The 288,358-nt window shown below is 39.6% G+C and overlaps 3 protein-coding genes across 10 annotated transcripts; 2 read left to right on the plus strand and 1 right to left on the minus strand.

Moving 5' to 3' along the window:
* DHX40 (DEAH-box helicase 40) lies at window positions 54,732–101,683 on the plus strand. Of its 2 annotated transcripts, none has more exons than XM_005668994.3 (18): window positions 54,732–54,882; window positions 55,777–55,944; window positions 57,429–57,574; window positions 59,847–59,966; window positions 60,163–60,390; window positions 60,619–60,685; window positions 61,935–62,066; window positions 73,915–74,014; window positions 76,039–76,125; window positions 76,257–76,439; window positions 82,320–82,400; window positions 83,007–83,164; window positions 93,437–93,551; window positions 94,318–94,426; window positions 95,412–95,506; window positions 98,425–98,494; window positions 98,986–99,214; window positions 100,387–101,673. In XM_005668994.3, exons 1-18 carry the CDS (start codon window positions 54,831–54,833, stop codon window positions 100,524–100,526), a joined length of 2,280 nt encoding a protein of 759 aa, XP_005669051.1. In that variant the 5' UTR covers window positions 54,732–54,830; the 3' UTR covers window positions 100,527–101,673. The 2 variants fall into 2 exon arrangements, with proteins under 2 accessions (XP_005669051.1, XP_003131712.1); XM_003131664.5 differs by having other exon boundaries at window positions 54,751–54,942; window positions 100,387–101,683.
* On the plus strand, window positions 122,072–199,206 carry CLTC (clathrin heavy chain). Of its 4 annotated transcripts, none has more exons than XM_021066047.1 (33): window positions 122,072–122,600; window positions 143,679–143,886; window positions 146,963–147,231; window positions 147,793–147,954; window positions 150,915–151,028; window positions 151,287–151,460; window positions 155,886–156,083; window positions 157,140–157,340; window positions 159,423–159,575; window positions 160,065–160,187; window positions 160,860–160,997; window positions 161,319–161,483; window positions 161,625–161,805; window positions 163,894–164,057; window positions 170,293–170,418; window positions 171,037–171,179; window positions 173,812–174,046; window positions 176,469–176,591; window positions 177,860–178,005; window positions 178,241–178,424; window positions 178,597–178,789; window positions 179,381–179,538; window positions 179,740–179,904; window positions 180,032–180,139; window positions 180,417–180,584; window positions 180,858–181,007; window positions 181,093–181,224; window positions 181,342–181,452; window positions 182,621–182,791; window positions 183,149–183,370; window positions 184,859–184,879; window positions 188,522–188,597; window positions 190,920–191,439. In XM_021066047.1, exons 1-33 carry the CDS (start codon window positions 122,559–122,561, stop codon window positions 191,042–191,044), a joined length of 5,049 nt encoding a protein of 1,682 aa, XP_020921706.1. In that variant the 5' UTR covers window positions 122,072–122,558; the 3' UTR covers window positions 191,045–191,439.
* Window positions 197,208–206,407, minus strand: PTRH2 (peptidyl-tRNA hydrolase 2). 4 transcript variants are annotated; one of them, XM_003131669.4, is made up of 2 exons: window positions 206,254–206,407; window positions 197,208–197,838 (listed from the first exon to the last, which is right to left on the minus strand). In XM_003131669.4, exon 2 carries the CDS (start codon window positions 197,836–197,838, stop codon window positions 197,299–197,301), a length of 540 nt encoding a protein of 179 aa, XP_003131717.1. In that variant the 5' UTR covers window positions 206,254–206,407; the 3' UTR covers window positions 197,208–197,298. The 4 variants fall into 4 exon arrangements, with proteins under 4 accessions (XP_003131717.1, XP_003131714.1, XP_005669059.1 ...); XM_003131666.4 differs by having other exon boundaries at window positions 206,171–206,404; XM_005669002.3 differs by having other exon boundaries at window positions 206,180–206,299.

Consider the following 288,358-nt stretch of genomic DNA (forward strand, 5'->3'; position numbering starts at 1 on the left):
AGGGACTGTAGTCTCTATGCTCACTCCCACCCAACAGCTCGAGTTTTGGAGACACGTCCAAAAGTAGCTTTTTAGAAGCGATTTGAGACTCCTGAATGAAGATGAGTTTCTCAGCCTGAAATACGCTATGCAGAGAACATTTTACTTTTTAAAGCAGGTCCAAAAAATTGCTGTTTTAATCAAAAAAGAGCAAAAGTGAAATACAAATTGTTTATATCCCACAGACTGAAATTTATGAAACGGTTCATAATGAGCAGTTTAATAGAACTGTCTTTCTTGAGTTAGACGAGACAATAAGCCCTCTTTGTGTCATTCTTTTGTTATAAAAGCTGGGTGATTGTTTGGACCTTTAGACCCTCTTTTAATGTGGTTTTCCGAGCAATGACCATAGCCAGTTTTTAAATAAATAAATCAATACTCCACAAGGGGAAGACGGAAAGGAGGCTTTCTTTCTTGGGGAGGTGCTACCCGTTGTTAGTCCATGGCTGATCTCAATTAGCTTTGTGCCGCCACCATGCATTAGTGAAGATGGCTCATGCCCATAGGTCGGGGAAATTTTCCATTTTCTCTTCATTTCTGGCACCACTGGAACACTTCAGTCCAGCACACATAATCAGTTCGAGTGCATGAATAAAACTCTACTATATATAGTATGAGTGAATTCCAGGATGCAAACTATATATAGTTGAGCTAAGAAGCAAGTTCAGAGTCATGTTACTCAGCTTGGCAATATTTAAAACATTAAACAGTTCTTTCCAGTCATTCCTTGTTGGATGCTGGTCCTTACGGGTGCCTCCTTTGGGCACCCTTGCTTTCTGCTGGTCTGTTTTCATAAGTCTCTTTTTGGACTTGGGTCAAGTCGGGGCTGCTTCTGTCTGACTTCCATGTACCAAGATGGCTCTAGCTTTTCTAAGCAGGAAGAGCTCAGGGCAGTAGCAATCTGGTTGGAGAATTGCGTGGAATCTTTGGGGGGTTACTTGGAGACTGTGATGGAGACTACAGCAGAGGGAGGGCTAATGGGCTCATCCTAGGCCAGCTTTTGGTGCTGCCACTACTTGTACATACCTGGTTGTTTCCTTGTAGACACTACTTATTCTGTCAGGTGCTTGTCTGGCCAGTTCAGCCAAGCTCACCCAACAGAAAGTCTCTAATTTTTTTCTGGGTTGCCTGTTTGCTTCAGCAAGGCATTGAGGGATCTCATGAGCATTTATTTGAACTTTGGAGAGGTCAAAATGAACCAGGTGGTTCTTGTCCCCAATTGTTCATGGTCTAAAGGGGAGTGCAGGGCAAAGGGACATATAAAAACAAAACTAAGTCATATGCAGTGGAAGTTCCCATTGTGACTCATCAAAAATGAACCCAACTAGTATCCATGAGGACTAGTCACTGGCCTTGCTCAGTGGGTAAAGGATCAGGAATTGCCACGAGCTGCAGTGTAGGTACAGACAAGGCTCGGATCTGGCATTGCTGTGACTGTGGTGTAGGCTGGCAGCTGCAGCTCTGATTCAACCCCTAGCCTGGGAACTTCCATATGCTGTGAATGGGGCCCTAAAAAAAGGGGGAAAAAAGGCATATGCAGTGATTGTATTTTTTCCTGTCTTTTTTTTTTTTTTTTTTTTTTTTGGCGAGGGGGCGGGGGGAATGTTGGCCAAGGCATGCAGAGTTATGCCAAGGATCAAACTGGTGCCACAGCAGTAACTTTGCTGGACCCTTAACCGTTGAGCTACCGGGGAACTCCTAGAGTGACTGTTCTTTTTAAAAGTAACTGTGTGGGTCCGGGGGAAGATTCCATATCCCTCAGATGCCTCTCCCTGTTTGTATCTCCTTCCTCTAGTCTAGAGCAACTCATACCCTATTTTTTCCCCACATTCAACTCAAATATTTATGGAGTATTGACTCCACTTATTGCCAGGGGTATAGTTATATTGGACCTAAATTCTAGTCTGGGAAACAGATAATAAACAAGTAAACAAATAAGATACTGCACGGTGATAAATAAAACATGCTAAGGGGAGATCGTGACTACTGGCAGGTGGGTGGAGGGGAGGTAAAAGGGGAAAGTTTGCAACCAATATGTGGAACTCCAGGCAGTGAAATGAGCACTGGGGATGAAACAGAAGCATGATGTACTCCTAGCCCCTGAGCCTAATAAAGCTCTCATGTGTATCTCTGGTCCTTAAAATGAACAAACTGGGAGTTCCTGTTGTGGCTCATTGGTAACGAACCCGACTAGTATCCAGGAGGACACAGGTGTGATCCCTGGCCTTGCTCAGACAGTTAAGGATCCGGCGTTGAGTCAAACCACAGCATAGGTCACAGATGCAGCTTGGATGGATCCCTCATGGCTGTGGCTGTGGGCTAGGCTGGCAGCGGCAGCTTCGATTGGACCCCTAGCCTGGGAACATCTATATGCCGCAGGTGCAGCCCTAAAAACCGAAAAAAAAAAAAAAAAAGAGAGAAACAAAGGTAAGAAAAAAACAAACTGTCCACTAACCAACTATATGCTTAGAACTGCCCTGGATTTACAGGGCGTGGTCCCCATGCAGCTTACAAATATCTGCCTTTAATTATCTTCCGGAGACTAACAGCCACCACGGCTTCTGGTTTCTCCCTTTCCTCCTTTCTACCTCCAGAGCCCTTGTTGCTGTTGCCATAACAACCAGGATGAAAAGCCTCGGAATCTTATCTCTTAGTATGGGTACATGCCTCCCCATAAGGACGTTGTTGTACGCCAGCCAAACCGGACTCTGAGGGCAATTCTTTAAATATATCATGAAGTCATGTTGAAATTGGAACTCGAGAGGCAAGATTACGATGGCATTTAGTCAAGGACCTAGGAATTCTCGAATCTTCCTTTCAACTGGCCATCTCTTTCTTCGGGATCTTCAAAGAAAATATGTGTACTAATGACCAAGCAAGGTAGAGGAATGCTTTTTACTCACCGGGTTTCACGTCTAAACCTCAGTTCTAGTGAGTACATCCAGGCCTAGCGGAGATCGGAGATCGCTTTAGGCCTAAGCCAGTTGGCTTGAGAAACCTGCTTGACCACTAAAAGACTAGAAAAAAATCCCCTCTATCCTCTGAGCCTCAGGCTGTGCTAGCCATCTGCCCACTGACTGACTCATCTTCATTTTTTTTTTTTTTAATGCTTTTTAGGGCTGCACCAGTGGCATATGGAAGTTCCCAGGCTAGGGGTCCAATCAGAGCTACAGCTGCCAGCCTACCCCACAGCCACAGCAACTCTGCATCCGAGCCCGTCTTTGACCCACACCACAGCTCATGGCAACGCCAGATCCTTAACCCACCAGGCGAGGCCAGGGATGGAACCTGCATCCTCATGGATGCTAGTCGGGTTCTTAATATGCTGAGCCACAATGGGAACTCCTCATCTTCATCTTATAAATATTTCCATCCTCTCCTTCCTCCAGGCTGCCTCCTCTTCATAAACAGTTCCAACATCCAGCCAGAGGCCCAAGTCAGAAAACTGGGAGTCATCCTCGACTCTCCCCTTTCCCTTGCTCCCTCCACACCTAGTCCTTCTCAAGTCCCATGAGCTCTACCTCCACCAAAAACTCAAAAGCGTTCTGTTTTTCTACATCTCCATTCCCACCCCTTTAGAACAAAATGTAGTCATCTTCCTCCTGCGTTATTTTAAGAGCATTCTGATTCTTTTCCCCAATTCTACTTGCTTTTCCCTTTTCCACAGAGCAACTAGAGTGAGCTTAGTAAAAGATAAATCAGACTGTATCCCCTGACCTTTAAAAAAACTCTTGGTAGGAGTTCCCATTGTGGCGCAGTGGTTAACGAATCCGACTAGGAACCATGAGGTTGCGGGTTCGATCCCTGCCCTTGCTCAGTGGGTTAACAATCCGGCGTTGCTGTGAGCTGTGGTGTAGGTTGCAGACGCGGCTCGGATCCCGCGTTGCTGTGGCTCTGGCGTAGGCCGGTGGCTACAGCTCCGATTCAACCCCTAGCCTGGGAACCTCCATATGCCGGGGGAGTGGCCCAAGAAATAGCAACAACAACAACAGCAAAAAGACAAAAAAAAAAAAAAAAAAAAAAACTCTTGGTAGCTCAGTGGTTAACAAACCCGACTAGGATCCATGAGGATGTGGATTCGATCCATGGCCTTGCTCAATGGGTTGGAGATCTGGCGTTGCCGTGAGCTGTGGTGTAGGTTGCAGACTCGGCTTGGATCCAGAGTTGCTGTGGCTGCGCTGTAGGCCAATAGCTGTAGCTCTGATTCGACCCCTAGCCTGGGAACCTCCGTATGCCATGGGTGTGGTCCTAAAAACCAAAAAAAAAAAAAACCTCTTCCCATCATATTTGGAATAAATCTATACTCTTCACCCTGGCCCTGCCCTGAGTTCCCTAAGCCACCTGTCTGACCTCACCTTGTACCCCTCTCATCTTGTACCACCTGGCCCCCCGCTTAAGTCACACTTTCCTTCCTTCCACTCCCATGTGCCTTGCAAATATGTCTTTAATTTCTTCCAAGGTCAAACAGCTGCCATAGTCTAGGTTTTCCCACCAAGCCCTTTCCCCAAATCTAAGCCTTTAGAATCGCAGCTCCTTGCCTGAAACAATTTTCCTTCTGCCCTTTGCCACCTCCTTGCACAGTGCTCATGGGGCTGTTTCAGAGAACCAACACAAGAGTTCCCGTCATGGCTCAGTGGGTTAAGAACCTGACATAGTGTCCAGGAGGAGGTGGGTTCGATCCCTGGCCTCACTCAGTGGGTTAAGGATCCTGCAGTGCAGGTGACAGATGCAGCTCAGCTCCAGCTTTGCTGTGGCCGTGGTGTAGGTCAGCTGCTAGAGCTCCGATTGACCCCTAGCCTGGGAACCTCCATATGCCTCGGGCACGTCTGGTTAAATAAATAAATAAATAAAACAAACCAACACAGGATGTTGAGATACCCAAGAGCAGCAAGGGCAGAGACAGGTTGTATCCCCAAGACAAAGGGAGGGGGTGGGGTGAGCAGGTAAGGGGAGTGAATGATGCTCCCAGAGCCCAGTAAGAACTGGCACTGTGGGGGAGGGGCTGCCCAGCTGGAGATGTGGTTTTGGAGGGACCCAGCCACGGCCAGGTTGGCAGCAGCTAAGCGGGACAGAACAGATGAAGAAATAACCTGTCCTCTCTTTCTTCTTATACTCTCATCTATGATCCATGCCCCTCCCTGGGGAAAGCCAAATGAGGGAACCCAGGAAAACAAATCCATTTGTAGCCCAGCCTTCCCGAGCACAGAATACACGTCTCCTAGCAGCTGGAACTCAGGCTGGCCTTGCTCCCCTGACTTAAAGTTCAATCAACTGTGGAGTTTATGCTTGGAATTTAACCACCACGAAGCCTATTATGCCTAAGGAAAAACCATTTGGGTTTCTAAAGAACCAACTAAGTCATAAACTTGGGAACACAATTCACTAAGGTGTCAGAGCCTGCCTTCAGAATGAATGAGTGGGCGAGGTGAGGTGAGTTTTTTTTATTATTATTATTATTATTAATAAGCAGAGCACAGCCTACTCAGAAAAGGAAAACTCCTATCAGCTTGTCTGGCTACCTATAAATCAAAATATGGAGCATTTTGGTGCTATACATAGTATCCTCACAAAATATACAGGACCAGTCTTTGCTTTTTTTTTTTTTTTTCCTAAGGGCCACACCCGCAGCACATGGAGATTCCCAGGCTATGGGTCAAATCAGAGCTGTAGCTGCCCACCTACACCACAGCTCACTGCAACGCCAGGTCCTTAACCCACTGATCAAGACCAGGAATCAAACCTGCATCCTCATGGACGCTAGGCAGGTTCATTAACTGCTGAGCCATGATGGCAACTCTGGGATCAGTATTTGGCAAATTTGATTTCTCAGTTCTTTCAAACCAATTCCAGAGAAAATATAACTCAGCCTTTTTCTGAGTCAAAAGGCTTCAGGTCTTTGAGTTCTCGTTTCCATCCTGTTCTGAACAGTTGTTGTATGAGAATGTCCATTTCTGACTCATTTTCCTCTGCAAAGACAGAATTGCACCCAGATGATTTGAAGGATATTGGTGATCTTGGAGTTTCCATAAGGTTTACAGACGTCACTGGGGGAAAAATAAGAGGTAAAATGCAAGTCTTCCTGAAAACTGCCGCTTGGGGAAAAAAGTCATTTCATCTTTATATCTGGGTTATATGGCTGGGGGGAATCACATTATTAATATACAACTCCTCTCTAAGAATCTTTATTTTAGAGTATGACTTGAACACTGGGACAACTATATTAAATGTCTCAATAGGAGCAGAGGGGCCTTAGGACAGAAAAGCAGCTGCTCAATTTATTGTATCTTTGTTAATTAAGTGCTAGATCTGTAAATTGGAGCACCATCGGAGCAAACAGCAGCCTCATTTTCAATTCATTTTTCTCTTTGCTTAAAATGCTCTAAATATTGGAAACCAGAACTACCAATATCTAATTAGAATGGCCTCCCCTTTGTCTACTCAGCATTGTGTAACAAGAAAGCATACCATATACTGATTGTGTCCATTGATCTCTTTATGCTTAGAAAATAATAGAATGCTAGTTTAGGAGTTCCCGTCGTGGCGCAGTGGTTAACGAATCCGACTAGGAACCATGAGGTCGCGGGTTCGGTCCCTGCCCTTGCTCAGTGGGTTAACGATCCGGCGTTGCCGTGAGCTGTGGTGTAGGTTGCAGACGCGGCTCGGATCCCGCATTGCTGTGGCTCTGGCGTAGGCCGGTGGCTACAGCTCCGCTTCAACCCCTAGCGTGGGAACCTCCATATGCCGCGGGAGCGGCCCAAGAGATAGCAACAACAACAACAACAAAAGACAAAAAAATAAAAAAAATTAAAAAAAAAAAAAAAAAAAAAAAAGAATGCTAGTTTAAGAGAGGCTGGATTTTCTCTTTCTGCCACATAAGAAAAGAGTCAAATTGCTCTAAGCCCTCAAATGTTTGAAACACAGAGACTTGTAAGGAAAATTCAAATCTGCCTCTGATTTTCTAGTGTGCTGAGATTCCACAGACAGAGAATTCTCTCCTAAAAGAACTATATGCTGGAGTTCCCGTCGTGGCTCAGTGGTTAACATCCGACTAGGAACCATGAGGTTGCAGGTTCGATCCCTGGCCTCGCACATTGGGTTAAGGATCCGGCATTGCCCTGAGCTGTGGTGTAGGTCGTGGGATGTGGCTTGAATCTGGCATTGCTGTGGCTCTGGCATAGGCTGGCGGCTACAGCTCCGTTTAGACCCCTAGCCTGGGAACCTCCACATTCCGTGCAGGTGCAGCCCTAGAAAAGACAAATAAATAAATAAAAGAACTACATGCCACCTGGCACATATGGTGAGAGAAGAAAAGCAAGGAGAATGGCAGAGCGAAATATAAGCTCAGTGGAAAAATACTTGGAAAGCCACTTTATAACAATAAAGACCTTAATTAAATCACCCAGGTCCTTATTGCAGAATGATATGCACCAGGTGTTTCTGCTTTAATCAGCTCAGCATTATTCCCCTTTTAGGAACGACACATACTGTTGGGGTGTAGCCAGCTAAAACACCCATGAACGTAAAGTACAATATTTTTAAAATGTGTTTTCCCCTCCTCTGTATATATATGTATTAAAATGGCCTCATTGCTGTCACTGTCTGTGGACTGATCTTAATGGGTCACCCAGGATGAAGGATGAAGTCAGAGGCAGTTCCACATTTACAGACACAAAAACACAATAACTATGGTTTTATGGAAACTAAACTTAAGAAATGCAAGGCATTTACTGGTTTCTCTCAGAAACCTCTCAGATGTAGGACAAGTACGTGTGAGCTTTGGCCTTTCATTTATCCAAATATGAGGGATTTATTTGCTCGAGTCAACCGACTGATAGTGGATGGAAAAGATTAGTGCGGGTCCTATTTGGCAGGCGTCTTGGGAGAAACCCATATGCTCTACGACATTGATTATAATTATTTTTCCATCATTCCCAGGTTACATTCTTAGCAGGAATATGAGCCAACGCTTTCCCTAGGAAGGCTCCTGCTGTGAAACCATCTTTGGCAATGAATCTTTAACAAAAGATCCAGAACTTGACATTTATTTTTAAGCATGAAAAGAAAATGTGTGCAATGTTGGAAGCAAATATAGGGATAGGAAAAGCTTCTAAATGGTTTCAGGGAGTCGCAGTGGAACAGCAAGAAATGTTATATGACATGGCAGTGGCTTTGCTTTTGTGATATAGCAACTAACGACGAGATATGGAATATGTAGACTATGTATATAATATTTTTTTCTTTCTTTTTAGATCTGCACCCGAGGCATATGGAAGTTCCCAGGCTAGGGGTCGAATTGGAGCTGCAGCTACAGCAACACCAGATCCTGAACCCACTGAGTGAGGCCAGGGATCGAACCCATGTCCTCATGGACACTAGTCAGGTACATTACTGCTGAGCCACAATGGCTTTAATGTCTTTTTAGGGAGTTCCCCTTTTGGCACAGTGGAAACAAATCTGACTAGTATCCACGAGGATGTAGGTTCAATCCCTGGCCCTTGTTCAGTGGGTTAAGGATCTGATATTGCCATGAACTGCGGTGTAGGTCACAGATGTGGCTTGGATCCCACATTACTGTGGCTGTGGTGTAGCCCTGCAGCTGTAGCTCCAATTCGACCCCTAGCCTGGGAACTTGCATACGTCGTGGGTACGACCCTATTTAAAAAATAATAATGGTAATAAAATAATGTGTTTTTAAAGTAGACGATGCGAGGGCCATGTGTTTAATTGTTATTTTGGATCAGGTGTGTCTTTATGATTTTATAAGAAGATTGTTAGGACACTGGTTGTAACAGAGATTTAAGAAACAGGAAGGGCTATTATTTTTGTTCTAGTTCACTAGATCAATAGAGATTTTTAAAAAAATTTTAGAAAAAGCATGTGCGTTACAATTTGTGAATTCATTAATTTGAGTTGGGGAGTGAATTCTTGGTGGAAAGTACCCTGGATGCTTCCATGAGGTGAGAATTTTTCATCTTTACCCTGCCCATCTACTGTAAGGAAATTTCTTCAAAATGAATTTTAAAAGCAACAGATGTAGAAAATGGCGTGGCGGAGTTCCCATCGTGGCTCAGTGGTTAACGAATCTGACTAGGAACCATGGGGTTGCGGGTTCGATCCCTGGCCTCGCTCAGTGGGTTAAGGATCCAGCGTTGCCGTGAGCTGTGGTGTGGGTTGCAGACATGGCTCAGATCCCGAGTTGCTGTGGCTCTGGTGTAGGCTGGTGGTTATAGCTCTGATTCGACCCCTCGCCTGGGAACCTCCATATGCCGTGGGAGCGGCCCTAGAAAAGGCAAAAAGACCAAAAAAAAAAAAAAAAAAGAAAGAAAGAAAGAAAAAGAAAAGAAAATGGCATGGCTGTCAGGAAATGACCAAATTAAGCATAAAAGGGTGTCAACTTCTCTCCTAAAGGGTGGTTATTTCTATCTCATGGTTAAATGCACTGTAATGATTGGTTTCTCCATCAAAATCAAATGCAGAATGTAATTGAATAAATACCTCAGGTTACATGCTTTTTAAAATTCCACTAACTGAAGGACTCGCCAGAGGAAGTAATAAGTACTTTAATAAATGCCTTGTACCACAAATTTAGTTCAGATACGACAAAGTCAGCATAAACCTCATCATAGGCAAATTATAACCACTGGACTGGAAATTTTTTTTTTTTTCGCTGAGTGAGAATTTTCTAAACTTTTGGATAAAGTTCCTAATGGCCTCAAATTCTTCTTTTTACCTTTATGAAGACTTTAGCACAGACGGATGTGCACATGTTTATACATGAGAATGAGATCAAATGAGAAGTTTTGATTTAAAAAGGAAACCACATGTTATTGAAAACAGAAATGTATCACAGTAACAAACCAGGAAATGTCTCAAAACTCATTGCAGAAGGATAAATTACCCACCCTCATAATAGAGTTTTTTTTGGGGTTTTTTTGGGGGGGGGTTTGCTTTTTGCTTTTTAGGGCCACACCTGCAGCATATGCAACTGCCCAGGCTAAGGGTCAAATTGGAGCTACAGCTGCCAGCCTACACCACAGCCACGCCAGATCTGAGCCTTGTCTGCGACCTACACCGCAGCTCACTGCAATGCCGGATCCCTGACCCATGGAGGGAGGCCAGGAATTGAACCCGCATCCTCATGGATACTAGCTGGATTTGTTTCTGCTGTGCCACGTTGGGAACTCCCTGTAACAGAGTTTTTAGATATGGAAAATGCATACTCCTCCTCATGTTTTAACATGTAGATTTACATTCAGTTACATAATTACAATTCCGTTTCCTTCTCACTTTTGATTTATCAGCATCCTATCAATACAAAGTCGCATTTCTAGAAACCATTACCATTATCTGTACTTGGAGTCTGTTTTTTAAAAAACCTTTTTGGTTTGCATAGCCAATACTGCTTTTCTCCTGTAGGTGGAGACGTTAATGGTAACGGGGAAAAAACAGTAACAGTTATCTACTGCTTGGCAAATGAACACATCCAACAGCATGGAAGAAAGCTAAAGATTTCCCCTTCATAGTCTGCCTTATTTCTTCACTAGCATAACAGCTAACATTTACTAATGTAGTGTGCAAGGTTGTCTGCTAGGCGCTTTACATGCATTCTCTAATTCTCATAAATATCTTAACTATTTCATATATTTAAGCCCCCAACAATCCAGCGAGAGAGGTAATGATATCCTCATTTTGCACAGAAAACTGAAGCTTAGAGAGTTTATTTGCCCAAAATCATCCAGGGAGGAAGTCATCTCTTGTAACCATCTGTGGCAGCTGTGTCTTCCAGGAAGCTAAGCAAGGAGTTGATCTGAGTAAAATGCCTGTGACATAAAAAATGGGGAAGAAGCAGTATACAATAAAGAAGACTTTGGATCGTGATTCCAATGTGACACTTGTGAAAGAAAAGCGGGGAGAAAACAGGGCTGAACCAGGAGTGACTCAACACAATGCAGATCTGACAAAGTCTTGCAAAGATGGGCAGTTCGAGGAGATCCCCGTTGGGCGGAATTAGTTCAAGTTCCCATTAAATAGTCATGTCCAGTTACTGTCTAAGGACTATTCAAGAAGCGTATGTCTCTGCTTGAAAACCGAGGTACATTCTGAGGATGCTGCATCTGGATGTTGTCAAGCCTATTGCTCTCAGCAGCTGGACGGATGGACCCTCTTCCTTAAAGGGAGATCCAAGGGGTGCCTCTTCCTGACTGTCGCAGTCTACCCCCTGGCACTGTGGAGGTGCCACTTCTCCATTCACACAGGGGGAACAGCTCCTCCAGGGCTCCAGTGCACATTGTTATTTGCAGAGAAACTTAGAAGAGGGAGGTCAGTCGGATAAACTATGGTCCTTATCACTGCAGTTGGTCTTGGGGCCACTAGTATTTATGTTCTCCTCTCTCCATTATCTGTTCTAAATTTACTCGCCATGGGCTGTCATCTCTATTTGTCTCAGCGACTTACCTGGTGGTGGAACAGAGGGTCTGGCCCACTGTTAACCAAACCTTTTCCAGGCTGACATTGCTATACTGGGGGTCATCCGAGTTCCATACAGTCTTCCTTGCCTCTATTTTGTTTTTTTGTGGGTTTTTTTTTTTTTGCTTTTGCTTTTTAGGGCCATACCTGTGATATATGGAAGTTCCCAGGCTAGGGGTGGAATCACAGCCACAGCAATGCCAGATTCAGCTACATCTTCAACCTACACCACAGCTCACATCAACCCCCAGACTTAATCCACCGAGTGAGGCCAGGGATCGAACCCGGTTGGGTTCATAGATACTGGTTGGGTTCATTACCGCTGAGCCAAAATGGGAACTCCAGCTTGCCCCTATTTTGTAACAGCTCCTCCCTGCCACTCAGAGCCATTACCCTTACCAACATGGCCACTGTTCTTGCCTGCTCATCCATGGACACAAGGAACTGAAAGTGCCCAGGATGGATCCATAGACTGTAGTTCAAATAAAGCTCTTGCTCACTCTCCAATCGTGGCTTAGTATTAGGGTAACCGATCTCAGCCTCCTGTTCCTCCATTCGTGCTTTCTTTTGATTACAGATATTCAGCAATACCCACACTAGCTGTCCATCTGGTTGCCCCTTGGGTACCATATTCTATCAACCATCACCACAACTCTCTTTGGGTCAAGCTCCCTTGGCTCCCATTCCCCGTGGCTGTCATTACAGTAACTGTGAGCCCTCTAGATTCTGGTGTTGAAGTGCTGTCCACAACCCCAATGGCTTCAGGGCCCCATCAGCCCCATTTCTATCAGTGAGCCAAATTCTGTGACAGTCTCTCCTACCAGCAGCCTTAGCCACCCCTGAACTTCTGACTGATGCTGGGTGGAGGGGGCAAGGGCAGAAGCAGGGAATCCAGGTAGGAGATGGCAGTAATCCAGATTCGAGATGATGGTGGCTTAGGAAAAGGTGGTAGCAGGGGAAACGGAGAGGTGGATAGATGTGGGGTGTGCTCTGAATGTAGAGCAGACAGGGTTTGTTCATGAGTTGGAGGTGGGGATGGGAGGAAGGGATAAGTCAAGGATGACTTTGACATTTGTGACCTGAGCCACTGGAAGTTTGGGATAAAATTGCATCCTTTTGAGGAGTTCCTGTTGTGGCTCAGCGGTTAACAAACCCAGCTAGTATCCATGAGGATGCAGGTTCAATCCCTGGCCTCACTCAGTGGGCTAAGGATCTGGTGTTGATGTGAGTTGTGGCATTGGCTGGCAGCTGTATCTCTGATTCGACCCCTAGCCTGCCTGGGAACTTCCATTCGCCTCAGGCGCAGCCTTAAAAAGACAAAAAAAAAAAAAAAAGCCTCCTTTTTAAATTAATTCTGAGCTGCCCATGAGCTTTCTAAGCTCTGCATCCAAAATATTCAGGGCAGAGGGCCTAGGATAGGGGTCGACATCTGGGAGCCATCAGTGCATCGGTGGTATTTAAAGCTGTGAAGCTGAGTGAAGCCTGAGTATAGACAAAGAGACAGGAGGGCTGAGTCGTGGGACACGACTGTGAGCAGAGCTCAGAGGAGCCAGTAAGGAAGTCTGAGAAGGAAGAGCTGTTGAGGCACCTGCTTTTGTGTACAGGGAAGACAATGCTCTCAGGAGGAAGCGATCCACTGAGTGAAAGGTGCAAAACGTGCTGATGGCTGGGGCAAGGAAAACAAGGGCAGGACGTTTATTAGTGGATTGAGCAACGTAGAGCTTTTAGCACTTACTGCTGTCTTACACCCTGTCCATTGATATTTGGTTTTTTTTTTTTTTTCCACTGTAAAGCTTGGGGACCAAGTTACACATACATGTATACATATTTTTCCTCCCATTGTCGTGTTGTAATGTAAGTATCTAGACATAGTTCTCAGTGCTACACAGCAGGATCTCATTGTAAATCCATTCCAAGAGCAATAGTTTGCATCCGATAACCCCAAGCTCCCAATCCCTCCTACTCCCTTCCTCTCCCCCAGGGCAGCCACAAGTCTATTCTCCAAGTCTATGATTTTCTTTTCTGTGGAAAGGTTCATTTGTGCTGTATATTAGATTCCAGTTTAAGTGATATCATATGGTATTTGTCTTTCTCTTTCTGACTTACTTCACTCAGGATGAGAGTCTCTAGTTCCATCCATGTTGCTGCAAATGGCATTATGACATTCTTTTTTATGGCTGAGTAGTATTCCATTGTGTATATATACCACATCTTCCTAATCCAATCGTCTGTTGATGGACATTTGGGTTGTTTCCATGTCTTGGCTATTGTGAATAGCGCTACAATGAACATGCGGGTGCATGTGTCTTTTTTTTTTTTTTTTTTTTTTGTCTTTTTGCTATTTCTTGGGCTGTTCCTGCGGCATATGGAGGTTCCCAGGCTAGAGGTCGAATCAGAGCTGTAGCCACCAGCCTATGCCAGAGCCACAGCAACGGAGGATCCGAGCCACGTCTGCAACCTGCACCACAGCTCATGGCAACACAGGATCGTTAACTCACTGGGCAAGGGCAGGGACTGAACCCACAACCTCATGGTTCCTAGTCGGATTTGTTAACCACTGCGCCACTACGGGAACTCCGCATGTGTCTTTTTTAAGGTAAGTTTTGTCCAGATATATGCCCAAGAGCAGGATTGCTGGATCATATGGTAGTTCTATGTATAGATTTCTAACATACTTCCATACAGTTCATAATGGCTGTACCAGCTTACATTCCCTCAGCTGACATTTCTTTATTTTATTTATTTAGGTATTGGCCATGCCCTTGGCATGCAGAATTCCTATGCCAGGATTTGAACCTGAGCCACAGCAGTAACCAGAGCCACTGCAGTGACAATGTCAGGTCCTTAGCCAACTGTGCCACCAGGGAACTCCAACATTTATTTATTTTCAATCTCCTCCCATTCAGATGTAAGCTCTGCAACATTCTGTTTTGTGCACGACTACATTCCTAGTGCCCAGTAGTGTCTGGTATATGGTAAATTCTCAATGAATTGTGAAAAATTGTGTAGAACAAGAAAAACTTGAATTTTATAACTTGATTCCTCTTTGAACAAAGATCTCTTGCATTTTATACTTTGGTAGAGGAAGCCATGGTGTAGCACTAGATTTTGAATGATGTTGGAAATTTGGCAAGGGATTTAACCTCATCGGCTTTTGATCACTTATTCATAAAAGGAGATGGACAATAATATGTTTGAGAATGTAGCCCAAACCGTGTCTAGCACATAGTATGTCCTCAATGTTTTGTCTTTTGTTTGTTTGGTTTTTTGTCTTTTTAGGGCCACACCCACACCATATGGAGGTTCCCAGGCTAGGGGTCCAGTTGGAGCTGTAGCCATTGGCCTACGCCACAGCCACAGCACAGATCCAAGCTGAGTCTGCAACCTACACCACAGCTCACGGCAGCACCAGATCCTTAACCGACTGAGCAAGGCCAGGGATTGACCCTGCATCCTCTTGGATGCTAGTCAGATTTGCTTCCACTGAGCCACGATGGGAACTCCCTCAATTAACACTTTGTCAATCTGAAGCAGTCGCATGGACCAGACCACACGTGACATGCACATTTATTTTATCTTTATTTATTTATTTTTGTCTTTTTGTCTTTTTAGGTCCTCACCCTTGGCATATGGAGGTTCCCAGGCTAGGGGTCTAATCAGAGCTGTTGCTGCCAGCCTACACCAGAGCCACAGCAATGCCAGATCTGAGCCGCGCCTGCGACCTACACCACAGCTCACAGCAATGCCGGATCCTTAACCCACTGAGCAAGGGCAGGGATTGAACCGGCAACCTCATGGTTCCTAGTTAGATTTGTTTCCACTGCGCCACAACAGGAACTCCCAAATTTATTTTAGATTAAAAAAAAAAAAAAAGAAGGAAATGTTGTTAGGTGATCCACTTCCTCACTTGAACAGCTGCATGACTTTTTTTTGCTGCATTGCTTTTTAAAGTGAAGTTTATAATAAGCCTTTGTCCTTTCTCCATCTCCCCCCCATCTCCTTTTAAAAGCCTTGTTTATAAGGACATCCAGCCCTTGCAACTGGGAGGTCGCAACCTCAACAACACAGAAAACTAAATGTTCTAAAATGTCTTTGCCTGCATTTTTACTGATTCCAAGATCTCTACGAGCACCCAGCATTTAATGAGGTCAAGGTTGCTAGTAGGTTGCATTTCCAACAAAAGCATTTGCATGTGTCTCAAGATGGGATAAGGGGGAGTTCCCACTGTGGCGGAGCAGAAATGAATCCCACTAGCCTCCATGAGGATGTGGGTTCGATCCCTGGCCTTGCTCAGTGGGTCAGGGATCCCGCGTTGCCTTGAGCCATGGTGTAGGTCACAGATGCGACTTGGATTACAAGTGGCTGTGGCTGTGGCGTAGGCTGGCAGCTGTAGCTCCAAATGATCCCCTAGCCTGGGAAGCTCCATATGCTGTGAGTGTGGCCCTGAATAAAGATGGGATAAGAGCCAAAATACATTGAGATTTGCGTTGCTGTTATAGTTATTTAACCTTAAAATGTAATAGCTTTGATGCTTTTCTATTTTTTTTGTATGTGTGTATTATTGTAGATTCTTTTTTTTCTTGTCTTTTTTATTTCTCAAATGAATTTATCTCATCTGTAGTTATATAATGATCATAACAATCTAAATTCACAGGATTTCCATCCCACAGCCCGGGCACATCCCCCCACTCCCCAAACTGTCTCCTCCGGAGACCATAAGTTTTTCAATGTCTGTGAGTCAGCATCTGTTCTGCAAAGATGTATTATTGTAGAGTCTATACTCCGTGTGCCTTTCCATCATAGACCTGAGATGGGTAGATTTTGGTGAGGCCACTTTGTCTAGACCTACATCTTCCCCTAGATTGCCCTAGTCTGAATCTTAGAGAAGGCCAAGAGTTGGCCAGAGCAGATGCCAAGGCTTGGAAAAACTGCAAATTCATTGTGATCCAAGCATTAACTTTAAAAGTTTAACTAGGAAGCTCTTCAAGGATCTCGTAGGTTTAAAGTAGGTAAAGATTATGTTTGAAAAAAAAAAAAAAAAAGGCCTGGCCTTTAGCAAGGGAAAAATGTGCTGAGTGAAGAGGTGGGATAACCAGTCAGAGTTCAGTTATTCTGGATTATCACTTAAGCAGCCTGGGCAAGCGGCCACATCTCTTAGGTTAATATTTCTTTTCCTTTCTTGTCCAGGATTAGGCAACAACAGAGCCTTCGGTCATTTTGCATTTCTTTGTGTATGAAACAAAGTCAGCACGTGATAACCTGAGGTCCCTTTGGACCCAGAATATTTGGTCACCCCCTTACCCTTAGTCGATGCCTAGAATGGAGGACATTTGGGTATTGACATATTGATACTGGACTCTTGAGGGGGGATGATGCCAAGATGAGGACTGAAGCTCTGGTTTCTTTGAAAATCAGTGCTCCTGGGCAGGTACTAGACATTAAAACATGCTAAAAATTTGAATGACACATATTTAGAGAAAATTTGTCCAAGGATAAACTCCCACATAGAGATTCCCAACTTGTCTACCTCTCTGGATAATACTGTTTTTTGCTGAGAAATATGGGCTATTAGCGATAGGGGAAGAGAGGCTGAATCGAAAGAAATGTTCAAGTGTAGCAAAAGAAAAAGGGACATTTAAGAACCATTTATATTGGAATCTTTTTTTCTTTTCTTTCTTTCTTTCTTTCTTTTTTTTTTTTTTTGTCTTTTAGGGCTGCACATGCAGCACATGGAATTTCCCAGGCTAGGGGTCAAATCAGAGCTGTAGCCACCAGCCTACATCACAGCCACAGCAACACCAGATCCGAGCCACATCTTCGACCTACACCACAGCTCCCAGCAACACTGGGTCCTTAACCCACTGAGTGAGGCCAGGGATTGATCTTGCATCTTCGTGGATACTAGTCAGGTTCATTACCTCTGAGCCACAGTGGAACTCCCCATACAAATTTTAATGGAGTGAAGACTTGTACATCTGTCCAATGAAGTTTTGTGAAAAGGTTCATTCATTTTAGGAAAAGAAAAACAGGAAAAAAAATATTTAGGGGAAAATCCTTGTATGTTCATTAGCAATTTGGCTTCAGGCAATTTACTCAAGGAAGTAGTTATTTGTACTTATGAAATTGGGACAAAATGTTGACAACTTTTATTTTCTCTTGTTGGACTATCTTGCTTAGAATCATGGATGAAGTAAAACAGAATCTTAGACATCTTCCCACCCATCTGACACTCAACTAGCCTGATATGGGGCACAGCATCAAAGTGTGTGTGTGTCTGTGTTTGTGTGTGTGTGAAACATAAATAAAACAGGGCATTCACCACCCTTACCATTTTCAAGTGTATAGTTCAGTGGAATAAGTACATTCACACTGTAATGCAACTACCACCACTATCTACTCCATAAGTTTTTCATTTTCCCAGACAAAAACCCTGTATCCATTAAAAAATAGCTCTTGTCATGGCACAGCGGAAACGAATCCGACTAGGAACCAGGAGGTTGCGGGTTTGAGCCCTGGCCTTGCTCAGTGGGTTAAGGATCTAGTGTTGCAGGTCAGCAGCTGTAGCTCCGATTCATCCCCTAGCCTGGCAACCTCCATATGCCGTGGGTGTGGCCCTAAAAGACAAAAAATAAAAAAATTAAAAAATAACTCCCCATTTCCTCCTCCTCCCAGCTCTTGGTAACACCCATCCCGCTTGCTGTCTTTATGAATTTGACTGTGCGTATAAGTGGAATCATACAATATTTGTCCTTTTGTGTGTCTGGTTTATTCACTTAGCATAATGTCTTCAAGGTTCATCCACTTGGTAGCATGTATTAGAATGAATTCTTTTTTTTTTTTTTTTTGGTCTTTTTAGGGCCGCACTGGCAGCATATGGAAGTTCCCAGGCTAGGAGTTTAATCGGAGCTGTAGCTGCCGGCCTAGGCCACAGCCACAGCAATGCCTTATCCGTGCCGCATCTTCAACCTACACCACAGCTCAAAGCAATTCTTTAACTGACTGAGTGAGGCCAAGGATCAAACCCTCATCTTCATATATACTAGTCAAGTTCATTTCTGCTGAGCCAACACAGGAACTTCAGAATACATTCCTTTTTAAGGCTGGCAGCATCTGTAGTTTAAAAACTTCCCAGGTGATTCTAATGTGCAACCAGCACTGAGACCCACTGATTTCACCCAAGTGCTTCCTCATTCAGATGAGAAAACTGAGGTGCAGAGAGACATTCACTTACGATCCTCTCACTCGGCCCGTATTTCCTGCCCACCTACCAGGTTCTGGGCACTGTGCCGTGCTGGGTACAGTTAAACTCACATGAGGGCAAGTAAACTGGGAGTCACGTCTTCTGACTTGAAGTCTGGGCAGCTGCCCAGTTTGCCCTGTTAGGATACACCCTTTCCTTGTGTTTGAAAAACTGCAAACTTCAATAACAGTAAAATAGTATTTTCCACTCTGGGGCTATTTGCAGAAACAATTTTTAATATCCTTTTCTGCAGTGTTCTATTTAGAATCATTTTTATTTTCTCTAATCATAATCAAAGTTGAATATAGTAATCACGAATCAAGCCAAACTATGAATTTAGTTAAGAATAGCAGGTTTACAGTGTCTTTAAGCTTACCCTCTAGACCAAGAACTACCTGCTAAATTAAAAAACAACAGAAAAGACTTAAAATGCTATTTCTCTAAAAGATGGGTGGGAAACCTCTAGCCTTCAATTTAATTTCATATGGTCATAGGAAAAATCCAAAGAACTTATGCATAAGGCCATGAAATTATAACCATATTTTAAATCATACAACAGTGGTGCCCTTAAAATGTATTTTTGTGGGATAAAATCATTCAAGAAAATTTTTAAAAAACTTTAAAAAAAGCAAACAAAAGGAACATTTCATATTTCTTTAAAGATGAAGTAATGTGTGCTGTATAGCACAGGGAACTATATCTAGTCACTCGTGGTGGAACATGCTGGAGGATAATGTGAGAAAAAGAATGGATGCATATATGTGTGCCTGGGTCACTTTGCTATACAGCAGAAATTTACAGAACATTGTAAATCAACTGTAACAAATTTTTTTTAATTTAAAAAGATCAAATAATGAGTACTTTTTACTTCTATAAATTTTTTAGTGTGGGGAGTTCCTGTCGTGGCGCAGTGGTTAACGAATCCGACTAGGAACCATGAGGTTGCGGGTTCGGTCCCTGCCCTTGCTCAGTGGGTTAACGATCCAGCGTTGCCGTGAGCTGTGGTGTAGGTTGCAGACGCGGCTCGGATCCCGCGTTGCTGTGGCTCTGGCGTAGGCCGGTGGCTACAGCTCCGATTCGACCCCTAGCCTGGGAACCTCCATATGCCGCGGGAGCGGCCCAAGAAATAGCAACAACAACAACAAAAGACAAAAAGACCAAAAAAAAAAAAAAAAAATTTTTTTAGTGTGGTAAAATATACTTGATATAAAATTTACCATTTTAACCATTTTTAAGTGTACCATTCAGTGGCAATAAGTACATTCACAGTGTTTGGAACCATTACCAGCATCTATTTTCAGAACTTTTCATCATCCCAAGCAGAGACTCTGTACCCATTAAACAAGAATTCCCCATTCCCCCCTCCCCTAGTCCCTGATAACATCTTTTATAATTTCTGTCTTTAGGAATTGGCCTGTTCTAGGTACCTCCTGCTTATGGAATCATACAATATTTGTCCTTTGTGTCTGGTTTATTTCACTTAGCATAATGCTCTCAAGATTCATCCATGTTGTAGCATATGTCAGAATTTCATTCCTTTTCATTTTTTGTCTTTTTAGGGCCACACTCGAGGCCTATGGAGGTTCCCAGGTCAGGGGTTGAATCAGAGCTGCACCTGCCCATCTACACCACAGACACATCAACCCCAGATCCAAGCCTCACCTGCGACCTACACCACAGCTCATGGCAATGCTGGATCCTTAACCCACTGAGGGAGGCCAGGGATCAAACCAGCGTCTTCATGGTTACTAGTCAGATTCGTTTCCACTGAGCTATGAGAGGAACTCCCGTTCCTTTTTTTGTTCCCATTCCTTTTTAAAGCTGAATAATAGTCCACTTCATGTATATACATTTGGTTTGTCCATTCATTTGTTGATAGACATATGGCTTGTTTCTACTTTTTTGGCTATTGTGAATAATGCTGCTATGAATATGGATATACAAATATCTGTTCGAATCCCTGATTTCAATTCTCTTGAGCATATACCTAAAAGTGAAATTGCTCGATCATATGGTAATTCTATGTTTAATTTTTTGAGGAACTGCCTTACTGTTTTCCGCAGCAAATTCTCCATTTTACCACCAGCAATGCACAAGTGTTCCAACTTCTCAAACCCTCTCCAACTTAAGTAAGATTTTAACCTTTATTTATAGAACCCTTGATATTAACAAGTTTTCTAACCCCCTTATCTTTAATTATCCTGCAATTCTAGGTTGCATGGTTGTTTTTCAGTCCAATGTAACTGTTAAAACTCTTATTCTTCTATCCTACACATCCACCTCCTCTGATTATAGAAGCAATATGTACTCACTGAAAACCTACAATTCATATAATCCATATTTTTCCAGGTTTCACCAAGCTGAGAGTACTGATGTGGTCACATTAACAGTAGTATCTGAAATTTTACTGCCTCTTGTTCCTGAGCAAATTTGCCTTCCTCCTGTTCTGTCTGAAGTGGTCCTGAAAGTCCTCAGGGAGACTCTGCAACAGCTACGGGGTACCATCACTGGTGTAAGTCCTGGGGATGCCACTGGAGGGCAGCAGCTCCCCTCCAACCCCTTACCCCACACTGAGAGAGGCTGTGCCATCAGGCCAATTGCTTTGCTTTGCTTTGCTTTGCTTTGCTTTGCTTTGCTTTGCTTTGCTTTGCTTTGCTTTTTTCTTTTCCTTTCCTTTCCTTTCCTTTCCCTTCCCCTCCTTTTTTCCTTTTTTGGCTGCCCAGAGGCAGATGGAGTTCCTGGGATCAGATCCGAGCCACAGCTGCAGCAATGCCAGATCCTTTAACCCACTGGTGCAGGGTCGGGGATCGAACCTGCATCCCAATGCTCGCAAGGCAAGTCCAATCCTGTTGTGTCATTGCACAAATGCCCCCGATTGCATTTCTGAAGTAGCAACCTCTCCAAAAATAAATAAATAAATAAATAATTTTTTTAAAAAAAAACCTCTCAGTAGTTCCCGTCGTGGCTCAGTGGTTAACAAATTCGACTGGGAACCATGAGGTTGCGGGTTCAATCCCTGGCCTCGCTCAGTGGGTTAAGAATCCTGCTTTGCCGTGAGCTGTGGTGTAGGTCGCAGACTTGGCTCTGATCTGGCGTTGCTGAGGCTGTGATGTAGGCTGGCAGCTACAGCTCCGATTAGACCCCTAGCCTGGGAACCTCCATATGCTTCGGGAGCAGCCCTAGAAAAGGCCAAAAAAAAAAAAAAAAAAAAAAACCCTCAAAAATTCTCCCCAAAAAGGGGATTACTATGCAGAAACAAGGGCGTATTCATCCTCCGTACTCTTAGTCACACTTTTTCACCTCGGTTTCTAGAGCCCCAGGTGGAAACTCAAGCATGGGTATGAATCCAAGATTAACAACTGATAAAGAAAGTGGAAAAAAAAAATATCCCTGACCGCTGAGAGCTGGCAGCTAATATCTGGTCATAGTGTTCCCCCACTAAAGATAAAGTTTCATAGAGTAACAATTATCAGACAAGTTCTCCTGATGGTGGAACGAGATAACAAGACCACACCATAATCACATCTAGACACACAGAAATAAAGGCATTAAACCACCATCAAAATATCCTAACATCTGCTGTTTATCTACAATAGTGACTCTAGCTTCCCAGGTAATTTCTATCGCTTGTCATTAAATTGCCCTTGCTTCTTTTCTTTTTCTTTCTATTCTTTTCTTTTCTTTTCTTTTCTTTTCTTTTCTTTTCTTTTCTTTTCTTTTTTTTTCTTTTTAGGGCCGTACATGCAGCATATGGAAGTTCCCAGGCTAGAGAACTGCCATGGCCACAGCCACAACAATGTGAGATCCCAGCCAAATCTGCAACCTACACCACACTTTACAGCAACACTGGATCTATAACTCACTGGGTGAGGCCAGGGATTGAACCCACATTCTCATGGATACTAGTCAGGTTCATTATTGCTGAGCCACGATGGCAGCTCCTGCCCTTGCTTCTTGACAGAACTCGATCTAGAACAAATCCTTGCTTCCCCCTAAAATCAACCAGCCCAAATCCAATCCTAACAAGCCCTTCCTAACTCGTTCTTAACCTAGACATCCTCAGGTCCTGAGATGTGCATTCCCCTTCACTGCAGCCGCACGTTTATCAACCTAATTTATCTAACAACAGTTGTGTTTCTGGTGGCCTTTTGTTAGCAAGCTTTAGCTAGAGATGTTACAGAGATTAAGGCTATTGTCCCCATCTGACCACTCTGCTTCCTCATTGCCTTCATCCCCCTTCCTCTCAAAAACTTTGGAAGAAATCTAAATATTCATCAACAGAGGAATGGGTAAAGAAGATGTGGGATATATATATATTCATACACACACACACACACACACACACACACACACACACACACACACACGGTGGAATACTACTTAGCCATAAAAAAGGAAATAATGCTATTTACAGCAACATGGCTGGGTCTAGAGATTATCATGCTAAGTGAAGTAAGCCAGACAGAGAAAGACAAATATCATATGATATCACTTGTATGTGGACTCTAAAAAAAAAAAAGATAGAAATGAACTTGTATACAAAACAGATAGATTCATAGACATAGACAACAAACTTATGGTTACCAAATGGGAGTGGAGGAGGGATAAATTAGGAGGTTGGTATTAACATATACAGACTACTATATATAAAATAGATAACAAACAAGGACCTACTGTATAGCATAGGGAACTATACTCAATATTTCATAATAACCCATAAGAAAAGAATCTGAAAAAGAATATATATGTGTATGCGTGTGTGTGTGTATGTATATATATATATATATATATATATATGCAAAACTGTGCTATACACCTGAAATCAACACAACATTGCAAATCAACTATTCAAATATATTAAGTGTACTTGAATCAACTGTATCAAGTATATTAATTACACTTCAATTAAAAAAATTCTCAGTCAGGAGTTCCCGTCGTGGCGCAGTGGTTAACGAATCTGACTAGGAACCATGAGGTTGCCGGTTCAGTCCCTGCCCTTGCTCAGTGGGTTAATGATCCATTGTTGCCGTGAGCTGTGGGGTAGGTTGCAGACACGGCTCGGATCCCGCATTGCTGTGGCTCTGGTGTAGGCTGGTGGCTAGGGCTCTGATTAGACCCCTAGCCTGGGAATCCCCATATGCCATGGGAGCGGCCCAAGAAATAGCAAAAAGACAAAAAAAAAAAAATTCTCAAGGAAATTGATGCCTGCATAATGACTAGGTTTTAGGGGCAAAATTTTTTTCCTGTATTTTCTGAAACTTTACAAAGAACATGGATATTATTATTTTTCTTTTCTCTCTCTCTCTCTCTCTCTCTTTTTTTTTTTTTTTTTTTGGTCTTTTTAGGGCCAAACCCTCATTGTATGGAAGTTCCCAGGCTTGGGGTCAAATCAGAGCTGCAGCTGCCAGCCTACACCACAGCCACAGGCGCAACAATGCCAGATCCTTAGCCCACTGACGGAGGCCAGGGATCCAATCTGCATCGTCATGGATACTAGTTGGGTTCCTTACTACTGAACCATGATGGGCACTCCAACATGGATATGCTTATAATAATAATAATTAGTTCTATCTTTAAAGTACTACTACCAAATAGTCTTTTGCCCACTACTCCACTGGTAGAGAAACTTCACACACCCCTATAATTTTCTCCTTGCTTTACACATCAAAAGAACTACTGTACGCTTTCTCTTTTTGTCAGTTTTCTACCCTTTCATTGCTCTTCTTTTTTACTTTTTACTCTCCAAATGCTTCTTGGTTTATACACATATTTTCGCTTCTTTTATTCCAGCCTTCCTTCTGTAATTTCTAAGGTAGTGCCTATGAGCTTCCAATGGATAGTGGCATCTGGAAGAGAAGGCACCTGCCCAGCTTGGCAAGAGTCATTATTAGATCCCCACTGACCCTGAGCAGGGGCCTCAAAAGGCTGCTCAACAGAGCACTCCTGATGGTCACAACTGACACATGGGGGTGGACCTTCTCCAGGAAAGTGGTTTGTCATCTCCTGATGCAGGTAACAATCCTGACCGCTAAATCCTCTCTTTTCATAATTTGTGATCCCATCACCTAGGCTGGGATAATATTTCCTCTTGAACAGCCTTTGTAGAAAATGGTATTGGAACAATTTTACTTAAATTACTTGTATTAAAAGAACAAATTGTCCATTTTTCTTGTTTTCTAAATTACTCATGATGAGAAGCTTGTAAGAAATGCTGTTAATTATGAACAGAGCTGTCTTATCTGATATGAGACTTTATGTAATATAAATTATTTTCCTTTATTAAATCGTTTTTTTCTTTTTACGGTCACACCTGTGGCACATGGAAGTTCCTGGGCCAGGTGTCAAATCGCAGCTGCAGCTGTGGCTTACACCACAGCTTGCAGCAATACCAGATCCTTAGCCCACTGAGCAAGGCCAGGGAATCAAACCTGAATCCTCACAGAGACAACCTCAGATCCTTAACCCATGGAGGCACAATAGGAACTCCTATTAAATCTTTTACTTCCTAATTTTTTTTTAAATCCTCCTTCCTACCCTCCTTTCTTTCTTTCTTTCTTTTTTTTTTTTTTTCTGGCTACATCGTGGCATGCAGAAATTCTCAGGCTAGGGATTAAACCTGCACCACAGCAGCAACCTGAGCCACAGCAGTGAAAATGTGCAATCCTTAACCTGTTAGGCCACTAGGGAACTCCTATTTCCTTTTTTTTTTTTTTGGTTTTTGAGGGCTGCACCCATGGCATATGGAAGTTCCCAGACTAGGGGTCAAATTAGAGCTGCAGCTGCCAGCATACACCACAGCATAGCAACATAGGATCTGAGCCAGCGACATCTGTGACCTATACCACAGTTCACAGCAATGCTGGATCCTTAACCCACTGAGCAAGGCCAGGGATTGAACTGTAATCCTCAAGGATATTAGTTGGGTTTGTTACCAATGAGTCACAATGGGAACGCCCTATTTCCTAAATTAAAAAAAAAATTCTTGGAGATCCTGTCCTGGCTCAGCAGAAATGAATCTGACTAGCATTCATGAGGACACAGGTTCAATCCCTCGCCTCACTCAGTGGGTTAAGGACCCTGCGTTGCCATGAGCTGTGGTGTAGATTGCAGACATGGCTCAGATCCTGTGTTGCTCTGGCTGTGGCTGTGACTGGTAGCTGAAGATCTGATTTGAACCCTAGCCTGGGGATCTCCATATGCCATGGGCAAGGCCTTAAAAAGACAAAAAAAAAAAAATTATTTTCTTTTTTCTTTTTTGCCTCACTCAAGGCATGTAGAAGTTCCCAGACCAGGAATGGAACCTATGCCACAGCAGCAACCCCAACCACAGGGGTGACAACACATGATCCTTAACACACTAGGCCACTAGGGAACTCCTACTTCCTAAATTTTTTAATAAATAAATTTTTACTTACAGAGTATCCTCCTCATAATAACAAGTGATTAAATTTTTTTTGTTTTTTGTTTTTGCTTTTTAGGGCCGCACCTGCAGCATATGGAAGTTCCCAGGCTAGGGGTCAAATCGCTAGGGGTCAAATTGGAGTTACAGCTGCTGGCCTACAGCACAGCAACAGCAGCACAGGATGCAAGCTGCATCTGTAACCTACACCACAGCTCATGGCAACACCAGATCCTTAACCTGGAGCGAGGCCAGGGATCAAACCCAAATCCTCATGGATAGTAGTCGGGTTCATTAACCACTAGGCACAAAGGGAACTCTCACAAGTGATGAAATTTTTAGAGTTCTTACAACTACATTTAATATATCGGAGTCATCATCTCCTTTTTTATGTTTCTCTAAATAAATCCAAATTGACGTTTTTATAACTTGTCAAAACTTTCTGAAAATACATTTCCCAGACCAGCCCCAAGGAACACACAGGAGCCACTTTTCGTTTTGAGTACAGAACTCCATAAAATGTGACCACCAGAGACAAGTCTACTTTTCATATTTTCCTGTTCCTATAAGCATTATATATATATATAAATATATATATAAATATATATATAAATATATATAAATATATGTAAATATATATAAATATATATAAATATAAATATAAATAAATATATATATATATATATATATAAATCCCTGCAAACCTCACCAATTTTCTACGTGGGGACCCAAACAAAAAATCTTCGAAAATACAAAGAAAACAACATTTATTGTAAAGAAAGACTGTGGACACAAATGGGAAAATATTAATAAGATCGATGTTCTCAGGGTAATGCTGTGTTCCTGGGGCATATCTTAATTGTGATCAAAAGGCCTAAAAGTTTTTTGAGACGTGGAGGAAGGGAGGGAAAAGTTTTACCTTTTCTTTTCAGTTAATTGCTAATTAATATATCTGCTTATTCTTCTCTGATCCAGGTGGGACCAAGCCAGGCCAAGTGAACCCTCCCTCCCCATATCTCCTATTCCAAGTCACGGGGAGAAAGGCTGCAAATGTTTGGAGTCTGTGCCTCCCAGGGGAGGAGATATCCTGACAGACCACCTTGCCACCAGCTTTTCCTGAGCTCTTGTCCCTGAGCCTCCAGAGCTGTCCTGTTTCAAGCTTGTATCCAAGCCTGCTTTTCCAGCCTTCCCACGGATTCTGTAAGCTTATCACCTAATTCCCAATACATTCCCTTCTGCTTGAATTGCCAAAATTAGTTTCTATTCCTTTTTCTTTCTTTTTTTTTTTAGGGTCACACCTGCTGCATATAGAAGTTCCCAAGCTAGGGGTCAAATTAGAGCTGCAGCTGCAGGTCTATACCACAGCTCTCGGCAACAACAGATTCCTGACCCACTGAGTGAGGCTAGAGATGGAACCCGAATTCTCACGGATACTAGTTGGATTCTTTTCTCCTTGCCACTATAGGAGTTCCCCAGTTTCTTTCTTTCTTTCTTTCTTTCTTTTTTTTTTTTTTTTTTTTTTTTTTTTTTTGGTCTTTTGTCTTTTTAGGGCCGCACCTGCAGCATATAGAGGTTCCCAGGCTAGGGGTCAAATTGGAGCTACAGCCAGCCTACACCACAGCCATAGCAACGCAGGATCTGAGCCGCGTCTGCAACCTACACCACAGCTCATGGCAATGAAGGATCCTTAACCCACTGAGCAAGGCCAGGGATTGAACTTCATGGATACTAGTTGCGTTGGTTAACCACTGAGACCTCTGAATTCCCTGGTTTCTATTTCTTGCAACCAAAGAACGCTAATAAATACCACTGGAAGTTAGGGAAGATATCTATTTCTTTAAATTCTCTCTGTGGTACCAGTGCTGTACACAAGGGAGGTGCTTAGTCACTGAGAAGGACTAGCCCTGCAGGTCAGCTGCTGAAGGTAGATTCCAGCTCCAGCACTTACTAGCCCCTTATCTATAAAATTAGGCTAATAATAGAACCTATCTTAAAGAGCTGTTGTGAAGATTAAGTGTGAGAAACATGTAAAGTGCTTGGAAGGAAAAATAAATAAAAAATAACGTGCTTGAAAGGGTATGTGGCATATAGTAAGCACTCAATAAATATGACCTTTTCTATTATCATCTATATTTTTCGTCAAAGTTCTTCCAAATATAAATGCAATCTACAGTAGTAATATTAATGCAACATTCAAGTGTAATCCTCCATGTATAAGTCCTCACATATTTAAGTAAGGTATGAATTTAATTTTAAAATTTTCTCCAGGAAGAAAATTTCTGAATAAATCTGTATTTATGAAAAGATGTACTTTAGGTTCTGCAACTGTCTCTCATTTTGATACATATTTTATTTAGTGAAGTAGCTCTTCCTATTTTAACTATTGCCTGAGAGACAATGCTGTGAATGTATTAATTTTTCATATAAGTATGTGAGTGTCTATAATGAAACATAATAATAAACCTTTATTCACTTTGAAAGGGTAATCTTGAAATCTGTATAGATAAACCCTTTCAGTTTCTTTTGTATGATTAATGAACTTTATTTATTTATTTTGGTCTTTTCTGTATTTTTAGGGCCGCACCTGCGGCATATGGAGGTTCCCAGGCTAGGGGTCTAACCAGAGCTATAGCCGCTGGCCTACACCAGAGCCACAGCAACGCCAGATTCGAGCCATGTCTTCGACCTACGCCACTGCTCATGGCAACGCCGGATCCTTAACCCACTGAGCGAGGCCAGGGATCGAACCCACAACCTCCTGGTTCCCAGTTGTATTCATTTCTGCTGCGCCACAATGGGAACTCCTGATTAATGAAGTTTTAAAATGTGAGTTCTGAGTAAAATTTATAGCATTTTTTTCTCTGAGAAGGTGGAATTCACTTTGGACTTTTTTGCCATAGCTATAGCAGATAAATGATTGTCAACTGTGCGAATTAGCTAAATGACAGGCACATATTTTTTCTTTTGACCTGAATTATCTTAATTGTCTTCAATGAACCCATTAGATAAATATTCAACTCCCAAAGTGTCATTCCTGTTTAAAAGATCAAAGCATGCACTGAGAATGTTTCCTGTTAATAATGCAGTTCCATCTAAAATAAAGGCAGCAGGGACTTCCCGTTGTGGTGCAGTGGTTAACGAATCCGACTAAGAACCATGCAGTTGAGGGTTCAATCCCTGCCCTTGCTCAGTGGGTTAACGATTCGGCGTTGCCGAGAGCTGTGGTGTAGGTCGCAGACGAGGCTCGGATCCTGAGTTGCTGTGGCTCTGGTGCAGGCCAGCAGCTACAGCTCCAATTTGACCCCTAGCCTGGGAACCTCCATATGCTGCGGGAGCGGCCCAAGAAATGGCAAAAAGACAAAAAATAAATAAATAAATAAAGGCGGTTATCTAAAAATATCATACCATCAAAGTTAAGATATCACTGCATGAAATTGCCTTTATTCATTTTTTGGCCACATCCATGGCATGCAGAAGTTCCTGGGGTCAAACCCACTAGGTTCCTTAACCCACTAGGCTACCAGGTAATTGCCTCTAAAATGAAGATTAAAGCTTCAGTTAGGGCACTAAATATGAATAGCTGAGAAAGAAAGTTCTCATTAGGAAAAACAGAGACCAAAAACAAATAAACAGGACAAAGACATTTAAAGGCACAGAGATAATGCAAGAAGCCAAAGAAAACATCAAAAATAAAATTACTAAAAACATTCTCAGAGAGATAAATGGGGATGAACACTCATGAAATAATAAAGAGCCCTTGGAAATTGAACATATTGGAGCAGGAGCAAAAACTTTAACAAATGATTTGGAAGGTAAAGTTGAAGAATCTTCCAGAAAGAAGAAAAAAAAAACATCATTCCCGTCGTGGTGCAGGGAGTTCCCATCGTGGTGCAGCAGAAACAAATCCGATTAGGAACCATGAGGTTGAGGGTTCCATCCCTGGCCTTGCTCAGTGGGTTAAGGATCCGGCATTGCCGTGAGCTGTGATGTAGGCTGCAGACGAGGCTCGGATCCTGTGTTGCTGTGGCTGTGGCATAGGCTGGTGGGTACAGCTCTGGTTAGACCCCTAGCCTGGGAACCTCCATATGCCGCAGGTGGAGCCCTAAAAAGACAAAAAAGAAAGGAAATTGGAGAAAAAAAAGGAAAAGACTGTCCAATTTCTACCTAAAATGTGAACACCTCCAAGGTAAAGATTTCTTTTTATAGGTTTTGTATATTGCCTAGAACAAAACCAGACACATATTCGAGCCTCAATATATCTATTTTTAATGAAAGCAGTTGAAGAAATAAGAACAGGGAAAATGGAAAGGAGCAAATTATCAAAGAAATATAAGAAAATTCTCAGCATAATCTCCAGAGTGAAAAGATCCATTTAGCCTAAGGAACGGGGAAAGACCCACTTCAAGATACATCACTGTGAAACTTTAGAACATCAGAGATAAAGCTTCCAGAGAGGAGGAAAAAACCCATGCGAAAGATCAAGAGTCAGAGCAGCTTTGAACTTCCCAAAAGCAAAGCAGAAACTATGTCAGACCCCAGTTAGGAGTCATCATCGTGTGATTTTTATAACTTCTTTCAAATGCTCTTTGATACAGAGAAGCCTATTTCACTCATGCCCAGTAATAGAGAGCAACCTACTTTAATATTATGCAAAAGTAGTCCTTATGTGCAAGTACGAACTTGAACTAAATTCTTTCAAAATAATGTTATCAAAGATGAAAAGCAGGAGTTCCCTTGTGCCTCAGCAGGGTAAGGATCCAGTGTCATCCCTGCTGTGGTGTGGGTTTGATCCCTGGCCCCAGAACATCTGCAGGCACAACAAGAAAGAAAGAAGGAAGGAAGGAAGGAAAGAAAGGAAAGAAGGAAAAAAGGAAGGAAGGAAGAAAGGAAGGGAAAAAAGAAAAGAAAATTCATGTCTTAAGTTGTTGGATGGTGGTGGGGTTTTTTTCTGTTTTTTTTGTTTGTTTGTTTGTTTTTGCTTTTTAGGGCTACACTTGCAGCATATGGATGTTCCCAGGTTAGGGGTCAAATCTGAGCTGCAGCTGCTTGCTTGCACCACAGCCACAGCAAAGAGGAATCCAAGCTGCATCTGCGACCTACACCACCACTCACAGTGACACCGGATCCTTAACCCCCTGAGCGAGGCTAGGGATTGAACCCACATTCTCATGGATACCAGTTGGGTTCGTAACCCGCTGAGCCACAATGGGAACTCCCATGTCTTAAGGTTTGTGGCTTGACAGAATTCTATAGTGCCAAGTTAAGCCCATAACTATTGAGTCTATTGAATGTGCCCTCATTGTATGCAATTGCCACAACAGAAAATGGAGGCAAAAAGTGGAAAGTGTATAACACAAAATTGATTCACAAATGTCTACTAATTAAGTAAAAAAAAAAACCTAATAACGCTTACCTCTGGTCGGTATTTGTGTGGTGACCAGGGTTCATGACAGTGTCATGAGGCTCCACATGTATGAAGAGTTGATTTATGAATGTCCAGACCCTTTCATTTGTAAGTGATAGAAACTGTGCTCAATCTAATTTTAGCAATAAAGAGAATACATAGACTCTAGGAAATGCGAAGTCCAAGGAGTGGGTCCTAATTCTAGCATAACTGGACCTAAGGGTGCAAATCACATCATGAGATCTCTCCTGCTACCTTTCTTTTTGCATCTCTCCCTCTTGCTTCCATTTTTCTCTGTGTGGCTGCATTGTCAGGCAGGCTTTCTCCATTTGGGACCAAAGATAGTCACCAAACAGCCCAGGCTTATATTATTATCATAATCAGCAATTCCAAAGATAAGGGTATAACTTCTGCTGCCCCAGCAGTTGCATCTACCTCTGGAAAGAATTTAGATGATGTCACTTACTGCCCCCTGGACCAAGTGTATTGTCTAGGGAAATTAAGTCCTTTGGCTGAGTAGTCTCGTGCATATACCCATGTAACTGACAGGCCCACCAGAATCCTGTGGGCTGGGAGAGAGATAGTTCTCAAAAGGGAAGGATGGGGAGTTCCCCGGTGGCTCTGTGGGTTAAAGACCCAATGTTGTCATTGCTGTGGCTCTGGTTACTGCCATGGTGTGGACTTGATCCCTGGCCCAGAACTTCTGCCACAGGCACAGCAAAAAAAAAAAAAAAAAAAAAAAAAAAGACTCCTCCATCATACCCTCGACCCCAAAAGTAACAGATGGCCAGTTGCATCAATCTTTCCCCTAGAAGGCAAAATTCTTCATGTTATAGGAGACTGAATAAAACCCAATGGTTTTATGAAGAGCATACTTCAAAAAATTGTCACCTTGAAGTGATGGATGGCTTAATTAGCATTTTAAAAAGAAAAAAAAAAAACCCACAACCCACAACGTTATCCAAAGTGCTGGAGGTATAACATCCGTGGTTTCTAGGAGATATGGAAATGATTCACTTGTATTTTTAATTTGTCAGCAAATGGTGCCAGGTTTCCAGCTTGAAACGGAAGCCACATCTTTATCTGCACAACTTTACACAGAGAGGCACATTTTGGAGAAGACAAGTTTCAAATTATTCCCATCCAAATGTGCCCTAACATTGTACCTAGCATTTGCTGACCCTGATATTCTCACAGCCCTGTTCTTCAAATCAAATGTGGACTCCTCCTCTTTTAAAAAAAATTTTCCTTCTAGTATTTTTTTTTTTTTTTTTTTGGCACGTGGAAGTTCCTGAGCCAGGAATCAAACTCACACCACAGCTGTGATCTGAACTGCCACAGTGACAATGCCAGATCCTTAACCCTCTGTGCCCCTTCAAGTACTTTAATACATCTCCGGCACTTGATCAGACCAAAACACCTTCTATTAATCTAGTATAGTAGTTGGGAGTTCCTGTCGTGGCGAAATGGAAACGAATCCAACTGGGAACCATGGGGTTGCAGGTTCAATCCCTGGCCTCGGACAGCGGGTTGGGGATCCAGCGTTGCCGTGAGCTGTGGTGTAGGTCACAGACGCAGCTCACATCTGGCATGGCTGTGCCTGTGGTGTAGGCCGGTGGCTATGGCTCCGATTGGACCCCTGGCCTGGGAACCTCTATGTGTGTGCTGTGGGTGCAGCCCTGAAAAGACAAGGGAAGGGGAAAAAAAAAAGCTAGCATAGTAAATTGTCTTTCTTTGTGTCTGTCATAACTTGCCTGACTTCCAACTTCAATATCCTTCCTCTCCCCACAGATACCAACCATCTGGCCCCTAAAATAAACCTCAGCCTCTGGAAGGCATCCTGCCCATCGCCCAGGGACTTGGCACACAAAGTTATACTCGCTGCTGGACTAGCCCTGACCTCATGCTTCAATAACTGGGCTTCTGACTTGTCTCCAAGACCCCACTTTCTGGTAATCAGTTCTAGTAATAGATCTCTGTCTGTTTCCTGTGCCTGAATCCTTGACTTGGAAACCTGCTGAAACCACACTCTCTAGACCTGGAGGCTCTCCCTTGTTCTTACCACTCTCTGTTCTTATACCAGGGACCGAAGGGATGCACTGTTGACCTGAAACAAGTAGACTGCAGAGCAATTTCCTCAGCAAAGATGGGTTTGTTTGTTGTGTTTTTGTTTGTTTTTGTTTTTGGTTTGTTTAGGGCCACACCCATGGCATATGGAGGTTCCCAGGCTAGGGGTCCAATCGGAGCTGCAGCTGCTGGCCTACGCCACAGCCACAGCAACAAGGGATCGGAGCCGAATATGCGACCTACACCACAGCTCATGGCAACACCAGATCCTTCTTAACCCACTGAGCAAGGCCAGGGATTGAACCCGCAACCTCATGTTTCCTAGTAGGATTTGTTTCCGCTGCGCCACAATGGGAACTCCTATTAACAGTTTTTGAACAAGAGATTCTGCATTTAGTATTGGGCCCTGCAAATTACGTAGCCAGTCCTGTCCATAGATATTCATGCGCACACACATGCTGATTATATATGCACATATTATATGCATATATACAATATATTCATAATCTGAGGCATAGATCAAAGGTGTGGCTTGGATCTGGCATTACTGTGGCTGTGGCATAGGCCTACAGCTGTAGCTCCAATTCAAACCCTAGCCCAGGAACTTGCAAATGCCACAGATGCAACCCTAAAAAGAAAAAAAAAAAAGAGAGAAAAAATTTTATTGAAGTGTAGTTGCCTTACAAAGTTGCCTTAGTTTCAAGTGTATGGCGAAGTAAATCATTTATGCATGTACATATATATCCATTCCTTTTCAGATTCTTTTTTTTTTTTTCTTTCTTTCTAGGGCCTCACCCATGGCATATGGAGGTTTCCAGGCTAGGGGTCAAATCGGAGTTGTAGCCACTGGCCTATGCCACAGCCACAGCAACGCAGGATCCAAGCCACGTCTGTAACCTACACCACAGCTCAGGGCAATGCCAGATCTCCGACCCACTGAGCTAGGCTGGGGATCAAAACCTGTATCCTTATGGATACTAGTCGGAATCATTTCCACTGCACCAAAAAGGGAACTCCCTCTTCTTCTTTTTAAAATAAACTTTTTATGTTGGAATAACTTTATAGAAGAGCTTGTGAAGATAGCACAGAGTTCTCACATACCCTTCATCCAGTTTCCCCCAGTAACAACATTTTACGTAATAGTGATACATTTGTCAAAACTGATACATGAAAACAGATACAGTGCTATTAACTAAACTATAGACTAAACTTTTCACTCTGACTTGTCTTTTTGTGTTCCAGGATCCAATGTTCTGTTTGTGTTCCAGGATCCAATCTAGGAAATCAGACTGAATTTAGTCATCGTGCCTTCTTAGTCTGCTGCTCTTCTTATGTTATAGCACTTAGTATATTTTATTCCAACTGCATCCCCTTCTAAAATGTATGTTGTGTGAGAACATGAAGTATGTATTTTTCACTATTGCCTCCCTATTTCTTACTGTATCCATAGTGATATATATGATTGAATACAAAGTGATATTTTTCTTAAAGAATCTCTCAAAAAAGAAGAAACCACTTTCCACTTAAGTTCTTACAAAATCTCTAATACTGTGGTATACTTTCTCAATTATTTTACCTAGAACAATAAAACACAGCTCAAGGAACACAAAACGACCTGAAATGACCTCATGGAATGCTGGATGCTTGGAGAAATCTCCTGTTTGAATCAGTAAAAATGCAGGCAAAGACATTTTAGAACATGTAGTTATCTAAATGTTGAGGCTGTGACCTTCCATTTGCAAGGGATGAATGTCCTTTTTTTTTTTTTTATGCTTTTTCAGGCTGAACCTAAGGCATATGGAGGTTCCCAGGCTAGGGGTCCAATTGGAGCTACAGCTGCCAGCCTACACCACAGCTACAACAATGTGGGATCCAAGCCATGTCTTCGACCTACACAACAACTCGTGGCAATGCCAGATCTTTAACCCACTGAACGAGGCCAGGGATCAAACCCGCACCCTCATGGATACTAGTCAGATTCATTTCCACTGAGCCATGACAGGAACTTCCTGGATGTCCTTATAAACAAGGTTTTTAAATGAAGGGGAAAATTATATATATAATTTATATACATAAATATATATTTACATACATATACATGATTTATTATATATATTGTATATCATGTACACCTGAAACTAATACATCATTGTAAATCAACTACACTCCAATAAAAAAATTTTTTTAATCAATAAAAGGAGGAGTTCCCGTCGTAGCTCAGTGGTTAACGAATCCAACTAGGAACCATGAGGTTGCGGGTTCAATTCCTGGCCCTGCTCAGTGGGTTAAGGATCCGGCGTTGCCGTGAGCTGTGGTGTAGGTCGCAGAAGCGGCTCAGATCCTGAGTTGCTGTGGCTCTGGCGTAGGCCTGTGGCTACAGCTCCGATTCGACCCCTAGCCTGGGAACCTCCATATGCTGTGGGAGCGGCCCAAGAAATAGCAAAAAAAAAGCAATGCAGGGTTGAAGTTCCCATTGCAGCACAGCAGAAATGAATCTTACTAGTGTCCATGAAGATGTGGGTTCGATCCCTGGCCTTTCTCAGTGGGTTGGGGATTCGGCATTGCCGTGAGCTGTGGTGTACATGGCAGACGTGGCTCAGATCTGGCATGGCTGTGGCTGTGGTGTAGGCCAGCAGCTATAGTTCCAGTTCTACCCAGAGCCTGGGAATCTCCTTATGCCATGGGTGCAGCCCTAAAAAAGCAAAAACAAACAAACAAACAAAATAATGCAGGAGTTCCCATTGTGACACAGTGGTAAAAAACCCAACTAGTATCCATGAGAATGCAGGTTCAGCCTCTGGCCCCACTCAATGGGTTAAGAATCTGGCATTGCTGTGAGCTGCAGTGTAGGTCAGAGATGTGCCTCAGATCTGGTGTTGCTGTGGCTGTGGAGCAGGCCAGCAGCTGCAGCTCTGATTTGACCTCTAGCCTGGGAACTCTCATATGCTACAGGTGCGGTCCTAAAAAGAAAAAAAAGAAAAAGAAAAGCAATGCAGCTATTCAGAGAAGGAAGGAGGACACTTCCCTGGTCATAACTACTGTCTCTTGGAGTTCCCGTCATGGCTCAGTGGTAATGAACCACTAGTATCCATGAGGACGTGGGTTCAATCCCTGACCTCGCTCAGTGGGTTAAGGATCTGGTGCTGTGGTGAACTGTGGTGTAGATCACAGACTCGGCTCGGATCCTGCGTTGCTGTGGCTGTGGGGTAGGCCAGCAGCAACAGCTCTGATTTGACCCCTAGCCTGGGCACTTCCATATGCCTCAAAAGATAGGTAGATAGATAGATAGATAGATAGATAGATAGATAGATAGATAGATAGATAGATATTAAAAAGAACATAGATCATCTAGCGATACATGGCAGCATGTAGTAAGTTGTTGGTCAACCGAGAAATAAGGAATTTTCAAGGTTGATCTAAAACCAGGTTATTTGATCATGTAAATAATATGCTAGTTTTTTGTTAACAGCATTTGGTACTAATTATTTCCTACAATGAAACCATGATAATATGACAATACCCTTTCTTTCTTTCTTTCCTTTATTCATTTATTTATTTGGCCGCACCTGTGGCACACAGAAGTTCTTAGGCCAGGGAATCAAGCCCATGCATAGAGCAATGACAATGCCAAATTCTTTTTGTGTGTGTGTGTGTGTGTGAGAGTTACTTTTTATTTATTTATTTTTAATAGTTATTTCCCTGATACATTTTTTTCTACTGTACAGCATGGTGACCCAGTTACACATACATGTACATATTCTATTTTCGCACATTATCATGCTCCATCATAAGTGACTAGACATAGTTCCCAGTGCTACACAGCAGGATCTCATTGCTAATCCATTCCAAAGGCAATAGTTTGTATCTATTAACCCCAAGCTCCCTAACCACTCCACTCCCTCCACCTCCTGCTTGGCAATCACAAGTCTTTTCTCCAAGTCAATGATTTTCTGTGGAAAGGTTCATTTGAGCCATATATTAGATTCCAGATATAAGTGATATCCTGTGGTATTTGTCTTTCTCTTTCTGACTTACTTCACTCAGGATGAGAGTCTCTAGTTCCATCCATGTTGCTGCAAATGGCATTATGACATTCTTTTTTATGGCTGAGTAGTATTCCATTGTGTATATATACCACATCTTCCTAATCCAATTGTCTGTTGATGGACATTTGGGTTGTTTCCATGTCTTAGCTATTGTGAATAGAGCTGCAATGAACACGCAGTGCATGTGTCTTTTTTAAGGAAATTTTGTCTGGATATATGCCTAAGAGTGGAATTGCTGAGTCATATGGTAGTTCTATGTATAGATTTCTAAGGTACCTCCATACTGATCTCCACAGTGGTTGTACCAGCTTACATTCCCACCAGCAGTGCAGGAGGGTTCCCTTTTCTCCATACCCCCTCCAGCATTTGTTATTTGTGGACTTATTAAGGATGGCCATTCTGACTGGTGTGAGGTGGTACCTCATAGTAGCTTTGATTTGCATTTCTCTAATAATCAGTGATGTTGAACATTTTTTTCATGTGCTTGTTGGCCATCTGTCTATCTTCCTTGGGAAAATGTCTATTCAGGTCTTTGGGCCATTTTTCCTTTGGGCTGTTGGCTTTTTTGCTGTTAAGTGGCTTGTATGTTCTAGAGATTAAGCCCTTGTCAGTCACACCATTTGAAACTATTTTCTCCCATTCTGTAAGTTGCCTTTTTGTTTTCTTTTTGGTTTCCTTTGCTGTGCAAAACTTGTCAGTTTGATTAGGTCCTATTGGTTTATTTTCGCTTTTATTTCTGTTGCTTTGGGAGACTGAACTGAGAAAATATTCATAAGGTTGATGTCAGAGAATGTTTTGCCTCTGTTCTCTTCCAGGAGTTTGATGGTGTCTTGTCTTATATTTAAGTATTTAAGCCATTTTGAGTTTATTTTTGTGCATGGTGTGAGGGTGTGTTCTAGTTTCATTGATTTGCATGCAGTTGTCCAGGTTTCCCAGCAATACTTGCTGAAAAGACTGTCTTTTTCCCATTTTACGTTCTTGCCTCCTTTGTCAAAGATTAATTGACCATAGGTGTCTGGGTTTATCTCTGGATTCTTTATTCTGTTCCATTGGTCTGTCTGTCTGTTTTGGTACAAGTACCACACTGTCTTGATGACTGTGACGATGCCAAATTCTTAACTGCTAGGCCACCAGGGAATTCCACAAGACCCTTTCTTTAATCAGCTTTCTTGGGGTATAAATTATATGCAATACAATTAATCAATTTCTAGCATACAGTCTTTGACAAATGCGTACAGTTTTTTAATCACCCCCACAATCAATATGTAAAATATCACTGTAAAAATATGGCTTAATTCCCTCTGCAGGAAGGTCCATCCTTCCACCCTGACCTTGCAAATGGTGATTTGCTTTCTGCAAAAGACCTTTTATTTATTAAACAATTGTTTATGACAGGTCTTGCATTAGGAAGTCCTTGAGCTAGACACACTTCTAGAATGCTACTAAGTAAGACAGTTTGTGTCCTTAAATAGCTTAACATCTAGTCTAGTTCTATATCGTTCTGAGATTACTAGATTCAGCTAGTATGAGACTGAATTTCAATATGTATTATGCTTATTAAAAAGAATAGGGAGAAAAAACATTGCAAATGATTCCCTTACTTTTAGAACGCTGAATGAAATCAATTAAAATTGTACCTTCATGAATGTCCCCAATTATGGTTTCTTTAAAAAGGCACCAATTTATGGTTGCATGAGGTTCTGGATAATTATTGAAAAGTAGCTGTTTTTAAAATTAAGTAACACACATTCTGGAGAAAAAAAAATGCAGAAATTATAAGTGCACAGCTTGCTATTTCCAGGTTATTTAATGCCCACGTAAACCAGCTCTCTGACCAATACAGTAAAAAGGCAACATCCTCAATCCTTTTGGTATAGACAGAATAATTATATCACTGGAAAAAGAAACTGATAAGAGAATAATGTTCTGCAAAGGCGCACAAAGAATGGTGGGTGTAAGTAGTGAGAAAATGGATGGCGCATTAATATTCATGAGGAAATGTCGGTTAAGTTCCATGAATAACAAATCGATTATTATGCAGAATCGGGTTTTCCTTTCATCATTACAGAAAGACACAAAATCATTATTGTGATCTGCCATGTGGTTTTCCTTTGTTATTAGATGCTGACACTGGCCTAGTAAATGTTACTGTCCCTAGTGACCCCGGGGAATGGTCACAGTGCTGAGGCACGGTGGTTGTGGTGCATGTGGCTTTCTATGATTCTAATTGTAAGTGCATTTAGACCAGGGGAAAGGACCAAATTAAAAAGAACAGCTGGGTGGGCATTTTCTTGCAAAGAACTGAGTCTGTTCTTAACCTTTCTGCCCCTTGCTTCATGCTTTACACCTGCCAATTCCAGAATAGAAGCAGCTGGTGTTTGCACTTGGAACCTCCTTGGCTGATACAATGGGTATTACAGTTAATTTCAAAAGGGATAATACATGCAAATTGAGGAAAAATACTAACATTGGGAGAAAAAAAATCTGTAAGAACAATACTATACAGATGTGTATAGTGGGGTAAAAATTTATCCACATTGTATTTCCAATATGCAGAGAAAACATTGCTCATTATTTTCTGTGATGGACCTAAACTTTCACAGGGGGAAGGAAAAGCAACAACAACTCAAACTTTCAGCTTGTCAATTCAAGGTAACATTTTTTTTTTCAGTTTATTTATTTATTTAGGCTGTAGAAATTCCTGGGCTAGGGATGGAATCTGTGCCACAGCAGCAACCCCAGCCACAGCAGTGACAATGTCAGATCCTTAACCTGCTGCACCCCAAGAGAACTAAATAGTCACTTTTAAATAATACATTTTCTTTTGGGTAGGTGCAAAAATCTTTCGCATTTCTCCCTTCCAGTCCTCACTTCTCTTCAAAATAGTGTGTAGATGCATAGAAGGATTTGTGACCTCATGGTGGCAAGGAGAGGCCCCAGATCCCTGCACAGTCTCAGGATACAAATTTGTCTCTGGGGCAGAAAGGCCCCTCTGTTGACTGGTGGCCATGAGGGCCCCTTTGAGATGTGACAGGTCTCACCCAGCCTTCAGGCAGTGTGCTGATATCACCACCATCTGTGGTTTAGGCTGTTTGGTCTATACTGTGGCCTCTGAATTGCCACCAGACTCATCCTCATTTCTGTGCTCTCTCACCAGGATCCCCTGAACGTCACATAGGAGCCAAGACCACTGCTTCAAGCTAATGCATCCAGAGTTCCCATTGTGGCTCTGTGGTAGCAAACCCAGCTAGTATCCATGAGGATGCAGGTTTGATCGCTGGCCTCACTCAGTGGGTTAAGGATCTGGTGTTTCCATGAGCTGTGGCACAGGTCATACATGCAACTTGGATCTGGCACTGTTGTGGCTGTGGCATAGATCAGCAGCAGCAGCTCTGATTTGACCCCTAGCCTGGGAAATTCCATATCCTGCAGGTGCAGCCCTAAAAAGCAAACAAACAAACAAACAAACTGAATGCATCCACCCCCTTCTGTCACTGCTCAGCAATCATTGCATTGTCTGTTGCACTGTGTCGAAGCAGGGCTTGAGCCTTCTTGTGTTCAGCCTTCTCCTCGTGCTAACACATCTTCCTTCTCCAGAAAGCTGCCCTGGAGAAGGACACCAAAGACACAGGGGTCTAATTCCTCATTCCCCTTTCAGGTCCACCATTCACCCTCCAGTCCCTCTCTCTTTCTGAACAGACTTTCTCTCTATCTTCCTGTTTCACTGGAAGGAGGCGGGCCCTGGATGGCTGCATCTTAGTGGCAGACAAGAGTGATCCTAATAGGGTAAGTTGTCTTCCTCTGCAAGACAATTGGGAACTGGGGTTTATGAAACACTTCTTTATGTTCCCCAACTATTGTTCCAATTTCTTTTCGAAGGAGAAGGGCAAATGCTCCCTAAATATATATGCCATAGTGTTCAAAAATGATGATCATGCGAGAGAGAAAAAAGAGATTTGTGATTACATTTCCAGGCTGTTCATTATTTAGGCCTTTTATGAAAATAGAATTTCAGAATGACTTTCAAAAAATTTCTATTTGAAGCTTGAGTTCAGTTACTTTCAGGAAGAAAGCATTCCAGTTCTTATTTGGAGGACTTTACTCCCATTTCGTTTTCGTTTGGCCCTTTCCTCTCTTCTCTGTCATTTCCAGCATCAAAGATTCATCTAATTCTCCCAATGACAAAAGGCCCACAATTGCTTTGAACCTATGGATAGTCAGAAAAACAAAAAACATGGAAGCACCAAAGTTCCCACAGGAAGTGTATATACACTTTAGAGGCTTCTATTTTTTCCTTCCTTTGAAAATTTCTGAACATTGGTGAAGGGAGTGTTTTGGATGCCTCATAATATGTACAGAAACACAGTCTTGGATCTCAAGCATCTTCCACCTTCAACTTCTCTGCAGTAGAGGGTCAAAGATATAACCAGGAAGACGTGATATGGTCCATTGTCTTTCCTATAAGCAGTGTTTACGCTGGATGTTTTTTATTTATCATGCTTTTATTTTACTTCTCCATTTCTATACTTTCCTGCCTTCTATTAAGTTGTTGAGTTCTTTTCCCCCCACTTCTACTGACGTGGACATTACACATTTAAAAAAATTGATCTTGGAATTCCCGTCGTGGCGCAGTGGTTAATGAATCCGATTAGGAACCATGAGGTTGCGGGTTCGGTCCCTGCCCTTGCTCAGTGGGTTAACGATCCGGTGTTGCCGTGAGCTGTGGTGTTGGTCGCAGACACGGCTCGGATCCTGCGTTGCTGTGGCTCTGGTGTAGGCTGGCGGCCGCAGCTCCGATTGGAACCCTAGCCTGGGAACCTCCATATGCCGTGGGAGCGGCCCAAGAAATAGCAAAAAGACAAAAAATAATAATAATAAAAATAAAATAAAATAAAAGAGAAGGAAATGTTTTTTAAAAATTGATCTTTATTATGGAATAAAAAAGCTTTTTTTTTCTGGTAAACAGGTGGAGTTTCATATTTATTTCCATAAAACTGTATGTGATACAGAAAAAGTGTCAGAAAATAAACTATGCTGTTTTCTTATGGACTTACACATTTTGAAATCTGTTTTTTTCTTCACCGTAATTTTATATAAACTTTAAACATTTTTTGTTTTATTTATTTTTCCTTGGATTCCCTCACTTTTGGTGAAAAGCTCATGGTTGTTGAGTATATTTTCTTCATAGTAAAACTAATAAAAATTTAGTTTTGCTTCTCTTTTACATTTATATAAGAATATACACTTACTTTGTATTCATTCAGTGTTTGCCCTTAAATTTATAACATGCACACTCAACCAAGTCTAAGATATCATCAGCCTATTTCAAACAATATACAATCTTAGAAGCTTCCAACTCTCTCATCGTTCATGTTATTATAATTTCATTTCACTTTTTTTTTTTTTTTTTTTTTTGGTCTTTTTGCCTTTTCAAGGGCCCCCCCGTGGCATGTGGTCTAATCAATTAATACCAGGCTAGGGGTCTAATCGGAGCTGTAGCTGCCAGACCCACAGCAATGCCAGATCTGAGCCCCGTCTGCGACCAACACCACAGCCCACGACAACGCCAGATCCTTAACCGGCTGAGTGGGGCCAGGGATTGAACCTGAAACCTCATGGTTCCTAGTCGGATTCGTTAACCACTGAGCCACGACGGGAATTCCCATTTCCCCTTTTCAAAAACCTCTCAACTTAGAAATAAGTATAACATTGCTTTTTAATACTCAATATTAATTTAGCTTTACCAGTATTTTTACTAACGTTTCTGTCCCCAATTAGTACTTATAGCTAATGTTTTTTACTGACTTCATTTTCCTTCATCTCGAAATATAAACTTGAGTTTTTTGGGGGTTTTTGATGGTTGTACCCACAGCATATGGAAGTTTCCTGGGCCAGGGATTGACTCTGAGCTGCAGCTGTGACCTACGCCGCATCCTTAACATCCTTAACCCACTGTGCTAGGCCACAGATCCAACCCACACTCCCTCTGTGACCTAAGCTGCTGCAGTCAGATTCCTAACCCACTGTGCCACAGCAGGAACTCCATAAACTTGAACATGTTTTAAGCAACAATTTATTACTATTAAACTATTTTAGTGTTTGAAAATATCTTCACTTCGGTGTCACTTTCAAAAGATACTTTGAGTATAGACTCAATTATTTTCCCTTAACAATGTCGTGATACCTATAATTTTACTGTCTTTCCTCTATTTTTGCTGATGAGAAATCTACTCATAATGTATTATTGTTTTCTTGTAGGAAATATATTTTTCTTGTTGCTTTTAAGATTTCCTTTCTTTCTGTTGTATTTTATGTTTCACTTTCTTTAGGTCTATATGATTTTTATTTTTTTCCTTTTTGAGGCTCAGTGATCATTTACTCAAATATTGCTTCTTTCTATTTTGTTTATTCTAGCACTCTGGGACTCCTTTTCCATATTCACTGTGTTTTCTCATTCTAGTCTCCATATCTATTAATTTCTCTTTCGTATTTTCCATCTCTTCATAGTTATGTGCTGCATTCTGGATGATTTCCTAAGCTCTGTCTTTTACTTTATTATTTTCTCTTGACATATTCAAACTGTCCATTAACTTTTTAATTTCAATAAATATTTTTAAAATTTAATGTTTAATTTTACTTTTTTTTAAAACTGGCTCGTATCATTATGGTTCTATTTTTATTTTTTTATTTTTTTAAGGGATGCACCCATGTCATATCGAGGTTCCCAGGCTAGGAAGCTGTAGCCGCCAGCCTTTGCCACAACCACAGCAATGGGATACAAGCCACGTCTTCGACCTACACCACAGCTCATGGCAACAGCAGATCCTTAGATCCTTAACCCACTGAGTGAGGCCACGGATCGAACCTGCATCCTCCTGAATACTAGTCAGATTCATTTCCACTGAGCCACAACAGGAACTCCCCTCAATATGGTTCTATTTTTTTAAATATTTTAAATGATTTAAAACATTTATTTTATAGTCTCTCAGATTTCCCTATTATTTCCAGTTATTGAGGCAGTTTTCCTGTTTGCTGGCTATTCTGATATCTCCCAAGGTTATGTGTTTCTTCATGTGAGGTGTAATTTTGTTGTTGCTGTGAGCTCACCTCGAGTAAAGGGTGTTTAATCTATGCGATTTTTTTCTTTCTTATATTTTCTGAAACATACATATATTTTTGTTCCACAAGGCAAGAATGGATAGTTCAGATTTAATCCACCAGGTTTCTGGAAGTCCTATGCAGTTTAAAAAAAAATAAAAAGAATTTTCTGTCTAATTTACAATTAAATGAAAAGAGACATAGTTAATTTAATGAAAAGTGAAAATTATGCATATGTGCAAAGTCTTAGAATTATCACCTCAGCATTTTAGTAATCCCTAGATTACTAAATTACGTTTGTTTCCCTTGTCTAGATTATTTTTCCTTCATGTGTATTTCCTTTGTGATGAGATTTGTAAACTCAGTGGCATTGGGATAAAGCTTAGAGGTATTTTGTAAGAATTGGATTTAATCCTGCTTAGTCAAATTTCATGTAGTAGAAGAGCACTAAAAAATGAAGTTTTGGATAAAAGCCTACTATTGGAGCAAATATCTACGTTTAATAAATAGAAATGGGAGTTCCCATTCATGGCTCAGTGGTTAATGAATCCAACTAGGAACCATGAGGTTGCGGGTTTGATCCCTGGCCTTAAGGATCTGGCATTGCCGTGAGCTGTGGTATAGGTTGCAGATGTGGCTTGGATCCCATGTTGCTGTGGCTCTGGTGTAGGCCAGTGGCTACAGCTCTGATTAGACCCCTAGCCTGGGAACTTCCATATGCCATGGGAGCGGCCCTAGAAAAGGCAAAGAGACAAATAAATAAATAAATAAATAGAAATGATGTTAGTGACACATTCAATAAGGAGGCCACAGACTGTTGACAGGAAGAGCAGTGGCCTGAGATTTGGCAAGCTGTACCCTGGACTGTGCTCTGCCTCTGTCTAGCTGTTTAACTATGGGCAAGCCATTGGAGATCTGAAGGTCTCAGTTTTCTCATCTTTAAAAGTGGGGGTTGGAGGAGTTCCCGTCGTGGCGCAGTGGTTAACAAATCCGACTAGGAACCATGAGGTTGCGGGTTCGGTCCCTGCCCTTGCTCAGTGGGTTAACGATCCGGCGTTGCTGTGAGCTGTGGTGTAGGTTGCAGACGCAGCTCGGATCCTGCGTTGCTGTGGCTCTGGCGTAGGCCAGTGGCTACAGCTCCGATTGGACCCCTAGCCTGGGAACCTCCATATGCCGCAGGAGCGGCCCAAGAAATGGCAAAAAGACAAAAAAAAAAGTGGGGGTTGGAGTGCCCATCATGGCTCAGTGGTTAGTGAACCCAACTAGTATCCATGAGGATGCAGGTTTGATCCCTGGCCTCGCTCAGTGGGTGAAGGATCCAGAGTTACCATGAGCTGTGGTGTAAGTGGAAGACTCGGCTCGGATCCTGCATTGCTGTCGCTATGGGGTAGGCCAGCAGCTATAGCTCTGATTTGACCCCTAGCCTGGGAAACTCCATATGCCATGGGTGCGGCCCTATAAAGAGAAAAAAAAAGTGGGGGACTGGCACTCTTTACAGTTTAAAAATCCATAATTGTAGATGGTACAGAGATAAATAATGTCATTTGGAAATACCTCAAAATCCAGACACTGCTAAATGGAATAAAATGAAAGAACAAAGAACCAAGACCAAAAATGGCTCTTTTTAAATAGAGTGTAATAACCGGAAAATAAATTGAAAAACAAAAAGTTGAAAAAACTCTCAAACAGGACCTATCACAGATTTTAACTTAAAAGTGTTAAGACTCTAACTTTGCTACTTTTTTCTCCTAAGAAAAAATAGTGAACATATATAGGTTAAAAAAAAAAAAAAAGGAGTTCCCATCATGGCTCAGTGGTTAATGAATCTGACTAGGAACCATGAGGTTGCAGGTTCGATCCCTGGCCTTGCTCAGTGGGTTAAGGATCTGGTGTTGCTGAGAGCTGTGGTGTAGGTTGCAGACGCGGCTTGGATCCCGCTTTGCTGTGGCTCTGGTGTAGGCTGATGGCTGCAGCTCCAATTCGACCCTTAGCCTGGGAACCTCCATATGCCACGGGAGCGGCCCTAGAAAAAGACAAAAGACAAAAAAAACCAAAAAAACCTTGACCCATACCTGTAACATATAGAAAAATCAGCTCAAAATGGATTATAAGCTAACTATAGAAACTTAAATACAAACACTAGAAGAACATATGAGAAAAATCTTTGTGATCTTGGATCAGGCAAACATTTTTTAGGTACCATACCAAAAGCAAAATCAAGAGAAAAAACATTGAAAAGTTGGACTTCATCAAAATTAAAAAAAAAACAAACTTCTCTATGAAAGATGCAGTTAAGAAAATTAAGAAAATTAAAAGCAAGCCATAGACTACTTCAAAATATTTACAAAGCACATATTTGATAAAGGACTTGAATCCAGAATTCATAAGGAATGCTCAAAACCTAATAGTAACCTGTTCTTCCCACACACAAGTGAGAAAAATATTTTTTTTTAATTTTTAAAAAATTGATTTTATTGAAGTACAGTTGATTCACAACGTTGTGTTAGTTTCTGGTGTACAGCGAAGTGATTCATGTATATGTATTATATATAATATATATATATATATATAACAGAACCATAAGTCTGTTCTCTGTAACTGTGATTCTGCTTCTGTTTTGTAGATTAGTTCATTTGTGCAAATTTTAGATTCCACATATAAGTGTCTTTCTCATTCCGACTTAATTTAGTATGATAATCTCCAGGTCCATCCATGTTGCTGCAAATGGATTATTTCATTTTTTTGTGGATGAGTAGTATTCCATTGTGTGTGTGTGTGTGTGTGTGTGTGTGTGTGTGTGTGTGTGTGTACACGAGCGCACATCCCATCTTCTTTATCCATCATCTGTTGATGGACATTTAGGTTATTTCCATATCTTGGCTAATGTAAATAGTGCTGCTATGAACATAAGGGTGCATGTACCTTTTTGAATTATAGTTTTGACCGGATATATGACCAGTGGGATTGCTGGATCATATGCAAATTCTTTTTAGTTTTTTTGAGGAACCATCATACTGTTTTCCATGCTGGCTGCACCAATTTACATTCCCACCTGCTGTGTAGGAGATTTCCCCTTTCTCCACACCCTCTCCAGAATTCATTATTTATAGATTTTTAATGATGGTTTTTCTGATTGGTGTGAGGTGGTGCTTCACAATAGTTTTCATGGGCATTTCTCTAATAATTAGCGATGGTGAGAATCTTTTCATATGCCTATTGGCCATCTTTATGTCTTCTTTGGAGAAATGTCTATTTAGATCTTCTGAAGTGAGTAAAAGATTTGAACAGACATTTCACCAAAGAAGATATGTAGACTACAAATAAATACATTAAAAATGTTCAACAGGAGTTCCCGTTGTGGCGCAGTGGTTAACAAATCTGACTAGGAACCATGAAGTTGTGGGTTCGATCCCTGCCCTTGCTCAGTGGGTTAACGATCTGGTGTTGCCGTGAGCTGTGGTGTAGGTCGCAGACGCGGCTCGGATCCCGCGTTGCTGTGGCTCTGGCGTAGGCTGGCAGCTACAGCTCCGATTGGACCCCTAGCCTGGGAACCTCCATATGCCTCGGGAGTGGCCCAAGAAATGGCAAAAAAAGACAAAAAAAAATGTTCAACATCATTGTCATATGGATATGCAAATTAAAAACACCATGACTACAACTACCTATTACAATGGGTAAAAAAAACAAACAGATAAACTTGACAATTTCAAGTCCTAGCAAGGATGCAGAACAATTGGAATTCTTATACGTGGCTGAAGTGCAAAATGGACCAGCCACTTTGGAAAAATGGTTTGGCAGTTTCTTATAACCATACATTTACCACTTGACCCAGGAATTCCACTCCTGGATATTTACTCTAGAGAAATAAAAACATAGGGACACTCAAAAAAGTGTATGTGAATGTTTATAGTGACTATGCATAATCATCAAAAACTGGAAACAGGAGTTCCCATCATGGCCCAGCAGAAATGAATCCGACTAGGAACCATGAGGTTTCGGGTTTGATCCCTGGCCTCACTCAGTGGGTTAAGGATCTGGCGTTGCCTTGAGCTGTGGTGTAGGTCGAAGACTTGGCTCAGATCCTGCATTGGTGTGGCTGTGGTGTAGGCTGGCAGCTGTAGCTCCTATTTGACCCCTCACCTGGAAACCTCCATATGCCATGGGTGCAGCCCTAAAAATCAAAAACAAAACAAAACAAAAACTGGAAACATAAATGTCTCTGAATTAACAAATTGATAAGTTATGGTACATCCATACAGTGGAATACTACTCAGTGAGATAAAGGATTAAATTATTAATACCCAACTATACTCAACTATACCTGAATATCAAAAGTAATTATGCTGAATGAAATAAGCCAGACCAAAAAAGAGTACACCCTGGATGGTTACATTCGTATAACATTTTGGAAAGGCAAAAATATAGAGTCAGGAAACAAATCAGTGGTTGCCAGGGCCTAAAGGATCCCTAAGAAGGATCTTAAGGGAATTTGTGAGACTAATATAATTGTCTTATAACTTTATCATAGTGGCGGTTTCACACTATATGCACTTGTCAAAATTCATAAAATGCACACAACTGCACACTAAAAATTATGCTTTTCACCATTTGGAAATGAAATCTCAATAAACCTTACCATACCCCAAAAGACTTATACACAGTCTTATTACAGATTTTAATGGTCACCCTTAAAAGTATAAGTTCCTTTATTTTTCCTATGAAAATACTGTATCATAACTGAGAAATCAATAAGGAAAATAAAAATTTTTAATCAAAATGTAAAATACTTGTAATACAAAATCTATGTGCTTTAAAACAAATAATGTTAAATATGGACAGTATTTAAATGTTTAGTTATGTTAGCAATTTTTTATCTTTCTCACTTTTTGATTTTGAGTTAAATGTCAATAAAAGGTGGTGTTTCCCCCCCCCCACGCCAGAGAAATAGTACTGTTTCATTTTTCCTTCAAATAATGTTGATGCAGTTTCTCAGATAAACCCAGCTTGCCACCTTCAGGCAAGTGAAAGATTTACAGAGACTGTCACCAGAGGCAGAATATTAATTTTGCAGATTTCTCAATCATCCATAATTAATAATACCTTGTTCACTCTATTAGTGTCTTTGTGAGATTTCCTCTATCCAGAATCTTACCCTGGCATTTACTGAAATCTTTCCAACTTTCCAAGCTCAGTTCAAATGCCATTAACTCCAAAAAGCCTTTCTTCATCACTCTAACTGGTTTTTCCTCCTATAAATATGTATCTCCATGACTACCTGAAGATAATGATCATCTCTTACACATATTTTTATGCCTCTGTATGGCTATTTAAAAGGATGCATAATATAGGTTTACTGAATGAACACATGAATGAATGAATAGGGAGTTAGAGTTCTCACCGAGCTTTTATTTGAAAGAGATCTTATTTTACTGAGAGAATAAGGGAAATGCCACACATTCATGTAAGATTATACGCATGTGTGTAAAGTATCAATTTCATCGACAATGACTAAAAGTGTCTCAATTTTTATTAACCTCTCAGTTAAACAGTATTATTGATGAATGATTAAATGACTGCTTGGTAAATGGCCTTGTGATACTTACTCAAATTTTTTTTTTTTCTTTTTGCCATTTCTAGGGCCGAACCCAGGGCATGTGGAAGTTCCGAGGCTAGGGGGTCTAATCGAGCTACAGCTGCCAGGCTACACCACAGCCACAGCCATGCCAGATCAGAGCCACATCCACGACCTACACCACAGCTCACAGCAACACCAGATCCTTAACCCACTGAGCAAGGCCAGGGATTGAACCCGCAACCTCATGGTTCCTAGTCGGATTCTTTAACCACTGTGCCACAACGAGAACTCCCTCAGATCTTAATATCTGGACACTGAAAAGGGGGAAGGGCGGGAGAGGGGCGGCAGGGAGGGAGAGAAGAAAATATGATGATGATGTTTTTTACTTTCGCACTAAAATGTGGGTACTTTTTTTTTTGGCCTTTTTAGGGCGGCACCCACAGCATGTGGAGGTTCCCAGACTAGGGGTCAAATTGGAGCTGTAGCTGCTGGCCTACACCACAGTCACTGGATCCTTAACCCACTGAGCAAGGCTAGGGATTGAACTCGTATCATCATGGATATTAGTCGGATTTATGAACCACTGAGCCATGATGGGAACTCCCAAGGCGGCTTCTTCTATAAGTTCTATGATATGCTCATCTATTTTCTTCCAAATGTCTAAATCGATAACATCCTACAGGCACATTAATAGAATATGTAATAGTGGCATGGGGTCCACTACCTCACTCATATTGTTTCTGTCTAACTTTACCTGGTTTAGGGATTGAGCTTCTTCTTCATGCTTCCATTCCTTCCAGAATTTACAAGCTCCCCTCTCTCTTTCCAGGCCTACGTTCATTTCCTCTGACCCACAACGGGAGCTCCAAGGGGGCTCATCTTCTTGAATTCCTTCCACTAGAACTTTCTAATGAAAGCCCTCTCACTCTGAGGGCTTTTTATTCCTCCAATCTGTTTTCCCTTTCTCATTACAGTCTCCCTTCCATCTGCCATCTCTAGGCTTAGTCTTTCCTGTCTGAGAGAGGTAATAACTAGTTCTTCAAGAATGCACAGAAGGCTCTGATCTTGGCCTTTTTGCTCTGGTGAGGGCTGGGGAGGAAGAAAGACCCTTCATTTACAAGTAAGAGAAATAAAGCAGGGAAATACAGAGGACCAGTCAGATTCATGTTTTGTGATACAATTCTGACACAAATGAAGATTTATTATACCTACTTTGACTAAAAGTTTGTTCTCTCTCCTCCAGGCCTGCATCCATTCTCAAAATTTGAAATTGCTTTTTCTCCCTCATCAGTACCTCTATTTCAATTCTCCTAAACACATGTTCTAATTGTACCCCAATAATTCCACTGACTGTGAATCATCACACAAACACTGTAGCAGCAGCATCTTTTTCAGGCTATTCTCTTCTCTCCTTTCATTTACCTTAGCTGATTCTAATTAGACATCTCCCAATGCCTTACATACATTTTCAGTTTGCTAATTCTCTTCCCACCCACTTACAATCTGGCTCCTTTCTGCTTCTCTTTACCAAAACAACTATTGTTTTAGTGAAATTCATGGATTAAAAAAAAATTCATGTACTTTGACACCATTGCTCACTCTCTTTTCTTGACTTACTGTTATAATTAGCTCTTTACATATTGCCATTTATCTGGTGTTTTTGACTTTCTGGATTTTATTGTACTAATATCTTTGAGAACTTTCCTTTCTGCTCCAGTTATTTCATTAAAATTTTAAAATTTTATTAAAATTTCATTAAAATTCTATACTCTCCTTTCTTTTCTGAAGAAGAGTTAAAAATTCTACTCCATTTTGGTAAATCTTTAATATTGAGACTCCTTCCTGTTTTCGGATGCTCAGAAGCAGGTTGCTTTGATTCAGTAACATTTTGAAAGACTGATTATGAGCAATAGCAGTAGGGTGCAAGGTATACTTCTCTTACTTCTTTGCATATCATTTCTTTCAGGTTTTCCTTGTGACCCAAAGATAACATGAAATAGATTCAATGTTGCTGGGAACACTGACTTTTCTTCTCAGATCCAACTCATGTACTTTCCATTTTCATCCTATGTTTGTATCTTGTTTGCCACTGTAGTTTGTAAACTCACTAGGCAGGAAATAATTGTTGATCTTTCAATATGCAATAGCCCTGAGCATATTAATGGCAACATATTTTAAATGTCCTCGTTTTGTTTTGTTTTGTTTTGTCTTTTTACCATTTCTAGGGCCGCTCCTGCGGCATATGGAGGTTCACAGGCTAGAGGTCTAATCGGAGCTGTAGCCACCGGCCTTCACCAGAGCCACAGCAACTCGGGATCCGAGCTGCATCTGCAACCTACACCACAGCTCACAGCAATGCCGGATCCTTAACCCACTGAACGAGGCCAGGGATTGAACCCACAACCTCATGGTTCCTAGTCGGATTCGTTAGCCACTAAGCCACAACAGGAACTCCTAAATTTCCTTGATTTTTAAAATCAACATTTGAGTTTTTCACTTTTACTTTTCTTTATTCTTGGCTTGCAGGTTTTATTCTGGATACTCTCACTAGGTGGTTCTCACATGAGAACAGAGTCATTCTCTAATAGCTGATTTACAAACATTGGAAGAAAATGTATTAGCCACCAAGATTTAGAGAATTCCATCTCCCATTATAGTATAATGGTTATTTTCTTTCTTTTCCTTTTTTTTTTTTTTTTTAGGGCTGCACCTGCAGCATATGGAAGTTCCCAAGCTAGGGGTCAAATCGAATTGGAGCTGCCATTTCTGGCCTACACCACAGCCAGAGCAACTCGGGATTGAAGCCAGGTCTGCAAACTACACCACAGCTCACAGCAACACTGGATCCTTAACCCACTGAGTGAGCCAAGGGATGGAACCTACACTCTCCCAGAGACAACGTCCTTAACCTACTATACTGAGCCACAACTCGTGATTTGAATATTTTGAATTTCTAACAGAATCTGGGAGGTTGGGAGATTCTCTTAAAGGATGAGAAAAATCTGGGATGTCCTTCTCTTACCAGATTTATTCTTGTAGCTCCCAGGCTTTGGCGATATAAATTTGTTAGAAAGTTGTTCTCACTCAAAATATGACAAACTTGCATTTTCAGAGATGTTAACCCGTCCCCTCTAAAAGGAGTTGGTATTCACAAATTTTTAATGAGCACAGAAAAATCTTGGGGTCCAATGACATCATCTGAAGGTTGGTCAGATAGGAGAGTAGTAGCCTTTAGTTAATGCACAGTGACAGCTTGCATTGTTTTCTTCAGCTGTAAGTGTTGGTTCATTTTTTTTTTTTTTATCCTTTTTACAGCTGCACCTTCGGCATATGGAAGTTCCCAGGTCCAATCAGAGCTGCATCTATGCCAGCCTACACCACAGCAACAGCAACGCTAGATCCACAGCCACAAAAACACCAGGTCTGCAGCTCACCACAACGCAGTATCCTTACATAACCCAGATCTCACTGAGAGAGGCCAGGAATGGAACCCGCCTCCAGTTCGGGTTTGCTACTGCTGAGCCACAATGGGAACTCCAGTGTTGGTTAATTCTAACAGTAGGAATGGTTGAAAAGTCGGAAAACAACCTTCTTGCACAGATTTTGTTATTACGACTGACATCACTTAACAAAATTTTAAGGTTCTATGTCAGGAAGACTGCTCCCCAAATTGCCTTTCTGAAAAAGTCACCCCACCCTTGATTGTTGTATATCTTTTAAACTTTTCAGCGCTTGTGGTTTCCAAGGAACCCACAGCCATTAAAAGTGAGCTTAACTCCTCTGCAGATCAATCATTCACTCATCCACCCAGCAAATTCAAAAACCAGCCCACTTCGAATCACTTTGCCAGGCTGAACGTTCCATGATTTTCTGAAGTTGCCGCGCTTGCATCTATTTGGGGAAAAGGGAAAGAAAATAAACATGGAAATAAATTAAAATGCAGGATCCTGCGAAGGGAATGTAGAGCGTATGCGACGTAAGTTTTGGATCCTATGGAACCAGAAGTTCGGCTCTGCAACTCGTGGGATGTATGCCTTAAACGGGTCAATTCAGGATACGCAAAGTGACAATATTATGGAACACCTCTAGTAAGGTTCCAGCTCCTGGCAAACGGTCACATAACGTTAGGTGTGTGAAGGTAGGCTAGGCTTGCAGGGACCACTGAGCAAAAAGGTGTCCCGTGCCCTTTTGCGCATAAGAAGAGAAACAGGAGGGAGCGCTTCCGGACCTCGGGGCTGGCTTTACAACACCCGCGCAGCGTACACCTTCAGGCAGCGGAGGACACTCCGGGGTGGACCGTCTGCTCGCAGCCGCGTGGCGCGGGTTGGGGAACTGCTCGCCCGCCGCGCGCCAAGTCAACGAACATCTGCCCCTCCCCTTGCTCGAGTCGCACGCGCGGAAGTAAACACCTCGACGTCATCAGGGCGCGTCTTCGCCTTTCCCCTCCCATCTCCTCAGATCGGTGGACGTGCTCACCTCCGCTTGGGGCCAGGTCTATGTCCCGGTTTCCCGCCGTCGCGGGCAGGGCGCCAAGGCGGCAGGAGGAAGGTGAGCGCTCAAGAGACCTTCAGGAAGAGCGGCCTTCGGCTGTTACCATCGCGGATAGAGGTGCGGTCCGCGGGACACTACGGAGGCCAGCGGGAGTTAGGGCATGGGGGGGTTTGGGAAAGATAAAAGTCTGCCTTAGGCAGGCAGAGAAGAGTAGGGTGGAGGTTGTAGCGTTTTTGTCGCCCTCCAAGCGGGAACCGAACTTTGCGTCCAGTGAGCACTTTGGTCTAGAGGGGGGCGGTCCCAGACGCAAGTTGGGTGAAAACCCTACTGGGGTACAAAAAAGTGAACCCCAGCGCAGAGACGCGTTCTGCTCTTAAATAGGCTCATAAAGCCTTTGTTCTCTACCCATTTCCCCCCCCCCCCGCCCCTTCGTCGGGCCGCCAGCCTGCCTTTGGGTACGGTATGAAGGGAGCCAGTTTCCAGGAGCCAGTTTCCATGGTTACCCACCACTTGGCCTTCTGGGATATCAGTCACTCTGAACAGGGACCTAACTTGAACCATGAATCAGAAGCAAACACAGGTGGCTTTTAATTCAGCTGAGAGTTTTTCTTCTGTGTTCCGGTTTTGGGTGTTTTGTTTAATAAAATTGGCTTTTGTGTTTCTGTATAGGTGTGTTTGCAAATACTTTGCCTTATACTAGGCTTACTCTGGCAGATACTTTGAGTCATGCATTAGCAAATGCTCAAGTTATTAGAGCTGACTATAAAGTTGCATTGGGCTTATAAAAACCCTTACTTGCAAATTGGATGTGAGTGATTTAACTGAGAAGTCATGGTTTGAGTCTTTCTAGCCCTGAAATTCTATTGTCGTTCTCTTTTCATTTCTGAGAAATTGAGTTAGTGATGTTTTTACAGGTCTTTTAATTTATAAACTTTTTTGTTGTTATTACAGAAGAGAAAGGATGCACATCACAGGAGGGAGGAACTACTCCAACTTTTCCTATTCAAAAACAAAGAAAAAAACTTATTCAGGCTGTGAGGGACAATTCATTCCTTATTGTTACTGGAAATACAGGAAGTGGTAAAACAACACAACTTCCAAAGTATCTATATGAAGCAGGTAATTTTATTCTGGGGTAATATTGGGAGTATTTAAAAAATATCCCCCACCCTTTTTTTTTTAAAGGGCCACACTGGTGGCATATGGAGGTTCCCAGATTAGGGGTCAAATTGGAGCGATAGCTGCTGGCCTACTCCACAGCCACAGCAACTAGGGATCCAAGATTCTTAACCCACTGAGCGATGCCAAGGATCGAACCTGCAGCCACATGGATACTAGTCAGATTCGTTTCCTTTGAGCCACAATGGGAACTCCAAAAATTTCCTATTCTTTTTTTCTTTTGGTCTTTTTGTCTTTTTTGGGCTACACCTTCAGTATATGGAGGTTCCCAGGCTAGGAGTTTAATCGGAGCGGTAGATGCCAGCCTACACCACAGCCACAGAAACGCCAGATCCGAGCCTCATCTGCAACCCACACCACAACCTGGATCCTTGACCCGCTGAGGGAGGCCAGGAAGTAAACCTCATCACTCCTAGTTGGATTCGTTTCCACTGCACCATGATGGGAACTCCCAAAAATATCCTTTTCTTAAAAGCTAATAGGGAGGGAGTTCCCGTCGTGGCTCGGTGGTTAACGAATCCAACTAGGAACCATGAGGTTGCAGGTTCAATCCCTGGCCTCACTCAGTGGGTTAAGAATCCAGCATTGTCTTGAGCTGTGGTGTAAGTCGCAGATGCGGCTCGGATCCCGTCCCTCATTGCTGTGGCTCTGGGGAAGGCTGGCGGCTACAGCTCCGATTAGACCCCTAGCCTGGGAACGTCCATATGCCACAGGTGCAGCCCTAGAAAAGGCAAAAAGACAAAAAAAAAAAAAAAAAAAAAAAAGCTAATAGGGAGTTCCTATTTCTGGCCCAGTGGAAATCAACCTAACTGGGATGCATCAGGATGCAGATCCCTGGCCTCGTTCAGTGGGTTAAGGATTGGTGTTGCTGTGAGCTGTGATGTAGGCCAGCAGCTGCAGCTACGATTCAACCCCTGGCCTGGCAGCTTCCATATACCCCAGGTGTGGTCCTAAAAAGACCAAAAAAATAAAAAATAAAAAGGAATGAAATGGGAAAAACCTGATTAAAATATGTACATTTAGAATGGTTATTAATATGTTGTCTTATTTTTAATTAGTACTTAAATTTATGCAAATGTAATACAAGGTGGTATTAATCTGTAGAGTTTTGTTTTGTTTGGAAGTTCCCAGACTAAGGGTCGAATCAGAGCTGTAGCTACTGACCTATGCCACAGCCACAGCAGTGCGAGATCTGAGCTGCATCAGCAACTCGGGATTCCCAGCCCACTAATTGAGGCCAAGGATTGAACTCAAATCCTCATGGATACTAGTTGGATCCATTTCCACTGCGCCACAATAGGAACTCCCTAGAGTTTTCTTTTAGAAATACTCTTAACAGTTTGTATTGATTGACCAGAAACAAGTTAGCTGTAATGGGAAGCAATTGTTAACATTTCTGTGTTTTTTACCTCTGGTTTTGATAGGGTTTTCACAGCATGGCATGATTGGTGTGACTCAGCCACGAAAAGTAGCTGCCATATCTGTTGCTCAGAGGGTTGCTGAAGAAATGAAATGCACTTTGGGATCCAAAGTAGGATACCAAGTTCGTTTTGATGATTGCAGCTCTAAGGTACAAAAGCGTTGTTGGTTTAAGTACTATAATCCTATAGGTAGAACAGAGAAAGTTATGAAAAATTTCAGCTTCAGGAGTTCCCTTCATGGCTCAGTGGTTAACAAACCAGACTAGAATCCATGAGGATGTGGGTCTGATCCCTGGCCTCACTCAGTGGGTTAAGGGTTTGATGTTGCCGTGAGCTGTGGTGTACGTCGAAGACTTGCCTCGGATCCCTCGTTGCTGTGGCTGTGGTGTAGGCCGGCAACTGTAGCTCCAGTTAGACCCTTAGCCTGAGAACTTCCGTATGCTTCAGGTGCAGCCCTAAAAAAAAAAAAAAAAAAATGCAACTTCAAAATTCCATTTACGTTTTAAAGAAATAATGCCTCAGATTGGAATTAATGTGTGTTGCCCATTGTTAATGGTGTAGTTTCGGGATGTCTATTTTATCCCATTCTTTCCCTTCTGAATTAGTTTATATGACAGGTATGCTGATTTTTCATAGGATTCTCTTACATATTTTAGCTCTAAGGATCCTTGACATGTAACTCATATTTGTATTCTTTAAAAATGTTTTTATTGTAGAAAATGTACTGTTTTTACCATTTTTTAATCGTTTTCAGGTGTATAATTCATTGGCATTAAGAACATTCACAGTGTTGTGTAACCATTATCACTCCCTATTTTCAGACTGTTTTCACTATCCCAAACAGAAAGTCTGTATCTATTAAGTAGTAACCTCACATTACCACCCCCCCCAGTCCCTGGTAACTTGTTTGTTTGTTTGTTTTTTGCTTTTTATGGCCGAATCTGTGGCATATGGAAGGTCCCAGGCTAGGCGTCGAATCAGAACTGCAGCTGCTGGCCTATACCACAGCCACAGCAACGCCACATCCAAGCTGCATCTGTGACCTACACTACAACCCATGGCCGCATCGGATCCTTAACCCACTGAGCAGAGCCAGGAATCGAACCCACATTCTCATGGATACTGGACTGGTTTGTTAACTGCTGAGCCACAGTGAGAACCCCCGCTGGTAACTTCTGTTTTACTTTCTGTCTCTGTGTCTTTCCATATTCTAAGTACCCTGTACAGGTGAAGTCATAACAATATTTTGTCCTTTTTGTCTGGCTTATTTCATTTGGCTAATGTTCTTCTTACTGTTCATCCATATTGTATGTTGTACTCTTGATGTCCATGAAAAACTGACAGCTTAATTAACAAAATCAGTAAGCACATGTTTAGTGAGTGTCTTCTATCTTCACGGCAGTAGTTCATAGTTAAAATTCATATTCCTTCAGGATTTCTTAATCCTGTACCAAATATAAAATAGTACTTGATTTGCATATGGTCCCAATAGGAGTGGCCACCAATAGTGACACAGAATGACTCCCCAAAATACTTGCCTTTGCCTTCCTAGTGGTCACTGCTAGAGATTTTTTCTTTCTTTTTTTCTTCCCTCATTTCATAGATATCACTGCTGTAAACTCCTCTGGACCTTAGTTTCACCTGTGTTTTTTGTTTGTTTGTTTTGATTTTTTTTTTTTTTAAGGGCAGCACATGCAGCATATGGGAGTTCCCGGATAGGGGTTGAATCGGAGCTGCAGCTGCTGGCCTACACCACAGCCACAGCAACATTAGATCCAAGTTGCATCTGAGACCTACACTGTAACTCTCATGACAATGCCACATCTCCAACCCCCTGAGCGGGCCAGGGATCAAGCCCTCGTCCTCATGGATATTAGTCAGGTTTATTACCACTGAGCCACAATGGGAACTCCTCATCTTGTTTTAATGCTAGTCAGCTGACCCTATTTTTGTAATAGGAACATGGACAAGGAAGAAAAGAGTGAGAGGAAATGGTATATATAACCATTTCCCCTACCTTTTCTCCTGAGTCCTCTAAAATAGCTGCTAAGACAGGTAGATGAATCCCATTTCATTATTGTTTCTCACAGCTTGCTCACCTGGAGTCATTACATTATTATCTTAACTACTTTCCACTGACTTCATTGTATTTCCTTGTTGGTCATTTTTGTTGCTTTACCCCAGAATATCCACCTTAGTTCCATATCCCTGTCTCCGTATGAATCATAAGTTTCATAACTTACCATTCATATTATTATACATGTTATTAAGCTATTTTATGCATTCTTTTATTTAGTCAGATTAGTCTGCTTACTTAGTGTCTGTACATTTGGGGGAAAATTTTACGTTACAAAGTAGGGGTGAAGTTCTGTGATTTTACTGTTATATATATGTTAATATATCCTGCTGTTTGAACATTAGGAAACAGCAATCAAATATATGACTGATGGATGTTTACTGAAACATATTCTGGGAGATCCAAATCTTACCAAGTTCAGTGTAATTATTTTGGATGAAGCCCATGAAAGAACTCTAACTACAGTGAGTATTTCAATATATTGGTTATTCATTAGACAGTTTACTTCTTTGGGGTAGCTTTGTATTCTCCCAAAGTGAATCGCCTTCTCTTACATTTTAATCTATTCAAAACGGAATTCTTTGATTAGAAGAGCAAAATATTTATAATAAATTGGTTGTTAGTTATACTTGTAACAGTAGAAATTTACTTTTCTTTCAGGACATCTTATTTGGTTTATTGAAGAAGCTGTTTCAGGAGAAATCTCCTAACAGGAAGGAACATTTAAAGGTTGTAGTGATGTCAGCAACTATGGAATTGGCCAAACTCTCTGCATTCTTTGGAAATTGTCCAATATTTGATATACCTGGAAGGCTTTATCCAGTCAGAGAAAAATTCTGCAATTTGATTGGTCCACGAGACAGAGAGAATACTGCATATATTCAAGCGGTACTATTTGGCATCCTTCCTTTTTATGTCTTGTTTATATTTATGAATCTAGTTGAGTAAATAGTTTGATAATTCATTTGCTCTCTGATATTTTAATGGCCACCCTCATAGGTTCTAAGGCTTTTGAGAACCAAATTTAATTTTTCTGTGGAACTAGGGGAGGTGGTTGGTGGAGGCAGGGATGACTATATTTCCACTGGCAAATTATGCTTGTGTTTCTTGCTTTAGATTGTGAAAGTGACCATGGATATCCATTTGAATGAAATGGCTGGAGACATCTTGGTTTTTCTGACTGGTGAGCATTCAGTATCAGGTTTAAAGATTTTACCGTTTGTATGAGAGCAGTGTGGCAACAGAACCCTTGTTGGGAAATCTAGATTCTACTCATGTTATCCTAGCTTTTTTATGATTATCTGAGTAGCTTGAGATATTATATCTGTTATAAGACATGTATGATAATTCTGCACTGCCCTAAAAAAACACAAGTCTCATTAGTAAACATGTAAAATACACTGACCTTTTACTAGAAAGATACTAATGGTAAAATATTAATATTTTTCTTACTCTATCGTATATAGAGTTGTTACCACACTAAACAGTCCTGGACCTGAATGATTAATTTTGTTATTTTGTTATTTTGAAAGACAGCCTTCTAGCTCCTTTCTTCTTTGAGTGGTGGGATGGTACTGTGTGGTAGCAGTACATAAGATGTGGCATCTATGTCTCACAGAAAAGCCTTTTTTGGAGCTCAAAAATAGAATAGTTAAATCTCAGGCTGGTGTGATTCTTCAAGTAGCAGCATCCTGCTAACAGATATGAGTCATTTCATGGCTCACCTCCTACACTGCCTTGTACCGATGTTAGAAGTGAGACATTGTAACAACCTCTTTGGCTTTTTAAGGTTACCTAAGCATTTTGAGATACACCTAAATGCAACATCTCCTGGGCTAGACTTCTCTGTGTTATGATTAACTTTATTGATTCTTCCTCAGATACCGTATTAGCAAGATGAAAGGCTTAAAGACTATAAACATTTATTTCTTTAGAGATTTAAACAGCTCTTCCTTCCTTTCTTTCTTTCTTTTTTTTTTTTTTTTTTTTTTTTTTTTTTTTTGTCTTTTAGGGCCGCACCCGCGGCATATGGAGGTTCCCGGGCTAGGGGTCCAGTTGGCGCTGTAGCCACCGGCCTACAGCAGGGCCACAGCAACTCGGCATCCGAGCTGTGTCTGTGACCTACACCACAGCTCACGGCAACTCCAGATCCTTAACCCACTGAGCGAGGCCAGGGATCGAACCCGCAACCTTGTGGATGATAGGTTCGTTAACTGCTGAGCCATGATGGGAACTCCTGTTTCTTTCATTTTTTTTTTTTTTTTTTTTTTTTTTACTGTTGAGATTGAATACTGCTTGTGTGTTCATCTATCTTAGATCAAATGAGAGATTTAAAAAAAATGTTATGCAGAACTGAAAATCTAGAAGGTTTATTTTGTTTTCATTCTTAGATTTTGTTGTTCAGTTGCTGACATTTTCTTCCCTCATTTCAGGTCAGTTTGAAATCGAAAAAAGTTGTGAGTTACTTTTTCAGATGGCAGAGTCTGTTGATTATGATTATGATGTGCAAGATACCACTCTAGATGGCTTGTTAATACTGCCATGTTATGGATCTATGACAACAGGTAATTCTTTACTAGAATAGAAAATTGGGTTTTTAAAAAACTTTATTGGATAATCATGTCTATACAGAACAGTACACAAATTCTAAGTGTTTAGGACAATGGATTTCACAAAGTGCACTCACCTTTGTAACCAACACCCAAATCCAGAAACAGAGCATTAGTAGAACCAACCAGGATCCCTTGAAGTAAGTGATTTTTTTTCTTGAAGTCTTTCCGTGTTCACTTTTTCAAGACCTTGGACATCTGTCCGCCTTACTATTAAGAGTAGGCTGTGTCCTTTCTCAGCAGGAGAAAAATATCATTGGTAATTTTTGGAAATTAGGGCTATAATTCCTTGATAGTAGTATGATAAGTCTAATTTGCCACTGCCATGGGCTTTCTAGAAATCTTACCTATCCATATTTATCTGAGATAAACCAGTAGATTTTCTTTTTTTTCCCTAATAGAAATGACTTTCAGGACTTTCTCTTCTTTTTTTTTTTTTTTGGCAATGCCTGTGGCATGTGGAAGCTCCTGGGCCAGGGCTGTACTTAAGGCAATGCCAGGTCCTTAGCCTGCTGTGCCACAAAGGAACTTCATGGATTGTTTTCTTTTTAAGTAGCCATACACATTAGACTACTTTTTGAGAATGTATTGCTTTTTTTAGGTTCAAAGAGCAAATGCAAACTAATATTAGTTCATAATAAATTTTGTTGAATGAGGTTTAGAATTTGTTTTGTAAAACTATTTTATTATGGAATTTGACTTGTAAAACTGAAGGAAAATTAATCTGTAACCTCCTATTTGGAGTTTGATTGGGATTGGGATTTAATGCACAAAGCATTTAAATGTTTTTATATTTTATGAGTTTTTTTTTTTTTTTCCTTGAGTAGATGATTTTTATCTTTGTATTGGTAAAAATGTTCAGGAATATATGTGTTGGTAAATAACCAGACCATGTGCTGTTTTGGAAATACCTTTTGTGATGATATTGGGCCCTTGCTCTTAATATTGAAATTTGTCTTTAGGTTTTTACATCTTCAAGGGAATTCATAGGGTCATTATTAGATATTTAAGGTTCTCATTGGTTTTTGGAGATATGATCTACTAACTTTTTTAGAATTTTCTTTGTAACTGATAGGTAATTCAAAATCTTAGCATTGGTTTGTTAACTTTTAACAACAAATATATATATATATTTCCTTTTTCTATATAAAGTAAATAATTTCATTCTTTCCTTCTTATTGCCACATTGAAAATAATGTTCTGTATCTGCCATTGCTTCTTCTTTATCTTCCTGAAATCCAGTTTTTATAGTATTAAAGGTTGCTAGTACCTCCTGTTCTTCAGATCACATGGCTTTTTTCTATTCGTTTGTATTTTGGTTTTGTATTAATAAGAAGTTTCCTTAAATGCTGTTGTCTAGGGTAATTATTTGGTTCTCCTGACAACTCCTTGTTTTCAAAGACTGCTACCTTCCCACCCTCCCTGGCCTTTGTTCCCCTCTAAATGTGACTGTTTCCTAAGGCTTCATCCTTAACTTGCTGTTTTCTTAGAATTCTCTGTTTTGGAGAGCTTGGGTGCTTGGATTCACCTGTCACTTTTTGCGATGACTCCTAAAAGCTGTCCCCAGCTCAGCCTCCTGCACTCTGGACCTCCTGGGCCTCACAGGGCTTTTTTGTCTGAGCATCATCTCACCGTAGATCATATGATTCAAACAAATGGCAACTCCTACATGTTTTCTTTTATTTTTGTCTTGTCCACCTCATTCATTTTTCTTTTTTCTTTTCATTGTCATCATAAGAATCAGGATCCTCAGTTTGCTTTCCTGAGTTCTTAACATGTCCTGCTAACTTGTTTTCCCTGATTTAATTTACTCTCCTACTTGCTGTGGTAAACGTAACCTTCCAAAAGCACAGCTGTGACTGTGTCAGTCTCCTGTTGGGTACTGTTAGCCATTTCCTATTGCCAACTGACTTAAAATGCCAGCTTAATAATTTGGCATTCATTATCTTTCAGTATGACTTCAACCAGCTTTCAGCCTTAATATCCAATGTATATGATTCTCTTTGTTTGTGTATATGTGTAAATGGTAAAGATGTGGATTGGGTATGAGTAGAGCCATTACTGAAAGGTTTTGTTTATTTATTTTAGTTTCCCTTCTCATTCCAAGGGCACTGTAAGGGTGAGCTACTGGTGATTCATTATGAGCATAATAATATTTATTGTAGCAGTTTATAGCAGTGCAGGGAGACATTGTTATGGAGCTTGATGAAGTACTATATAATAGGTGAGGCAGAGTTGGATGAAATAGGGAAAGAGTGGCAGGTTCCTGGGGTCTTAGGCTTTCTTTTCAAGCCTGTTAAACACAGTCAGTGCTTATTTTCTTTATTATTGCTGCATTGGCTGGTGGGGAGAGACATTATTATAATGTTATTTCCTTTATTTCCTGTTGACTTCAGGAACAGAAAACTTGCATTTGGGAGTGAGGAGAGGACAGGAAGATTTCCTGCTTATAGCCTATAATGAAGTGGGTTCAAAAATGACCCATATCTACGTTTAGTAAATAGGTGAAAATTATGAGAATATTTTATATTTGCTCTTATTTCTGGGCTGTATCCGTGAGAGTAGCTTACTGTTTTAAAGTCATCTTGTTTGTTTTTTTGTTTTTGTCTTTTCTAGGGCCTCACCCTCGGCGTTTGGAGGTTCCCAGGCTAGGGGCCTAATCGGAGCTATAGCTGCCGCCTACACCGCAGCCACAGCAATGCAGGATCCGAGCCGCATCTGGGACCTACACCACAGCTCATGGCAACACCAGATCCATAACCCACTGAGCGAGGCCAGGGATCAAGCCCGAAACCTCATTGTTCCTAGTCATATTCGTTAAACCACTGCACCACAATGGGAACTCCTAAAGTCATCTTGAAGTACCTTAAAATGTCTCCCTACTTGACATAAAAAAATTCTCATCTGTCAGATGTGGAGAGGTGCTGTGGTATCCCTTCTTCTACCAAGGTTATAGGACCCTGCTCCCTGGGCTGAACGCCCCCTGACCCCCACCCTTTGTGATGTTTGCCCAAGCTCAAAATGTAGAAGGTATATTTGATTCCTCCTGCAACTTTGTGACTCTTTGCTATTTCCTGAACTTGAATTCCTCTTTTCCCTTTTATTCTCTCTTGTCACTGGTGGAAATCCTGCTCTTTTGTTCACAAGTGCAGCCAACTCCATAAAAACTTTTCCTGATTTCCCTCCTCACAGCTGGCTTTTATCTCTTCTTCCTTTGAACCTCATTGTTCTTTACTTTACCTCTTGTGACACTTAACACATTTATCTTGTGTTATGATCATTTAATCCCATCTATGAGGTTGTGAACTTCTTGAGGGCAAGTACTGTATGTTGAGAAAGTCCTGATTAAATATTTATTAAATTGATTTACTGATTTATCACTTTCTGCTAGATATTCTATTAATGTTTTGCATCAAACACTACATCTGAACCTTATTCCTGTTTCAGACTTTTTCCCTCTTCTGACGTCTCCATTTTGTTGAGATATTGCACTTCTTAAGATTTGTCATGCATTTAGGCAAAGCCGAACCTCACAAAAAATTGTGAACTGAAGTATACCTGTTACTTCATAATTAATGTGTAGACAATTAATTGCATAGAATTAGATAATTTTAGCACTGAACTAATTATCTAATTCAGTGCTTCTTTGCCTTTTGCGGAGGGTGGGAATCTCAGTTGTTTTTTTTTTAAGTAATGAAAGCCAGGGCTTTTTTTGTTTGTTTTAAGAAAGATGCACATATGTCCATATATATGTTTTTGCATAATCAGATTTCTTTATTTGATTGATAGAGGCTAAATGATATTGCTGAGGTTACATGGTAAATCTACATTTGGTAACTGGTTATTTGTTCAGTAGTGGGAGATCTAACAAGGCATATATTTCTAGAATAGATGAAGAAAAGGAGAGGGGCTTTTCCTTGGACTAGTGTCCATTTTAAAAGAGGAGAAACTGCTTGCTTAGATTATTGCATAAATTCAAAAATAGGGTTTTTTTTCCTTTCTTCTTATAAAACAAAGATATTACCTCAATAAGGCAAGTACCAAGTGTCTAAGACAGTTTTCTTAAATCTTAAGATTAAAGACATAAGGGAGTAAGGCTAGTGAGCTTCACATAAAAACTTTTAATATATGTGGAGTCACCTTAAGTGGGAAAATTTTTCTTTTGTTTTATAAAGAAATACTTTTTAAAAGCAGTAAAATCTCCAAAGAAAAGTAATTAAACTTAGATCCCACCAACATGATTAAATGATAATCACTGTTAATATTTTGAGGTATATTGTTTTAATCTTTTTCTTTATACATTTATATATATTTTATTGTTTAGTTTTGTTTTTTTAAAAACAAAAATAGGTTTATGTTGCATATGCTCCTTTAGTTTTTGCCCTTTGTAGAAGTTTTGAAAGTGTAAAGTACCAAAAAAAAAAAATTTCCTTTTCTATTATGCAGAATTAACGTAGTCGGTGTTCAGCATATTTGCTCCAATTTTCTTTTAAGAAAAAATTCTCAATTGAGCAAAAATGATAGCTTCATGATAAAGAATTCAAGCAGTGTACAAAATTACAAAGGTAAAAATAAATCACCTCAAACTCCATCCAAGAATCACCATCTTTAACATTGTGTGTATGTGTGTAAAGAAGGATAAGTAAGCAGGTAGGGATGTTGATGGAAGTACGTTTTATTATTTTATTTTTTTGTCTTTTTAGGGCTACACCCTCGGCATATGGAAGTTCACAGGCTAGTTGTCAAGTCAGAGCTGTACCTGCCGGCATGCGCCACAGCCACAGCAATGCAGAATCGGAGCCTTTTCTGTGACCTACACCACAGCTCACGCAACACCGGATCCTTCACCCACTGAGTGAGGCCAGGGATTGAACCTCCATTCTTAGGGATGCTAGTCTGGTTTGTTAATAATGCTGAGCCACAATGGGAGCTCCCAGAAGTACTTTTTAAAAGTGAGAGTATACTATTAGTTGCTTGTTTTAAAAGTATTTGATTTTACTTGAATTTACTTTAAAAAATTGTTAAACTTCAAGTAAATCTTTCTTTACCACATGAGATAATATTTTATAAAATATTACTTTAAGTTTTAAAAGAGGAAAAATATTAAGCTGAAGTTAATGTCTTCTTTGTAGACTGTATTCACCACCACCCCATTTTTTTAGGGCTGCACCCATGGCATATGGAAGTTCCCAGTCTAGGGGTCAAATCAGAGCTGCAGCCACCAGCTTACACCACAGCCACAGCAATTCCAGATCCGAGCTGCATCTGTGATCTATGCTGTAGCTTGCGGCAATGCCAGATCCATAACCCACTGAGCGAGGCCAGGGATAGAACCTGCATCCTTATGGATATTATCAGGTTCTTAACCCACTGAGCCAAAACAGGAACTCCATGTAGACTGTATTTGATTGGAGATCTTATCTGTGGCCTGATTTGAAAGATGAGGACTTAAGTACTTTTAGTCTTCTATATCCTCCTCTTCTGATTTTTTTTATTTTTACATCGTTCAGACATATTCTGTCAATCCTTTTACCATAGTTTTTTCATTTCTAAGTTACTTTTGGTTAATTTTAGATTGGTTATATTTTAACTTTTTTTTTTTTTTTTAATAGGAGGGCTCTTGGGTGTAGACTGTCTGGCTTTTGCCTTTATACTTGAGCTACGTGCTGGCTGGGTTTTATGTTCTTGGGTCACACTTTCTTTTCCTTAGAACTTGGTAGACGTTGTCCAGTTGTCTTCTGGCATTGAATGTTCCTGTGGAGAAGTCTGAGGCCAGCCTGATTTTTTTCCCTCTCCTTGTAAGTCATTTGCTTTTTCTGTCTGATTGCCTGAAAATTTCTGTTTTTAATCCTTAAAAGTTCAATAGCTTTAATTAGGATATTTTTGTCTTGAGTGGTTTGCATTAAAATTCCTGGAATTGTATGTGCTCTTTTGAAAAATCATCTTTATCAAGGTGTAATTTACATGCCTGTTTTAAGTATACTGTTCAGGGGGTTTTGACAAATGTATATATCTGTGTAACTACCACCAAAAACAGAATAATTTAAGCTTTCCTGAGTTGTTCTTTTGATCTTCAAATTCAATTCTTTATTTCAAAGAAATTCTCTTGTGTTATATCTTTGAATATAACTCCTGTCTGTTGGTTTCCCTACTTCAGGGGTACCAGTTATTTTTATGTTAGATTGCTTGTCTTCCATATTTTTTTAAACTTCCTTCTAGTAACTTTATCTTTTCAACTGCTTTTACTGATTATCTCAAGCCTTTTCTCTATGTCAGAAGTTTGATTTTCAGCTGTGTTAGTGAGAATTCTCAAGATATTTTTGACTCACCCAAAAATGACTTCCAGGGAAGGTGGAGTTTGAGCCGAGCAGTGTTGTACCTCTTTTGTTCTGTTTACAGTCATCTTTGTTCCCCCTTGACAGTTTGTTTATTGCTTTAATTTATGTTCTTTTTATACACATTCTCTGTCACACACACACACAAACACACACCCACTCTCTCAAACGTATTTCTGCTTTGGGGTCAGTTTGAAACAAAAAATTCTATGAGGAAGTTTCAATATATCACATATATAATATGTCAAATAAGTATATCTTAGGAGCATTGCTCCATTAAGAGTGTTAAGTAGTCTCTCCTCAGTATACTTATGTCCTGGTAGATTTTGGAACATCTTTCTATCTCGTTGCCTCCCCCGCCCCCAGCTGTTAATTTACATTCTAGTCCCTTATTAGGTAGTCAGGAGGTAGTCAGGAGAATTGCTGCATCTCAATGAAAGTATTCAGTTTCCCTTTCTCTTTGTGGAAAGTGAGAACGTAGTTTAGTGTATATGTATTTAACATTTTTTCAAACGTTTATAAAACAAAAATGAAATTGGCATGTGTTTATACTTAAAGAACATGGAGTTCCCTTTGTGGCTCAGTGGTTAACAAACCTGACTAGGATCCATGAGGTTGCGGGTTCGATCCCTGGCCTCATGCACTCAGTGGGTTAAGGATCCGGCATTGCCATGAGCTGTGGTATGGGTGATAGATGCCCCGGATCTGGCATTTCTGTGGCTGTAGCATAGGCTGGCAGCTGTAGCTCCAATTCAACCCCTAGCCTGGGAACTTTCATATGCTGCAGGTGCGGCCCTAAAAAAGCAAAAAATAAATAAATATATATATGCATATATGTGTGTGTGTATATATATGTATGTATGTATGTATATGTATATTTAAAGAATGTGGTGTTAAGGAGTTCCTGTCATGGCTCAGCGGTTAACGAAGCTGACTAGCATCCACGAGGATGCAGGTTCGATCCGTGGCCTTTCTCAGTGGGTTCAGGATCTGGTGTTGCTGTGAGCTGTGTCATAGGTCACAGACACATCTCCGATCCCAAGTTTCTGTTGCTGTGGTGTAGGCAGGCAGCTGTAGCTCTCATTCTACCCCTAGCCTGGAAACTTCCATATGCTGCAGATGAGGCCCTAAAAAGCAAAAAAAAAAAAAAAAAGTGGTCTTAAAATATGTGAGTGAAATGTAAATGTGAAAGAAATGTGAATCTTGTCACAACAGCAGTTTCAGGACTTTGTTTGTTTGTTTTGTTTTTTGTTTATCATTTTGCTCACTACAGTCAATTAAAAAGTCCTGAAACTGGGAGTTCCCGTCGTGGTGCAGTGGTTAATGAATCCAACTAGGAACCATGAGGTTGCGGGTTTGGTCCCTGCCCTTGCTCAGTGGGTTAAGGATCCGGCGTTGCCGTGAGCTGTGGTGTAGGTTGCAGACGCGGCTCGGATCCCGCGTTGCTGTGGCTCTGGCGTAGGCCGGTGGCTACAGCTCCGATTCAACCCCTAGCCTGGGAACCTCCTTATGCCGCGGGAGCGGCCCAAGAAATAGCAACAACAACAACAACAAAACAACAACAAAAAAGACAAAAGACAAAAAAAAAAAAAAAAAAAAAAAAGATAAATGAAACTGAAATTTCGCTTAAACTGAGACTAAAATTAGGTACTTTTCAAAATGGGTTAATTGAAAAACAGAGTTGATCATAAATATGTTCAAAATGCACATTTCTAATTTATTAAAATTTTAAGGTAATGTGGAATTTTATTATGATTTGTATCATGCACTTTTAAATTTATCAATTCATTGAACTTTATCGAGCACTTTCTGTGGTCCAGGTGTTGTAGGTACTAGAGATAGGTCTTGAATTAAAGTCCTTATTCTTGGAGAGCTATGCTGTAGTAGAATAGATAGTCAATAAATAAATGTATAAACATATAATTTGAACTGTAAAGTAGTATATGACTCCTTTGAACCATCTGGAAGAAATGAGCTACCTAAATCTCAGAAATACCTAGAAAAAAATTTTTTTTTTTTTTTTTTTTTTAGGGCTGCACCTGTGGCATATGGAAGTTTCCAGGCTAGGGGTTGAGTCGGGCTGCTACTACAGCCCTACACCACAGCCGCAGCAGTGCTGGATCATTCACCCACTCAACAGGGCCAGGGATTGAACCCACATCCTCATGAATACTCATTGGGTTTGTTACCGCTGAGCCACTAACTGGAACTCCCCCTAAAAAATAATTTTTATTATTTATGTATAAGATGCATTTCTAGCACTTTTTTACTTGTGAAATTAATTTCAGAATGATGTAGAAGAATAGCAACAATACTTAAAATTTTTATTATAGTTGATTTATAATGTTCTGTCAATTTTTGCTGTATCGCAGAGTGACCCAGTCATACATGTATATGTACATTTTTTTTCTCATATTATCTTCTTTCGTGTTCTATCACAAGTAATTGGATATAGTTCCCTGTGCTATGTAGCAGGAATACACTATTTGTTTTTAAACTTGCTTGTCTATATGTAAATTTTGAGCAAGCCACTTGACCGCTCTGGGTTTTAGTTTTCTCATCTGCAAAACAAGATGCCTATTGATATGATTTTAAAACTGCTCATCTGTGCCACTTCTTTTTTTCCTCATAAGAATCCAACTCTGGTCTGTTTTACATATTGGGAATATATGGATCTTTCTAAGATCTTATTTGGAAACAGGTTTCGTACCTTATTTAAAAACAGATTTGGGGAGTTCCCCATGTGCAATGGGATTGGCAGCATGTTGGGAGCGCTGAGATGCAAATTTGATCCCTGGCCCAGCACAGTGGGTTAAGGATCTGGTGTTGTTGCACCTGTGGCTTAGGTTGAGGCTGTGGCTCAGATCTGATCCCTTGCCCAGGAACTTCATATGCTGCAGGATGGCCAAAATGAAGACAAACAAAAAAACAAAAAAAACCAAAAAACAGATTTGGTTAAGATTTTCTTGGATGCTGGGGAAAAAAAAGTAAATTTTCTAAACAAATATGGATATATCTTGTAGAAATCTCTGAAGCCAGGCATTAAATTTTTTTAAGTATATATATGTACTTGCTGTTCTAATATATTATGTAAAATAGTAAAAAGATGTTTTGAGTAATATAAATATATGTCCTAATAATTTCTTTTCACCCTCCAGTAGATTAATTTAGAATGATTAACCCTAACTTTTGGAGATCATTTAAATAGATAATCTACTTAAATCCCTTGCTTGACTTCTCTATCTTGAGTGATTTTTTTTTATCTCATCTCAGCTACCCATTCAAAAACTTAATGTCAGAGTTCCTGTTGTGGCACAGTAGAAACAAATCCAGCTCGTACCCATGGGAATGTGGGTTTGATCCCTGGTCTTGCTCAGTGGGTTAAGAATCTGGCATTGCTGTGAGCTGTGGTGTAGGTCGAAGATGCAGCTCAGATCCCGCATTGCTTTGGCTGTGGTGTAGGCCAGCAGCTGTAGCTCCCATTCAACCCCTAGCCTGGGAACTTGCATATGCTGTGGGTGGAGCCCTAAAAAAAAAAAAAATTAATGTCATAGACTTGTCATTATCATAAATTTCTGACCTCACTTTTAAACATCTTTCTGATGATTACTTCTTAATTTCTGCAAAATCACTCTTCTGTTCCTAATTCCATAATTGTAGAGTGCATCGAGACTGGTCTTTTACCAGCCTTCACTTATCTCCTTTTGCCTATGCCATGATAATTTCCTTGCAAACATTAACTCTCTTGTCCTATTCTCTGTTTAACCTGGCAGGAGGGCAAGTCTGGCCAAATCCATCTTTATACTTGTTTTACTTCCAGGTCTCTTAAGGCCTGGGAAGTGCCAGGAACCCAGAAATACTCTCTTGTGAACTCTCATGATGATTCATTCTTTCTTCTCTTGAGGCTAGCTTTCCTCCATACACATTAATCACTTCTCTATGGTTCACAAGTTAATTTTTCCTCTTTGAAAGAGACTAGCCTCATCAAACTGAGCATCTCTTGGACCTTGTTCCAAATTCACAGGAGAATCAAACTGGCCCAGTTGGGAGATTTTTATCCTTGGTGCCATAAACTATGGTCAGAGAAAAAAAGTTACCATACTGGGGACCACCTTTCACAATGTGTGGGTAGTAGAAACCACTGTGGCGTTACTTGTTTAGAGATGTAGTCATGAATTAGGAAAACACGTGCAAAAGTAAAAACTTCCTTAGCCAGTCAGTCTTTAAAGCGTAGAGAGATCTTTTTCTTTTTTAGAAGCATATGTGTGTATATATATATATATATAGTCTTTTTGCCATTTCTTGGGCCTCTCCTGCAGCACATGGAGGTTCCCAGGCTAGGGGTTAAATCGGAGTTGTAGCTGCCGGCCTGCACCAGAGCCACAGCAACACCAGATCCGAGCCGCATCTGCAACCTATACCACAGCTCATGGCAACGCTGGATCCTTAACCCACTGAGCAAGGCCAGGGATCGAACCCGCAACCTCATGGTTCCTAGTCAGATTTGTTAACCACTGAGCCACGACGGGAACTCCAGAAGCACAGAGAGGTCTTTAATCTGTAGTCCTTGGATGGGCTTCAGAGAGTCCCTGAACATCCTCATTGGTTGAAATTTTGTATGTGTGCGTACACATCGGTGACTTTTAATGAAGAGGCCCACAGTTTTTAAATAGTCTCAAGGTGAGCTATGACCTATACCTAAAGGACTCTGCTGTAGGGTTTATTTTAGCAGTAATAATCTGTGATTCCATGGATCTAGGGCTCTTAATAGTGAAAGGTGAGGAAAAAATAGTTTTTGCTATTGTATTTTTGAATCAAGATAATTAAAGGGGTAAAGAAAACATTTTTAATCAAAAGAAAATGTGGGGTTTTTTTGTTTTTTGTTTGTTTTGCTTTTTAGAGCCGCACTCCTGGCATATGGAGGTTCCCAGGATAGGGGTCGAATTGGAGCTACAGCTGCCAACCTACACCACAGCCATAGCAATTTGGAATCTGAGCCGAGTCTGAGACTTACACCACAGCTCACGGCAATGCCAGATCCCTAACCCACTGGGCAAGGCCAGGGTTTGAACCTGCAACCTTATGGTTTCTAGTTGGATTCGTTGCCACTGCACTACAACGGGAAATCCAAAAATGAGTTTTTCGAAACAACTTTTTTCCTTTTTTTAGGGCCTCATCTGTGGCACATGGAAGTTCCCAGGCTAGGGGTCTAATTGGAGCTACAGCTGCTGGCCTGCATCACAGCCACAGCCATGCCAAATCTGAGCCACATCTGCAACCTACACCACAGCTCATAGCAATGTCATATCCTTAACCCACTGAACGGGGCCAGGGATCAAACCTGCATCCTCATGGGTACTAGTCAGGTTCGTTACTGCTGAGCCACAACAGGAACTCTGAGATTTTCAAAACTTGAGTTTGACAAATGCGTGTTGTCAATTAGTATTTTCTCTTTACATGTATTTTAGATCAACAGAGGAGAATATTTTTACCACCTCCACCTGGAATCAGAAAATGTGTCATATCTACCAATATTTCTGCAACATCTTTGACAATAGATGGAATCAGGTATGACTTTTTAAATTCCTCTTAAAGCTGAGAAAGCCACTTAGCTATCATAAAACATTTAGTTTGTGTCTCTGTGTCATCCACTAATTCCCTTCTCACCTCCTTGTAATCACCTATCATTTTTTGTAATTATTGATTGTCCTGAACAGAAAATGGAGTAGGAAATGTACACAGTATTTCTGTTGACAATTTTTAGATACTTGTACTTGGTACCATGTAGCTTTCTCTTCCCCAGTTTAAAATTTTGTGTAGTGCTTCATGGGTTTCTTCATAGGAAGCCAAACCTGTTTTTTCTTTGTCCCTATTTACCAGCCTGTGCCCAAGATGATCTGATAATCCCTTCCTATGCTCAGCTCTACTTCATGTGGTAGGCTTTATATGTCTAAGTGTTCATCTGGAGGTACTAGTTCTCACTTTTCACCTTTTTGTGAAAAGAACTATGAGAGAGGCCTCTTTTTTTTTGGATATAATGAGTGATGCTATCAAATTTTTTGAATAAATTTAGTAGAGAAACTCTTAGAGATTTTAAGTCTAGACTGATGGCTAATGTCAAGTTCTTTCAGACTATTGAGCCACATTCTTTATGAATATTTATCTTTTACCCAATATGTTTTATGTCCTTAACTAAGGCAGTCTGTCTGCCACAGAAAGGCTGAACCTGACTTAAGGATCCTATCTATTTCTTTTGGGTAAAATAGATACCCAGATCTGAGAGGAAGTTAATTTCCTCTGCTTTTCCTCCTTTACTTTAGAAATAACGGTTTTACTAAGGGCTTAGAGCAGTTTTCCTGAGTACATTGACCTTTGCAGTTTTCTGTTTCAAACAAAGGCAAAAGTCATTAAATAGTATGTTTCAGAATGTTCCCTTAGTAAATGATAGACTTACTACTGTTCCTAACTTAGTCTTACCTGACTTGTTCTCTGTTTAACTAGCTTAAAATGGTATCATTAACGCTAACTGGAATTAGATCCTGAAACTGTTAGAATGGTTTAGAGCTGATTTTCAAGTTTGTTTATTTTTTTACAGGAGAACTTAAAATTAACATTGAAAAGTATACAATTAAGTACCATTTATTATACATGTAATGTTGTGCAACCACCACCACTTTCTAGTTCTAAAACCTCATTAGCCCCAGATAAAAAACTATACACTTTAAGGAGTTGCTTCTTATTCCCGCCTCCACCCCAGCCCCTATTTCTATGGATATTCTATTCTGATATTTCATATAATGGAATCATACAATATGTGACCTTTTGAGCCTGGTTTCTTTCACTCAGCAAGTTTTTTGAGATTCATGCATGTCATAGAATATATCAGGGATTCATTCTTATTTTTTTCTTCTTAGGGCTGCACTCTTGGCATATGGAGGTTCCCCAGCTAGGGGTCCAGTCAGAGCCACAGCTGCTGGCCTATGCCACAGCAACATCAGATCCAAGCTGCCTCTGCAGCCTGCACCACAGCTGACAGCAATGCAGATCTTTAACCCACTGAGTGAGGCCAGAGATCGAACCCGCAACCTCGTGGTTCCTAGTCAGATTCATTTCCGCTGTGCCACGACAGGAACTCCAGTGCTTCATTCTTTTTTATCGCCCAGTAATATTTCATTATATGTAAATACCATAATTTGTTCATCCTTTCATCCCTTAATTGTTAATGGACATTTAGGTTGTTTCTACCTTTTGGTTTCTATAGTGTTAGTATGAACATATGTCTGCAAGTGTTTGTTGAGTACTTGTTTTCAGTTCTTCTGGGTGTATACCTAGAAATTGAATTTCTGAGTCATATGGTAATTCTGTGTTTAATGTTTTGTGGAACCTCCAAACCATTTTCCATGTTGGCTGGACCATTTTACATTTCCAGTAGCAATGGTACAGGGGTTCCAATTTCTTGACTTTCAAGTTTTACACTTAACGTAACAGTCATTGTGTAGTTGTTAGTTTGGTAGAAAAGGAGAACTCAAAAGTGGTTAAAAATTAACAAGACTTTCCTTATTTTCTAGAAACTTAACTTTTTTTCTCCTTAGATACGTGGTAGACGGTGGCTTTGTGAAGCAGTTAAATCACAATCCCAGATTAGGACTGGACATCCTAGAGGTGGTTCCAATTTCAAAGTAAGTCTCTGTGTTAAGCCTTTTAATACAAAGAACGGTTGATTAAATAATTTCTAGCAGGTTTGGGGGTAGGAAATTAATTACTTAGAAAACTCACATTTTGGGGACTTGGTTTTTTTTTCTTCTTAAAGGAGTGAGGCATTACAGCGAAGTGGCCGAGCTGGCAGGACTTCCTCAGGAAAATGCTTTCGGATCTATAGTAAAGATTTTTGGAACCAGTGTATGCCTGACCATGTGATCCCTGAGATTAAGAGAACTAGTTTGACATCTGTAGTTCTGACCTTAAAGTGCCTTGCCATACATGATGTTATAAGGTATGTAGACAACTTGAAAAAAAGAAAAATTTGTTAGGGAGCCAGGTTATTCCTCAGAATTTTGTTGAGGTGTTTGATTCATATATCCCTACATTTCGAGGCTCAACTGAACCCAAATAAAAGGCTTCTCTGCATTGCTTTCCTGAGATTTTGATCCCTTGTTCATATTTTAACCTTGGCTTAGTGGGATGTTTCTTGCTGATGTTTATTTGGATCATTTAGTGACCATTGTTTATTTATAATGAAAGGTATACAATGACCCTAATTCACTCAGGTTTTGTTTTGTTTGTCGTTTTAGGGCCATACCCATGGCATATGGAGGTTTCTGGGTTAGGGGTTGACTTGGAGCTGCAGCTACCGGCCCACACCCCAGCTACAGCAAAGCAGGATCCAAGCCACGACTGTGACATATACCTCAGCTTGCTGCAATGCCAGATCCTTTAACCTACTAAGCAAGGCCAGGGATCGGACCTGTATCTTCAGGATACTAGTCAGTTTCTTAACTTGCTGATTCACAACAGGAGCTCCTGGTAGCATCTTTGGAATGGCCAGCATGGTACAAAGTACTACGAGAGACGGATTAATACTCTTTAGTAGGTTTTGGCTTTCACTAAGCTTAAATTATAATGGGGAAACAAGATTCAGATAAATGAAGCAAAGAATAGAAAAACTGTTAAGTTAGTTAAATGTTCAACTGTATAATTAATTAGTATAGGATAGAATATTGTAGGGGCTTGAAATTCCATATTATACGGGATAGAGTAAATAATGAAAGAAAGTACTGTCTTGTTCTTTTTTTTTTTTCCTTTTTCGGCTACCCCGAGGCATATGGAGTTCGTAGGTCAGGGATCAGATCCAAGCTGCAGTTGCTACCTAAGCCGAAACTGTGGCAACACCAGATCTTTAACCCACTGTGCCAGGTCGGGGATCGAACCCACATCCCAGCACTCCCAAGATGCAGCCAATCCCATTGTACCACAGTGGGAACTCCAGAACTGTCTTGGTGTAGATTTTGGCCTTAATTGTCAGAGAATATAAAAGTGTCAGAAACCTTGGGAGAAGGTGACTATACATTCTTTAAATTCAGTATAAGAAAGGAAGTAATTGCTAAGTACATCCAAATGTATTACATACTCTTGAAAAGCCATTTAAATATTTTCTGATAGTTATTATCATAAGACTAGGGATTTTCTAGATGAGAATATAAATCCTAGAAAAAGTAGAACAAATATATGAAATTCGAACTATAATCATATATGTTACCAATGAGAAAGAAAAGCCATTTAAAGAAATCTAAATGGCCAAACAGATGAACCCAAATTTAAAAATAATATTTATAACAGCAGCATATAACCAGCATATAACCCGTTGTGGCTCAGTGGTTAACGAATCTGACTAGGAACCGTGAGGTTGAGGGTTCGATCCCTGACCTTGCTCAGTGGGTTAACGATCCGGCATTGCCGTGAGCTGTGGTGTAGGTTGCAGATTCAGCTCGGATCCCAAGTTGCTGTGGCTGTGGCGTAGGCTACAGCTCTGATTTGACCCCTATCCTGGGAATCTCCAATGCCGCCAGTGTGGTCCTAGAAAAAGACAAAACACACACACACACAAAAGAATAAATATAAGTTAGAAAAATAGGAGCAGGAGTTCCTGTCATGGTGCAGCAGAAAGGAATCCGACTAGGAACCTTGAGGTTGTGGGTTCTATCTCTGGCCTCACTCAGTGGGTAAAAGATCTGGTGTTGCTGTGAGCTGTGGTATAGGTCACAGATGTGGCTCGGATCCCGTGTTGCTGTGGCTGTGGTGTAGGCCAGCAGCTGTATCTCCGATTAGACCCCTAGCCTGGGAACCTCCTTATGCCTTGCTTGCAGCCCTAAAAAGCAAAAACAAAAAAAAAAAAAAAAAAGAAAGAAAAGAAGAGAAAATTAGGACCAATAAATTGAATATACTTAATATCACTTGCACTGAGTTATTTTTCTAAAGTTTTAAAACTCATATATAACACATGACAATGTTAATTATATTTATCATGTTGTATCCCCCCTCTTTTTAAGATGTATGTAGAATATGAGAGTTCCCACTGTGGCACAATAGGAGTGGCAGCATCTTGTGAGCACTGGGATGAGGGTTTGATCCTTGGCTCTGCACAGTGGGTTAATAGGATCTGGTGTTGCTGCAGCTGTGGCTTAGGTCTCAACTGCAGCTTGGATCTGATCCCTGGCCCAGGAGCTCCATGTGCTGCTGGGCAGCCAAAGTTGAAGGGAAAGAAAAAAAAAAGTGTGTAGAATATGGACAGATAGAACCAGAATTGGGGATAGACGGTATAGTATTCATAGATGACAGAAAGAAAATGGAACTTTTCAGTTACTGTTTTGCTTCCCCTTTCTCTTCCATTAAGAATGATTTTAAAACTGGAAAGATAAGAACAAGTCTAGATAAGAAGGAATTGATGACTAATATGGATTAGGAAATAATGAGAGAAAACCTAATGACCATAAATGCGTTTGTCTTGAAGTTTTAGACATTATTTCCATGGTACTGAAGGAACTCGCAGATATAGTGTCAGAGATATTGTGGGTCATCTATGAGAAATTATGCAGAACAGGTTACCAGGAAATTGTGAGAAACGCGAATGTCTTAATTTTTCCATTTATGGAAAGGGCAGGTTATGGAAACAACTGCCCAGTAAGCTTGACATTGATTCTTAGCAAATTCTAGTATGGTTTATTGGGAAATGGTTTAAGAAAATATAAGAGTGATTTATACTAATCAGTATGAATCAAAATGGTTCACAAAGAATATATCATTATAAACCATTTCCTTTCCAGTTTTTTTGTTTTTTTATTTTTTTGTTTTTTTGTTTTGTTTTGTTTTGTTTTGTTTTTTGGTTTTTTGCCTTTTCAGGGCGGGACTCTTGGCATATGGAGGTTCTCAGGCTAGGGGTCTAATCGGAGTGGTAGCTGCCGACCTGTACCACAGCCACAGCAATGCCACATCCGAGCTGTCTGCAACCTACACCACAGCTCACGGCAACACCAGATCCTTAACCCACTGAGTGAGGCCAGGGATCGAACCTGCCACCTCATGGTTCCTAGTTGGATTCATTAACCACTGAGCCACGATGGGAACTCCCACAAGAATTTATTGAATTATCATTCGATAAGCTAATGTCTCTTGTTCTCAAGACAATATTTAACAAGATTACATTTGAGATCTTTGTGAATAAAGATGTGACATACTGCCGAAATAGGGTATAGTTGCTGAATAGCCACATCCTGAAAGTATTGATTAATTTACTTGGTGTGGCCTAAATGGAGGTTTTACTGGTAGTATGCTGAATTTTACTCTTTCCTGATAAGCATTTTTAATGAAAATACTAAAGAAAGATATTGAAGTCATGATTACCAGACTTTTTGAAAATATCTTCCATCTAATGGGTAGATTAAAAAAACTAAGATTTGGAATGGTCTGAACAAGCCAGAGCCTCGACAAAAATTAGCAAGATAAAAGTCTAGGAGTTCCCGTCGTGGCGCAGTGGTTAATGAATCCGACTAGGAACCATGAGGTTGCGGGTTTGGTCCCTGCCCTTGCTCAGTGGGTTAATGATCCACGTTGCCGTGAGCTGTGGTGTAGGTTGCAGATGCTGCTCGGATCCCGCATTGCTGTGGCTCTGGCATAGGCCGGTGGCTACAGCTCTGATTCAACCCCTAGCCTGGGAATCTCCATATGCCGCGGGAGCGGCCCAAGAAACAGCAACAACAACAACAACAACAAAAGACAAAAAAGACAAAAAGACAAAAAAAAAAAAAAAAAAAGATGAAAGTCTGAAAGTGTACATCTTAAATCTCTAAGTATTGGTTGCACATTAAGGAAATTCAGTGTGGAAAGGATCTGAAATTACCAGATCACCACAAACGTAATAAGAGCTTGCAATTCTTATTCTGTCTGAAAAACAATTTAAAAAATCCCAGTGGCATAGACTTTGGTGATGTTAATAGACTGCGTGTCTAGATGACTGGGTATGGCGTTCCTGTTCTGTGTTGGCCACTCTGCATTTGGAGTTCAGTTTTGATGTTATCACGTTTTATGAGGAGTTTGAAAAACTAGAGTTTCTAAAAAATAGTAATTAGATATAGTAGATCTCTTAGAAACTAAATAATACAAGAAATTTATGACAGAATTGGTCATTGGTATTATCAAAAGAGAGAAATAATTGTAGTGTTTACAAATATGAAAAGGCTTTTTTTCTAGAAGAGGAAGCTGCTTAGTTTGGTATCGCTCTAGGACAGGGGTTACAAAATTTAGTCCAGGCTCACTGACTTTTTATAAATAAAATTTTATTGGAACACAGCCATGCCCATTCTTTTATGTATGGCTGCTTTTGCTTCAGAAGCAGAGTGGGGCATATGACAGAGACCGTATGGCCTGCAAAACCTTGGAAGGTGCTTGCCAACTCTTGCTCTAGCAGATACCAGAACTTTTTGGTACAAGTTGTAGGAAGCTTACTGTAGAACAGTCCACCAGATTTTTTGTTTATTCTTATTTATTTATTTATTTTTCTTTTAAGAGCCACACCTGAGGCATATGGAAGTTCTCAGGGGAGGGGGTCGAATTGGGCCTGGGCCACAGCCACAGCAATGAGGGATCTGAGCTGCGTCTGTGACCTACACTGCAACTCATGGCAATGCCAGATCTAGGCCAGGGATGAAACCTGCATCTTCATGGATACTAGTCGGGTTCATTACCACTGAGCCACAACAGGAACTCCCCAAACTAGAACAGCTTTTTTTTTTTTTTAAGCTGCGACTGCAGCATGTGGAAGTTCCTGGGGCAGGGATTGAACCTGCTCCAAATTGCAACCTGTGGTGCCACAGCAAAGCCAAATCCTTAACCTGCTGTGCCTTATGGGAACTTCCTTGTTTTTTAAATAGAGCTGTCGATCCTGGAATGGACTTTTGTGTAAGATATTGGACCCTTTGTCTTCTGCTGGAGCTTTTTCAGGGTGAGACATTGGAGTAGATTATTGATCACCTCAAGACTAATGCTGTTGGAGTTCCCTTTCGGCTCAGTGGGTTAAGGATCTGACATTGTTTCTCCTGTGGCTTGGGTTACTTCTGTGGCAAGGGTTCAATCCCTGGCTCAGGAACTTATGCATGCTGTGGGCATGGCCAAAAGAGACTAATGCTGGAAAAAAATCATTCAGTGCACATAATATTAAGTAATTATTGTTCTTATGGATGACATATATGTTCACCCTTGGTTATATGCCACTCCGCTGTCCTTTGTGACTATTATTAATTGTCTAATGTTCATTAATGATATTGCGGTATGTAAAGAGAAGGTCCTTATTTTCATAGGATGCATGCTGAAATATTTTGGGGGTGAATTGACATTATATTTGCAAGTTATTTGCAGATAGTTTGGGAAAAAATAAGTACATACATATACATAAATACAATAAAAACAAATTGTAAAATTGATTGATTTCTCATTTTATCAAAAACCATTTTGAGGTACTATTAAATAATTTGTAATTTTAATCACTTTCAGTTAATTTTTCTAAACAGTTTTATAAAATTGTAAAAAAAATTATACACTATAGAGCAGAGTAGATGATATTGGCTTTACGAACAGAGGAGGGTTAAGATAAGTAGGGAGGAATGAAAAAGGACTTCTTGAATTAAATTGAAGAGTGTAATTCAGAAAAAAATATTTCCTCCTTTGCTAAATGCTGATCATGATCATAGATGCTTAAAAAAAAAGAAAAAGAAAGACTTGAAAAATAGAAGTAAAACCTTTTAAAATAATTTTCAAGTCTATATGAAATCTTAACCATGTTCAAGAAACGGTATCTCATTTTATATCTCATTTAAACATACAGGTTTCCCTATTTGGATCCACCTAATGAGAGACTTATTTTGGAAGCTCTTAAACAACTTTACCAGTGTGATGCTATTGACAGGTAAAAAAAATCAAGCATAATAGGTGTTAGTATCTTTTGAAAACAGGGTTCTTGATACTTTCCTTTATCAGAAAGTGATTCGTTTGAATTAACTCGATTGCTTTACCTGAAATCAGAATTTATCCTCAGTCTTTCTTCACCACAATTCTGAGATTGTACCATAAAACTAATTTTGTTTAATGTTAGTATCATTTAACAAGTAATTTCTGAGTACCATTTCAGTGCCAGGCATTGTGCTGGGTACACCAAAATGATAAGAGAGCCAGAGTCCTTGTTCTTATGATTGCGTGATGGGAAAAGATTTGGTAATTATCATTGTCTCATTTCTCTAAGGACATCTTCCATGCTTCTGTGTCTTTTATTATACTATTTTATCCTGCCTCGTTGTTTGGTTTTTTGGATATATATAGGCCCTTGACAACAAGAAATTTATCATCTTTATATTTCTCTTATCAGCAAGCACAGTGTATCATTTCTTATACTGAATTGAATTTCTGGAGGTGATTTAAAATAATCTAAATTATATCTGACTTATTCTGAATGATGAACATTTCATTTTTACTCTCCTAAGGTAGGAAGACTTAAGAACTTTTTCTTTCTATTAAGGAGTGGCCATGTGACCAGATTGGGTTTGTCTATGGTAGAGTTTCCTCTCCCTCCACATCTGACATGTGCAGTAATAAAGGCTGCTTCTCTGGACTGTGAAGATCTATTACTTCCAATAGCAGCAATGTTGTCTGTGGAAAATGTCTTCATTAGACCTGGTAAGAGGTTTATTGATGAGGTTTTTTTAATTAATAGATTTTTATTTTTAGAGCAGTTTTAGATTTATAGAAAAATTGAGGGAAAGTGCAAACACACACAATTTTCCTTCTTATTAATATCTTTCCTGAGTGTGGTACCTCTGTTACAATCGATGGCCAGTATTGATACTTTATTATTAAATAAGGGATCACTGTGTTGTAAATTCTTGGGGTTTCACAAATCTATAATGACATATATTCACCATCAGTGTATAGTGCAGAATAATTTCACTGTCCTAAACATTTCCTCTGCTCCACTTACATTCCTACATCCCTTTGCCCAAACCCTTAGCAACCACTGATCTTTTTACTGTCTCCCTAGTTTTGCCTTTTTCCAGAATGCTATATATTGGAATCATACAATTTGTAGCCTTTTCAGATTGACTTCCTTAACTTAGAAGTGTGCATTTAAGGTTCCTCCATGCCATTTTGTGGCGTGATAGCTCATTTCTTTCTATTGCTGAATAATTTTCCATTGTGTGGAATTTGTTTATCCATTCACCTATTGAAGGACATCTTGATTGCTTTCAAGTTTGGACAGTTGTGGGTAAAGATACTCTACACATTTGTGTGCAGGTTTTTGTGTGAACATTGATTTTCAACTCACTGTTAACTGTGTGATAAGAGTATGTCTAGATATGTAAGAAACTACCAAACTGTCTTCCAAAGTGTCTGCACCATTTTGCATTCCCACCAGCAATGGGAAGTAACTTTCTGAGATTCCTGTTGCTCCACATCCTCATCAGCTTTTGGTGTTGTCCGTGTTTTGGATTTTGGCCATTCTAATAGGTATGTGGTGATTTTTCATTGTTTTAAATTTGCAAATCCCTGATGACATATGATGTTTATGACCATCTTTTCATATACTCATTGCCATTTATATGTCTCCTTTGGTGAGATATCTGTTCCAGTCTTTTTAAAATCTGGTTGTTTGTTTTCTTATCATTGAGTTCATGTATGTTTTGGGCAAGAGTTCTTTATCAGATGTCCTTTGCAAATGTTTTCTCTCAGTCTGACTTATTTTCTCATTCTCTTGACATTGTCTTTCACAGAGCAAAAGTTTTTAATTTTAATGAAGTCCACCTTATCCGTTATTCCTTTCATGGATCATGCCTTGGTGACTTCTGAAAAGTTATCACCATACCCAGGTTCATCTAGATTTTCTCCTATGTCATTTTCTAGGAGTTGATGTCCTTTTTTTCTAGCCCCATGTGTTCAAGATTCCTTTTCCCATTGTAATTCCTTTGCTCCTTTGTCAGAGATCATTTGACTAAATTTGTGTGGGTCTATTTCTGGGCCCTGTATTCTATACCATCAGTCTGTTTTTTCTTCTGTCAGTACCACACTGTCTTAATGATTGAAGCTTTATAGTAACTCTTAAACCTGGATAGGGTCATTTCTCCAGCTTTGTTCTTCTCCTTCAACATTGTTTTGATTATTCTGGGTCCTTTCTCTTTCTCTATAAACTTCAAAACCAGTTTGTTGATAATCACAAAATAACTTTCTGAGGAGTTCCCATTGTGGCTCAGCAGTTAATGAGCCCAACTAGCATCCATGTGGATACAGTTTCGATCCCTGGCCTCTCTTAGTGGGTTAAGGATCCTGGTGTTGCCATGAACTGTGGTGTAGGTCGCAGACATGGCTCAGACCATGCGTTGCTGTTGCTGTAGCATAGGCTGGCAGCTACAGCTCCAAATCGATCCCTAGCCTGGCAACCTCCATGTGCTGTGGCCCTAAAGAGACAAAAAATATTAAAAAAAAAAAAAAAGAAAAAAGATTCTGAGACTTTAATTGATACTATGTTGAATCTATAGATCAAACTGGAAAGAATTGACATCAGTGTTGTCTTCCTATTTGTGTATATGGAATATCAGTTTATTTAGATCTCCAACAATTCACTGAACATTTTTTAAAATTATTGAACATTTTTTGATTACCATATTTTTAGTTATATGGGGCATGAAACTAAAGGTGAATAATTTTTAAAATTTTGCTACTCTTTTTTTTTTTTCTTTCTAGCGCCATACCTGCAGCATATGGAAGTTCCCAGGCTAGGGATCGAATCGGAGTTGTAGCTGTCAGCCTATGCCACATCCACAGCAATACCAGATCTGAGCCACATCTGGAACCTATGCTGCAACTTAAGTCAACACCAGATCCTTAACCCACTAAGCAAAGCCAGGGATCGAACCTCCATCCTCATGGGTATTCCACCAGGTTCTTAACCCACTGAGCCACAATGGGAACTCCCATTTTGTTACTCTTTAACTTAGTTTTTTGAAATAGGGAGTATATAATGTTTCTGGCTGAGTGTTAATTTCCTTTCACTTTAAAGGAGGATAATATGGTGAACTTTGCCCTGTTATAGTACATTAGTAATGTATTAACCTTTTTCCCCCCTACAATCAAAAGAAATGGTAGGTCAGCCCTTGTACCCTTCGAGAATTGTTTTGAGGTTTCCATGTCTTTAGACCTCTGCTTCTTTCCTTTCTTGGTGTGTCAGTATGGGACACAACTTAGTTCATCACATATCAACTTTGTTTTCTTCTAATTGGTGGGGGGTGGGATGGCACAGTTTTTTTTTCAAGGATCTTCTGAGTAGATGATGTATCTTGCTTGTAGCCAAGACTAACAATAGTATCCTATCTCACTGGCCATATCCCTTTATAGCTGCGAGTGTTGGGTCCAGATTGGTTTATTATTGCAATAATTATAACGGAGGATATGTTTTTCTATAAAAATACTCTGTAGTTTAATCAGTGTGCTGCCTATCCCAAATAGATTGCAATGTAGGAGTTCCTATTGTGGCCCTGTGGGTTAAGAATCCAGCTAATATCCATGAGGATACAGGTTCCATCCCTGTCCTTGTTCAGTAAGTTAAGGATCCGGCTTTACCACAAGCTGTGGTGTAGTTCGAAGATGCGGCTCAGATCTAGTGTTACTGTGGCTGTGGTGTAGGGCTACAGCTGCAGCTCTGATTCAACCCCTAGTCCAAGAACTTCCATATGCAACAGGTGCAACCCTAAAAAGAAAAAAAAAAAAAGATTGCAGTATATTTTGTGTCAGAATTTTGACTTAGTGATACCCCTAATTGCAGTGTTTTTTTCCTAGTAAGATACTACTATGTGCAGTAAATAAGTGGCTCTGATCTGGCATTGCTATGATGCATAGGCTGGCAGCTGCAGCTCTGATTTGACCCTGGGAACCTCCATATGCCATGGGTGCTGCCCTAAAAAGACCCAAAAAAGAATTGCTAAGCTATCCATTGTGAAAGGTAGCCCTATATAACTAGAGTTCAATATTTGCTTACAGGAGCTCCCTGGTGACTCAGTGGGTTGAGGATCCAGCATTGTTATTGTGGCTTAGGTTCTGTCCCTGGCCCAGGAACTTCTGTGTGCAGTGGGTGCAGCCAAAAAAAAAATTTTTTGCATGTAGTGAAAAGTATAAATCATAAGTGAATCAGTGAATTTTGTGAAATATTCAGGATCAGAGCCACATCTATGACCTACACCACAGCCCATGGCAACATCGTATCTTAACCTACTGAGCCAGGCCAGGGATCAAACCCACATCTTCATGGATACTAGTCAAGTTCTTAACCCAGTGAGCCACAATGGGAACTCCTGAGGTTTGAAAGATTTTTTTTTTTTTTTTTTTTTTGCCATTTCTTGGGCCGCTCCCGTGGCATATGGAGGTTCCCAGGCTAGGGGTCTAATCGGAGCTGTAGCCGCCTGCCTACACCAGAGCCACAGCAACACCAGATCCAAGCCGTATCTGCGACCTACACCACAGGTCACAGCAATGCCGGATCTTTAACCCACTGAGCAAGGGCAGGGATCGAACCCGCAACCTCATGGTTCCTAGTTGGATTCGTTAACCACTGCGCCACAACTGGAACTCCTTTTTTTTTTTTTTTTTGAAAGATCTTTAATCCATTTTGAGTTTATTTTTATATAGGGTTTGAGAAAATGTTCTCATTTCATTTTTGATATTCTTTTTCATACATTCTCAATGTATGTAGCTGTCTACTTTTCCCAGCACCATTTATTGAAGAAACTGCGTTTTCTCTATTGTATATTCTAGCCTCTTTTGTTGTAGATTAATTGATCATAAGTTTATTTCTGGGCGCTCTGTTCTCTTCCATTGATCTATGTGTCTGTTTTTGTGCCAGTACCGTGCTGTTTTGATTACTTTGTAGTATACTCTAAAGTCAGGGAGTGTGATACCTCAAGCTTAGTTATTTTTTTCTCGAGATTGCTTTGGCAGTTCAGGGTCTTTTGTGGTTCTGTATAAATTTTAGGACAATTTGTTCCAGATCTGTCCAGAAAATATCAAAGGTATTTTGATGGGGAGTCCATTAAACCCATTGACTGCTTTAAGTAGTGTGGATATTTCAACAATATTAATTCTTCCAACCAAGGAACACAAGATATCTTTCCTTTTTTTTATATCATCTTCCTAAGTATTTTATTCTTTTTGATACAATTTAAAATGTATTACTTTCTTACTTTCTCTTTCTGATAGTTCATTATTAGTGTGTAGAAAAGCAATAGATTTCTAAATATTAATCTTTTATCCTGCAACTTCACTGAATTCATCTATTCTAATAATTTTTTGGTGGCTACTTTAAGGTTTTCTATGTATAGTATCATGTAATCTGCAAATAGTGACAGTTTTACTTCTTTTACAATTTGAATGCCTTTTATTTCCTTTTCTTGCGTGACTGCTGGGTTCAGACTTCCAATACTATGTTAAATAGAAGTGGCTAGAGTGGGTATCCTTTTCTATTTCCTGATTTTAGAGGAGAGGCTTTCAGCTTTTTGCCACTGAGTATGATGTTAGCTCTGGGTTTGTCATAAATGAGACCAAACATTTCACATATCAGAGAAACTTGCAACAACCAGAGTTGTCCTGATATTCTGGAAGACTATGCAGATGCCCAAGTTTGTACCTTCTGAGAAGCAAAAGGAGGGGGAACATCTGAGCCTCTGGTCTTTGGCTGAACCTAACACAAACTCATAAACTTCCTGAACTGTGGAAATAGTCTCCAAATCTCACAACATAGATCCAGCAGTAAAGAGTACAAACATTAGTGGTTTAAGGGGCTTAGGAACAACCTCTGACCAGTCAGTGCTAACTGCTGAAGTTAAAATGTACAATAAGCAGGGGGAAGTGTGATGGACTGGGAGCTTGGGGTTTGTAGCTGCAAACTATTACATTTAGAATGGATGAGCAGGAGTTCCTGTTGTGGCTCAGCAGATAACGAACCTGACTAGTATCCATGAGGATGTAGGTTTGGTCCCTGGCCTCGCTGTGGGGGTACGGGGTGGGGGGGTTACCTCATTGCCGTGAGCTCTGGTGTGGGTGGCAGATGTGGCTCAAATCCCATATTGCTGCAGCTATGGTTTAGACTGGCAGCTGCAGCTCTGATTCGACCCCTGGCCTAGGAACTTCCATATGCTGTGGGTGCGGCCCTAAAGAGACTAAAAAACAAAAACAAAATTTCAAAAGTTTGGCTGGTCTGCCTTAATTTTTGCTGGAGTGTCTGTATAGGTATTTACACCAAGCTGTTAGTCTCCACGGAGTACCAACTGATTAATCTTAGTTTTAGACAGTGCCCTGGGGCATAAATTGCTCCATAGTTTGATCTCCATAGTTAGGCACCTTGGCAGCGACATTCCTCGACATCACCCAGGTCTGATTCCCTGAGGCAACAATTGCTACCAGTTTATTATTCATACTTAGAGAGATTCTCTTGCTTTATATACATGTATGACCTAGGCTTAATTTTTAAACTGGGATCGTCAAGAACTTCAACCACTACAAAATGCAGCTTCAGTTTTTGAGCATGTGACTTACTGAGGTATCGTTCCACCCCAAAATATATATTGGCTGTCCAAGTGCATATGTAGTCTTTATATAAGCAGTCCTTTTGGACATGGGTCTTAGTCATTGTAGATTACCTAATTTAGTTTATTATACGCTTATTGGTAAAAAACTGGCTCATATCTTCAGATCTAACATTGAATAAAGGTTTTAAACATCAAAATGATGATACTGTTGACATATTTAGTAATCTCTCTTTTGCTATAGTAAACTGGCTACTCAATGTCCGCTAGTATAGATAATTGCTTTGAAAGTCAGACAGTAGAGTGAGAGCTCTTAAATGTTAGTAGATGGTAAACAGTGTTGCCTTAAAATGGAACAGATTTAAAATAACATTGTATTGGTTTTGTTTTATTTATTTATTTATTTTTTTAATTTTGGTTTTTGGCTGCACCCACAGCATGTGGAAGTTCCCAGGCCAGGGACTGAATCTGAGCTTCAGCTGTGACCTTCGCCACAGCTGTGGCACTGCCAGATCCTTAATCCACTGCACCAAAGCAGGAACTCCAGTTGTAAAAATTTTAATTATTTTAGCAGTAATACTTTTAGAAATAAATGGTACTTTTTGTGTATATGATACCTACAGCCTTGTCCCCCTCCTTCAGCTCTGAGAATGTAGTTATTGAAACCCTTTCTGTGTAATAGTTTGTTTTCTGATTATTCTATGGAAAAGTATGGAATTATCTTCCCAAAGGGAGAAGTTCAGCTGATACAGCCTTGTTTTGCTGCTTCAGCTTCTTATTTATAGTTTTGCTTCAGTAGCATCTACCTATTTGCATGAGGTAAAACTGGTAATAGAATTTCATCTGGGGAAAAATAGTACAGAAAATGACAACTCTACTGGGAAACTAATTAAAGATGGAGAGTCAAACTACTGTTTAGTCAGAGAATAAACTTGCTGAGATTGTAGGAACTGTGTGTGATACGGTTTTTGACTTTCCTCTACAAACCCTGAATTTACTGTGGGACTTCTGTCAGTTTTAATTTTAATTAATTGGGTTATTTTTGAGGGAAGAGTTAAGGAAAAGGAACAAAAATATGTTCTGGAGTTCCTGTCGTGGCGCAGTGGTTAACGAATCTGACTAGGAACCATGAGGTTGCGGGTTTGATCCCTGCCCTTGCTCAGTGGGTTAACGATCCGGCGTTGCCGTGAGCTGTGGTATAGGCTGCAGACGCAGCTCGGATCCTGCGTTGCTGTGGCTCTGGCGTAGGCGGGTGGCTACAGCTCCGATCGGACCCCTAGCCTGGGAACCTCCATATGCCGCGGGAGCGGCCCAAGAAATAGCAAAAAGACAAAAATAAATAAATAAATAAATAAATAAAATCAAAATATATATATATATATGTTCTATGTTTTCCCTTGACTTTGAGAATAATAGGAAGAGAGAGAGACAAAGAAAGTTGTAGCAATGTGAAAAAGCCAGAAAAAGCAGTGTGCTCTCTACAATTTTTGTGGGTTTTTTTTGTTTGTTTGCTTTTGGTTTTGTTTTGTTTTTGTTTTGGCCGCATCTGCAGCATGCAGAAGTTCCCAGGCCGGGGATCAAACCCATGCCACAGCAGTGACAAGGCCAGGTCCTTAACCTGCTGAGCCACCCAGGAACTCCCTCTGCATTTTTTAAAGTGTGAGCTGGGGGGTTCCCATCGTGCCACAGTGGTTAACGAATCCAACTGGGAACCATGAGGTTGCGGGTTTGATCCCTGCCCTTGCTCAGTGGGTTAAGGATCCGGAGTTGCCATGACCTGTGGTGTAGGTTGCAGATGAGGCTCAGATCCCGCGTTGCTGTGGCTCTGGCATAGGCTCAGCTACAGCTCCGATTAGACCCCTAGCCTGGGAACCTCCATATGCCGTGGGAGCGGCCCAAGAAATGGCAAAAAGACAAAAAAAATTAAAAAATAATAAAGTGTGAGCAGGTAGCTATTCTAAAGAACAGAGATCCAACACTAACCATGCAGAGTTAATCTTCACACAATATAAACTGAGTTTAAAATTGGTAATCCACTGAAATTTATTGTAGTTATTCTGACATTTTAATAAGAGACGATAAGCCATCTGTGTATTAGAGCCAAACTGAACATTTCTAGGGTCAGCCGGAGGCAGAGAAGGGAAGAACTGCACCATAATAGGATGCTTCTCTGAGGCTTTATAGCGCAGAGGCAGCTGGAACTCTACATTTGTATAGCAGGTAATACCACAGTACAAGGATGTAGGAGCTTCTGACTGATAGGTAGGCTCAGTGCTGGGAGCCAGGACAGGGTTGATGCTTGAGTCTAGTGTAGTTTGACTTTTGGCATTAGTACCTTCTGGGCAAAGTGTTTGAGTTCATGAAATTAGATATTTTGGCTTAAAAATCAATATCCCTGATTGGTACAAGAGATAGGCATTATATCTTTGCCTTGGCAGGGCCATTTGTATGTCCTGCTCTCCCTTTGCTCTCCCTTTGTCTCTAGTTGCTTCCTTCAGTTGTTACCCAGGTCACATAGTGCAAGCTGTTTAAAACCTAGGATAGAAGACTTTTATATCTTCGTGAATGTTTTGTTTAATCAGATTGCTTTCTTCCTAATAGGAACTGCTGCTTTGCAGATTCACATTGTAGTCTGTGTAAGTGCTGCTCCCTGGAATCAGGCAACATGGTGTCTCTGCTAAATCTGGCTATGGTGCATATACTGAGGAATAGGAATTGTGGTTTGATGTTGTACAATGAAGGAAGAAGCCGAGGAAATTTTAGGAAAAAAAAAAAAAGGTGGGGGCTCTGAAAGATGAGCCTGGGTAAAGTGCTGGGGAACTTGGGCCGTGAGAACACATCATTCTTGAGTGAGATGGGGTCAAAGTCAGTAACAGAGAAATCTCAAAAACCTAAGGTTGAGCAGAAGAAGCCAGATTCATAAAGTGCATTTATATAAAGTTCAGAAACAGGCAAAACCCGTCAGTGGGGTTAGAAATCTGCATATGTTTACCCTTGTGGAGGGGAACAGACAGAGCAAAAAGAAGGCTCTGGGATGTTCTCAATCTGAGTTCTCAATCTGAGTTCTCAATCTGAGTTCTCAATCTGAGTTCTGGGATGTTCTCAATCTGAGTGTTGGGCCATTGGTATGTTATGTGTGTGAACATTCATTGAGCTGTTCATTATGATCTGTGTAGTTTTCTATATGCATGATATACTTCAGGATAAAGTTAAAAAAGGGCAAGTCTGCATATATGATCACCCTAATTGACCATAACAAGGAATTGGATAAATAGATGCTGGTTAAATTATGTATGTTCCTTATACCCTTGAGAAATACAATGAAGGTATGTTTGAGAATGAAAAATTCTGTGTGTACTTACATGAAGTTATTATTAAATAAATGAAATTTCAGGGAGTTCCCATTGCAGCTCAGCGGTAATGTGCCGACTAGTATCCATGAGGATGCAGGTTCAATCCCTGGCCTTGCTCAGCGGGTTAAGGATCTGGTGTTGCCGTGAGCTGTGGTATAGGTTGTAGATGCAGCTCCGATCTGGTGTTGCTATGGCTGTGGTGTAGGCCAGCAGCTGCAGCTCTGATTCATCCCCTAGCCTGGGAACTTCCATGTACTGTGTGTGTGGCCCTAAAAAAAGAAAATAAATAAATAAATAAATAAAGTTTCAGAAGGTATATCCTACTTAAGTAAAAATAAACCACTATACGCAGTGTTTGTTTGTGCATAGAAAACATCTTGAAGGACACATACTAAATAATTAACAGTGGTTAGCCTTGAGGATTGGTTTATGGGTAGTGTGACAAAGTGAGGAAAGCTGAACTTTTATGTAATTTTTTTTTTTTTTTTTTTTACTGAGAGCATGAGTTAGTCTTATAGTAAAAATAAATTCCAAATACTATTTTATTATTTTAATTTTTTGTCTTTTCAGGGCTGCACCTTCTGCATATGGAGGTTCCCAGGCTAGGGGTCTAATTGGAGCTATAGCTACTGGCCTACACCAGAGCCACAGCATCACTAGATCCGAGCCGCGTCTGCAACCTACACCACAGCTCATGGCAACACCGGATCCTTAACCCACTGAATGAGGCCAGGGATGGAACCTGCAACCTCATGATTCCTAGTCAGATTTGTTTCTGCTGCACCACGATGGAAACTGCCCAGATACTAATTTAAAGGTAAATTGATTGGGAGAAGTAATGTTGCTATTCTGGTTAAATCTCCAAAGTGCAGTTAAAGAAAAAAAGGAATTGTGGGAATAGTTAGAGACCCACCTCGAAGAGTTAGTATCTCCCTTATTCCACCTCAGAGGATGAGGCAGTGTTTAATGAGCTTGAATATAGGCACTTGATGTAAAGTAGAAGTAAATTGCTTCTCCAATTGTCATTTTAGTTGATCCAGAGTACCAGAAGGAGGCAGAACAGAGACATCGAGAACTGGCAGCTAAAGCTGGAGGATTTAATGACTTTGCAACCTTAGCTGTCATCTTTGAACAGTGCAAATCAAGGTATGTGAGATAGTTCTTTGGCATGGAAAGTATTGGTTTGCAATTGATGCAGTATATATATATACTGTGTGACTTTAGATGGGTTCAGTGGGGATGATACTGACCTCAAGGTATTTTTGTGAACATTGGTGAGATTTATTTGTGTCAAGTAACTGTGACTTAGTAGTCATTTATTGCATAACAGTTGGTTCTTTTCTCTTCCTAAACCTTTCCTGAAAATGACCTCATAGAATTTTGGTTCTGTAGAAGTAGCTTAGATGAGAAAATGGTTGAGTATTTGTTAATACTTACACATATAAAAAGAAACCCATTTACAAATTATTTTGTAAATCAGCACCTACACTGATTTGTTTTTTAAAATTCCTTAAAATGCTTTTTTATTAATTGGATGGATCTCATAAAAAAGCTGATGATTACTTAATAGACTTCTAGTTTTGTAATGAAAATAAGAATGTTAGGAGTTCCTGTTGTGGCTCAGGGGTAACAAACCTGACTGGTATCTATGAGGATGCAGGTTTGATCCCTGGCCTCAGTCAGTGGGTTAAGGATCCGGCATTGCCGTGAGCTGCGGTGTAGGTCGTAGACACGGCTCAGATCTGGCTGTGGTTTAAGCGGGCAGCTGTAGCTCTAATTCAACCCCTAGCCCGGGAACTTCCATATGCCGAGAGTGTGGCCCTAAAAAAAAAAAGAAGAGAAAAATGAAAATGTTAGACTGTCTTCCACTTACAGCAGATATTTTTGAGATACCAGTATTTTTGTTTTGCAGTGGAGCTCCAGCTTCATGGTGCCAAAAACATTGGATTCATTGGAGGTGCTTATTTTCTGCATTTCGTGTTGAAGCTCAGCTTAGAGAACTAATCAGGAAGCTTAAACAGGTGATTGCTATAATGATTTTTCCTTGAGTAGCATTTTGGCAAGACCCTCTGTCTGAGTACTCTACCCAAAATTGTGTGTATTTTAAGGTGTTCTAGAATGGCTTGTGGGAATAGGCACTGTTCCTAACCCTGTGTGAACACCCAGCTGTGTTATCCCTTATACTTTTGGGAGGTTCTTTTCCTGGCCTTGGGTAATTTCCTCACATAATGCTAATCAGTATGCTGTTGAACTCTTGAGGCCTGTCAGCAAATCTCTGGAGAGTTCTCTATGCAGTTCTTTTTATTTATTTATTTTTTTTATTTTTTTTTATTTTCCCACTGTACAGCAAGGGGGTCAGGTCATCCTTAGATGTATACATTGCAATTACAGTTTTTTCCCCCACCCTTTCTTCTGTTGCGACATGAGTATCTAGACATAGTTCTCTGCAGTTCTCTTCTCTCCTGAACTCTGGCCTAGGAATTCTAGCCATCCTGGTTTTCCTGGATTCTCAGCTCCATCCCTCTTTTTTTGGCCACATCCGTGGCATGTGGAATTTCCCAGGCCAGGGATCGAACCTGCATCACAATTGCCACCTGTGCTGCAGCTGCGGCAACACTGGATCCTTAACCATCTCCACTATAGGGGAACTTCCTCAGCTCTGTCACTTTAACTCAGGTTCCCCTTAGGTTTTTCCTTTCTTGCACCTTGGTCCAGAGTCTCTCCCAAGGTTGACTGTAAGCTGAGGCCATTGTTGGGCTTTACTTCATTTATTTTTCTTCTTTATTTCTCAGAGATCACTGCCCCTTATTGCTTGACATCTGGTGTTTTGGAAATAATAGTTTCATTTGTTTTGTCCATTTTTTGATTTTTTCAAGCAGAGGGGTAAATCTCGTCTTTCTTACTCCATAATGGCCAGTCCTTAGAAATGGGGATTTTTAAAACTAAAAGATTGTTTCAAATAACTGTTCTGTGAGATTTACCACTGTTCATATATTCTTTCTATAGCAAAGTGACTTCCCAAGAGAGACCTTTGAAGGCCCTAAACATGAAGTACTGCGGAGATGTCTTTGTGCAGGTTATTTCAAAAATGTAGCTCGAAGGTAAGCATTAAGAGCTTGAGAGATGGTTAGAGAAATACAACTGTTTTTTTGTTTTTTGCTTTTTTAAAATTTTGTCTTTTTTAGGGCCACATCCATAGCATATGGATGTTCCCAGGCTAGGGGTTGAATCACAGCTGCAGCTGCCAGCCTACACCACAGCCACAGCAACACAGGATCCGAGCCACATCTGTGACTTAAACCACAGTTCACAGCAACACCGGATCCTTAACCCACTGAATGGGTCCAGGGATCAAACCTGCGTCCTCATGGATACTGGTTGGTTCATTACTGCTGAGCCACAATGGGAACTCCAAATACAACTGTTTTTGATGACAATATTGAGCTATTTAATATTAAAGATTGACAGTTTGATTTAAGCTCTGTGATTATGATGACATCTGTTACAATGACCCTTTTCATTAATTGTGTTGATTGGAGTTGCAGGTATTACAGTTTTTAATGTAGTTGGATAGATAGATAGGGTAATAAAAAGAGGTTTTACTATGTATATGTATAATATATGTTTGTACGTGCATAAATACATACATATGTACCTAACTGTGAGATGGACCAGGAGCAATGACAGTATAATAGCAATGAATATACTTTGTGCCCAGATCTTGACTTAGAACAGCCGTCTGCCACATGAAGGACCCAGGGCTCTTTGGAGAAATAAGCCTGGGAAAGTACAAGATGAGCCTGAAACATCTTAATTTTGCCAGCAAGCAAGAAGTGATCAATGAAGGTTGAAGTCATGTCAGAAGTACACAGGAGCCAGCTTGAATAGGTCCCAGCCTATGAAAGATGGGATGTTTTGAGCTTCGCAATAAATAATAATAGTAATGGATTCTAGAACCCACTGAATAAAATGTGAAATCATGGGTCTATAATCCTATAAATTAACAAATGAGTAAATTAGAAATTTAACGACAAATGGAATTATATACCTAGTTGAATACCTCTTCTGTGCTCGTAAAGAGTACTTGTAATTCTTGTTATTTAAAAAGGGAAAAAGTGATTTCTCAGTGAAGAAGCCTGGCAGATGTTACCTAAATCAAGCAATCAAAGAGAATAGCATTAGTAATGAAACAAATCAAAATCATGTTCCTCCTGATAGGATATAATGTAAACACAGCATCACTTCTGTGATATTTGTGGGAAAGATCTGTAATTTGAATACAATCATCCTAAAACAGACAAAATCAAGTTGAGGGACATGCAGTTCCCGTCCGTGGCTCAGCGGAAACGAATCTGACTAGCATCCATGAGGACAAAGGTTCGATCCCTGGCCTCGCTCAGTGAGTTAAGGATCTGGCGTTGCCATGAGCTGATGTGGCTCGGATCCTGAGTTGTTGTGGCTGTGGCAGTGGCCAGTGGCTATAGCTCCAATTGGACCCCTAGCCTGGGAACCTCCATATGCCACTGGTGTGGCCCTAAAAAGACAAAATATATATATATATATATATATATATATATATATATATATATATATATATATATAGAGAGAGAGAGAGAGAGAGAGAGAGAGACATACTACAAAGTAACTAGCCTATAATCTCTAAAGGTATCAAGATCATGAAGGTCAAAGAAAGACAAGGGGGGTATTCCAGAATGAAGGAGACTCAAGGGACCGTGAAAAGTAAAGGCAATACGTGATTCTGAACTGGATCCTTTCGCTGTCAAGGATATTATTAAGACATTTGATCAAACTTCAGGGGGGTCTGCGAATTAGATGTTAATAATGTATCAGGGTTAATTCCCTGTTTTGATGGTTGTATAATGGTTGTAGGAGAATATCCTTGATTGTAGGAAATTCATATTCAAGTATTTGAGGATAATGGGGCATAAGGTTGCAACTTTTAAATGGTTCAAGTAAAAAAGATTTTTGTACTGTCCAATTTTGTACTGTACATACATATACACATATATATATAACGTAGACAAATAATCATAATTCAGTCTGACCTGTGTTATAATAGGAATATACATAAAGTTCCATAAGAAATCAGTTGTGATGATTGAGCCAGGGTATAAACAGTTATGTGGGGGACGCATAGAAGGGGATAAGAATTTGAAGTTAAAAACATGAATTAGAAAAATTATAGAGGAGGTGTTCTAATCATCACATTTTAGAATAGTGAAAATTGTTTATACCTTTAAAAATAGCAATGTAGCATAATACAATGTAAAGAATACTGTATTTAAGTCAGAAGACCTATGTTTGGGACTTGCTTTCACCATGCATTAGTTCTGTGACCTTGAGAAAGCTAGCTGCCTGACTGTCCCCGCCCAGGGACTGAGCCCTGGCCTGAGTTGAATCTGTTTTAATAAAGTAAGCTGGCTCTCTAAACTCATAAGTTGTTTCGAGGCTTTATAATGAAGGCATTTTGGAAATTCTAAAGCACAAATGCAATACTATTAATATTACTACTTACTAACCAGAAATATCTCCGTTTATCTAAAATGACTAAGTTGTAACATTAGTTTTTGTTTGTTTGTTTGTTTGTTTTGTCTTTTTGCTATTTCTTTGGACCGCTCCCACGGCATATGGAGATTCCCAGGCTAGGGGTCAAATCGGAGCTGTAACCACCGGCCTACGCCAGAGCCACAGCAACACAGGATCCAAGCCGTGTCTGCAACCTACACCACAGCTCACGGCAACGTCAGATCGTTAACCCACTGAGCAAGGGCAGGGACCGAACCCGCAACCTCATGGTCCCTAGTCGGATTCGTTAACCACTGCGCCACGACGGGAACTCCTGTAACATTAGTTTTAAGATTAATTGGTAGAGAAATTATAGTGACAGTTGGATAAATATAAACTGCTGCTTATAGTGCTCTTTGTAATAGAACATATGATAAGTTTTCATCGTTTGTGCTCTGCTTATTTCATTGTCCTTTGGTTTTTTGGTTCTTAGATCTGTTGGGAGAACATTTTGCACAATGGATGGGCGTGGAAGCCCAGTTCACATTCATCCTTCCTCAGCAGTAAGTACTTTATTATTATTTCTTTTTTCTTTTTAATGCCTCCCCTGTGGCATAGGAAGGTTCCCAGGCTAGGGGTCGAATCGGAGCTATAGCTGCCAGCCTACACCACAGCCACGGCAACAACAGATTCTTAACCCACTGAACGAGGCCAGGGATCGAACCTGCATTCTCATCGATATTAGTGAGATTGTTTCCACTGAGCCATGATGGGAACTCCTATTATTTCTTTTTGTAAGGTACCTTATTTTTAATAAAAGGAAGACATTTGTAAAGGTGTAGGAATAAGTAATATACAGATGTCTTCTACTTTTCTCTTTGAGGATAGGATGAGCATTTATCTATATTACATAAACATATTGATTGGCCCATGTCTCCTCTTTAAGAATACAGAGATTAATTCAGAAGAATTTGGACTGTTAGTATTTGGTTGGTCTAATGTGGAATAAGGCAGGTTATTGAGGTATCATCCTTAAAAGAATTCTTTTGTGTAGCTTCATGAACAGGAAACCAAACTTGAATGGATCATTTTTCATGAGGTATTAGTTACCACCAAAGTCTACGCAAGAATTGTGTGTCCAATCCGTTATGAATGGGTGAGAGACTTGTTACCCAAGTTGCATGAATTTAATGCACATGATTTGAGCAGTGTGGCCCGACGTGAAGTGAGAGAAGATGCAAGAAGGAGGTGGACAAATAAGGAAAATGTAAAGCATCTGAAGGGTGAGTGAATCACTTGTTCTAGAGCATAAATGTCCAAATTCTCATGTAGTTACAGAAATGCTGTTGCAGAGCTTAGATTCTGGCTCTGTCTGTCTCCTCATAAAAGCAAAGAGTTGTCACGAATCTCAGACTTAAGTTATTTTTTTACTTCCTTTTTTCCTTCTAATTATGTTTTTCCTTAATCCCTTTTTCTAACATTACTAACAACAAAATCTATTGAACTTTTGCCATGTGCTAACAACTTACATTACTCCATTAAATTTTTATAGTAACCCTAAGAAGTAACTACATATCCCTACTTTATAGATGGGGAAATAACAGTGTAATTTTGCTGAGAATTCCAAAGCTAACATTTGGTGAATCTGGATTTTGAATCCAAAGAGTTTGACTCCGTGGCCTCTACTCTTAATCATTATGCCATATTGCTTCCCAGTGGTGCTTTACTGGTTTTATTTTGTTCATAAAATTTTGTAAATTATTGCCTTAGAACACCCTTTTTTTTCCCCCAGGAGATTTTTCCTGAAATGTTAGGTCCTAATTAGAAGGCATAAACAGTTGTGCTGAACTGGGACAGAAAGCTTAATTCCCAGCTCACATATAAAAAGCTTTTCAGTAAAGCTTTTTGAGGCTGATTGATGGAGTAAATTGTTATCCTTATTTAACATCACTGAAAAATAAAATGATGGAGAATTTTGCCCAAGATTATAGAAGAGTCTTTAGAAATTTTGACTACTAGGTATTTGGTTGCAGTGTATAACTACACTATGTGCTTGAATTAAGGTCAGTTTTTCTGCCTCCTCAGGCCTCTTCTCTTATTTTTTAGCCATCAACTATATCATTTCTTAGGGCCACATCTGCAGCATACGAAAGTTCCCAGGCTAAGGATTGAATCGGTGCTGCAGTAACAGCCTATACCACAGCTTACAGCAATGCCAGATCCTTAACCCACTGAGCAGGGCCAGGGTTTGGACCCAAGTCCTCATGGATGCTAGTCATGTTCATTACCACTGAGCCACAACGGGAACTCCTGTATCATTTCCTTTGATAGGGCAAATTTTAATTGCCTTTTTTCTCCCTTAACATTGAAAAATCAGGGCATCTCTTTCTCTTAACATTTCTAGTACTGAAACTCAAAACTAAAGTTTTACTGGATTAATTTGTAATGTTTTCAGATGGGATATCAAAAGAAGTCCTGAAGAAAATGCAAAGAAGAAATGACGATAAATCCATATCAGATGCACGTGCTCGTTTCCTTGAGAGAAAGCAGCAGAGGTCCCAGGATCACAGTGACACACTGAAGGAAACAGGCTAAGCAGTGAACCCTCCAATTCAGGAAGTAGGAAAAGCAGCCAGAAAATGTGCTTCTACTTTACCATTTATGTCAGACAGCACTACCAAGAGGAAGTGGTCAGCAACTTTTCTTAGCATACAAGTTAAAAGCAAATCAAAGCTCATCTGTACCAGTAAATGGAATTTTCGAAGAAAAGATTGGGTTGCCATCGTCATAGGCAATGATACATGAAACCAATGAAAGACAATTTGTGTGAAATTTTCCTCACTTCAATTTTGCTGGCCTTAACTGGTATCAAATGCTGTCATTGAGATATTTTCAAAGAACATTGAATTGTATTTAATCAGCGTGTATTCCATTTGCATCGAAGCATTAAAAATTATTTTCCTTAAATCTCTTTAAGGCCTTCTTGTTGCTATTAGAATAGTATTATATCAGGTTTTCAGGTTATGTGACCATTTCCTTACGAAGGCTGAACCTAAGAGGTTTTTACTCAGCAATACTTAGATGTCTAACTGTTTAATTGCTACAGAGCTTTATAGATATTTAGAGAAAAGACTTAATCAATTAGTAAATAAGAAAATTGCCTATGGCAAGGTTCTTTGTTGAATTAATATTAATCCTTAAGTTGATTTTTCTGGGGTTATACAAATTCCTTTTTATATAAAAGTATATTGTTTAAAACAGTAGCTATAGCCATTAACCAAAGGACAGATGATATATATATGTTCTCTTTTGAGCTGGCCCTACATACTTGTATCAGCACCATGTATGTAGGTGGACAGTGTTTCAAACAGCCCTTCCACCTGGCCTACTCTCTTGCCTCACAGCTGCTTGGGTAGGACCAATTAAACATCTGTTAATACCAATCTTGAGAGGGATTTTCAAAGCAGCCAACACTATCAACAGTGTTTCAAATTGGAACCTTGAGGCCAGTTAGTATCACACTCAGGCCACACTCAGCACTTGCCCACTCTGTTGTTTACTGCCTTGTATTCTAGGTATTTGTGTATTTGTCTGTCTCCCCCACTAGATTATACGCTCCTTGTGGGCAGGGACTATGTCTTTTTCATCTTTGTATCTTTCATGGCATCTAGCACAGTGCTTTGCACATAGTAGTCACTCAATGTTTGTTAAATAAAACTATTAGTGTCATTAAAATTCAAAAGGCAGTATAATGTGTGTTTTTAGATGTTTTTTTTGTAAAATTTAAGAATCTAAAGTTTTTATGGGTAACTCACTCTTTTACAGTTATTTCCCTTGGCATCTAAACAGTTTTCTGTTCATTATTAGAAACTTGAAGCTTTTATTGAAAAATCCCATGAGGACCTAAATCCATGTGATTGTTGTTGAAGTAAGGTGAGTGGTGATGGTTTCTCCAAACATTCCCAGCGTTGTCAACTTGTTCATTTTAATCTTCAGTGCTCTATACATTTTCAGCACATTATTCCTATCAGTTTCTCTTTTCAGGTATATGTATCAGTGCCTTTTCTTAAGACGTGGTGGGGGTGTATGTTGATTCTTGGGATGAAAGCTCTCTTATCTGAGTAAACATTTATTAAGCACACATTCTATATCTATGATCTGTATCTATAATTTCGTCAGTTGTCCCAAATAATATCCTTTATGTCATTTTCCCCCATTTTAGGATCCAGTCAAGAATCGTGGAGTTCCTGGAGTTCCCGGCGTGGCACAGCGGTTAACAAATCCAACTAGGAACCATGAGGTTGGGAGTTCGGTCCCTGCCCTTGCTCAGAGAGTTAATGATCCGGCATTGCCTTGAGCTGTGGTGTAGGTCACAGACGTGGCTTGGACCCCACGTTGCTGTGGCTCTGGCGTAGGCCGGTGGCTGCAGCTCCGATTCGACCCCTAGCCTGGGAACCTCCGTATGCTGGGGAGCGGCCCAAGAAATAGCAAAAAGACAGGAAAAAAAAAAAAAAAAAAAAAAAGAATCATGGAGTTCCTGTTGTGGCTCAGTGGTAACAAACCTGACTAGTATCCATGAGGATGTGGGTTCAATCCCTGTCCTCACTCAGTGGGTTAAGGATCCAGCATTGCCATGAGCTGTGGTGTAAGTCATAGATGCAGCTTGGATCCTGCATTGCTGTGGGGTAGGCCAGCAGCTATAGCTCCGATTTGACCCCTAGCCTGGGAACATCCATATGCTGTGGGTGTATTTAATCTCCTTTAATATGGAAAAGGTCCTTCGTCTTTCTTTGCATTTTACATTTAAAATTTTTTTAAATTGGAGTATAGGGAATTTATAAAACAAGGACCTACTGTATAGTGCAGAGACTATATTCAATATCTTATAATAACCTATGATGGAAAAGAATCTGAAAAAGAATATATATAACTCAATCTCTGCTGTACACCTGAAACTGTAAAATGACCTATACTTCAATTTAAAAAATAATAAAAAATCAAGTATAATTTACCTACAACACTATGTTATTTCCAGGTGCACAACATAGTGATTTGATATTTCTATACATTACAGAATGTTCATCACAATAAATTTATTTACCTTCTGTCACTATACATAGATAACTACAGTGTTACTGACTCTATTCTTATGCTGTACATTTCTTCCCTGTGACTTACTTATTTTATAACTGAAGATTGCACCTCTTTTTTTTTTTAATAGGTTTTATTTTATTTATTTATTTATTTATTTATTTATTTATTTATTTATTTTTTGTCTTTTTGCCATTTCTTGGGCCACTCCCATGGCATATGGAAGTTCCCAGGCTAGGGATCTAATCGGAGCTGAAGCCGCTGGCCTACGCCAGAGTCACAACAACGCGGGATCCGAGCCGCGTCTGCAACCTACACCACAGGTCACAGCAACGCCAGATCATTAACCTACTGAGCAAGGGCAGGGACCGAACCCGCAGCCTCATGGTTCCTCGTCGGATTCGTTAACCACTGTGCCACGATGGGAACTTCCTGAAGTTTGCACCTCTTTTATCTCCCTCATCTGTTTCACTTATCACCCCACTTCTCCCCGTCTGACAATGACCTGTTTATTCTCTGTATTTATGACTCTGTTTCTGTTTTGTTATGTTTATTTATTTATTTACTTTTTTGCTTTTTAGGGCCCCACCCAAGGCATATGGAAGCTCCCAGGTGAGGGGTCAAATTGGAGCTACAGCTGCCGGCCTACACCACAGCCACAGCAATGCCAGATCTGAGCTGCATCTGCAACCTAGGCCACAGCTCATGGTAACACCGGATCCTTAACCCACTGAGTGAGGCCAGGACTCAAACCTGTATCTTCATGGATACTAGCTGGATTCATTTTCACTGTGCCACAACAGGAACTCTTGTTTGTTTTGTTTTGTTTGTCTTTTGGGGGCTGCACGCAAGCCACATGGAAGTTCCCAGGCTAGAGGTCAAATCAGAGCTCTAGCTGCCAGCCTACGCCACAGCCATAGCAATAACAGACATGAGCTGCACCTTCAACCTATAGCACAGCTCATAGCGAGGCCAGGGTTTTGACCCATGTCCTCATGGATACTAGTTGGATTTGTTACCGCTGATCCGCAATGAGAATTCCCTGTTTTGTTTTTCAGATCTAATATATCAGTGAAATCATTTGGTATTTGTCATTCTCTGATTATTTCACTTAGCATAATACCCTCTAGGTCCATTCACATTGTTGCAAATGGCAAGATTTCATTCTTTTAAAAAATTTATTTTTGTTTTTTTGCTTTTTAGGGCCACACCCATGGTATATGGAGGTTCCCAGGCTAGGGGTTGATTGGAGCTACAGCTGCCGGACTATGCTACAGCCGCAGCAACTCGGGATCCAAGCCACATCTGCAGCCTATACCACAGCTTATGGCAATGCCAGATCCTTAACCCACTGAGCAAGGCCAGGGATCAAACCTGCAACCTCATGGTTCCTAGTCAGATTCTTTTCTGCTGTGCCATGACGGGAACTCCTTCATTCTTCTTTTTTTTTAATGGCTAATTTTCCATTGTAAATATATATGCCACATCTTTATCCATTCATCCATCAATGGATGCTTAGGTTGCTTCCATATCTTGGCTATTATAAGTAATACTGCAATGAACATAAGAGTGCATATATCTTTTCAAATTAGTATCTTTGTTTTCTTTGGTAAAATACCCAGAAGTGGAATTCCTAGATCCTGTGGTAGTTCTATTTTTTAATTTTTTGAAGAATCTCCATATTATTTTCTATAGTGACTATACCACCTTACATTGCCACCAAAAGTATACAAGGATTCCCTTTCTCCATGTTCTTGCCCAGACTTACTTGTTGTCTTTCACATTTAACATATTCAAATAACACTTTTGACATTTTAAAATAATACAGGTTATTTTATAGAAGATCCTCAATTTGGATTTCTCTGTTTCCTCGTGGTTTTGCATTTGTGACTGCAATATTGCAGTCACAATGATAGAGTAACTTTCCCAAGGCATCAGATCTTTAGGTACATGATATTTACACCTTTTTGGTGATATCAATTTTGATTACTTGGTTAGGATGTTTTTTGGTTTATTTCTTCAATCTACTCTTATAGTTAATAAGTAATGTATAGGAGGGAACTTTGGGATTATGTGGTATAGCCTGTCCCTCATAAATGATTACTCTCTGGATTTATTACCAATCTCTGATTCATACCTGATTTAGTTTTATTTATTTATATATTTATTTATTTTTGGCTATTCCCATAGCATGCGGAAGTTCCTGGGCCAGGGATCAAACCCAAGTCACAGCAGTAACAATGCCAAGTCATTAACTGCTAGGCCACCAGGGAACTCCCAGTTGTATTCTTATGGTTGCAAAATGGTGGCTTTTTTTTTTTTTCTTCTATACAACTAACCCTTGAAAAACATGGGTTTGAACTGTGCATGTCCAGTTGTACACAGTTATAAATGATTTTGGATTTTTTTTTTTTCTTTTTAGGGCCAAATGTGCAGCATATGGAAGTTCCTAGGCCAGGGGTCAAATTGGAGCTGCAGCTGCCAGCCTACACCACAGCCAGAGCAACAGAGTATCCAAGCCGCATCTGCGACCTACACCACAGCTCGTGGTGATGCCAATCCTTAACCCACTGAGCGAGGCCAGGGATCAAACCCCTGTCCTCACGGATACTAGTTGGGTTTCTTTCTGCTGAGTCACAACAGAAACGCCCTGGTTTGGGTTTTTGTTTTTGTTTACAGTGAATACATAGTTTAGTACTACATGATCTGTGATTGATTTAATCCGAGGATGCAGAACCACTCTTATGGAGAGCCGACCATAAAGTTATATGAGGATATTCAACTGCTGGGAGGGTGCATGCCCCTGACTAACCACCTCATTGTTTAAGGGTCAGCTGTATTTATTTACTGGTATTATATTGGAAGGGAGAACCTTCTTTGAAGAAGAATTTCCAACAAATACTTGGGTGCTAGGAACAGTATAAATCAGAATTAGAAAGCCCAGGGAATGTTTGAGAGGGTGGTAGTCTATTTTAATTGGTGCATAGAGTATATATAGGAAAGTAATATGTTAAAAATATTGGTTGAGGACAGACTATGGAAGGCTTTGAAAGCCAAACTATGGAATTTGGACTTACTTTGTACTACGTGTGAATTTATTGGAGGGGAATGAGATCATTACATCTTTAAGGTAATTATAACAACGGTGTTGATAAGGATTGATTTCCTTTGAGAGGTCTGTGAGCAGTATTATTAGAAGAACACTGGATCTAGTTAAAAAGGTGGGGAAGGAGTCTTGGAGGAAAGGTAATCGTTTATGAAGTAGTTTGTTCTTTAAAGAATAAAGATTCACCTTCAGATTACTAAATGAAACAAAGTGAAAAGAAACAAATGAAAACGAATGTTATAGAAAAATGGGCAAGGGTTCCTGTTGTGGCTCAGGTGGGTTACGAACCCAACTAGTATCCATGAGTATGCGGATTTGATCCCTGGCCTTGCTCAGTGGGTTAAAGATATGGTGTTGCCATGTACTGTGGTGTAGGTCAATATGGCTAAGATCCCATGATGATGTGGCTGTGGCATAGGCTGGCAGCTCAGCCCCTATCCTGGAAACCTCCATATGCTGTAGGTGCAGCCCTAAAAAGCAAAAGTAAGCAAATAAACATGGTCATTGTATAAAAAGAAACGTGGAGTTCCCATCGTGGCTCCTCAGAAACAAATCTGACTAGCATCCATGAGGATGAAGGTTTGATCCTTGGCCTTGCTCAGTGGGTTAAGGATCCACCATTGCTGTGAGCTGTGGTATAGGTTGCAGATGGGGCTCGGACCTGATGTTGCTGTGACTGGTGTAGGCCAGCAGCTAAGCTCCAATTTGACACCTAGACTGGGAACCTCCATATGCCGCGGGGGCAGCCCTAAAAAGGTAAATAAAATATAAAAGAAAAAGAATGGCATGTAACATTTTCCATTGCATTTCCCAAATTACTAGTAAGATTCGGTATTTTATTTATTGACCATTCACTCACAACCTCATGGTTCCTAGTCGGATTTCTTAACCACTGAGCCATGACAGGAACTCCTAGTTGAATTCTTTACAGCAGTGAGAAGTGATTCTTAAGATTTCTGTTGCCTACTCTGCAAAATACATCAACCAGTTTACATTCCTAACAGCAATGTAGTTAAAGTACCTGTCTTACTGTAGCCTTTCGGTCCCTCAAAATCCCTCAAAAATATTCTCGTAACTATAGACAAAAAAAAAAAGCCTCATTATTATGTCAATGTACATATTTAGATATTCAGGTCTTTTCCCTTACTTTAAATTGTTTATAGTAAATGAAATTGGAGTTCCCATTGTGGCTCGGTGTTAACAAATTGGACTAGTGTAGGATGGCAGCTGAGGCTCCCATTCAACCCCTGGCCTGGGAACTTCCATATGCTGCAGGTGTGGCTCTAAAAAAAAAAGAAATGAAATTAACTGATTGGTATTTTGTAAGGTCAGATGGTAAATATTTTAGGTTTTTGAGCCATACAGTCTCTGTTGGAATAATTATGCTGCTGTAGTATAAAAGCAACCATAGATAATATATGAACAGATAGATATGGCTGTGTTCCAATAAAACTTTATGGACAGTGAAATTTGAATTTCATATAACTTTCATGTTAGGATATATTCTTCTTTTGATTGTATTTTACTTTATTCCAGAAAAGCAATTTTCATTCTAATTTAAATTGCTTCCTTTTTTTTTTTTTTTTTTTTTTTTGTCTTTTTGTCTTTTTGCCTTTTCTAGGGCCATACCTGCAGCACATGGAGTTCCCAGGCTAGGGAACTAGGGGTCTAATCGGAGCTGTAACCACCACCCTATGCCAGAGCCACAGCAACGCCAGATCCGAGCCTCGTCTGTGACCTACACCACAGCTCACGGCAATGCCAGATCCTTAACCCACTGAGCAAGGCCAGGGATTGAACCCGCAACCTCATGGTTCCCAGTTGGATTTGTTAACCACTGTGCCATGACGGGAATTCCAAATTACTTCATTTTTTTAAAGAAAATAACGTCATTAAATACTGATTATTTTGGGGGTTTTGTTGTTGTTTTGGTTTTTTTGCTTTTTAGGCTTACAACCCATGGCATATGAAGATTCCCAGGCACGGGATTGAATCAGAGCTGTAGCTGCCAGCCTACGCCACAGCCACAGTGTCTGTGACCTACACCACAGCTCACGGTAATGCTGGATCCTTAACCCACTGAGCAAGGCCAGGGATCGAACCCACAATCTCATGGTTCCTAGTTGGATTCTTTTCTGCTGCACCACAACAGGAACTCGGCTTTTTTGGTTTTTACATTTTCTTTATATCAGAGCTGACAGGATTGAATATGTCAGAAACCAAAAAACTTAACTTGTAATCATTATTCTCCCAAAGATTTTCAAAGTACTCTGTATTATTTGTTAGCTGTTCCTTTAACCTGAAAACATGAGTAATACAAAATTCTTGTGAGGCTATTGAAAATTTTTCAAAGAAAAGAATTATATTGCTTGTTAGATAAAATCTGACATGTAGTTAACCTAATATTACTTGGTGCTTAGCTAAATCAGAGGAGATAAGGTGGGCTAACCCCGAATATAGCCTAGTACCCAGTTGGGTGCTTTTTGTAGGTATTTATAAATTTATAAATAAATTGGTAGGTATTTATAAATGATGGTTGTGTTAACTCTAGGTGTAATTGCCAACAGCATAAGATAGCCTAGCTTTCAAATTAAATAGGTGGTATAGCTTAAACTTAAAGAAGTGGTATATGTGGTACAGCTTAAGTAGGAGTTCCCTTGGCTCAGTGGTAATAACCCAACTAGTATCCGTAAGGATGAGGGGTTTAGATCTCTGGCCTCGCTCAGTGAGTTAGGGATCTGGCATTGCCCTGAGCTGTAGTGTAGGCCTCAGATTGGACGTGGATCTGGTATTATCAGTGTCATATTGAGAAGGGCTTTTTTGAAGGGTTTTGAGGTTTCCAATTCTGTTAAGTTGGGTTAACAATAAATAGGTCCTATGAAGGAGAAATTTGAGGGCCACTCATTCTTGCAGATAGAAAGTCAGCTTGGACTGAGGTTTTCTTTTTATAGGTGCAGTATTTAAAGACTGCTATCATGTGCTAGTTTGCTACTCCATCTAGTTACCTTTTTTTTTTTTTTTTGATAGGCAAGAAATAGATTTATTAAGATAGGACGGTTGTGAGAGAGGCAAGTGGGTAGACACGGAAGCTCTGCCTAGTTCCCTTTTAAGAAATGGAATTTTTAAGGACTCTGCAGTAATGAGGCATATAATCTCATCTCTACATCTGATCTGATGGCTTAGTTTGATAGTTCCCAAATATGGAGATAGTAAAGGACTATCTTTATTAGGTTACTTTTTATTCTCTCCCTGTGGAAAGCTTTATATTTGAGTGGTTAGCTGTATATGTTGAGTGGCCTAAACTAAAAAGACCTTTTCATGCCTTTTGGTACTAATAGGACTGGTTTAGAAAAGAAAAATAAAACTTAAATTAGTAAATATGAGGTGTTTTTCATTACTACAGTGTTAAGGAATGAAAAATAGTTGCAGGATTGTAGACTGGACATTAAACTCAGTTATTTAGACTATGAACAACAAGGGGAAAAAAAGGTTTTGAGCTTCTTTTACATAATGCACTTTTATCAGTGATGACACATTGAGTGAGATAAGGCATTTGTAAAACTCATTTCTAGTGTGTCCTACAATTGGCACATATTCAGATCAGGCTTCATTTGCAGGAGTTCACAAAAAAGTGTGAACTTTTTTCACTATGCAGAAAGTTCACAGTGATGAACCTGAGGCCTTTAAGTTTCAGAATTGCTTTCCCATATAAAAATATTTTTAAGGCTTTTCAAAAGATTTTAACTTTTATTTATCATTATTATTTTGTCCTTTCAGGGCAGTACCCGGGGTATACAGAAGTTCCCAGGCTAGGGGTTGAATGGAATTACAGCTGCTGGCCTACACCACAGCAACACAGGATTCAAGCTGCATCTGCAACCAACACCACAGCTCACAGCAATGCAGGGCCAGGGACTGAACCTGAGCCCTCAGGGATGCTAGTCAGATTTGCTACCACTAAGCCATGACAGGAACTCCTTAACATTTATTTTAAAATTTTCGTTGTATATACTGAAGTGTTTGTTGACCGAGTAAATTGTATTTCCTTGACATGGCTATTATTGAGTTAACTAAAACTTTGTTTACCACATCCTTAATTTTCTATTTTGAGTGTGAGTTTACTACCATAACAAGGCTACCTAATGGCATTGCTATTGGAAGAACTATCCCCAGAGTGTGACAGAATTTTAAGATTGCTGAGCGAAGAATGTTTGTGGGTCATGCCTTGCTTTGGGGACAGTAATAACTGCAGGAGGTCAAAAGAGACAGTTCTACGTACTTAGAAATTAGAAAAAAAAAGCCTATAACAATCATTCCCTCCTGGCACTTTCATTCTGTGATCCTCTCAAGCTTCTTTTAACTGTTTTTACATGTGAAAGGGACCTTGTGATTCTGATTCTGTTGATCAGTAGTGTTACAACTCTTTTGGGCTGTTCTGTCCCTAGTGCTGTGTATCACTATATTTAAACCAACTTTCCTGAGATGACTTTTTAAGGTAATGCTGAGCTACTTCATTCCTCTGCTGAGATCTGATTTAATCTTTTGAGAACATGGGAGGGGCCTATTTAATATGCTAGATCCCAGATTGTATTCCCACAGGACTAGCTAGTCTTGACTATTCACTTAGAACGTTTTTGACACAGAAGAGATTCAATACAGATCTTACGCCATTCATGATACACTATAAAAACTGTCTGTATAAATTAGGTTTAGGACAAGCCTGAGCAGTGAGTGATGAGTATATAAGTTCAGGTCTGTTTCATACTAAAATAAGAAAAAAGACCCATGAAAAATTTTTCGTTGCTTTCTAAGTATTCTTTTTGGGTTAGCTTTGCCTATAATCAGTGCTACCGAGGCCATCTCAGCAGGATGGGGCTGAAGAACAGGTGCTATGGAACTTAAGGAAAAAAATAACAAGACACAGAGAAAGAGTAAAGGTGGGAGCCCCGAGGGAACTCAAGGTCTCAGGAACCAAGAACCCTGCCTCCAGAAACCACACCAATTTTATTGTGTTTCTTCAATGAGATCACGTGAGGAGGGGCTATTGGAGGATAATCAAGGAAAATTAGAGAAACATGTCTCTCAACAATCAAGGAAGATTAGGGAAACATGTCTCGCAACATCTCCCCCTTTTTGTTTTTGCTGGAGGACAAAAATAAATCTTGCAACTTTTTTCTTAAATCGCTCGCCTCATGCATCCGTAGATAGAACATGAGTTTCAAGTTAAGTCTTAAGTGGAACTCTTCAGGCTTTAGCTGTGCTTAGACTGACCAGTTTCCAGGGATGGCCAGAGCAAGGCTTAGCACGCTCTGATGATGGCGAAGGGAGTCTCTAGAACTGACCATGAGAAGATTCTCAAGGTGCTATACAGCCTCCCAGGTGTCCATGTCAGCCGTGGAGGCAGACTTCCGGACCATGATGTAGTAGCAGAGGACGGTCCACGGAGCAACAACTGCAACCTTTACAGTAATTGGGGTTGCAATGCGACCCCTAATCTGCAAACTTTAATAGTCACCAAAAAAATGCATCAAAGCCCATATTCCTATACTGTTAATATTCTGCCTTAATTCCTGAGTTGGAGACTAACTGGGGAGAAAAAGGTGACAACCGCTCTGACTTCTTCCTGCTGAAAAGGGGCTTCGTTAGGGAAAGCAGTTAGGTCTCCACTCATAGAATCGTCAAGTGGGCTTTGATAAATTGTCTCGAATACCTCTTAACATTTGAACATTGATAGCGTAGTCAAGATGTAATGAAGCAAGAGGTACAATTACACAGGGTCTGAACAAAAGGATCAAGATCACAATGAATATGGTGAATAAATATTCTCACCAGGAGGAAGAGGTCAGCTGGTTCCACAGAGCAGCTACAAAAGTTGGAGCTGAATAGGACAGCTCATGAACCTGCTGTTGAAGATCTAGCAGGGAATGAGACATTCTGTGAACTATCAGGAATACAACATTTAGATTTTGTAAAAGCAAGGCCTTAGTCAAGGGAATGCCTTTTGAGGGTGAACAGTGGTATGTTCCACCACAGTTCCCAAATATTGATATGGACTTTTCATTTGAATCTTTTCGGTAGCAATAATCAATCCTGCTCCTTTTAGACAGGATTGCAAGCATTGAAAAACCTCAATCAGCTGCTCCCGAGAGGGTGCAGCACAAAGTATATCATCTATATAATGAACAATATAGCATTTAGGAAATTGTTGTCGAACTGGCTCAATAACTGAAGCCACATAATACTGACACAAGGTAGGGCTGTTTAACATACCTCGAGGCAGGACCTTCCATTGATAACGTTTTCTAGGGGCTTTTAAATCCAGTATGATTAACAGCCAGTTGGCTGTTATCATACTAGGAGATGGGAAGCCTGGTTGAAGGGCACCCATAGGCTGAATTACAGCATTTACTCCTCTTAAATCTGTTAACAACCTCCATCTTCCTGATTTTTTCTGTCTAACAAACACTGGCAAATTCCAAGGACTAAAGGATTCTTCTATATGGCCCTTACAAGATTGTTTAAAGCTATTAAGAGGCCACTGCTCAACCCAAACCGGTTTTTGATAGGTTCAGGAGAAGTATAATGGTTTTTACAAGCAGTGGTCATTAATGAAAAGGCTGATGTCCCACACCAGATTTTTCTACTTTAATCTCAGATTCGACAGGTTTGTAGCCCTGTTTCTGTAACATTTTTAATAAATCTCTCCCCCATAGATTAATAGGGAGTTGATCCAGTCCTTCACAATTAAGCCATTGGACACTCCTTTTGAGACCCTCTGCTTTTCCTAACCCAGTGACTTCAATATCAGCTGGCTCAAGAGGCCAGGTCTCTGGCCAGTGTAAATGGCTAATGACTGAAACATCAGCCCCAGTATCAAGTAGTCCTCTAAAAGATTTCCCATTTATGATAACTTGACAAGCGGGTCACTCCTCTAGGACCTTTTCAGATAAGAACACTCCTGCCCCTCTTGTGGTATTAAATTCCTTCTGTCTAAAATTATTCCTGTCTGTTTTCTTCTGTACTCTAGAATTAAGATTTGAGCAATCCGGAGTTCCCGTCGTAGCGCAGTGGTTAATGAATCTGACTAGGAACCATGAGGTTGCGGGTTCGGTCCCTGCCCTTGCTCAGTGGGTTAACGATCCGGCGTTGCCGTGAGCTGTGGTGTAGGTTGCAGACGCGGCTTGGATCCCGCGTTGCTGTGGCTCTGGCGTAGGCCAGCGGCTACGGCTCCAATTGGACCCCTAGCCTGGGAACCTCCATATGCCGCGGGAGCGGCCCAAGAAATGGAAAAAAGACAAAAAAAAAAAAAAGATTTGAACAATCCAATCCCCTTTAATTTCCCAAGGAATCGCAGTGGAAACCATCACCTGTCCTTTATCATCCCCTATATTATCCAATATACCGGTATGAACTCGAACTCCTTGTTCCATTAGCCCTACCCTTCCTATTATCAATCCTACCGTATCAGTTGGTGATGGCTTTTCTAATTTGGTTGTAATAGAAATGGGAGTTTCACTGGGAAGTAGAATTAAATCCTGTAAACTAAGAAGATCTACTGTGATGTTAAATGCTTGTACAGAGTGTAGTCCCACGGAATCTCACATCAGTTGAGAGTTTGGCTTTTGTCCTAAATAGGGAACGCTTCCTTGAATGATGGGGCTGGAAGCTTGCCCCAAGGAGAGTTTCCCGACAAGGGGGTTCCATCTTTATGAAAGATGGACCGGCACTGACTAGCCCAGTGATATCCTTTATTACATCTTGGGCATAGCCTAGGCTGTTTATCATGGTAACTAGAAGGTGCCGAAACTCCGTGAAAGGAAGGTCAGGTTCGTGGAGAAGCACGACATTATGTTTTAGTACGTCCTGTCTTACCACAATTAAAATATTTTTCTAAAAATTTGTCTTTTACTTTTAAATTAGCCATTGCTTGAGCTAGCTTTGAGGCCTTAAAGGACTCTGTCCCCACTCCCTGACAGTTACTGGAAAAGCTAAACGTATGGCATCCAAGTTGCCTTCCCTTTGAACCTGTAAAATTCCCTGTTGAATAGACAATAGATGGCATTCAGGGATAACACTCATTTCCTTTGCAACCCTAGAAGTAGAGGCTTGATGAGTCCTCATCACCTTACTCCTAATAGGAGGTAGATGAGGAATATCAGTATCCAAAATTGGAGCTGAAGGCTCAGGAGCCAAACATTCTCTATGATAATTTTGCTCAGGGACTACACATTCAGGTTCCTCCAACAAAGGCGCAAACTCCCCTTCTTCTTCCTCCTCTAACTTCCCTGAAGTCTGTAGAGGTTCTAAAACTGATTTGATTAAGCTTCAGGTACTCCAAATAGACACAGGAATTGAAACACCCTTATCATGCAATGTCCTAAGCTCCGTTCCTACGTTTTCCCATATTTTTATTTTTTATTTTTTTATTTTTTTGGTCTTTTTGCTATTTTTTTGGGCTGCTCCCACGGCATATGGAGGTTCCCAGGCTAGGGGTCGAATCGGAGCTGTAGTCACTGGCCTACGCCAGAGCCACAGCAACGCAGGATCCGAGCCGTGTCTGCAACCTACACCACAGCTCACGGCAATGCCGGATCGTTAACCCACTGAGCAAGGGCAGGGATCGAACCTGCAACCTCATGGTTCCCAGTCGGATTCGTTAACCACTGCGCCACGACAGGAACTCCCGTTTTCCCATATTTTTAAATCTAGCATTTCTAAGGTAAGAAACCAATCAGTGTTTCTCAATAGTCTTAAAAAGTTCGAAGTGGGAAGTTCCTGTCGTGGCTCAGTGGTTAACGAATCTGACTAGGAACCATGAGGTTGCGGGTTCGATCCCTGCCCTTGCTCAGTGGGTTAAGGATCTGGCGTGGCCGTGAGCTGTGGCGTAGGTCGCACGCAAACAGGGCTCAGATATCGCATTGCTGTGGCTCTGGCATAGGCAGGCAGCTACAGCTCCGATTCAACCCCTAGCCTGGGAATCTCCATATGCCGCAGGAGCGGCCCTAGAAAAGGCAAAAAGAAAGAAAAAAATTCCAAAAGCTTATTTTCACTTATTTTTATCCCCCCCTTAAGGAGTTGTCTTAACAAACAAATATAAGAATTATGATTTCCTGCAATTACCTTATTTCCCATTTAACCCTGTAAACACCTGAGAAAGGGAAGTTATCTGCAGGATGTCTTTAGCATGGCCATGCAAAATTCCTCCCTTCTTCTCAGGGCTCCGTAGCACTTCCACAAAATACCACTGTAGTCACGGCCTTTCGTTCCTCGTGCCTGCCTGTTTGCCTGCCACATGTTGGGCGCCACTTGCCAAGGCCAGCTAAGCAGGATGGGGCTGAAGAAAGGGTGCTACGGAAGTTAAGGAAAACATAACAAGACACAGAGAGAGAGAGAGTAAAGGTGGGAACCTGGGGGACTCAAGGTCTCAGGAACCAAGAGCGCTGCCTCCAGAAATCACACTGCTTTTGTTGTGTCTCTTCAATGAGATCACGTGAGGAAAGGATAATCAAGGAAAATTAGAGAAACACGTCTCTCAACAATCAAGGAAGAAGATTAGGGAAACATGTCTCGCAACACAGTGCCTTGTCCAGGACCAAAGTAAAGTGGTCATGGTATGGCTGATGGATACCTGAGCCACTTACTGGCTTTTGATGTGCTCTTTATCTAAACCTACTGGGATTCATATAAGTGGCCATTTAAAGCTGCTGTTTAGGGAGTTCCTGCTGTGGCACAGCGGAAACGAATCCAACTGGTATCCATGAGGATGCAGGTTCGATCCCTGGCCTCGATCAGTGGGCTAAGGATTTTGCATTGTGGTGAGCTGGGGTGTAGGTGGAAGACGTGGCTCAGATCCCATGTTGCTGTGGCTGTGGTTTAGGCCAGCAGCTGTAGCTCTGATTGGACCCCTAGCCAGAGAACTTCTATATGCTGTGGGTACGGCCCTAAAAAACAAAAAATAAAAATAAAGCTGTTTAAATGGCAAAACCACTTAGCTTGCTTAGGTAATGCTAAAGTATATCCCTCTTGGTTTCGTTAAAATCTGAACTTTAATTATTTGGTACTGTGGGTTAGGTTTAAAGTTCTGCTTTAAAATTAATCTCTTGGAGTTCCTGTTATGGCGCAGCAGAAACAAATTCAACTAGGAACCATGAGGTTTCAGGTTTGATCCCTGGTCTCGCTCAGTGGGTTAAGGATCTGGCATTGCCATGAGCTGTGGTGTAGGTCGCAGACATGGCTCAGATCTGGCATTGCTATGGCTGTGGCGTAGGCCAGCAGCTGTAGCTCCAATTGGACCCCTAGCCTGGGAACCTTCATATGCCAAGGGTGCAGCCCTAAAAAACAAAAATAAAGAAAATTTAAAAATAAAATTAATCTCTTACTGATTGAGAAATATCTTTGTGTCTTTTGCAATGCAGCTAGCTCACACAGGTTTGTTTGTTTTTTTGTGTGTGTTTTTTTGTGGGCTCTATATTCTTCCCCCCCTCCCCAATTACTAGTAAAGACACTGAGTCAGTAATCAAAAACTTCCCAAACAAAAGTCCAGGACCAAGATTCTCATACTAAGTGAAGTAAGTCAGAAAGAGAAAGACACACACCATATGATATCACCTATATGTGGAATCCAAAATATGGCACAAATGAACCCATTCATATACCAGAAACAAACCCATGGACAGAGAGAGCAGACCTGTGGTTGCCAAGGGGTTGGGGAGGGAATGAGATGGATTGGGAGCCTGAGGCTAGTGAATGCAAACTATTACATTTACAATGGGTAAGTATCGAGGTCCCATCCACTCACTAGCGATAGAACATGATGGAAGACAATATGAGAAAAAGAATGCACACACATGCACAATTGGGTCATCCCACTGCACAGCAAAAATTGACAGAACACCACAAATCAACAATTTAAAAAAATTTTTTAAAGTCCAGGACCAGATGGCTTCTCTGATGAATTCTAAAAAAACAGTGTTTTCCTGGTTTTTTGTTTTTGGTGGTTTTTTTTTTTTTTTTTTTTGGTCTTTTTAGGGCCACACCCATGGTACATGGAGGTTCCCAGGCTAGGGGTCGAGTCAGAGCTGTAGCTGCCAGCCTGCACCACAGCCACAGCAAGGGGGGATCCAAGCTGGTATCTGCAACCTACACCACAGTTCACAGCAACACCGGATCCTTAACCCACTGAACGAGGCCAGGGATCAAACCCACAACCTCATGGTTCCTAGTCTGCTTCCTTAACCGCTGAGCCATGACGGGAACTCCCTGTTGTTGTTGTTTTAAAAATGGTCTATAACATATTTGTTGCAGATTACAACATAGTAATTCACTATTGGTGTACACTACAAAGTAACAGACCACGAAAAATCTACTTACAATTATTACCATAAATTACCCCCCTTCACCCACTCCACCCACCTCCAACACCTTCCTCTCTAGTAACCACTGATTTTGTATTAAGACATGGCCCATCTAAAAGGAATGATGTTGGTGTGTTCAAAGGAGTTTCTTTTTCTTCCTCACGGCAATTAATTTTTTCATAATTTTCTCATTCCTCTTAGCACGTTCAACATATTATCTTCTAGGTCTGGGAATTTTGGAAAGCGCAGGCAAGAAACATGAAGAGAGAGATCATCCTCCTGGAGGGAGTCAGGCACCCAGGCTTGACCTGCATGGAACTGCAGGCAAACCCAACTTCTTCTGTGTCTGCCAAGCATAGTCTGCTATGTACCACACACCACCAAACACAAGAGGCTTGCGGCAGAAAGGTCTCAATAGAAGTAGGGACAGGGAGTTCCCGTCGTGGCGCAGTGGTTGACGAATCCGACCAGGAACCATGAGGTTGCGGGTTCGGTCCCTGCCCTTGCTCGGTGGGTTGACGATCCGGCGTGGCCGTGAGCTGTGGTGTAGGTTGCAGACGCGGCTCGGATCCCGCGTTGCTGTGGCTCTGGCGTAGGCCGGTGGCTACAGCTCCGATTCGACCCCTAGCCTGGGAACCTCCATATGCCGTGGGAGCGGCCCAAGAAATAGCAACAACAACAACAAAAGACAAAAAGACAAAAGACAAAAAAAAAAAAAAAGAAGTAGGGACAGGAAGTTCCTGTTATGGGTCAGTGCTAAGGAACCCAACCAGTATCCATGAGGATGCAGGTGCAGTCCTAAAAAAAAAAAAAAGAAAAAAAAAAGTAGGAATAGGAGGTGAATTCACAGCCTCAAGGTGAAGGGCTCTTGCAGCAATTATTATTATTATTTGTTTTTTAGGGCCATGTACCCTCGGCATATGGAAGCTTCCAGACTAGGGGTCTAATGAGAGCTACAGCTGCCCACCTAAGCCATAGCCACAGCAATGTCAGAACCGAGACTCGTCTGTGACCTATACCACAGCTCATGGCAATGCTGGATCCTTGACCCACTCAGCCTGGTCAGGGATTGATACTAGTCACGTTCATTTCCGCTGAGCCACTATGGGAACTCCCTCTTGGAGCAAGCAGTTCTTGACCTATGCCTAAGTTATCATTTCCACTTCAACCATGTTAGTCTTTTTCTCTCACTCATCTTCCTTTTCTGAGCGCTTACTCTCTTGGTCCCTGTCTTGTGTTTCTTTGAGCCTGACTGCAATCTAGCCTTCTGTGATGTTTCAGGAATATACTGATCTTTTTTAGGATAAGCATGTGTCTTAGATACTTCTATTTTCTTGCCATCGGTACTCAAGTTGTTGGCACCAGTTCGACATTGTCCTGACTCAACTGCATTTTTTTTTGCTTTTTTAGGACCACACCTGAGGCACCCAGAAGTTCCCAGGCTAGGGATCGAATTGGAGCTGCATCTGCCAGTCCACCCCACAGCCACAGCAATCTGGTATTGCCAGATCCTTAACCCACTGAGTGAGGCCAGGGATGGAACCTGCATCCTTATGGATACTAGTTGGGTTTGTTACCACTGAGCCACAACAGGAACTCCCTGACTCACTTTATTAATTGGAGGCAAAATGGTTGGCAAAAGATAAACTGTTTTATGACAAGATGTGGGACAAGCTTTGAACTATTCATTGGTTTCAGGAGGATGAACTTCATCATTTGTACTCAGCAGCTCCACCTTGACTTCTGAAGTTGAAGAAACACCTGGTTCCTTTTGATGGTCTTCAACAATTTCCTCATTAACTGGAACCAATGTAAGAATCACACTTTCCTCCTCCAATGCCACTTCAAAATAATTCTTCTCATGATTTGGGTATGCCACTTTGAAGAACTCTCAGAGAAAGGCAAAGCTGGCAATGTTAAGGATACCTGCAATTTAATCCTCTAAACCTCATGCTGTTTTTAAAAGGTCAAGTTAAAAGGCAGGGGCCTTAAATCCTGAGTTGCTTAAAGACGAAAAATTTCAGAGAAATCCTACAGTGAAAAGTTTTTCTGATGTGTCATTCCCACTGTAAGATACACACACACACACACACACACACACACACACGTAGCATAGTTCCTGGCATAAAATATAAAATTAGAGACACAATAAGGTTTTCTTGTATAGGTTTTGACAAACTGGTATGCCTCAAAATAGCAGATGAGCAATGCCATTTTTGCTAATAGCACCTGCTGTGACTCAGAAAAAGGACCTACTATTGAATATCCTGCAAAAAATATCTTCAAAGAATTTGACCATTTATCTTAACATGGTTACCTTACTAAAACATTTTCTGAAACCAAAAGCTGGGATGATAATACATTTATAGCAATAGTCTTATTAAAGACTGTCATAGTTAACCTAATGCATCAAAACAAATGCTGGGTTTCTCCTATCTTCTCTAACTTAAGGTAGTGCCTGAAAACAAAGCCATTCAGTAACTGCTCAGGTAACTGTTAACAGTGACTCAGCCTTTGTGGCTTCTAAATTAAGGATTGACAACCTTTGTCCTGACTCTATACCATTAGCAAGAACAGTATACTGACATAAAAAACTCTCATTACCTCAGCCAAAATTATTGATCTTTAAAAGTAATAGGTTTGGGTTTTGCTTTTTATTTAATGTTTTTGATTTGGACCACTTTTTCTTTTGAAAACCTTTTGATTTATCGTCTTGAAGGACACAGTATTCGAAATGAGCGGGCGTATTAAATCTATTTTTCTTCTCTCTAAATGATTTCTGAAAACAATGCATTTATTAGATTTCTGTGTGTGATGACACAGCAGTCACTTTAACAGAATCTCAGTGCACTTTTGCTTAGCTATTCCACACTAAATACTCAAGCTAAAATCAATTACTTTGGGGAATTCTAAATTATTTAACATTACGGTCTGTTTGAAAATGCAAGTTATTATTAAAAATTTAATAAAAATTAATAAAAATTTTAGTAACTGGTTCATGACATAGCTCTTGTATTCCAGTTATTAATAAAAATTTTGGTAATTGGTTCACGACATAGCTCTTGTATTCCAGATTCTGAAACTGGAAATATAACTTGATTAAACTATTGCTTTTACTGTAATAAAACACCTTTAGATATTTAATTTAGAATTTGTCTACTTCCAAAAAAGATTCAAAGCAGCTACTACTAAACTGGTATCAGAAAGTAATTTCAAATGTTGCAGAATACAAAACATCTTCAAGTATGTGGCTTAACAAAACACAATGAAATTTTGCCAAGCATAAATAGTCACTCTGACGACATGGTGGCAAAGCTTTTCTTTGCAGAACAGTCTGCTGCCTTACCGGCCAAAGATTCTTCTCTCATCCTCAGTATGTGAGATATACTTTGGGAAAAACATTTAAAGCAATTTAAATGATTAAGCAAATTTCTTTAAGCAAAACTGCTTAACACACAAAATTATTGTATACCTAATAGGGTTTTATATTTAACTGAAAAGGACACTAATTAATGTGTACTTGAATTTTTCAAGATCTTTCTGGAAAAACAATCACATCTCTTACAAGATGAAAAGTACAAAATTCACTTTATTGTATTTGGGCTATTATGCAATATTACAGCTTATACTTTAGCAATAAAGTACTGGGAAGTTTATTAATCGATAATGAATACCTTAGATACCTTAATGCTGTTAGAAGACGCGGTGCTCCCCCTTTGAAGCTCTTGCATCCCCAAACTGCTAATTTACAGTGTTCAGGTGGTCCCAGGGAAATAGACCAGTAATAGTTAATCCCTTTCTCCAAGCGTGTACATTAACCACACCGAGGTTTTTACATACTATCTTTAAGAAATCTTTGAGGCTCATTACTAGACATGACTTTAAAAAACCCTCCTACTACAATTTTAGTCCAATTCTTAAGTGTATTCATGACACTACAATTCTTCAACACGATTTATTACGAAGCTAGACCCATATACACGTCCGCCAAAATGTCCGCAGAAACGTTAAGAAAGGCTATCACAAGGCCAGCTTGAGATACTCATAAATGACTTTCACTGTCCTGTGAACCAACTGTTTAATATCCGAAGAGACTACTAGTTCTAGTTAGAACCCAAGCGTCAGCTTTTGCAAACGGCAGAAGGGCGTGCACAAGTGCAGAGAGGGTTTTTAAACCCCATTTCATACCCTCCTCCCTGGGAAGTAACAAACCACCCACCACATGAAACTAGGCGGGGGAGGAGCGCCGCAGCCGGCTGCCAGGAGCGCTCTGCAGGGAGGCGGTTTCCCTGAGTCACGGAGAGGGCGGGAGGCTGGGCCCATCTGCCCACGCCACGTCTTCTTCGTAAGGGGACTCGGTTTAAATAGGTAAGGCCCACAGGGGAAGGGACCAGCACCGCCGTTCCTCAAGGCGGCCCAACAGCCACCTCATTCCCAGGAGACGCCGCACTTCCCTAAAATTCGCGCTGCATTCTAGCAGTAAGCAGCCGACCTTTCCCGACCAGCATCACGTGCACCCGGAAGTACGTGGGTGGGACCTAAAGCGCCCACGGAAATGACGTTAGTCGCCCCTAGTCGCATGATGTGGCAAAATGCAAAAAAAAAGGGGAGGGTGGAGGGAAAGCAGGCGGCCGGGGAAAGTGATGAGGCTAAAAAAGTAGTCCCTTCGAGTCCTCTATTTACCACCGTGTCGTAGCAGTAAGTGAGGCTTTTAGCGCACTGCGCCCCAAATTCCTGCGCCTCCGCTGTATCGCGGCACTCCGTGGAGGGGTACATAAGGCGGAGGGGGTGAGGCAACTTGGGCGGAGTTCTGTCGCCAGGATCCCTCCGCAGGGCTCAGCCGTTTCCGGAGTCTGCGCTGCGCCCGGTTCCGCCATTGCGGCTCTCCCGGACCCTGGAGCCTCCGCCCCCGACCTGAGCTCTTTCGTCTGCCTGCCAGTTTCCTGCGTCCCCGGAGACTATCCTGCCGAGCCCAGCCTTCCCCCTCCCCCTTCTCCTCCTCTCCCTTGGAGAGCCTGGGCAGCCACTGCCCCGCAGCCCCAGTGACAGGAGGAGACCATACCCCCCGACAGCGCCATGGCCCAGATTCTGCCAATTCGTTTTCAGGAGCATCTTCAGGTGCGGTGGGGCCCTGGCTGGTGAAGGCTATGTAGAGAGGGCGGTAGGAAGGAAGAAGTTGGAGTCTGAGCCCAAGCAAAAAGGGTAGAATGGGGGGGTGGTAATCGGTTCCTGGGGTAGATGGAGAATGGGGGCACTATTTGGAAAGCTTAAAGGGTTAAATGATGTGGGGGCTTGGATGGAAAGGACGCGAGTCTGGGTACATAGGGGAGCGAGGCCAGGCCTGGATTTGAAGGCTTTTTCATCTTCGCTTCCTGGATGACAAGAACTGCGCATACTAACCTTTCCACCCCCCGGTTTTATCCAGTTCATTCATTTGGGTAGGTTGGGGGCGGGGGAAGGGTTCTCCCGCGTTTCTTGTAGAGCAAGAATTCTTATCCCCTAGGCCAGTGCAGGACTGTCACCTCCCATTGCTCTCTCTCTTACCATTTCCCCTTCGTGTCTGCACCCTGGAGTTGTGGCGCGGGTGGGTTGGGGAGGAGCAGCCTTTTTTCTTCCTCCCTCTGCGGCTCTCAACAGGAAAGGCACCTTCCCTGGGGTGGGGTGGGGGGGGGGGACGGCGGTGGCATGTCTCTCGCCTTCCCTGAGGCTGTAGGAACAGAGAAGGTCACTGAAGGAAAAGGAGGATAGAATGGGGGAACATATTTCTCAGGGCGGTGTCAGTCGCAGAGTGTGTGGGATCAAGTTTTCTAGGAGAACTCGGCTTTTCTCCCCTTTTTTGATTTCTCTGGGAATGGTGTGGCTTTTATTCCCTCTTTGCTTCTAGAAGGGAGAAAAAGAGTTGTCCAGAGGTTATCTTGGGGTCTGCTGGTCCAGCGGGTAGTTGGCTTGCCCTGAGTATCTCCCTCAGGATTGCATGGAATTGAATGAGCCCTGGAGATAGAGCACACCTGCCCGGAGATATGCAAGGTTATTTGGTCTGCCGTTGGCTTCCTTTAGTAGCTTCTAGAGTTCTTCCCCATGGTGCATTATCCTGTAGGCAACAGACTGTCTTATCTGGCAACATGCCCGTGGCGGGCCCAGGCAGGTGATCGTTGGAGGGCTTGACTGAATTAAGTCTCTTTTGAGCTTCCAATTTTCCTGGTTCTACTTTGGCTGAAATAATTTATCCATAAAATAGGCTTTCTTTCCAGTTACTTCCTTAAAGAGGCCTGCCTCAGTTCAGTCATTTGAAGGACTAATTTTGTAATGTTATTATTACAAAAGAGGTACCAGTGGAATGATGTGACACTAATACTAGTGACCTTTTGGACACTTTACTATTGAAGGCTATTTTATTTTCTACTTGCCATTGTTATACATAAAGGATTACTGTTAATAAAAAAGTTTAATATTCTGACTACCAACATAATAATTTTTTTACAGGTAACACTTGCATCACCAAGACTTCTTTTCCTTTAAGTCTTGAAATATAATCATCTCCTCAAAAAATGAGTTAAGGAATACACTTTATTCAGCTATCTTTGGTTATCAGATGTAGTAGAACACTATTTTACAAAAGGTTAAAAAACATTATGTGGAAAAATGGATACAGAAGTTGTTAATGCTCAATCCAAATTTTAGTTGCTGTGGTTTCTTCTCTTAAGGCGGGGGTGTAAGTGATTGTCAGGGGTTAGGAAAGTAATGTTTGAGGGGAAAACACAGCCTTGTCCTCAGACTAAAGTGCTTCTGGACTGTAATCTTCCTGCAGACAAGTTTGTAAAATCATACAGGAAAAAAAGCAGTTACGATTGTTTGTATTACAAAGCAGAGGTATAGCCCACCCACTAGTAAACCTTATTTCTTGACTAGTGGTGTTTTGAACAATAGTTTTTCATTTTTGTTAAAGAGGAGACAAGATTGTTGAATAATCCCAAAGATGGAACTCCAACCTTGTCACTAATTGAAGACAGATTTAATACGGGTCTAATTTCTAAGTGGTTCAGTGTTTTTGCAAATACTTAAGTGAAGCCATTTCCTTCTCAAATAATTTGAAGAATGTAAAGTAACCTCGCAAATGTATTTGAAGAATTTAGTCATTCATTTTTTTGAGCAATATATATGCCATGCTTAAGCATGCTAAGGTGACTGTATACTCCAGCTGATAATGATTGATTGCACAGGGCCCTAATCACCAACCTCTTCCAGGATAACGCCTGACTTCTCATTAGTGTCCCTTCCCTTTATAAAAATTAATAAGGATTATTTTAATTGGCATCTTAGGTTTTTGACTTCTGACTGCCTGCCAGTTTGCTAGGAGCAGAATACTTTCTGAAACACTTAGGATAAAAATTGGAAATTGGAATTGAGGAATTTGAGTGTAGAGTTAGCCTGTGAAAGCTTCACAAGGTGAACTGTTGGCCAGATAAAGCATCCATCAAGGCTCAGAACTGCATCAAGTGACTATTAAATAGTTGTGAAAGTTTTTTTCTTTTTGGGGATGTTTACGCTAATGGCAGTGAACAGATGAATGCCTGTTGAGCAAGATTTTGCTAGAATGCAGGTTCTGAAAAAAAATCCTAGGCTATGTATAATGTTGCCTGCAATTCTCATTTTTTGGTTCAGGTATTTTTATGCCGATTGATACATTCTGCTGTATTCCCAGGTTTCTTGAGTCTGCAATTAAAAATCTCCCTACCCTGTGATTTTCCCTTTGACTTGTAAATACAGACGTGGACTGTGTTGTGAATTCAATGGTAGGGGTCCTTGCTATGGTTATTTTGATTTGCAGAGAGAAAACAATGCTAAATATTACTGGGATATGTTGTATGCTTAACTGTACTATCTGGAAGAGATGTACTGCCTGGAATTATGCTGCAGTCTACTCTAGGAATAGCTTCTAAATTAAGATGTATCAGATTTTTCAGAATTTTCCTAATGGTCAGTTTACTCAGCCTAAAGGGGTGTGGCTAATTCTAGTGAATGTACTTCTTTTCACTTTGTTCAGGAAATAATTTAAGACATGGAACTCTGTGTAGAATCACAGTCGTTTTCATTTTGGTGTTTATTGCAATACATGATTTCAGGAACCTTAACCTGATGATAGTTGACATGGTATTTGAATTATATTTAACAAGATGTTTTTCTATCACTGTTACTGTGTGGCTTTTGCTTTTTGAGAATTACTATTCAATAGAACTTTTTCCATGATGAAAATTTATCCTAGCTACGTACTCATATTGAAAACTTGAAATGTGACTAGTGTGACTGAAGAACTAAGTTTTTTTACTTTTATTTCTTTTTAATTAATATAAATAGCTACCTAAGGCTATTGACTATGACATTGGACTGCATTATTTATTACAGCCATACTCACGTGTTTATAAGAGTGAAGATTTATCTGGCTACCCGTATTTATGTGTTTAGAACATTGTGCTAGTTGAATATTGTCTCTTTTGGGAAGTGGTGAACAATGACTAGTGAATGGCAGGAGCAGCAGACTTCTTTTCTTGTGAGAGTCTGTTGTGTCATGTGAATGTGGCTGGGTGCTTCCAAGTCTTCACCTAATCCCCCAGACATCATTCTTAAACAGCTGGAGAAAGTGAGACTCAAACTAGTGCCCAAGGGAACATTGTCAGAATGGGATTTGAACCTGGGTCTTCTGACACTAAATACAAAAGAAAAAATTTTCTCCTCTTGGCCTTAGGAGAAGTTATACTGTATCCTAGTGTGCCTTTTTCTTTTTCTTTTTTTTTTTTTTTCTGTTGAACTTTGGCCTGAGAAGTGACTTTTCACTGGTTTACAGTGTGATTAATAATGTGGTAGAGTAGACAGGTCAGGGGCTTGGAGGTTGTAGAGACCAGTCCCATCCAGTAGAAAAATATGAGCAACATTTCTATTTTTTACTCTTTCCAATGGCTATCTTAAAAGTTAAGAAAAAAAACCTACAGGTTTTAACTTTGTATGCCCCAAAAGTTGTAATTTCAGGGAGTTCCCGTCGTGGCGCAGTGGTTAACGAATCCGACTAGGAACCATGAGGTTGCAGGTTCGTTCCCTGCCCTTGCTCAGTGGGTTAAGGATCCGGCGTTGCCGTGAGCTGTGGTGTAGGTTGCAGACGCGGCTCGGATCCCGAGTTGCTGTGGCTCTGGCGTAGGTGGGTGGCTACAGCTCCGATCGGACCCCTAGCCTGGGAACCTCCATATGCCGCGGGAGCGGCCCAAGAAATAGCAACAACAACAAAGACAAAAAAGACAAAAAAAAAAAAGTTGTAATTTCAACATGTAATCAGTATAAAATTTTCAGATGAGGTTTTTTTTTCTTTTTTGTCTTTTTAGGGCCTCACCCTGGCATATGTAGGTTCCCAGGCTAGGGGTCGAATTGGAGCTGTAGCCACTGGCCTACGCCACAGCCATAGCCAAAGCCAACACCAGATCCGAGCCACGTCTGTGACCTACTCCACAGCTCACGGCAACGCCGGATCCTTAACCCAGTGAGCGAGGCCAGGGATTGAACCTTCGTCCTCCTGGATACTAGTCGGATTCGTTTCTGCTGAGCCACGATGGGAACTCCTCAGATGAGATATTTTATATTCCTCGTTGGGGTGCTGAATTTTCAAAATCTTAGGGCACATCTCAATTCAAACCCTGTTTTCCCTTTTTTTTTTTTTTCCTCTTTTTGGCCTCCTTGTGGCATATGGAGCTTTCATGCCAAGGATCAGATCAGAACACCAGATCCTGTAACCCACTGTGCCACAGCAGGAACTCCAAACCCTATTTTCATTTGGTATATTTGACCTGTATTTAGCTTTCATGAAATTTACAGTTGGGAAAACAGATTTGCATGTATAGGTTGTTCCAAACATACTTACTTTTATAATTGAATACTTTTATAATTGAATCAATGATGAATTACCACTTAATTTTAATGCATTTAAAAATGAAAATTTAGTCACAGTAACCACATTTCAAGTGCTCAGAACCACATGTGGCTTGTGAAATGTGGCTACAGTATTGGAGAATACAGGTTAAGAGTAACCTCTTGCTCCTTTGTAAAATAGGCATACTGCCTCACAAAGTTATCATGAAGGTCTAAGATTATGTATGTGAAAGTACTCTGTAGCACTTGAGGGATATTAATTGTTAGCTATATAATTTTTGTCTAGTACTTTTTTTTTTTTTTTTGGTCTTTTTGCCTTTTCTGGGACCGCTCCCATGGCATATGGAGGTTCCCAGGTTAGGGGTCGAATCGGAGCTGTAGCCACCATCCTACACCAGAGCCACAGCAACGCAGGATCCGAGCCACGTCTGCGACCTACACCACAGCTCACGGCAACGCCAGATCCTTAATCCACTGAGTGAGGCCAGGGATTGAACCCGCAACCTCATGGTTCCTAGTTGGATTCGTTAACCACTGTCTAGTACATTTTATTGGTATCTCTCAATCAGTGACACATTTTACTTAAAATGTGTAAACCTAAGACCTAAATTTTTATGGTTTATAAATATTTGGTACTCACCTGAGATTTGAATGTTTTATATAAGCAATTATGTTAGACTATGGGACAAAGTGGTGAACAGGACCACAGCTTGCATTTATGCTTTCGTTGGTTAGTTAGCAAAGGCTGGCCACACATAATTGTAACCATGGATGTTAATGAATGTTTGAGATTGTGCAGGATTTCATACAGATATTCATATGACAGAATTGATTTTGCTCTGAAATTACCCCAAAGAAAGAAATTTTTAAACTAATTTTTGATTATATCACATGAGTGATCACATGTGCCATTAGCACATCTTTAGTGTTCTTTGGTCTGATATGTTTGAGAATCCTAATAAACCACATCTGAAAGGCCAACTGGAATGCCAGTCAGACCTTTGATGTGTTGATTATGTGTCCTTCTAAAATGTGGTAGTGCTGAAATGAATGTTCTCACTTGATTGGAAATGCGTTCATGGCTGATATTTTAGTTGTTTATATAGAATGAGGCTTTTTTTTTTTCCCCCCCATATTTTGAGCACACTGCTGCATATGGAGTGCCAGGGCCAGGGCTCAGATTCAAGCTGCAGCTGTGGCAATGCAAGATCCTTTAACCCACCGTGCTGGGCTGGGGATTGAACCTGTGTTCTGGTGCTCTAGAGATGCTACCAATCTGATTGTGTCACACAACAGGAACGCCAGACTCCAGAATGAGGCTTTTTTTTTTTTTTTTTTTTGTAAAGAAGAATTTTTTATGGCTGCACCTGTTGCATGTGGAAGTTCCCAGGCCAGGGACTGAATCAGCTGTGGCAGTGTGCTTTATCTCACCGCGCTGGACTAGGGGATTGAACCCAAGGCTCCACAACTACCCAAGCCACTGCATTCAGATTCTTAACCCTCTGTGCCACAGCAGGAATTCCCAGAATGAGGCTGTGTTTTAAAATTGATTTACATATATGCCATGCTAAAGCTACTTTATAAAATCAAATGGTAAGCCATAGTAAAGTTCGCAGCTCTAGGTATCTTTTTTTTTTTTTTTTCCATGCTTCTCGGCCAAGTGCCTGAGACTAATGCTCTTAACTCAAGGGATGACAGGAGGCTTGGATCTGAATGTATTATGCAAAAACCATCTGGCCAGACTTGGACTTTTATGTCTCTTTTGTGTTATGAAGGACATAATTTAAGATAGTTTGTCCTTGTTTAGAGGGAATAACTACTCATCAAATCTTTATCCTGAAATCTACAAGATCAAAATACATTGGCCATTACAGTGATTTGAGCACCTACTGTGTGCCAAGAACTCTTAAGTGTTTTGTGTCCATGGTCTCTTTTGATTGGTGATAACATCCCCTCAGGTAGGTGGAGTTAGCCTTATTTTGCAGCTGGGGAAACTGAAGTTCATAGCAGTTAACTCGCAGAGTCACACAGCTAGTTGAGTTGGTGGTTAGACTTTAGTATTTGCTCTTAGTGTGACACATTGCTGCATTTGGTGAATGATCTCTATAGTTTGTATGTATGTTGTGATGTTCTTTGATGTATTCATTCTGCTAGTGGTTGTTCTTAGGTCAGTAGTTTTTATATGATGAAAAAAGTAGGGGCTAGTAAACAAACATCTGATTTTCTATGCCTTACATGATTATTAAGGGGGGTATTTTTAAAAGGGTTTACCCAAGTTTCCACTGGAAAATTGTTCAGAATGGGATCAGGTTAACTGGTAATAACTAAAGATTAGATTATCTCTATCCCTGTCATAAGGCTGAACATCTCAAATTTGTCTTAGACTTTTCCTTAATGAAAAGGGAGTGAATGTGTTCCAGTCTGAAACCACTTGTGAAAGCAGAAAGCTTCTGCTTTTATTTTACTATGTTATTCATGTTTTTGTGTTATATTGCTATAAAACCTGCATGGAACTCAGGGCAGACTCAGAGGGAGTGAAACATGCTTGCTCCATTTGAGTAGCATAACCATAGAGGGGGAAATGGTTACAAATTTGTAGGACTGTGCTTTGGAGGCAGAGCTTCCAGTAATATTAGTACTTCCTGTTCTGAATCACTGGGTAAATAAGGACTTTTCTTTAAGTTCTGAAGTAAAGGAGATTTTAAAGCTTATTTTTGAAACAGTAAGAACTGGGTCCATTAAAACTATTTTGTCACGTCGAAAAATTTAAATTCTGCAGTGTACTGTTATGGAAAATGTCTCCAATGTTTAAGATGAAGTCTGTCTTTTTAGCTTTTCTCAACTTCATTTATTAAATAATTAAAATAATTCTTTCTGGCAGTTGTAAAGTTAGTCTGCAATACGTTTCTATTTATATCATAATACTTAGCCGACACAGACACACATATTAGTCCTTAGCACCTATGCTGGAGCAGAGTCTCTCTTTATCCAGTTGAGTTGAACATATATGGGGTGCTAAAGGAAAAAAATGCCCATCTACCCAGTTGTTATGGAAGCTAAGATGTCTTAACACCAGACTGTCTCCTCCTCAATTTCTACATCCAGTCCATTTTTGGAGCAGGGAAGGGAAGAAATAGGGATCCTGGGGGTTGCAGTTTTAATGACCCCCATCTATTGAAACTGGGGATCATAGTAAATAAAAAATAGGAATTGGATTGAGAGTTGCTTTCTTCCATTTCTGACCAGCTGCTTCTCTGAGAAAGAGGGCTTAAAAAACAACCAAAGTGGATATAGAGCGGAGCCAAAGACTATCTACATATGCTCAGCTTAGCAAACAACTGACTGGGTAGATCTCATTATTTGAGGATTAATAATTAGGGGGGAAATCTGTAGGGAGAACATGGTTTACAAAATCCATCTCTTTGCTGACTCTACAATAGTCCACATTCTTTCCTTTTGAACTATGCAAATCTAAGGCAGGTTTCTTTCCCTTTTTTACCTTAAAATACTCCTCAGGAAAGAATTTCCTTATATTAAAAGTCTTACCTTCCATATTACTGAGTCCTTTCACAGTTACTTCTGTTTGAATTGAGTACTGAAGCACTGTTCAGTGAAGGCTACCATGAACTTGAAATTAGCTGGATTGGTAAGAGGGAAATTTAACACATCTAATGATATTTCTGTCTATATGGCCTTACAGTTGTAACTGTTGGATGTTATAAGCAAACATTTTAAATATCACTCAACAATCTGTTATTAGGGATATGTTCCTGGATATTGTAATCTAAAAACAAGTATAAAAACAGCTCTCCCAATACACAAATAGAAATTTGAGGCATGTTATAGAAGTCCCATGATTGCACCATAGTAGATATTTAAAAGGCACTTTGATGAAATGGAGATGACTTAGCACTGCTAATGAAAACACTGATGTGAAAAATGCATATGAAGAGTTTAAAATGGTTTCTGAAATGTTGAGTAGAAAAACATTTCCAAGTTATTTTATAATTTTATTTGTTTTTTTTTTTTTTTTCAGGGCCGCACCTGCAGCATATGGAGGTTCCCAGGCTAGGGGGCTCTGATCAGAGCTACAGCTGCTGGGCTATACCACAGCCACAGCAACTTGGAATCCGAGTCACGTCTGCGACCTGCACACAGCTCACGACAACACCAGATCCTTAGCCCGCTGAGCCAGGCCAGGGATTGAGCCTGTGTCCTCCTGGATACTAGTCAGATTCATTTCTGCTGAGCCTCGATGGAAACTCCTTATTTTGTCATTTTAAATTTCTGTATAAACTAAGTCAGGTGACTACTTGAATTGTATATTAGGCATATCCTAAGAGTTCATTGTTTAATGGGACCAAAAGCCTTTTAAAATTTAGATAAAATTGATATAACTTAAAATTAACCATTTTAAGTTGAAGACTTTAGTGGTATTTAGTACATTCACAATGTTTTGTGACCATCCCCTGTGTCTGGTTCCAAAATATTTCATTATTCCAAAAGGAAATCCTGATCTATTAAGCAGTCTTCTTCCTCCTATCCCCTGGTAACCACCAATGTGCTTTCCTGCTCTGAATTTATCTATTCCTATAACTGGAATCATATTTGTGCCTTAACTTCCTTCACTAGGCATACTGTTTGAGGCTTATCCATGTTGTAATATGTATTAGTACTTCACTCCCTTATGGCTAAGTAATACTCCATCGAATGGGTATACCATGGTTTTCTTGTCCTTTCATTGATTGATGAACATATGAATTGCTTCCACATGTTGGCCGTTGTGAATAGTGGTACTTTGAATGTTAATCTTACATGTTTCTGTTTGAATACCCGTTTTCAGTTCTTTTGGATATATAGCAAGGAATGGAATGGCTGAGTCATATGGTAAACCCTTATTTTAAGTTTTTAAGAGACTGTCCAACTTTTTCACAGGAGCTGCACCATTTTATATCCCCACCAGCAATTTATGAGATTCCAGTACCTCCACATTCTCTCCAACAATTGTCAAAGACTTTTTTGGATGACGGAATAGTCTGCTTGGGAAAATGAGTACACTTTTGTGGGGGTTTTACTTCTGTGTGTTTGCTCCTAATCTTTATAGCCCTGCCCTCCATTAAGTTGTGAGTCCTACTTAGATTCATATCCATTTCTTCTGAGACACTATCTGTACCACCTAGCTATAACCAATCATAGCTTTGAGAGCATTCTCTTGTTATGTACCAGCCGAATGGCATTTATACAGGAAAAGGCATAACCTTGGGGAGTCATACTTATCTGCAAAATTTGGGATAGAAAAATTTCCCTGCAGTTAGGTCAGAATTGATATGCGAGATTTCATCTATTCATTGGATTATTATTTTTTAAGAATGAGTCAGATTTAAAGGTTTTTAGTTTTCCAGTTAGTAGTTGGCTACAAGTAGGAAAAATTCTGTCTTTGAGTCTCCTGATAGTTTACCAAAGCTAATAGTCTTCTCGTTCCTGTCTCCAACTGTGGTTCCTTCCTGAATGTATTAACAATTTGGGGTAAGTGACCAGAGTAAAAAATTCTTCTATGAATGATTGCCTCAAGGACTAACATGGAGTAGAAACAAATCTATATGTTTAAGTGTGGGGTCAGTGAGGCCCTTTAAGGCGTTTTTATTTGTTGCTTAAAATGTGTGGAGCACATAGAAAAAAAATGGCTGGTGCATTGTTGATGACAGAATTAAAGGAATGCTGCATTTTCAGCATTTTTATTTATTTCCTGCAGAAGACAGCAACTGCGGTTTTTATTTGACAGTCTGCTAGTTTCCTGGAAGGGTTCAATGACATTACTACTATCAGCATTTTTTTTCACTGTGATTAATACTAATGAAGGTAGAGGATGTTTTGGAACTTTTAAAGGAAATTATGCTGAGTGAAATCTTTGGTCTAGGAAGTTAACCAAATCTTATAGCACTTAAAAATATCTATATTGACATTCAAGTATCAGCAGGTCTCTAAAATTGATGACTTCATAACTTTGTAGTAGTGACACCTAAGTCAAAATACGAGATTCAGGAGTTCCCGTCGTGGCGCAGTGGTTAACGAATCCGACTAGGAACCATGAGGTTGCGGGTTCGGTCCCTGCCCTTGCTCAGTGGGTTAACGATCCGGCGTTGCCGTGAGCTGTGGTGTAGGTCGCAGACGCGGCTCGGATCCTGAGTTGCTGTGGCTCTGGCGTAGGCCGGTGGCTACAGCTCCGATTCAACCCCTAGCCTGGGAACCTCCATATGCCGCGGGAGTGGCCCAAGAAATAGCAACAACAGCAACAACAACAACAACAGACAAAAAAAAAAAAGACAAAAAGACAAAAAAAAAAAAAACAAAAAACGCGATTCATTTACAGAGAAGATAACTGAAGTAGGACTATACTTAGAGCGTATACAAAATCGCCTTATCTGAAATATGGTAGTTGTGTGTGCTTCCTTTACATCCTAACTATTCAGATGAAACAAAGAGGAAGGAACCGGAAAGTGTAAAGCCAAGCATGGATTGTGAAACATAATCCTTAATAATGCTGTCATAAACACAAATTTTAATGTATTTTGGTTTTCGGCTGATTCAGCTGGTAAATGAGTTCTCTTCTGAGTTTACCAGTCATTCATTAGGAAGCACAGTCTCTGGGTGTGCTTATAAAAAAGCCTTTTTCCAGTGGTTCTCCAATCTGGTCAAATGTAAGGACTGCTGGTTGAAATTAGTAGGCTCAAAGCAAGCTTATTACTCTTTTAATTATGTGATATTTGAAGGTATAGACATAGTTGTGACTGATTGCTGAGACAGACGTGCTGATGGAGAGTGTCATCTTTAGCTAGTCTCAAAGAACTGGGCATTGAAAAAGTAGTGTGGTTTTACTTGGTTGAATTGTCTTATGCTAGAATTTTCTACCCTTTTTAATATTTGTGTACTATTGGATTAAATATATAAATAGTATGTCCAGTTCCTTTAACAATATTTTCATAGTTTGATCACTGAGATATATTCTAATAGGGCACTGACTCACCATCAGTGTTTTCTGATACCTTGATACATGAAGGTTTTCCTTGCTTTAGTAACACAAGAATTTTGAACAGAGCAAATTGGCCCTCCTTAGGTTTGACTACATAATGTTAGTAGCATTACATCAGAGCAAGTCTGTTTTATTTTATTTTATTTTTTTGTCTTTTTGCCTTTTCTAGGGCCACTCCCGTGGCATATGGAGGTTCCCAGGCTAGGGGTCTCATCGGAGCTGTAGCCACCAGCCTACGCCAGAGCCACAGCAACTCGGGATCCGAGCTGCGTCTGCAACCTACACCACAGCTCAGGGCAACGCCGGATCCCCAACCCACTGAGCAAGGGCAGGGATCGAACCCACAACCTCATGGTTCCTAGTCGGATTCATTAACCACTGTGCCACGATGGGAACTCCGAGCCAGTCTGTTTTAGAATAGTTTCCCATGATGCCATAGTCCTAGAGCAAAATAACTAAAAAGGATAGAAATCCCTAAAATATAGTGCTTATGTGCCCCACACTTTTCTAAGTGATGTATGTTAAATCACTTATACTTTTTATGTAGCACCTAGGCATGCCTTGCTTCCCTGTTTGCCACTTTTACAGTCAAATCAAGTATAGTTTGAAAACCTAGACATGAAAAACAAAGCTTAAAGTGTTAAAAACTGATGATCATTAATTTAGATTTCTGAATCTAATATTGCTGACATTAAACTTTTTTTTTTTTAACTATATTTCTTGGATTTTAATAAATCTCTTTCACAGTTAACATTTTTGCATTCGGGGATTTATCTTACAGTTGTATACTCTTTCCTCAAAAGCTTTTTTTTTTGGGGGGGGGGTCTTTTTAGAGCCACACCCGCAGCATATGGAGGTTCCCAGGCTAGGGGTCTAATAGGAGCTGTAGCTGCCACCCTACAACACAGCTCATGGCAACGCTGGATCCTTAACCCACTGAGCGAGGCCAGGGATGAAACCCTCATCGTAATGGTTCCTAGTTGGACTCGTTAACCACTGAGCCATGATGGGAACTCCCCCAAAAGCTTTATGATACTGATGAGCATCTTCGAAATTGAGGCAGTGGTAGTTTACCAAGCACAGAGATGCGCCTTTCTTTTTTCATGTTCTCTGAAGAAATTATATCTGATTATACCTGCACATTCTCAGTCCTTCTCAGTCTGTTATAACCTGGGCTTTGCTACTTGAATTTCTTGTGATTTCTTGAAATGATTTCTTGAAGGGAAAGCCCAGACTGTGGTGGGCTTTTCCTTGGGCTCTTTCTTCCCTGTGCTAGCATTGAACTTTGTAGATTTTTTTCCCTCAGCATCCTGCAGATATCTGGATTCTGAAACCTGAAAGTTATAATTTTTTCTACTTTTCCTAAATCCTTATATAAGATGAATGTGTCTCTTTGCCAACTGTCCTTCATATTTGTCAGAGTTTAATGTTAAAGTTTCCCCCTTCTCCTAGTTGGACTCCCAAGAGCAACTTCTGAAAATAATGCTCTCCAGTAGAACTGTGCAGTGATGAAAATGTTCTTTACTCTGTGCCTTCCAATACAGTAGTCACATGTGACAGTTGTGTACTTGAAAGAACTGAGGAACTGAATTTAACTTATTATTTACTGAGCAAGATTAAAGAGCTGCATGTGACCAATGGCTGCCATATTGGCCAGTGTCTCAGACCTCTCAGTTCTGATTGGACAGACATTGTACAGCTCTTTTATGGAGCATAGACTCTAGTTCTGAAGTGATGTCACTCTTTGAATGGCTTGATATTCCTCTTCACCTTTTGAAATTGTATTCTTCCTTCCTGCCAGCTAAATTGCCTGATAAAAGTCTAATCCTTAGAATTCCAATTTGATTTTCAGATTTTGTAACCTGTAAGAATGAAGATTATTCTGGGTGTTTTTTTGTTTTTTTTTTTTTTGCTTTTTTAGGGCCACACCCATGGCATGTGGAGGTTTCCAGACAAAAATAAAATAAAATAAAAATTAAAAAAAAAAAAGAAAATGACTTTGACAGAATATTGTTATCTAATCTCAGGCTTTATTCAGATTTCATCAGTTGTTCCAGTAATATTCCTTTTCTTTTTTTTTTTTTTTTTGCCTTTTCTAGGGCAGCACCTGCGGCATATGGAGGTTCCCAGGCAAGGGGTCGAATCAGAGCTGCAGCCACCGGCCTACTCCAGAGCCACAGCAACATGGGATCCGAGCTGCATCTGCGACCTACACCACAGCTCGCGGCAACGCTAGATCCTTAACCCACTGAGCAAGGCCAGGGATCGAACCCGCAACCTCGTGGTTTCTAGTCAGATTCATTAACCACTGAGCCACATGGGAACTCTCCCAGTAATATTCTTTATGTCAAAAGAAAATTCAGGATCAGGAACATTGTGTTGTCCTGTCTCTAGGTTTCTTTAATATGGAACTCTGTATTTCAAGATGTAGGTATTTTTGAAGAGTATAGATCATTGATTTTGTGGCATTTTCCTCAATTTGGGTTTATCTGATACATCATCATGATCAGATTCAGATTGTATACTCTTGGCAAGAATACTAAAGGAGTGATGTGTTCTTTGCAGTGAGACTCATCAGGAAGCACATGCTATCATTTTGACCCATTGCTGGTTGTGTCTAGCAGGTTTCTTCACTATAAATGTTTCCCTTTGTAATAAATATCCTGTGAGGAGATATTTTGAGCTGTAAATATCTGTTACTCTTCAGAATTTCATCCATTAATTTTAGTTATCCATTGATGATTTTTGCCCAAATCAATTACTGTATTGATTGCAACAAACTGATGTTTAAAAAATTCCATCAGTCTTTTATCAGTTTCAAGTTAGCTTTCTTCTACAAGGAACAACTTTTTCTTTTTTATTTATGTTAGTATGGACTCCTGGGTTTCGTAAATCTTTTTAATCCATAATTTTCCTGAAAAATGATTAACAGTATGTGTAGAGTAAAGGGATGTTGTCCGGTGGAAGAATATTCTGACCTCTACAGCTTTAGGCATATTGAAAAGCAGAGATGGAAGAGGTGTGTTTTTTTTGTTTTTTTGTTTTTCAGGGCCACACTTGATGCATATGGAAGTTCCCAGGCTAGGGGTCGAATCAGAGCTGCAGCTGCCGGCCTGGGCCACAGCCGCGCGATATCTGAGCCGCATCTTCGAACTACAGCTCACGGCAACACAGATCCTTAACCCACTGAGCCAGGCCAGGGATCCAACATGTGTCCTCATGGATACTAGTCAGTTTTGTTTCTGAAGCACCATAATGGGAACTCTCTCTACCTAACTTTAGTTAGGCAAATTAAAGAGCAGAATTGGAAGTTTTAAAGACTAATTTTTTTTTCTTTTTTTTCTTTTCTTTTTTTTTTTTTTTTTTTTTTTTGTCTTTTTGCTATTTCTTGGGCCGCTCCCGCGGCATATGGAGGTTCCCAGGCTAGGGGTCCAATCGGAGCTGTAGCCACTGGCCTACACCAGAGCCACAGCAACTCAGGATCCGAGCCGCGTCTGCAACCTACACCACAGCTCACGGCAACGCCGGATCGTTAACCCACTGAGCAAGGGCAGGGACCGAACCCACAACCTCATGGTTCCTAGTCGGATTCGTTAACCACTGCGCCACGACGGGAACTCCTAATTTTTTTTTCTTGAAAGAAAAAACCAAATTCAGTGTCTTAACTAAGTTGAGCACCCAGACACCAGTAATCTTTTATCAGTAGTCCAAAGAAATTCACACCCAGAGTTTCAGCCAACTTCTAGGACATCTGAATCAAGCAGATAATAAAATGCAAATACCAAAAGAAGTTACCCTTGAGCTGGCCTAAGTACCAGTACATTATATGTACTAGTCGAATCTATTGAGGCTTTACTGTGTCAGGTAATGTTCTAAGAGCACTTTCACATTAAATCTTCACAATTGTGGGATGTGTATTATTGTCTCAGATGTTTAGATGAGATGGATATACAGATACTTTGATTTGCTCATGATCACTTACATGGCAAAACTAGGACTTAAATCCAGACATTTGGGCTCTTATGAGGAATCCACAGAACTAACTCTGGGTAGCACTTGTGGTTTATAATCAGTTATACATTTGTATGGTAATTGTTTCCTTGAGTGAAGAACCTTCTGTGTTCTCTAGATTATGGGGACTCTGAAATACCATTTCTCACTACAAAAGTAAGAATGCAGTGTCTTTTTTCTTTGCTTTTTTATTTTTTTGGTCTTTTTAGGGCTGCACCCACCACATGTGGAGGTTCCCAGGCTAGGGGTCTAATTGGAGCTGTAGCTGCTGGCCACAGCCATGGCCACAGCAACGCCAGATCCAAACTGTATCTGTGACCTGCACCACATCTCACGCTAACACCAGATCCTTAATCCATTGAGTGAGGCCAGGGATTGAACCACAACCTTATGGTTCCTAGTTGGATTCGTTTCTGCTGCCCCACGATGGGAACCCCCAGTGTCTTTTTTTCTTAATCATGTTAATATGAGAATTAGGGTGAAAAGGGGAGGAGATGGAAGAGGAAACATTTTTGTATCATTTGTGAAATATAATTCCAGGGCATTCCAGAGTTTTGGGTGTGCCAATTAACAGGAAATCTGTTTATATTCAGCTCTCTCCTCCGTATTGGTGGTTTCCCATCTATATAAAGCACTTTGCAGCATCCGTGAATTTTTGATTTTTGGTGTCTGGGGGTGGTTCTGGAACCAGTCCTCTACAGATACTGAGGGATGGATGGTTGTACTTACTTTGTGGAATCTGACTTCCAGGTATATCCCAAAATAGAAAGTCCCCAGCTTCAACAGTAGCGACATTTTGTCAATTGAGAGGATAAAAATGTGGCCAGAATTTGTATATTATTTTGTATTTTCTGAAAATATCTGCAAGTTTGGAGATGCTTATATGTTCTCTGAATTTATTAGTGGGTTTGTTCCACAGTCTGTAATTCAGTTTCTGTGGTAGGTAGCTCATATACCATCAGACCTTTATAATAGGAATGTTTTATGGTTAGTATGTGCTGTTTTGAAAATGAAACTTTTAAAACTTTATGTTGTAAAGTTCTAATCTATATGAATATTATTAGACATGCTTATCTAGTATGATAACCCTTTATGCAACCCTATCTGTTTTTTTTTTTTTTGCTTTTTAGGGCCACACCTGCGGCACATGGAAGTTCCCATGCTAGGGGTCAAACCTACATCACAGCCACAGCAGCAGGATCCGAACTGTGTTTGCAACGTACACAGCTCATGGCAGTACCAGATCATCAACCACTGAGTGAGGCCAGAGATCAAACCTGCATCTTCATGGTTACAACTAGGCAGGTTTGTTATATTGAGCCACAATGGGAACTCCTGTTGTGTGATCCTATCTTAAGAGTGCACCTAAGCTGGAATTGTGATTAATGATGGTGACCTGTCCTATGATTGTGTTTTGGGATGTTTCTCTTTTCTTTTTTTTTTTTTTTTTTGGTCTTTTTGCTATTTCTTGGGCCACTCCTGCGGCATATGGAGGTTCCCAGGCTAGGGGTCTAATCGGAGCTGTAGCTGCCAGCCTACGCCAGAGCCACAGCAACGCGGGATCCAAGCCGCGTCTGCAACCTACACCACAGCTCACGGCAACGCGGGATCGTTAACCCACTGAGCAAGGGCAGGGATCGAACCCGCAACCTCATGGTTCCTACTCAGATTCGTTAACCACTGCACCACAACGGGAACTCCGGGATGTTTCTCTTTTGATGAATATATTATAGGAAAATATGGAAGAATTTGTGAGTGTTTTGGGCATTCTTGCTGAAAAGTATCACCTATAAGGAAAAATTCTTACCATATTTGAAGAGCAGGAAGTAAATGTAACTTTCTGTTAACTGATACTAATAGGTCACTTGAAGTTCTATCACTTATCCTATCAACTGAAAGAGGCTTTTTAGGAAGGAGGAGTTTCCTATTTAGCTGTGTAAATGGGCATTAATTATGCTTCTTAAAATGTTTAAATGTGTAGACTGGTAAGAGGTGGCCACCTACCTCTTACTTAACCTTGTTTTTTAAATAAAGGGTATAGACTACTTCACATGGTGTATTTTTTTTAAGCTGTCTTATTTTTTTATTACTCACTGAATTTATTACAGTTGTAGTTGTATAGTGATCACCACAACCCAATTTTACAGCATTTCCATCCCAAACCCCCAGTGCACCCCCTGACTCCCCAGTCACATGGTGTATTTTGAATAGTACTAGTACATTCTTATTAGAAGATTAAAAATATATGTGTGTAATAGCTCTTGGTAGAATGTGTTTAATGAGGAAAAAAAAAAGGATTACGTAGATTGTGAGGAATGCAAGGAACTCCACCCATTTTTGAACCAAAATTTTCCTTTTCAGCAAATAAACAGCCTTGAGGCTGAAGGTCAGTGTTAACTTTTGACCACATGCTTTTCTTGCTGCATTTATCTGGAGATAAATGGAATAAGAAACATAGGTTTTTTGATTTACCTTTTTTCCTCCTCGTTACTGTCGTTTCTAGTAGTGTTTTCTTCTCTTGTCTTGTACCTGCCTCTTATGTAGAGGGGTAAAAAGGAATCTATTAAAATCATTAGTGGGTTCAGTTAGTACTGTTTGTGGCTTGCATCCTTGTTTTACTTTAAATTTTGCTATTTGACTAGCACTATATATTTTTACTTTCTCAGACAATGTAGGCATTTAAGCTGTGATGGTTCATACTCAGTTGCCTTATGTGAATGCTTGAGAAACATAGAATTCTTTTTTTTTTTTTGGCTTTTTTAGAGCTGTACCCATTGCATGTGGAAGTTCCCAGGCTAGAGGTCAAATCAGAGCTATAGCTGCTGGCCTACACCACAGCAGCTTGGAATCCAAGCTGAGTCTGTGACCTACACCACAGCTCATAGCAACGCCAGATCCTTAACCCACCGAGCAAGGCCAGGTATCGAACCTGCGTTCTCATGGATATTAGTTGGATTCATTTCCACTGCGCCTCAACAGGAACTCCTGGGAAACCTAGAATTCTTATTTTACAGAGCCATTTAGAAGATAATTTGTTGTGTTTTCGAATCTAATTCAGGGGTTCTAGGATCTTTTGGATTTTTTTTTTTTAATTGTTGGAAAGGTAACTATCAGTTAACTTAAGTGTCTGAGGACTGATTTACTCAGAAAAACAGATGCCTCCACCTTCCATGAAATCAAACGAACAACTTGGTTTGTACAAGGCTTCCCTGAAGCCCTCACACTGTCCCTTCATATGTTGTTGATCATCACTTTTTTTTTGCTCTTTAGGGCTGCACCTGCGGCATATGGAGGTTATCAGACAGACTAGGAGTCTAGTTGGAGCTGCAGCTGCCGGCCTACACCACAGCCACAGCAATGCCAGATCCAAGCTGTGTCTGCCACCTACACCACAGCTCATGGCAACACTGGATCCTGAACCCACTGAGCGAGGCCAGAAATCAAACGTGCACCCTCCTGGTTCCTAGTCGGATTCGTGTCTGCTGCACCACAGCGGGAACTCCAAGGATCACTTACTCCACGAAGATAAAAGTTAGAAAGAAATGAAAATTGATAATTCATCAAGTTTTGTTATAACCAAGCTTATTTATAAGTTACATATCTCACGGCTTGTGTACTTTTCTTGCGCTGCACCATATACTAGAGCTTGTAAAACTAGTTAATCTACTACTTTATTTCTATGTTTAATAGTTAGACAATTGCTTGTCTCCTTGCCCTGGTATTCAATGACTAAGTTACTGTAACTACACTTTATAATTTGTTGCGCCTGCAGTCATTGAGGTGTAAGAGGGACGTGAAAGCAAAATGTTGTCTCCTAATCTTATGTTTTATCTTATTGATATCCTGGCCTGGTTATAGTTAAGCAGTACTAGCAAGAGAGTTTAAAAAAAGAATTTAAGTTAAATACAATTAACTTGGCTCAGTCAGTCCTTAATAGTAGTGACGGTGATGGTCTGTGGGAAGAGAAATTGGTTATCTGAGGAACAAAGGCAAGAGGAAGATTTGATTTATTTTATTTTATTTTTTTGGTCCTGTACTTTTTCATATTTGTTTGTATTTTGTTCCATGTGAATTCGTTATATTATGGAGGAAAGAAAACAAAACTCTAGGCTGGCCAAAGCTAAGAAAGCCTTTGGGTAGCCTTTTAGTGGGACGTAATCTATTAACACTACATTTAGTCACCCAGAGGAATGAATGACCCCGTCTGGTAGAGATCTCCTTCTAATAAGTGCCTTTTGTTCTTACACACTTAACTAGTTTTCAGAGACCTACCATCTTTCAATTCTGTAAATTTTGTATATTTGCCTAGCAAATACTTAAATAGATTCTGAGTACTCAAAACACATGTGATTCCATTATTTTTCTTGTTAAAAATCCTTAAGTAGCTTCCTTTGCCTGCAGAAAAAATTCTGGATTCTTACTGGGGTACATTTAGCTAATCAGTCTAGCCCTTGCTTGTGTTTGTAACCTTAATTCTCTACTTGGAAAGCCTTTCATAGTCTACACTCCCATTGTTACAGGAGCACTTACAGTTCCCTTTAGCAGACCACACATTTCTAGGCCTTAGCATTTGTTCTTCCTTCTGTTGAGTGTTCCCTCATCTGCCTCCCTTGAACACATTCATTCGCTTACATGTAGTCCACCTTTAACCAGATCTCCCTTACATGTCTTTGTTTTGGCACTTTTTGCAAAGTTGGTGACTTTGTCTACTTGTCTCTCTGCTCTGGCTAGTCCAAGTTCCTTTTAGATTAAGAACCTTGTGAAATTTTTAAATCTCTCATTTTATGCTATAGTTTAATTTTCAGATTCCTAAAGTCCAATGCCTATGAACAAGTAATTACTAAATGTTAAAGGGGCTTAGGACAGATCCAATAGTTCAAAGATCTTAACCCAAAAAACAGTGATGACCTCAAGTCCCTTCACCCATAAAGGCTAGCTTTCAGATATAGCTCTTTCCTTTTTATTTGTCTATTTATTCTGCCTTTCAGTTGTAACCAGTGGGTTATACATCTCTAGTTATACCTACAAGGTTATAGTGAAACAATTGACCGCCATATTGCTGGAAAAGAGAAAGTCCGCTATATTAATTGCCTCACTTGAATCAAGATAATGGAGTTGTCACCATTGACCTTGAAGGATAAATGGCTAAATGAGGATTTATAATGATGACAATGCATGAATACCAAGTCTTTCTAATTCACTTTGTAATACGGTTTATTAATTTTTTTTCTCTTTTCCCTCAGCTCCAGAACCTGGGTATAAACCCAGCAAACATTGGGTTCAGTACCCTAACTATGGAGTCAGACAAGTTCATCTGCATTAGAGAGAAAGTAGGAGAGCAGGCCCAGGTGGTAATTATTGATATGAATGACCCAAGTAATCCAATTCGAAGACCAATTTCAGCAGACAGCGCCATCATGAATCCAGCTAGCAAAGTAATTGCACTAAAAGGTATAAAAAAAGATTGGGTATTTTTCTTAAAACTTGTATAATGTGTTCATATACAATAATTGGAGTCTTTTTGGTATATTGGTTAAATTTGTTTATGTATATTTTCACAGTTAAAGCTGTTCCTGTATTTGATTTTTGACTACTTTTATGACTCGGTGTATTTCTGTTGAGAGGTCTTACTTTCTACTCATAGATCTACTTAGAAACTTTTAAGTGTTAGATTAAATTTTATACCTACAGTGTGGTAAGATTGTGCTGAAAACATAACTCCAAAGACAGAAGGCATAAGAAATTAGTGATTAGTATTCTGAAATAAAATATACTAGTATTAGCATCTAAACATTGCAGAAGTTTGTTATGATGATGAACTTGTTCATGCTGTGCCTTTTTTATACTTCAGCCGTGCATTTCATTTAGATTATTAAGTTCTAAAAATGGCTTCAATTTCCACTCATATTTAAAAGTGTGTACATAGCTGGATATTAAATCTTTTGAATCAGTGGTGTTAAGAGTTTATTCAGACTAACTTTAATTGTCCCTATGGGGAACTGTCCAACCTGTCAGTATGAACAGAGTTCAGAGACTTTCATAATGTCTGGGAGTCTGTGTTAATTTTTTCTTTTGAACTTTAGACTGAGTGTAATTGACCATTAAAACAGATTTTTAAGAGAAAAACTATCTGAATCTAAAAGATATGTTTAGTTTCCCATTTTTTTGTTTTGTTGTTTTTCATCTTGGTAGTAGGAAGAAGAATTCAGATTCCTAGTAGTTTCTTGATAAATTTGTGAGGTACTGAAGTTTTTAAACAAATTTTTTCTTACACGAGTTACACATTATATTTAATAGTTACACTGGTTGGAGATTGAATTGGGTGAGGGGGAGTTCCTGTTGTGGATCAGCAGGTTAAGAACCTGACTAGTATCCATGAGGATGCGGGTTCTATCCTGGCCTTGCTTAGTGGGCTAAGGATCTAGGGTTGCCACATGCTGTGGTGTAGGTGGCAGATGCAGCTTGGATCTGCCGTTGCTGTGGCTGTGGCTACAGCTGCATCTCCCATTCAGCCCCCAGCCTGGGAACTTGCATATGCTGCAGGTGTGGCCATAAAAAGAAGAAAAATAATTAATTAAAAAAAAATTGGGTAAGGGGTAGGGAGCAAGCATACTCAAACAAATAATTTACCATCACACACCTATGATAGGAGTTGATCTCACCTCAAGGAAAGATGGTCCAGCTTTTACCCGGGACCACTTGTTTTGTGGCAGTAAGCTTTGCTCCTTCTCCACCTACCCCACACCCCATCCCCCCACATGGATTTCCTGGGCCAGGGATCTGATCCCAGCTGCAGTCTCAACTTCAGCCACACTTGGGGCAATGCTGGATCTTTAACCCGCTATGCCCGGCCAGGGATCATGTCCCAGCACTCCTGAAATGCTTCCTATCCTGTTGTGCTACAGTGGGAACTCCAGCTTTTGCTTCATTTAGACAATATGTATTATACTTTAAGGTATTAAGCTCCCTCAGTCTTCTTAAAGAATTTAATTCAACTGCTTAGCAGGTTTCACACCTCTATTAAAAGGCCATTGTTTTAATTTTCTCAAAATTCTTTTCTATTTTTAATGTTATTGTTATTTTATCACATTTCTTAATGCTTTCTTATGTGTGCAGATGGTGAGTTATCTTAGTTAGATTGTGTTAGTTATTGTCCTGTTCTATAAAAAGAATAAATTGAAAAGATTTTTAGAGCATTGCATTATAGATTTTTGCCTGTATGTCTACACTACAGAGTTAAGCTCTCATCCCTTGCCCTCTTCTCTAAACCCCCACCCCTCACATATATTCCAGCCCCTTTCATGTAAAGAATAAAACGTGTAATTAGGGTTTGAGGAAGGCAGCAAAGGAAAGTCATCCCCAAGTACTGCTTCTCTTTGAATCCAGTTTCAAACCCCATGGTTTCTTTTTATAAACAGGACTATAACTCTCACAATTGTTCAAGTCTGGTCGTGGTTTACATATTGTGTGGGATGGGAATAACATTCTTCATTTTATGGAAGAAGTTTTTACCCATGTAGTAAGAAGGGTCGTGGTACAAAGCTGTATGTTTTGTGTCCCGTCCCATCCCTCTCTGCACCCCTACCCCCATACTATCTTATAATTTTTGTTCTTCAGGAGCCAGATTCTCTGTGGCAGGAATGGAGTTTTTCTTAGTCTTTAAGGACGAATCTGAATTAGATAGCCTAAGTGATGGCAGTGGGCTTTGAACCTCTGTTAATTTAAACCAAATCACTTTTCAGACTGATGGATTTCAGATTACTAAGTACAAGCCTTTTCATCTGACTCAGTGAACCTTTAACATTCAAGGCAAATTTCATCCTTCTTTTACTAAATGTTTGCTTATTTTGGATGAAGCTTGAACTTTGTTCTTATCTCTAGTGTATTAACATTTGAAATTGTCCTCCTTTGTCTCCCTCTCCTTTCCTCAGCATCTCTACCTTCCCTTTGTAATTTAAACCAATTAAATGTAGCATGCACTTCTCCTATGCGTTAATGGTACAAGGCAGAGTTGAAGTAGATCCTCTTCCAAAAAGAAGCTTCCACAAGATTTAGTTGGATGGAGGATGACTGCCTTTTAAAAAAAGTAGACATTTTCCTCATGTGCTTGAATCAGATTTGATTTGTTCGTTCTCTGTACTATCACTCACTAACTTAGTTTATGGGTAAGCATCCTTAAGTAAGAAGATCGCAACTTGTTTTCTGTTAAGTGAGCTGTTCTTTAGACTCATTTTTAGTTGGGATTTAGAGTTCTTTGGAAGTCATACTATCTGTTTAAAATGTCTTTATTAGAGGTGATAGTTTTGCCTCAGATTTAGATGTCAATTGTTTGCTCATTCTCAGCTATCCTTCAGTGATTGCTGTTCTGTCAGTGTGACTTCTGTAGTTGATTATTAGTCTCATGATAGAAACATTTTGTTTGGAAGTTGCAGGTTTAGTTGTTGCAGAGATAGTCTAGTCTAACTAGATATTAATTTATCCTGAACTTTGCTTTCTTGGTGATTCATAATCTTACTTTTGTTTTTAGCTGGGAAAACTCTTCAGATATTTAACATTGAAATGAAAAGTAAAATGAAAGCCCATACCATGACTGATGATGTCACCTTCTGGAAATGGATCTCTTTGAATACCGTTGCTCTTGTTACGGATAATGCAGTTTATCATTGGAGTATGGAAGGAGAGTCTCAGCCAGTGAAAATGTTTGATCGTCATTCTAGCCTTGCAGGGTGCCAGATTATCAATTATCGTACTGATGCAAAGCAAAAGTGGTTACTTCTGACTGGCATATCTGCACAGGTAACATTTTTAGTTTCTAATAAAGAAAATGTCTAGAGAATTAATGTGCCCAGAATGTAGTTTATTTTGAAATTAGGTCTTCTTTGCAAATCTGGCTTATTTTAGAAGATGTTTTTCCCCTTTCTTTTCATTTTTAAAAACTAAAGGTTGCTGGCTTAATTCCGGTATACTAACGTATATTTCAGAGTATTCTTACCAGGTGTTCTTAGGTCTTATTTGCATATTGAGTGGATATTGAGTTCCTGTATGAATGATTTGGAATTTAGTGTGGATATTTACTGCAGAATGAGTATTCCTGTATCTTTTTTCTTTTTTTTTTTAAAGGTAATGTAAAGAGATGGTTGTATATAAGGCACATTTTAAACATTCATGTTAAGCTTTAATAAGATAATGTTTGCAGCTAAATTATGAATTAAGAGGTATCAAATCTACATTAAGAGACTAACCAGGAGTTGTAAATCTGTCTAAAGATAATAAAGCATTCCAGTTGTTACAGTAGTTGATGAATCTGGGAGTTGGTTCATTGGTTCCCCAAACTTTATTCTGTTTGATCTTTTGCAGCAAAATCGTGTGGTGGGAGCTATGCAGCTATATTCTGTAGATAGGAAAGTGTCTCAGCCCATTGAAGGACATGCAGCTAGCTTTGCACAGTTTAAGATGGAAGGAAATGCAGAAGAATCAACTTTATTTTGCTTTGCAGTACGGGGTCAGGCTGGAGGGAAGGTAAGTTTTGCCTTTGGAAATTATTTGAATGAGAAATTGTCTTCTGTCTTTCTGCTTCTAATTGATTTGTCATCTAGTTTCAAAGTCTTGTTAATTTTTTTACCATTGATTTGTGGTGACTTAATTTGTTTAAATTCTGTTTCAGTAGTGATGCTTGTCTGAAATGAATATTCCTTATTTTATACAATTTTTTTGTATCAGCTGTTTATACTAAGCTTTATTTTCATTGTCTTTACCAAAGGCCTTAACTCGATGCTTTTCACCTTTAACTGTGCTTAAGAATCAGTACCATGGAGTTCATTTCGGGCTCAGTGGTTAATGAACCCGACTAAGATCCATAAGGGTTCAGGTTCGATCCCTAGCTTCGCTCAGTGGGTTAAGGATCCAGTGTTGCCATGAGCTGTGGTTTAGGTTGTAGACTCGGCTTGGAGGTTTTATAGCTGTGGCTGTGGCGTAGGCTGGCAGCTAGAGCTTTGTTTCAGCCCCTAGCCTGGGAACCTCCACATGCCGTGGGTGCAGCCCTAAAAAACAAAACTTAAAAAAAAAAAAAAAAAGAATCAGTACCATGGCTAAGATGTACGTTTGTGTGCCTACTGTTTAGAGAGTGATTCAGTAAGTAGAGCTCATAATGTCTATTTTAACTGCTCTAGGTGACTAGGTAAAATGTGGACCGCAATTTCCGTACTATTGCCTTATTAAGTCAGAGCTTCTCAACCCTGACTATGCATTAAAATCACCTGGACAGGAGTTCTTTTCGTGGCTCAGTGGTTAGGAACCCAACTAGCAACCACGTGGTTGCGGGTTCGATCCCTGGCCTCGTTCAGTGGGTTAAGGATCTGGTGTTGTCATGTGCTGTGGTGTGTAGGTCGCAGACTCAGCTCAGATCCCGCGTTGCTGTGGCTATGGTGTAGGTTGGCAGCTACAGCTCGGATTGGACCCCAGCCTGGGAACCTCCACATTCTGCGAGTGCGGCCCCTAAAAACAAAATCACCTGGACACTTTTTTGGGGGGGGGCGGTTTGCCTTTTCTAGGGCCACTCCTGCGGCATATGGAGGTTCCCAGGCTAGGGGTCGAATCGGAGCTGTAGCCGCCAGCCTAAGCCAGAGCCGCAGCAACGTAGGATCCAAGCTGCGTCTGCGACCCACACCACAGCTCATGGCAACGCCGGATCGTTAACCCACTGAGCAAGGCCAGGGATCAAACCTGAAACCTCATGGTTCCTAGTCGGATTCGTTAACCACTGAACCATGACGGGAACTCCTCACCTGGACAAATTGAAGTACTTAGTATGTTAGGGTTTTTAGTTGCAGACAACAGAAACAAGGTCTGGTTGATTAGAGCATAAAAAATTTAATGAAAGGATAATGAATAGTTTACAATAGCCAGGAAGGCTTAGAACCAAACTTGGAAAATTGGAAGGATTAGGGGAGAATGTCAACAGCCAGGGCCCCAGCCACAAGTCCTGCTACAGAACTCTGAGGACCTGCTCTTGCTGTGATTGCAATGCTGGATGCCAGAGTTAACACTGCTGCCCCTGGAAGCTCAGTTTGACGTTCTCATTGCCATAGTAGAAGCTCTGAAGTCTTAATATTTTTCCATGCTAAGTAGTTTTTAAAAATCAAGAGAGAGATTGTTTAAAATATGGTAATTGATAGCCTCTGAGCTGGGAGGAGACATCTACACAGAGGTAGAATTCTGCCTACATTTCAGAGTAAGAATCCTCGAACCAAGTATTGCAACTACCAGCCTCTCAATACGACAAGGATAGAAAACACAATTCAGATGTTTAGATCTGAATTGAAGGAATTTAAACAAAAAGACAAATAGGTGTTAGAAATTAGATATATTACGACATAAAGCTGTGACTTTTTTGAAAACTCCTGGAAAAAACCTTGCATATCATTTTTATAGTATCTGAAAACCAGTTTATAAGTCTTAAGCCTACTTGATATAATGTGCTATATATTTTGTAGTCTGCCATGGTATTTTAGAGAAGACATAATTTTTTCAGTATGGCTACTCGTCCTAATTAAGGATGAGACCTTATGACTTTTTGGAACTGAATTATTTTTTTAGTCCATTCCTGACATGACTAAGCAAAATAAAAAACACTCTTTCATTGACATTATTTGCTTTCTCTTGCCTTGCTCACTGATGGGCATCCTCAGACATTTTGAGTCAGAATGTTGTCATTCAACTTCTGAGCTGGATGTGATTAGAGAGACAACTTAGGTGTATACTTTTCCACCTGTGTTTAGAGTAGATGTGGGCAGAGAAGAACTTAATAAGTTAGAGTTCTGTTCGGAAACTTAAATTATAATTGGAAGCCGTGAGAAAGCCCCTTTGTGGGTGGTGTTTTACCATTCTCTGGCCTTAACTTAAGGTAGATTGAGGTGTGATTGTTGGAGTTATTCAAATTTTTTTTTTACCTTGAAACAATACACATTCATAGGAAACTGCAAAGACAGTACAGAGAGAGAGAGAGAGATCTTATGTCCTTTACCTGGCTTCCTCCAGCAGTTACATCTTACATTGCTATGTAGTACACCAGAAAAACCAGAAGTTGACTTTGGTATAATTATCATTGAGTAGATTCAAGATATATACTATTCCGTCACCACAAATATTTCTCTTTTGCTACCACTTCTTCCTCACTGTCTCTAACCCCTGATCACTAATTTACCCTCCATTTAGAATTTTGTCTTCTCCAAAATGCTATATAGATAGACTCATGTAGTATGTGATCTTTTGAGAGTGGCCTTTTTTTCTGTTGTTCCCACTGAGCTAATGTCTATGAAAGTTCATTTTATTACTGAGGAGTGTTCTGTGGTATGGTTGTACCATATAGTTAATATTCACCTATTATAGGACATTTTGGTTGTTTTTAGTTTGGGGCTTGCAAATAAAGCTGCTATGGTCCTTTGAGAAGTTGATTATGAGTTTTATTTTCTTTTGAACAGTTACATATTATTGAAGTTGGCACACCACCAACAGGGAACCAGCCCTTCCCAAAGAAGGCAGTGGATGTTTTCTTTCCTCCAGAAGCACAAAATGACTTTCCTGTTGCAATGCAGGTATTTTAAGCAAATCAAAAGGACTTGTTTTCTCTTTTATATAACGTATTAGTGTTCTTGTGTTTTATGTAAGTTCTGGGGCTCTCCCATATTTGAATTTACTGTAAAAATGAAGAGACCATAAATACTAGCTTTTAATTTTTCATAGAAGCCTCTTGTCAAAGTTCTAGAATTTCACCATCTCTAAAATGGAATTGGACTAAATTTTCTTTTTGTATGTTTCATTATTTTACTGAAGTGTTGATTTTCTTTGTACAGATAAGTGAGAAACATGATGTAGTATTCTTGATTACGAAGTATGGCTATATCCACCTCTATGATCTTGAGACTGGTACCTGCATCTACATGAATAGAATCAGTGGGGAAACAATCTTTGTTACTGCACCTCATGAAGCCACAGCTGGAATAATTGGAGTAAACAGAAAGGGACAAGTAAGGAAACCTTGAAAATTAAATTGTGATAAAATAAAATAGCACTTACTACTGTTAGCTTTAACTTTGAATGTCAGAAAATAATATATACCTAAATATGCAGAAGGATATGATAGAGTTTCTTGCTTTAACATTGTCTCAGGGTGAGAAACTGTTTGGCATATATTATAGCCTAGGATTGTGTTTATGTCTCTATTATCAAAAGAAGTGGCGCTTCATGCAAAAACTATTACAGTCACATTTGACTGACTATACTTTTTATAGTGGGTTATCCTCATATGGTCTCTAAGACAGGTTATCAACTACAAGGAAAAGAATTCTTCTTACCTCTTTTTTTCCTCACTCTTTAAGTAATTACTAAATTTTTGTTCATTTTTTGTTTTTTCATGTTTTTTTGGCCATGATATGCAGTGGCTTGATGTGGGATCTCAGTTCCCAGACCTGGGATCAAACCAGGCTGAAGCAGTGAACATGCCAAGTCCTAACCACCTGACCGCCAGGAAACTCCCTGTTACTACATGTTCAGTGTTGGAAGATGATATGTTACAATAGCTTTTGTAGGGTAATTGAAAAGTTACCTTTTGTCACATTTCACAAACCGCTTCACACCATCTAACACAAGTGATCGTTTTTATATGTTTTCTTAGTATTTTATATGTTAAAGTATTCTCTCAGGAGATACTTTTTCCTCTAAAAATATGGTAAACTTTTCAAAAACAAGCTGTTAATTGATCTTGCTTTTTACTAGTTTTCCTTCAAATTAGTATTTTTCCTAGTTTGTAAGCAAAAGAAGTAGATAGGTTTTTTTCCCCTCCTTTATTCTGTTAATTTCCAGAAAATGGTATGTATATGATGAGAGAAATACTCTAGAGAAAGAGTCTTTTCCTACTTATCCATGCCTTACTTCAACTCCATACCCGGTTAGGTGTTTCTCCACTAAGACCCTAGATCTTAGGTAGCCGTCCTCATGGCATTTATCACGACGAATTATGGGTGCTTGATTAACTGCATCAGTTGCTATTCTCCCTTAGGAAAGGAGCTTTTCTTTTTTTAATTGTATTTCTACACCAGTCATTGTCTGGCACAAAAGCGACTTTAAAAATTCATTAGCTTTCATTTATTCAGTTGTGTGTGTCTCTCTTGGAAAAATCAAGAGTGTATTATTGGACTTTTGCTGAACTAGGTTAGTGATAATTTTATGATCATAAAGTTGTTAAGCCAGAGACTATTTTTCCCTCCTATGCTGATGTTTTGTTTTTATTTTGTTAGTTTGTTTTAATTTTATTTTATGGCTGCACCCACAGCATACGGAATAATTCCTAGGCCAAGGGTTGAATCCGAGCTTCTTAACCCACTGTGACAGTGGGTACTCCCTATGCTGATAATTTTAAGATAATATTTAAATTAAAGTATTGTGACTGATCTTACCATACATATTTAATGTTCATTTGATTCTGTGACCTTACTGTTTCCCTTCTCTTCCCACCACAAATTTTCTGTGCCACCTGTCTTGAGTAAGAAGATGGGGGCTTATAGTAACCTTTAGGCCTCAGGACTTTTTTCACTGTTTAAATCAGAGCCAGGGAGTTCCCGTTGTGGTGCAGCGGAAACAATCCGACTAGTGACCATGATGTTATGGGTTAAACTCCTGACCTCACTCAGTGGGTTAAGGATCTGGCATTGCCATGAGCTGTGGTGCAGGTTGCACATGCTGCTCAGATCCTGTGATGCTGTGGCTCTGGCGTAGGCCTGCAGCTGTAACTCGGATTCAGTCCCTAGCCTGGGAACTTCCATATGCGGCAGATGCAGCCCTAAAAAGCAAATAAATAAATCAGAGCCAACTGCTACTGGACCGATGCCTTGAAGGAATGAGTATGTGATTTCTATTGGTTGAAAAATCAAAAGGGATGAAGATGACATTATTGCCACTATCTTGCTTAAATTCTGAACTTGGTAGAACTGAGTACTTTAGAAGATATAGGAACATCGTTAAGTACTGGTTACTAGAAATGGGTCTAAAAGTGGAATAAAGATGAAAATATGGATTTGGTATTTGGGGAAGACTATAGGAAGTATAGTTAGAAGTGGGTTTGTTTCCTTACTTCCCTTTGGAGTTAACTATTAAAGGTGGAAATCAGGTATGCAAATGACTATAAGGAAAGTCTCTCTTTAAAAAAAAGTATATCTGGGGAGTTCCCGTTGTGGCGCAGTGGTTAACGAATCCGACTAGGAACCATGAGGTTGCGGGTTCGGTCCTTGCCCTTGCTCAGTGGGTTAACGATCTGGCGTTGCCGTGAACTATGGTGTAGGTTGCAGACGCGGCTCGAATCCCGTGTTGCTGTGGCTCTGGCGTAGGCTGGTGGCTGCAGCTCTGATTCGACCCCTAGCCTGGGAACCTCCATATGCCGCGAGAGTGGCCCAAGAAATAGCAAAAAAAAAAAAAAAAAGTATATCTTAATATGGAGTAGAGTGACACATTGCAGATATAGGATGGCATAAGCTTTTGGGGATGGGGTCAGAGCTGTAGAAATGAAAGGTTTTTGTCCGTGTGTGTGTGTGTGTGTGTGTGTGTGTGTGTGTGTCTTGTAGGGCCAGACCCATGGCATATGGAGCTTCCCAGGCTAGGAGTCCAGTCGGAGCTGTGGCTGCCAGCCTACGCCGGGGCCACAGCAACGTGGGATCCAAGCCGTGTCTGTGACCTACTCCACAGCTCACAGCAACACTGGATCCTTAATCCACTGAGCGAGGCCAGGGATAGGTAATCTGCGTCCTCACGGATGCCAGTCAGATTCGTTAACCGCTGAGCCACAACGGGAACTCCAGAAATGAAAGGTTTTTGGAGGTTAAAATTTATTCATTTTTGTCAAAAGGAATGTTAGAGCAGACAGATACTACCTATCTCTTTGGTTATTGAGTTCTCAAATTGTATTCAGATCTCATTGATCTTAGGACGGAAGCTTCCCCCTTTCATTTATTTAACAAATATTAAACATTTACTTTGTGCTAAACACTGCCAGGTGCTGATAATACTTAAATAAAGTTAAGTCCCTTTTCTAATGTGGAATAGAGACTGAGAAATAATAGTGTGAGAAGTGCTGTTGGGGGTAATATAAGTAGTTTATAAGCTGGGGTGTATAACCAGCTCTGGTGCTGGGGAGAGGAATGGATGCATCGTGAAGGGCTCCCTTTCCCTTTGGCAATTGACAGGAATTTAGCCTTTAAGCAAGCAGAGCACATTCTGTAATGGTGACTTCTTAGGAAGACTTTTTAGGGTAGGTAATTGTTCGGCAAAAAGGAGCAATTAGAAATTGCTCTTGGAATCCCCCTTGTGGGTTAGCGGTTAATGAACCCAACTGGTATCCATGAGGACGCGGGTTCCATCCCTGGCCTTGCTCAAGTGGGTTAAGGATCTGGCATTGCCACGAGCTGTGGTATAGGTTGCAGACCCGGCTCAGATCCTGCATTGCTGTGGCTGTGGCGTAGGCCTGCAGCTCCAGCTCCAGTTCAACCCCTTGCCCAGCAATCACCATATGCTGAAGGTTCGGCCCTAAACAAGACAAAAAAAAAAAAAAAGACCAAAAAAAAAAAGAAAGAAAAGAAAAAAAATTGCTCTTTACTAGCACTTTTTTTTTTTTTTTTTTTTTTTTTTTTTTTTTTTTGGTCTTTTTGCTATTTCTTGGGCCGCTCCTGCGGCATATGGAGATTCCCAGGCTAGGGGTCGAATCAGAGCTGTAGCCACAGGCCTACGCCAGAGCCACAGCAACAGCAATGCGGGATCCGAGCCACGTCTGCAACCTGCACCACAGCTCATGGCAACGCCGGATCCTTCACCCACTGAGCAAGGGCAGGGACCGAACCCGCAACCTCATGGTTCCCAGTCGGATTCGTTAACCACTGCGCCACGACGGGAACTCCTACTAGCACAACATTTATTAAGCACCTACTGTATACTGTGTTGTGTTAGGTGCATGAGGATTCAGTGGTCCCTCCCCTCACTGAGTATATAATCTGGATTCTAGAAATGTAAAAGCAATTAAAATTACTGAAAAATCCTTAAAAACAATATTCTAGAGTTTTTAAAAGAAATGTACCTTATACTTCTTCCATACCATGTTGAGAATAAATAAATGGTAGCAAAACAATTAGAGTTTTGAGAGTATGAAGTAAGGAGTTATTTATGTTACAAGATGGCCATATTTTAGGAACCTCCAAATGGATTAGTGTCTCCTAGAGTTGTCTTTCCTGCCCTCTTTTCTTTTGTTCTTTTTTTTTTTTTTTTTTTTTTTTTTTTGTTACGGCAACAAAAAAGTGGCCGTTACAGTTTTATTACCTTTGTGACTCAGAAGTAATAAGCGTTAACCAGATTTGGTATCATTGATACTCAAATGAACACACTGAAGCTATTCATTAAATCTTAAATTGCAGGTTCTCTCAGTATGTGTGGAAGAAGAAAACATAATTCCTTATATCACCAATGTCCTACAAAATCCCGATTTGGCTCTGAGAATGGCTGTACGTAACAACTTAGCTGGTGCTGAAGAACTCTTTGCCCGGAAATTTAATGCTCTTTTTGCCCAGGGAAATTACTCAGAGGCAGCGAAGGTGGCTGCTAATGCACCAAAGGTAAATAGTTAAGAAAATGAAGTTGCTGCGATCAGATTAATGCTAATATACTCACATTATTTCTAATACTGTTAGAAGTGGAATCAGTTCTCCACAGAGAAACTAATCTTTTTTAGGTTATATTTTCCAGTAGAATATGAGTTACCTGTCAGTACCTGTAGATTTGGGTAATTACTTTTCTGTACTCTAGACTTGGTTAGCTTTTTAAAACTCAGACTGTTAGAATGGTATATAGATGTATCAAGCTGTGATTTACATAGACATAATCATGTTTAATTAGTTAATTGTTATATTGTTTGATCTCATCTATGAAAACCACTGATTTCATTTCTAAAAGTTAAAGATTAAACAGATCCTGTTCAGTTTATGGCAGAAAGAGTTGTCTTTTTTTTTTTTTTCCTCTGCACCTGTGGCAAGCAGAAGTTCCTGAAACAGGGATTGAACCCACTCCACAGCAGTGACCATGCCAAATCCTTAAACCATTGAGCCACCAGGGAACTCTGAGAGTTTCCTTAAATTGAGCTGAATTTATTCTCATGGCAGTTGTGTTATGTTGGGCTGAATTCATACCTTACTCTAGTGTAATGAAGTTTCCACTCAATATGAGCCTGGAATAATAGCTAGTTGTAACTACTTTACGAATATGCTTATTCTCTTACACATTGGCATTACAGTTATGTTGGTAAATTTCTTTTCTTTTTTGCAAGCAAGCAAAGTTTTTTATTACAGGAAAGCAAAAAGATGTGGTTTTCTCCCACTGGCCTTGCCCAATTACCTGTATTAGTTCTTGTCCAGTAGGAGTCTTAGGGGTGGAAATGTCCCATAAGTCTCATGGTTTCTTTGTCCTTTTCTTACCGTAAGGTATATTTCTGATTCAGAATAATCTCATAACATTGAACCAGAAGTGTGACAGGCATTTGACTGAGTTTTTACTATTCAGTATACTGAAGGTTTGAGATTTGGTGTTAGTAGATGGAATTTAAGATCCCATGGAGTTAATTAGTGTGATGTTGGGTCATCTTTAGAAGGAGTCTTTAACATTTCTCTTTCTTAAAGGGAATCCTTCGTACCCCAGATACCATCCGTCGGTTCCAGAGTGTTCCAGCCCAGCCAGGTCAAACTTCTCCTCTACTTCAGTACTTTGGAATCCTTTTGGATCAGGGCCAGCTAAACAAATATGAATCCTTAGAACTGTGTAGGCCGGTACTTCAGCAAGGGCGGAAACAGCTTTTGGAGAAATGGTTAAAAGAAGATAAGGTATATTAAGTTATGTTAACATATTTTTGCTTTGATTGCATTAAATACCATGTTAGCAAGTTAAGAACGTGTGCTGTGCCAAAACATCTGCACCATTATTCATTGCTTGTAGGAATAAAACAAGAGTAGACATTGCATGAGATGCATAAATTTATTTCCTTTTGAAAGAGTATTTCTTTTTGTGGCATATTGAAGGTAGGATATCTTTATTTTTTAATGGAATCCAGGATTACTTGCTTCGTGGATAAAACTGCTAACCTGGAAGCAAATGGCTACCATTTTGCTTTTAAGAAAAGTTTGGTGTGAGACACTTTGTTCAGTGTACATTCATATTTGTCAACATAGGTAATACTCATTTGGGCTTAAGAAAATAGTCCTATCTCCCACATTCCACATTTGATTTGTGCAGTTGTTTCAGTCATGCACCATGATATCTTGTCTTTTAAAATTTCCCAAGTGTCAGAATTTGGTATTTGCTGCTGGTAATTATGTTTGGGTGTGCCGGGGAAACATGTTCTATAAAATGTTGTATTATACATGTTAATAAGACAGGGGTACTATTTTACTAGAGCACATCATGGAAAAATGTTGCTTATTTGTAAGGCAACTAACAACTTTAAACAGTGGTATTACTTCTTTCATCATAGAAAGCCTTTCTCCACAAAGTGTCAACATTGAATTGCCATGTCTTTCTTTTTTTTTTTTTCTTCTTTCTTTTCTTTTTTTTTGGCCTCCTACCCTGTGGTATATAGAGTTCCAGGGCCAGGGATCAGATCTGAGCCGATGTCACAGCCTAAGCTGCAACTGCAGCAATGCTGGATCCTTAACCCACTGTGCTAGGCCAGGGCTCCTGAGATACCACTGGTCCAGGTGCACCACAGCAGGGACTTCTAAATTGCCATGTCATATGCCAGTGTTAAGAAGTGAGGTGGTACTATTTAAAGCACTCCAAGTAGTGAATATTTTTTAATGTTGTTAGGCCTTTTAGCTTTAGTGTATGTTGGTGATATTTTTACATTACTAATTCTAAGTCCTTGTTTCTTGACCCAGCTTCTGGCAATCTTATAGGATACTGGAGAATAGTACTTCAAAGTTGGGATGCTTGGACAGGAGTCCGCTGAAGAATAGTTACTAGCCACACTAGCGAGTATTTGAGGTCCGTCCTAATTGTTTAAGATAAGGAAAGATGGGAGCAGCCAAGGTAACTGAGTTGACCAGTATAATAGTGTGAAAGCTTTTTGGTGTCATTACTTTGTTTGGGAATGGTCACATGAAATCTGTTTGTGGTAAAAAAGACTCTGGTCAACTCGTCATTAGTTAGCATGTTCAGTTAAGAGGTATAGACTCTGATAGAACTTCTCAGTGTTGAATATCAGTGATAAAGGCTATTTTCTGACATAATGGTTAAAAGTAGAAAATCAACTCTAGTGTATAAATTAAAACTCTTTTAGAAAAGCTGCTTTCCAGATTAGGCAGCTAAGGTAGGTTGACTAGTACAGAGGAGGGTATCTGCATGTATACCACCTACCAATCCTAAAATTTTTATCTGACCCTGTGAAATTAATGCCCTACGTTACAACTTCAAATCCAGAAGTCAAGAAGGTAATGAAACTTAGATCCTTCATACTACAGGTTATATCCTAATTTTAATAATGATCATTTTGATAAGCCTCATCTAACTTCTTGAATGTCAGATTTTCATTTGATAGCATTGAGTTGCATTTTTCTGGAAAAATTGGGACCATGTGGTCTGATATCTCAATACTCTCAATAGTTGGAAGTAGAAGATTCTGCTTTTTAAGTATTTATATTCCTAACAAGATATTTGATAATATCCGTGAGTATGAAGTCTTGGTAGGTTTTAATCTTTAAGTAGGGTGTGTGGAAAGTTCTACTGAGATACTGCAGTGAATACAAAGTAAAAGAGTTTTTAACTACAACCCCTGCATATTTATAATATGTTCTGGGACAACTAAGTGACTAAGTGTCTGTCATGTTATTATTTATAGTGGAAGTAGTATCAACTGCTCATTTATAGAACAGCTCATGGATTACTAAATAGTCTCTTTTTCCTTTGGACAGCTGGAATGCTCTGAAGAACTGGGTGACCTTGTGAAATCTGTGGACCCGACATTGGCACTTAGTGTATACCTAAGGGCTAATGTTCCAAATAAAGTCATTCAGTGCTTTGCAGAAACAGGTCAAGTCCAGAAGATTGTTTTATATGCTAAAAAAGTGAGTTCAATGAAATAAATTCTCAACATAGATTCATTAAAACATTGAGAAAATTAGCCTATAGTAACTCTCAATGACATTAATAGTGAATTTCCTTAAATTTTTTATAATTACTTGGAAAGGTGTAAAAATGCTGTTATGGGTCTCACATAGAATTGTACTTCAAAGATGGAGACAATTACTCTTGTGTGGCTTATAGGAATTTAAGTTGCTAGGGCATGTCTAACCAGTTAAAACAAATTTTTTTGTGGTCAGTGAGATTGAATACACCAATTATAAAAATGTATAGTTATATTTGTTCAAATATGTAATCACCAAATTATCTTTGTCTTACATAAACGAAGGTCAAGTTGAGCATCTAAGTTAAAACTGAATTTGTGCTTTCACTAGTAGTAGTTCTGTAGTAGCAGGATTCTTTTGTAGAAAAAACCTTTAAATGATATGAAATGGAACTTTGCAGCAGGGCTTTAAATTTTCGTCTGTTTGTAGGTTGGATATACTCCAGACTGGATCTTCCTGCTGAGAAATGTTATGCGTATCAGTCCAGATCAGGGACAGCAGTTTGCTCAAATGTTAGTTCAGGATGAAGAACCTCTTGCTGATATCACACAGGTAAAGGAACTATAATGTATTTTGTAGAAGTTGATTTAAATAGAGAATGGGGGAATCTGAGTTTAAACAACTTTGGAGAAGAATGGGTTAACCTTTCTATTTATAGAAATTAGAGCTGTATCTATCTACATGGATAAATCTCAAGTATATTACCAAAAAAAAGTAAGTTGCAGAAGAATGGGCAGTAAGATACCATCTCTGTACAGTTTTAAAACATGTAGGAAAAATGTCTTGTTTAGAGAGGTGTGTGAATGAAAAATATGGAAAACATAATGGAGATACTGAAACACAAAGGATAGTCACTGCCACTAGGTAAAGGGAGAGGGAAGAGAATACATATACAAAGTGGGGAGTCAGAGACTTTCATTTTTATGCTTTTGTATATTTTAAGTAGTTCATCAAAATTGTGTCTATCAGTTTGTAATCGATCATATAATATCTTGAAATACTTTGCTTTCACTAGAACTAACTCTAGAAGACAAAAATTTATTCTTAGATTATGAGGTTATTTGTCCAAATAATAATCTTTAAATCTGGTATTTTGTCTGCAAATTTTTTAATGTAAAGAAAGGGATAGTGTTTAATAATTTCCTTTCATTTACACATTGTCAACAGTATCATACAGCAATTTTTAAGTATCTTAAAATAATTTCCTTTAAATCTTTTTTGCAGATTGTCGATGTGTTTATGGAATACAATCTAATTCAGCAGTGCACTGCATTCCTGCTTGATGCCCTGAAGAATAATCGCCCATCTGAAGGTCCTTTACAGACAAGGCTGCTTGAGATGAACCTTATGCATGCACCTCAAGTACGTGTTTTCTTGCTTTTTAGGCATGTTTCCAACACTTGTTTTTGTAGTTACTCAGAGCTTCTTAGATTAAGTTATTTGAAGCTACTGAGATGCTTATTCCTCGTTTAAGAAAATTTAGATAACATTCCTTTGTACTTTCTCTCCTTTATCAATTCCGTACTGAATCTTAATATGTAATCTGGATCTGGATATATATAATATATATACATATATTATATATATCCAGATAGCATATTATATAAACATATGTATATTTATATATGAAATCTGGATATAAATGGAATAGTAAATTAAACTTTCCTGTTTATGGTTTCATAGGTCGCAGACGCTATTCTAGGGAATCAGATGTTCACGCATTATGACCGGGCTCATATCGCTCAGCTGTGTGAAAAGGCTGGCCTCTTGCAGCGTGCATTAGAACACTTCACTGACTTATATGATATAAAGCGTGCCGTTGTTCACACACATCTTCTTAACCCCGAGGTATTTCAGTCTCTTACCTGTTAGTTGTGATTAATTGGTATACTGAAAATGTGTTTGTGTTACCCAGTGGTAGTGATTTAATACCACCATTTAGGTTTAACATTATTCATTTGTTTATTACTTATTTATTTTGTCCTCTAGTGGTTAGTGAATTACTTTGGGTCCTTATCAGTAGAAGACTCCCTGGAATGCCTCAGGGCCATGCTATCTGCCAATATTCGACAGAATCTACAGATCTGTGTGCAAGTGGCTTCTAAGTATCATGAACAGCTGTCAACTCAGTCTCTAATTGAACTATTCGAATCTTTCAAGAGTTTTGAAGGTAATGAGGAGTTTCTGAATTGTTGTAAATTATTTGAAATAGCCAAGGAGTATTGTTATGGTCATAGGCTGTTGGATATTCCCTTCTGCCAGCTTTGATGGAATGATGTGAAGTTTTATTATTCAATAAATGTCAAACATCTTTTAATCAGGTTCTAGGGATGTGCAGTGAACAAGACTGCATGGATATTTTTATAGGTAAATTAAAGGCAGGATTTTAAGATACAAGTATGTGTAATAGCTTTGTCAAAATTGCATAAGACGAAAATACTAATGATCAGATTATAATGATTATCCTTATATTACCTGACTCTTACAATGACAAATGATTCTAGCCAAGGACCTTTTATAACTTGTCACTGTAGCAGGTTTTCTCAGCCTCAGCTCTGTAGACATTTTGGGCTGCATAAGTTGTTAAGTTGGAGTTTGGTGCATGTAGGGTATTTGTTAGCAGCATTGCTGGTTTCATTCAGTCCACTAGACGCCAGAAGCATCGGCTCCACTAGTTGTGACTGCTAAAATGTCTCCAGGGAAGAAAATCACCTCTGGTTGAGAACCACTGTTGTACTGAGTATTCATTCACATGATCAGTGTTGGTTGCTTATGGGTTCATTAGCTAAACATCTGGTTTCTTTTACCTTTTCTTCCCTCTTTTTGTAGTACTGCTCTAGAAAGAAGGAATAAGAGATTTCTATTACTTAATTTTTTCACTTTCTATATGTTAACTGCACTGCGTGTATACTGTTACTCAGTATAAAAGACACCAGCCAGGAGTTCCCGTTGTGGCGCAGTGGTTAACGAATCCGACTAGGAACCATGAGGTTGCGGGTTCGGTCCCTGCCCTTGCTCAGTGGGTTAAACGATCCGGCGTTGCCGTGAGCTGTGGTGTAGGTTGCAGACGCGGCTCGGATCCCGCGTTGCTGTGGCTCTGGCGTAGGCCAGTGGCTACAGCTCCAATTCGACCCCTAGTCTGGGAACCTCCATATGCCATGGGAGTGGCCTAAAGAAATAGCAAAAAGACAAAAAAAAAAAAAAAAAAGACACCAGCCACATGTATGTATGTAAATTTAAATAAATTAAAATTGAAAACAACGAAAATTTTAGTTCTTCATTCACACTAGCTGCATTTCAGGTGATCCTAAGAGCCACATGTGGTTAGTGACTACTGTATTAGAGAGTGCAGATATAGAATATTTATGGAGTTCCCTTCCTTGCTCAGTGGGTTAAGGATCTGGCGTTGCCATGAGTTGTGGTGTAGATCCTGAGCTGTGGTGTAGATCTGAGCACTGCGGCTCAGATCCTGCATTGCTGTGGCTGTGGCATAGGCCAGTGGCTACAACTCCGATTCGACCCATAGCCTGGAAACCTGCATGTGCCGAGGGTGTGGCCCTAAAAAGATAAAAAAAAGACAAAGAGAGATTATTTGCAAGATTGCAGAATGTTCTATTGAACAGCACTACATTAATTTTTTTTTTAGCTGCTTTTGTGTGTTTCCTGTTAACCACATGTAGATCTAATAAGGGACTTGAAAATTAGCTTTGATATTAAGTAGCTACCTCCTATTTCTCGACTACTAGAAAACAGGATTGAATATTCTGTTCTTTAGGAATTAAAGTACAAATCTCTTTATTGAACTGATTAGTGTGTTAATCTAATTTTTTTTTTTTTTTAAACTTTTTTAGGGCTGCACCTGCAGCATATGGAAGTTGCCAGTCTAGGGGTTGAATTAGAGATACAGATGCCAGCCTACACCACAGCCAGAGCAACACAGGATCCAAGCTACGTTTGCGGCCTACACCACAGCTCACAGCAGCACCAGATCCCCAACTCACAGAGCGAGGCCAGGGATCAAAACTGCATCCTTGTGGCTGCTAGTCAGATTTGTTTCCACTGCACCACAACAGGAACTCCTCATATTCTCATTGAGCTTTTTGAGCAACCAGTTTTTATTGGAAGTATTCAGTATAACTTGTTGTTTTTTGAAATTGAGGTATAATTGACATAATGTGTTTATTTGCATAAGTATTTTTCAGGTTTGGCATTCTCAAAGATATACCTGTGCTTAATTTTAATTACTTGTTTCTTTAAGGTCTTTTTTATTTCCTGGGGTCCATTGTTAACTTTAGTCAAGACCCAGATGTGCACTTTAAATACATTCAGGCAGCTTGTAAGACTGGGCAGATCAAAGAAGTAGAAAGAATCTGCAGAGAAAGCAACTGTTATGATCCTGAGCGAGTCAAGAATTTTCTCAAGGTAAGTGGTTTTGAGTAATGCATTTTCTGGTTGGGTTGAATATCAGCACTTCTACGAGGATTTGCTCATAGTTTTAAAATATTTTTCCCTCTAAATGTGAAATTCTTAGCATTCTCAAATTATGTGCTGAATTTTTTCTTCCAAATTTAATACCTTGTGGTTTCCTTTGAAATAGGGAAGGAAGTTTGTAAGTAATACTTAAGAATGACCATCTGTTTAAATGAAGGAGAAGATATTACTATCTCTAAGGAATTTTCTTGCATTTTAATTTTGGGCAAAAAATTGCAAAAAGTGATTATAGGCACGTAGCGTCATTTTAGAACATCAGTTAGGCTCTATTTGATTATTAAGATCAGCTTCCCCTCTGTCATTTTAAGAAACCTCTATTATATGCAGAGGGTTCTGTTGTGTAAAGGACATGGGTTTATCTCTATCATCAAAATAGCCTGACTCTAGAATCTAAATATTAATCCTGTATAATTCATAAATTGAAAGTATAATCAAACAGTAGAACCTCAGCTTTGCGACAAACACATTGGTTACAGAGCAGTAATAACTACCTGTGTTGGAGTGAAATGGTGTAAAGATTTTTAGCTCTTTAAAGAGCTAAAATTTAACTACGACCAGTTAATTTTGCTTAATGTTTAACTTACTTTAGCTTTATTTTCATACCTAATAATTACTTTGTGAGCGAAATAAGACTTTAAAAATTGGCAGTCATTTATAAAAATTAGGAAGACTATAGATATTCTGCTCCAAATATATATTTATTTTACATTTCTATTAAAAATTATGAAATCATTCCAGAGATTATTTTAAAAGTTCTTAAGTATTTTTTTCTTCTGGGAGAATTTTTTATTGAAATCAAAACCAAAATGTTTATTCTGCTGGTTAGTAGGAAAAAGTAGGCTTTTCTTACCCCTGTATGCATCATTTTTATAGTTGTTTCAGCTGTTCTTTTGAAGAATTTAATACCTAGATTAAAAAGCTAAACCTGGGGAGTTCCCGTCGTGGCGCAGTGGTTAACGAATCCGACTAGGAACCATGAGGTTGTGGGTTCGGTCCCTGCCCTTGCTCAGTAGGTTAAGGGTCCGGCGTTGCCGTGAGCTGTGGTGTAGGTTGCAGATGCGGCTCGGATCCTGCTTTGCTGTGCCTCTGGCGTAGGCCTGTGGCTACAGCTCCGATTCGACCCCTAGCCTGGGAACCTCCATATGCCGCGGGAGCGGCCCAAGAAATAGCAACAACAACAACAAAAGACAAAAAGACAAAAGACCAAAAAAAAAAAAAAAAAAAAAAAGCTAAACCTGGGAGTTCCCATCCTGGCTCAGTGGTTAATGAACCTGACTAGGAACCATGAGGTTGAGGGTTCGATCCCTGGCCTCACTCAATGAGTTAAGGATCCGGCATTGCCGTGATCTGTGGTGTAGGTTGCAGACCTGGCTCGGATCCTGCGTTGCTGTGGCGTATGCCGATGGCTACAGCTCCAATTCGACCCGTAGCCTGGGAATCTCCATATGCTGCAGGTGCGGCCCTAAAAAGCAAAAAACAGCAACAACAACAAAAAAGGCTAAACCTTTTGGGAGTTTAGTGTAATGATGTAGTTAAAGTGCTGAAGTTGCCCTATGTTTGATTTATTTATTTATTTTTGTCTTTTTGCCATTTCTTGGGTCGCTCCTGGCGGCGGCATACCTACACCACAGCTCATGGCAATGCCCGATCCTTAACCGACTGAGCAAGGCCAGAAATCAAACCTGCAACCTAGTCAGATTCTTTAACCACTGAGCCACGACGGGAACTCCTGCCCTGTATTTTAGATTAAAAGATAAACATTACCCTGAAGTGTAGCCTTATAACATCTTGACCACCGTGAATGTCCTAGATAACCTGGCTAGTATGATGTGTTTGAACCCAAGACTTTCTTATATCCAAAAACCCCTCTAAATGAGAAAAATTTGATGCTCTCTGCTTGATTAGTGTACGCATAATAACACCAGTTCAGTTCCTCCTTTGAGTATCAGTACTGTTTCCTTTTTTAAAAAATACAATTTTAATTTTTAAAAAATGAGAGCCTGTAACTGATTTCTCTTTGTTTTCATTAATCTCTCAGCTTTTATGCATTGGACTATAATATTTGAATTATCATATATATGTAAATCAGGACTAAATTAACTATTTTCACCTAATTATGATGATCTTGAACTTCAAAAAAAAAAGAAAAAAAAAGAACCCTCTGGAAACCAGGACGGGGTAGTCTTACATTGCTTAACCCATGAGTCCCTAATTAGATGAATATTCACTCTTGCGAATTAGGTGTGAGTGTGATAGAGGAGAGTGGTGGGTGTGAATTATGGGCCTTTGAACCAGTCAGACCTGGTTCAAACTCCCATTTCTTTTTATAATTCACTATTGTTTATTCATTCAGTAAATATCTAGCTGTTACCTCAGACAAATTAACTAATGTGCCTCAGCCTTGGTTTCTTGAACCACAAGCTGTGTTTATCAAGTACCTTGTATGCCATAGGTATTAAAGTGATAATCAGTTACTAAGCTGTTTTGGTGGGCCCTGGAAATAAGGTAGAGTCAGCCTTTCTATTTCTAGCAGGCAAGTTTGTTTTGTTTTGCTTTGTTTGTTTTAAGTTATTCCTCACTCCTTGAAAGAATTTTAATTTCAGCCTGAGTTAGAGGAGGAAACCCAATGTCTTATCATTAAGTAATCTGAGATGGGAGCTCAGTACTCCCAGATGCTACTGTTATATATTCAAGTTTTCACCCCAGTAATGAGAATGAACATACTAAACCATTTACTCACTTTCCTTATTGACCTGTAGCGTGTAGATGCATGCTGCATTTCATCATCACTGTTAACTGTTATTTATAACAGTAAACTGCATTTGGAGGTACTGGCTCTATGATAATTGACTGGTGTTGTATGTAAACTGTGATGAGAAAAATATCTCTCCGCATCTGATCTTGAACTTGTCTAAAGTGTCAGTTAGATGCTAACCACCAGGAATACAGAGATATGTAGAATATGAATTCTCCTTAAAGTAGCCCATAAGCAGGATGAAATGGTGTCATTAGCATTATTTGCCTCTTGCCTACACCTTATGGAACTGTAGCCTTGCATAGAAAACCTAAAAGTATTCTTCAGACCCATGATTTGCTTCTTGCTATCTTTGATCTTACTTTCTATCCTTTTTCTGTTCCTAGTTTTACTTCAGCCTTTCTGGAATTCCCCAAATCCTCTCTTGCCCAGGGCCTTTTGCTTATTTTTTTTTTTTTTTTTTTTTTTTTTTTTTTTTTTTTTGTCTTTTGTCTTTTTTTTGTCTGTTGTTGTTGATGTTGTTGCTGTTGTTGCTATTTCTTGGGCCGCTCCCGCGGCATATGGAGGTTCCCAGGCTAGGGGTTGAATCGGAGCTGTAGCCACCAGCCTACGCCAGAGCCACAGCAACGCGGGATCCGAGCCGCGTCTGCGACCTACACCACAGCTCACGGCAACGCCGGATCGTTAACCCACTGAGCAAGGGCAGGGACCGAACCCGCGACCTCATGGTTCCTAGTCGGATTCGTTAACCACTGCGCCACGACGGGAACTCCCCTTTTGCTTATTTTTTTCTCTTTTCTCTCAGACCTTCATGACCTGCTCCCTTACCTTCTTTCAGATTTCTAATCAGTTATCATGGGAAAGGATGTCTCAGATTACCATATCTAAAATAAAACGCTTTCCGGAGTTCCCATCATGGCTCAGTGGTTAACGAATCCGACTGAGAACCATGAGGTTTCGGGTTCGATCCTTGGCCTTGCTCAGTGCGTTAAGGATCCGGCATTGCCGTGAGCTGTGGTGTAGGTTGCAGGAACGGCTCGGATCCCGAGTTGCTGTGGCTCTGGCGTAGGCTGGTGGCTACAGCTCCGATTCGATCCCTAGCCTGGGAACCTCCACATGCTGCAAGTACGGCCCTAGAAAAGGCAAAAAGACAAAAAAAATTTAAAAATAATAAAATAAAACCCTTTCCTATTCAATCCTCACTTCCTCCATATCCTGATCTCATTTTCTTTATAACACTTAACATTTTCTCTTCCCACTAGAATGTAAGTCCCTTCAAGGGATGCTTCCTTTGTTCTCTGCTGTATCTCCAATGATACCTATGTCTGGTACATAGGTACTTAGTAAATATTAGCTAAATGAATACCTTTATGTTTAAGAAAACTTGGTTATGATTATATAATTTCAGTTTTGATCTTAAACTCTAATCCTAATACCTAACAGGTAACCTTTAAGTAAAATTTTAAAATATTTTCTTATATGAAATCATGTGCAAATTTAGGCAATCGAGAAAGTATCCTAGAGAGTTCCTGCTGTGGTGCAGCAGGTTAAGGGTCTGGCCTTGTCTCTGTGGTAGCCTAGGATCCATCCCAAGCCTAGCACAGTGAGTTAAGGATCCAGCATTGTCACAGCCATGGTGTAGGTCGCAGGCACAGGTCATATTCAATCCCTGGGCCAGGAACTTTCATATGCTGCGGGTACAGTAATTAAAAAAAAAAAAAAAGAAGAAAGTATACCAGTTTTTATCTCTTCAAATTTAAATTTTCTTTTGCAAATACAAATAGTTGTCCTTGGGTGCAGAAATCTTTTTGTTGGGGCTTGGGGGGTGGTGACAGGGACAGAAACCTTAAGCTCCTAAGCATCCGTGCAGGAGAATAGAATACCTGAGTAATCTGAGATTATTTGAAAGTGTCATTTCTTTCTAAGTGGTAATTATTGTATGTAAAGAAGATAAGTGTGCTGATAGTTGCTGTTGTTATTATTGTTTTTTTAGGGCTACACGCATGGCATATGGAGGTTCCCAGGCTAGGGGTTGGATCGGAGCTCTAGCCGCTGGCCTACAGCCACAGCAACACCAGATTGGAGCCACCTCTGTGACCTACACCATAGCTCACAGCAATGCTGGATCTTTAACCCACTGAGTGAGGCCAGGGATCACACCTGTGTTCTCATGGATACTAGTCAGATTCGTTCCACTGAGTGGGAAATCCCTGGTATTTGTTAGTAGGAAGAAGCATGGCCTGCTGAAATCTTTCGCATAGATAGATCACACATTCTTTTTAGAAATGATTGTAGCAGCTATTATTAGTACAGAGTTTCCATGATACTAAAGAATACTTGCTTTAGACTTTCCCTTGATATGAAAAATCTGCAGCTGGGCTTCCACTTCAGATTTACAGCCATTTTGATTTGTTTAAATTCAGGATTTCTTATGACTCCCAGATATTGTTTAGTGTTCTCTAAACACTTCATAGACTAATCCTCAATTTATCACTGGGTAATTGATAAGTGCTAGACTTAGGAATCATTTTATTCTAACCTTGGAAATAACGTTCATAATGGCTGTCATTGAGGAAATTCCTGTCCTGCTTAGTTCTCCTTCCTTAGTAGACTGTCATAGAGGAATCATTTATTGAGGAATGTTTCACTGTGTATAAATGAATTCCTGATGGAAACTGTTGTTTTTTGTGCTGTACCTAATGTCTGTGGAATGTAACAGGACATGTATCAGGTAAATGCCCAGTACAGGTGTTACCCACCTGTCTGTAACACTCTGTCAATCTGTAAGTAGGATTATAGCTTGGTATTTGTAATGGTAAAAGCAGTTGATGCTTTAAGTGCTTTTTTTAACTTTTTTTAAAAATAGCAACATGTGGTGTATTTAATTCATGGCCATCACCATTATGCTGCTCCTTGTAGGCTTTATTATAATATATAACAGAGTGTTAGAAGCTGGCCATGTAGATTGGAATGGGAAGGGGTAAAAAGTAAGTCATTAGTTTGAAATAAATGTGGGTCATATATGCATAATTTTGACAGTGTGACTGTAGCTCTTAAATCAACTCTAGATTCAATTGTTACTATTATGAAAGTGCTGATGGGATGATTTTATATCCTGAGTGCCACTGGTGGCTCATAAATCTTAAGTTGTTACTTTTTTAGCTAAAAGGTACGTGTGGGAAGGTTCTTATATTTTACTGTGACTCTAGATATTAACTTCATAAAAATTTATTGAAACTGTGTTGGGCACCATTGGGCACTCTCCAGCTGTTAAGACATTTTCTGTAAAAGAAGAGCCAAGTTTATGTTAGCCTCTCCCCCAAGTGTAGAACATAGTCTCATATTTTACATTGATAACCTTAAAGAAGAGGACAATTGATGTGGTGTGTTTTTGTTTTTGTTTTTTTCCAGGAAGCGAAGCTAACAGATCAGTTACCACTTATCATTGTGTGTGATCGATTTGACTTTGTCCATGATTTGGTGCTCTATTTATATAGAAATAATCTTCAAAAGTATATAGAGATATATGTACAGAAGGTAAGTAGTACTTAGATAACTTAAAAATATAATCTTGTAGATTTTACTTCCTACACTGGAAATCTTCATCCTTTTGAAACACTGTGCCTAGTAAGACTAGTCTGCTGCAGTGACTTGCAACCGTTTTTTTCCAGCAGAATCCTTTCTTTGATGAAAATTCTACATGCATGCCAAGTGTGTAAAATAGAACAGAACTGCTGTATTTGAAAAAGTTGAGCAGCCTACACCCCACTCATTTCATAGCCCCTAAGTTGTCTGTGTAGAGGCCATATACTCCAAAGCACAGTATTAAAACCATCTTAAGATATTAGAAACTTTACCTTCTTAGTCAGAAATAGAAAGGCAGTTTTGCTATGATGGAGGCCTTTTTTCCAGATAATGTTTCACAGTTATTCTGTGACTTTAGCTTCCTTGGACTTATTTATCCTTTAGAGCAATGCTGAGGTAATTAATTAACCAAGTCAGACTTCCTGCTAATTTCTTTGTCTAATTTAGACTCAGTTTATTAATTTTAAAACTGACCTTAAAGAGGGAAATGAGTTTTAGTTTTAAAACTCCGTTTGGTCTTGCTTATTATAAATAATATAATGACATTCTTTTTTTTTTTTTTAACCGTAGGTGAATCCAAGTCGACTTCCTGTGGTAATTGGAGGATTACTTGATGTTGATTGCTCTGAAGATGTCATTAAAAACTTGATTCTTGTTGTAAGAGGTCAATTCTCTACTGATGAGCTTGTTGCTGAAGTTGAAAAAAGAAACAGGTGTAGTACTGTTTTAATCTTTATAGCTGGAATAATTATTAATCTCTCCTAATGTGGTAATGAATAAAAGTACATAACATATCCGTTGCCTAAAAGCTACTCAGTAACTTATAGACCTTTATTCCCTGGAGATACCTAGAACAGAACATGTTTTTAATGTAAACAGTGTAAAAAGCCTCCTTTTAGTTACGTGTGATACCACCATATTTAGTGACTAATTCTTCCCTGATAAAGTCTTTTCAAGTGTAACAAGAGAAGAGAGTTCCTTGTGTAACTCTGGGTTAATTTTTAAGTTGAACCTTGATATGATAATATGAATTTCCAATAGAGGAGAACATAGTGTGAGTAATTCTTTTTTTTTTTTTTTTGTCTTTTTGCCTTTTTCTAGGGCCGCACCCGTGGCATATGGAGGTTCCCAGGCTAGGGGTCGAATCAGAGCTGTAGCCACCGGCCTGCACCACAGCCACAGCCATGTGGGATCCGAGCCACGTCTGAGACCTACACCACAGCTCATGGCAACGCTGGATCCTTAACCCACTGAGCAAGGCCAGGGACTGAACCCGCAACCTCATGGTTCCTAGTCGGATTCATTAACCGCTGAGCCACGACGGGAACTCCAGTGTTTGAGTAATTCTAATACTTACACACCATGAAGTCTATTTTTTCTTTTTTAAAAGCCAGGACATTTGATGAACTAGTGTTCAGAAAGAGCTGATGTAGTCAGTGAGGTTAGTGAGTTGGTGTAACAGTAGGAAGTTTACTCTGGCTACGTGAAAAGATTATCAAGAATAGGACTTAATTTTAACTTGAGTTGGTATAGGTGTTCTACTAATAGTATTCATAGAATTTATGTTTGAATGTTTCAAACATGAAAAATTATGCATTTAGGGACAATGGAGATGTAGAACATAATACTGATTTTTAAAAGCTTGAGGAGTTCCCGTCGTGGCGCAGTGGTTAACGAATCCGACTAGGAACCATGAGGTTGCGGGTTCGGTCCCTGCCCTTGCTCAGTAGGTTAAGGGTCCGGCGTTGCTGTGAGCTGTGGTGTATGTGGGTCGCAGATGCGGCTCGGATCCTGTGTTGCTGTGGCTCTGGCGTAGGCCGCTGGCTACAGCTCTGATTCGACCCCTAGCCTGGGAACCTCCATATGCCGCGGGAGCGGCCCAAGAAATAGCAAAAAGACCAAAAAATAAATAAATAAATAAATAAAAGCTTGAGACTAGTTTAAAGTGATTTTAGGAGTTCCCGTCGTGGCTCAGTGGTTAACAAACTGACTAGCATACATGAGGACGTGGGTTCAATCCCTTGCTTCACTCAGTGGGTCAGGGATCTAGCATTGCTGTGGTGTAGGTCTCAGACGTGGCTCAGATCCCACATTGCTGTGGCTGTGGTATAGGTTGGCAGCTACAGCTCCGATTCAACCCCTAGCTTTGGAACCTCCATATGCTGCTGGTGTGGCTGTAAAAGATCAAAAGACAAAAAAAAAAAATAAAGTGATTATAGGTTGTAACAAGTTAATGTGGTAAGAGTGTTGGTCATCTGGGCCATTGAAATATAAGTTGTAGCTTAGCAAAACCATGACCATTGGTGGAGTGTTTGTATGACTGCTAGAATTATTAAACTCAGCCTCTGAAGCTACCAGGTTTTATTCTCAGTATGTATTTAGGTTATTATTTCTTTGGGCTGTAGGTAATGTTGTATTTAATTGCATTAAAATTAAAAAGGATCCTCAGATAATCTGGCCTGTTTTCTCATATCACATCCCTATCCTGCTCCTAAACAAAAATTATCTAAGTCCAGACATTTTGTCCAGCATAAAAAAGAACAATCTAGGAGTTCCTTTTGTGGCACAGTGGAAGCGAATCCAACTAGTATCCATGAGGATGCAAGTTTGATCCCTGGTCTCGATCAGTGGGTTGTGTGGTGTAGGTTTGCAGATGAGACTTAAATTCAGCGTTGCTATGGCTGTGGCGTAGGCCAGCAGCTGCAGCCTCCAATTCAACTCCTCGCCTGGGAACCTCAATGTGCTGCAGGTCCAGCCCTAAAAAGCAAAAAAAAAAAAAAAAAGAAGAACCTATAATCTCTTCTTTCTATATCCTACCCGGGTAATGTAGCAGATAGATCTGAAAGAGTATGAAAGACAATCTTATATACTGTCTGTATAATCTTGGACAATTCATTTAACCACCTCTAAGTCTTTAAGTCTTTTTTTTTTTGGTCTTTTTAGGGCCACACCCATGGCATATGGAGGTTCCCAGGCTAGGGGTCCAATTGGAGCTGTAGCCACCAGCCTACGCCACAGCAATGCTGGGTCCGAGCTGCGTCTCTGATGTACACCATGGCTCACAGCAGCGCCGGATCCTTAACCCGCTGAGCGAGGCCAGGGATCGAACCCATGTCCACATGGATCCTAGTCAGATTCGTTCCCACTGAGCCACAATGGGAACTCCCACCTCTAGGTCTAAATTTCACAGTTAGTAATAGAATTGTTTAGAATTCAAAATAATGTGTGGGAAAGCACAGTATAGATGATAAGGTACTTACATAGTTAGCATGTGAAGAGTGTGCTGTTTATAATATAGTATATATGTAAATGGGTTCTTTTTGTTTGCTTGTTTTTTTTTACTAGATTGAAACTGCTTCTGCCTTGGCTGGAGGCCAGAATTCATGAGGGCTGTGAAGAGCCTGCTACTCACAATGCATTAGCCAAAATCTACATAGACAGTAATAACAACCCAGAGAGATTTCTTCGAGAAAATCCTTATTATGACAGTCGTGTTGTTGGAAAGTACTGTGAGAAGAGAGATCCACATCTGGCCTGTGTTGCTTATGAGCGTGGCCAGTGTGATCTGGAACTTATTAATGTGAGTATTGCTAGCTGAACGTGTTCAGAAGACTGCATTTTTAAAAACCTGTTACATAATGATTAGTGGAATTTTGGAGTTTTAGAGTGGTTTTAGGTAATAGGGAGTGTTTTTGGAAGATAAATGCTTTTTTAAAATAACTTTGCCAGTAATTATGAACTTAAAATGGGTAGAATAGTAGATTAAGTTTATATTCACCAGATAACATTTACCCTGCTGGCTGTATCGCTTATGTTCTCATAAACTCATGTACACACACATATACATGTTGTATACATGTTTACATGTATGTGTGTATGCATAGACATACTTAAGTTTTTAAGCATATAAGAATAAGTTGCATACATCATGGCCTCATACCTCTTCAGTGTGTATTTCCTAAGGGATTACATATTGCATGTAGTTGTCATAGCTTTCTAGTCTCTTTCAGTCTGAAATAATTCTTCAGCCTTTACAAAGGTCGTTTATTTGACAAACATCATTGTAAAAGTAATTTTTTTCTTTATTTGTAATTTTTTGAGGTAAAAATTGACAACATGAATAATTCATTGGCAGTTAGTACTCTTAAGTGTTATGTAATCTCATCTATCTAGTTCCAAGTTTTCATCACCACATGAGGAAATCAGTACTTATTAAAGCAGTTGCTCTACATTGTCCGCCTCCTTCAAACCCCTGACAACCTCCAACTTGCCTTCTGCCTTTGTGGATTCATTTGTTCTGTATTGTATTTTGTATAAATGAAAAGTCTCTTTTTTTAAAAAAGAAAGAATATTTTTCGCTTGTAGTTCTCTTGTCATTCCTTCTGATTAGAATTAGATTGAACATTTCCATCTGAAATTTACTTAAGTGATGTTTTTCTCATGCTGTAACATGCACATGATGTCCTTTCGTCCCTTTTGAGTCACCTTTTTTCAAGTTGTCGACTTCTCCATTGTGTTATTTCCCCTTACAGATATCAAGTAGTCTGTGAATAGACACCTAAGACGCACTGTGTGTGTGTTGGGGTGGGGGCGGGGGTCCCCTCACCCCACAATTCAGAATCTGTTGATTTTTGTTAAACCTTTCTTTTTTTTTTTTTTTTTTTTTTTTTTTTTTTTCTGCTTTTTAGAGCAGCATATGGAAGTTCCCAGGCTGGGTGTTGAATTGGAGCGACAGCTTCTGGCCTGCGCCACAGCAACGAAGGAGCTGAGCTGTACTCCACAGCTCATGGTAATGCTGGATCTTTAATCCATTGAACAAGGCCAGGAATCAAACCCGCATCTTCATGGATACTAGTCGGATTTGTTTCCGCTGTGCCACAACAGGAACTCCTTAAACCATTCTTAATGTGTCGGTTGCAGAATGATTTTCCAGTTTCATCACTTTTTCCACATTTATCAGTCAGCGTGAATGTATTCATGCATTCACAAATTCTATGGGTTGTAATGTACTACTGTTAAGTTTTTCAGATTATCCCAGTTTGGGCTGATAGAAACCCCATCAGCTTGCCTCCCATGGCATTGTGTCATGATCTGGTTGCTCTTTGACTAATTCCTTATTTCCTGACTCATGCTCATTTTATACCTTGCCCAGCCCTGTCTCATTCATTTTTCTGGGTACTTTGATTCCTTTCAGTGGGGAGAGTGCCATTAGAAGCCCAGATCCAGGCTGTTAGGTATATTTCCTTCCAGAATCTTCCAGTGGTCAGAGCTATGAAATATGTGCATCTATGTATGTACATACATTCTTATACCTGTGAGCATATGCATGCATATATACATGGGAAAGTATAAGAATAGTAAAATGCTGAAAAGAAAGCTAAGAGGGTAGACTAACCCTACTAGGTATTAAAGGACATTTCAAACCTTCTATAATTAAAGCCTGCATCCTGGTCCATGAATAGACGGACCAATAGAAGTCCAAATATAGATCCAACATTAGGGTGCTTTTTAAAGCCTCCAGAAATTGAATAACTGTGGTTTTTTTGTTGATTGAATTTTAATAAGAAATACATGGTGTATGACTTGTTTAAAACTATGTGTAAAAGTAATGGATTTTTTTTTTCTGTAAAACGATAAAGAGTATTATGATAGGAAATAACCTTTTAAAAGTAAAATCAGTCTATAAAAAGTTTTTTCAGAGTTCCCGTCGTGGCTTAGTGGTTAACGAATCCGACTAGGAACCATGAGGTTGCGGGTTTGATCCCTGGCCTTGCCTAGTGGGTTAAGGATCCGGTGTTGCCATGAGCTGTGGTGTAGGTTGCAGACACGGCTCGGATCCTGTGTTGCTGTGGCTGTGGGTTAGGCCGGCAGCTACAGCTCCTATTCACCCCCTAGCCTGGGAACCTCCACATGCCGCGGGAGTGGCCCTAGAAATGGCAAAAAGACAAAAAAAAAAAAGTTTTTTCTTTTACCTTGAAATTAATCTTTAATATCTCATTTAGGTTTGCAATGAGAATTCTCTCTTCAAAAGTCTTTCCCGCTATCTGGTACGCAGAAAGGATCCAGAATTGTGGGGTAGTGTGCTGCTGGAAAGCAATCCTTACAGAAGACCCCTGATCGATCAGGTAAAATTGGCAAATGTGTTTAAGGCTCATCTTTTTAACTGTGAATAAATATACTAGATATATAAGTATACTAGATATATTCAAATGGATCATATTTAATTGTGCGAGATGGCAGTAAAAAAGCAGAGGAAAATAAAAGTTATAATACTAAAATATATGTATATGTATTAACAAAAATGAAATGTATCCTCTCCAAGAAAATACATTCCCAACATCATAGTTAAAAGGAAAATAGCAAATTAAACATTTAATAAAATGTGTAAGAATTGCTGTTATTAATACCTGAAAAGTGACTAAATTGATTGGAAAGACTCAAGATAAAGGAAGAGAAAATACAAATGACTAGTAGGTAGTGTTAATAAATCTCAAAAGTAAACTTAAAACTGCGAAAGAGATGTGGGCTTACAACTATGTAAAAATTGAAAACGTTTTTTAAAACCTTAAAAATGAAGGTTGTTATAATGGTTCTTTAATTGTCCCGGTAGATGTCTAAGTCTTGAAAGAGAATAAATTGAAGAATAGTAACACTTTTTTGTTCCTCTCCTAGGAAACATTTCTAAGGCAAATTCCCAAGAAGATAAATACAAAGCTTCCTAGAAAAAAATATTTATTTATTTATCTTTGCTTTTTAGGGCCGCACCTGTGGCATATGGAGGTTCCCAGGCTAGGGGTTGAATCAGAGCTGTTGCTGCTGGCCTACACTGCAGCCACAGCAACGCCAGGTCCGAGCTGCTTCTGCACCCTACACCACAGCTCACAGCAATGTTGAATCCTTAACCCACTGAGGGAGGCCAGAGGTTGAACCCAAAACCTCGTGGTTCCTAGTTGGATTCTATTCTGCTGTACTACAGTGGGAACTCCCTAGAAAAAATATTTATTACCACATCTGGGAACAATGCAGATAGACAAAAATAGAGAAGTTACTGAGTATATAATGAACGCCATATCTGTATGGTTGAATTATGTGAAACCATAAAAGTGTTAAGTGGTTATTGTGGCTAATAGTTTAATCAGGGAGAAGATAGAAATTATATAATGAGGGTGATTTTTTTCCCCCCTTTTAAAAGAGAGTGGAAGTACATATGTTATGGGTATGTATGGATTTGTATAGAAAGACCTTTAGGTGGTAAATTTAAAGGTATTTTTATTTCATTCATTTTTATCTACCTGTTTCAAGTTTTCTACTGGGAGGCCAGCTTATTCTTACTAGATAATATCATCAAAACCACCTTGACTCTCAATACTCATTCCTTATATATTCTCTGTAGGTTGTACAGACAGCCTTGTCTGAGACTCAGGACCCTGAAGAAGTGTCAGTAACTGTCAAGGCTTTTATGACTGCAGACCTTCCTAATGAACTCATTGAACTGCTGGAGAAAATTGTCCTTGATAACTCTGTCTTCAGTGAACACAGGTATGTTGTGAGAGGGGTCCATCCATTGGCTCTCTATATTCAGTCTTTAATTTTGGCTTGTCAGTTTGGAGAAGGAACAAAAAGACAAAGATTGGAGAATGTTGTTTAAATTCTCACTCTTGTAATAACCTCTTCTCACCCTACCTCCTGAGACAAAAAATTCTGTAGCTGCAGTGTTTATTCTTTATGACTAACGAGCTTTTAAAGCATTTCATTCAAATCTTTTCTCTTAAAGGAATCTGCAAAATCTTCTGATCCTCACTGCAATCAAAGCTGACCGTACCCGTGTTATGGAATATATTAACCGCCTGGATAATTACGATGCCCCAGATATTGCCAATATTGCCATCAGCAATGAGCTGTTTGAAGAAGCATTTGCCATTTTTCGGAAATTTGATGTCAATACTTCAGCAGTGCAGGTAAACCTTCATATTGCCTGAGTTGATTTCCTACAGATAATGCCTGCCTTTGGTTCACTGTATGCATTGTCCTGTGAGGATGGGCATAATTTATTACTGTGGCAGTAGATGAGCAGTAAAATCCATAACTGTGTTGTTGGACTGTAACTCTAATTAAAAATTGATTGCCTAGGTCTTGATTGAACACATTGGAAACTTAGACCGGGCTTATGAGTTTGCTGAACGCTGCAATGAACCTGCAGTCTGGAGTCAGCTTGCAAAAGCCCAGTTGCAGAAAGGAATGGTAAAAGAAGCCATTGATTCTTACATCAAAGCAGATGATCCTTCATCCTACATGGAAGTTGTTCAGGCTGCCAATACTAGTGGTAAGGTTTCACACTTTCACGTGTTTGCCACCTCAGAAAATGTACCTTAGCTAAGCATTAAGTTACATGTCTATTCTGAATTATGTAGGAGTTAGAGACCTCATGGTTGTTTGCCCTCCATCCTAGTGCAGGTAAAGGGAGGCTGTGTTTGTGAAATTAAAAGCTCCATGGGGGTAGTTCCCACTGTGGCACACTGGTTTAAGAATCCGACTGCTATGGCATAGGTTGCAGCTATGGCTCAGCCTCAGTCCTTTGCCCGGGAACTTCCATATGCTGCTAGTGCAGCCACTTAAAAAAAAAAAAACTAAATGGGAAAGTTTAATTTTCTGTTTTAAAGTCTCATAAAATTCTGATCTAGTTCTATGCTTTTAGCTTTAAGAATAAAGGGGATTCAGCTATTCATTTGGTCAGTAATAATACAGAGGTGTAATGGAAGTTACACTATTTTGATGCATTTTACTGTTTACATTTGTTATTCTCTATACCGTTCCCTTGTGAAGGGAATTAGTAGCAATTCTCATTTACTTGAGTGGAAAGATAAATGTTACTGTGTTAGTGTTTGGATTTATATATTTGTTTTTCTATACCTAGGAAACTGGGAAGAGCTGGTGAAGTACTTGCAGATGGCCCGTAAGAAGGCTCGTGAGTCCTATGTGGAGACAGAATTGATATTTGCACTGGCTAAAACAAACCGCCTCGCGGAGTTAGAAGAATTCATCAATGGGCCAAATAACGCTCATATCCAACAAGTGGGTTTCCTGTTCAGATTTTTTTTTTTCTTTTAAAGGAGTGTAAAAATAGTTGAGCAATTTTATTAGCTCAGTAGGATCAACATGTGACAACTGAAGTTTCTAAGGAAAAATACTGTTTATCAGTATTATATTGAGTTGTAACTTTGAAAAAGAGGATTAAGTTTAGGCTTACTGAAAACAGTTTGTATTTTTTTTCAGGTTGGTGACCGTTGTTATGATGAAAAAATGTATGATGCTGCTAAGTTGTTATACAATAATGTTTCCAATTTTGGACGCTTGGCATCTACTCTCGTTCATCTGGGTGAATATCAGGCAGCTGTTGATGGAGCTAGGAAAGCTAACAGTACTCGAACATGGAAAGAGGTAATCTTAACAACAGTTTGAATGAAGAATTAAGATCCTATTTAGGAATGTTCTTTAAACTGATTAATTGTATTAACCAGTCATATCTGCACTTGAGTTCACATAATTCAATTTTTTTACACTGTAGGTCTGCTTCGCGTGTGTAGATGGGAAGGAGTTCCGTCTCGCTCAGATGTGTGGGCTTCACATTGTAGTACATGCAGATGAATTGGAGGAACTTATTAACTACTATCAGGTAATGAATTTGAATCTTTCATATTAATTGAGCTTTTTAAAAATTTATAGTTGGTTTACAATATTGTGCCTGTTTCTGCTATAGAGCAAAGTGACTCAGTCATACCTGTATATATACACACACCTTCTTTTTATATTATTTTCCATCGTGGCCTATCCCAGGAGAGTGGATATACAGTAGGACCTTATTGTCTACTTATTTTAAATGTAATACTTTACTTACTGAGATCTTTTGCCACAGATAATCTCATCTTTAATTGCGTATCTCCCTTTTTTAGGATCGTGGATATTTTGAAGAACTGATAACCATGTTGGAAGCAGCACTGGGACTTGAGCGTGCTCATATGGGGATGTTTACCGAATTAGCTATTCTGTATTCTAAATTTAAGCCACAGAAAATGAGGGAGCACTTGGAGCTGTTTTGGTCCAGAGTGAATATTCCTAAGGTAACCAACCTTTAATTGTAAGGCAGCTCTATAGCTAAAACTAATACTTTAATTTAAAAAAATTTTTTTATTTAATGATTTTTATTTTTTTTTCCATTATAGCTGGTTTACAGTGCTCTGTCAGTTTTCTCCTGTACAGCAAGGTGGCCCAGTCACACTTACACATACATATATATTCCTTTTTCTCACATGAATACTTTAAGTTCTTAAAAAATTTTCTATTAACTAGAATTAGAGACCCATAGCTAAAGCAATTAAATCTTTCTTATGCAGGTGCTAAGAGCTGCAGAACAAGCTCATCTTTGGGCAGAATTGGTATTTTTGTATGACAAGTATGAAGAATATGATAATGCCATAATTACCATGATGAATCATCCGACCGATGCATGGAAAGAAGGGCAGTTCAAAGATATCATTACCAAGGTGTGTACCATTATCAGAAGATAAAGTTTTCAGAAAAAGAAAACTCATGGAAATGACTCTTATGTATGGATTTTTCCTGTCTTAGGTTGCCAATGTGGAACTATACTACAGAGCAATACAGTTCTACTTAGAATTCAAGCCGCTGTTGTTAAATGATTTGCTGATGGTGCTGTCTCCACGGTTGGATCATACTCGTGCAGTCAATTATTTCAGCAAGGTAATTATTTTTAAAACCCCAAAACTTCATAGCAAGGCACTAAGACATACTTGGGTAGCTTTTGCCCATGGGACTTTAGCAATGTGCTGCATTTCTAACAAAGTCATTATTTTAAAGGTTAAACAGCTGCCACTGGTGAAACCGTATTTGCGTTCAGTCCAAAACCACAACAACAAATCTGTGAATGAATCACTGAACAACCTCTTTATTACAGAAGAAGATTATCAGGTAAGTTGTCTTGGTTCTTGTATATATTCTCAAACTCAGGCTATCACTGAGTTGTAAAGTTAGCATGTTCTGCAGTAAAAAAGCCCATATCTCTCTTAGGATTGTATCAAGAGGTGCTTGTGTGCCTTGAATCTAAATTTAGTGAAGTTTTGGAGTTCCCCCTGTGATGCAGTGGGGAAAGAATCTGACGGCAGCAGCTGTGGTTGCTGCTGAGGCACTGGTTCAGGCCCCAGCCCGGCACAGTGGGGTTAAGGATCCAGTGTTGCTGTAGATGTGGCATAGGTTGAAGCTGTGGCTCAGACTCAATCCCTGGCATGAGAACTTCCATAAATAAATAAATTTATTCCACAAATAAATAAATTTAGTGAAGTTTTCAGAATTGATCAATCTGATGTCTCCTAAGTAACTGCCAAGTTTGCACAATTTTGCTTAGCTCTTGTCCAAGTTAATGCTTTTGAAAAATACTATGGTTACTTCATTCCCAAACATCAATCTGTAGATCGAGTTGAAATTGTCTTTAATCTTTTCAACCAGTCCATAAAACTTACATGGTATTAACTATACTTTATTAAATACACTGTTTTCCTTGCCCAATACCATATTAGTAGTTGTCTTTTAGTAAACTTCCCCTTGTGAAGGATTTTGCAAAAATAAAGTTTAAGTTTAAGCTGAATGCCTTTTCTTTGTCTTATAGTCAACATGATTTTCTTATAGAAAGACTCGGGTCCCATCCTCATCTCTGTGACTGAGCATCATGTTGAATTGTATCAGAAGTTTCCCTAGAGCCTAAAAGTCTTACCCTCCAAATTACAAATCCTCCCAGTTTCATTACCATTCAAGTTAGTCCTTGATACTGAAAACTTGGAGAAGAGTGTGCCTTTAGAAGTTTTATAGTACCTTCAAGGACTTTATTATTAAACAGTTAGATTGAAGAATGTTGTTACTTGTTCAGATTACAACTTTGTGGTTTGAGGCTTGCATCTAGGCTGTTGTATTACAATAATGACTCATCGATCAAGTGATGTTATACACATGTATCACAGAAGATATTGATCATGTTATATACAGTCAGTCATATAATATAGCTCATTGATCAAGAATAGTGGAACATAAAATTTAAAATGAAATGCTGATTTGGCATTTGAACGGCTTTGTTTTATTTTTTAAGGCTCTACGAACCTCAATAGATGCTTATGACAACTTTGACAATATCTCGCTTGCTCAGCGTTTGGAAAAACATGAACTCATTGAGTTCAGAAGAATTGCTGCTTATCTCTTCAAAGGCAACAATCGCTGGAAACAGAGTGTGGAGCTGTGCAAGAAAGATAGTCTGTACAAGGTGAATACAGTTGGTGGGGGCGAGGCTCTTAAGCCAAGTACTGGATGATCTATGTTAACCCTAAAGTGGTATATTTTACGAGTGATTAGGGTCTATAAAAGTATTAGTTTTTACGAATATGAAAATTGCCTTTAAGCTCCCATTTGAGGAGATGGTAATTATGTCAGTTTCTTGATTCTTATGTTTATGTCAAACCTCTTTTTTAAAAAAAGGCTGCTTTATCCCATCTTTTCTTTTCCTTTCAGAAAACCCTTAATTTAAATGTTAACTAGTTTTTTTCCCCTCACTGTGTTACTTGGTTTACCAGTTCATTGTATTTGAATTTAATGTTTGACCTTCATCCTTTCCTTTGAATAGGATGCAATGCAGTATGCCTCTGAATCTAAAGATACTGAATTGGCTGAAGAACTCCTACAGTGGTTTTTGCAAGAAGAAAAAAGGGAGTGCTTTGGAGCTTGTCTTTTTACCTGTTACGATCTTCTAAGGCCTGATGTTGTCCTGGAAACTGCATGGAGGCACAATATCATGGATTTTGCCATGCCCTATTTCATCCAGGTCATGAAGGAATACTTGACAAAGGTAATGGCCCCTCTGAGAACATATTATCTCGAGGCTGTGTAAACTCCATGTGCAATGTTTTTTCTCTTAGAATTAATTTAGTTGATCATAAAATATTCCTGTTCTCCACTAATTTTTAATATCTGGTAAGGACATTGAATGGAACTCAAACATAATTTGTCAGAATATTTACCCTCAGAATACCTCAGAATGTAACTCTTGAGGGTAAATAGTATTATTTTTATATTGTACGGGGGTTTTTCTCTTAACATTTGATTAGAAAAAACCTTTTTTTGTCAAAATAGCATCTTCCTCAAATCAGTTCTTATAACTCAGGTGTCCATAATTTAGTACTGTAGATTCCCTTCTATTTGGTTGGTTCTTTTTTTTTTTTGTCTTTTTGCCACTTCTAGGCCCACTCCTGCGGCATGTGGAGGTTCCCAGGCTAGGGGTCGAATGGGAGCTGCAGCCACCGGCCTATGCCAGAGCCACAGCAATGCGGGATCTGAGCCGCGTCTGCGACCCACACCACAGCTCACGGCAACGCCAGATCCTTAACCCACTGAGCAAGGCCAGGGATCGAACCTGCCACCTCATGGTTTCTAGTCGGATTCGTTAACCACTGAGCCATAATGGGAACTCCTGGTTGGTTCTTGACTTTAATCTATATGCCTCTTCCCCCTGGGGAAGCTACATCTATGTTTTTAAAATCCTGTTGATCTTCTCAATATTTTGATAGTTTAACCCCTAATTTAAAAATATTATTGGAAGTTAACTATTAATGACACATTTCCCAAAAGCATTTTAAACAAGCTGTGGGTATAGTCATAAAATTAACTTAATCATCTTCATGTCCGTTTTTGACATTAGGATATTTTTTTACTTGCCCTGAACAGTTACTAGCTTTCATGTTGTAAAACATTTAAAAATGGTCCTAAAGGAGCCATTTTGTCAAAGCCAAACATGCTTATTAAAATCAGAGTTTCACATCTGATCTCTTCAGCATGCCTGAGTAAAAGAGGGGGGAAAGCACTACTAACAACCCCCAGTATAATAGACCATTTCTCTGGGCTACCATCTAAGTAGATATCATTGTGTTATAATTTTTTAAGAATTAACATTTTTGTGTATAAACTGCTTAAAATCCAGTATAAGAGGAAAAACAGTTGCCTTACCTTAGCCATAGATGAGAATAGCTTCTTTTCTTATGCATAATGCCAACTTGAGAGATCTAGCTCTAAGCTGCTTTAACCGGAAGTGCTATAAATTTTACTAGCAATTAAGCTGCTTTCTTTCACACTGACTCTAGCATAAATTCTTCTGCAGTAAGCTCTGGAGTAAAAAAAATTCTAAGTTTTGCTTCCAGTATGCCCTTTATTTTCACTTTTCTCATACCTTTTTTAGTAGTTAGATGTTTCTCCCCTAAACCTTTGTTGCTGATTCTACCTTTTTATGCTCAATATGGAATTTGATTTTTTTCTAAGCTGCACCTTCTGAATTCCTTTGCAGGTTGATGCAATAAAGGAAAAGGTGAAAATTGATTCTTTTCCATCTTTAAGTCTGGAGGACTAAGTCTAAGGAATTTGCATGATTTTTTTTCCTTCCTTTTCTACACTGCTGCTGCTGCTTTTTCCCCCCCAATAAATTTTCACTAAAGCCTCTGCAAGTCCCTTGAAACATAACTATAATAGAGCTGTAGGACATTAGTAGATGTTTGCTACTAATCGGCTAATAGGCTTTAGGAAGGGCAGGAGGCTAATCAGTAGTTGGTTCACAGTCTCTCTTAAATATATTATTAAAAACTGAGCATGTTGAGTTTCCATATTAATTCCAAAGTTTCAGGCAATTTCTCTTCCCTGTCAGGGTATCTGGACCATAATAGGATTTTCTCAGTACTGTAAATAAATTTAAACAGCCTCTGGTTTTATTTTGTGAGCATGCCTGACAGTTGTTGAATTTACATATATATATATCTATATATTTATACACATGCCCTAAAAGGCTTTTTGGGGTTTTTCGGTATTGAAGGACTGTGATCCAGTTTCTGATCTCTTGATTCTTACTAATTTTTTGCTGAAAGTAGATACGAGAGATACTAGCTGCTTCCGAAGAGACTTTCCTCATGTTTCTCCAGGTGTCCAGTTCTTATGGTGCTAGTCCATTTGCAAGAGGAATCAAAACTTTTTTAATCATCAGGGTAGCTTGCTATAATTGTTGATAAGCAATATGGATTGTTTCTGTATAAAATGAAGCAATATTATTAACCTCTACTTTCTATAATAAGGCACATCTCTGAAGCTACAAATTTGTTCTTATTCATCGGTTGGCTTATCCAAGGTCAAATTTAGGCACCTTTTGGTTGCTGCTTCCTTCATTGGCTTGTCTCCATCCCAGTATAAATGAAACAAACGTACAAACTTAAGTCTGGTATCAAATTATGGTGAGAAAAGGGTGGGAAGGTAAAGGACAGTTGAAACGAAATTTAAAAGAATTTGGAGGGGGACAATGCCTTGGAATTAATGTTGAACAAAATTGGAGTCACCATTGGAACTTAGGGCAAACCTGAGTAAAATGCATTGTGTGTGAGGCCCTTCAGCAGCTAGTAAGCAAGGCAGTTAGAAAGCGTGTGTGTGAAAAATAGGTAATTGAACTGCAGTGTTACGCATTGTTTTAAATCAAGCATGTACAACAGTCATTGCAATTACATCATACTACCTTTGAAACTCTTAAAGCATTGCTGTGGGCTGTGTGTGTTTCTTGAGAGCCTGTATAGCAAGTCATCCTCAGATCTCACTTCTTGCTTCAGTACTTTTGCCTTTTTTTCATGCACACATACACCGAAATAACTGACTGCATGTTAACTTTTCCTCTGCAGCATATTGCAGTCTTTGTGGAAAAGCCTTTTACATTATAGTGAATTTTCAGTGGTATAGATGGAACTGAACTCAGTGACATGCTTACCTGTAATTTTTCCTTTTTAAATACAAGGATCAGAAACTTTTGTTACAGCTCTTAACAAAAGCTTGTGTTCATAAAAGCCTTCTCTGCTTTTCTTTTTTGAGCAGTCTAAATTGGGTCAGTGGAAACAATAATTGAATGTTGCTGTGCCAGAGGCTGTCTCATTATATAGAAAAACAAAATTGTTTCTTTGCTTAGCCCAGTGCTACTCCTTCACAGTTGTTATTTTTTGCTTCTTCCCTGTGTCCAACCTGCCTCTGTCTATGCCTGGGCATCGTGACGTTGCTAGTTCTTCGAAGTCTTTAATGTACTTCTGTAATAGGACTTCTGTCTTCAACATCTGACTCAGACATTAATTTCTAACACTATTCACTTAAGATTCTTCTCCTTGAAGTCTGGAAATGTATTATGCAGTGGTGGTTTTTATTGTTGTTTGATTTTTATTCTTTTTAGAAGCTATTAATGTACATTCGTCCATGTATTTTTTTTAATATAACCTCTTTAGCGCATTCTTGGGTATTCTTTAGGTTAGCAAAACCCCATCTGACTGCCCTTGATGCACAGACTGGGCTTTAAATCATATAGCTGTAATAATTTTTAAGTTTGGGTGCCAAACTGTGTTTCTCATGGTATTTATACTCCATAGTAGTTTTAATTTGATATTAGGGTAGTTTGTAACACATGAGCACTTAGGCTATAACATAGAAGAATGGTATACAAAAGCAAACGAACTCATCTTCCTAGGGTAGAAAACCATGTTATCTGAAGGTGTCTAAAATCTTCCTCAGCTTACTGTTCTCACATTTTACTCCCAGACAAATGTAGGATGGATTCGACCCACATTTATGATATTTAATACGAAATAAATATTTATATACATATTAAAAATACCATCCTAACCTTAATGGCCTACGAGAGGATTGAAACACTATTTTGAATAGTTTCAAATAGGAACTGGGGGTTGCTTTAAACTTTTTGGGACCCAGTCCTTAAAGCCTTTTCACTGAAGCCTGCACATCTTTTTTTGTAAGTGATTTTTTTTTTTAACTATTTGCCTTTTTGAAGAGTGTGCAGTGAACATTCATAAAATGTTCTTTCCTGCATTTCGACTCCCCCACCTCACTCAGCACACTTAATTACTACTTTGAAAACCACTAGTGATAGATAACACTGAGATTTGAAGTTTAGTTTTACTTCAAGTTTAGTGATAGTAAATAATAGTCTAAAACACAAATATAGTATAGTTTAAAAGGCAAATGGAAGTTGTATGGTGGTAATTTGCTAATCTCAGTTTCCTAATGTCATTCTCCCCAGTCCTTCACAGAATTCCAGATTCAAGTCATGTTAGCCCTAGAGAAAACTTTGTAGATTATCTCATTCAACTGACTCACTATACAGACAGGGAAATTTGTGGGTCCGTGTAATGGTTTGGCAAGGTTACACAACTAGTTAGGGGAAGAATCTATATATTCCAGCTCTTTCACTAATATATGTGAACTTCTGTACAGTATTCTGTCTGATACTTCCACTTTTATTTAGAGAAGCTAGCATATAATAGCCATTTGCTTCTTTGGCTTAATTAAAAGCAAGAAATTTCTTTCTCAGAGAAGTTGGGGAAAAATCAGGCATTCCTAGTTAACTTCTTAGAAAATAGAGCATTAACACATGCAGCCTGTCTTTAAATAAAAAGATCAAATATGGAGCCACTTGAGCCTTAAACTGTAGTTATCAATATTGGCAGAAGCTGTGTATAGTTGGCAAAAGCTATCTTAATCTGCACAAGTACTTGTCCAGTCACTAGACTCATTTCACTTTTTTGAATACCATTTCCTTTGAGGAGGGAAGTCTTGCCAGCTCATGAGTTCATTATTACTATCTTGAATAGGGTTTAAACTTCATTGGAGAAAGTGGTTCCTTCTTGTTATCTCCCTCCCTCAGGCTGGCTGCACCTGGCATGCCCAGTTTTAGCCTGGCGTGAGCTTCTGTGGCATTTATAAATCCCTCCTTCCTGAGGGTTTATAATGACAGTGCTAAAAATCACCTTGACTGAAGTGTGAACATTGCCATTGAATTTGAGGGGACATGAGAATGTTCTTCCTAGTCTGTTTTATTTTTGACAAAATTTAACACACTAAGGCTTTTCCACTTTCTGCCATAAACCTAGGTTGATAATACTTTTGAGGTACTAATTACCATTGTCTTATTTTTCTCCAGGTGGATAAATTAGACGCTTCAGAATCACTGAGGAAAGAAGAAGAACAAGCTACAGAGACACAACCTATTGTTTACGGTAATCTCTTCCTCTCTTTAACCTCATAGCAATAATAGTGGACAATTCATTCTGATTCTACCTCAAAATAGAAATACGTAAGCCCTCAAGTGCCAAAGCCTCACTGAGTTAAGGCATAATTCTCTCTACTGTCATTTTTTTCTGAAAACAGTCTTAAAGCAGGCATGGACATTCGTCACTAAGATAATCTTAAATGGAAAAATAATCTCGAAAAAGTCATTTGAGATTATAACCTAAATTTTCCTATTGCTTAGTCACTGATTGCTTATTTGTGAATTACTGAGAAAGAAGTATTGATGCACTCATTTTTCACAAGTACAAAAGGTGAGGGAATATGCCAAGGCCATCTTAAGTGAGCGTTATAGAAATAGTGCATCTTCTCTTTAAATTATGACCAGGACAGTGAAGTGAACTGGGTAGAGTTACCATCTGAGAACTTTGCAGGTTGAAAGGATCTCCAGACTCTCAGTGAATATTTAGGGCAGTTTAATTTCTTACATGTGCCTTTCTGAAGAACTTCCCCTTTCTCTTTCACTCTTGGTGAACAGATTGATTTGAGCAATGAAGAGAAAGGGTAGGTTATCACTCTTTAACTAGGTAGTGTAGGGAGGAGGGTATAAGATCATGGCTATTCTATCCCAACCTGCTGGAGGAAATGATAGTATACAAATCTATTAGGACGTTATCTCCTTTTTCCTACAGATGAAAAGGACTTTGTGAATTTAGATAGAGGGTAGTTTTGATAAAGCTGGAGAACATAAAGTCGATTCTAAGAGATGGGAGCAAGATGTTTGACATTGGAGATAGGAAACAATATAGAAATGAATAGGGAGGGTGTAATAATTTGGGGGTAGACTTACTGAATTTGGCTTACTTTCAGGGCGTTTAAATGGATAGTCCTTGTAGGCAGTTGAAAGTGGGGTTGGGATTTTTTTTTTTTTTTTTTTTTTTTTTTGTCTTTTTTGCTATTTCTTGGGCCGCTCCTGCGGCATATGGAGGTTCCCAGGCTAGGGGTCGAATTGGAGCTGTAGCCACTGGCCTACGCCAGAGCCACACCAACTCGGGATCCAAGCCGAGTCTGCGACCTACGCCACAGCTCATGGCCACGCCGGATCGTTAACCCACTGAGCAAGGGCAGGGACCGAACCCGCAACCTCATGGTTCCTAGTCGGATTCGTTAACCACTGCGCCACGACGGGAACTCCGGGATTTTAAGATAGATGTCAATGTCAAGGTTAGAAGTGATTTTTTTTTTATTTTTTTATTTTTTTTTTTAAATAAACTGCTGTTCCTAAAAGTTTACTCACTGAAGATGGTTTCTGTTGTTGTTCACAAAAAGAGATATGAGGTCACTTGTAGGAGAAATTTACACCTCTCTAGATTTACATTCTAGTGGGAGGTGAAGGGTACTTTTGCAGGGGTTGGCGGGGAGAGATGTTAGATGTTTAACTATGTAAACTTGAGACTTCATGAGAGCGGTAACTTAGTATTCAGAAGAGGTCGTATGCTCTAATGTATTTCATACCTAATGCATATTTGAATGTCTCTGCTTTTTTTAGTACTGAGTACTCTACTAGAAATGTACATTAGGTTTTGTTACCATTTAGACATGTCTAAGTCAGAAATTTAAATCTAACTTTAAAAGTTCAGTTGTGTTAAAAACACACCAATTTAAAATTTGTTTTCTTGGAGTTCCCATGATGAGTCAATGGGTCAAGAACCTGACACTGTCTGTGAGGATGTGGGTTTGAGCCCTGGCCTTGATCAGTGGGTTAAGGGTCTGGCTTGCCTCGAGCTGTGATGTAGGTCACAGATGCAGCTCATATCCGGCATTGCTGTGGCTGTGGCTGTGGCGTAGGCCAGCAGTTGCAGCTCTGATTTGATCCCTAGCCCGGGAATTTCCACATGCTTCAGATGCAGCCCTAAAAAGAAAAAAAAAAAAAAACCAAAAATAAAAATTGTTTACCTGTGTTATTTATATTGTCACCAAATGTGCAAACACCATATGGTGATAGACTCATTGCTAGATGTCTTGCCTAATAAGCATGTTGAGCGTGCATGTGCATATTGCTTTAAACATGTATGAAGTAACAATTACCGTTCAAGTTCTGGCTCTCAGCCCTGCACCGTTTCTGTTGGCTTTTTAGGTGGGACCTTTCTTAGGGTGGCCGTCATGCTGAAACAGAGACAGTTAAAAGTGCCTCTACAAAATTCATTCTAAGTTGTGATTGAGGGAAATTGGGGTATGATCGTCCTACAATGCTAATAATTTCTCCCGCCTCCTTGCCCCCTACCCCCGCTCCTTTTTGTTTTCTTCTTTAGGTCAGCCCCAGTTGATGCTGACAGCAGGACCCAGTGTTGCAGTCCCTCCCCAGGCACCTTTTGGTTATGGTTATACTGCACCACCCTATGGGCAGCCACAGCCTGGCTTTGGGTACAGCATGTGAGACGGGAAGCTGATCCTGTAGTCGCCTATTTTCAAACCGAAACATCGTCTCTACCCGCTTCTCAGTTTCTAATAGGGGAAAACAGGCACATGTTCTTGTAACCTTTATTTCATGAAGGACTACTTTTCGTTTCTAACTGTAAAACTTGGATCACCTATGTTAAAAGCTTATTTCACATTCCGTATCATTTTAGAATTTATTTTCAAAGGGGAATAGTTTCAGTGTTTTATTCACTTGGGTTTTTTTTCTCCCCCCTCATTCTTTGAAGAACTGCTTAATATTCAATCTGTTGTGAAGAACCTGATTTGCACTCTGTAGTGTTAAAGGAAAAAAAAAAAACAAAAAAAAAAACTCTAATACTGAATCTCTTAAATTTAGTGTATGTAAACAGCTTACAATATGTATTGTCTAAATGCATTTAGATCTCTTTTATTCAAAGAAAAGCTAAAGCAAAAATATTGGTATGTGACCATGCAAGACTGTCAATGCCAACAAAGACAACACTAATCAGCATATCCTCTGTTGGATTGCAGTGCTCCCAAATTATTTGAAAAATGCATTGCAGACAATTTGCCTGACTTTTAAATGAGCATAAAAGGCCCTCTAACCTATGCAGGTTTCCTCATTACGCATATAGAAAATGCTAGTGTGTTTTTGCTCACTTCATATGTAACAGGTGCCCTTTTGTTGTGCTGTATCCTGTGCTTTTTCTGTGGGACCATTCCATTCAGGAACAAAGAGCACCATGATTCCAATCTGTGTGTATTTACTAACCCTTCCCTGAGGTTTGTGTATGTTGGATATTGTGGTGTTTTAGATCACTGAGTGTACAGAAGAAAGAATTCAAAATATTGCTGTTCTTCAGTTTTGTTTGTGGAATTTGAAATTACTCAAATTTAAAATAAATTACTGAACTGTGGAAATAACATGTAGAATTGCAGTTTTACTTAAATATCTCTCAAACTTAAACCAAGAGAACTGTCATTTTGAAGTTTCATATTAGATACTGAGATAGCACAGGGAGGCATGAGAACAGAGGTAGAATGAGGTTTGGGACATTTGAAAACACAGCATTACATTATGTGTGTTCCAGTAGTTAATAAGGTACATGCAGTCGTCTAAAGGACCAGTCAATGCGAAAGTGGGCTACACTTCGGCTGTCTCCATCATTTTAACCAAGTGGCATTTTAGCTTTGTATCTAAGCATTTTTTTTTTCTTTTTTGTCTTTTTAGGGCTGTACCCTCAGCATATAGAAGTTCCCTGGCTCGGGGTCGAATTGGAGCTGTAGCTGCCTATGCCACAGCCACAGCGACTTGGGATCTAGAGCTGCGTCTGTGACCTACACCACAGCTCATGGCAATGCCGCATCCTTAACCCACCTAATAAGCAAGACTGGGGATCAAACCTGCGTCCTCATGGATACAGTCGGTGTGTTACTACTGAGCCATGATGGGAACTCCTAAGCATTTCATTTAAATGAAGAGATCGTGGGTGTTGTTAAATTGCATTAACTTGAAAGAAGAGTATATAAACATGGAGTAACTTGCTGTTCTTCACCATGAGTTCTAAGGGTCCCCAAATTATGGGTATTTTAAATTATTTTTTTTCAACCCGTGTTTGAATCCAAGTTTGTTTGTTTGTTTGTTTGTTTTTGCTTGTGGCTGAGAATGTTAAAGTTCATTTCACTGTTAATCAAGAATAGGGGAGTTCCCGTCGTGGCGCAGTGGTTAACGAATCCGACTAGGAACCATGAGGTTGCGGGTTCGGTCCCTGCCCTTGCTCAGTGGGTTAAGGATCCGGCGTTGCCGTGAGCTGTGGTGTAGGTCGCAGACTCGGCTCGGATCCCGCGTTGCTGTGGCTCTGGCGTAGGCCGGTGGCTATAGCTCCGATTGGACCTCTAGCCTGGGAACTTCCATATGCCAAGGGAGCGGCCCAAGAAATAGCAAAAAGCCAAAAAAAAAAAAAAGAGGAGCCCCCACCTAGCCTTCTGTTGCACTACAACTCTAAATCAAGCCACTGACCATAAACTCCATAGAAGGATTTTTTTTCAAAACAGGACTCCTGTTCCTCCAAGTTTAATCCCATTCCCCCTTTCCCTAATAGAAATAAAATACTTTAGTAAAGGTTTTCTTATAGCAAAAGGTCTTGTTTTAGTTTGGTGCTATGTCTGTGATACTGAGTTGCCACTTAAACTATCCACAAAGTGCTGTAGTAGAAAGACAAACTACCTCGGTGTATGGCTTAGGTTCGAAATTGGGGGCAAGCTGTTGTTCCCACTGTAGCACAGTGGGTTAAGAATCTGACTGCAGTGGCTCAGGTTGCTGTGAAGGCACGAGTTTGATCCCTGGACCAGTGCAGTGAGTTAAAGGATCTGGTGTTGCTACAGCTGGGTTGTAGGTTGCAGCTGCGGCTCAGATTCAGTCCCTGGCCTGGGAACTTCCATATGCTGCAGATGCAGCCCAAAGAAAAAAAACTCGAGGGCAGGTGAACTGAACTTGTTCCCTCGTGTATATGTTAACACTGTGAGTACCTTTCAGAATCATTTGGAGTATGTTTCAGTCGCAAAATACTAGCTCAATATTGGGCAATGGTGTTGTACAATGAGAGACTGAATGAAGTAATAAACTAATTTAAGGAATCTTCCCTAACCTTGCTCTGAATAGGACAGTGGTCAGTGTGGTCTGGGAGAATGAACTAATCAAGACAGATGACTAAGACCTAAGAGTTCTTACCACTTTCCTAAGGTAACTAAAACAGGAGGAAAGAAGGGAAAAAGAGATGAATGGGATGCTTTTCAGGAGATAAACCTGCTTTCAATGAGCTTCCTCCCTCATATCCAAATAGATACTATACAAAAAATTGTATAATGTCAATTATATAGGTTCACAATCATTTCAACATAGACAGTAGCAAGAGACTGATGATCTTCAAGTAGCACTGCTTGAATTTTCTGTAAATTGATTTAGTTGTACAAACATTCTCTAGTGATTCTCAAACTTTTTCTTAGAGTCTTTTTATACTCAAATTACTGAAAATCCCAAAGAACTCTAGTTTGTGGGGTTGCATGTATTAATATTTACTGTATTAGGAGTTCCCATCATGGCTCAGTGGTTAACAAATCTAACTAGAATCCATGAGGATGCAGATTTGATCCCTGGTTTTGCTCATTGGGTTAAAGATCTGGCATTGCTGTGAGCTGTGGTGTACGTCACAGATGTGGCTCGGATCTGGTGTTCCTGTGGCTGTGCAGTAGGCTGGCAGCTACAGCTCTGATTTGACCCCTAGCCTGGGAACCTCCGTATGCCACGGAATGTGGCCCTAAAACAACAAAAAACCCACCAAAAACAAAACTACTGTATTAAGTAGTTAAAACGACTTTTTAAAACTATTAATCCTTTTAAATATAAATATGGCAGTAATAAGCTCATTGCATGTTAACATGAGCAATTATGAATTAACCATATTTCCCAAAGCAAGAGAAGGGTGGCATTGTACTATTTTTGGTGGTGGTGGTGCCTGTGGCATGTGGAAGTTCCTGGACCAGAGACTGAACCTGAGCCACAGCAGCAACCCAAGCCCCTGCAATGACAACACTAGGTCCTTAACCCTGGCACTGTGCTAGGCCACAAGAGAACTCCTGGCATTGTACTAGTTTTTACAAGTCTTTTTAAAGTTCTCTAAACAGAAGACTGCTGGACTTTCATATCTGCTTCTGCATTTGATCTGTTATGTTTTGAAGTATATGAAGAAAAATCTGGCCTCAGGCAGAAAGGTAATTAGGAAAGGAAGGAATTTTGGAGTTTGGGGTTTTTTTTGGCTGCAACATACAGCAGCTTAATGTGGGACCTCAGTTCCCAGACCAGGGATTGAACCCAGGCTACAGCAGTAAAAGTGCCAATTCCTCACCACTAGACCACCAGGGAACTCTCGAAGAAAGAATATTTTAATAGCCTTTCCAGATATTTATGGTTAGTTGACATAAGACTTCTGAAACCATAAAAATGACGAAAGCAGCTAGTTCATCTCAAGACTTACCAACACAAATCTTTTTAAAGTTAATAGTCATACTAAAGTGTGCACCAGAAGTGTTTGGTATCATATAGACAAGACAAATAGTCAAGGGCCAGACTTACTATTTTTACTGCTTCATCAAGGATGTTCGGTGAAACTTTTTTTTTTTTTTTTTTGGTCTTTTTTGCCTTTTCTATGGCCACTCCTGTGGCATACAGAGGTTCCCAGGCTAGGGGTCCAATTGGAGCTGTAGCCGCTGGCCTAGACCAGAGCCACAGCAGCTTGAGATCCGAGCCAAGTCCGCAACCTTCGCCACAGCTCATGGCAATGCCAGATCCTTAACCCACTGAGCGAGGCCAGGGATCGAACCTGCAACCTCATGGTTCCTAGTCGGATTCGTTAACCACTGAGCCACGACAGGAACTCCAAGTGAAACTTTTTTTTAAATGTAACTATAGGGCAGGGAAAACTACAGTGACTACTTGTACAGGTAGGTGCCCCTGCTTTGATTTGTGAAAGGTGCCAGCAGTTTTATCCACCATTGCATTTTTATCATCACTGCAAAAGTCAAAACAGTAGAAAAGGAAAATTATGTCTTAGTATTATGAAAATAGTTTTGACTACCCCTCCCCCTGAAAGTATCCTATTTAGAGATCCTGTGGGCTCTGCAGAGTATACTTTGAAAACCATTAAGATTATGAATCCTATAAAATAAAGTACAGGTAAGCCAGAAAACAAACATATTGTTTCCATAACTACCAGAATTTACACACACTCTTCATCCTAGTAGAAATGCCATGATGTATTACAGTTACTTCTGTCAGTGCATCCTGTTGGGAATGCACTGTCTTTGAGCCTGGAAACATCAGTCTCTGAGGCAAGCCTCAGAAATGTCCTGAGCCAGAATCATCATTTAGGACTGAGTTCTCTTCCACTCGGTTACATGCTGTTGCATCACTTTCAAATCCAGTATAAACATTCTATTTAGAAACTGTTGCTACTGTGGCATCATTCACAGTTACTCTCTCTTCTGTGGTGTCATATGCCAGTGTAAACCATAAAACTGACCAATCTTTAAGCCTGGCTGCAGCAGTCTTTAGTGTCCTGCCCAGACTTCACTGACCTTAGATCTTGAAGTTGTGCTGTATTGCTGCTTATGTTGAAGTTAACTGCTAACTAATGCTAACGGTTGAAGTTAAGCATGGAGAGTTGCAGTCACTTAACATGTGCCTGTTACCAAAATTCTCCCTGACATCAGCATAGTTCTTAGGGATATACTGAATTTAGAAATACTGTCAGGAGCCTCCTAAAAGAAGGCTTTTGGGAAAAGTGGATTTTTGGAAGAAAAAAAAAAAAAAGTGATGAGAAAGCTACAGCTCTTGTGAGCTGGGACCATATTCTGAGCAGCTGGTATAACAGGAATTATTGTTATGTTGTGCTAAGTGTATAAAGATTAAAAGGGAAACAAAGTGCCCTTAAATAACTGAATTGTCCAGTTTCTTAAGTTCCAGATAAAGAAATAGTGGGATATTGGGACGACAAGCTACATTCACTTCACAATCACCCTAGGTGGGCTCATTACCACCTTCGAGGTCCATACAAGTTACTTCACAAGTTTCAGTGCCTTCACTGTTAGGAAAGGGGAGAAACTGGCCAGTGTGGATCAGGGAAACAAACACGAAACACGGCACGGGTGGGTTTTAGCAATGCTATAAAACCTCCACTTGGAAACAAAAAATTCCATAAGGTTAGATTCTAAACCCATTGTGGGATGACTATTCCATGATCTATTAATTAAGTCGGCAGTTACCCAAAAACCATGGGCAGGAAAAACTGCGGTTTGCATCCAATGAGAACACCCTCGAATCCCTGATCCTCCAAGGGGGACAGCAACATAGTCTTGGGGAAGAAGAGCTGTTAACACACCAAGGGAACACACACAGGAAATGCTGTTTCCCCCCTTGTAATCCAATTTTATTATGATCTGTTTCTCTCACCTTAAATATTTATTTCAGCACCACTCACTTGAACCACCAGGACTATTAATCAAACTTTTTTTCTTTTCTTTTTTTTTTTAGCCCAAGATAGCTGTGTAACCATGCTGAGGACATGACAGAAGAACATGGGAACCGAGTTTCATCTCAAGAATACTTAAATTGGAGAAATTCAGCTTTTATTGTTAGATTTTGACAGTGTCAAACACTTGTGGTTTTGGGTTGACCATCATTATACAAAATTTTACCTAGTAAAGTTTTAGGTGACCAGTGACCTTGTCAATTAAGTCTACTGGTCCTGGCCCAATTCCTAGAACAGTTCGAGAGCCTGGTGCAATCTGAGTACGTCCAGCATCTTGGATTAAGCTTACAGTCAGTCCCAGCATTTTTGCATGGGTCAATAATTCAACCAGAGTTTCTTCATCAGGAGCTTTGACCACCACTTTGGGCTGCCCACAGTATTCCCACTGTTGGAGTAATTCAGGGTTTCTTCTTTGAATTTGCTTGTAGGCAGAAACAGCAGCATGAGAGCACTGGGCAGCCACCTTCCCTTTTCCCATCTTTAAGTCATTTCGAACCACGAGAATCATTTTGTACTCCCCACTCTCTCCTAAGATGCTTGCTTCAGTTTCGGTGTCAGTGTCTGTCTCGCTCACCGAACTCTTGGGGATCATCCCAAAGCGTACTCGGAGGCCCCAGCCCAGGCACATGCCGCAGGCAACTCCAGCAGCAAAGCTGAGTGCGCCAGGATTGGCCAAATATTCCATAACCAAGGGCATGGAGATCATCTTAAAGGAAAAGAAAAAAGTTGTCACTATCTAGCAGTGGCAAATTAGAAGCTTATCACATAGAACACCCTGACAGTATGTAAGCAGCAACATTTTAAGGCATCCGAACTTGATTCAGAAAAAAGGCAGAATATGTTTTGGATCTTAGGTGTGCACTATTTTTCTCCTCTCTGTACTAGAAAAGTTTCCAGAATATAGGCACAATAGTTGGGGCCTTCTGAATCGTAGTGTGAGGAGTACATCTCTATTTCTTAGATGCAGCAAAGCTCTGCTCCTCAGTCGTCCCCTAAGTCTTGCGGAGAAAAGAAATGTTTCATCAAATGCCTAAAGGATGGATCTAAAGAAACCAAGAGTAATGCACTCATTTCTGAAATATAGCGCTTATTTACATACTGCACTAGTTCTCAATGGGAAAGGTACCAACTCCTCAGAGAAGTTCCTGGTTGTCACAACAGTGGGCCTGGAGTGAGGTGCGCTCCTGCTGACATTTACTAGGCATCAGCATGGTATGCTAAAAGCTTTACAAGTGAAGATTTGTCCCAGTGGACATTACTGTGGGTGAAAAACTATCAATGCCTAAAACTAGAAGACAACTTCATCTTGCATAGGAACACAAAGCATTCTTTTGCATAGTTTCAATACACACTGCATTTACCAGCAGTGTATCACATAAAACAAAGATGATCCTTTATCCTTCACTATTTTAGAAATTCCTATCACCCCAGCAAAGCTGTTCATGGTATTTGAATCATCAATAAAACACTTACATCAGTCTACATCTGAAGCTGTTGGGTTCATAATGCTTCTGTGTATAGGCACAAACAACCATCAGTTTCTTCTTCTTGTTGAATAGTACCTAAGCATTTACATCAAAATACATGGGGCTACCATGTCTGCAGTGCTTTTAAGTGGTACCCTTGGAATTATGCAGAGCATAACCTGCATGGCAGAGCTGGCAGTCCTGGAAATACATATTTTAGCATCAACTTCCTTTTTATTCTCATTCATGTTAAAATTAGGGCTTGATAATGTTTTTGAAATTATATGGTAGGCAAAGTGTGCAATGTTATCAAACATTTTAATATGAGGATACTTTAGGGGATGTTAAACTTTTTTTGAGATATTCACATACTATAAAATTCACCTTTTTTTCAATATACCAATTATATGTGGAATCTAAAAAAAGGATACACATGAACTTATCTGCACAGAGAACTCTACCCAATATTCTGTGATAATCTATGTGGGACAATAATCTGAAAGAGAATGGATGTGTGGACATGTACAACTGAATCACTGCTGCACAGCAAAAATTATCACATTGTGAATCAACTTTACTTCAATAAAACCTTTTTAAAAATTCACCTTTTTCAAGTGTACAATTCAGTGTTTTTTAAACATATCTACAGTGATGTACAACCATCACCACCATCTAATTCCAGAACACTTGCACTTCCCCCAAAAAACCCCTATATTCATTAGTAGTCATTTTCCATGTCTCCCTACCGGGTAAACACTAATCTACTTGTCTTTATGGATTTGCCTCTTCTGGACATTCATATAAATCAAACCATACAATATGTGGCATTCTGTTTCAGGCTTTTATCATCCTGATTAATGTTTTCAAGGTTCATCTATGTCGTAGCATGTACCAATACTTCCTTCCTTTTTATTGATGGATAATATTCCATGGTATGGGTTATGCTACATGTTCTTTATCTATTTACCAGTTGATAGACATTTATTTGGGTTGTTTCCACCTTGTGGCTGTTATGAATAATGCTGGTATAAATACAAGGCTTTTTGTTTTTTTCTTTCTCTATGGCCACAACCACGACCACATCTGAGGCATAAGCAAGTTCCTGGGCTAGAGGCTGAACTGGAGCTGCAGTTGTGGGCTAAGCCAAAGCCACAGCAACACTGGATCCACGCCACATCTGCAGCCTATGCCACAGCTTGCGGCAACACCAGATCCTTAATCCACTGAATGAGGCCAGGGATGGAACCTGCATCCTCACAGAGGAAACACTGGGTCCTTAACTCACTGAGCCACAATGGGAACTCCATAAATACAAGTTTTTGTGTGGACATTCGTTTTCATTTGTCTTGGGCTTATACCTAGGAGTCCAACTGCTAGGTCATATGGCAACTCTGTAATCTCCTGAGGAACTGTCAAAGTATTTTCTAAAGTGGCTGTACCGTTTTAAGTTTGTTACAAATGATTTTTTTTTCTTTTTTTTAAGACCAAACCTGAGGCATATGGAAGTTCCTGGGCCAGGGGCTGAACCCGAGCAGCAGCTCCCACCTACACCACAGCTATGGCAATGTGGGATTCTTTAACCCACTGCACCAGGCCGGGGATCAAACCTGTGCCTCCACAGCAACCTGAGCTGATGTGTTTGAATTCTTAACCCACAGCACCACAGCAGGAACTCCACGACTTACTATTTTTTAAAAAGTGTGTTGGGTCTGGTAGGATTGAGAACTGCTGCTCTAGTGCCGTATGACTCAAGTCTCTAATTCAGAAACAAACAAAAAAAATGCCTTTGCTAATCTTCGTATAAGTCATGGCTGTCTCCAGATCTCAAAGGAGGATCGAAAGGATTGAGATAAATTGGATCCAAAGACCTTCAGTAATTGTTGGAGAATGATGGATTATACTCAATATTTGGAGCAAAAGAAAATGACTATAAACTCTTTTGTGTCCAAACTATAAAAATATAATACATTATACTACTGAACCAAGCTTCATGCTTTTTTTTTTTTTGCTATTTCTTGGGCCGCTTCCGCGGCATGTGGAGATTCCCAGGCTAGGGGTCCAATCGGAGCCATAGCCACCAGCCCACACCAGAGCCACAGCAACTTGGGATCCGAGCTGAATCTGCAACCTATACCACAGCTCACGGCAATGCCGGATCCTTAACCCACTGCGCAAGGGCAGGGACCGAACCCTCAACCTCATGGTTCCTAGTCAGATTCGTTAACCACTGCGCCACGACGGGAACTCCTTCATGCTTTTTTAAGTCAAAGGTACAGTTAATAAAAAAAGTGAAACAACCCAATATCCCCACACTCGCAATTTCAAATTCAAACCTTGCCCTCCCCAGAACAAAACTAACTTCCCTGAAATTGCTACTTAATGTTATAAAATCTGTATCTCTGAGTTCCCTTCATGGCTCAGTGGAAACAAATCTGACTAGTATCCATGAGGATAGAGGTTCGATCCCTGGCCTAGCTCAGTGGGTTAAGGATCCAGCATTGCAGACGCGGCTTGGATCTGGTGTTGCTGTGGCTGTGGTATATGTTGGTGGCCACAGCTCTGATTCGATCCCTAGCCTGGGAACCTCCATATGTCGAGAGTGTGACCCCAAAAAGACAAAAAACAAACAAAAACCACCTGTATCTCCACTTCCTTGAAGTCCAATAGAATCCTTTATTATTCAGATACTTTACGAAATACCTACCAAAAACCCCTCTACATTTCATAGTAGTTCATGCATCCCTTTCTCTAGCTGGATCCTTTCCAGACCTACTTTTTCTTTTTTTTTGCTCCTTTTTAGGGCTGCGCTTGTGGCATATGGAGGTTCCCAGGTTAGGGGTAGAAACAACCCCTACTGCAACCTACACCACAGCTCACAGCATCACTAGATTCTTAACCCACTGAGCAAGGCCAGGGATCAAACCCGCAACCTCATGGTTCCTAGTCAGATTTGTTTCCACTGCGCCATGATGGGGGTTCCTAGAGCCACTTTCTTAAAAGGCCAACTTTGACAGACACAGGGCAGGAATACCAGAACAATGTGGTGAGGAACATATTTAGAGTGCACACATCTTAGAGCGCTAGAAACTGATAGCACTCTAAGATCCTCTGACTATTAGTTTTAGAAAAAAATTAACATGGGGTAGTTGTGGTGGGGCAGAAGCTAGTTGGTGGTGTGGTCAAGAAACTGGACAAAGTGAAAGAAAATAGAAAACGCAATAGATATGTGGGGATGGGGAGAAAAGGAAAGGTTTTTATGGAAAGAGGAGTATATTTAAATGCAGAGCATATTTAAATGTTAAAGGATAGAGCCTGATAAAGGGTGGGTAGATGCTCAAGATTGGGAAAGAATAATTAACAATACAAAGCAGTAGGTGGGAGGGGAGCTGAAGTTCTTAGGAAGAGACTTGGTCTTGGAAAGAAAGGACACCTTTCCCAACGCGACAGTTTTAAATGCAGGTAGGTCTGTGGATTTGCTCCTTGGAGATTGATAGGTTGGACAAAAGTCAAGCTGGGAGTTCCCCTCGTGGTTCAGTGGTTAACAAATCTGACTAGGAACCATGAGGTTGTGGGTTCAATCCCTGGCCTCGCTCAGTGGGTTAAGGATCCCGCGTTGCTCTGGCTGTGGTGTAGGCCAGCGGCTACAGCTCTGATTAGAACCCCTAGCCTGGGAACCTCCATATGCTGCAGGTGTGGCCCTAGAAAGGGCAAAAAGACCACCACCCCACCAACAACAAAAAGTCAAGCTGGAGCTGAGAAGAGGAAGACTGAGATAAATGCTGCAGCAAAACACCGTAGGATTGCAGAGGGAATGTTGAAAACATGATGAGGATTAATACTGATTTTATAATGGTACCGTACCAACTAGTTAGTTGTGATTTTCTCCAGCAATGCTTAGTTAGCAGCCTGAGTATATGAAGAGATGACTTCATACTTCACACAGAAAACAGAAGCCAAACACTAAAAAAACACCTAACCACTGCCTCTAAACATATAAATTAAATCTGCTGCACCCATATTCTTTCTCTACCTTTCTTTTCTATGAGAGATTGTTGGATTTATACAGGTTTGAATTCTACTAAGCGTAAGCACAAGGACACAGTGGTATAAGGGAAGTTAGGGTCAGGGCAAGAATGTATGAAATGATAGGCTGTTGTTAGAGAGAGATGTCTGGAGTTTTGATTTTAGAAATGGAACATTATAAGGGGATACAAAGTTCAGAGTGTAGCTGCAGGAATGGGTATCTGAATTACAGTCAGAAGTGTGTCATTAAGCTCATGGACTTTCTTAATTTTTATTTTTATGCTGTATCGCCTCCTTCCTCCCACAAATATTAACTGGTCCTGCTCTAGGATCTGGGGGATACAGGAGCATACAAAGGAGGAAAAGTCCCTTCTAACTCCTGGAGCTTACACTCTGGTAGTGGTTTAGAGATGGTCTAATCCTAATCTTGAATTTCCTTCGTTTTATTTTAATAAAACTTCATGTTGTCACAGCTCAACATTTCAATGATACTTTGAATGTATTGTGTCACTTGAGCCGCATAATAAGCTAATATTATTTCTATATATTGAAAATGAAGAAACTGAGGAAAAGAGAAGTTAAAAGGAAAAAACCCGAATGTTTGCTGGCTTCCTATGTGCCAGACACATACCTTGTTAGACTAGGAATATAGGCCATCACCAGTTGTTCACTGATGCGTGGAGGAGACAAATAATTACATAACTGGTAAAGGTTATGAAAAGGTCTTAGGGGAGTACATAATAAAGTACCTCAGCTCAGTGAAGGAAGGCCTCCTTGAGGAAATGTTTAAAATGCAACAAAGGGAGTTCCCGTCATGGCTCAGTGGTTAACGAACCCGACTAGGAACCATGAGGTTGCAGGTTTGATCCCTGGCCTTGCTCAGTGGGTAAAGGATCCGGCATTACCGTGAGCTGTGGTGTAGGTCGCAGACTCGGCTTGGATCTCGAGTTGCTGTGGCTCTGGTGTGGGCCGGCAGCTACAGCTCCGATTGGACCCCTAGCCTGAGAACCTCCATGTGCCGCAGGAGCGGCCCTAGAAAAAGAAAAAAGACAAAAAAATAAAAAATAAAAATAAATAAAATAAAATGCAACAAAGGATGAGGAAGAAGATAGAAAGAGGAAAGATTGCCTCAGGCAGAAAGAACACCAAGTGGGAATGCCAGAGGAGAGCAATACGGTAGTCAAATGACCTGAAAGCAGTCCAGATAGCTGAAGGATGGAGGGCAAGAGTGGCAGAGAACAATGTGAGAAAGAAGGGCAGGATGCGGCTCCCAGAAGGCCTTGTAAGCCACATCAAACAGTTTGGAATTTATCCTAAACACTACACGAACTGTCTCCTTCAATGTTCACAATAGCCCTTCAAGATAAATATGTAATTATTATCCCCATTTTTCAGATGTGAAAATTGAGAACAGAGCATGTAAGTAGTTCACCCAAATTCACCCAGCTAGTAATTGGTAGTCTGAGTCCAGAGCTTATGTTCTTCTTTTTTTTTTCTTAGCTGCTGGCCTACACCACAGCCACAGCAACGCAAGATCTGAGCCAAATCTGCACTGGATCCTTAACTCACTGAGCAAGGCAAAGAATAGAACCTGAGTCCTCATGGATACTAGTCTGGTTCATTACCGCTCAGCCACAACAGGAACTCCCCAGAGCTAGTGCTCTTCACACTATTCTATGTTTCCTTTCCCAGGAGACTAGATGAGATGAGAGTCACTTAGACAAGAGTACTGGCAATGGAAAAGGAAAAAAGTGGTTGTGGTACATCTTATGATTCAGTGACCCACTATAAGTCTGGTGATGAAAGGGAGACATTTAGGTAAAATGACAAGATTTGAACAAACGGAGATTGGAGGTACTATTTACAGATGAGGAGATTCTGGTGAAAGAGCAGGTTTGAAAGTAGAAGATAGTGAAATCAGTTTTAGATATATTACATTTGGTGTGACCAAAAGACATCCTGGATGAGAAGTCCAGCAATAAATAAATATTATACAATTTTAGAGGCCAGAAGATAAGCTTAGGCTAGAAATACAGACTTAAAAGAATTTAACACATTACTGAGGTTACAGAAGTTTGAAAGTGGATAAGGCCACTTCTTTCAGCATGTGCTTCACTTATGCCCTAGATCATCCTAGTCCATCTGCCATTATAATTAACTGTACTTCTAAAGCACAAATCTGATCCAGTAATTTCCCTGTCAAAAATCACCAGATAAATGCCTAAGGAATAAGCAAAAAGGATCCCCCTGAAACTTAGTCCCCTTACCGAGTTTATGATTAATCTATCCAAAACTTTATTCCCTTTCTTGTCTGCTGTGACCTCGATCCTCTGCTAACTGAACAATAATCAACCAGAGCCAACTGTAGATAACATGGTCAATATACTAAAACTGCTGTTGTAGATATCATCATTAATAGCTTAACTTGAGCTGTTTCTCTTTGGCAAGATGAGCTAACAGGCCCTCGAGCCATGGACCACCTGGCCAGAGAATCATAAACCAAAGACATCCTGACTCCTGAAACTACAATTAAGAAAAATCACTGCAATTAAGAACTGTCACAAGATGATGATTAATCCCATCCCATTTGTTCTTCCCCTTCAAAAAATACAAATAAAAGAACACCCTAACTCAGTGACCAAGTTGGAGTGGATTTGAGGCTTGCCTCCCACTACCTTGGCTTTGCTCTACAACAAACGCTGCACTTTCCTTCACCACAACTGGAGGTGGAAGCGGTAGGCAGGTTGGCTTTGATGCCGTTTGGTCAAGTGGACTCAAGTTCGGTGGTTAACAATAAAAACAAGTCTCTTAGCATGAATTCGAAGCATCATACAATTTGGTTTCAACCTACTCTATCCTTCTAACCTACTCTCCCTGCAACATACGGTACTTTCCAGCCACACCAAATTCCTAGGTACTTTCAAGCAGCAGTCTCTCCCCAAAATAATTTTTTCCACTTCAACACACAAAAACATCCTCTTCACCCATGAAAGCAATGAAATCTGTCTCTTAAGTCTTAATTATTTACTTTCCAGAGCCGCAGTAGCAATTACACAGAGCCACTGCAGTGTATGTTCTCAACGTCCAGCGCAGTGCCTGGAGTAAAATGCTCAAGAACTGAATACTCCTCTAGACATTATGTCCGTGTGACACAGGAGGACAAGTTTTTTGATCATATCCCTAAAGATCTTTTCTTTCTTTGTGGGACTCAACAACTCGCTATGCTGCGGGGTATTCAATAAATGCTCAGCAGCGTGTGAGGCCTGCTCGGTATTTTCGCACATTCAGAGCGACTGCATCGAGACTGCCTGAGTGGAGGCGTGCCCTGGGAACTAGAAATTCTGGGTCCTTGCCCTCCCCAGCAGTTAGGTCCCTTCTTCCCAAAAGACGACTGGCCAAACCGGAACAAGGACTCCAGCGGCCACTGGGCGGAAGAGTTTACGAAGATGAAAGAAAGGGGTTTAGAATGAGATGAGAAGAAACGGTCCACCTGGAAAGAGAATGGAGAAGGACATCCCTCTCCTATGCCCTATTGAAGGGCCAACCTACCGAGCGCACCTTCCCTCCGCCTCACCCGCGCCTTTGCTGTCTTCACTTCTAGGTAGCGAACACGCGTCTCTCGCTCGAGTTACCTCTTCCGGGGTTCCTGGACAACAAGTTCCGGATCAAAAACAGCGAAGAGATCAGTCATTCTTCCTCTCGCCCCGCCCACAGGTCCCTAACGAGACCAGAACTAAAATCCCGCGACGATCAGCCGAGGTGGCGGAAAGGAGCGGGGAACGTTTTTCTCTTGGAGGAGGTCTCCCGGGGGGAAAACGGACCGGAAGTGGCGTGAGCGAGTTCCGGTTGGCCGCAGCCCAGCGGCGGGTGTGAGAGTCAGTCGCGAGCAGCTTCCAGGATCCCGAGATCCGGAGAAGCCGGAGTCAGAGCGGCTAGGTAAGCGAGCACGGAGCACTGGGGACGGACGCCTGAGGCTATCCTCAGAGCTTGACTTCTTCTGGAGTTCTTTCACTTAGACGATGCAGATCTGGGGCACCGTGATTCCGACTTCAATCAGTGTTTTAGGGCTCTGCCGACTGTTTGAGTCTGGCAGTAGCTAGGTTATTTGGGACACCTCCCCGTGGTTGGCCACCGGTACTTTGAACCCATGCACTGGACTCCCAGCCATTCCCTCTAATCGCCGCGGACTTGGAAGTCGTTCTGAGCTTGTGTAGAGTACCCTCTTCCTCCCCAAGTATCTAGGACCTTAGAGTAAATGGAAAAGCTATCTTCCCTGCCGATGACCAAGCTTTTTCTCAGGATCTGTCAGTTAAGTTCTTGCCCTTCCCAACCGCTAGCGCATGATTCTAAATGTACCCCTTTCTAAACAAAATTCAGATGTGCAAGTGCCATCTAAAGCGTTGGTGGCCAAGGGAGTGGGGCCTCCCCTCCGTAGATCTCTTGCAAAGAGGACCTTCATGTTACCTCCTACTACGTTCATGAAGAACAGTGTTCCCTGCCTTTTCCAAATCCCTGACCCCTGACCAGTGTATTTCTTTACAGTGGAGATATTTGCAGTAAAACATGAAGGTTGGTTTAATAACTAAACTTCCAAAAAGCCATATGTGACCCTGTGTCACACTGCTTAAGATTATTATGACTCTCAGTGAGTTTTACACTATTTTGTTTTCCTGCAAATTCATGCAACAATCTCTTGATAAACAGGCTCTGGCACTGTTTACCTTTCTTGACAACATAGCCCCTTTTCCTTTTCCTAACTGTAATGTTAAGAAACATAGCTCCCTTTCCTAACTTTTGCTTCTTCTTTGGCGCTTCCTAACTTTAATGTCTTTTACTTCTCCTTTGTAGAGTGCACTGATCCTTTGGAGAGGTTTGGACGAGTATTTCTAATGTTGTAATGATGGGGAAATTAATACTCTGACTGCTGTTACTTTTTAATTGTGTTATCATCCACCCTGATTTTAGTTGTGTATTCTTAGCATAAATGATGATAGGAAACTATTATTTACTAGGCAATATTTTATGCATTCTAGATTATGTTTTAATTGACCTTTGGAAGAGGTAGCAGTATCCAGATAAATGTGGCCTATTTGTGTAGCTGTGTAATGACTCTACAGTAGAAATATTTTATTTATATTTTACTTCTTTGCCTATATTATTTTAAAACACCGAAGCATATTTTTTCCTTTGACGTGTATATCCTGCTTGCTTAATACAGTTTAATTCCTGTTTCACATTCCAGAATAACCAAGTTTCTGAAATACTTCAATTAATGGTTTAATGCCATTTAGCAATTTAAGGCCTTACAGCTTATTGTTTAATTTACATATTATTTAATCAGTTTGTTGTTTAAGTTACATATTATTCTTTAAATATTTTTCACACGTGTCTTGAGGTGACAAGATTTTTGAGATATGGAGTTCTATAAATTAGATGTTACTTTTTTTTTTTTTTGTCTCTTTGTCTTTTTAGGGCCGTACCCATAGCATATGGAGGTTCCAGGCTAAGGGTCCAGTTGGAGCTGTTGCTGCCAGAGCCACAGCAACGGTAGATCCGAGCTGTGTCTGCAACCTACACCACAGCTCACGGCAATGCCGGATCCTTAACCCACTGAGCAAGGCCAGGGATGGAACCCCCCACCTCATGGTTCCTAGTCGGATTCGTTTCTGCTGCACCAAGACGGGAACTCCACGTGTTACCATTTTTAACATCTGGTAAATTTGCTTTTTGACTATAACTTGCCAAAGCCAGTCTTATAATCTTTCTGTTCAGTTTAGTTATCCAGGGACTGATTATCCAGATTTTCTCACTTTCCAACTTCTTCCTGCCTTGGCTTGAATGGCCACTTTTTAGCATTGCAAAAATCGTTAAACTCGAAATCAGAAGACCTAGCTCCAGAACTTTTGAGCATAGGTTGGCAAGTTATTAACTTTCTGAGGCAATCTGGGTTGTGTTGATAAAAGTACTGCTAACTTCACAGGATTGTCACAATGATTGAGATAGTAAATGTGAAATGACTCTATAAATGAAAATGTAATATTGTCATTTTACTCTGAAAGTGGGAAATGTATCTGTGCAGAATACTGTTAGTTTGCATCATTTCAAAATATGATGTTTTATATTAAGTGTGTTATTTATCTGAATATTTTATCACATGCTTTTCTGAGACGATCTTTGACCTCCTTTTGAACACAATAAAAGCTAGCCAGGAATAGTTTGAAACTGTAATCCACTGAACTAGTCACCTTGGTTAATAAGTAGGTAGCTGGAAAATGAGTATAGTTTTGCATTTGGGAGTTTAAATCTGATCTTTTTGGCCATAAGGTACTGTCATAAAAGAGTTTCCAAATGCAGAGGAAGTTGACGTTTTGGGTACTTACATTATAGTTAACTAAAGCTTTACTATATTAAGAGATTTTATAATTTCATTGAAAACTATTGAAAGTAATATTTAGAATTAGGAGCAAATTCTGTGAACACATAGATTCTTCTCATTTAACAGAGGAGAAAATTAAGGCCCAGAGACAATCAGTAACTGGCTTGCCTGAGGTCATATGACTTAAGTAGTGCCAGAACCTGAACTGGAAATGAGGTCCCAAGTGTTCTTTTCTTTCTGCTAAGGTTGTCTCCAGGCATCTTTATGTGGTTTGGCAATATTTCCCGGTTTGCGTGAAAGTGGTTTCTTATGTATTTAAGGGATCTATATGTGTGTGTACATTTTCTTCCCTTTTTAGCTGATTTAGTCTTGTAAATTCTAGGAAAACAAAAACTGTAGTTGGCAAGATTTGCAGTGGAAAGGAATAAGGAGCGAAAAAATTAGTTCTGTTCTTCAGAATAGTTATTCTCAGTTCATGCTTCATTACTATCAAGTAACAAGGTGTCTTCTTTCAGGTGGAAAAGACAGGATCTTTGTAACACATGTCTTTACTAAGTGAGTGTTGTTGCTGCTGAGTAGGATGAAGCTGTATTAATTTCTTTGCTCCTGACAAAAAAAAAATTTCCCAAAGTTGTTTGTAATTTTATTTCATTCTGGGTAAATAGCCACTGTAGAGGAGTTAATTTTTTATCTCGTTGGGAATCCTTTTGCTTCCACTGATTTCACAAAACTTGTTTAGTCTCGCCCCTTTCTTGGAGAATTATAGTGCCAGGTGCTTGTTATTGCTGTGGTTTTGCCCAAGTGCTTTTTGTTGGTGTCTCTCTCTTTGGTATGGAAATAAACTCCAGAGTAGAGAATTCTGACCAACCTCAGGATGAATTGAGGTGATAAATTGTTGTGTTAGTTGATAATCTGTTTTCATAAAGATTTGCAAATATTTTGGGCTGCAAACTTTGAAAGAGTTTAGTGCTTCAAGAAATCCCCCCACCCTTTTTTTTTTTGTCTAGGAAAGCAACTTTATGGGGTTTGCTGAACTGATGTTGTGTGTTATGTTAAACCCTTAGGTAAAACTCTTAAAATATTGTGCTCCTGGAAGGTTTTGGAAATTTGAACAGGAGGTGCTTTCTGTATCAGGTAAAAGATGATACTTAAAGCTTGAGGAATTTTTATTTTATTTTATTTTATTATTTTTTAAACAAGAGGCCGCACCTGCAGCATATGGAAGTTCCCAAGCCAGGGCTCGAGCCACAAGCCACTATAGATGCAACGCCAAGTAGTTATGTTGTGAGCTACATGGGAAGTCCTTACATTTTTAAGTTAAGTAAGGGCTGCCATTGAGTAATCCTATCCCAGCGGGTCTAACTATATTTTGTCAGTATTCCAGAAATAAGCTTTTCAGTAGATCATTTTGGTATTTCTCTCTTGTTCTTGATGTTCATTAATAAAACATTGGTCTTTATAGATTTTCCTAGAAGGACTAGGTCGTGTTAAGAGCCTGGACTCTGAATTTAGATTGCTTTAGTTCAAATTCTAGTCTACTGCTCTTCAACCTTTAGGCTGGTTACTTAACCTCATGCTATCTCAGTTTCCTCCTAGCCTTTGAGGTTAGGACACATGTTTATTGTTAAAGTTAAATGAATAGATTTAAGTAAAGCATTTAGAACTGTCCCTGGCGTGTAGTTAACCATGATTGTTATGTTATCATCATCATGCGGCCTACCAGCAGTTGCTAAAGAGTTCTTTCCCAACCCTCTTTTGAAAGCATCTTTGTGTTGTTGCTTACTTGATTATTGTTTGCTCATTATTAATGAAGTTTCAGTAAATGTATATATATATATATATGTGTGTGTGTGTGTGTGTGTGTGTGTGTGTGTGTGTATACTCATTTCATTTCATGAATATTTTAAAGCATATGTGGGATTCTTCACCAAACAAATCATTCTTATAGTCCATTATCTTAAGCATTTTGTGTTATTGTTAACAGTTTACATTATATATGTAAGCCATAACACAGACTTTGAGAATTGAAATTTGAGGGTTTGATGTTTAATGATGTCTTCTAGCACTTTCTTTGCATGAGAAGATCACCTTGCAATGATATCTGTTGCCTGATATCTGTTCATCCATCCAGTCAGTGAACAAATATCTTGTGTCTTAAGTCTTTTACCAAGTTCTGGAGAAAACAGTGGGAGTAGATATTTTAGAGGAGCCTCATAGAGGGGGAAAAAAAAAGCAAAAATGAAAGATTAAGCCTAGGATAATAAATGTGATGAAGGAAGCAAACAAGGGTCTCTGAGAGAGTTCATGTGGATATGTGCCTGTTTAAGACTTTAGCACTGTGCCCTGAGTTTATAGTGATGTGAGACAAGGTAGGAAACACTCATGGTCCAGGTTATGTAGAGCTTTGCCTGAAATGAGTTTGGATTTGCTTTTGAGTGTAATAGGAAGTCATTCTACAATTTCAAGTAGGGAAGTGATTTATAAGTAGTTTACTTTTGCTCATATGTGAAGGATGAATTGAAGGGGATATGAGTAGAAATGGAGAAGGAAGTTAGGAGTCAATTGCAGTAATTCAACTACAAGATGAAAATGGCCTGGATGGACCAAAGTGTGGCAAAAAGTGGAGAGCAGTGGGTGGATTCTAAATATATCTGGAATAGGGCTTGGTCCTGGATTAGATGTGAGGAGTAAGGAAATGAGAAGGGTTAGGGATGACTGTGCTTCTGGATTTAGTAACTAGATAGATGGTTATGCCAAGTACTGGGAGAGGGAAAGGTTTGAGGAGGACCAGGTTTGTTACAAGAAGAGGTGTGGGGCGGGAGAAGAAAGTGCTTATTAAGTTTAAAGTGCCTAGGAATCATCCAAGTGCTGCTATATTAGGCATACAAATCTAGAGGTCAGGACCAGAAATACAAACAGTATTTTATTTTATTTTATTTGGTCTTTATGCCTTTACTTGAGCCACTCCCGCGGCATATGGAGGTTCCCAGGCTAGGGGTCGAATCAGAGTTGTAGCCACTGGCCTACGCCAGAGCCACAGAAACGCGGGATCCGAGCTTCGTCTGCAACCTACACCACAGCTCTTGGCAATGCCACATCCTTAACCCACTGAGGGAGGCCAGGGATCGAACCTGCAACCTCAAGATTCCTAGTCGGATTCGTTAACCACTGTGCCATGATGAGAACTCCAATGAAAATGACCTTTTTTTTGGTCTTTTCTAGGGCCACTCCCGAGGCATATGGAGGTTCCCAGTCTAGGCTTCTAATCGAAGCTGTAGCTGCCGGCCTACAGACAGAGCCACAGAAACGCAGAATCCAAGCCGCATCTGCGACTGGCAGTTCTCAGTAACGGGTAACCCTGGATCCTTAACCCACTGAGTGAGACCAGGGATCGAACCCGAAACCCCATGGTTCCTAGTCAGATTCCTTAACCACTGCGCCACGACGGGAACTCCTCTCTGCACTCTTTTGGTTTCTGGCTGAGTCTAAGAATTAAACTACTATGAGACAGATTAATGGGGGAAAAAGTCTACAAAACTTACTAAATTTCTTACATGTAAATTGGAACCTTCACAAGAGAGTGAAGAACTGAAGAAGTCACCTGTTTTATAACTTTTAGAAAAGAAACAATAAATTTTCTCAAGAATTGGCTAAACAAGGAGGTTTGGGTTAGGTTCCTAGGGGTAGTAAATGAAAGAAGTAACAGAAAATGAGGGCTGGTTTAATAAGATTTGTTTATATAGATTTATTGGCCCCAAATCCCCCATCTCTGATGATAAGAATGTCTTCCTTCCTCTTGGTACAGGGTGGGTGCTTATCACATGAGTGTTTTATTAACTGCTTTCAGGAAGAAAAGGGAGAGTCAGAGTGTCCTTCTGGTACCTGCTGTTCATCAGTGCCCTTAATTCAAAGTAATTGGTATGCCAAAGTGGCATATTTTGGGGTGGCATCCTGGTTTTCTTCATGCGTTTTAGCCTAGAGAGAAAGTTACAGGTTCAGCCTTCCTACAGGATGTTGCTTCCGGGATCTTGTCTCAGGATAGCACTTGCCAGTTGCTCACATTAGTTTCCTTCCTACTGCTCAGGTTCCCTTCTGTTCCCACCATGCCTCAGCCACCCTAGTTCTTGGGCCAATCCAGTCTTTCTGGGTCTGTTGTATAGTTTGCCTTTTTTTTTTTTTTTTTTTTTGAAGGGCTAGAATGGGACCTTGGAGAGTCCCTCTTCCATTTGTGAGACCAATGATGTCTCAAAGAATATATTCTTTAATTCAGAGTCAGATTTTTAGGGAAAGAAAGGGCCCCTCAGAGTTCCTAGTACATCAGCCTGACCTCACATAATAAATGTTTAATGTACATTTTTTACAGCACACACTTGTAGGGTTTTTTTTTTTTTTTTTTGCTTTTAGGGCTACACCCGTGGCATATGGAAATTCCCATATGGAAGGCTAGGGGTCAAGAGCCGCAGCTGCCAGCCTATGCCACAGCCACAGCATTGTGGGATCGAAGCTGCGTCTCCGACCTACACTACAGTTGATGGCAACACCAGATCCCTAACCCGTTGAGTGAGGCCAGGAATCAGACCTGCATCTTCATGAATACTAGTTGGGTTCGTAACCCAATGAGCCACAACGGCAACTCCCTGGTTTATTATTTTATAAAACCCTATCATGAACTATTTGGATGCTAAGAATTTGTTGATACAAATAATTACACCATAAGTTATCTAATGGGTTGGTTCTAATTTTCTTAAGATAGAAATGAAGATTTTTGGAGTTCCTGTTGTGGCTTAGCAGTAATAAACCCTACTAGTAACAAACAACTGTTAACAACCCTTGAGGATACAGGTTTGATCCCTGGCCTTGCTTAGTGGGTTAAGGATCCAGTGTTGCCGTGAGCTGTGGTGTTAGGTCATAGACGTGGCTTGGATCCCCAGTTTCTGTGGCTGTGGCGTAAGCCAGCAGCTGTAGCTCTGATCCAGCCCCTAGCCTGAGAATTTCCATATGCTGTGGGTTCAGCCCCAAAAAGAAAAAAAGAAAGAAATGAAGATTTCTCATGATTATTATTGGGAAGTGTTTTAATATTTAAGATAAATGAAACCCAAAATATCCTTTAAAGTGCGCAAAGGATGACAGTTCACCACTGTAAAAAGTGCTGCAGGTAATTCTGGTCTAAGTAAAAAATGACCAAAATACCAACAGTTGTCTCCAGTTATCCATCTTAATGGGTAGAGTGGAGACATTACTACCGTTTTAACGGATGGAGAACATGTAGCAGGTTCCAGTATATTTCTAAACAGTAGATAATAATAATTTTTTTTAAATGCTGTTTTATGATAAATTTTAGAATTATCTGGATTGAATCCTTCATTTTGATATAAATAATCTGAAGCATGTACCTTTGTCATTTGAAAATATTCTGTGACTTAACTTTTCATATTGGTGTATAGTATAGGTCTGTTTACATACCTAAGGTATTTAGGGGCAATAGAACAGTGAGGTCTGTTAAGCAATCTGAATGTAAAATTTTGTCAGAGAAATATATGAACAGTAATAACTGACAAAGAAATGACCAAAAGAGATAAAGGTGACATCATCTGATTTTCATGAGTCAGTTTGAATCATGAGAAGCAATACCATTGCTAATTCTAGGCATGGGGAACATTTGTAAATACTAGGATAAGCTAAACCTTTGGGACTATTTTCTTTTCTTTTTCTTTGACTCCAGAGTTCCTTGGTGTAAATTGAAAATTCTGTCATCAGATTGTTTTGTGTAGAAGAAGAAACCTTGAATTAAGGCTTCGAAAGTTGAGGTTGAACTCTTACTTTGCCATTTTCTAGGCTCCTGAATTGCCTTTTGAGCCCTTATTTTTCTCATTTATAGAAGGCAAGGGTAAAAATAATTGTTTCCTACAAAGGGTTGTTAGCATCATGTTAGCTGATCTATATGTAACCTATAAATCACTGTACAGAAATAGTTGTTATTACATAAATCCAAACCCTGGCCTTGGGTTGGGTGGAACCCATAGACTCTTAAAATAGAAAGAAAAATTATGTCACTTTTTTACTGTGTGTGCCTGATAATTGGATGAGGAAAGGGAGAATTGGGTGTGAAATAAAACTGAAATTCCAAAAATCTCTTATTAGTTAGCTAAGTCTCTAAATCTAGACTGTTATTCCTTTTACTATTTTAATTCTTGTCCTTACTCTTACTCCCCTGAGTAAGAGTAAGATTGTATTGGTTATGAAAAACAGAATAAACATTTGTAAGTAGATTGAGAGAAAATGAAAAATGGGATTTTTCGAGTTGTAATTTTAAAAGTTATGCATATTCCTTAGGAAAATAAAATCATATTTTTACACATAGGAACATAAGATAATAGTTTTACTGTATTCTCATTCAAATAAAGACTTTTCAGAGAACACATTAAGCAGCACTAACGTGATAGATACGCTCTGACTCTCAAAGCCAGATGCTCTGATAATCACTCTGATACTGTACATGGTGTTGGAGGGATCTTTTTCTTTATACTCTTGCACAAGTAGAAAACTATATCAAAACCTCACTGATCAAGATATATTACTCTTTGCTTTCATTCTTTTTTTTCAGTCTTTTGTCTTTTCAGGGCCGCACTTGTGACATATGGAGGTTCCCAGGCTAAGGGGTCAAATCGGAGCTGTAGCCACTGCCCAACGCCACAGCCACAGCAATGCCAGATCCGAGCCGCGTCTGCGACCTACATGCCAGCTCACCACAACATTGGATCCTTAACCCACTGATCGAGGCCAGGGACAGAACACGCAACTTCATGGTTCCTAGTCGGATTTCTTTCCTCTGCTCCACAATGGGAACCTCTCATTATTTCTTTATTAAGTTTTCAAGAGTAAATTGCAATGTCTTAATAGTTTTAGGAAAACTAAATAGAATAGTCTTTGAATTACTAATTAATTCAGTCAAGGACACACACCTCTGAAAGCAAGAAAGATTATTGGAGGACAAAATACTCAAGTTGACTGTCTTTGTAGGCCTTGTAAGAAAAACACTGTTTTTATTGAGAAAGCTGACTTAATTTTTTTGTGTGTGAGAAACTAGAATCATTTGGATATATGATTTTCTTAAAAGGAAGTGTGTTCATTTTATTTTGGAATTTAGTGACAAGGAAAATTAGAATCAATGGATTCACTACTTTATTTTCTTTTCCTTTTCATCTCGTTAAATTCTCCAGTAACTCTTATATTCCTCAGTGAGTTGCCATTTCCATGTCATCCTTAAATGTTTTTTCTGTCCTTTGGGGAACTCACAGTTTCACATTGTTTTTGCATTACAAATGTAGCTAATGTCTTAAATGAATGGAGTATTATAGTCTTAGCGCACTGGATATATAGCCCACAAAGAACCTTTGTAAGCTGATTTTAGCAGTATTTTCTAAGCACTATTGCCAGAAACAAACAAAAAACCCACATATTTTAATATCAATCTTATATTTTAAATGCCACAGCTGTATTTAAAATCTGCTAGTTATAGGAGTTACCACTGTGGTGCCGTAGATTAAGAATCTGACTGCATTGGCTCAGGTCCTGTGGAGGCATGGGTTTGATCCCTGCTAGGTGCAGTAGGTTCAGAACCAGTGCTTCTGCAGCTGCAGTGTAGGTCACAGCTATGGCTCAGATTCAGTCCCTGGCTCAGGAAATTCCATATGCTGTGGGTGCGGGAAAATAATAATAATTTATTAATTATTGTTAAAATTATCAAAATAATAAAATCTGCTAGTTATAGCCTTTTAAAAGCTTTTCTTATATCTAGATATATCTTCACAATGAAAATTAATATTTCAGTTATGTTTCTCTCCTATTTCTGTCTTCTCATCCCATCCACAAACCTATAGAGTTGAACAACTTCATTCTTAGAAAACTAACGTAGATGCATGCTGTTCAAATTGATAGAACACTCTCACAGCAAAGCTCCACTGAATGTCAGGAATATGTCATGTGCTTGATTCCTTTTTTAGGAGATTTCAAGTCTTTTAAAAAGACTAGTAATACTTTGGATTTATTCCCACACCCAGGAATTTGACTGACACTGTTTAGTAACAAATTTCCAAAATCAGTACTGCTTCACTGAACTGTGAAAAATGGCTCTCCTTAAAAATGATTTTTTTGTTTGTTTGTTTTTTGTTTTTTAGGGCTGCACCCACGGCATATAGACATACCCAGGCAAGGAGTTGAATCGGAGCCATAGCTGTCAGCCTACGCCACAGCCATAGCAATGCCAGATCCCAGCCGAGTCTGTGACCTACACCACAGCTCAGGGCAACACTGGATCCTTAACCCACTGAGCGAGGCCAGGGATTGAACCTGCAACCTCATGGTTCCTAGTCAGATTCGTTTCCCTTATGCCACAATGGGAACTCCTTAAAAATGACTATTTTGGGAGTTCCCTGATGGCTTAGCATGTTAAGGATCTGGCATTGTCACTGTTGTGGCTCAGGTCACTGCTGCGGTGTGGCTTCTTTCCCTGGTCTGAGAACTTTCACATGCCTTGGGAGCAGCCAAAAATTTTTTTTCATTTCATCTTATCCTAACTTCATTGGCTAGAGTCCTTTTACCCTATAACATTTTTTTTTTTTTTTTGAGCCAAAGTGGTTTTGAGACATCAGACGTCTGAAGCAAAGTCCTGTAGTGACACCCCACCCACTCTGTAATAATTTTAACAGGGTGTCCTTTTGGTAATTTTTGAAATCTTTGCATTCATGAAAAATAATTCATTTTTGTTATCCAGTGTAACAAACTAAGATTTTTCTGTGGATGCTTCTATGAAAACCAGTTACACAGGCTCTTGTATAGAAAAATGGAAAACAAGTGCCCTGGGGAGGTATTCACTGTGATTATTTTGGAAAGTTGAGACATTAGTGAAAAGAGTGTGGAGAAGCTAACATTGAACACCTGCTATGTGCCTACCACTATGTGGGACAATTATATTTAATTTCTCTTGAAGCAGTTTCTTGAGAAACTAAATGACTGAGTTCCCCAAAACAACACAAAAGGCATTTAAGGTTGACACGAAAATAGGAATGAGGATATTTTACAAATAAACTCAAATGCAAATGCTTAAATGACTCACCCAAGGTTATGCAACTAGCAAGTTGATCTTGGTAGTATTCCTTTATTGCCAAAGAAATAAAACTATTTTCAGGTGGAAAAGAGAACAGACTTAGAATAGCACGGATGTGTTCAGTCTTGGAGTATGGAGTACAGGTGAAATACCTAGTCCAAATGCTGCTTGCCCTGATTTGGCCTCACATCATTTGTACCATATTGGCAGCTTTGGGGTCCTGAGTTTATTTTCTCACAGTCCTGAAAGCTGGAAGTCCAAAAATCAAGATGCTGGTTCTCTTCCTGCCTTGTGGGTGGCTGCCTTCTTGTTGTGTCCTCACATGGCCTTTCCTTTCTGTGCATGCAAAGAGAAAGCTCTCTGGTGTCTCTTCTCGTCTTATAAGGACACCAGTTCTGATTAGGGCCCCCCCTTTAGGATCTCATTTAATCATAATTACCTGCTTAAAGGCCCTAACTGCAAATGCAGTTGCATTGGGGATTGGGGCTTCAGCATATGAATGGGGATGAGGGGGGCACAATTTGGCCCATAACTAATATATTCTCTCCTTACATAGAATTTGTGGCATGAGAAATATGTATTTGGTCTTTGTCCCAGTTCCTGGTGCAAAATTCCTAAATCCTTTATAGCTTCCCTAAGTGATGTGATAGGAACATCTTTTTTTGTTCTAATGAGGCAACTTTTGTTGGGCCCCTAGATAGCTCCAGGATGGGGACTAGATGCCAAAAATATCAAGACATGGTCAGAGGGTTGGAACTTTCGCCTCATCCTCCAACCTCTGGGTAGGGGAGTGGGGGTAGAGATTGTTATTCATCAGAAGCCAGCGATGTAATCAATCAAGCCTAGATGATAGAACCTCCATAAACCCCTTAAACAATGATGATTGGAGAGCTTCTAAGTTGGTGAACACATTGAGGTACTGGGAGGATGCTGTGCTTGGGCATGGAAATTCCACACATAACACCTCTTCCCACACCTCCCATGATTCACATAACTCACCTTTGCATCTCTTCCATTTGGCTGTTCCTGAGTTGTATCCTTTATAGTAAACTTTATAGCAAGTAGACTGTTTCCAGGTTCCTGAGTTTGTTCTAGAAAGTAATTGAACCTGAACAGAGGGAGTTGAGGGTACTCCTGGCTTCCTAGCCAAATATGACCAAAGGGTAGGTATCTAATACATGAGACTAATATCTGAGGTGAGAGAAGTCTTGGAGAACGAAGCTCTTAAGCCTATGGAGTCTGATGCTAACTGTGTATTTGTGTTTGAATTGAATTATAGGGACACTCACTAGGGACACACCCAGGTCTGGAGAGCTAGGAGATTGATTATTGGTGTGGAAAAAACCAACACATTGGGTATCAGAAGTATTATGAGTCAAAACAGTTCAGATTAATCTGCTTAGGAGACCAGGTTATAATCACAATATTATTTGGTGAACATACAGTCAAATGTAGATGGCAGTAGTTCCTGCTGTGGTGCAGTGGGTTAAGAATCCAACTGCTGGAGTTCCCCTTTGTGGCTCAGTGGGTGAAGAACCTGACTAGTCTCTGTGAGGATGCGGGTTCGATCCCTGACCTTACTCGGTGTGTTAAGTAAGGATTAGGAATTGCTGCAAGCTTCAGCATAGGTTGCAGGTGCGACTCAGATCTGGCATGGCTGTGGCTGTGGTGTAGGCCAGCAGCTGCAGCTCCCATTTGACCCCTAGCCTGGGAACTTCCATATATGTGCTGAAGGTATGGTTATAAAAAGAAAAAAAAGAAAAAAAATCCAACTGCAGCTGTTTGGGTCACTGTAGAGGTTTGGGTTCGATCCCAGCCCAGCACGGTGGGTTAAAGTGTCAGGCATAGGTCGCAGCCACTCACATTCGATCCCTTGCCTGGGAACTTCCATATGCCGCAAGTGCGGCCATTAAAAACAAAAAAATGTAGATGGCAAAGATAATCAAAGGCCTGTGGTAGTCATGATGCTGTGTGTCCCAAAGACATAAAAATTAGAAGTCTTCTGCACTGTGTTGGAGATACATTTTCTGTTTTTGTCTTGTTGAATCTCCCTTTCATCATAAAACCAGCCCCCTTGAATTATTGTTTCTCCTTCAGGTAGTATAGTTATTACCTTTATAGTTATTGTCCCAGTTTAACATAGGGTACCCCTACTTGATGAGATTTGAGTTGTGCCTTCAACTCTTAAATCACATGTATGGACCAGCTCTTAGATTGAGCTTATTTTATCTCTTTCAAAATTCACAGTAAAATAATCTTAAATTTCATTTTGAGATTGGGGATGTCTTACCAATAGGTCGATGTCCTTTCTACTGTTATTGAGACTACCTTGTATCTGGACACCCACATTTGTCACTAACTTGTTCGGTGACATTGTATAAATCACTTTTACCTCTGAGACTCAGTTACTTTATCTGTGAATTGTAGGGTAGGATCAACTTAAATGTCTTCTAAGGTCTCTTCTGTGGTTGTGATGACTTTTACAGAATATTCATTAACTCTTTTTGCATGGGACCATTTTCTACTTTTGAAAGAGACAAGAGATGACATCATTAAGGAGAGAGTGGACAAAAAATTCAGAAAGGAGTCTAGGACTAGGCTTTGAAGAACTCCAGGAAGTAGAGCAGTAGGTGCTGTCAGTGGAGTAGCCAGAGAAATAGAAGAAAAACGGGGGAGAGTATTTCAAGAGAGGAAGTGGTTACTTATGCTCAGTTATGGTATGAGGTTCATTAAGGCGTGTCCATTGGATTTGGTAATGTGGAGGTCATTGGTGACCTTAACAAAAGCAGTTTCTTTTGATTTGTTGAAACAGAGGCATATTGCAATGAATTGATGGATTGAACAGAGATTTGGTGATGAGAAAGTGGAGACTGTGTTTATATAGACAGCTGTTTTGAGAAATAAGTTTATGAAGGACTGAGAAGTGGGAAATGCTGGATAATGCTTGTTTGCTCATGAGAATGATCCAATAAAGGGAAAAGATGACACAGAGAGAGAGAACTGAAGGAGCAAAGTCCCTGAGAAGGTGCGTAGGGATGATATACAAAATGTGTAGTGTCCTTTGCTGGTAGAGGACACTGCTCCAGCTGTAAAGAGAGGAAGAATGCCCACATGGCTGAAAATACGGGTAATTTAGTAGGTTCGGTGGTAAAAAGATTTGGGGGATTCCCCCTTTGTTTTCTTGATTCCAAGTAAATACCTGAGAGTAAGGAGGGAAAAGTTTGAAGGAAAAAAATAAGGAATGAAATGTGAGAGTTAAAAAAAAGAATAGGGAGGTCCCGTCATGTCGTATCAGAAATGAATCCCACTAGGAACCATGAGGTTGCGGGTTCAATTCCTGGCCTCGCTCAGTGGATTAAGGGTCCGGCATTACCATGAGCTGTGGTGTAGGTCGCAGACGTGGCTCAGATCTGGCATGGCTGTGGCTATGGCGTAGGCCGGCAGCAACAGCTCCACTTAGACCCCTAGCCTGGGAACCTTCATATGCCACGAGTGTGGCCCTAAAAAGCAAAAAAAAAAAAAAAAAAAAAAAAAAAAAAAAAGTACAGGGAAGTTCCCTTGTGGTGCAGTGGTTGAGGATCCAGCATTGTCACAGCAGCGGCGCAGGCTGCAACCATGGTGTGGGTTCAGTCCCTGGCCTGGTAACTTTCATATGTTGCAGGTGTAGCGAAGAAAAAAGTATCAGTAGGAATGACATCAATTTGAAGTTTGGATTTGATGTCTCAAATCATAACTCACACGATGGGTACTCGGTAAATATCTGTTGAAAGAATCAGTGAATTTAAAGTGAGTGCAGGGGAAACCAATCGACTAAGAACCATGAGGTTGCAGGTTGGATCCCAGGCCTCGCTCAGCGGGTCAAGGATCCGTTGTAGTTGTGAGCTGTGGTTTAGGTCGCAGAGGTGGCTTAGATCTGGCGTAGCTGTGGCTGTGGCATAGGCCGGCTGCTACAGCTCCGATTAAACTCCTAGCCTGGAAACCACCATATGCCAAGAGTTTGGCCCTAAAAAGACTAAAATTAATTAATTAATTAATTAAATAAAGTGGCCATGCAGTTGTGTTATTTTTTTTTTTTCCTCTCCTGCTATGTTCAGCTGGTAAGTCATTCCATAAGAGTGCAGGTTGTTCCAGGGGCATTGTAGTTTTGCAGATTGTATATGGGATCAAGGAAGATGGGGACAAAAGAATTGAGGATTTATTTATTTATTTATTTTTGCTTTTTAGGGCCAAACCCATGGCATATCAGGTTCCCAGGCCAAGGGTCGAATCTGAGCTACAGCTGCCGGCTACAGTCACAGCCACAGCAATGTGGGATCCGAGCTGTGTCTGTGACCTACATCACAGCTCACAGCAATGCCAGATCCCCAATCCACTGATCAAGGCCAGGGCTCGAACCTGCATCCTCATGGATGCTAGTCAGATTCATTTCTGCTGCACCACAACAGGAACTCCTATTTATTTATGTTTAAGGCTGAACCTGCAGCAAATGGAAGTTCCTAGGCTAGGAGTCGAATCCAAGCTGCAGCTGTTACCCTATACCACAGCAATGCTGGATGCAGGCCACATCTGTGACCTATGCTGCACCCTGGGACAGCAGTTTCTGATCCTTAACCCACTGAGCAAAGCTAGGGATGAAGCTGCATCCTCAGAGAGTCTAGTCACGTTCTTAACCTGCTGAGCCACAATGGGAACTCCTCAGGATGTTTTAAAGGGAATCTTAAAAGACAAGGAAATAGGATAAAATATTTTGGAAAATGGTTAAAATGCAAAAAAATAATTTGTGTTCTTGTAAGCTTAACTGTTTAGGACGCAAGTGATTCTTTACAAAGTTTGACTTTATAGTTCTTTTGAGAATGGAAAAGTTTTTCAAGTTATTTTTTAAACTGAATTTATTTTATTTGTACAGAAGTAAACTAATTAAAAGAAAATAACTTAGTTTCTTAGGTTATTTCTTACGAAACAAAATTCCAGACTTTTTTTTTTTCCTAGAGAGTATTTGGAGTAGGAAATAGGCTGTTTTCTTTTCCAACATATTGTGTAAGAAAACATTATTTGCTCAAATAAAAATTTCTGTTGAAATACCTTTAACACATCTTTGAATAATTGCGTAATATCATTATTATTAAGTAAGAACTTAAATGGACCGAAGTTGTTTTGGATAAAACTCTTCTGTCTCTTAAAGATGATACCATGGGAAAAACTAAAACTGGGGAAATGAGTTTAATTATCAGTGTTTTGCAGAGGGAAAGGTTTTAGGATGTTTTCTGCATAACACATATGCTCTTTTGTGCCTTCTTTATCTTTTCACTACAAATTAATTGTTTTTTACTGTGATGTAGGTAAATGGCTGTTCATTTCTAAAATGAATTTCCTACAGAATTTGGCTGAATCTGAGTTCACACAGTTTTAACTATTTACAGAACTTAAGTATGGCTTCAGGTTGAATGATTGGAAGATGGAAAATCTTTAACTCTTTTATAACCATTTTAAGTATCTTCAGTTAATTTTTTGAATAAAACCCAGAAAGCATGATTTATGGAATAAATTTATACTTTGTGAACCTGTTGTGATGCTTTGATCTTACAGATTGTCACAAAATATCATCTTTTTTTTTTTTTTTTTTTTAAGGATCCCACCTGTGCCATGTGGAAATTCCCAGACTAGGGGTTAAATCAGAGCTATAGCTGCTGACTATACCACAGCCACAGAAATACTGAATCCAAGCCAAGTCTGTAACCTATACCACAGTTCATGGCAACGCCGGATCAGTAACCCACTGAGCAAGGCCAGGGATCGAACCCACATCTTCGTGGATACTAGTCAGGTTTGTTACCGGTGAGCCACAATGGAAACTCCCTTCATCTCTTTTTTTTAAATAATTGCTTATCTTTTGAAAACATTTTCACATAAGTATGGTTTGAATTTGCAGAATCAAATTTTACTTTCTGTGGCTCCTCCGAATGTATTGCCCTCTGAGCTCCCATACTTTCTCCTGTGCTTTTTTCCTCCTTCTCATCATTATAACTATATATATTGAGTTCATATAAAAAGGGAGGTGATATATTTTATATACTTTACCTTATTTAATCTTCACAGTAGTAACCATTTAATGTGTGTTATATTATCTCTGTTTTACAAACTAAAGAAACCAATGCTTAAAGAGATTTAGAAACTTGCCCAAGGTCAGAATAGATACTTGTGAAGTTCGGGTTTGAATCCAGTTCTTTTGGATTCTAAAACCTGTGTTCTTCCTAAGTTATTTACTATATATCTCTTTCATGGTATTATATTACAATTCAGGTCTTATGCTTATCTGGCTTCCCTACCAGACTATGGCCTTCAGGATAACAAAGATCTTGTCTTGCTCATGTTTATATCTTCAGTGCTCATTACAGACACTGAAACTTTTTAAATGAGTGTTGGATGAAAGACATTGACATTCCTGATGCCGTAGTAATCACGCCTGTGCTATGAAGTAGTTTCTCTATTATAGACAGTTGCTAGGTTTACTGCTTCACAAACCTCCTACCCTTTTGATGTATTGACGTTTATAGTTACACACACACCTTCATGCCCAAACACACTCTTTCATCCTCATCAATCCTGCGCAAGTGAGAATTTTTGTTCTCATTTTCGTAGATCCAGAAAATCAAGATTTAGAAAAAAATGAGACTTAAGATCACACAACTATTAGTGACAAATCTAGTATGCACATCCAGATTTTAGACTTATGATCTTCTGCTCCAGACTATCCGTCTGTACTAATGGAAACCTATGCTTTATTTCCTGATATAATTATTTGCTTATTGAGAAATGAAGGCAACAAAACAAAGATGTCCACAAATGGATCATGTCTAAAAGAAGAGACCTGTTGGAGTGATGAAAGTTTTAGTCTTTCAGTTATTTTCCTCTGTGAGGCATAAATTTTAGGAAGAGTAATTATGGTTAGAATTTTAGTCAAGGAATAAAATAGCTCCAGCTAACAAACTAAAGAAAGATTGAACCCATGACCATATCCTATTCTAATCAGCTGAATATAAGTCTAAAAGGACTCCAGGCACATGCAGAAGACTCAGCATTTAGACCTTATTGAAGTGGTGGTGGCTTTTTGAATAGAAAGATTTACGTTACTAGCACTTGAAAGAATGATACAGGCACAGGTAATCTGGTGTTTTTGTGTAGAATAAGTATGTCAGCACAATTTTTATGTTGTAATACAGGCATTTAAAGTAAACATTTACACTTATTATGAAGTGTACTATAAAGAGTGCATTTATCTTAAACATTTAAAACTTTCATCTTGTACCCATATCATTTTTTTTTTCAGGAGAATTGTTTCCTAAATAAAATTGGTCTTGGATCTGTGTGTCAGCACTTTTGACATGTTTGGTAATATAATCTGTTTTTTTCCTAATAATGCTGAAAGGACTGAAAAATTGGTAAAATTTGAGTAGATAGTGTATATGATACTAAATTATGAATTAGACTTTAGGCCTTATATATTATCAGTACTTACTGTATCTATCTGTGGATAAATTGCCTCCAGATTTTAATCTGGAAAACCACTGGAATAACTGTTTGGAAAAAGTATTAAAATGGCTTTTAATACTTATCCTAGAGTTTCTATAGAAAAAATCGTGATTATAAAAAATAAAATTAGGAGTTCCCGTCGTGGCGCAGTGGTTAACGAATCTGACTAGGAACCATGAGGTTGCGGGTTCGATCCCTGCCCTTGCTCAGTGGGTTAACGATCCGGCGTTGCCGTGAGCTGTGGTGTAGGTCGCAGATGCGGCTCGGATCCCGTGTTGCTGTGGCTCTGGCATAGGCTGGTGTCACAGCTCCGATTCGACCCCTAGCCTGGGAACCTCCATATGCCGCAGGAGCGGCCCAACAAATGGCAAAAGACAATAAATAAATAAATAAATAAATACATAAAATTAAAGCATAAACACATTATTGAAATATCATGTCAGGTATTACTACCATATAGTTTTTGCATTCAGTTTCATTCAGTCACAGACATAAAGCAGAGGTATGTAACATATCATTGGATTCTATTCTGTTTTATTAGCTCCTGAAGAGTTATTGATCTATGAAATGGCAGAGAATGGAAAAAATTGTGACCAGAGACGTGTAGCAATGAACAAGGAACAATATAACGGAAGCTTCACAGGTGAAATATGGTGGTTTGGAGGGAAAAAATATATGGGTTTAAGTGATACCGTTTTCATTGGAATAAAATAGGAGTATATCTGATATTTATTATCTTTTATTAATAAAATACTATCTTATATGTAATATGATACATACAATTCTAATAAATCTTATAAAAGATTGTTTCACCTACATAGTAAATTAGATTATGGCTATATAAGGGCCTGTAAAGTGATTTTTCACAGTGATAGTGGAAGCACCCTGACCATAGTCACATCAGCAGTGTTCTAGATACAGGATTATTATTTTTTAATTTTGTGGTGTGGTAAATATTTTTTTACTTTGTTTGGTACTCAGTTTTATCATGCTATTTTGTAATGTTAAAATTAGAATATAGGTAGAGTTCCTGCTGTGGCAGAGTGGGTTAAGAACAAGACTGCAGTGGCTTGGGTCACTTTAGAGGCATGGGTTCAGTCCCTGGCCCAGCACAGTGGGTTAAAGTATTTGGCATTGCCGCAGCTGCAGCAGCTATGGCTCAGATTCAGTCCCTGGCCCAGGAACTTCCATATGCCACAGATGTGGCCATAAAATTAAAATAAATTTTTTTTTAAAAGTAGATTATTGTGAGTTCTCTTGTAGTGTTCCAGGTTAAGGATCTGGCATTGTCACTGCAGTGGCTTGAGTTGCCGCTGTGGCACAGGTTCAGTCCCTGGCCCAGGAACTTCCACATGCCACAGGCGCAGCCAGAGAAAGAGAGAGGGAGAAAATTTTTTTTCTATTGGAAGAACTGCAGGCTCTCTGAGTAGTAGTTTCCATTTGTTTGTTTTGATCATTACATTGCCTTGCGGAATATATTTTGTAGCACCTATTTACTTTTGGGTTACTTTAATTATTAATACATTTTACATCCTTTCACCAAGAGTTTCAGGATTCAGAACTAGGCATTGCATCTATCCTAGTCTCTTCCCATTGGGAGCTTTTGCGTGTTATTTTTTCTTTCCTTTCTTTCAACAAGCACATACATTTATATATTCTTCCACTATTGCCTACCCTCTTGGAGTTTAAAAGTAATGTTAGTACACTTGGGGTGTTTTGCTTAAATATCCTACAGATTGTATGTGATGAACTTATCCTTTATTATGGCTGCTTAGTATTCCATTGTATGAGTTTCATATTTTAATCATTCCTCTGTCAGTAACATTTGTTTATAATCTTTAACTAGAATAAATTACAAGGCATTGAATAAACTTGTACAAAAGTATTTCCCCTTACACCTAGTCATTCTTAGAAATGAAATTGTTGAGTGACAGGGTATATGCCTTTATAATTTTGAGAGATGATGCTGAGAGAGTTATTATTACCAATGATAACTAACCTTAATCACACATGTACATACATATATTAACTCATTTAATCTTTACAAGACCCTGAAGAGTAAGTACTATTTTTATCTTCACTTTAGAGAAAAGGAAACTGAGGCATAGAAAAGTTAACTGGAGTTCTCTTCTTGGCTCAGTGGTTAATGAACCTGACTAGGATCCATGAGGACATGGGTTCCATCCCTGGTCTTGCCCAGTGGGTTAAGGATCCGGCATTGCCATGAGCTGTGGTGTAGGTCGCAAATGTGGCTCAGATCTGGCGTTGCTGTGGCTGTGGTGTAGGTGGGCAGCTATAGCCCCGATTCAACCCCTAGCCCAGGAACCTCCATATGCCACGGGTTCGGCCCTAAAAAAGTGAAAAAAAAAGAAAAAAGAAAAGTTAACTAGCTTGCCCAAGTTCACGTGACTAGTAGATGGCAAAGCCAGGATTTGGAACCAAGTAGTTTGCCTTCATGTTTTGAGTGCTAAACCACTCCATTCCACAATATGATACTAAATTGCCCTTCGTAGAACGTGAGATAATTTAGAATTAGAATTCAGTAATGTACAATAAGAGAACCTTGTGTCCTGACAATAAAATAATTCCAAAAATAATGTTAAGAGTAGAGCAGTACCTAGCCTAGACTTGTCACAATGTGCACAGTATTGTTTTTTTTTTAAAGTTTATATGCAGTCCTTAGTGTGTGAGGTGGAGGGTAGGTAAATTTTGAAAGTGATTGGACAAAGTGAGCATTCTCTTTTAACTTCTGCACTAATGTTTTTCAGACCCCTCTTCGGTGAATGAAAAGAAAAGGAGGGATCGAGAAGAAAGGCAGAATATTGTCCTGTGGAGACAGCCACTCATTACCTTGCAGTATTTTTCTCTGGAAACCTTAGTAATCTTGAAGGAATGGACCTCAAAGTAAAGAGTCTTCCATTACCTTTTATATAAACCTTACTGACTAATTAAGTCTTCAGCAGTCTCCTACTCCTTGCAGTCTGCTCTGTCAAAATGGATTAATTTAGAATGTTATAGGAACATATTTATTTTCTATGTGTAGTTTGAAGAAAAACAGATTAAGGAAACATATTGCTGTTTGATCGCTGGGTTATTACAGTTGACCATTGTCTCAGGTTGAATCTTTTATGCAGAGGTGAACACTGAAAACAAAAAGTTTTTTCCTCTGGCTCTACCTTCAGGAGAAGTCAGGCCCGTGTACATGAGATAGACCGATTCTTTAGTAGGTCAGAGTTCAGGATAGGTGGCACTTTTACTGGTAGTTTTAGCCAATGAAAAAGGGCTCTGCAATGGAAATTGTATTCTATTGTTAAATTTAATACTTGTGAGGAGTTCTGTCATGGTGCAGCAGAAACGAATTCAGCTAGGAACCCGAGGTGGCAGGTTCGATCCCTGGCCTCGCTCAGTGGGTTAAGGATCCGGAGTTGCCATGAGCTGTAGTGTAGGTTGCAGATGTGGCTTGGATCTGGTGTTGCTGTGGCTGTAGCGTAGGCCATCAGCTGTAGCTCTGATTAGACCCAGCCTGGGACCCTCCATATTTCACAGGTGTGGCACTAAAAAGCAAAAAAAAAAAAAGTGCTCATAAGCTCTGTTTCAGATATCACAAAAGAGCAAGTCGAACTTTTACTTGCCTCAGTCATTTTATGCTTTACCTTTCCAAGTTATCTATAATACCACCTCACATTTTTATTGTACTTAACCATTTATAAAACATTTTGTAACATTGTCTAGTTCATTTAATCCTTATAGCAATTCCACAAAGAAGGTAAAACAAATACATGATCGTTACGATTTTCAAAACAAGAAACAGAATCAGACTGGTTGAATGTCTTACTCAAAGTGCACTATTTAAGGGACTCCAATCCAGGTCCTCTGCCTAAAGGCCAATGCTCTTTCCATTATATTATAATGCCTGTCTCAGCTAGAAGCTGGGTGGATATAAGATTGATCTTTGGGTGAGGAAAAGGCTACAGTGGGGCCTTTCTAAGAAATTAGATTCTATACCCATGTATCTTCTCTTGATCCCCTTTTGCACCCTAAGAGACCTAATATTTAAGGAGAAAAGAGCTCAATCCAGAAAGAACTGCTTCTATAGCTGAACTAAATAACCTAACTGCTTCAACAGGAAATGTTTTGAGTGTGACAAATCCTGAAAATGTGACTGTGACATAGTTCTTTTTTAAAATTTGCTTTTAAGATTATGGCATCGTCAAAGCGTTGTGGTGTCTTTTTTACTGCTGCTTGCTGTGCTTATAGCTACGTATTATGTCGAAGGAGCACATCAACAGGTAAGAGGGTCGGCACTTCTGTTTCTATTCTTGTACCCTCTCTAATCCCATACAGTTTCCAAATTGGGATGGTTGTGGGTTTCATTGATTTTTTTTTTTTTTAATTTATCTCATTATTGGTATCTTTCTTCTTCTTCTTCTTTAATGGTTGCACCCATGGCATTTGGAAGTTCCTGAGCCAGAGATCGAATTCAAGCCACAGCAGTGCCCTATACTGCAACAGCAGCAATACCAGATCCTTTAACCTACTGCGCAGAGCCAGGGATTGAACCTGCACCTCCCCAGTAACCTGAGCCACTGCAGTTGGATTCTTAACCCACTTCATCACAGTGGGAATTCCCATAACTGGTATTTTAATGTCTCATTTAAAAATATTCTTGGAGTTTGTGTCATGGCTCAGTGGTAACAAACCCAACTAGTTATCCATGAGGACATGGGTTTGATTCCAGGCCTCACTCAGTGGGTTAAGGATCCAATGTTGCTGTGAGCTATGGTGTAGGTCGCAGTTGTGGCTCGGATCTGCCATTGCTATGGCTCTAGTGTAGGCTAGCAGCTACAGCTCTGATCCAACCCCTAGCCTGGGAACTTCCATATGCCATGGGTGTGGCCTTTAAGAAAAAGACAAAATATATATATATATGTTCTTATAGTTGTTCATGGCTGCTCAGCATTTATATTTGTTTTGTTTGTTTGTTTTTGTATTTTTTTGGTCTTTATAGGGCTGCACCCACGGCACATGAAAGTTCCCAGGCCAGGGGTCCAGTTGGAGCTGTAGCCACCAGCCTACACCACAGACACAGCAACATAGGATCCGAGCCATGTCTGCAACTTACACCACAGCCCACGGCAACGCTGGATCCTCATCCCACTGAGCAAGGCTCAGGGATTGAACCCACAACCTCATGGTTCCTAGTCGGATTTGTTTCCACTGTGCCACAGCAGGAACTCCAGCATTTATATTTGGTATATATCATTCCCTTTTACCTTTAAGGAATTTTTTCTTTTCTTTTCTTTTCTTTTTTTTTTTTTTTTTGGTTGCACCCTTGGCACATGGAAGTTCCTGGGTTAGGGATTGAACCTGCGCTGTAGTGGTGACCTGAGCCACAGCACTGACAATGCTGGACCCTTAACCCACTAGGCCACCAGGGAACTCCATCCTTTAACGATCTTTTTTTTTTTTTTTTTTTTTTTTTTTTTTTGTCTTTTTGTCTTTTTTTGTTGTTGTTGTTGTTGCTATTTCTTGGGCCGCTCCTGCGGCATATGGAGGTTCCCAGGCTAGTGGTCGAATCGGAGCTGTAGCCACCGGCCTACGCCAGAGCCACAGCAACGTGGGATCCGAGCCGCGTCTGCATCCTACACCACGCCGGATCGTTTAACCCACTGAGCAAGGGCAGGGACCGAACCCGCAACCTCATGGTTCCTAGTCGGATTCGTTAACCACTGCGCCACGACGGGAACTCCATTTTTTTTTTTTTTTTTTTGTCTTTTTTTGTTGTTGTTGTTCCTTTAACGATTTTAATGTAACTTTCCTGACTGTATTTAATCAAAGCAACATGAATCCTTTAATCACTATCGAAGTGAAGTAAGAAAGAGAAAGACATATCATATGATATCACTTATATCTGGAATCTAATTTACAACATAAATGAACCTATCTACAGAAAAGAAACAAACTCATGGACATAGAGAACAGACTTGCGGTTGCCAAGTGGGGAGAGGAGGGAGTGAGATGGACTGGGAGTTTGGGGTTGGTAGATGCAAACTGTTACATTTGGAGTGGATAAGTAATGAGATTCTGCTGTATAGCACGGGGAACTATATCTAATCACTTGTGATGGAACATGATGGAAGATAACATGAGAAAAAAAGAATGTGTGTAAGTATGTAACTGGGTCACTTTGCTGTACAGCAGAAATTGGAAGAACATTAAATCAACTATAATTTTAAAAAGTTTTAAAAAAGGAACATGAATCCTTTAATCACTACCAAAGTCTTCATATATTCTGTAACACACTCCCCTGATCCATCCAAACTGATATACTCATCCTAGATTGAATGTTAGGTTTTAAATGTATTAAATGGGGAGTTTGCTTTCCTATAGTCTGTAAGTATAGTGTAAAGTAAGGGAAAATAGGACATTCTGTTATTAACTTTTGTTGAAATGGCGAAATGTGAATGTATTCTAATGGGAAATAATTCTAAAATAGTATTTTGTATTTTAGAGTGGTTTACCTCTAAATGCATCAAAATGTTAATGGTGATTATCTGTGGGGAGTGGAGGTTATGAGTGCTCATTATTTTTTACTTTATGCTTTTATGCATAACTTATCTGTAATAAACATTACTTATAAAATTAGAAAACAATAAATGTCATTAAAAACAAAGGGGGACAGCAGTTTACTCCTAATCTCAAATAAATTTTTGTAGTTTTAAATGCATTTCTGTGAAGTATTTTAAAGTATTTAAAATTTAAAATTAAAATTAATTTTAAAGTATTTATCAGTGTGTGCAGGGAACTGGTTTAGTGAATTTACTCTCCAGTGTGAGAATCTAGACCCTAAAGTCTGGAATTCTTCTAAGTCCATATCCCAGTGGACTTTAGTTTGCTCTTGAAGCATATTGGTCTTAGATATACAAAAATAATTTTATTACCCTTCGTTTCTTTTTCTCTCTTTCTCTTTCTTTCCTTCCTTCCTTTTTTTTTTTTTTTGCTGCTCCCGCAGCATGCAAAAATTCCTAGGCCAGGGATTGAACCCAAGCCATAGCAGTGACAATGTACAATCCTTAACCAAGAGGCTTCCAGGGAACCCTGGTAGCCTCGTAGTTAAGGATTGTGGCTCAGCGGGAACAGTGGTGTCTTGGGAGTGCTGAGACACAGGTTCGATCCCCAACCTGGCACAGTGGGTTAAAGATCTGGCATTGCCTCAGCTGTAGCTTAGGTTGCAACTGTGACTTGGATCTGATACCTGGCCCAGGAACTCCATATGCTTCGGAGTAGCCAAAAAGAAAACAAACAAACAAGGTATTTGTAAATTTTAGGTATCTTTAAAGTTTTTATTTTCATAGTTACCAGTAATTTTCATTTTCCCTAAATGTCATTGTAATAATAGGACTTTAAAAATGTAGAAATGAGCTGTATTCCAATTAGATGATTTTTTTTTTTTTGCCATTTCTGCTACCACATATTAGCGGAACATGGCCTCTTTTACAAGCTTTTAATCTTAATACCTCCTTCCTGTTGGAAACTCAGTTGGTTTGTTTTATTTTTATTGTCATTGATAAGTACTACATTTATGTTTAAGAATTCTGATTTTGTTTTTTTCACTTCATTTCTTGTTTTTCAGTATGTGCAACGTATAGAGAAACAGTTTCTTTTGTATGCCTACTGGATAGGCTTAGGAATTTTGTCTTCTGTTGGGCTTGGAACAGGGCTGCACACCTTTCTGCTTTATCTGGTAAGAATAACTTTTCATAAGTGAAATTGAAAGAGATTGTTTTCATTGGTACTTTCACTTCAAAGGCTAAAATTCTGAGATTTTTACTTAATTACCTCTGTGTTTTATATGAATTCTAATCCTCAAGGAGTGATTTAAGTTGTTTTGGAATTCTGTTTTGTTTTTCCTTATGGGTTGTGAATTTAAAAAGAGAAGGGATGAGAAACCCTTAGGCAGATAAGATTATTTACTTAATTCAGCTAGGAAATGTTTTTTCCTGCCAGATTTTGGAATAATGGTTCTCTTGCTTTTGCAGATGTCATTTTAATAGTTGAAGTTATTTAAATATACAAAATTCCACATAAGGCTTAGAATTAATTTAGACAGTTTATTTTCTCTGTTACTCAGAAAATGAGAAATGGTGTCTTCCCTCGTATCTTCAAATACCATGGACACTCTTAAATAGTTATTTTGGTATTCTTAGTGAATGTAGTTGATGAAGTATTATGTATGTAGAATTAATGCTTTCTTAAACCTTTTTTTTTTTTTTTTTGGTCTTTTTAGTGCCACATTTTTGGCATATGGAGGTTCCCAGGCTAAGTTTAAAATCGGAGGTGCAGCTCCAGGCCTACAACACAGCCATAGCAATGCCAGATCAACCTACCTCACAGCTCATGGCAACTCCACTGAGCAAGGCCAGGAATCAAACCTGCGTTCTCATGGATACTAGTTGGATCATTACCACTAAGCCACAAGGGGAACTCCTAAACCCTTTTAGATCAAAGTATAAAATGTACCCTTCCAAAAAATACTTTTTTACTTAGTTGAAATTAGATAGAAGATAGGTTTTCCTTTGGACATTGACAAATATACTGAAATAATAGCAGAGCCAATTATTGCTGGTAATGGCAATTAGAGGATGCCAAGCAAGACATCTAGGCACAGAACTTAAATAGGCTCTGTTAGGGTCATGTAAGTGGGGAGTTGAGGAATGAATGCCTCATTAAATTTTATGCCCTTAGATACCTCTCTTACTTTCACTGTATTCCTGTCTCTGGATAATGTATTGAAAACAATTTCATATCTGAAAACAGCTTGATCTTGATGAGGAAAAATAGGTGAAAAGTCACAGCAGTACTAATTGCTGAATAAAGCTCAACAGTATGAACACTTCTAATCACCGAGCTTCAGTGAATTCATTTCTGAAGCAAGTAGGGTCAATATTAAGAAATGAGGAGTTCCCATCGTGGCGCAGTGGTTAACGAATCCGACTAGGAACCATGAGGTTGTAGGTTTGGTCCCTGCCCTTGCTCAGTGGGTTAAGGATCCGGCGTTGCTGTGAGCTGTGGTGTAGATTGCAGACACGGCTTGGATCCCACGTTGCTGTGGCTGTGGTATAGGCCGGTGACTACAGCTCCGATTCGACCCCTAGCCTGGGAACCTCCATATGCCGCAGGAGCGGCCCAAGAAATAACAACAACAACAAAAAAAAGACGAAAAAAAAAAAAAAGAAATGATTATTCTGAAGGCTGCTGAATTAATGGTCTGAAGAAGAATTTAATAAGAGTCAACCAGAGGAGTTCCCATCGTGGCGCAGTGGCTAATGAATCCAATTAGGAACCATGAGGTTGCGGGTTCGATCCCTGGCCTCGCTCAGTGGGTTGGGATCCTCGCGTTGCTGTGGCTGTGGTGTAGGCTGGCGGCTACAGCTCCAATTAGACCCCTAGCCTGGGATCCTCCATATGCCGTGGGTTCGGCTCTAGAAAAGACAAAAAGAAAAAAAGAAAAAAAAAAAAAGAATTAACCAGAAGTTCCCGTGGTGGCTCAATGATAACGAACTTGACTAGTATCCATGAGGTCACATGTTCAATTCCTGGCCTCGCTCAGGGGGTTAAGGATCCGGTGTTGCTGTGACCTGTGGTGTAGTTCACAGACACAGGTTACCTTCCTATTCTTTTCTAGACCTCTCCTCTTAGATTCCTTGGGAAACAAATTAAGGAACTAATTTGTAGCATTTGATTAATTTAGAAGTATCTAAAAAACAATCCATATAGCAGATTCTGCTGAAATTTAACAGGGGTTCTTTTATGTCTTGATGTGAAAACATTATTTTGGTACTATTCATCCATGTATCCAGTAAAGGATTTAAAACATATAAATAAGCATATATCACAAAATTCATTTGAGTGAAAAGTCAAGTCTTGGAGTTCCTGTTGTGGCTCAGTGGTAATAAACCCGACTAGTATCCATGAGGCCGCAGGTTCAATCTCTGGCCTCACTCAGTGGGTTGAGGATCCAGCGTTGCCTTGAGCTGTGGTGTTAGGTCGCAGACGTGGCTCAGATATGGCATTGCTGTGGCTGTGGTGTAGGCCAGTGGCTACAGCTCTGATTGACTCCTAGCCTGGGAACCTCCATATGCCGTGGGTGCAGCCCTAAAAAGATGAAAAAAAAGAGTCACGTTTTTGTTTCCATAAACAATGTAGTTATTTCTGCCCTTGATCAGATTACAGGTTTAAGGAAATGTGGTTTGACTTTTCACAAGTTTAGAAGGAATTCTTCAAGAAATATTTGAAGGAAAATACCACTCTCTCACTACACTCAGTGCCATATATATATTATACTAGCTAAGCAAGTGTGAAGATAAAATCAAGGAACATCTGAAACCGTGTTGCATTATACATAAAAGTTATATTAAGAGATTTGGCATTATCATTGCTGATAATAAACTGGGGTCTAGGGTGGGTTGGGCCACGTTTTTCAACATTGGGTAAATTTGATTTTTGTTTGTGAGTGGCATTTAGAATTTATTTTAAATGCCCTAAAATTAAATACAAGTAGAATAACCAGATCTTCATTTTTGAGTGTATAATTCTGGCAGTAGTGTGGGAGATAGATTGAAGGTGGGAGAGAAAATAGACAGTTAATGATAATCCCTCTGAGGACACAGGCTTCCATAGAGGTGGCAAAAAGTATGGAGAGGAAGACGTATTCACTAAAGAAAGAATTTGCAGAGAAACTAAGCAGAATGAAGACAAAAGGTTGCATAAACCCTTATATTTCAAAAGAGTGGTTGGAGTGGCAGTGGCGTTGGATGAAGCAGGGCAAATCTTAGGGCAGTGTTACTGGTTTTAGTTTCGAGGAAAAAGGAGCCAAAGATAACTGTTGGGTTTTGATTTAAATGAGAAGATGTTGATAACATTAACGGAATAGAAACCTGTTATGTGTTCATTTGTTCATGCAGTGCATAGTGTACAGTTCTGAAAAGAGAATTTTAAAGGGATATTATAATTATGTTGCACAGTAGATGAGATCTTCACCTGATCCCAGTGGGTTGTTGGTGTCAACGGTTGGCTGGAAAGAAAAGAGAATTTTGTAAAAGACTAAGAACACTTTATTTTCCTTTCTTTTCTTAATAGGCTTTATTTTTTAGGCCAGTTTTGTTAGGTTTATACAAAAATTGAGCAGAAAGGATGAGAGTTCCCATATACCTTTACACATTTACAGACACACAGTTTCCCCTGTTTTTTTAATTATTATTTTTTCACGCTGAGGTCTAATTTTAATTATTATTTTTTCACGCTGAGGTCATAGCACTATATTGGTTTCAGGTGTACAACATAATGATAGTTTCCCCTGTTGTAGTAGTATCAATATTAGACTGTTCACAAGTCTAATAATTAATTAATGTTATTCCTCTGTTGTCTTGCTTTACTGTGGTACATTTGTCCCAATTGAGGAAATAATATTGATACATCAGTAACTAAAGCCCATTGTTTACATTAGAGTTCACTCTGTACTTTGCATGTCCTTGGGTTTTGAAGGGTGCATCGTGTTTGTTATGCATTCTCCATTACAGTTTTTCACAGAAAAGTTTCACTCCCCCAAAAATACCCTGTGCTACACCCTGTTTATTCCTACTCTTCTCCTTGCTACCCACAAACCTTTAGAAACTGTTGATCCTTTTATTATCTGGCTTTGTCCAGAATGTTGTATTGAATTATCCTATGTTGGGCTTATACAGTATGTGACTTTTTCTGCCTGGGTTCTTTCACTTAACAGTATGTATTTGAAGTGCCTATATGTCTTCATGGCTTGATACCTCATTACTTTTTGTTGCTGAATTATATTCCATTTTCTGGATATACTACCACAGTTTGTTTACCCATTCACTTACTGAAGAACATCACTGTTGTTTCCAAAATATGGCATTTATGAAGAAAGCTGCCATAAATGTTCATTCGCAAGTTTTTGTGTGTATTGATACAGGCATTCAAATCATTTGGGTAAATAAATACCTAGGGGCCTGATTGTGGTTCATGTATGTTAATGGCTGGCATGTAGGAAAGTGATTGACTCGTGTGTATTAACCTTGTATTCTGTAACCTTGCTGTGGTCACTTAACAGTTTCAGGACTTTGTTGTTGTTGGGTTTTTGTTTTGTTTTTGTTTCGTTTTTCATTTTTAGAGCTGCACCTGCAGCATATGAAAGTTCCCCAGGTAGGGGTCCAATTGGAGCTGCAGTTGCCAGCTTACGCCACAACCATAGCAACACCAGATCCGAGCCACATCTGTGATCACACCGTAGTTCACAGCAATGCCAGATCCTTAACCTACTGGGCAAAGACAGGGATTGAACCTGTGTCCTCATGGATACTAATCGGGTTTGTTGCTGCTGAGTCACAGTGAGAAATCCCAGGGCTTTGTTGTTGATTCTTTAGGATTTTCTATATAGATAATCGTCTCATCTGCAAGTATAATTTTATTTCTTCTTTCTTAGTCTGTATACTCTTTCATTTTTCCCCCTTGTCTTATTGCATTAGCTAGGTCTTCCAGTATGGTGTTGAATTGGAGTGGGAAAGGGACATACTGCCATGTTCCCAACCTTGGTGGGAAAGTCTCTAGTTTTTCACTCTTAAGTGTCATGTTAGCTGTAGGTTTTTGTAGTTTTTTTTCTTCTTCTTTTTTTAATGGCCACACCTGAGACAAATGGAGGTTCCCAGGCTAGGGGTTGAATCAGAGCTGCAGCTGCCAGCCTACACCATAGCCATAGCAATGCCAGATCTGAGCTGAGTCTGCGACTTACACCACAACTCACAGCAACGCAAGGCCAGGGATTGAACCTGCGTCCTCATGGTTATTAGTCAGATTCATTACTGCTGAGCTACCACAGGAACTCCTAGATTATGCATTTTGAACTTTAGCAATATATTATAGAATAGAGAAAAATAGCCAGGAAACAAGAGGCAGAACAGATTCAAATAAAGGTTTAAGAATTTTATCTGTGTTATTATTCAAAAAGCTATTCAAAATAATCTCTGGTTAGATATTTTAAAATTTAGCATTTTTTTTGGTGATAGATGGTTGACACAGTTTTATCCTTATAGGTCACCATTCCTTTTGTTTTATATCTGTGAAATGTAATTGTATCTGTAAAGTCCTAATTACACCTCCTGCCATTTTTGAGCCTTTACATAATCCTCACTAAGGGAGATGTGATGTTAACATTCTCACATCATACATTTTTGTGCTGATGAAATAAGCACCTTTTCCATATACCCATGTAACTCAGTCAAGAAAACAAGAGACCTTATTATGAGAGTAGTCTTATCAGAAATATAACCCTTCTTTTGGCACTAATTTACAGCAAAACAGGTGAAAAAGAAACTGAGTTTGGAGTTCCCGTTGTGGCTCAGTGGTAACGAACCTGACTAGCATCCATGAGGATACAAGTTCAATTCCTGGCCTCATTCAGTGGGTTAAAGGATCTGGTGTTACCACGAGCTGTACTGTAGGCTGGAGCTGCAGCTCCAATTCATCCCTTAGCCTGGGAACTCCCATATGCCACAGGTGCTGCCCTGGAAAAAAAAAAAAAAAGACCCCCCCCAAAAGAAAGAAACTGAGTTTAACACAGCAAAAGGATTTAATTCATTCTTTTTTTTTTTTTTTTTTTTTTTTTTTTTTTTGTCTTTTGTCTTTTTTTTTTGTTGTTGTTGTTTTTGTTGCTATTTCTTGGGCCACTCCCGCGGCATATGGAGGTTCCCAGGCTAGGGGTTGAATCGGAGCTGTAGCCAACGGCCTACGCCAGAGCCACAGCAACGCGGGATCCGAGCCGCGTCTGCAACCTACACCACAGCTCACGGCAACGCCGGATCGTTAACCCACTGAGCAAGGGCAGGGACCGAACCCGCAACCTCATGGTTCCTAGTCGGATTCGTTAACCACTGCGCCACGACAGGAACTCCTAATTCATTCTTTTTGGGGGGGGGGGTGCTCCCTCAGCATCCAGAAGTTCCAGACCAGGGATTGAACCCACACCACAACAGTGACCTGAGCCACAGCAGTGACAGTGCCAGATCCTTAACTGCTAGACCACCAGGGAACTCTCAGAGTAGTTGTTTAATATGTATCCACAAAGGAAAAGTTAGATACTTTTTATGCAGGAATAGTGTTTGCTAACCAGAGGGGAAGAGAGGAAGGGTAGAGTGAATGGATTCCGCTCAAGGCTTAAGGGGCCTCTTGGTTAGTTGGCTTGCTCCATTAATTTTAGTAGTCAGCAGATGGGCTTTGGGGGTACTTGTTACAGGTCTTTGTAAATATGCATCTTTCTGACAAAAAGAACCTAAGTATTAGATTCTCCAGACTCTAGAGCCCATAAAAGGTTAAGAAAGAACCACTCTTCTAGGACTTTTATCTAAGAATGTCTGTATTAGTTTGCCACTAGGTGGCATTGCTAATACAACCAATTTGCTGGCTGTATTTGCAGATTCTCTTCTGAATAAATATGAAAACCTCAAATAGCTCTACTTGGATTAGAGGCATAGGCTATCTGTATTTATAACTACATAATGCCAGTTAATGCATGTGAATGAAAATAAGTTTTCTTGGTTTTTTTGCACATTTATTAAGTAGCTTAACAGTTATTAATTAGACTTTCCATTGTGATATTTATGTACATGTACACATTATTTCTGTGGCATGCCCAGTTTCAGATTTAATGCCATAATTCTGTCTTTTTCTTTGATATTCAAGAATATGCAAGTGATGGAGGGTGATCTTGTAATGGGACTAAAATCTTATTCCTGTCATGGGAGGTAATAGAGCAAATTCACAGCTGGGTTTGAATGCATGGTCAAATATTACTCTGTGATATTTGGCAAATAATTTTTTAAGTCTTGGTTTATTCAGCTGTAAATGGGAATGGTAATAATGCTCATAAGGCCATTTGGAGGATTAAATGAAATAATACATGTACACTTTTCAGTTCAGTGGCTAGTATATATAAGGTGTTCAATAAATATTAGCTATTATTATAATCATAGTCATTATTCTTGCCCTGATTTTATTTTTAAGACAATCATTTTCAATTTACATGCTTTAGTTATTATTCTTAAGAGGTTGTAAGCAGCATTTCCCACAATTGATTTTTTTTGTTTTGGATGCTCCTGTGGCATCGAACCCACACCACAGCAGTGACCTGAGCTCCTGCAATGACGACACCAGATACTTAACCCATTGAGCCACATGGGAACTCCTAAAACATCAGTTTAAAGGTACCGTAGAGATAAAAAGAGAGCAAAGAATTACAGGGCCAACATCTAGATTAAAGAGGAAACCCAAGGAGGTGGAACTGGTCAGGTATATGCCCCTAGTAAACCTGCAGGCTTTGGATTGGAACCCTGAGAAGCTCACTTTAAATATCAGGATGCGCTAGAGACAACTTAGCCCATACAGGCACTGAAGCTCAGGCTTAAATCTTAAGTCTGGAGAAAAATAAAATCATCCTAGGCTTCACATTATATTTTTTAAAAAGTAAGATATCAAAAGTAATCAGATATCTGAGGAAACAACTAATTTGATTGAAACAAAGAAAGAATAGGACAAGATCCACAGGGATCCATTTGATGAAGTTATTAGACATTTTTTTCCCCCACACATGTGGCATATGGAAGTTCTTGGGCCAGGGATCAAATCCAAGCCACAGCTGTAACTTATACTGCAGCTGCAGCAACACCAGATCCTTTTAACCCACTGCACTGGGCCAGGGATTGAACCCATGCCTTAGCAGCAACCTCAACCACCACAAAGACAATGCCAGATCCTTAATCTGCTGTACCACAACAGGGACTCCTTAGACATGTTCTTTAATCCTAAATCAGTGTGTTCAAGAAAATAAAAACCAGGGAGTTCCCATTGTGGCTCATCAGTGGTGAATCCGACTAGTATCTATGAGGATGGGGGTTTGATACCGGGCCTCACTCAGTGGGTTAAAAATCCAGCATTGCTGTGAGCCATGGTGTAGGTTGAAGACACAGCTCGGATCTGGCGTTGCTGTGACTATGGCCTAGGCTGGCAGCTCTGGCTCTAATTTGACCCCTGGCACATATGCCACATGTGCAGCCCTAAAGACAAACTAAAAAAAAAGAAAGTAAAAAACAAGTTTGAGTACTTTAGCAGAGAATTGCAAATTATAAAGGGAACACATGGAAATTTTAGAATTAAAGAAACAATAACAAATTAAGAACTCAATTAGTGGGCTTAAATATATAACAGCTAAGAGAATTAATAAACTGCAAAATTGGCTAGAGAAAACTATCCAGAACAAAAAAGAGATGGAGAAAAGATGCTGTCTTCAAAGAAACTTCAGTAAGACTGATTAAAAGTCAGATAATTTTGTTGAAAAGTCAACTAACAGTGGAATGATATCTTTAAATGGCTAAAAGAAAATAACTACCAACAGAAGATCCTCAGAGAGTCCCATGAACAGTATAAAATAATTTTCAGAAAAACAGAAACAGTTTGCCACCTGCAAACATGCTCTAAAGGAATTACTGAAAAATATTCTTTGAATGGGAAGAAAGTGCTTCTGGATTGAAGCTCAGAGATTCAGGAATGAATAAATATTAAGAAAAGGGTAGATATGTGGGTAAATTTAAATTAAGATTGACATTATGGGCTTTTTTTCTTTTTGGTATTATTTTGTCTTTTTTTTTTTTTTTTTTTTTGGCTACACCCACAACATGTGGAAGTTCCTGGGCCAAGGATCAAACCCTCGCCACTGCAGTGACAGCACAGGATCCTTATCTTGCTTAGCCACACAGGAACTCCTATATTGTCTTTTTATCTAGTTTTTTGACATTGTGTCTTTAATAATATGATAATATAATGATAATGTTTTGAGAGATTATAATATTTAGAGGGAATTAAATACATCATCTACAAATCACATGTGAATTAATTGAAATTAAATTATTCTGAAGTCTTTGCATTGCCCTAGAAAAGGTAAGGTATTAATTTATATGACTAATTAATAAAGATTTATATTATAATCTTTATTTTAGGGTTTTAGGGTAAGCACTGTAAGTACAAGTATATGTAGCTATCAAGAGGTGCAGGTAAAAAGCAACTAATCTTTTTTTTTTTTTTTTTTTTTTTTCTTTTTAGGGCCACATCCATGGCATATGGAGGTTTCCAGGCTAGGGGTCAGATTGGAGCTACAGCTGCCAGCCTACACTACAGACACAGTAACATGGGATCCGAGCCATATCTGCGACGTGCAACACAGCTCATGGCAATGCTGGATCCCCGACCCACTAAGCAAGGCCAGGGATCAAAACCACATTCTCATGAATCCTAGTTGGATTTGTTTCTGCTGAGTCACAGTGGGAACTCCCCTCCAAAAAAGCAACTAATTTTTAAAACACCAAGCCAAAAGAGGGAAAGGAGACAAAAGGAACATAGAACAGGCAGGATAAGTAATGAGCATTCAGTGGTAGATTTAAATCCAAGTAAATTGGGAGTTCCTGCTGTGGCACAATGGGTTAAAGATCTGGCATTGCCACAGCTATAAAATAAATAAACAAATCCAAGTATATCAATAATTATATAAATGTAAATAGAATAAATGTTCCTTCTAATTATCCAAATAAATATTTTAAAAATTAAGCTCTTTTCTGTGTTCAGCCTACCTACCTGAAATATAATTACAGAGAAGTTCCCATTATGGCTCAGGGTTAACGAACCCGACTAGCATCCACAAGGATGCGGATTCCATCCCTGGCCTTGCTCACTGGTTTAAGGATCTAGCGTTGCTGTAAGTCGTGGCGTAGGTCGCAGACTATAGCTCCAAGTGGACCCCTAGCCTGAGAACTTCCGTGTGCCATGGGTGTGGCCCTAAAAAGGCAAAAAATAAAAAATTTTAAAAATAATAATAAGATAAAATATGACTGCACAGAAAGATTAATAGTAAAAGGATGAAAAAAGATGAGTCATTAATTGTCAAACAAGAAAAAGCTTATGTACGGCACATCAGAAGTTACCACATCACTGGGAATCAACTATACTTTAAAAAATGAACAATAAACAGTTTATATAGTTATATTGAAATCAAAATAGAATATGAGGCAAGAAGTATTAATGGATAGAATATGTTCATTGTTAATAATAAATGATTCAGTTGACCAGGAATATAAAACAGTTTTAAATTTGTATTTTAGTTTCTAGTTGTGACCTTATCTTTTCCACATAGAGAAGTTCCTTTAGTTTTTGTTGTAAAGCTAGTTTAGTGGTGCTGAATTCTCAGCGTTTGCTTGTCCGTAAAGCTTTTGATTTCTCCTTCGGATCTGAATGAGAGCCTTGCTGGGTAGAGTAATCTTGGTTGGAGGTTTTTTTCTTTTCATCTCTTTAAGTATATCATGCCATTCCCTTCTGGCCTGCAGAGTTTCTGCTGAAAAATCTGCTGATAACCTTATTGGGGTTCTCTTGTATGTTATTTGTTTCTTTTCCCTAGGTGCTTTCAATATTTTCCCTTTGTCTTTAATTTCAGTCAGTTTGATTAATGTCTGTCTCAGGGTGTTCCTCCTTGGTTTTATTTTATATGGTAGTCGCTGTGCTTCCTGGATTTGAGTGATTCCTTTCCTGTGTTAGGGAAGTTTTCAGCTATCAGCTCTTCAAATACTTTTTCTAGCCCTTTCTCTCGCTCTTCTTCTTGCATCCCTCTAATACAGATGTTGCTGTATTTAGTGTCCCAGAGTTCTCTTAGACGGTCTTCATCATTTCTTTTCAACCTTTTTTTTCTCTTCTGTTCCACTAGTCTGCCCTCCATCTTGCTTATTCATTTTTCTGCCTCCTGTATTCTGCTGTTGGTTACTTCTAATGAATTTTTATTTCAGTTATTGTATTTTGCATCTCTGCTTGCTTAATCCTTAAGTCTTGTATTTCTTTGCTCAGTGTTTGTAATTTATCAATCTTTGCCTCCAGTTTATTTTCAAGATCTTGAATCTTCACTATCATCAGTCTAAAGTCTTTTTCATGCAGGATAGTAATCTCCAGATCACTTAGCTGTTTTTCTAGGGCTTTTTTCTTACTTATCTGAGTCATAATTCTCTGCCTTTTCATTTTTTTTTTTAAGTTTCTCTTTATTTCCTTGGAAGATAGATAACATTTCTATTCATCTTTTTTGTGGTGGTTGTTTTGTTTTTTGTCTTTTTAGAGCTACATCCGTGGTAAATGGAGGTTCCCAGGCTAGGGGGTCGAATTGAAACTGCAGCTGCTGGCCTACACCACAGCCATAGCAATGCAGGATTGGAGCCACATGTGCTACGTACACCACAGCTCATGGCAACGTCAGATCCCTAACCCACTGAGCAAGGCCAGGGATCAAACTCATATCCCCATGCTTACTAGTTGCGTTCTTAACCCAGTGAGCCACAACAGGAACTCCTGTATGGCATCTTTTAAGGAGTATGATTCAGTGGGTTTTGTGATATAGTTTAGTACATTCACAAAGCTGTTTCAAATCTCCTATGTGTGTTACTGGATTAGTAACACCCAGGCCACCTCCTGTGTGTCTCATTTTCTTTTACACAGAGCCCTTCACTTCTGACACTTTTGGTTGTTAAAGTGTGTGTGTGAGTGTGTGTGGCGGGGCGGGGATTGTGGTTTCCCCACATCAAGCAATTCTGTGACACTAGCTGGGTGTCCTTAAATTTTTTTTTCGTCTTTTTAGGGCCACACCTGAAGCATATGGAGCTTCCCAAGCTGGGGATGGAATTGGAGCTGTAGCCACTGGGTACACCACAGCCACAGCAACGCCAGATCCTTAACCCACTGAGTGAGGCCAGGGATCGAACTTGCGTCCGCATGGATGCTGGTCAGATTTGTTTCTGCTGAGCCACAACAGGAACTCCTGGGTGCCCTTAAATTAACTCTGATTCAATTCTGACATTGACCCAGAGACAGCATCAAATCCCACATGTTAAGGGCTCAGTCCCCCAGGACCGCCCCCCCTCCATTTCAGATGCTAGTCACACGTACAGGTGGTCACCTGTGCTTCTGACCAATCGGCTATAAATCTGAGCTTCTCAGGACTCTCTCCTGTGGTTTTGATGCTGGAAAGATGATGCTGGAATCCGGATTCTTGTTCACGGCAGTCGAATAATGAACTCTGCAAACACACAGGCAGCAAGCAAGCAAAGTTTTTATTAAAGGAAAGCAGATAGCTCCCAGGGTTACTGGGAGGGGGGAAAAGAGCCGCGCCCCCCCCCCCCCCCCCGCCTTTTCATTTTGTGTAGGTTTTTCTTTTTTTTTTTGTCTTTTTAGAGCCACACCTGCAGCATATGGAGGTTCCAAGGTTAGGGGTTTCGTTGGAGTTGTAGCCACTGGCCTACGCCACAGCCATAGCAACGTCAGATCTGAGCTATGTCTGCAACCTACACCACAGCTCACAGCAATGCTGGATGCTTGACCCATTGAGTGAGTCCAGGCATGGAACCTGTGTCCTCATGGATACTAGTCAGATTTGTTACCACTGAGCCACAACAAGAACTCCTTGTGTAAATTTTTGGTTTGCTCTTCTTTTTGCAGACAGTATAGTTGTAACCTCTCTTGCTTCTGATGTCTGCCACCCTTGGTACTGGCTTGCTCTAAATTTGTGTTTTATAATATACACTCAACTTACAAAAAGCAGAACTAAAAGAGATAATTTCCACAAACCTGAAGAATTAATAGGGAAGTGTAACATAGTTATTGGATATGGATGTATGTCACAGTGCATATGTGACAATTGTATTTCTTTATGCTACTGGATATATGTCACAGTAAATATGTCACAACACATATGTGACAATCGTATTTCTATATGCTGCAATAAACCTTCAGAGAATAATTTTTTAGAAGACATCATTTATAATAACATTGTTTAAAGCAAATATCTAGGAATAAATCTAACAAAAATGTGCTTGGTTTCTGCATAAAATTGTAAATTATTATAGGAAGCAAAAAGATCTAGGTAAAAGAAAGTATGTATTATGTTCATGGATTAGAAGAAACAATCTTGTAAGCTGGAGTTCCCGTTGTGGCGCAGAGGAAACAAATTCGACTAGGAACCATGAGGTTGCGGGTTCGATCCCTGGCCTCACTCAGTGGGTTAAGGATCTGGCATTGCCGTGAGCTGTGGTGTAGGTCACAGATGTGGCTCGGATCTGATGTTGCTGTGGCTGTGGCATAGGCTGGCACCTGTATTTCTGACTGGATCCCTGGCCTGGGAACCTCCATATGCCACGGGTGCAGACATTAAAAAAAAAAAATCTTGTAAGGCTGTTAGTGCTCCCCAGTTTTATTTACAGAGCGAGTATGTCAGTCAAAATTTAAGTAGGTATTTTTGCGGAGATTGACAAAGTAATTGAAAAACATTTTCATTATAAAAGCTTCTTAGGGAGTTCCGTCGTGGCGCAGTGGTTAACGAATCCGACTAGGAACCATGAGGTTGCGGGTTCGATCCCAAAAAAAAAAAAAAAAAGCTTCTTAGTAAGTCTTGACAACCAATAGGATATGTCCCTCTTGTGTGTTTTTATTTCTTTTTTTTTTTGTCTTTTTGCCTTTTCTAGGGCCACTCCCGTGGCATATGGAGGTTCCCAGGCTAGGGGTCGAATCGGAGCTGTAGCCACCAGCCTACGCCAGAGCCACAGCAACGCGGGCTCCGAACCGTGTCTGCGACCTACACCACAGCTCACGGCAACGCCGGATCCTTAACCCACTAGGCGAGGCCAGGGATCAAACCCGCAACCTCATGGTTCCTAGTCGGATTTGTTGACCACTGTGCCACGACGGGAGCTCCTGTTTTTATTTCTTGATCTAGATAGAAGATACCTGTGTCTGAAGTAGGTCAGTAAGTTGTTTGCATTATGCACTTTTATACATGTACCATGTACTTGATCCTTAAGCCACTGTGCCAGGCCAGAGAATGGAACCCATGCCACTGCCAACACCAGATCCTTAACCCACTGTGACCCAGAGAGAACTCCCCTGCTGTAGTTATTTTAAATTGGCATCTAACCACTTCCTAAAATTGGAAATGTTCCATTTAGATGACATTCATTTTTCTGAGACTTTTTCAAATTAGAACTGAGAATAAGTGGATTGTTTTACACATTCTCAAAAAATTGAATTCTTTCATAAAATCATCACTGTGGTAATTCATTTCACTTTACTTCAAAAAGCTTGAACATTTACTCTGTGCAAAGCACTCTGAAATACTATGAATTGCAAATGAGGTTGGACATATAGAGCAGAAGAGTTTTATTACATAAATAATTATCCTGCAGGACATAATGATAAGTACTGTCACAGTAATATACATAAATTGTTGTGGAACCCCTAAAATAGGGAAGAATTCTCTTGGATGAAGAAGTAGGAAAAGTTCATGAATATGGGTTTATTGAAAGTAGAATATCTTGGAAATGCAGAGAAGACCCATGTGAGAAAATAGGTTGGTGCCAAATTACTTGATGCCAAATTATCTGATCTAGAGCAGTGACAGTTCGGAAGGGTTTCAGATTTGAGGGACTGGTAGTGTATGGGAGTACAGGTAGTGAAATAAAAATTATAGTAAAATATGATCTTTGCTTCTAAATATAGAGCTCTTTGGAGTTCCCACTTTAGTGCAGCGGTCCAAGGATCTGCAGTGGTACAGGTTTAGTCCCCTGCCCAGAGGAGTGGGTTAATCCTGAATTGCTACAGCTATGGCTTAGGTCGTAGCTGTGGCTTGAATTTAGCCCCTGGCCTGGGAACTTCCATATGCCAAGGGTATAGCTAAAAGAAAATATTTAATTAAATAAAATAAAGAAAAATATAAGCTCTTTGAAGGCAGGGTTTTTTATTTTTTCCTACTTTCTTATTACTTTATTCCAAATATCTAGAAAAGTGATGCATACAAGGCACTTGGTAAATAAATGTTGAATAAATTAATATAAAATAAAATCTTTGAAAAATCCTATGTAGTGGGGATGATTGAACTTCTTTTATTAGCAAAACAGTCTGCCCCTAACATGTATTATTTGTGACTGTTTATGAAAAATGACCTAATCTGTATATAGCTTTTTCTTATTTTGCGTAATTTTATATTGAACACCAGTACACCCTCTTTTTTTATTTTCCCATCAAATAAAACTACATCTACACTCTGCTTTGTAAACATTTTAATATGCTCTTTGCATTAAATTTACTTAAATCACGGAGTTCCCTTTGTGGCTCAGCAGGTTACAAGCCTGACTAGTATCCGTGAGGATGTGGGTTCAATCCCTGGTCCTGCTCAGTGGGTTAAGGATCCAGCATTGCTGTGAGCTGTGGTGTTGTAGGTCGCAGACACGGCTTGGATCTGGCATTGCTGCGGCACAGGCTGGCAGCTGCAGCTCCGATTTGAATCCTAGCCTGGGAACTTCCCTATGTCACAGGTACAGCCCTAAAAAGAAAAAAAAATTTTTTTACTTAAACCAGATAATAGAGAAGTTCCGTAGTGGCGCAGCAGGTTAAGGATCTGGCATTGCATCAGTGTGGAGAAGGCCGTAATTTGGCGCATGCCCGATCCCTGGCCTGGGAACATCCACATGCTACAAACCAAATAAAAAGAAAGAAAAGGAGTTCCTGATGTGACTCTGTAATGAACCCGACTATTATCCGTGAGGATACAGGTTTGATCCCTGGCCCTGCTCAGTGGGTTAAGGATCCAGCGTTGCTTCAAGCTGTGGCAAAGGTTTCAGATGCGGCTTGCATCTGGCATTGCTGTGGTTGTGGCAGCAACAGCAGCTCTGATTTGACCCCTAGCCTGCGAACTTCCATGTGCCACAGGTGTGAACCTAAAAAACTAAAAAGGGAGGGAGGGAAGGAGGGAGAGTGGGAGGAAGGAAGGAAGGTAGGTTAACAGGCACCAGAAATGATTTAGATGTGGTTTTAATTTTTTTAATTTAATGTGCAGATATGCTTTTCTGATCTCTGATATATCTGTATAGTAGGTTATGTTTTGATATAAGGAAAGAATTATTATTCAACAAATTAGAAATAGCGTTTACAAAAAGCTTTTTTCTTCTAATTTTATTCTTACGCAGGCATCTTTTTGTTCCTTTGTTAGATGTCTATTTCATGAGCAAATTTTGCCTGGTAAGTTTGCAGGTTTACTGATTTCATTCATTTACATGTTTTTAATAAATAGATTAGATGCAAAAAAATCTTCTGTGGCTGGCAGATTTTTCTAGGAGCACACCTTCTAAGCCCTCTTCTCTTGGATGCTAATTTCCAGAAAGCCATTAACAAATTTATTTTGGTCTAATTTTAAGTATGTACTAGGTTTCCTATTCGAAGATGCAGAACATGAGTGATCCAGCAATGCTTATTTACTAGTGGAAACAATAACCAGAGCAAAAATAAGTTAGTGAAGAAAACGTGGCTGCTGTTAACCTCTTTAATGCATCTCTGTGTTTGGATGTGCCAAAATTGTCACCGTAATAATGATTTGACCCAAGATGAAACAGCCCAGGAGCAACACTGTTTCTGTAAAGAGGTCAGATAGTAAATATTTTAGGTTTTGTGGACCATGCAGTCTCTCTTGCAACTCCTCAGATCTGTCATGGTAATAAGAACACTTCCAAGGACAGTGTGTGAAGGATTGAATGTGATTGTTTTCCAATCAGCCTTTATTCACAAAAACAGGGTAGCAGTCTGGATTTGATCTGCAGGTTGTAGTTTGCTAATAACCCTTGGTCTAACTCATGGGATGACAAAAGTATGCCAAAAGAAGCCTTTTGATCTTGGGAACCTTAGTCAGTTAACCACCTTCTAAGGATTTTTACATGACATATTATGCATTTGATTCCTCCATTTGCCAAAAAAGAATTATCACTTCTTTCTTCAGAGTCATAATATTAGACTTAATATGTTTTACAAGAGAATATAGTTGTGAGAGTGCTTGAGTGGTCTAGAAAACCATTAAGGGGGGAAAAATTTTTTTCGTGAAGAGAAAAGCAGAAGGATTTCTTCCAAATGAGCTACCTGATGACAGCAAGATTTATTTCTAATTTTAGGTTTTAAACTGTTCATGTGCACAAGGATTAAATATTGGTCTTTGCAACACCACAGTCATTTTGAGAAATAATTTATGGGTTATGTTTAGATTGTTACAAATAGTTGGGAGCAGGGATAGGGTTATTTCCATATATTAAAATTATTTCCCATTACTGGAAAATATGGTTCATAATTTTATAAACAAGGTTAACAAAAACAGGAACTTGGTACTTTGATAATGAGAAATGTATCTCAGACATGTTCCTAATATGCATGTACGTTATTATTCTTCAAGTTATAAGATAGGCAGATTATTTAAGAGCCATTTGTAAAAGCTGTATGTGCCTTTAATGATTTATAAAGTCTGTTCTATTTATCCGTAACAAAGAATTTCGGCAAGAATTTACAAATAAAGTGATATATGAACAGTTTTTGACACTAGGTGGAGCAGTTTCCTGGGGAAAGACTTACCAAGCCTCCTTTCAAAAAAAGCCCAGCTGTTTGTTAGACAAAGAACCCTGAGAACAAAAACTATCAACCATCATTTAAAAAATCATAAAGGCACTCAAATATTGAGCTATAAGTAGAAGGCTGAGTATATTTTACAGATAATTTTTCTTTTCAGCATATAATTTAACCATTGAATCCCCTCACCTTTCGGGATTAAAATGGGAGGGATTTTCACATTGAAAGCATTAGATGCTGTTGTGATGTGGAAAAGTTTGGAAACTATTCAGTTACATATAGAATAGATCAAGTTTTATAAGAAGATGTATCATCAAGGCATTATCATCTGAATGGTATTTATGAGTCATTTATTTAGTATGACTATTTTAATAGAAAAAAATTGGACAAAGATTTTGGGTCTTTGTTATAAAATAAATATAAGGAAAGTTTGTTACAAGATATATGCCCCTGTGTAAGATTCAGAGGTCTGTTTCTGCCTTAAAACTTTAGAATTCTTTCATCATTAAAATGGGATGAAAGTTGTATATTTAAAAAAATCTGGGAGTTCCCATGGTGGCTTAGTGGAAACAAATCTGCCTAGCATCCATGAGGACGCAGTTTCCATTCCTGGCCTCCCTCGGTGGGTTAAGGATCTGGCATTGCCATGAGCTGTGTAGGTCACAGATGCAGCTCGGATCCCACGTTGCTGTGGCTGCGATGTAGGCCGGTGGCTATAGCTCCAATTCAACCCCTAGCCTGGGAACCTCCAAATGCTGAGGGTGCAGCCCTAAAAAGACAAAAGAAAAAACCAAAACTGACATCTTGATTACTATCAAATGTTTATAGAATATCTCAATCTTTAGCACCCTGTTTCTTTTTAATGAACAAGTTCTTCATAGTATGTATGTAGTACTTGATAGTGCTGTATACATATATAGCGGTTTGTTACACTTTTTGACTCTTGGCTACTTATTGCCGAAAGTAAATGTTATTTGGAAAACTCCATGGATATGGATTGAAGTGAAATAGCAGAGTAGTTTCAGTAAGAGAAATATTGAAGTAATTGTTTAATGCCATGAAGTGGAATAATTCTTTTAAAAATTATTAGCCAATTCACTTTTTTTCCTATTTTAACTTTTGATTATTGCTCCACTGCTTATCTGTCTATCCCTTTGAAAGACAAAAAAGGGAAGAAATTGCCAAAAGTAACGTTGTAGTGTGACTTAATATTGCTCCCTATAGGTATAATGACTCTGGCTATAAGCGTGCAGTGACTCAGGGCTCTTGCGGGAAGACCAACAGGCCTTCTTAGAAAAGGTCTCTTTGCCCTTTTTTTGATGAGGGCTTGATCAGCTCTTCTCCCTGTCTTTTCCCCAAGGAATGACTCATATATTAACTCTAAAGAACATCACCACATCAAAAGTAGAAACCAAGGTCTCCAGGACATAGGGCCGGGTGTTCACCAAACAGAAGGGTACGCACAGACTGGCTGACTTCCTGTCCTCAAGTCACTGTTTGTTAATATGTACTTAAATGAAAGCTGAGAAGAGTCAGTTTAGCTGAAGTCTGCTCTGTTGTGTATATGTTTTAAACAATTTATAATTGTTGGAGTCGCTGCTGTGGTATGGGTTCAGTCCTTGGCCCAGGTACTTGCACATGCTACAGGCACAGCCAAAAAAAAAAAAAAAAAGTCAGGTTCTTATGACTTGGAGCATGAACTATAGAGTTTATAACACTTTTATTATATATAACATCATACGTTGTCCTGTTACCTAGGCTGTGCAGGCATAATCATTGTTATTATCAGGCTTTTCATCAAATGAAAAATGAGATAGAAGTATGATTATATCTGTTAAGTTACTGACAGATTTAGAAAACTAAAATCCACATTAATGGCCAGATTCCTGCTTTTTTTGTACACTATACTGCATTTGATAGGGAGGGGCCAGGGGCTTAATTTGTAAACTCAGAGACCCTCACAGAAAGATTGAATGTAAACACTAGTAAAACTTCTCAGTGCTTATGTGGAATCAACAGTTTTGTTCTCTAGCCTTTTAGAATTATTTGTTGTACTCCATAACCTTAGGTAAGTTGTTTTCTGACTGTAATGAGAAAAGCAATGATTAAAAGAATTTGAAGAGTAGAATTTCTGTTCTCCCCTAAAAGTTAGACTTAAAGAAAACAAAGCTTTTGCAAGTCATACAGACAACAAGTCATACAGACAACCATTTGTCATCTCCTTTCATTTATTTATCATCCAGATATTCCTAATGAATCACATTCCAGACTAACCACTGACTCCTTTTGTTCCTTAGTGAAGGAGTGTGGCAAACAAATGTTTTCCCAGTGAATCAGCACAGGATTCTTGATTTTATTACCTTTGCCCTAAACTTTCCAGACAAAACTAATTGGAAATTTTGCCTTTGGGATCTCACTTGACTTCTGTGTATGGATGATGGATTAGGCTGTGAATTGACATTGCAGATGTTGTACAAACAACTCCAGTCTTTAGGAATGTTTTATCAGTTCTGAGGGAACCGCCTAGAGTGGAAGAATGTCTGTATGTCTTCTGTCTGCTCATCTTCCTTTAAAAAAATATAGTACACATTCTGCACTCTTAATGTGAATCCTGTTCATCTTGGTTGATAAAAAGGCTTGGCTGAATTAAGCTCATAATTAATTTATGTGACCATTGTAGGTTTTTACTTCTCCAAAAATGTCTCTTGAAGAAAGGACTTCCAAATGAACTCAACTGTAAAGTTTAAAATCCAGAAAACTTTTTTTTTGTTTTTTTTTTTTTTAGTTAAGCAGCAATGCATAGACTGGTTTGTCATTTCCTAATATAGTATTTTTTTCAGGGATTAAGGCGTGACTATCCCACATCTTTCTTACAAAGACCCTAGTTTGTATTTATGGCACCAGGACTTTTTTCTCAGGCTTATATAAGGTACTCCATTATTATCAGGTTACTACTTAGAACTTCTTTTCACTGACAGATTAGGGTATTTTCATATGGTATAATTTCTGGAATGATAATTATACTTCTAGGATACTTTTTTAAATTCTAAATTTCTCTTAGATAGAGCTAGTAGTGTATTTACTGTTTTTGAAGCTAGAGTAAAAATTGATCCCATGGAATTTTTTTCCTAATCACTTAAACTTCTTCTTCTACACTATTCATTGAAAGAATGTAAACTGTAGAAGTGTAACTTTTAAAATTTTTCTTAAAAGAATTTTTTTTTACATTTTTGGCCACCCTGCGGCATATGGAGCTCCCAGGGCAGGGACCAGATCTGAGCCATAGTCACAGCCTAAGCCATAGCTGCGGCAACACTGGATCCTTAACTCACTGTGCTGGGCCAGAGATCAAACCTGCGTCCCAGCGCTCCCAGGACGCTGCCAATCCTGTTGCACCACAGCAGGCGCTCCATTAAAAGAATGTTTTGAGTTAAAATACTTTTTCCACAAATACCTGTATCTGCTCTTGTTAGAAATCTTACCCCCGATCTAACTATGGTTTTGCTCTCACCCAGACCTCCTCTTGCCTGGCTTGTTTTATCTTGGACAAAACAAATTTATTCCATTATCAAAACTTTGGAAAATATAGTGTAATACAGCTTGTGAGACTGGGATATATGAGGCTTTGAACTGAAGCAAAACCAGATGCTCAATATGTCCCAAATAGCTGAACTGTCTTATTGAGTTGACTTCACTTAGAATGACTATACTGAAGTACCCCCCACCCCCAAAAAGGGCCCTCAAAAACGATCACTCTGATGAGAGTATAACTTTTTCATCACAATCATAAAGTTTGACCCTTCATTGGCAGTGATTAGGAACTCTCAGGGGCTATGTATACAGTTAGTGAGTGTTACTTGTGACCTGGTTGCTAACTAGAAAATTAATTGAGCTTCCTGTGCAGGGAATAACAACCTGGGCTGTATATAGCTGTTTAACTTTCCTTTGATTACCACCACCTAAAGTAAAGGATGCTGTTCTGAAATAGAAAAATTGCTTTTGAGGACCTTCATTTGCTACTTTTCCTTAGTACTCCTCCTGTTGATCTTACCAGGCCACAAGGCATATTCTTTTAAATGTGCTGAGACTTGTTTTATACCACAGCATATGATCTAACTTGGTTTCATTTATACTTGAAAGAAAGGGAAAAAAAGAAAAAAGGAATGTCCTTATTCATCTCTGGGAGTATTCCTTTCCCTGAAATCTACTTAACCTGGTATAATAGAGAATACTTCATCTTTTGTATGATTACTTTTACAGTTTATCTTTTTCATCCCTTTACTTTTATTTCTGCATCTTGTTTTGTTTTTTTTTTTTCCCCCTTTTAGGCCACACTTGAGACATGTAGAAGTTCCCAGGCTAGGGGTCAAATTGGAGCCGCAGCTACTGGCCTATGCCCCAGCCACAGCAACACCAGATCTGATCTCGACTGCAAGCTACACCACAGGTCACAGCAACGCCAGATCCTTAACCCACTGAGCAAGGCCACAGATTGAACCTGCATCCTCATGGATACTAGTTGGGTTCGTTACCACTGAGCCACAGCAGGAACTCCTAAAATGGGCTTTTTATAGTTAGCATGTATTGAGGACTAGCTTTTTAATCCCGTCTGACACTCTCTACCTTTTCATATTCATGTTTGGCCCATTGATGTAGTTATCAATATGGTTGGGTTTAAGTCTACCATCAAACTATTAGTCCCGCTTATTTTTTAATTCTTCTTTTCCTACCTTCTTTTGGATTGAGCATATTTTTTAGTATCTATAATATAACCATATTACAATATTATAGTCCATTTTCTCCTTCCAATACTTTACACTGTTTCTGTCATATATTTTACTCCTACATATGTCATGGTTTTTGCTTTAAACAACTAGTCATGGAGTTCCTGTCATGATGCAGCAGAAATGAATCCGACTAGGAACCATGAGGTTGCGGGTTTGATTCCTGGCCTTGCTCAGTGGGTTGAGGATCTGGCATTGCCGTGAGCTGTGATGTATGTTGCAGATGCAGCTCAGAACCCGCATTGCAGTGGCTGTGGTGTAGGCCCGCAGCTGTGACTCCAATTTGCCCCCTAACCTGGGAACCTCCATATGCAACAGGTGTGGTCCTAAAAAGCAAAAATAAATAAATAAAATGATGGAAAAAAGTATTCTGTGTTTCCAGTGCTCTTCACTCTTTTGTGTACATTACAGTTTCCATCTGGTATCACTTTTCTTCTATCTGAGAACTTCCTTTAACACTTACTATAGTGCCAATCTCCTGGAACAAATTCTTTTGGCTTTTATTTGTCTGAAAATATTATTTCATCTTTATTGTTGAAATACGTTTCCCCTGAATTCTATATTGACAGATTTTTTTTTCCTTTCAGCACTTTAGAGAAGTAATTCTATTGTTTTTACTTTTTTAAATTTTTTTTGCTTTTTTAGGGCCACACCCATGGCATATGGAGGTTCCCAGGCTAGAGGTCCAGTCAGAGCTACAGTTGCTGGCCTGCACCACAGCCACAGCAACTTGGGATCCAAGCTGTGTCTGTGACCTGCACCACAGCCCATGGCAAAACCGGATCATTAACCCACTGAGCAAGGCCAGGGATCAAACCCGCAACCCCATGGTTCCTAGTCGGATTCGTTTCGCTGAGCCACGATAGGAACTCCTGTTTTTACTTATTTCTAATAAGAAGACCTATCTGTATTTCCCTGTAGATGATTCAGTCATATCTTGGCAATATTGCAGGTTTGGTTCCAGACAACTGTGATAAAGCAAGTCACAAATTTTTTGGTTTCCCGGTACATCTAAAAGTTATGTTTAGATCATTGCACAACTACAAATGTAATAAATTCATTGAGTAATTTTAAAAAAAGGTGTGTTTACACTGTTTTTTACTCTATTAAGTTTCTAAAAAAAACAATGTACATACCTTAATTTAAAAAGAATGCTGTCAGGAGTTCCCTGATGGCTTAATGGGTTAAGGATCAGGCATTGTCACTCCTGTGGCTCAGGAGTGCTGTGACATGGGTTCGATCCCTGGCCTAGGAACTTAACATATCTGTGGGCACAGCCAAACATAAAAAATAAAAATAATGCTGTTGGAAAAATGGTGCCAATAGACTTGATTGATGGAGGGTTGCCACAAACCTTTAATTTGTAAAAGTCACAATATCTGCAAATTACAGTAAAGCAAAGGATGCTTGTAAAGTGTTATTTTTATCCCCTCTGATTGCTTTAAGATTTTTTCTATATTGCTGGATTATAGCAATTTTATTATGATGCAGTTATGGTGATTTTTAGCAATTTGATTATGTGTTTTATTTTCTTTGTGTTGATCCTGACTGGCATTTGTTGAATTTCTTAAATCTATGAGTTGATGGATTGATGTTTTTCATCAAATCCTAAAGCTATTTGGTCATCCCTCCCCCAGTATGCACATGTGCACACACACTTTCCCTCTTTCTGGGATTCCAGTTACAGGTATGTTACACTGTGGTATTATTCCACGAGTTCCTGAAGTTCATTTCTTCTATAGCCTTTACTCTCTGTGTCCTTTAGTTTAAATACTTTCTATTGCCTTGTCTTTCTATTGTCTTGTCTAAAAGTTCTCTAATATTTTCTTTTGTTAAATCTAATCTGTTGATTATCCAGTGAATTTTTCTAGTCAGATATTATATTTTCAGCTTTAGAAGTTCCATTTTGTTATTTTTTTTTTTTTTTTTTTTTTTTTAATGCTTTTTTATTTATTTATTTATTTATTTATTTTGTCTTTTGTTGTTGTTGTTGTTGCTATCTCTTGGGCCGCTTCCGCGGCATATGGAGGTTCCCAGGCTAGGGGTTGAATCAGAGCTGTAGCCACCGGCCTACGCCAGAGCCACAGCAACGCGGGATCCGAGCCGCGTCTCCAACCTACACCACAGCTCATGGCAACGCCGGATCGTTAACCCACTGAGCAAGGGCAGGGACCGAACCCGCAACCTCATGGTTCCTAGTCGGATTCGTTAACCACTGCGCCACGACGGGAACTCCTGTTATTTTTTTATACTTTATATTTCTTTCCTCATTGCGTTTATGTTTTCCTTTATTTTATTTTATTTTATTTTATTTTATTTTTTTGTCTTTTGAGGGCCGCACCCGTGGCATATGGAAGTTCCCAGGCTAGGGGTCTAATTGGAGCTGTTGCTGCCGGCCTGCAGCACAGCCACAGCAACAGCAGATCTGAGCCCTATGCCACAGCTCATGGCAATGCCAGGTCCTTAACCCACTGATCGAGGCCAGGGATTGAACCCACAACCTCATGGTCCCTAGTCGGATTCGTTTCCGCTGCGCCACAACAGGAACACCTATGTTTTCCTTTAAATCAGATTTCAGCAGACTTTTTCTGTAAAATGCCATATAGTGAATGTTTTAGATTTGATAGGTTATAGAATCTCTGTCAGAGCTACTCAGTTTTGCCATTGTAGCACGGAATTAGCCAGAGACAGTAAATAAATGAATACACATGGCTCCACTCTTTGAAACATTATTTATAAAACTGAATTTGGCCCATGGGCTGATGTTTGCCAACTGCTGCTTTAAAACTTTGAACATATTTGTAGTCTGTTTTTATGTCATTCTCTGCTAATTTCATAATCTGTGACATTTCTGGGTCTGTTTCAGTTGATTAATGTTTGGGATATGGGTCATATTTTCCTGCTTCACATATCTGGTTATTTCTTTTGGATGCTGGTGTGTGGTACCGCAGTGTAGATTGTATGGATTTTGTTATCTTCCTTTATACAGTGTCAGTTTTTTGTTTTGAGGAGCAGTTAAGTTACCTGTGGATCTTCTTGATCTATTTAAGGCTCTTTGAAAAACCTCATTATGGTTTATTTAGAGTAGCTTTTACTCTAGGCTCTTTTCGAGGTCTTCTCTGAATGCTGAGTTGAAGTTCAGATGTTTCCCAGTCCTATATGAAGTCTAGTGATTGTTCAACTTACAACCCCCTGTTAGTTGTACTTTGGCCTTGTGGAATCTCATCGTAGCATGCAATGCCCCTTTGTATGCCAGAGTCTCAAGGACACCCACATGCATGTACAGACCTTTCTCTGCATAGCTCCCTCTTCACTGCAAAGCTCCCACTTTAACCCACTCAGCACCCCCTAAACTCATATTTTCTTCTCAGTGCAGCAAGACCCTCATGCTTTTCTTGGGGTCTTCCTTTTTGGCCATGGATTTTGCTGCTGGCACAGAATATGTCTACAGGTGGAAAGCCAGAGTCATTGCAGGGCTTCCTCATTTGTATTGCTTCTCTCAGCAGCCAGAAGTTCTGTACTTCCTGTGGTATAGTGTCTGAAAAAAAGAACTGTTCTATATATTTTGTTTAGTTTTCCAGTTATTTACAGGAATGAAAGTCCGTACCAATTACTTCATAACATGAGGCAGAAAACCCTTAGTTATAGGCTAGAATCTCTAAGACCATACATATCAGTAACCTGCATATTCCTAGGAGAGCTGGAACTTCCTGCCCAGTACATTGTGCTATTTTTATGTTTTTGGGTGGATCTGTCCAGGTAGCCTTTCCTACTTATCCTACAGCTGTTTGTCATTATCCCTTGTTTCTTCATTTAGTTTGGTTTAAAGATGATTCTTGGAGTACCCGTTGTGGCTCAGTGGTCACAAACCCAACTAGTATCCATGAGTATGCGGTTTCAATCCCAGGCCTCCCTCAGTGGGTTAAGTATCTGGTGTGGCTGTGAGCTGTGGTGTAGGTCACAGACACGGTTCTGATCCTGCGTTGCTGTGGCTGTGGCTGTGGCCAGTAGCTGCAGCTATGATTCGACCCCTAGGCTGGGAACTTCCATATGCTGCATGTGTGGCCCTAAAAAAGGAAAAAAAAAAGTGATTCTTTAATATTATAGTAGGAATTATAGGTTTTAGAACATAGCCTAAAAAGGTAGTTTGAGTGTGTGTAACTTAAATTTCTCTAAATCAAAATGATTATTTTTAATTTCGTATTTGGATTTTTCATGTAAACTAATATTTCTGTTAAGTCTGTTGTATTTAGGAACCATTAACCTGTAATGTTGAAAGGAACTTGTTAGGTTTCCTATCAGTTAATATAGTTTAAACTAAAATGTCAAGGGTACAGGTTAAATGGGCTCTTAAGAATGAACAAAGGACAAGAAGCTGAGTTGTTCATTTTGTCTGGGAACCACCACATCTGCATCTAAGGCTGAGTAATTATGACTTACTAGTGTGGTTATGGAAAGTATATATCAGTTTAATGGTGTGAACCGCCCTTTCTTTGGGGAAAATGTTCTCATCAGAGTGCTGAAAGTACCCCTTTTTAGAATGACTTAAAAATAAAACCATGCGTAAGTCTTTTATCTTGTTGGATAACGTGTTTAATCTGTTGGGGGTGCATATTTTCTCTATATTTCTGGAACAGAAATGTAGTTTTTTCCTTCCTGTATATCCCAGAAATCTCATTATTTTAGTGTCCAGGACAGTTCAATTTTTGTTCGCCTTGAGTTCATTTCTTGAGGACAGTCGTATGGGAATATCATGGACAAACTCTTGAATTTCTCCTGTTTTACATAGTAGTAGCTATCACATTTCCCTTTTGTGTGTTTTCAGACAGTAAAGGTAGAAGTTACTAGTTTAAAAAAACAACAACTGATGCTTAACTATAAGCGTACAGTCAGAAAATTTTCACTGATTATTCAGTTATTCTCAATTCTGCAGACTTTAAACTTGGGGGGTTGTGTGTGTGTGTAGGATAACAAAATAACTCTTTTTTTCTGTAACTGAAATCTCCTGTGCACATGATATTCAAAGAAATGGCTGTCAATTTCATGGTTAATCACAACTTTTCAGGAAAAAAAAAAAAAACCCGAATACTCAAGAATTCTTTTTAAACATTCTATAATTATTTATAAAACTTATTACTATTTATTGATTTCTATGAATTAAACTCAGGCAAAAAAGAGGACCAGACTAAAAATACACATGGATTTTTTTTTTTTTTTTTTGGTCCAGAAGAAAACATTATAGTTAATTGATTTAGTGCTAAGTGTAGGATTTATTTATGGCTGCCCCCACGGCATATGGAAGTTCCCAGGCCAGGGATCGAATCTGAGCCGTAGCTGCAACCTATACCACTGCAGTCAGATTTTGAACCTGCTATACCATAGTGGGAACTCCCAAGCCTTTTTGAACACAAAATGCCCACTACATTTAGGTAGATATGTAGCTCAGATTTATGACTATCTTCCTTTTTCCAAAAAAAAAAAAAAGAAAAATCTTCCTTTTTCATATTAATGTACAACAAAAATTTTGTTTAATATTACCTTTTATCTTAAAAATATTCCTTAATGTTTTGTTTTCATCACTACATCATAATGCAATTTATCTTTGAACCATAAATTCTTTCACCATGGGTTTTATTTTTTGTTTGTTTGATTTTTTTTGGTTTTTTTGGCCCTATCCACAGCATGTGGAAGTTCAAGGGCCAGGGATCGAACCTTCATTGCAGTTGCAGCCTGTGCCACAACGGTAGCAATGCCAGATCCTTAACCCACTGCACCACATGTAACTTCCAACATGGAGTTTAAAAGGACTTCCTTATAAACAGAGATCACTTAAATAATACATCTATAGCTATCTATATATGTGTGTGTGTGTGTGTTTATATATATGTGTACACACATACATATCTATACGTCTCTATATGTAAACGTAAGGCAATGTATGTGTGTATACATAATTCTCTTTTACAGATGTAGTATTTTTCTTCATAAGAACTAATGGCTAATGTTTTTTGAGGGCAGCGTTCTAAACTGAGTCCTTTATATGAATTGACTAACTTAAACTTCATAATATCCCCAGCATTTAGGTACTGAAGGTATTTTATTATTCCCATTTTATAAATAAGGAAAGTAAGACTTAGAAGCTAAGTGGTAGAGGCCAGAACATGGGTCTGAGGCGTTCCATGGTCTAGTGATTAGGATTCAGCACTTGTACTGCTGTGGCCTGGGTTCAGTCCCTGGTCTGGGGAACTGAGATGCCACATCATGCTGCTATGTGGCCAAAAAAAAAGAACATAGCTCTACAAGTATGTTTATGGCAACTATGCCATAAACTTTGCCTACAGTATACTCTAAAGTGAATACTTATACTCTGTGTGTTAGAGCAACATGTTAAGAATGTCCAGCCTCTAGAGCGTATGCTTCATTAGAACTTTGGATATTAGCAATAGCTTTTATTGACAAACTTGAGATGATATTTAGGGGTTTTGCATTTTGGAGCTAGATAAAACCATAAGATGAATCTAATTCTTTTGCCTTGCAGAAGAGTAAACTTGGGTCCAGAAAGGTTAAGTGACTTGCTGAGATTGCTGGTTTCCTGACCCTTATAGCCTGTTAGAACCTAACCTATTTGAAACTCTAAAGGAACTTGTTTAAAAGTTATAGGTTCCCTTGTCTACCTTTTGAATCAGTGTATACTTAGGAGACCCAGGAATTTATATATATATTTTTTTTTTCTTTTTTCTTTTTGTGGCCACATCTGTGACATGTAGGAGTTCCTGGGCTAGGGGTCGAATTGGAGCTGCAGTTGCCAGCCTACATCACAGCCACAGTAACAGCAACACTGGATCCAAGCCACATCTGTGACCTACGCTGCAGCATATGACAACACCAGATTCTTAACTCCCTGAGCAAAGCCAGGGATCAGCCCACATCCTCATGGAGACTATGTCAGGTTCCTGCTGAGCTACAACGAGAACTCCAAGAATTTATGTCTTTAACAAAGTCCTGGGAGTTCCCGTTGTGGCTCAGTAGTAATGAATCCTGCTGGTATCCATGAGGATGCGGGTTTGATCCCTGGCCTTGCTTAGTGAGTTAAGGATCTGGTGTTGCTGTGAGCTGTGGTGTAGGTCACAGACGCAGCTCAGATCTGGCATTGCTGTGGCTGTGGTGTATGTATGTGCGTATGTAATATGTAGTGTATGGATTTGCCGAGAGGGAGGCCCTAAAAAGCGCGCGCGTGCGCGCGCACAGTCCCTACTTGATTCTTATGCAGACACCTCAGCTTGGCATACATGTATGTTTGGGAACCATTGTGTTTAAACCTTTATCATAGATCTAAATATTAATCCAGGGAATTCTCTGATGGCCTAGTGGTTGAGGATCCGATATTGTCACAGTTGAGGCTCAGGTTGCTGCTGTTGCATGGGTTCAATCCTTGGCCCCAGAACTTTTATCACCCCCCAAAATATTAATCCATTTTACTCTATATTTATTATTAATTTGTAATATTTCAAAATAAAGATACAAAGCAGAACAAAAGCTTCCATAGAAGAAATTTATTTATTTATTTATTTTTGTCTTTTTTTTTTTTTTGTCTTTTTGCTATTTCTTGGGCCGCTCCTGCGGCATATGGAGGTTCCCAGGCTAGGGGTCCAATCGGAGCTGTAGCCACCGGCCTACGCCAGAGCCACAGCAACGCGGGATCCGAGCCGCGTCTGCAACCTACACCACAGCTCACGGCAACACCGGATCCTTAACCCACTGAGCAAGGGCAGGGACCGAACCCGCAACCTCATGGTTCCTAGTCGGATTCGTTAACCACTGCGCCACGACAGGAACGCCTCTTCTTTTTTTTTTTTTTGCCATTTCTTGGGCTGCTCCGGTGGCATAGGGAGGTTCCCAGGCTAGGGGTTGAATCGGAGCTGTAGCCACCAGCCTACGCCAGAGCCACAGCAACGTGGGATCCAAGCCACATTTGCAACCTACACCACAGCTCACGGCAATGCTGGAGCCTCAACCCACTGAGCAAGGCCAAGGATCAAACCTGCAACCTCATGGTTCCTAGTCGGATTTGTTAACCACTGTGCCACGATGGGAACTCCTCCATAGAAGAAATTTAAAGAAAAACTCACTGATACTCATTCCACAGTTTTATTTTTGTTTTAGGATCTTAGTGGGAAAGGTAAGGCAGTTACTTCACCTGTGGAGTTTTTTTTATTTTACTGACATGTAATTAATTTATAATGTGTTAGTTTTAGGTGTACATCAAAGTGATTCAGCTAAATATATATATATTCTTTTCCAATATAGGTTATTACAAGATATTGAATATAATGTAGGTCCTTGTTGTTTACCTGTTTTATAGATAGTAGTGTGTATATGTTAATCCCAAAGTCCTAATTTATTCCCACCCACCCCCATCCCCTTTGGTAACCATAAGTTTGTTTTCTGTATCTGTGTCAGCTGTTTTTTAAGTAAGGACAAACAAAATTGTATTCTCAAATTATGCCTAAAGGAATAGGAACACCAGAGGTTTTTTTTTTATCACAGGGAATAGCATTCTTACATGGATAAATAAAATAAAATACATGGATAAATAAAATAAGAATCAAGCCAGAAATTGTATGGTTTCTAGGGGCTAGTGTTGGGGAACAGAGACTGACTACAAAAGGACACAGGAAACGTTTTGCAGTGATGGAAGTGTTCTATTTCTATATATTGATTGGTTATGGTTATACGACTGAATATAATTATCAAAATTTATTGAACTACAAACCTAAAAAAATGACTCTTACGATATGTAAGTTATCCCTCAACAAATTCAAAATTGGTTTTTTAAAAAGCAGATCAGGAATAGGTTCTGGGAAAGATTACTTTTTCAAATTATCAATTCTATCTTGAAATATTTAGGTAGATTTTTGTTCTTCAAAAGCTAACATTTTTCTGTTAATATATAATGATTAAGGTACCAGTAAAATAACATGTCTGTTGATAATTCCTTTTTCATTATTATTTCTCATCAGAAGTTTCTCATTTTTTTTATAGGGTCCACATATAGCTTCAGTTACATTAGCTGCTTATGAATGCAATTCAGTTAATTTCCCTGAACCACCCTATCCTGATCAGATTATTTGTCCAGATGAAGAAGGCACTGAAGGAGCCATTTCTTTATGGAGCATCATCTCAAAAGTTAGAATTGAGGCCTGCATGTGGGTAAGATGTCCATTTTTATATCTGTCTAAAACTAACCTCACTCTCTTTATTGTACCTCATTGGAATTGAATCCAAGCATATACCATGTCAGCAGATAATTAATTCATAAAGTCACTAGCTACCTAACTTCCATGTAAAAGAAACCTTTTAGAGACTCTCCTGTTCAGGAATAACATTCAGAAGGAAGGCAGGAAACCATAGGTTCCGTGAAGCATTGATGCCAAGTAGACAATAGCAGAGAAAAGGAGTATAGATGATACAACTATACTCCTTTGTAATGTTTTACTCATGTTTATAAACTTGATAGGCACATTGCAAATGGTTATATGTCAGTCCAGATTGGTAACTATATCCCTCTCCTAGATTTAATAATTACTCCGTGTTTATTCTTAGGTGACTCATTCCATTTTCTGAGTTGTAATACTTAAGGTTAGACATTTCTTAATAAACCAAGCTTTACTATAGTGGAGGTGTCAGACTATATGGTAATCTTATTTTTGGTGGTACCATTTTTTTTTTATGGTTTGCTTAATATATTTTGGGAAGTTTTGAATCCCATGTTGAATGATAGACGTATTTTAATCCACATATCAACACAAAGCATTTTGTATATGTCTAAATTCATTCAGATGTCTATCATTTGCTAAAGACTTCCTATTACCATTTGAATTTTTTTTTTTTTTTTTTTTTGTCTTTTTGTCTTTTTGTTGTTGTTGTTGTTGTTGTTGCTATTTCTTGGGCCGCACCCGCGGCATATGGAGGTTCCCAGGCCAGGGGTCTAATCGGAGCTGTAGCCACCGGCCTACGCCAGAGCCACAGCAACTCGGGATCCGAGCCGCGTCTGCAACCTACACCACAGCTCACGGCAACGCCGGATCATTAACCCACTGAGCAAGGGCAGGGACCGAACCCGCAACCTCATGGTTCCTAGTCGGATTCGTTAACCACTGCGCCACGACGGGAACTCCTGAATTATTTTTTAATTCATCATTTGGAATCATTAAGTTCCTGGTAACTTTTTTCTGTAACAGTTTTTTATAAAATAAAAAAGTGTGGAATAGTTCACTTAAAATTCTTAATTAAAATGAGCATGAATACCATGCCCACAGAAGAGGCAGAGTTTGCAGACATATTTAATGTTATCAATTATGTTGTGTTTTAAAAGAATTAAAAGGGAAATGCCATACATTGAATTTGTTGAATATGAAAGACAGGAAAAATTGTCATGTTTCCTGTTACTCTTTTATAAATACTGGAAACACATTCATTGTACTAGTTGCATATGTTTTATAAATTTCATCATATTAATCTTTTGAAGAAAAGCTATTAATAGAATAACTGAATACTTAGAACATACTAGAAAGTATGTATATAGACTTCCATTTTCTGTTTCTCTTTGTTCTTTCGAAAATGATTTATGTGGCTGGGTTTACTCTAATGCCAACAAAGAAAATTTTTCATCCCATCTGGCACTAATAACTACCTCTTCCAAATTCTCATAGTGCAAATTGTCTAAAGCTCTCATTTGGCTGAGGTAGTGGCTTACCTCCCCAAATAAATTTTAAGCTCCTCAAAAAAATTCAGACTGTACCTTAACTTTTATTACCCTAATGGCAATCAGCATTAGGCTCTGCACATAGGATAAGAATGTCAGTAAGTACAGACTAATTGCCTGAATGTTTGTTTGCTTTTCGTATTGCCTTCTTTGAAACTGTCTTTTGTTATGTAAAAAATGTAGCACATTTTGTTTAAATTGGTTCCTATTGTTTTTGTCATTTACAAAGATAGTCCTTCCCACAAAGGATACTGAGAAAATTGAATGTACACATGCAAAAGAGAGAGGGTGGACCCTTACATTATACCATTCGTAAAAATTAACTCAAAATTTATTGAAGACCTGAACTTAACAGCTAAAATTATTAAACACTTAGGAGAAAATACAGACAAATCTGAATGATGATTTGGCAATTGTTTCTTAAATATGATATCAAAGGCAGAAGCAACAAAAGAAGAAAAATAGATAAAGTGAACTTTGCTAAAATTAAAACTTCTGTACATCAAAGGACATACTAGCAAAAGAATGAAAAGACAATCCACAAAAGGGGAAAAATGTTTATAAATCATATATCAGATAAGGGTTTATTTAATATTTAGGATATTTAAGGAACTGCAAATCAATAACAAGACATACAGCCCAATTGAAAAATAGGCAGGAGTTCCCATCATGGGTCAGTGGAAATGAATCTGACTGGTACTCATGAGGATGCAGGTTCGAGCCCTGGCCTTGCTAAGTGGATTGGGGATCCGGCATTGCCGTGGGCTGTGGTGTAGGTTGCAGACTTGGCTTGGATCCCAAGTTGCGGTGGTTGTGGCGTAGGCCAGCAGCTGTAGCTCTCATTAGACTTCTAGCCTGGGAACCTCCATATGCCATGGGTGTGGCCCTAAAAAGCAAACAAACAAACAAAGAAAAAAAAATATGGCTAGTTTTTTGGGGGTTTTTTTGTTTTTTTGGGTTTTTTTTGTCTTTTTGCCATTTCTTGGGTTGCTCCCTCGGCATATGGAGGTTCCCAGGCTAGGGGTCGAATCGGCACTGTAGCTGCCAGCCTATGCCAGAGCCACGGCAATGCCAGATCCATAACCCACTGAGCGAGGCCAGGGATCGAACCCGCAACCTCATGGTTCCTAGTCAGATTCGTTGACCACTGAGCCACAATGGGAACTCCAGGGATTTTTTTTAAAAAGGAAAATAACAAGTGTTGGTGACAATGTGGAGAAATTGGAACCCTCATGGATTGATGGTGGAAATGTAAAGTGATTCAGCTGGAAAAGAGTTTGGTGATTTCTGAAAAATGTGAACATAGAATTATTATGTGAAGCTCCTCTAATTTCACTCCTTTCAAAAGAACTGAAAACTGGGACTCACATATAAGTGCAAAAACTTATACTTCACTGTTCAGCAGCATTATTCATATTATCAGAAAGGAGGAAACAACCCAAGTGTCCCTCAGTAGATAAGTGAATAAACTAATTGTAGTTTATACACATAATAGAATATTATTCAGCCAAAAAAAAAAAAAAGGAATGAGGTTCTTATACATGCTATAGTATAGATGAACTTTGAAAACATTACAGTAAAGGAAATAAACCAGGCATAGAAAGGCAGATATTGTATGATTCCATTTATGTGAACTAGCTAGACAATTCAAATTCATAGAGACAAAAAAGTAGTTTTGAGGGTACCAGGGTTGTGAGGAATGAGAAGTTAATGCTTAATGGGTACAGAGTTTCCATTGGGGTAAAGATATTGGAAATATAATGATGATGGTTGTACAACATTGTGAATACAATTAATGCCACTAAATTTTACATGTAAAAATGGTGGACTGGGGAGTTCCCATTATGGCTTAGCGGTTTAAAAATCCAACGAGTATCCATGAAGATGTGGGTTCCATCCCTGGCCTTACTCAGTGAGTTAAGGATCCCGTGCTGCCACAAGCTGCAGTGTAGGTTGCAGATGCAGCTCGGATCTGTCTGTGGCTCTGGTGTATGGGATACATTCATAAAAAATCCACACTACTTAAAAAAAAGAGAGTTCCCTGTGGCACAGTGGGTTGAGGATCCAGCATTGCTGCTACGGTGGCTGGGGTCCCTGCTGTGGCACAGTTTCGATCCCTGGCCTGGAAACTTCCACTTGCTACTGGCATGGCTTAAAAAAAAAAAAAAAAAAAAAGTCAGTACTACTGAGGTTGAGAAACCTTGATTTTAGAGCCTATGTGCCTTCATTCTTATCTTTTACGCTCTTATAAAATTGATTCCATTTGTGTTCACATCCATTTTTCCCCCCAAGGAAATGTCTTGCTTAATTAAAAACCGATGTTATTTTAAATTTTTTTACTGAATTTGTACTTTGCAACATAGAGTATCTTTATAGACTTCACTATCATATAGTGAATTGGTAAAATCATTAAAATATATAGTACTTCCAGTTATAAGACAAAGATCAGGGTCAATCTCAGTTTCAACTTGTTCATATAAGTCTTTGAAGCCCCGTAAAAAGCGTTGTTGGTGGTCTTGATCAGTAGGTTACTTTTAAGTGCACAATCTGTTGGCATTAAGTACATTTTCAGTGTTGTCACCATCACCAGTATCTACTTCTGGAACTTTTTTTGTCATCCCCAAACAGAAACTCTGTATCCATTGAACTATAACTCCTCATTCCCTCCTCATCCCAGCCCCCAGTAACCTCTGTACTTTGTGCCTCTATGAATTTGCCTATTCTGCATAGCCCATATAAATGGAATCATACAATATTCTGTCCATCTGTGTCTGGCTTATTTCACCCAGCATAATGTTTTCAGATTTCATCCATGTTTTAGCATGTATCAAAACTTCATTCCTTCTTAAAGCCATTTTAAAACTGACATTAAGGGAAACTGGAAGCACATTTTCTCTTTTTTTGTTTTGCAGAACAACCTGATACTTTTACTGGAATTGGTATAATTGTTTTTTAAACATTTCTGTAAGAGCCCTGAGTTTCTCAATGTTTCCAAGTAACCCCCCCCCCCACTTCTTTAAACCTCTGTTTCATGTTTGTAGTTGGAATACTTAATAGAAAAATGATTTTGTTTTTAAAAATTATTATTAAGACACTGATTATACCATACTACCATAATTTCTGAGTAGTCAGCATACACGAATTTCTACTCTCCAGATTTTTACCATTAAAGGTATGATTCCTAACATAGAAAAGCAAGACGGGAGTTCCCATCGTGGCTCAGTGGTTAATGAATCTCACTAGGAACCATGAGGTAGCGGGTTCAGTCCCTGGCCTTGCTCAGTGGGTAAAAGATCCGGTGTTGCCGTGAGCTGTGGTGTAAGTCACAGACACGGCTCTGATCTGGTGTTGCCGTGGCTGTGGCGTAGACCAGTGGCTACAGCTCTGATTAGACCCCAAGCCTGGGAACCTCCATATGCTGTGGGTGCAGCCCTAGAAAAGACAAAAAAAAAAAAGAAAGAAAAGAAAAGCAAGATGCTGGTGATTTACTTGTGAATCCACTTGACAAAACTTTGTAAGGCACAGAAATTCAGGACTTTTCTCCTCCCCAAAATCTTTGAATAAAACTGACACTCCAGAAAGATCCAAGAGTTTCTCTTTTTGTTTTGTATATTTTAGGCATATCAAACTCTTTTCCAATCCAAGAAGCAAGGACTTCAGGGTAGTAAATTGATATGCCATAGATAGTTTTTAGAAGAGCTTTTTGAATTATTGCTTGACTAAATGCCACTTATCTTTCTTTTGCAGTAAGGAAGCCAATCATTTCTTCCCCTTCATTAAACTTAACCCAACAGTTTTTAGTATTCTGCAGTTTAGTGGGGTTTTTTTATGTTGATTTTGCAAGAATTATAAAATCATTTTGTAAGAATTATGAAATTACGGGACTTCAATATCTAATTTGAAGTAACTGCCTAAATAAACTTCTGTGTCTAGAATATAATGTGCTTTGAGGGACCTTTCTGGATGACTAGATTTCCTTTTTATTTATGTGCATAAAAAAATAGAATACTAGCTCATGATCACCATTCTCGTTCTTTGCTAATATGGGAAAACATGAACAGAATTAAATTAAAATATAACAATGATCAGCTAAGTCTTAAGTTATGTAGCTCTTGATTTCATTTCAGTGCGTTATTACTTCCTTTTTAACTTTAAGGGAACTTGTCATGAGTTTGAATCATATGATTGCTTTTAGAACTATTGAACATTTGACTTAACAGGTTTTAAGAGAAGTTCATATTTTGAAGAAAATGTTGCAATTAACTTTTCTTCCTATTTTTTGTCATGAAAAAATTTTTTTTGATGCAGGGAATTATATAGGTAATTCAGTGTATTATCACCCAGCTTCAGCTAAAGTTAACTCCTGGGGAGTTCCCGTCGTGGCGCAGTGGTTAACGAATCCGACTAGGAACCATGAGGTTGCGGGTTCGGTCCCTGCCCTTGCTCAGTGGGTTAAGGATCCGGTGTTGCCGTGAGCTGTGGTGTAGGTTGCAGACATGGCTCGGATCCCGCATTGCTGTGGCTCTGGTGTAGGCCGGTGGCTCCAGCTCTGATTCGACCCCTAGCCTGGGAACCTCCATATGCCGTGGGAGCGGCCCAAGAAATAGCTAAAAAGACAAAATAAATAAATACATAAAGTTAACTCCTGGGTGTTACTTATTGTTTTATCTAGACCCCTCCTCACTCTGCTAACAATTATTTTGAAGCATATCCCAGATAACATATCATATTTCCTCTGAAAATATATCAAACATAGGACATAAAAAACATTGTCACGGAGTTCCCGTCGTGGCGCAGTGGTTAACGAATCTGACTAGGAACCATGAGGTTGCGGGTTTGGTCCCTGCCCTTGCTCAGTGGGTTAAGGATCCGGTGTTGCCGTGAGCTGTGGTGTAGGTTGCAGACGCGGCTTGGATCCCGCGTTGCTGTGGCTCTGGTGAAGGCTGGTGGCTACAGCTCTGATTTGACCCCTAGCCTGGGAACCTCCATATGCCGCGGGAGCAGCCCAAGAAATGGCAAAAAGACAAAAATTAAAAAATTAAAAATAAAAAAAATATATAAAAATTTTGAATCACTGTTTTACACCTGAAACTAATACAATATTGTAAATCAACTACTATGTAAAAAGAACTTGTAACATTTCACAAGTATAGAAAACCATGTGCTATTTCTAAAATTAACAAAATGAAAAGAGATGTAGGGGTTCCCATTGTTACTCAGTGGTAAAAGAACACAAGTAGTTCCTGAGGACGTAGGTTTGATCCCCTGGCCTTGCTCAGTGGGTTAAGGATCCAGTGTTGCTGTGAGCTGCTGTGTAGGTCACAGATACGGCTCAGATCTGGTGTTGCTGTAGCTGTGGTGTAGGCCAACAGCTGCAGCTCTAATTCGACCCCTAGCCTGGGAACCTCCATATGCCATGGGTGTGGCCCTAAATTGGAAAAAAAAAAAGAGAGAAATGTAAAAAAAAAATAACAGAGGGAGTTCCCTGGTGATTCAGCAGGTTAAGAATTCAGCATTGTCACTTCTATGGCTCTGGTTACTGCTGAAGTGCAAGTTCCATCCTTGGCCTGGGAACTTCCACATGCTGTGGGTACAGCCAAAAAAGTAATAACAGAGGATATAAGTAGAGATACTAGAGAACTAACATTAATTTAGTGTCCATAATGTACCAGAGATTGTCTAAAAGTTTTATGTCATCTGGCTTGTCATTGTCATTATTAGAGTCAGGATTCAGACTTATGTCCTCCCAATTATATAGTATATCCTTTCCTCCCTAATACATGCATCTTGACATGCTTTTGGTGATACTGAAAAATTTAGATTTGATCTGCTTAGCCTCACTGTATTGGGAAGAGAATTTCATGTAAGTATTTTGATTTTTCACATAGGGTATCGGTACAGCAATCGGAGAGCTGCCTCCATATTTCATGGCCAGGGCAGCTCGCCTCTCAGGTGCTGAACCAGATGATGAAGAATATCAGGAATTTGAAGAGATGTTGGAACATGCACAGGCTGCACAAGTAAGATCAGTGGGGAGGAAAATTGAATAATTATCTCTTAAAGAGGTTATGATTAAGGTAAAAATTTTAGTAGTTACTCTGAAGAAGAAAACTGCCAATGTAAAATAAAATCATCCATGGTTTGGTATAAAATATTTAGAAAACCTGAAATATAGGAGTTCCCGTTGTGGTGCAGTGGTTAATGAATCCAACTGGGGACCATGGGGCTGCGGGTTTGATCCCTGGCCTTGCTCAGTGGGTTAAGGATCTGGCGTTGCCATGAGCTGTGGTGTAGGTCTCAGATTCGGCTCAGATCCTGCATTGCTGTGGCTCTGGGGTAGGCTGGTGGCTACAGCTCTGATTCGACCCCTACCCTGGGAATTCCATATGTCGTGGGAAGCGGCCCTAGAAAAGGCAAAAAGACAAAGAAAAAAAAAAAAGAAAATCTGAAATATAAAACGATTATACTCATGAGTTCCCACTGTGGCTCAGTGGGTTAAGGATCTGGTGTTGTCTCTGCAGTTGTACATGTTTGACCCCTGGCCAGCGCCGTGGATTAAGGATCACAGCTTTGTGAACTCCCTATATTAACCTGTATCTTAATGTTATAAAATAGATGTTTTTTCTTCATAGGAAAATTCCTAAGAACATTATTGACTGATTGAGACTCCATTACGAATAACAATAGAAGTCAACACAGACATAAATAAAAAGGATATAGGAATTCCCGTCTGGCACAGCAGAAACTAATCTGACTAGGAACCATGAGGTTGCAGATTCGATCCCTGGCCTCGCTCAGTGGTGTTGCCATGAGCTGTGGTGTAGGTCGCAGATGAGGCTTGGATCTGGTGTTGCTGTGGCTCTGGCATAGGCCGGCAGCTGTAGCTCCGATTGGATCCCTAGCCTGGGAATCTCCATATGCCGTGGGAGCGGCCCTCAAAAGACAAAAAAGACAACAACAAAAAGGATATAAAAGAGATTTTTGAAAGTTTGTGTATAAAATACATCTCTCTCCCCAGATTTGATCATTAACCAATGAAATATTTTTAAAAATTGTCTTATTTGATACATCTCTAAGTGTATTTTCCTGCATAAATATGTATAGGTTTTTTTTTTTTTTTTTTTTTTTTTTTTGGAGGAATGGGTTCATGGTTTTCAGTGGAATCTGAGACCCAAAACCCACCCTGGAGAGGAATAAAAACTTTTTTTTAAGGACAGGTGGACTTTTTAAAATAGCATTATTATCCTTAGAAATCAACTAAGGATAGTGTTTTTAATTGAAAACAAAACTTTCAAATATGAATGATGTAGAATAGCCTAATATAAAACAAATGAATCAAAGAGCTATGGCCATCTGCTCTGCATGGAAAGAGGAAAGTTGTTGTCATATCTGCTTTGTATTAACCAAATATTTTGACACTTTTGTTCACATCATGATGTTTATATTAATGCTAATAATAATTACTAATAATACTTTTAAATTATTTTAATGCTTTTTAAGATCCAGTATCTAGTTTGGGCCTAATGTTAACTCTGAGGTAGTATGAAAAGGTACTGTTCTTCTAATTTTATAGAAAACTGTGGATCTAGACACTGATAATTTTACATGCTTAGAACTAGAGCTGGAACCAGAACTGAGAATGCCAGCATCACTGGTAAATTCCATTTACTGAAACAATGTCTATCTAGTTGTTTGGGTATCCCCATTTGTGATAACTGATACCTCTGTTATTTGTGGCACTAATTAATGCATCCATATGACATATCAGAACCTTTTTTCATCTATATAAAATCAGCAAGTTGAAGTCAAATTGGCTTTTTTTGTTTTTTGCTTTTTGCTTTTTTTGTTTTTAGGGCCACACCTGAGGCATATGGAGGTTCCCAGGCTAAGGGCTGAATCAGACCTATAGCCACTGGTATACACCACACCTCCCAGCTATCCCGGATCCTTAACCTACTGAGCAAGGCCAGGGATCGAACCTGTGTCCTCATGGATACTAGTCAGATTTGTTTCTGATGAGCCACAACGAAAACTCCGAAGTCAAATCAGTTTAAGATGACACACAGGAGTTCCCGTCGTGGCGCAGTTGTTAACGAATCCAACTAGGAACCATGAGGTTGCGGGTTCAGTCCCTGCCCTTGCTCAGTGGGTTAACGATCCGGCGTTGCCGTGAGCTGTGGTGTAGGTTGCAGACGCGGCTCGGATCCCGAGTTGCTGTGGCTCTGGTGTAGGCCGGTGGCTACAGCTCTGATTCAACCCCTAGCCTGGGAACCTCCATATGCCGCGGGAGCGGCCCAAGAAATAGCAACAACAACAACAACAACAACAAAAAAAAAAGAGAGACAAAAGACAAAAGACAAAAAAAAAAAAAAAAAGATGACACACAGCTTTAAATTTTTATGCTGGAGTTCCCATTGTGGCGCAGTGGAAACAAATTGGACTAGGAACCATGAGGTTACGGGTTCGATCCCTGGCCTCGCTCAGTGGGTTAAGGATCTGGCGTTGCCATGAGCTGTGGTGTAGGTCACAGACACGGCTCAGATCCGACACTGCTGTGGCTCTGGTGTAGGCTGGCAGCTATAGCTCCAATTAGACCCCTAGCCTGGGAACCTCCTTATGCCTCGGGGGTGGCCCTAAAAAGCAAAAAAAAAAACAAAACAAAACAAAAAAGCCACATAAATTTCTAAGCTATGGCTGGATACCAAACAGGTATAAGTATTGTTCTCTGTTAAGCCAACTAATGTACTATGATTATTCTCTATTTTTAAAAGTTTGTTTGTTTTGGAATTAGTATTTTTTTCATTTGCATAGTTTCCTCAATCTCTTCTCTCCTTCTACCAACTCTGTTAAACACTTCTCAGCATCACTTCTCACATAGTAATACATTTAAATTAATTTCAGTTCTTTTTTTTTCTTGACATCATCACTCTGGATGCCCCCATGTTCCCACTCCAGTCTATATTTGATGTTTTCTTGGCCCTCTACATGGTTGCTTCTCTCTTGATTTGGATCCCTTATCTTCCTCTTTCTTGATTTAATTCTTTACTTTAGTTGAACATATTTTGCAGTAGTTTCCTGAGGAAGGATAAGCAGAAGGAAAATTCTTAAAATGCTGTATTCTTCATTCACACATAATTATATGAATATAGGATTCTAAGTTGAAATTTTTTTTTTTGTCTTTTGTCTTTTTAGTGCCGCACCCACAGCATATGGAGGTTCCCAGGCTAGGGGGTGAATTGGAGCTATAGCTTACGCCACAGCCACAGCAACGCCAGATCTGAGCCTCGTCTGTGACCTACACCACAGCTCACAGCAGTGCTGGATCCTTAACCCACTGAGCAAGGCCAGGGATTGAACCCAAGTCTTCATGAATCTTAGTCGGGTTCATTAACCACTGAGCCACAACAGGAGCTCCAAAGGTGAAATCGTTTTTTAACTTAGAATTTGGACAGCATTTCTCAATCGTCTTCAGGCTTCTGTTATTGATAGTGATACATCTAATGCCACGCTGAGTACCTCTTTCTAGGTAGTCTTTTTAGTTTAATTTTTTCTTTAGAAGCTTTTAGATTCATTATCTGAGGTCTGAGTCTTTTTAAAATTTATTCTTCTATGTACTCAGGAAACTTCTCAACCTAGAGTTCACTAGTTTTAGGACACATTCTTGTATTTTTTTTTCTATGTTAATTTACTCTCTTTGGTCTGTACTCTTCCTTTCTGGAATTATCATTATTTTGATATTGGGACTCTGGCATCTATCATATTAATTTTGGGGGGGTTCATTTTTCCTCCTAATATTTATCTCATTTTACTTTGTATGCGATTTTCCCAACTGTATCTTCTAAATCTAATATTAAAATTTTTTTCCACTGCCATATATTTATTTTTAAAAGCATTTTGTATTATACTTCCAAAAAATGGCTTCTTTTTGAAGGTATTTAGTTTCTTCAAGTTTTCAATACTCTAGGCATTTTTTCCCTTTGCTTGTTCTGTTTCCTGTTGCAAGCTTTCCTCAAGGCCTGGTGATCCTTGTTCGTCTATTTATATATAAGAATAAGAATAAGGCACATAAAAGCTAACTGGAAACTATGTGAGTGGGCAAGGTATAGGAGTGGCAGGACACCTGGTTTATTGGCACCTCTGTATATCAGTTCCTATGCAGCTTTCTTTTTTTTTTTCTTTTTTTTTTTTAGGTTTTTGGGTTTTGTTTGTTTGTTTAGGGCTGCACCTGAGGCACTTGGAGGTTCCCAGGTTAGGGGTCTAATCAGAACTGTAGCCACTGGCCTACACCACAACCACAGCAATGCCAGATCTGAGCCGTGTCTTTGACCTATACCATAGCTCACAGCAATGCCAGATCCTTAATGCACTGAGCGAGGCCAGGGATCGAACTTGCATCCTCATGGATGCTAGTCAGATTTGTTTCCTCTGAGCCATGACGGGAACTCCTTTTTTCTTTTTTCTTTTTTCCTATGCATCTTTCTTTGGGGATAGTTCAGTTTCTCTAGTGATGGATCCTCCAGTTTCTTGCCTAGGGAATATAAACCTTGCTGCTGACATTCTAAAGCTAAGCTGTGGCAGGCAGGGTAGAGATCTTCATTTACTGAGCAGACTTTCACTTAACCCACCTTGTGGTAAGTCTGTGGATGCCCACACAAACACGTCCTGAGCCCAGGACTTTCGCTTTACTTGTCTAGAGACTATACTTGATGTCTTCTTTGGGAGAAAGTTTAACTAAGGGAGAAGTGCTAAGTACTTCTTATACAGCCTCCTTGTTTTCAGCCCTACTGCAGTTTCTTCTGCAGTTCTACTAAAGATCCTTTTTGGAATTTTGTAGTACACATCACTTTGCTTCTCTTCCATATCTTCTACTGCAGACTCTCAGGTATAATCTTTTTTTCCATATGCCCCTGTCTTCATTTATTAATGCTCGTTTCATCAAGGACAAGTTTGTGTTTCTATTTTCTATATTTGGGGGATCATTATTAAGATAAGGGGTGTTCCAGTTATCTCTTGCTGAGTGATAAAGCACCCTGGTATTTAGTGATACAAACAGTTCGTATTGCTCACAGATGTGCAATTTGGGCAGAATGGCTTGACTGTAAATTGTTGGATCTACTTCCAAGATGATTTACTTACATGACTGATAAGTTGATTCTGGCTGTGGGTTTGGAGTTCACTTGGACTGTTGACTTGGAACCTCAAGTTACTCTTCTTGGGCCTTCTTGAGTTTCCTCATGTCATGACACCTAAGTTCTAAGAACAAGTGTTCTGAAAGAACCTTGCTGGAAACTGCAAGGTTTCTTGTGACATAACCTCAGAAATCCCACCCACTTTGCAACAGTGTGTTAGCCAAGTGGGTCACTAAACCAGCCCATATTCAGAGAGGGGAATTAGATCCACCTCTCAATGAAAGGAGTAAGCAAAAATTTGCAACCATCTTTAATCTGCCACAGGGGCAAAGGTCTTATTTGGTCATTTTGAAGTGGAAAACTTATTATAATAGCATTTTTAATAAAACAGAACACTGACAAACTATAATTTCTCTAGGAGAGGGAATGAGATGGTAATTGATCTTGAAATCATAGAATGTGAGAAATTATTGAAAAGAATTTAGACATGTTTCCTTGAAAAGGGGAAATGATGAGCCTCTCATATACACAAAAGTTATCTCTCCTGTGGTAAGAGGATATACTCATGCTGAGAAATTACAGAGGCAATCTTTGTCTTAGAATCAACGAGTAAGGTTTCTGAGGCCCACATTGGCTCAGTAGTTTTTAAAAACAAAACAAAACATCAACTTTAATTGTGTACAAATGGAATTGCTGTTTCAAAAGAGAACAAGTGGAGTTCCCATAGTGGCTCAGCAGAAATGAATCTGACTAGTATCCATGAGGACGCAGGTTCGATCCCTGGCCTCGCTCAGTGGGTTAAGGATCCGGCATTGCCTGTGGTGTAGGCCAGCAGCTACTGCTCTGATTTGACCCCTAGTCTGGAAATCTTCATATGCTGTGGGTGCAGCCCTAAAAAGACCGAAAAAAAAAAAAAACAAGGAACAAGTGCCTTGTCTCCCTCTATGTTATATCTTTCCTGGGTCTATGCGTAGCAGCATAGCATGTTCTGCATTGAGTAGAACATTAACTAGATGATTTATTTCATTCTTCCTAATTTTTTGATTCTTAGATTATAAATAGCATATTCTGTAAGTTTATTACCATCTAAAAGCTCAATTTCTGGAAAGTTCCCTGGTTGCTTAGTGGGTAAGGACTCGGCATTGTCATTGCTGCGGCTTGGGTTCAGTCCCTGGCCTAGTAACTTCTTCATACCAGGGGTGCAGCCACAAAAAAGCTCACCAAAAACCCAGGTCTTATAGAATTTGCTGAAGTAAATTATGCTTCATTTTATATATATATAATTTGAGCCCTTGAAGACTTTTGCTTCTTAAAGACTCTTAGTCTTTTTTTTTAATGGCCACACCCATTGCATATGGAAGTTCCCAGGCCAGCGATTGAATTTGAGCAGCAGCTGCAACCTATGCTGCAGTTGCAGCAGTGCCAAATGCTTTAACCCACTGTGCCAAGCCAGGAATCAAACCCGTGCCTCTGCATCGACCCAAGCAGCTGCAGTCAGATTCTCAACCCACTGCACCAAAGCGGGAACTCCTGAAGACTCTTAGTCTTTATATACCATTAGGGTAGTAATCTCTTTTGTTTATCTCTTACAGCCCTGATTATTTTAGTTACTTTTTGAGTGGATCGTCTCTAATTCTACTTTGTTTTGAGTTATGGAAACCATACTGCACATGGTACTTCTGATGATCATGAAGTTTGGCTGTTTTTATCCTATAAAGTCAATAATCCCATTGCTGTTTTAGGATAAACTATACATTTCTTATTCCTTAATTTCATAATTGCCTATATTTTAAAAAATCAAATAAGGGAGTTCCTGCTGTGGCACAGTGGGTTAATGATCCAGCTTGTCTGTCTGGAGGCACTGGTTTAATCCCCAGTCTGGCATAGTGGATTAAGAATCCAGTGGAGTTCCTGTGGAGTTCCTGTCGTGGTGCGGTGGAAATGAATCTGATTAGGAACCATGAGGTTGCAGGTTTGATCCCTGGCCTTGATCAGTAGGTTAAGGATCTGGTGTTGCCGTGAGTTGTGGTGCAGATCGCAGAGGCAGCTTGAATCCCGAGTTGCTGTGGCTGTGGTGTAGGCCCGAAGCTGTAGCTCTTATTCGACCCCTAGCCTGGGAGCCTCCATAGGCCGAAAGTGTGGCCCTAAAAAGAAAAAAAAAAAAAAGGATCCAGTGTTGCTGCAGCTGTAATGTAGGTTATAGCTTAGCTATGGCTCAGATTTGATCCTTGGCCTGGAAACTTCCATATGCCATGGGTGAGGCCAACAAAAGAAAGAAAAAAGAAATCAAGGAGGTCCCTGGTGGTGCATTAGGTTAAGGATCTGGCTTTGTCACTGCTGTGGCTTAGGTCACAGCTGTGGCACAAGTTCAGTCCCTGTCCCTGTATGCCATAGGCATGGCTGAAGAAAAAAAAATCCAGTAAGGAAAATGTACACTTCTGTTTCATGTTCTTTAGTCAGAAATTCTATACTCTTTATGAACATTTTAAAGTTTTTACCCCAAATTACAATTATAGGTACTTCAGTTGATTATACAAACTAGAAAATAATAAGTAAAATAATGCAATAAAAGAGTAACTCCACTGGGAACTATGTCTAGTCATTTATGATGGAGCATGATACTGTGAGAAAAAAGAATGTATACATGTATGTGTAACTGGGTCATCACGCTGTACAGCAGAAAATTGACGGAACACTGTAAACCAGCTGTAATGGAAAAAAATAAAAATCATTATATTAAAAAAAATAAATCAAGTAAAAAAAAAAAAAAAGAGTAACTCATCCCTAACAACTTTGTCATCTTCCGTATTAATTTTTCTTCTAAGGTCAATAAAAATCTAGGTATAAGTCACTCGCCTCTGTATTACCATGAAGTAGAAAATATTTTCCCTGATTTGAATAGGAAACACAGGATTCACAGCCAGTGAATCTCAAGAGCCAACACCCAATCCAGTTTTCCGACTTTTGAGATTAGTGCTTTGCTTATACAACATAGCAACATTTTCATCCAGGTTAATGCAACATAAAATGAAGAACTGATTCAGTTGTTTTCTTTCTGCTATATTTGATTTGATTCTTTTTCTTTCTTCATTGCATTTCAGTCTCCATCAGTTTTGTGGGTTATTACAGGTTTCAGTGTATGTAGGTATATTTATCCCATATGTAACTTTCCCCCCAGATTTAGACAAGGAATTATAGGAGGTTTTTAACTTTTATTTATTATGCAGGTAGAGATAGAATAGCTGGGAAGGGTGCTTTTGCCAGTTTTCCACATTTTAAATTAGCTGAGAGAGTATTATTGTTTTAGTTCACTAGTCAGAGAAGAGTTATTTGCAAAATAAGTTTGGTAAATATAAGGTTTTTGTTTTTGTTTGTTCTTGCTTAACACTGTATGGAGTATTACTTTATCCAAGGAAGATACCGCAGCTATTTTGATACACTTTTGTGACACATTCTTGGTTTTTTTTCATTTTCACCAGGCAAATAAACTTGCAATAGTTTAGGAGGCTTTTTTTTTTTTATAATTTTTGTATTAGGAAGATTTTTTAATATTTCTAAATAAGTGATATTATGAACATTCTTTATGTTTTTAGTAACAAATTTGTCTCAGGCTATTTGCTTCTGTTATTTTTTCCAGGTTTGCATATTTTCAAATTACACTAATGTTTATAGATTGAAATATTCCAGAAGTATTAAAAGTAAAAGTAATTGACTATAATAAAATTTTTTAATGTAATAATTGCCATATCCTAGACTGTCTTCTTTGTATGTATACCTTTTTTTTTATAAAAACTAAAATTATTCCATATATATTGGTTTTAAGATCCTTTTTCACATACTATATCATAAACATTTGATAGTAACTAATCTCTAAAATTGTGTTATTACAAAGTGATTGCATACAGCTCATTGTAGAAATTGATAAGTATTGGTATACTTAAAAAAAATCCCTTCATCCTTCAGTCTTTTTTTCTGTAAATATTTGTGAGCAAATAATGTTCTATTTAATATTTTGTGACTTGTTTTGAATATAAAAACATATTGTAAACATTTTTCGGTGTCATCAAATACTTTCCACATCTTTTTTTTTTAACAATTTTCTTTCTGACTACAAAGTATGTTTATTGTAGAAAATGTTTAAACTACAGAAAAGAAAAAAACCTTTTGTCTCACTGGTTCGTTTACCCATTTTTTTATACTTAATGTATTTTTCATTTCTTTTTGATTGACCTTTTTAAGGAGATTCTTTTTGTCTTATGCTGCCAGTATTTTTTCTATATTGTTTATTGTGTATTTTATTCTTTTACTTTTTTGGATGAAGAAGTTTATCTTTTTTCTTTATTACAGTATCTTAGATGTTTCCTTTTGGAATTATGCCTAAAATTATCTTCCTGAGCCCCATAGATATTCAGCTATATTTTCTTTTAGTATTTTTATGGTTTTATTCTTTTACCTTTAAATCTTATATCTATTAAAATATTTTTACCTATCATATAATGTAGGATTCTAAGTTTCTCTTTTTCAGGTCATTAGCTGTTTGTGTATTGTTCCAACACTATTTTCCCAGTGATTTTAATGTCTTCTCATAGGTTTTACTGTTATAAATTGAATAATGTATTTTTGTAAATAGTCATTAACGGTATGTAAAAAGAGATTAGGTTTTTATTCGGTAAGCTATAAGTTTCCTAACATCCTTTTAGTTGTATCTTATCAATTGTGAGTTAAACGTTTTTATAGTAATAGTTTCATACAGATCCAAAAGTTAATCTTAACTTTTTGGTGCTTGAATTTCCTCATAGATACATTTATTTTGTAAAATGACCAATTTGACAGGAGCAGTAAAATATTAAACAATTGGATCAAGTGGAGCTAAAACATCAAATTAAGTAAAATGAAATGAGATGGGAAATGTGTTTTTTATTCTTCAAGGTAAAGCTCTTTGGTAGAATGAGTTTATCAGCAGGAAGAGTAAAAAAAAAATCCTTGGCTCTCATTGCTTTGCCATGTGCTCTCCAACTAGGTTAAAGGGTGTGTATGCTTTTACTAGGAAGTTGTTACTAGGTAACAATTTTAAAACTTTTGCTTAAATTCTAGTTTTCACCTATAGTTGGATTTTGTTCTATAGGTCTTTGGGGGGGGCGCGAAGATTATTAATGCATTTATCTGAATTCTGATTTCTTACAGTACCAACTCTATTTTTGTGACCACAGTGTTGAGATTAGGCAGTGTTTTTCCACTAAGCTAACTTCCTTTTGCTCTTGGCTTCCTATCATGTTTTTACTAGATGTCTGTGGGAGGTAGACATGAATGAATGTAGCTTCCTATGACCTTGAGCACTTCTAGCATGATTTATAAAAGTTAGGTCTAGATGACTGTTACGTGCTTTGTGGACTATTTCATGCAAGTTATAATTATTCTTTCTTTTTTTTTAAATCTTTTTAGGGCCAAGGGTGCAACATATAGAAGTTCCCAGGCTAGGGGTGGAATCGGAGCTGTAACTGCCAGCCTACATCACAGCCACAGCAATGTGGGATCCAAGCTGCATCTGCTACCTTCATCTCAGCCCACGGCAATGTCAGATCCTTAGCCCATTGAGCCAGGCCAGGGATGGAACCTGCATTCTCATGTGTACTAGTCATATTCATTACCATTGAGCCACAACGCAATTCCCATACCTATTCTTTTTATGATCCTAATATCTTTTTATTATCCTTTGTTCCTAATGTCTGCTAATGATATCACCATCCTTCACTTGGAGTCAAAATCTAAGTTAACCGATTCCCTCTGTCCCTCATAAGCAGTCATTCTTCAAGACTTGTTGATTTCACTTCCACAGTATCTTCATATTCATTTTCTCTTTTCCCTCCTCACTGCTGGTTCATGCCTTTATGACCTCTTCCCTGTACATTTCTAGTGACTTCTTCATATGTCTCCTCTTTACTAGTCTTTTTTTCCCAATCTCTTTCTGCACAGAGCAACAAAAACAACTTTCTGAAAAATATCTCTAGTCATGGAACTCTCCTGCTCAAAATCTTCCCAATCCCTGGAAATTGTCTCTGGCTGTGTCTTCCTTGTGTCATGTATTGAATTCTACCTCCTTTTAAAAATATTTGAGGGAGTTCCCATTCTGGCACAGCAGAAACGAATCCGACTAGGAACCATGAGGTTGCAGGTTCAATCCCTGGACTTGCTCAGTGGGTTAAGGATCTGGCATTGCCATGAGCTGTGGTGTAGGTCTCGGATCTGGCGTTACTGTGGCTCTGGTGTAGGCTGGCAGCTACAGCTCCGATTTAACCCCTAGCCTGGGAACCTCTATATGCCATGGGTGCAGCCCTAAAAAAATTAAAAGCAAAAAAAATATATGTGTGGGGGGGGGGTGGACTTTTCTCATCTCTCCCAGGAGTTTAAAAACTCCTTGAGAAGAAGCTACAAAAATGGCCTGCATGGTCTTACACATAACTACTCATGTGTTAGATACTTTGAAGGAACTAGTAAGAAATTTCAGTTGAGAGAAGATGTGCCATTACATGATACATGTTCACTTAACATTCAGTCTTTATTTATTTAATTTTTTGGGGGGGCCACATCCATGATATATGGACGTTCCCTGGCCAAGAATCAAACCTGTTCCATAGCAGCACCCCAAGCTGCTGAAGTGACAATGACGGATTCTTAACCTGTTGTGTGCCACAAGAGAACCCCCAGTCTTTTTTTTTTTTTTTTAAGCTGCCCTGGAGGTTTATGGGGTTCCAGGGCCAGGGTTCAGATCTGAGCTGCAGTTGCAACCTATGCTGCAGCTGCAGCAATGCTGGATCCTTTAATCCACTGTGCCAGGCAGGATCTAACCTGCATCCTGGCACTGCAGAGACTCTACTGATCTCATTGAGCCATATAGGGAACTTCATCTCAGTCTTTTTTTTTTTTAACATTATAAATAAGATTTTTTTTCTTTGTCACCATTTATAAGTCTGAATTTTAAACAGATTTTTGGACTTGTGGCTCATATCCCTCAGCTTGTTCAATTTCAGGACATCTTATCACTAGTAGCTTTTCCAGAACTACTACCTTAACCATGAAACATGAGTTTTCCCATTTCAGACTTGGGACTCAGCACTTTTACTTTTCTAACAGAGACGTCTGAGAGCACATAAATAGTTTGGCAGTCGTTTTCTTTTGTCTTTTCAAATGTTGTCTGGAATCAGTTTATTGACAACTTCTATCAAGTCATTTGTGTGTTTCTAATGGGTTATGATTTCCATCATCTTATGGATTTGGCAGACCTGTTGGTGCTAAATAGCTGGTCTTCCGAATCTGATTGTTATGTTTTTTTGGTAAAACCAACACAGAATAGACGAAGCTAATAACCACCACTAGTCTTGATATTAACATGAGCTTCAGGAGTTCCCGTTGTGGCGCAGTGGTTAACGAATCCGACTAGAAACCATGAGGTTGCGGGTTCGGTCCCTGGCCTTGCTCAGTGGGTTAACGATCCGGCGTTGCCGTGACCTGTGGTGTAGGTTGCAAACACGGTTCGGATCCTGTGTTGCTGTGGCTCTGGCGTAGGCCGGTGGCTACAGCTCTGATTGGACCCCTAACCTGGGAACCTCCATATGCCGCGGCAGCGGCCCAAGAAATAGCAAAAAAAAGACCAAAAAAAAAATGAGCTTCAGTCGTGGCTGCCATTTTTTTGACCACAGAGCACATTTTGTCACAGGTAAGATCCATGTCATGGAAATTAATCAGGCAGTTTTTGCCTGTACATCCTTAGTAATTAGCTCGAATTTTCTAAATGCAGCTTCATCATTCTGCAGATAAGCAAAACTCACTTCAAAAACATGACCTTTGAGGCCATCAAATGCAATCTTGGTTCCTGGAGTTCTCGTGACTAGTTTTTCCAACATTTTTTATATTGAACATGACTGGTGTTTTCACATCATACCAGTCTTTCTAAGGCTCAACCACTTTCCTCTAGGTTCCCTTTTTGCTGCCTTTCATAAAATGCTTGTTCTTGCAGACTGAGCATGTTGCTCCTCAGCCAAAAGAAAATATTCAGTCTACTCCACTGCAAAATAAAATACAAAATACAGTGAACACAGAAATCATCTTACATAAAAAGACTGAACCGTATTGCATCTTTGAGTTTAATAATCACCTGATTGTAAAGCGCTGAAAGCAAGGGTTGGAGATAATACAGAAGACATCAAGTTAAATGACTTAAAATTTTTAATTCATATTAAGTAAAAAAAATGTAAAGTTCTATATGTTAGGAAAAAATTAAGGTTATTGTGGTGACTTGTATATTCTGCAAGGTGCATAACCAAAGAAAAAGAATTAAAGGCATCAGGAATAAAAGAGTTTGAAAAATAATGTGTTGTTTGATGTGTCCTAAAAGATTAGGGTAGCCAGTATTATTGAAATAATGGGGAATGGGAGCATGGGGGTGTTGTAGTATTTTTGTGTTTAAAACTTACACAATAGAGTAGGAATGTTGTACGTATTTACTTAGAAGAATATGGTTTGAATAAGTTTGCTTTCCTAAACAACATCTGTCCAAGTGACCTAGCTACTTGGATTCTTTTTCACAAAATATCAGGTTGCTCTCTGTATGAATGAAATTTACTGTTTATTATTATTCCTATCAATATAGAAAATTGAGAATTAAGTTAGAAATAAGAAATTTTAATTTCTTAAAACTTCATCTTTTAAAAGAATACAGTATTTTCCTCCATATTTATAGTGGTTAGCTTGTCTTTCTCTTGGATATAATTCATGAGTCTGTGCATCATCTTAGATTAAGTAGTTCCTCAAAGGCTTAGTTTCTGGATTTAATCTTAAGGGAGCATTTCTAAGCTTATGTTTAGGACTGCAGTATTTAAATTAATTAATACTTGGCTACTTAGTCTGGCTTAATGAAACTAAGTCCCCAAATTAAGTTAAATACTCATTTTACTAGTTTGTATTAAATATATTTAATGTAGTTTTTTGAATACTGAGTAGTATCTTTTTTAAATTGAAGTACAGTTCATTTACAGTGTTTGAGATGTATAGCGAAGTGATTCAGTTTTTTATATCTGTAACTTTGTATGTTCTTTTTCATATTCTTTTCTATTATAGGTTATTATAAGATATTAATATAGTGTAATTCTTATTCTTATGGCCAGTGCATTTTCTTTTCATGCAGAATAGATTACCCCGTGAACATCCTCCCAGGGTGATAATCGAAGATGTTTTCTTTTTTTACATTCTTCTGATTATGGTAGAATATATATTTGATCGTTTGAGTTTAGAGACAATGGGAAAGCATTTAATAATGGTTATTTATATACTCCTGAAAGTGCTTGAACATTCCTTTGATTCTCTTCTTTATCAAGGACATTTTCCTACGAAGTTATGTGTAGTTACGCCCATCATGTCAGTGCCTGCTGGTTTTCACCCCTGTGAAGTATCTGTTCTTTTATATACAGAGATTTATGAAAGAATTCATGGTGTGGATGATCAGAAACCCAACAGGACTTATTTTCATATAATTTAGTGCCAGTTGAACACTCCGGGTGTCAGTTGTTGCTGGGACCTGTTTTTGACTCTGTTGAACCTTTACTGGCTGTGGTTTGTCTGGCCATCACATGACTTCTCTGAAAATTCCCCCTCCCCTTCATTTCCAGTAAACTGTTTGAGTAGGAGTGAGTCAGAGTGAAACCAGCTTCCCTGTAACCACAGGGCTTGTTAAAGAATTTGTCAACGTGGACTCTAGAGGGTTTGCATTAAGCTTTGCAGTAACTGCTATGGTTTGTGTTGCGTCAGGAGTTCCACCGAAAAGCTTCCTGCTCTCAAGCCCTCATGCTTGTTTGTGAAGGGTTAAACAGATAAATTACCATAATGAACCTTAGACACACATGTAAAACACATTCCTTTATCATTTAAAGGCCATGTCAAAGCTTCCAAGGTTAACTGTAGTTTCTCTTTTCAAAATCAACCAACCACACCCTACAACTTCGGGTTTTTGAAAAGGCAGGCCTGCTAGATCTTCTTTCAGAGCTGGCTCGTGATTTTACCACAAAGTACCATCAGGATTAAGCAATTTTAAGTGGTCTCTTTTGAAGGATTCTGTTGCAGGATATTGCAACTACTAACACAGTTAGCTTTGGTACACAAAGGTCACTACTTGCATTTGGTTCACCAAGAAAAGGTAGCACTTAAAATACTCCTGTAGTTGGAGATTTATGGTGGAATTCTTAATGCCTCATTTTATTTGCTTTCTCAGGAAGGTTTTACTTTATTTTGAACCTTCTCTTGCCACTCCACTCCCAGACTTTTAATCTCTCTTCATTTTCTGACCCTTCTCTGTTTCTTTAACCCATTCTCATAATAGTATTAACTAAGTGAACAAGAAAGAGAGTTGCAATTTGATGTAAGCTGCTGGAAGAACGGCCACTGAAAAGCTTGTCTGCTCATTGTGTTTTTACCCAGTTCCTTTCTGTATTTAACCATGTCATCTCAGCCAGACATTTATTTTTTAAATAGATTTGATG

The sequence above is a fragment of the Sus scrofa genome, chromosome 12, assembly GCF_000003025.6.
Source record: "Sus scrofa isolate TJ Tabasco breed Duroc chromosome 12, Sscrofa11.1, whole genome shotgun sequence".
Lineage (NCBI taxonomy): Eukaryota > Metazoa > Chordata > Mammalia > Artiodactyla > Suidae > Sus > Sus scrofa.

What these genes read in the sequence shown, in the direction of transcription:
- DHX40 (XM_003131664.5), top strand. Translation starts at nt 54,831, where the DNA reads ATGTCCCGGTTTCCCGCCGTCGCGGGCAGGGCGCCAAGGCGGCAGGAG. An exon ending in TTTGAACAGTGCAAATCAAG is followed by an intron (nt 93,552 to 94,317) that starts GTATGTGAGATA and finishes TTTGTTTTGCAG; the next exon opens with TGGAGCTCCAGCTTCATGGT. An exon ending in ACATTCATCCTTCCTCAGCA is followed by an intron (nt 98,495 to 98,985) that starts GTAAGTACTTTA and finishes TCTTTTGTGTAG; the next exon opens with CTTCATGAACAGGAAACCAA.
- CLTC (XM_021066047.1), top strand. Translation starts at nt 122,559, where the DNA reads ATGGCCCAGATTCTGCCAATTCGTTTTCAGGAGCATCTTCAG. An exon ending in GTGATCTGGAACTTATTAAT is followed by an intron (nt 174,047 to 176,468) that starts GTGAGTATTGCT and finishes TATCTCATTTAG; the next exon opens with GTTTGCAATGAGAATTCTCT. An exon ending in GAAGACCCCTGATCGATCAG is followed by an intron (nt 176,592 to 177,859) that starts GTAAAATTGGCA and finishes TATTCTCTGTAG; the next exon opens with GTTGTACAGACAGCCTTGTC.
- PTRH2 (XM_003131669.4), bottom strand. Translation starts at nt 197,838, where the DNA reads ATGATCTCCATGCCCTTGGTTATGGAATATTTGGCCAATCCTGGCGCA.